At 41.7% G+C, this 271,878-nt stretch overlaps 5 protein-coding genes across 21 annotated transcripts; 3 read left to right on the top strand and 2 right to left on the bottom strand.

The window, feature by feature from the left end:
• Window positions 1-42,043: 42,043 nt before the first annotated feature.
• LOC139636632 (uncharacterized) lies at window positions 42,044-44,733 on the top strand. Its single transcript, XM_071504860.1, has 3 exons — window positions 42,044-42,259; window positions 42,453-42,549; window positions 42,844-44,733. Exons 1-3 carry the CDS (start codon window positions 42,067-42,069, stop codon window positions 43,184-43,186), a joined length of 633 nt encoding a protein of 210 aa, XP_071360961.1. The 5' UTR covers window positions 42,044-42,066; the 3' UTR covers window positions 43,187-44,733.
• xpnpep1 (X-prolyl aminopeptidase (aminopeptidase P) 1, soluble) lies at window positions 44,193-55,294 on the bottom strand. Of its 3 annotated transcripts, none has more exons than XM_071504859.1 (20): window positions 55,162-55,294; window positions 53,814-53,938; window positions 53,378-53,441; window positions 52,702-52,806; window positions 52,197-52,289; window positions 51,585-51,728; window positions 51,193-51,288; window positions 50,021-50,102; window positions 49,139-49,349; window positions 48,586-48,675; window positions 48,411-48,461; window positions 47,898-47,956; window positions 47,426-47,503; window positions 47,242-47,313; window positions 47,016-47,076; window positions 46,777-46,846; window positions 45,882-46,055; window positions 45,201-45,277; window positions 44,786-44,884; window positions 44,193-44,485 (listed from the first exon to the last, which is right to left on the bottom strand). In XM_071504859.1, exons 2-20 carry the CDS (start codon window positions 53,928-53,930, stop codon window positions 44,366-44,368), a joined length of 1,863 nt encoding a protein of 620 aa, XP_071360960.1. In that variant the 5' UTR covers window positions 53,931-53,938; window positions 55,162-55,294; the 3' UTR covers window positions 44,193-44,365. The 3 variants fall into 3 exon arrangements, with proteins under 3 accessions (XP_071360960.1, XP_071360959.1, XP_071360958.1); XM_071504858.1 differs by having other exon boundaries at window positions 55,097-55,229; XM_071504857.1 differs by lacking the exon at window positions 55,162-55,294 and adding an exon at window positions 54,258-54,404.
• Window positions 55,295-56,494: 1,200 nt separating this feature from the next.
• On the bottom strand, window positions 56,495-69,376 carry cusr (Copper-only SOD repeat protein). Its single transcript, XM_071505269.1, has 10 exons — window positions 69,162-69,376; window positions 65,742-67,818; window positions 65,114-65,213; window positions 63,329-63,406; window positions 62,846-62,947; window positions 62,275-62,407; window positions 61,978-62,092; window positions 58,913-59,037; window positions 57,625-57,705; window positions 56,495-57,052 (listed from the first exon to the last, which is right to left on the bottom strand). Exons 1-10 carry the CDS (start codon window positions 69,199-69,201, stop codon window positions 56,931-56,933), a joined length of 2,973 nt encoding a protein of 990 aa, XP_071361370.1. The 5' UTR covers window positions 69,202-69,376; the 3' UTR covers window positions 56,495-56,930.
• A 6,917-nt stretch (window positions 69,377-76,293) lies between these two features.
• On the top strand, window positions 76,294-174,924 carry add3a (adducin 3 (gamma) a). Of its 14 annotated transcripts, none has more exons than XM_071503218.1 (16): window positions 76,308-76,520; window positions 95,337-95,374; window positions 141,650-141,894; window positions 152,639-152,777; window positions 153,531-153,682; window positions 153,926-154,006; window positions 158,980-159,129; window positions 159,591-159,734; window positions 160,659-160,757; window positions 161,788-161,964; window positions 163,669-163,926; window positions 164,742-164,846; window positions 165,174-165,260; window positions 167,912-168,035; window positions 170,978-171,070; window positions 173,324-174,924. In XM_071503218.1, the coding sequence occupies exons 3-16, from the start codon at window positions 141,700-141,702 to the stop codon at window positions 173,572-173,574; spliced, it is 2,055 nt and encodes a 684-aa protein (XP_071359319.1). In that variant the 5' UTR covers window positions 76,308-76,520; window positions 95,337-95,374; window positions 141,650-141,699; the 3' UTR covers window positions 173,575-174,924. The 14 variants fall into 14 exon arrangements, with proteins under 14 accessions (XP_071359328.1, XP_071359319.1, XP_071359324.1 ...); XM_071503223.1 differs by lacking the exon at window positions 170,978-171,070 and adding an exon at window positions 167,012-167,035 and having other exon boundaries at window positions 76,322-76,520; XM_071503219.1 differs by lacking the exon at window positions 76,308-76,520 and adding an exon at window positions 84,044-84,090.
• A 30,514-nt stretch (window positions 174,925-205,438) lies between these two features.
• mxi1 (max interactor 1, dimerization protein) lies at window positions 205,439-234,376 on the top strand. 2 transcript variants are annotated; one of them, XM_071504228.1, is made up of 6 exons: window positions 205,439-205,846; window positions 208,356-208,458; window positions 213,233-213,262; window positions 230,667-230,781; window positions 232,314-232,512; window positions 233,111-234,376. In XM_071504228.1, the coding sequence occupies exons 1-6, from the start codon at window positions 205,618-205,620 to the stop codon at window positions 233,272-233,274; spliced, it is 840 nt and encodes a 279-aa protein (XP_071360329.1). In that variant the 5' UTR covers window positions 205,439-205,617; the 3' UTR covers window positions 233,275-234,376. The 2 variants fall into 2 exon arrangements, with proteins under 2 accessions (XP_071360329.1, XP_071360331.1); XM_071504230.1 differs by lacking the exon at window positions 205,439-205,846 and adding an exon at window positions 207,610-208,120.
• The last annotated feature ends 37,502 nt before the right edge of the window (window positions 234,377-271,878 follow it).

Raw genomic sequence — 271,878 nt, 5'->3', positions numbered from 1 at the left:
GTATAAACCGTTTGCTAAAAATGTTTGCCATTTAGATATAGACCTATCTAAAGCATTTGAATTCCAAACCAAGTGCTCTTGAAGTGAGTATAGGTGTCCCACAAGGGTCAGTTCTAGGTCCTCTTTTATTCTCTATGTACATAAACAATGTTCTCTCTGCCATTTATTTTTATGCTGTTAATAAGTATTTTCTATAGACCTTCACGGGCTCTTCTCTTAATCTGGACATTTCAAATTTACAGTCTGCTTTTGAAACATTTCAGGTTTCTGTGAGCAAATATAAGCTTTTAAATTCTGACAAAACAAAATATATGCTACTCTCAACGACACTCAAAAGTATCCATCCCTACTGTCCATACTCATATTGTTGAGTGTTATAAATCACTGGGAATCTGGCTGGACCCACTTTCAAGACCCTGATGACAAAACTGAATGTGGAAATTGGCACTGTGCACAGAAACAACTCATGCTTCTCTCTTAGTAGTTGGAAGACCATTGCACAATCTACAATTCAGTCTGCTCTAGATTATGGTGACATTGTATATGCATGCGTCTCCCACACTTGACCCACACTGAACTGCAATTTATTACAGAGGCTGAATTCTTCATTCACCATTACATCTCATATAAACACAGAACTTGCAATTTCAGGTCACCAGATAGTTTAACATTGTCTGTACCCCGTGTTCAGACTGAGCATGGGAGAACTGGGTTCAGGTGATATGCTCCCTGCTAATGGAATGAGTTTCAGAAAACCTTGAAATTGAAATCTCTGACTTCACTTAAGGATTGTGAAAGACTTAACTCAATTATCGGAAATGTGGCTTGTAATTGCTGCACTTGCTACTTGTCATGTTGCTGGACAGTTTGATATAGAAAAATGTATCATATTTTATGTGTTGATCATTTATTTTGTACTAAACTGTCAGGTAGTATGTGATCCTCCTAGAAGAACTGGAGTGGATGTACAGTACACAACTGCATAAAATGGAAATATTCAAATAAAGTTATTTTCAAATGAGCTAAACGGACTCCTTATCTGCCTGGTGTGCAGATTTGTGCCGGGGAATGTGGACTGGTGTTGATTTGAGTGGCAGTGTTAGTTAATCTTCTCCAGACCCGTCTGTATAACCCTTTCGAGGCCTTTATAATCCTTTAATAACCTCTGACCAGAGCCCTCTTTATGGCTTTAATCATGATGGCCGGGGTCAATCCACTTAGCACCAATCTCTCCTCCATCACTTCCTCCTCACTTCCTCTTTCAACTGACTATCATGAGGGCATAAAATAAAAGCCCTGCTTGTTTCCCCTATCAGATATCTGATCAAGTTGTAAAGTCTTTCTTTGTTCTAATACCAAGGTCCCTCATCCATGATGATGACCCTCATCAATTTATATCAGTTTATCTTTGTTTTATCTTTGTTTTACAGTCATAACACAGGTTTTTAAAGCCACTATCTGGCTGGCAAAAAAAATCTAAACTTAAATTAGATGAGATCACGCTAAAAGACCTTGACATGTCAGACCATGTTCCCTGTTCTCACTCAATCAAGTGGTCAAACATCCCAACTCAGTTCAAGACGAATGTTGCAATTCCTGTAGCACAAGCAATTGAATTCAGTGATTAGCATTCAAATGCTGCTCTGGGATTATTACATGTACGCACCAGCTGCACTGCAGATGGATCCCGTCCACTATGATAGAAACGTACGGTCAGTGTGGATTTTTATGTGTCCGAAATGATTAATTTAATCGTCTTGCTGTGCCAAAGTCATTTGTCTGTGATTAGCTTTAACAGAAAACACTCAGCTGTATCTGTAACCGGTCCAAGTTGGTTTAAGCATCATTTGAAACATTAACAAATCTGTCTTTATTTAACAAAAGAGACATAATCGAAATATAACATAAAATATATGGTAACAAAATATTTTTTAAAGATTAACATATCCTGGTGAAAAAATGGAAGCAGTTGAGACCCTCTTGTTTTTCAGAAAGTGACTGAGAAACTGCTTGTATTTTCCAAAAAGGAGATTGAGTGTTGTGGAAATGAACTCTCCTTTGGTGAGAGAAAACTCCCCCAGGCAAATGGCTCACACTTAACCACATCATTTACACCCCAAACAGCTAATGCCCACCAGCCTGGAGGGAAAAACGTGGACCCAAACAAAAACCAAATCTAAACGTCTCAATCACTGTGTCAATCTGTTTGAGTTTAGACTCAGTGTGTTGTGAGTCTCGTCATGCCTCCATGTCTGAGGATTAAGGGGTCTGTTGGCATACAGGGTCTGTACTTCTATAGTCTTCCATACTCTCCTTTTTACACCTCAATAAAGGCCAGTTTACTGGGAGCTGAAACCCCCCCATCATGAGCCTCCTCTGCTGCTCTCAGATATCCATGATTAGCCACTTAGCTGCCCGTGATTCTCTCTGATAACTCAATAGATACACCTGCCAAGAAAAATTGTAACTCTGCTTATAGGCAAAAGTTATATGAAACTTGAAAAAAAGCACATCAAATCTGTGTTTTGCTTTGCTGGAAGTTTGAGATTGAGTTAGTATCAACCCAGCAATGACAGAGGACTTCCAGACCGCTTAGATTTTGTGAAATGAGCTGAATGGGAACTGGATTCTCCATCGAAAAGACATAAAAGAGAAAGAAAAAGATAAACCTACCTTTGCATTTGCAGATCTCCAAAATTCAAGCAAAAATGGAGTTACAGAAAGGTGAGATGTTCTCATTCTTCACATCGCCTAAATCTCATCATTTTCTACATCTCATTTTATTGTTATTTTACAAGATTTTCACCTGATCTCTGTAAGCATGGGTTAACTGAAAAGATGAGCAATATCGGTTCTTTGTCGAGCAGCTTAAACTCTGACAGAGCAGGGTTAAATAAAAGTGGAGCTAATACGCTTTGATAGCTTTCTTTGTTTTTGACTGTCCCGGCTCCCTGTGCCCTGAATATGTCAGCACTGTAAACGCAGCACCGCACATTTAAGTGCACTTATTTTTCTTAACAGACATGTGAAAAATTTGTTCAGATTGACTTTTCCCCTGCGAGTAAATCCACTGATTGCGCCAATTCCACAGAAGTGAATTTATTTTGTTGCAAAATGTAGATGTATCAAATGCTGCTGTGACCAGGCCTCATTACAAATGAGTTTCATGTCACACCATCGTCGCACAATTATTTCAGGCTTCACAAAGCTGATGTTCACACAAGATATCGTCGGCGTTTCACAGTTCTCATTTCACAAACTAAGACTGTTCGTTATTATCGTGTTTCCTAATTCTTGTACAAACACAAATGAATACACATGTTGATTGACATCTACACACTACTATGAGCGCACCAGGAAAATGCATAGACACACATACACACACACACAAACACAGAGTCAACAAGGACCACTTCACCACACAGAACAACCAACTGGAACCCAGGTTCCTCCAGAATAGCATTAACCCCATGACTCCCACAGACAAAAACATTGGCTTCTATAGAAACCGGTCTATAGGATGTTAGTTTTGTGAAGTCTCCAGGCAAATCACAAACAGGAGTCCTCTTTTGCCCCCCCCCTTTTCACTTCACATTTTTACTTCACACAAACGGACAGCCATCATTCAAAACCCATCTCGTTCCAGTGGCCGACCCACAAAGGCTGGAAAAGCTGCCATTGAGGGGGTAAAAAAAATCGCAAAGAGGGAGAGTTTTCATGTGTCTAAGTCCACGGTCAACCTTTGAGCACTGGACTGTGAATGAACCTTTGGGGATGTTCAAGCTTTTGATGAATGTCATTAACAACATCTTGAGCTGCACTGAGGTCCAAAGGCCAGAGAAGACCACCTCTATTCACTCTTTAATGATAAAGCTTTTCGGGTGCCCTCCCCTTGTTCCTAGATCACCAACCTCTCTGCTTTGCACCTTAAAAATGCCAATTGGAATCAAAGTAACTCGCCCACACAGTCTGTTCATCTGCAAAACATGCCGCGGCTTTGGAGTAACACTCCAACAACTGTGTCTTCAGCGCACAGATGTCATTTTGTGACTGCCTTCCCGTAAAAGGTAAACATGAAAGATTACGGTGTGCTTTGCGCTGCAGTAAAAATCATCAAAGTGTGGATTCTGTTAAGGAAATGAGCTCTGTAACACATCTGCTGCAGCGTTTTAGGACAGTCTCCTTCATACCTCTGGATCTGGGCAACAAAGAGGCAAAGAGCATCTCAGTAAAAACCTTTAAGAGGCATGAAACACTGCTGTTTTTGAAAAGCAGAGAGATTTCACTGGGAGTATTTCTGCTTCTAGTCTTTCATTTACCTTGTGACTGTGGAAACCAATATTTGGCTGGATTCACATCGTTTTTGTGCTCCAGGCACATTACATTTATACACCGGAATAAAAAGAGAGAGAAAACCTTTAGCTAGTTTCCAATGAAACGAAAGCAGTCTGGTGTTTTAGCTGTGTTTTATAGATTAAACAAACAAGATGATAATGTGTTGATCAGCGATTTCAGATGTGCTGAAGGCAGATTTTCTTTTACCTTTTACCTACCTTCAGCTAAGCTAACTGGTTGCTAACACTAGCTACATATTTACCATACAGATTCCCTAAAAGTTTTTTTTTTTTCTCATTTCTGAGGTGGTTAGCTCTGCTGCTCGGTTGATTGACAGCAGCAGTTGCAGTAGCAGTGACAACAAAAAGATGCAGTTCAGACTTCCACAAATCACAAGATCTGGTGCATCTCATGTCTTCAAGTCTGTGTGATATGGGTTAGGTAATCAAGTCCTTTAATAGTATGTTATGTCAAAAGGCTGTGACTTAGTAATATGGTCACTTTGGTTTAGTTTGGTTTTCTAATGACATCTAATCACTGGTTAGTCAAAGTTTTATGTACTGGGTTGGATTGTCTACAATAGAGACAATAAAGAATCTGCTGAAGCATTGTTTTTTACAGTTAAAAAAAATAGAGATCATGAGTCCAGGCTGTCTGTTTATATCTTGAATTAGACTTAGCTCTGCAGTTGATTGCTCCGGTTTCATTCTTGACCTCTGACCCCCAGCTGTAGGATAAAACTTGGACCCAAACTCGTTGATGTAATTTGATTCTTTCTTGTGGAAGAGATTTACAGATAGTTTAAAGAAACCATCACCTCAACTCATCACCTCCTGCACTAAACAGACCTCAACAGCCTCTCAGCTTTGCTCTCTTTTTCACAGACATGTCTGTTTCACTCCCTCTTTCCCACTCTGTCTTTCAAAATCTTTTCATTCTCTCTTCCCAAACATATTATCGCTCCCCATCAGCTCTCCATCATGTACACGGATCAGTCTCGCTCTCAGGTCAACAGCTCTGTCTTATCCTATCAGCGAGACCATCTGAGTGCCGTCTCAGATCGCTGTTACATCGCTGACAGACTGTGATCACCGCAAAGGAAAAGCAGCACCTGCCCTGATCTCCTTTCATGTCTCCTTCCCTGAGTACGGTCCCTGAAGTTAAAACTGTGCCAGAATAGACATCTTAAGGATTGAAAATACCTTCACTGGTTGCATGTGGATTTTTTTTTGCCATCTGACATGTAATAAACGTATTCCTTTTTTTGGCATTTCAGCTTAATAATCATTAGAGAATGTTTCTATTCTCCTGATTTATCCCTGTCTCCCCTTTCACCATCTTGTCTTGTCTATTTTTTCTGTCTGATTTGCTTAGTCTCTCACTTTGTGTGACATTTGTCTCCTCTCGTTGCTGATCCACATGACTGATGGACGTTACAGAGCAGCTCTGATTGGTGTAGATAGTGATAGAGTTAACAGTGCTCCATCTCCCGACCCCCTACAGGCTGTAAACCAGACCAGATGACTTCGAGATGAGAGTTATCGTCCACTTAGAGGGAGCAAAGGGTCAGGCTCTGGGACACACACAAGCATTTAGGAAAGTGTTATTAGGGACTTGGCATGTGTTTATCATGGATTTAGTTAATGGATGACTGGATTATGTTCTGACAGCTGAGGTGCTGTGGTACCAGAGGCAGCTGTGTTTCCAGGTCAGGTTTTGTTATTTCATCAGTGGCACAGCTTGTGTATTATTTAAAATATACATTGTGTTGATAAAGAAAATCAAATGTCCTGAACTAGTTACATGGATGTGTTGAAATGTGTAAAAGACTGACGTCCTTTTGAAGGCTGTGGTCAGCAGAGGCAGATTTTTCTAATTCCACACTTCTGAGATATAAATTTAGAAGTTCAGGAGTCAGTTATGTATAAGATGCTACACTGGTGTCCTTTCAACACAATAAGGGAATATGTTTTTAATGAATGAGTGGCATTGAGACAGTTAAAAATACAGAATGGTGGTGCCGACAGAGTGCTACAGTATATTACACCTGAATAGTAACACAGGTGTAAAGGTGTATTTTCCTCCCGTTGTTGTTTCAACTGTTTTGATATATTGGTGTTGCAATGTGTTTTGTAACACTGTCAGTTTTCAGCATTTTTAAGACAAAGATGATTTTGCTATATCTAAACACTTTGAGGCAAATTTGTCACAGAATGACATGGTTAAGAGGAATTGTCATCATCCAAAAACTTCAGGCTGCATTTTAGGACTTTGCACAGAAAGTTGACTGAGGCGAGACAAACATTTTGTCATGACTCTGAAATAACAGAATAAATGTACAAAAACATGTCTTTACCAAAGCATTTAACTGATAACTGTGTGATAACTGTGTCTTACATATATATAACATAGCTGCCTTGAAGTTGTCTCTATCTTTGATCATGACCTCTGTTAGTTGGGAATTGAACCTGGGCCATCTAAATTGAAAGTATTTCCTCTTTATACTATTTTAATGTAAAACCACTTGATTGCACAGTAGGCACGTCTCGTACAGCTTTCTTTAGAAGAGAGACGGTGTGTTTCTCCTACTTTTTAATACACAAACATGAAGTAGTGACAATGTTTACACACAGGCAGCATCTGGAGGTTTGGCTGCTGCACAGAGCTGGAAATAATTCACTTCAATTCACTTTATAACCCACACAGGGACTGAGAGGTGGAACATCTTTGACTCTTCCACCATGTGTCAGAGAGACAGTATGAAATAGACCAGCAGGAGGATGCAAGCCTGCAGACAGTATTATCCTAAACCTTTAATGCAAACTTTACTTTTGATTTAGTTGTGCAAGTGTGTTCATATGAAATGAATCCATTAATCACTGTGTTTCTTAAATACACAACAAAATAAGACACATGGTTGTTGCATAAATGTATGCATGCCTCATGTCAACACACAGTGTAGGATCTCTGCACTTCCAGGATCATTCTCGCCTCTGTTTCCAGGGGAGAAGGAATATCATTTGAAATGAATATTCCCTCAGTGGAAGCCAATACTTTGTTTTTACAGCTGTAAAGAGGGGAACATACATGAGTGAAACAACTTCATTAAACCATTAAATCACTGCTCCGCTAAAAGCCCGGAACAAGATTGTTGGCTGTTCAGAGTAAAGAGAGTGAACTTGCTCCGTAATACAAAGAAAACAGGTGAAGTGACTTCCTGGGGGTTGTTTGGTCATTTCAGGCCTCACACAGAGTCCGTGTACCTTCTGTCATACTTGCAGGCAGAGGTTTTGAGTTATGTTTCCCCAGGCTTGTGGGCGGTCCATTATCCTCACATTATAACCCACTGAGACCATAAGTGCTGAACTAATAAATGTAATATTTACATCTCTCCTTTGACTGAAAAAACATCTACAAATGTGTTTAAAAAATTTAGATCAAGACTTTTAAATGCTGTTTTTGTACATTTTAATTTGTATGAATTAATATAGGGCAAAGGTTGTGAACCATACCTTTTAGGCTAGAGGCATTTAACTGCTTTATTTTCAGGTTTTCATGATGCCCCTCCACATTTGAACATGCTTTAGCTGAACTGGAACATATAACAGACTCATGAGACAAAATGTAAGTCAACAGCCACATGAAAGCACAAATTATCAGACCTCATTTAAGAAGAAGACAAGCTGCTGAGTGTTTTTAATTCACTTACATCATGGTGCTAAACGGCTAAACATTAAGTTAAAATACAACATCTGAGCATAAAACTTGTTATGGGGAAAGGGGAGGTTTGTGAGATTTTGAAAAAAAGTTTTGGTTTCCTTTCTCATTTATTTTCAGTAATTAGAGGAACAATGGACCAACAAACATAATGGCCACGATCTTTTAAATATTTGGAACAGCTGCCAGGTTTAGACACATTTTGTTTTTATTGCAACTGAAAATGAAACATTATAATATTTCAGAATAAAACTATGTAAAACTGAAAACAGAGGTTTACCATAAACTGGAAAAAAAGAATAAAAACTAAAGCAAAAAAAAAAAAGACACACCACATCTCCAAACAACCCCCACCATGACAGACACAAAAGCCTTGATGTATGTTGGAGACATGTTGATTTAGCTGTAACTCCACCATCTGTCATGTAAACCATAAGCAGAGATGTAAACCCGCGGCACTGACCCCAGCAGCTTGCTTTTATGGAAGGTTCTGACCATGTTTAGCTGTCCCGGCTAAAACTGTCACCTCCAATTTGTGTGCGAGCAGGTAAGAAAACAGTGGGGTGCCCTTGCTTTGATGGACATTATGAGCGAGGAGAGGTCAGCCGCCATAAAGTTTGACCAACGAAAGACATAAAATAGACAACAAAAATGCATAAAATACCATGTTACCATGTGGAAAAGATGCTGTTAGTGAATGTTTATGTGTTTAGAAAAGATGGAGAAAGAGAGATAAAAAAGAAAACAACAGAAAGCCTGAGAGAAAAAGTGAAATCCAATCAAATCCCTGAATCACAAAAAAGAACAGCCTTCTCAGTTTGTCGAACAAACTTCACAAGAATTCAACAACAGAAACCTTGACATTGAAGCATCGGTTAAAAAACATGGCTGTGCATTATCTCAGCTGTCTGTGCTGGTTCGCTACAACAGACAAGACATTGTTTAGATATCATGCGACTTGCACTGAGAATGTTTGGAGCTTCTGAGCTTCTCATCAGCCAAGTCAACCATCTGATAAAACAGGTCCTCAGCTGTAGAAGTGAACTTCTGGGAAACGTATTCTTTCTCACCATTCTTTCTTTTTCGTATTGTGTTTGGATCGTTCGATGCCATGTCAAACCTCAGTGAGAGTTCAGGGAGAAAAATATACAGATAGAAATAGACGCAGAGATACATCGGTATTTAGAGCAACAGAGATGTAAATGGAAGGAACGGTTCCACAGTTTGGGAAACACATGCTCTCTCTTCGATGAGAAAATTATTATACCGCTGTATGGATCTATATCCAACAGCAAATTAGATTAGCCTAGCAAGAACACTGGAAACGGGACGAAACTGGTAGCCTGGCCATTCACTTGTAAATATGCACAATATATATTTTTTAATCAATAAAAAAAAAAAACACAGTTAAAAAAAAGTGTGGGTTGAAGACTATTTTTTGGCCAGGTGCAGTAATTTCCAGGAGTCTCTATGTTTTGCCTGGCAGCCTACATGTTGATGATGAGACTGCAGATAAACCTCCCACAAAAGAACAGTGTGGTTTTTACACTACAGATACTGTGTTAACTTGTGAGCTTTACAGGTGCTAATTTAATTACCTTTATGTGTCACTAGAAACTGAATTACACTCATTTATATTTGAATTTGTGTAGTTTAATTTGAATAATTTCATTGAAAAACTGTGAATACCACAATTTGAAATTGAATTTAGTTGTTTGGAAGTTAATTCTAATAAACTGAATGTAATAGTATGAAACTGAATTCAGTGGCTCTGACAATGTATTTGATCCTCATGGAAAATTCGACTCTGTATATATACCTCCACATCCAGTCTGGACAATTCAAATTCAGTTTACTGAGACACATGTTAGCTGAGGAAGAGCAATCAAGTGCAGATTTACAGACAACCTTTGGCACTGCAACCATGTTCTACTTTTTTAGTTTTTCATTCATTTTATGTAATTACTTTTGCCAAGGAGGATTTTCATTTTGGTTCCCGTCAAACTTCTGGACACCTAAAGAATAACAAGGCAAAGCAGCCAGAGGTCAACAAAGCCAGTTTTATGTTTTTTTTTTTATTGGTTTACATTGTGTTTTAGTGATTCTGTTTTTAAACATGCCCTACTGTTTATTATTATTATTGTTTACTAGTGTTCATATTTCTGTACATACAGCTGTTTCACCCTGTTTCCAGTCTTTATGCTAAGCTAAGCTAACTGCCTGCTGGCTCCACCGATGTTTTTCCCATACACACATGACAGTGGTATCAGTCTTCTCATCTAAGAGTTGGTAAGAAAGTAAATGAGCTTGTTTCCTAAAATTGTTGAACTATCTCTTTAAAAGAAACAATGTGATGAAATCAGGACTGTTTATGATCTTTTGGTGATGATAAAAAAAACATGGCCGTCACTGATAAGCTGAAGTCATTACACTGTAAACTCTAACCTGGCCTTAGATAACATGGGAGATGAACGCAGGAGGCAAATGGGGGAGGTATTGGAGAGAGCTTGATGAGTTTAGTGGGGTCTCCTCTAATCTTTGGAGAAGGAAGAGTGAACTGGGGGTTGGGTTTAAAGAGGGGAGATGAGTTAGGGAGCTTCCGAATCACAGCAGCGTTTTTATTGTCACTCATAAACCTCTGATGATCCTGGGGCGCGCAGGTTAGCCATAAACAGCCATTTAAGAGCGTCCGGGAATGCTCCGAGCCGAGACTGAAGCTAGGTAGGTAAAAGGACACCGTCGGGTCCGACAGGTTTACGAGGCCTCCCAACCCTCTTTAAAACAGACAGGCTTTTAGCTGTCTCGGAGGACGGAGAGGATTCCTTTCCTGTTGATCTGAACAGGGAATTCCAGACATTAGTGAACCAGAACAAGTGGGATCAATGCTTTTCTGCGTCGACCCAATGAGCTGGAGACGAAGAGGTGAGGCGAGGGGGGGGGGTGTCAGGACGGAGTCAGGAAGACAGAGGGGAAGAGGCTCCGTGTGTTTACCTCCACACATGGCTGCATGACATTGTTGGCTTGTCAGCTAGTCAAGAGCGGTCGTGCCAATTACACACAGTCCAGCTTTCCCATAGTGTGCTGTTTGTTTGTGTAAATAAACATGGCTTCAGAGATTTACATCACAAAATTAATCTTTTCATTTTTATAGTAAATCATGAGTAGATGTTATCAGCCTGACGGGTCTCAGTGGACAAACATTTAAAAATCCAGACTTGTTCTGTCATTATTTTATTAGCTTTAAATCTATCTCTCAATATTTCAGCATCTTTTGAGAAAATAAACTATATTCATCCCTTGTGTGTTTACATTTACTGGCCGTTGTCCACGTCGCCTCTCAGCACCCAGATGTTGGGTCAACTCTGTTTTTCTCATGTCACACATTAAGCTCCTCTCTTTACCACAACAAATGAAAGGAGGAAATTATTTCATATCAAAGTGGCCTTAATGGAGCGGTTATCTAGATGATCCACGTGTGATACACTGTGTAGGTCACTGGCCATAACGAATGGTTTTTAAACTTTCGACTCAGAGTCATTCAGCAGACTAATCCACGCAGTGCTCATTTATCAATCTCTCACTCAGGCCAAGGCCAAACACTCAGAGGATCCCAGTTTCCCTTGAGTGAGAGAAACACTGAATCAGCAGCAGGTGATTAAACATATGATTCCTTCTCTGATTAAAGATTATTTGCACAAAAGTTGAGTCATTTAGATTATTAAAGACCTTTTCCTGACAGTGTGGTCTACAGGTTAGCTGGCTTCTGAAATCACTGTCAGGCAACATTTCTCTCTAGTATATGATAGAGCATTTGTGAGCGTAAGCTAAGAAAGGCTAACGCTGACATGGCATCATAATAGAAAAGGAACATTCAACATAAAAATGTTGAAACAAAGCAACTTTAGTGCCAGCGTGTGCAGCAAGGCAGATTTTGTTTTTCTTTCAAGTGAGGAAACCTGATACACAAAATGAAGCAGGCACTTTGGCCACGGCGTCTGCTGTTATCCAGAAACACTGCATTTATACCATTACATTCCTGTCTCATCGATAGGAATCAGAGGTCGCTCTTGAGAGTGGCTGAGTGCAGATCATTACAGGAAAAATGGAAACCAAATCTGGAAGCTTTCGGAACTGGAATATTTCCACACCCGGTTTTATTGAATCTTAAAAAAAAAGAGATCACGGTTTAGCTCGAGGGGTTTAGAAGTTGGATTTGAGACACGGGGAACAAAGATATTATTAAAATGATCTGAAAAAAGAGACCTGAGAGTGTTCTTGTCTCCATAACCTTTTTTTTAATGTTAGGAAAGTCATGCTCAGGTCGTTCATATGATGTGATGAGTGATGGAGGTTGACCAGGGAGGGTGACCTGTGTGTCAGACATATGTACTCATGTCAGCAAATGAGCGTGTGTGTGTGTGTGTGTGTGTGTGTGTGTGTTTGCACGCAGCCATATGTTTAAGTTTGGGGAGTAACAGATAAGATTATTTAATTACTAAAAATGGCAAAAATAATGTTTAATCTGTTACTGATATGGGTTACCGTTAACATTTTAAAAAATGAATGTGTTTCCGTTGAAGACGGTGATTGATATCAGGAGAACATGGTTATCAATCAGATTCTATTTTGTTTTCACTAAGGAGAACTTTTCTGAACCTACTGTGATCACGTTATTTCACATTTATTTAAATAGATACAGTGCACAGTATTTACACTAAATGTACTGTGCACATGTATTTCATATACATGAGACAATTCAAATCCTTTTATCAAATCCAAACATAAATAAAAGCATCCACATTGCATTGCTGAGTTTCAGTTGTTACAGCACTAATGAATTCACTCACATAGAAACAGACCTCTGTCACCTGCAGTCATGTTTTCAACAAATGTCTGTGCTGTCAATGAATTTCAACATCTGTGTTATTAACTTAATTTTCTTGTGTTCTTTCTTCTGTATAATGATTAGAGTATTTTATAAACAAGGCGTCCAGCAGAGAAATTCTTGGTTTGACATGAAGCTGTGAGAGATTCAGTGTCCTGCTCAGTAACGGCCGAGCGGAGCGGCTCCTTACGGACATGAGACTCGACGCCATGCCCTCTGCCTGAAGGATATTGTCTCTAACTGCAAAGCTACCACCACTAGGCTGCAAACTTGTAATAGGTTACAGTGCAGTATTGGGAGATTTTATCACTTTTCATGTGGTGTTGATGAGAGCTCACAGAGTGATCCTCGGTGGAAATAGAGCCACAGGCTGTTTATTGTTCTGTTAAATCCACATGAGCAAGTCAGCAGACAGCAGCGAGCACCAGATGGACCGCTGTGGAAACACACATCACAGCCTGCTCAAGGTGACTTGATCCCATTTTAGCTTATTCATGGGGGGGGGGGGGGCTCAAACTGTTCTGTCAGTAGTAATAAAATACCTGCATGATATGAAATTGTTACTTCTACTTACTTACTTGTTTTATTTGTGAGAAAATGTGAAGTACAACATGCACACAGTGATCTTGCTACCATCTTTATAACATCACAATCTTTTAATCTGCATCAGATCTGGACTGGTCAGTTTAGCTAGTTTCTATGTAAACCAGAAACCTGTACATTTCTACTTATCTGTGTAGTTATATCTTGACTATGTTAAAGAAATCTAAAAGTAAAGAAAAAAAAAGAGAAGCAATTTTATGGTGACATGTTTTGTTCCTTGAATATCAGAATTTTATTTGTGTGTGAGATCACAGTCTCGGATCCTGCTCTGTGTGCACATTGTGTTTTTATGCACAAGTCTTACGCAACAAAAAAATTATAGGTGAACATGTGGAAATCCAAGTAAGCATCACTGCAAGCAACCACCACTAATTAACATGGAACCTAGTTAAAAGCAACACTGTCTGACTTTTCTCTGGTGATGATGTTTGTGACGATTAAAACTAGTGACAGCAGAATCCTAACCCCACGGTATCTGTCAGTTACACAACATACAGAGGAAACACTGTGTTCAGTCCTGCAGGTCCCGGTCAGGACTCCATATCCTCTTACCTCTGCTCCCCCTGACCCCTCACAGTTTGGTCATCATGACTATTTACTGACTGAGCTTTTAGCCCCACAGATAGTTGAGACCAATGGGGATATTTGCAGTTCCTACGAGGTCAGAGGTCAAGTTTAGTTCCCTTGATGGAAAGTTCTCCTGCAAGCTGCCAATCACAACTACATATGTCTGAGCCAATCACAAAGTCTTGTTTCCCCCCCACTAGAACTCAAATTAATTTCAACCTAAAGTGCGTCTGGGAGCAGCGAGTGGAACAAAGCTGCTCTGGGTGATGATATAATGACTGAAGTGCTATCGCTGTGGAGAGAAGATGTGCTCATGGGAATGTGTAGGATGTACTAGTGAGTTATTGCTGCAATGAAGACAAACCAGACCAAGCACTTTAAGGTACATATTTGCTACACTAGCTCATATAAAGCGATCAAGGAGTGTTTAGCTGCTACATAAACCTGCACGTCTATATTGTTTTTTTTTATCCCATGTATTTACTGTATGTTACATTAAAATTACACTGTAGAGTGAGCCGCTGACCTAGTGCATCCCTGTGTTGCCTCCACTTAAGCTTCTTATACAGAGAGCAATAAACATCTTATTGAAGCAATATTAAGTCTTTGTGGAAACTCCAAGGGGGGGGGGGGTCTTCCTCAAAAAGATTAGCCAACATGCATTCAGAGCCAGGCTAAAGCAAAGGATTAAGTTTCAATATAGCCAGAAACAACTGAACACCAGCCAAATACCTGACACACTCCAGAGTATGAACCTGTGCGTCTGTGTTTCGTAATACAACAAATCTTTCGACTCCCTTCATAAAGGAAAGCTGTCTATTATTCTCTGAGGGATACAAATGAGAATATATTAATTTCTTAGTTGATCAAGAAGCCTGCCAGAATATAATTCAATAAAATTCTTAGCCAAGTGTTTTTCCCCAAGCTACAAGCTGCAGTGTGCATTTAATTTAAACATAGCTGAGGAGAAAATGCCAAAAACTACTATTTTGAGGGCTTAGTAGAAATTTCACATATGAATCTTGGGCATGTATTGCTTCCTTTTCAGATATTTTGATGAAATTAATAACACCATGAGAGATCTGACTGAGATAGACGCCGGAAGGTTAGCACATGTCCGTTTCCAGTTCGACCGTACTGTGAGCAGATGAATGGAAAAGCAACTATACTTTTTTCAAACACAGACATGGACAGTTTGATGAAGCATGTTTATCCCGTGATGAACGATCCATCATCTGACAAAATCAAACACCCCAAACATCTGAATACACACCACCGAACATCACTGCCCGCCATGTGTCCGGCTTTTACATGAATGTGTGTGTGTGAGGGTGTGTCGAGCCGTGGTTTCGTTCAGACCGAATGTGTAGTACTCTGGGCACCTATTCATGCATACATGTCTTGTGTGTGTATGTGTGTGTGTGTGTGTGTGTGTGAGTGTGTGTGTATTACATATCTCATATGGAAGTGATTGAGCCTCGAGAACCTGTTTCTCTTTAGGAGGCAACAATTCCAATCATCATGATTTATAGCCTCTGATGGATGTCAGATAGCATTTCTTGGGGCTTTTCAAATTGTAAAAAAAAATATATATATATATGTACAGATATTCATAGTAGATTTAAATGGTAGAGATGAGATTAAAGTCTTTGTGCTGCCTGTAAGTAATTCAGAGCTCAGATTATCCTAAAGGTTTTATTGGCTGAAATTTTTAAAAGAACTGAAACACAATGAAAATCATTTACATTATTATAAATTATTTGCCATTGACCTTGACTGCTCCATATGACATAATCAGGAGATTACAAAGACCTTAATAATGGGCCGCATTGTATTTTTAAAGAACGGGTCCCAATGAAACAAATCACATCACAATGAGGAAGTGAGGTACCCTTTCTATTCATTTCCTCAGGCCACAATAAGTCATAGCACAAAAACGTGTCATCATCGCCTCCGGCACAAAAATACACTTCCTGAAGTGCAGGGCACCCTGCTCTTTGATAGAGAGGAAAAATAGATGAATGATCTGTGGGACAGTTACACATGAACCATACACCAGACGTAAGATTGCAATCTGTGAGTTTCACATTAGCTTGAGCAGTGACTGAAAACCAAATAATTCAGGGCATTAAAACCCACTCTGAAGTTCAGATTTGTCTATTTATTTTTGAGTAGATGGAGAGCTCCGACTGGGCCTGTCGCCGTCTGTTTTGTCTGATTTATGAGTTAGATCTGATCTTGTCTGCCCCGGAGTCATGTGTTGTGGTGACGTCTGCTCCGCTGTGTGACGCTTGCAGTCGACTGTTTATGGTTTTTGCCGCTGAACTCTCTCTTTCAGCTGCAGATTTGGTCACAGTCAAGATTTTTTATGCAAAGCAGGTGCAGAAGCTGTCTTTAGGGCAAAATCAAATTCTACAACTTTTTATAACTTCTAACACTTGTTGTGACCGTAACTGTAAATTTAGGGCTGTGGTTGAATATTGTAAGAATAACAGCTTTATCCACTAAGGACACTGCTGTGAGCAACCTTAAAAGACAACAATGATGGTCTTGACGGACACAAAGTGGCTGTGACCAGTCGTTCACTCTGCTCTTCTCAGACCATCATATTTTGTTTTCATGCAATTTGATTTATGGTTAAAAAAAATTAAACATGGAGGTGCAAGACAAATAAAATGAAGAGACATTTTCTGGCGGAGTCACAGATGGCAAACAGCCTGATCAGCAGCATTATTGCCAGTTATAGTCTGTAAGAGTCAGCATCTGTTTGGATGCTGGAACAGAATTACAGAGAGCGTTGTACAGAGGGTGGTGTCACTCGTGATATCATCGCAAACCACAAATACGGGAGTGTGGAGGGCTGTTGTTTTTCCTCTTTAATCACCACCTCTCTCTGCACTGCTACCAGTGTTTCTGTGTTTGGAGGGGAAAGGATGTGAGAAACTGCCCCATCACAGAATCAAGCCTTGAATGGGGACACTGCATTTCATGTGAATGCAGATGGATGGCAAAGGGAAGAAATAGCACTGTGGGCCACAGAGGAAAATAAGCTTAACGGAAAGTGAGTGTGCAAAAAATTGAATATATATATATATATATTATATTGATTGGAGATGGTCAGGCGTCCATGGCTGAGGTGGTGAAGAGGTGGAGCTGGATCACTAAAGCTTAAAAATATGGCTGAATGACAGCAGAGAGAGAGAGAACACTTTTACAAGTGACTGGCTAAAGGCCAGCATGTCAGGTTGTGATTGGTTGAAGAATTAGCTGGTAAAGAAAGCAGGAAATGGTGCTTGTGAATATGTGCAGGGAGATAGTCTTCTGTTTAAATAAACTCATCCAAACATGGTGGTTTTACTTTTCAACTTCCCTTATTTCTGAATGGAGGCAGTGTTCTCTCACAGTAACACAAATCTTGTAGCTGCTTCCTGTCTGGATGTTTATTGAGACATTATTGGTCCACAAACAAAGATTTCTGCCAAGCCTCTTTTTTCAGGAGTGTAGAAAGGCCAATCTGTTGAGGTGAAAACAATATGCAAATATTGATCACACTATATGATCAAAAAGAAATAATGACATACAGGGTCTGTCTGTGAAGCAGAGTTTTTGATAGCAAGCAGCTGAGCATTTGGGGGGTAATGGAGAGGACAGACTGCAGAGAGGGAACCTGCTCCAGACAGTCATTTATCAAAAGGGCAGAAACATCATGACACCATATCCCGTGGTTGAAGAGGAGGTCTCTGGGATATGTTGCGCTTACAGAGGGGCTGGTATTTGAAAGGAGCAACAGAAGAAAACTAAGATACCCCCAAATTTAATCTTTGCTCACCAGGAGTTGGAACACAGTGTGGTAAATGTGCATCGCATCCTGAAAAAGAGTGAGATGTAAACCAACCGGCCCTAAAGAGCAATGGTCCCCCAAGGAGGGGTCCTCTGGGTCCTCATTCAGAACATAAAAATGTTTATCGACTCAATCAAATTAATACCTCTGGACCGCTGTGATTGGCTGGATGTGTTATTTCATTACTGCAGTCATGCAGGCTCCTCTGGGTGTGTTTGCATTTGAATGTATGAGGGTCTGGGTTGGGATGTATGTGTATGTAAGTGACCCTATGTCTGTTTGTGTGTTAGCGTGATTGGATTTGTGTGTGTGTGCATGTGTGTATGTGGCTGCGTGTCCAGTTGTGTGTGGCCTGTTTTCAGCAGAGTGAGGTAGGCAGGACAAACACTGGGTCTAGTTTATCTAGTGTAGTTAACACTGCAGGAAATTTAACCGCAGCAATAAGAGAAGCCCAGTGGCTTGTTTCAATGTCTCAACCAATTTTCTCACTTTCAGCTCAGCATTATTTTGATAATGTGTAATCCTGTGACGCAAATTAGAAAAGACAAAAAATATGTCACTGCAACTTTATAGGTGTGTGTTAAATTTAAATGAATTTCACAAGCTTGATTTAAACAAATAAAAGCAAGAAGATAAAGAGAAAGATAGAGCGCAGAGCAAAAGGATCTCCCATCTAAAGCTCCACCCTGACCCCTTTACAGGCATCTTAAATTTCCCATGGGATCCTCCTTCTACCAATGTGTTCATTGTCTGTTTGCACTGGTATGACTGTTTTGCCATGCCAACGATCTACAGACTGATATTAGTTCAGTGGAAACTGATCTACCCTCACACCCACATACTCCTGTCCCGCAGGCTCCAACCAATCTGCATCTTAGTGCTTGGATATTAACTGTCTACACACCAGTCAGTTTATTGTCAGATTTTTTTATGGTGGTTCTGTAAAGGCAGCCTTTTTTCACTGCCAGCATGAAGTCTGCGTTTGATTTATCTCAGAAGTTTTGGTTGTATACATCATGATTCCTAAACATGTGTACTTGTATCCCAGATGGTGCATTTGCAATTATCAGGGCATATGCCGAAGAAATATTTTTCAAATATCTGTGTCCACATATTTGTGTTAAGAGGGTGGAAAGAAAACAAGCAAATAGGATTGAATGTTGATGAGATGCTAATCTTTAGTAGATTTAGTATCACCTGAGCACCACACGTTGCCACTGAGAGAGCAACAAACCTGGTTAGCAAGAGATTAATACTAGTTGACACAGTTGTGTCCAAAGTAATGGATAAATAGTTGAATTAGTTAGCGAAACATAATTTTTAAGTAAAATGGTGATAATGGCCAGTGCTGCAAATGCACAAGGGATAATGGTGCAAATGCAAAGTTTCAGTATGAAAAGGAGACAAAACCTACTTTATACTAATATTAAGCAACATCCACTTTAAAATGTGTTAAAACGAACACAGAACATGTCAGATGTTGAGGGGTATTTGATATCATCTGGTGGGCTGTGGGGGTATGACAGATGAAAAAGGTTGAGAATATTTGGTGGAAGCCATAACGTTTAATATCATCTGGAACATTACCTCATTCACACGTTTACACATTTTGATGCCCCTTCAAGAAAAAACCTTGTCCTTATAAAGGGGAATTATAATACTCTTGAGCTAACTTAACCCAGGTTTCAAGGTTGAAACCAGGTACCAGAAACATCTGCTTGTTTAACTGTCTCCAAGAGCTCATTAACCACCAGTCAGGATGAGTTGCATTTTAGTTAGCCCAAGTGTTTATTCAGAGGCTAAAAAACACCTTGTGGTCTCATAAGTGAGATTTCAGCCTTATTCCCATCTTCTATCAAGGCCTTGGCTCCATTAATTGTTTTCTCTGAGGACCCACAGATCACAGTCACACCTCTCCAAAAATCACTGCTGCTCAATTTATTAGCCGCACAAAAAGTTTATGTAAGCTTTAAAGTGCCAACTGTGCAGGGTGCTCAGCTGGTTTCCATTTTTCTGTCATCATGGTTTTGCGTTTGAACACAAAAGGCTGCAGAGCGTGGCGAAATCAATACCTTATGACCAAATACCATGATAATTAATGGTCGTCTTGCTTTCCTTCAGCGGTGAGTACAAGATGTTAAAAGCCTTACGGGGACTGGGATATTGCACTTCTGGAGAGCTTCAAGATACTACTACTTCCACAACATGTTGTGCTTCACTGATGTGATTGTTACCATGGAGACAACATGTTTCTGAAGCGGCCCAACTAATGGATGTATATTCCCAAATGAGAACTTGATAATGGCTTACCAATCCAAGTGTTCCCCTAATGCCATCCCTGATTATTCTGATAAGGAAATAATTAATGAGCCACTTTGCCTTTACCCTGAATTGAACACATTTTCGTTTTTAGGTGAGGAGCTAAAAACAGGCTCTTTGGAGTATCAGGTTAAGCTCTAATTGAGTAGAAATAATAAACTCTCCCCAGGTTCACGACTTTGGCCGAGGGGGAGGTGTGGTAAAGATAACACAGCCTGGGGTCTCCACACTGACAAGCTGAGCGCAGCATTTAGCACGACACTGAAAAAATGTTTGGGGTAACACTTTGCACTTCTGAGATGCTCCGTGACCGGACTGTCAGAGAGCTGCTTTGAGAGTCCTTGTTTTTCCAGTGAGAGCGGGCTTTGAGCGGTGGGCTTGGGTCTGAAAGATGTGGTGGGAGTGAGGCCCTCAAATGCAGAGGGTCACTTCTGTTTTATGTTCGCCCAAACCTGCTTGTGTAGGCCTCATTGTATTCAGGAGAGGTGAGGATCCATGCGATGGCTCACTTGTCCGGAATTAATCATGTTTCGTCATCCCTTGCTTCCATCTCGAGCCGTGTGTGTGTAGCTGAGACACATTTTACAGATGCTCTCATCTCCTTTGACAATATGGTGACGTGGATTCATGCATGATCTTGATTTCCAGAAATGATGTTTGGCCATTCAGCTATGAACTCATGGTGGAATTTAGCCTTTACAACCCAGTGTTTGACCTTGGCTTTTCAAAATAAACCCTCTAAGTGGAGATAGTCATCCTGTGGGTCTGTGGCAGCTCCGCACTTGTTGTTTCAGTGAAGTGCAAAAGGAGAGTAGTTAGGGCCAAAGCAAACCACCACATCTGAGGCTGCAAATTTATGATTGCATCAACCACTGATAAATCAATTTAATGTGCAGAAACCATTTAGTAAAAACATAGGTCAAGTGGCCCTACATACTGTACATGGAGTATTTCTCCAACTTAAACAGTTCCAGTCATAAAACATTTCTGTAGTCACGTTAAGCATGTTGTTCAACTTCTCAGCAAAATAAACTGGCTATAATCTTTGACTTCCACCAGTTTCCTCTCTGTGTCGACATAAACACTGTTTACAATTGACAATTATGTGCAGAACTTAAACGTGGCTGTAGGCCAGATGCAGGACGCAGAAGGAACCCACACAGCTGGATATATCGTCACTCCCAAGCCATAAGCCATATGAATTCAACGTTTCTTTTGGTGCTCAGAGGTGAAAAATAGCTGGGTACATTTGCTTAAATACTGTCCTATGGTACTTTTATATGAATTCATTCTTGTACTTCACTACATTTCAGAGGGAAATATTGCACATTTTACTCCACTACAGCTGATAGTTAGTAGATAAACATTTTACATACAAAACATAAGGTTTAATAAACAACCCAACCGATAAAAAAAAAAAAAAGTTACACATTGACTGGCTAAGTCATTAAAATGCTACTTACAATACATATGATCAGAGTACAAATTAGATATTCATATTGTGTTATTAATACACATGATAATATCATGATTTCAGATGTTATGCTTTGTAAATCTTTTAATTATCAGTTTTTCTGTTTGGTTTTTAAGCCAAGTGTAATTGTTCTTTTTTTACACTTTTGTACAGTTAATCTCCCTTCACTTGTATTTGAGTCTAATTAATTTGCCAAAAAGAGACAAAACACAATAAACAAATTTAAAGATTAACTTGACATGTTATACATATTATTATTATTACTATTATTATTATTATTATTATTATATAAATAAAATCAGGGCCGAACTGCTTCTTCCACCACTGCTAGTGCTACATTAAAGATACAGCAGTATCTCTCAGTGCACAAGATTTTTAAATCAAAATCGAAATTCTCAGACATGTGATAATAGAAATGTTAGACAAGATGCCCAGTAGATGTTTTTTCTACTACAGTATGAAAGCAATTATGATACCAGTGTTCTGCAAACACTGATTCGTGTTTCAGCAACCATCGTCATTGTGATGATGCAGATTGGTGCTAAATTCTCCATGAAGACAAATATGTACTCAGGCTGCAGTAATCCATCATCACTGATTGTGATCAGACGAAGCACTTAGAGAGCAGTATGATAACAATGACACTAATTTAGAGGTGGGGATTTAAAGGGCTTACCATGAGAGCCTTGTTAGAGTTCTGTGATGATTATAAACGTTCACCGCAGTGAAACGCGCATTTCTGTTAAACCCTCACTAATAAAGCTTTAGTCACCTTGCTAAAAGCCGTAATGATAGAGAACAGTGAATTATAACTGAGTGAATGATTGTGAATGGATGTAACAGTGCAGCTGTTGAAGTGATATATAGGTCCTCTGTGATTTCTTTTTCTTGGAGAAAAATATCTATAAATCAATAAGAAATGATATGACATCTTCACTCATACCTGCTGACAGTATAATTCATCATCACTGGCAAAAATGTCACACTGTGAGAATTTGCACCTGGGCCTAGAGCAAGGCTACTATATGACCGTGTGTATAGTGTATACGTGGGCTGGAACTGTCACCTCTGGCAATGTGAGAGTGATGGACACAACGATGGTATAGGGCTGAGAATGCAAATACAGTATCAACTAATAGGTAATTTGATTTACATTTAATTATGTGTGGTTGTGGAAAAGCAACAAAAACATGAGAACTTGTTAATGACTTACCATGCCGACTCCTCTTCTTGCCAAAAATCAAAAGCATCTTGCAGGTCTCAGCTTTCACATGGGAAGTTTGATGGTTTGCTTACACCAGTCTGTTTTCTCTAGACTCGCATGTAGCAGCTGCCTATTTCTATTTCAAAGATATTTTTCTGTATATCCATTCTAAAAACTATTATGAATAAAACCCTGGAAAAGATTCTTCATAAGTACAGCCTGGATAATTTCTGGTGTTTTTTTTTTTGCAGCTTTCATAAAACAGAACAGAGGCTTTGTGTTACAATAAAACATCCATGATGTGATGACAATGGGAGATATGCGATGCATTGTTCAACACACTACAAATGACAAAAATAAGGTCCAATTTAGCAAATTTATTCAGTTGATATGGTACAATAATATGTAATATCATGATACATAATAGAATTATAAAACATAATATTATACTTAATCTGTCTCAATTTCTGTCTTAAAGGTGGTTGTGGTGGATATGTAATTTTGGAATTAGACTAATTAAATTAGTAAATAAATATATTCAGTCCACTCAGTGAAGACTCATTTGAAAGAAGCCCCGCAGTCTTTCAGACATCAGCCGGACCTGAGGAGTGGAGGGTCCCCATCACACAGGCCTGTGCAGCTGGTGGAGGCCTTACAAGCCCAGCGCCTCCGGTGTGTCTGATCTCCGGGGAAGAGAACCTAATACCTCCCTCCCTCCTTTTCTCTCCACACTTGGACGAGTGCGCTCACTGTACCATGAGCCACAGAGTATGTGATTTCACTGTTTGGGTTGGCAGCCCACACCGAAACTGTCCGCGTCTTTAAGAGCAGCCTGCTGGACTGTGAGGGAAAAGACAGGCAGCATAGAGGAGCTATGTGAAAAATGCCCTGTTTAGTTCGATGGAGCTGTGCATTGTGTTCTGGTACAATAGATGCATAGTTCATGACAATCACTTCTGTGCTGAAGCATTTCAGTGGTGTTGTGTCATGCGTTGCTTATGTTTTTGATGTCCACAGCTGAATTTAGTCGCTGAGGTCATACCTGTAAATGGGGATCACAGACAGTCTTTGTTTATGAAGTGTTCAGGCCAAACTCTTAGAGCTCTTATTGGTGGTTTTGGCATGTTTAAACCCGTTGACTCAAAGTTTACTTGGCACTAGTGCTGAACTTGGAAAATTAGCTTTTAGAGATATGAATATTTTGACATAGCTGATCTATTGTCACAAGTGATGTTTTGTATCGTCAGCCTGTGATACATGCACTTACTAACTTTAACATCCTGTCTATCAAAGTCACCTGCCAAAAACACAGCAATCTTTTAATTCAATAAACAGATGCTTGTTGCTTGATTTCCAACAACATATCTTGAAATACTTTGCGGTGGGTGACTCTCAGATCTCGGATGTCTGAAATTCCTTGAACAGGCACATCTTAGACCAGTCAATTTATTTTAGGCAACAAAGTGTTGACAGTTTGATTGTTGGTAACCAAAAGCAGATTCTCCAGGGATGAGGCCTGAAGAAAATTCCCAAATTTACAAAACTTAAAATATGTTTGATGAGATTGAATGTGCTTCAAGAAGATCTTTGCCTTTTTTCCCGTGTCCATCTTGTCAAAACAAGTTGATGGGGGGGGTGGCGCTGCATTCCTCTAACCATCTCCAAACAAGAGGTCTGTATCTATTTTTGGCCACATCTCCTGCGTCCCACACATGCATGATTCCCCTGGAGTGTCTGGCGACATCTTTTTCCCAGAGATCTATGTATACACGCGTCCTGGGTCATCTTTATTTGTCATGTAGGCACTCCCAGATTAAGTATGTGGTTCCCAGGGATAAGGCTCGTCTTCTGGAAGTGGGCAACATGGTGAGAAAACCAACAAAGAAACAGTAGTGTTTGCAAATGCCAACGTAAATCAGAAGAATTTAGCATCTGGCATCAAGAATTGGGCAGTTTCTTCACTCACAGATTAGAAATATATGGTACATTGAGTTCATACAGTGGCAAAGCCAAGATTTGCTGTTTTACTCAATACATCAAAATCAGATCTTTAATAATAGAAAAACATTAAATTCTCTGCACATTGTAAATTTCCACTGTAGTTCCAAATAAATATGTCATGTTGAATAATTTAGATTCATCAGGTGATTGTGCATCCTCTCCTGAGGACGATGGTGGAAAGTGTCCAAGCGTGCAACAAGGTCTGGAACTTCTCTAACACAATGCTCTGTTGCTTTCCAAACACACTGACAAAGTGTCAGATGCAGTATGTTCTCAGAGAACAGAGAAGTTTCAGTGATGTCCCAAGTTATTGAAAAGCTAGATTTTTTTTGTGCATGTTTTGCATCAATTGTTAAATGAAAGGAAATAAGATTAAAGGGTCAGTTCACTCAAATCACAAACAAACAAAACATATTGTATTTTTATACTTGTAAGTCATGCAGATAGTTTCAACATCTGTGTTTCTTCTGACACCTCTGCTCAGACTCAGCACAGTTAAAGGGAATGGAATTTATTTTGTGAAGAGAAAAGAAAAGACATTGCCTTAAAAAATTCTTCTTTATCAGCCAAGTCAGCAAACTGTGCGGTTCATAAAAATAAAAAGACCCAGTTGCTCCAAAATGAATGTGATCTATATTTTTAGCCACACTAATGATGTGAATCTAGGTTCCACAGGGTTGGTCAAATATCTCAAATAATTACTGGATGTTTTCCATCAAATGTGGTTTATGACCAAATACCTACAAAACATTCCCATCAGCCACAGCTGTACATTTTATATAGTGATAAATAGCACATGTTAGCATGCCATCATGCTAAACTCATGGTGATAATGGTAAACATTTTATCTGTTTAACATCAGCACGTTAACACTGTCAGTATGTGTGAGTATGATGTGAGCTTGTTAGCGTGCTGATGCTAGCATTTTGCTCAAAGCACGCTGTGCCAAAGTGCAGTTTGGCTTTAGACTCTCAGTCTTACGAAAAATTGAGAAGTCACTTTGAGTTGATCCTGACATATTGTTTTAGGAGTATTGCATACTGGTACAGATACAAAATCTGATAAAAAGCACAATGCTTACATTTAGCTTGACCTTAGAGCCACCCTTATAGTATACCCTCAAATACAAGAACGAGATGAAGCTCCCTGCAGCACTGAGAAAAGCCATCCGACTTCTCCTATGACAGTTCGTGTTTGCATCTTCCTATGTACTGCTGCCAAAATCTATTTTCTTGGCTGAATAAGAGAGCATGTAACTCCATTTTAAGAGCACTTAAAAATAGACATGCACTACTTCTTCTGCAGATGTACAGATAACTGAACTATTGAACAGAATGAGTGCGTGACCCACATAAACAGTCTGAGACTGACCAAACAGAGCGTCCACTTGCTTCCATTAAAATATAGGGTTTCAGGTTAATGGTCATGACTGATTCTACGTTTTCTGCGGTGATGGGTTGACAGATCTACGGTTTATTTTCGACTTGGATGTTTCTGAGCCTGTCAGTGAGTCAGCAGTATTTTTCTTCGCTGTATCAAAGCTCTTGGATACTGAATTTCAACATCAACATCCAGCAGCTAATTAAACAATATTTCTTTGTGCTTTTCATGGTCAATATCACCATGATGAGATGCTAATTCAGCTCAGATGGGCATCAATCACAGATGAGATGAGAGTTTATTTGTTGAAAAGAATTAGAGACCTACCTAAATTTAAAGAAATGTATCCTTGTTGACTGATGAAGAGTTTGTTAAATAACACTTTAAGCTAACCTGTTGCCAGGTGTGATCATTCTTCGGCAGGGTTTTTCCCTGCAGGGGTGATTGATTGGGAATATGAGAAATAGTTTTCAGATGAGTAAGATGTTGTGCAGGGAAGAATAATGACAGTGTGGTATAAAACAGAGACACAATCATTTGAGAAAAATATGGTTTCAGCTTGCCTGCTCATTATATACTCCCAGTCATTTATCAGCAAGAGGGCAACAGTCAGGAGAGAAAATTCATTTTTTGATCCAAAAACAATCAGTTTGAATATTTACTGATATAATGTGATAATTTATATGTGCGTTTGAATTGCAAGAGGGGCTGGTACGAAAGACAGCTTAATGAAAAGAGAAAAATACATGCTGCTACACATCTGTTTTACTCGTCCTGATCGTATTTATCTAATAAGAAGCAGTTGTGTGACAGAGGAGGTGACTATGTGTAGAGTACATTCCTCCCTGACGTCATTCACAAACCTTTTAATTCCTCTGTGCCATTAAATCTGATTGTAATAGCTTCTTTAGACAGCTTGAGCCATTATAGGCCCGACCAGGCTGGAGGTCCTGATCTTGAATCCATGCACAGCGCTGAATGAAGCAAAATGGAAATGATTGAAGTAAATGATCCAGTTTATCTTGATTTTACAGACTGATCGCTGCAGTTGTCAGGACACTGAACCCAACAGGTCTGTGTCTCTTTCGCCACAGTAGAATGAGCAATATACTAACACAGCAGTCACGATGGAGTTTTGGTGTCAGCACCACAGAACTTTAAATCATTAGTTTCTTTTTCTTGATGACACCCACAGGTTTCCTCAGGGATGTTTTTAAGTCGGGTTTACCATTCACCTCTTCTTCATTTTGTCAGTAACAGCAGCTTCTACATCCACATTTGGTCAGCGAGTTGGAGCCTGAATGGAGCTTAGTCGGGTCAAGTGACATTGACCTCTGCCAAGTGCTGAATCTTGACAGACTTTTCAATCCAGGTAAACACAAAGCACTAACTCAGATGCACTTTGTATTTATACAGAGATGTTGGGGTTTTCCAGTCACTTCTATACTTCTGTGAGTTTTATTTTGAGCCCACGTAGCATCTAGCCGCTATTAGAGGAACATTTTCAGACTCTGTCGTCAGAGTAATCACATACATGACCTAACATTTACAAACTAGTTGGTCAGCTGACCTCATTTATATGTGCACGCAGGTTTTGTGTGTTTTAATTGCCTCTTAGGTCAAGATGCATTGAAGGTAATGTGGGAGTTTACCATATGAAAGCAGAAGTGGACAGGTTGTGTTTCAACCCTGAATCATGACTTAAGTGCTGTAATGCATTGGACACTTCAGATTAATGAACAGATAGTGAGTATAACAGTTAATTTTTCCTCAAAGTCAAACTAAACAAAGCTGCTCTGGTCAACAGTCTTGATACTATGTCACCGAACAGAGTTTGACATTACACTGATCCATCACAGTGAGTGTTCCTGTAATGAACTGCTTATGTATCATCCTGAACATGGCACAGTGACAAACTACAAGTTATATGTTCTACATCAATAATATAAAAAGTGCACTAATCTATTAAGCACCCTGATGAAGTTGTATTTCTATACTGAATAAAATGTTATCCATCATACACCCAACAAAGCTCTAATATACCATTTGGTAAAGTTGTGTTCACCTAATCTTGTGTATTTTGTATGCAGGAATGTGTTTGTGAGTCTTAATTAGGTGTGACAATTAGGAAATGAGGACATCCTAGCTGTATTTTAAAACTAATTAAGTCTAATTTATAGATTTTCAAAAGTGTATTCATGCTTGGCTGCAGGCAAATTAAACTGAGGTAAAATCATTTGATAACTACCTTATAGAAGGTAAAGATAAGTGCGGTACTAAAGTACAGTCAGTACACATACTATGTCTCTCCAGTCTGAAATTGAATGTCTGTGGGGTTAAAATTTATCGAACTTCCTAAGGCAACTTTTTCTTTCTTAGACATTAAACAGGTTGCTGAAAGTTCAACAGTGAAATTCAGCTAACAACATATTCCCTCACAAAGTGCACCACTCATTTATCTTTCTTCAGATTCATGATAAATGACTCGTTAATCTAAATACAATCTCCTCTAATGTTATTTGGATTGTTACCTCATCGAGTGACACCATCACTGTACATTTTCCAGCACTGCTTTTTCCAGAAGTTCCTTATCTCATCTGGGAGCAGTTCAAAAATGGATAGCCTAGTTTGACTTGATGGACTGCAGATAGTAGCTGTGTTATCAGAATTGGTGGTGGATGATCAAAACAGAGGCTGCCTCAGGCTGGGCAGGCTTGATAAATACGCTGCTGTCAAATGCAATAAATGCGTGGCCTACTGTGGAGATGATAGGGTAAAGTGTAGAGATAAAATTTATGAAAAAGAGAAAAAGAGACGAGCCACAATCAGGAAATGTCACAGTCCTCCATCACTCATACCACATCTACTTTTCTACATTGTCGACATATAAAAAATTCTTACTGACATGAGCACGTCTCCAGTAGTTAAAAATTTCCCCAATGTTGTCTTTTACTCCTCTTGTCTCCAGAGAATGGCTCTTTGGCCTCAGTTCCCCTCTGCAGCCACTTCAGACATCTTCTGGCCAGCAGCAGCTTTGGCAGGAGGAGATTGTTTTGAAGAAACTGTTTAACTAAGACTCCCCAGTCTGCTTTGACACACAAACCAAGATAAATAGATGTCTGATGGGTTTTGTTCAGATAACAGAATTGACTCACTGGGACCCTGCAAGGTTTACACAGACACACGTCCAAGTCTGTGAGTGTGTTCAATACCACACATGCGGACAAGTGCATCCATATAGTTCATGCATGTATTCAACATAGTGCTGGAGTATTTTCTTTTTCATTGAAATGAAGGTTTACAGCGACTTCCGCTTGTGTATGTGCTTGTGTCGCATGGGAGCTCTGCACAAGACCACACAAACACTTTGTCTCTGTAGATGAACTCACTAAACTGTTGCCTCTTTTAGTTCAAAGCCTCGCTGATGTTTTGGAAATATGATGATCTTTTCCCATTCGTGACCTTCTGACTTTATAAACCGAGATTCTGTTCTTAGTACATTTCAAAAGAATTTGAATATTAAAGGACAGTGACAGTAAAAGAGTAAAAAAGGTTTCTAATATCCTGATTAATGACACACTAGTAGCACTATACTGCAGACAGCTGTCGTTCTCAAAAAATACTTTTTGGTGAGATTTCACTTAATCAAAACTGTTGTGCATACATTAATCTTTTTTGATAAACTTATTTGAATATAACCTTTTCGCTGCCCTTTTCATTAAACATTGAGTTAAAAAAATATTATTTAGCAAGTAACCAAACCCCCAGACAATTACAATCATCAGTCACCTCACCACCTTTAACCCCAGTCTATTAAAGTGACAGGATATTTATATTGTAATGTTGTTTTTGAGGCTGAAGTGAAGCAATGTTGCAATCCTTTTTCCCCCACTGTGCAGAGGAGAGACAGTAGGTGGTCAGGGTTTATGGGAACGTTTTATGTGTTTGCTAATTTTAACTGTGTGCAAATTAAAGCGAGTGGCATGATGTGATTAAGGACGAACTTGCCACTAAATAGAAAAATCTCCAAATAAACCCTGCCCTGCTCCATTTGAGCCGACTGTGATTAAGTCTCCCTCAGACGTCACAGTGAGTCACAGTGGTGGATCCTTGTTTGCTTTTCAAAGAGCACTTTCACTCCAGTTTGAATCTGTAACTGTCATGTCGATTAACCTTTTAACAACATTACTACAGTGCGTGAAATGAGAAATCTGTTGATTTGTGCTGAGAACTTATTTAGTGTGACCTTGAAGATGCATGCACCCATGGATAAATTATTTTGGGTGAAATCTATTTAACTGTGACCTCGATTGACTTTCTAAGAACAGGATGAAAAGTGAAATTTTATTATTCTGCTATTGCAGAAAACATAATTTGTTGTTTTTGTCTTGTGAATGGCACACTGAAGGCAAAATATAAGAAATTTATTACAGAACCTAAAGTGTGCAAAGTCAATCTGCTGCACAAGACTTTAGAGTTCCTCACATATTTTTGACAGGTTATAGCATGCTTTTATAAACTATCCATTTAGTGAGCACCATAAGGATAACTTGCACAGACAAGACATCCTCCTTGCAAAGTCTTTCAGAAGTCCACTGTGCGTACATGTTTATTTAGTAGTGTTTGAAAACCACACAACTTTTATTATTTTATCTCCCAGCAACAGTGTTTTGCAAATGTTAGCTTCCTTTCCTCCTTAGTGACAAACACTTAAATTCATTCACTCCAAAAACAACTAATTGAGAGATATTTCCTGTCATGTTTAGACGTTGAATTTCCTCCTTTTCCCAACATCCACTCTCTTCCAATAACCCTTTGCAGATGACCGTCTCGGCCTAAAATAAATTCCAGACAGAATCTGTGTGGAGATGTCAAAAACCTGCAGCAAGTGTGTTGCAGTTCCCACACACAACCTCCAAGGCCCATTTGCCAAACTGTATTTACTACTGGCAAGCAGGAGACCAGGCCTGGATATGCTCAGCGGTGTAACAGGCTCTTGGTGTCCAGCCAACTGTGCACAGAGCCCGGCTGAAACTGAGCGCTGAGCTGCAGGGGATGAACCATCCTGGTCCTCAGCGTTGAGTGGTTTGTTGAAGTGCATGATTCGAGTGATGGATGTGAAATTGTGTTGGTAGTTTAAGAAGATAAGACACTCCTGTGGGATTATAAAGATTTAAAAAAAAGTATTGTTCCCATGTCAGCTTACTCTAACTCACTAGATCATATTTACAGTCTAGATAAACAGAGTTTTTGCTGATTAATTCAAATATTTTGTCTTCAACATTTTTGGCTGGGGCCACTGGGTCCTGCCGTATAATTTGGACTGTCCCTGACTGCCTGACTGATCATATTTCCACCACTGGTCAGCTGAATGCTGCATCACTGCGTCAGAGTTTGGCGCAAACAGGTTCTCTTAGGGGGTGTTCTCAGCCTGCAGTGCACTGTTGCTGGACTTAGAGACTTTTCTCAAACAAGAATGCATATAAACCTAGAACATGGCTGGACTGTGTATGGATGCCAACCGGGAGCTTAGGGCTACATCTCTTGTTACAGGCAGTTTACCAAGCTGCTCTAGTTTCCTGGCAGCTTAGTCACTGCTGGGAAGTGGAGGAGCCTTTCCAATACACTGAGCCTCATCTCCATTACAGCAAATAAAATACTTTCATTACATGTATCAATATTACTAAAGGAGGCAGAGGAATAACTAAACATAAGATACATTGAGCTTTTTGCTTGGTGGGCAAACAAATGTTTCTCAAAATGTTGAAGAAAAAAAAAGTTACGTGTTGTCACATTTGCAAGGTGACAGGAGGCGATGTGAGGGGGGCGTAGCTGGTGATGCAAGGTGAAAATCCTCCGTAGGCCAGATCATCTCATTTTGTGTATTTGCTCCAGTCTCTCTGGCTGTCCCTTTCGTGTCATTACATTTATGAATCGTTTTTGTGAAGCCTCTGGATTCACACAAACTCAGTTTGAAAGTTTTTGTGAGTTGTGCCTTTAATATTCACTCTGTTACACACTCATTTGCGCCCTACAGCTATATCATTCTGTTGGGGAATTGACCTAATTTCCAGCATAGCTGTGCCCAGCAGAGATCTAATCAGCCAGGGTAACTGAAAACACCTGTGTGTGTGTGTGTCCGCGCCTTTATATTAATATCAAAAATATTGATTAACACAGGTCAAAAAACCTTTGAAACAAGCTGAAACCTGTTGTACATTTTAAAACGTATTTTAACCAGTGATGAACATCATTTACTTTTTGATCATTTATGTTTTGATAATTCTGATTTTTAAAAAGCATACTTTTTTTCATATGTGAAAAACATACAGAAACATACAGCACTATTTCATATCCGCCCAGCAGGTCTTATTCTCACACTCACACTGACACAAGCTAAAGCCTTGCCTGAGGATTTACTACATCTTCAGCAAACCTTTGACTGCACCAGGAGCCACACAGGCTCAGGAGCAGTGAACCCCTGATTTGAAATAGAGATTTTCAAAGCCCTTTAAATGATATTTTTTAGATATTAAGAGATTACAGATGGGCTATACTGCTCATGACAATACCTTAGTTTTATTAAAGGAGAAAATATATAATGGAGAGTAAATCTATGCTGTAAATCTTGAGGTCAGTATAGGGAGACTATATAAGCTTAAACTGACTATATTTATGCTTTATGCTACAGTACAGACAAGACACACATATACAAGGACATACACACAAACGTGGACTCTGGCCCAGTTACATGTTTCTTCATGGTGTTGTTGCTTGTTGCCATGAATTGTGTTTGTTAGGAGCGATTTGTAAATAAACTGAACTTGAACTGGCTCCAAACACATTTCCTGTGTACTACAGTATGGGGGTCAAAGGTCAGACAGGGAGAAGGAAGTAGCACATTAGCATGTTTTATGGGTCATGCACCATGTACAAGCCTCTTTCTGATTTACATGGTAAAGTTTCACAGCCCCTCACTGAGGACCACCGTACCCTGAGTTCGAGTCTAATTGGACAGAACAGTGATGACAGCAGAAATTGTTAAATCACACATATTTACACAACGTCTGACTTCTCGCAGCTCCTTGATGTCTCCTGTCTCTGACACTATAAATCCGACACAGGTCGTTCTCTGTTCTCCTCACTGCCAAAATATCTTTTACCTTCATGCTGCCAGGACAGCAGATCATTTCAACATCCGTCAGGACAAATAATTTTGTCTCAGATTTAGCGTTTGAGGCTTTTCACAGACCTAGAAAAACTTCTGCCGGCATTAAGGCAATTGCTCTTGTTTCAGGATTTTTTGCCAGTGAACTTGATCAACAGACTGCGAATTCTACTATTTGATATGTTGGAATTTGTCTTTCTGTTTTATTATTTTTATTTAATATATGTCCCTTGGTTCCCTGGAAAACAGTATTCATACATGATTATCCTGATGAATTAGAGGAAGTAGAGTGGAAATTGATACAGACTGATGAAGTGAATACACAGGCTTGTACTATTCAAAGACTCTGCTCCGGTGCCTCATAACTTGCTGAATGAGCAAATACTGTAATGAACAGTTGTGAGGTCAAATAACTTAAAGAATATGTTTTTACAGTTATAAAAGGTGAGTCAGGCACGCATGTGTCGTATTTTATTTATTTTTATTTATCTGTATTTCTTTAGCAGTAGGTTGGCAACTAACAATTATTTTCATTATCGGTTAATTTTCCAAAGATTGTTTTGTTAATTAAATAATCGAATTTATTTCGTCTAAATGGCATAAACTTATGGAAAATGCCTTTCACAAGTTTCTAAAGAACAGCATGGCATCTTTAAATTGCTTGTTCTGTTTGAGCAACCGACCAACACTAAAATATATTCCACTTATGATGATATAAAACACAGAAAAAAGGAAGAACATGAAAAGTTAAAACCAGGTATAGTTTTGCCAAAAACAAATACAATTAATTGATAATCAGACTGTTGCAGATTAGTTTTCTGTTGATCAGTTGATCATTTAATCTGCATGTGTGGTACTTAAAGGAGCCCAATCATAAGGACTCATACTTTCCTCTACTTATGTACATACAGTTTACTGTATAAATAACTTCCTCAGGTTGCCTCAGTATACTCAGCACTGGTCATTATGTCAGGTCTTAAAATGCAATTTTATTTTCTTCTCCATACCTTTAACTAAACTACAAGACAAGGCACTTCTCCCAGGTGATGGTGTATTTAAACTAAACAATACAATAATAGTAATCATGCATTTTCCTGTATGTATTTCTCATATCTTCTGTGTACTGTAGTGTATATATAAAACTTCCATCAACAGAGAGTCTTTCAGTGCGTACAGAAGTCACTCATACTCAAACCGATCACTCAAATCAGACAGAGACAAAAACAGAACCAATATACGGTACCTGCCCTTTGTGTCTTAAAATGTACCTCCAGAAGTTTAACTGACAAGTGTAATAAATCAAGGCTGGACCTTCCCGCTGAACCACATCAGAACAAATGGATCACACCAGAACGCTAATTCCCAACCAGCCTCAGTGTAAACACAGAGAGGGGGAGGCCGAGGAGCGCAGTGGACCAGAGGGTGAGGGAGGGTGAGGCTGGGCGATGAGGGATGGTCTGGAATTCACCGGCCAGCCAGAGAGAGAGGGGAGGATTTGGGGGAGATTATAGGAGAGATGATTGACTGAGTTTACTGCATTTTCATGAGTCAAAGAAAATATGAAATAAAGGATTCTGTTGAAAAGCCCACAACATAAAATGTTCCCCTCGGTGGATCCTCTCTGTTAAAGCATTCATATGGTCGACCAAGGCCTTGTGATACCATTACAAAAAGCCAAAATTTGATTTAATTTATTAGTGGGCAGTCAATGGTTTCATCGGACAGATGCCAACTTCTTCAACAGAAATCACATTTGGAACTGATAGAGGATAACACAGAGGCCAAAAACAGAGAGGAAAGGGGAAGAGGGTGAGGAAATGAGTGAAGGAAATAGTGACTTATCATGAGTATGTTGGGACCTAGCCAGTGTGTCTAATAACTGTGAGTCATTGAGCAAGACATTACAATCTCACCTGCTTAGTCAGTGTAAGCTGCTGTGGATAGAAACACCATAACATTCATAAAACCTAACTGTAAAACACAAAATGCTGATTCTGCCTGATAAGGGATGTAATGGGTGTGTATGGGAGAGACTTAGGAAAAGTTATGGGACATCATATCAAGAGCGTGTTTCTCTGATGCATGAGGTGCCGGCTGTGGATGGCCTGTGAAAATGTGAGCCCGCTTTAACACTGACATAAAATATTTTATTCACTGTGTTTCCCAAAGCTGACACACTCTTATTTAACATGGCAGCACATCATGAAGGTTCATGTTGTATAAACAGTGTGAACGCTTTCCCTCCTCAATACTTAATTTCTGTCCGCCCCTCAAATGCAAGCACCGTGCACTAGCAGCTGTTGGATGTGGCAAGGGCTAAGATTGTGCAAGGTAGCGCACTAACTCAAATTAAATTATACAAGGAACATGGACATTGCATGAACTGCAGGTGAGTCGATCAAGTCAGCTTGTTGATACAGGATACATTATTATTATCAGTGTTGTCTGTTTGAGGGTTTTATTTATCCATTTTATATATATAATTTAAGGATTCTAAGGATGTACTAAATGTCTGTTCCATTATTGTATTCCTTATTAAGATGTAGCCTATTCATTGCTGTTATTTTATCAAACTTACATCATTGTTGTGTCTTATCTGTCTTATGATGAGTCTGTTTGATTTTCTAACCTTTATGATGTGGTGCTGCTATCTTAGCCAGGACAGTAAAATGAAAATTGAATCTACTTTGAATTCTAGTAGAAATCAGGTTCTATATATCTATATAAATTATATTTTACTGAAAATCAACTTGAGTAAATTTAATATATATATATATATCTTAACTTCACAGCCACACAGGTTGATGATTTTGTTGATAGTACTGTAGCCTCACTGCGTGCAACTCTAGATACTGTGGCCCCTCTGAGGAAGAAGGTAGTGAGTCAGAGAAGGCTAGCTCCATGGTACAACTCAGAAACACGAGCTTTAAAGCAAAATTCAAGGAAGCTAGAAAGAAGGTGGCGTTCTACTAACCTGGATGAATCTTTAAAGGCTTGGAAAGACAGCCTGTTGGCGTATAAAAAAAGCCTCCGTAAAGCCAGAACATCCTATTATTCATCATTGATAGAAGAAAACAAGAACAATCCCAGGTTTCTGTTCAGCACTGTAGCCAGGCTGACAGACAGCCACAGCTCTGTTGACCCATCTATACCTTTAGCCCTCAGTTGTAATGACTTCATGAGCTTCTTTACAGATAAAATTGTCTCTGTTAGAGAAAAAATTCACCATCTCCTCCCCACAGCTGGTTCAGATGTATTGTCCAGTTCAGCAGCCTCAGAGTCAACTGTAACTGGCTTATATTTTGACTGTTTCTCTCCTGTACATCTCCCTGAGCTCACTTCAACAGTTTATTTATCTAAACCATCATCCTGTCTTCTAGACCCTGTTCCAACAAGGTTGTTCAAAGAGGTTTTTCCTTTACTTGACACCTCTATATTAAGTCTGATTAACTTATCTTTATCAACTGGTTATGTACCGCAGGCTTTTAAAGTTGCAGTAATTAAACCTCTACTTAAAAAGCCTACTCTTGATCCTGACGTTTTAGCCAATTATAGACCTATATCCAACCTCCCCTTTATCTCCAAAATCCTTGAGAGGGTCGTTGCAAGCCAGTTATGTGATTACTTGCACAGGAATGGTTTGTTTGAAGACTTTCAGTCAGGTTTTAGAGTCCATCATAGCACAGAAACAGCTCTGGTTAAGGTTACCAATGATCTCCTCATAGCCTCAGACAATGGACTTGTCTCTATACTTGTCCTACTAGATCTTAGTGCCGCATTTGACACCATCGATCATAAGATTTTATTACAGAGACTAGAACATATGGTCGGCATCAAAGGAACCGCACTAAGCTGGTTTAAGTCATATCTGTCAGATAGACTCCAGTTTGTTCATGTTAACAATGACTCCTCTATCATCACAGAAGTCAGTCATGGAGTTCCACAAGGTTCTGTGCTAGGACCAATGCTCTTCAGTCTATATATGCTTCCTCTGGGAAACATTATTAGGAGGCACCAGATGAATTTCCATTGTTACGCAGATGACACCCAGCTGTACTTATCCATGAAGCCAGGTGAGACTAACCAGGTAGCCAAGCTTCAGGTGTGTCTTAAGGACATAAAAATCTGGATGACCAGTAATTTCTTACTCTTAAATTCAGACAAAACTGAAGTTATTGTAATTGGCCCAAAACACCTCAGAGACACACTATGTGATAATATACTGACTCTGGATGACATCACCTTGGCCTCCAGTGCTACAGTCAGAAACCTTGGTGTCATTTTTGACCAGGACTTGTCCTTTACTTCACATATAAAGCAAGTCTCTAGGACAGCCTTCTTCCACCTGCGCAATATTGCTAAAATCAGACCCATTCTATGTCTAAAGGATGCTGAAAAACTAGTTCATGCATTTGTTACCTCAAGACTGGACTACTGTAACTCTTTATTGTCAGGATGTCCCAAAAATTCAGTAAAAAGCCTCCAATTGATCCAGAATGCGGCAGCACGAGTACTGACAGGAACGAGGAAACGAGATCACGTCTCTCCTGTGTTAGCCTCTCTACACTGGCTCCCTGTAAAATCCAGGATAGAATTTAAAATCCTCCTCCTCACCTACAAAGCCATTAATGGTCAGGCACCATCGTACCTTGGAGAGCTTATAGTTCCCTATTTTCCCAATAGGACACTTCGCTCTCTAAATGCAGGTCAACTTGTGGTTCCCAGAGTTAGTAAGAGTAGAATGGGGGGCAGAGCCTTCAGCTATCAGGCTCCTCTCCTGTGGAACCAGCTCCCAGTGTGGGTTCGGGAGGCAGACACCCTCTCTACCTTTAAGATCAGGCTTAAAACTGTCCTGTTTAGTAAAGCTTATAGTTAGGGCTGGCTCGGGTATGTCCTGACCCATCCCTTAGCTATGCTGCTATAGAGCTAAACTGCTGGGGGATTCCCATGATTCACTGGGCGCTCTCTCCCTATTTCTGTCTCTCTCCCCCGCTCTCTCTCAATGACTTCATGCCATTAACTTTGTTTTTTTTTTTTTTTTTTTCTCTCCCGTAGTTTTGTGCTTCTCCTCTCTCTCCCTCTCTCTGTCCTCATTCTGCAGGTATCTCTGCCTCGGGAACAGCAGGATCCTGATCCACCACTACTCATCTTTACTATTACTATTACCTGTCTTTATTATTAATAACGCCATTACCGACACAGCTGTTCCTGGTCTCTCTCTCTTCTCTCCCCTCTCCTCCCCCTCCCCCTCTTTCTATCTTCCCCTAAACCCAACCGGTCGAGGCAGACGGCCGCCCACCCTGAGCCCGGTTCTGTTGGAGGTTTCTTCCTGTTAAAAGGGAGTTTTTCCTCCCCCCTGTCGCCAAGCGCTTGCTCGTTGTGGGAACTGTTGGGTTTTTCTCTGTAACAAAGTAAGGTCTTGACCTTACCCTGTAAAGTGCCTTGAGATAATGTATATTATGATTTGGCGCTATACAAATAAAATTGAATTGAATTGAATTGAATATATATATATATATATATATTAGAAAGGAGAACATTGCTGGATGTAATTTTTATTCTCCTCTAAATGGTCCAGTTGTCATTTAAGACTATTATTATTGGAAATTAATTCAATAAAATTCTCAAAGCAAAACCAGATGACTCATCTGTTTTTGTAGCCTGAGTGTTGTCAGTTTATAACCAAAGAGGGGGCTTCTAGCACCTGTGCTTAATTCACTTTTGGTCAAAGTCAAAATCAAGCCCAGTGCTTATGATTACAATGAATACTGACCCAGACTGTTCAGATTTTTCCACCTTTATTCAGTCCCTGAAATCTGATATTGCAAAATTAATCCCCTTCTATAATTAGCTAGTGGGGTTGCTAAAAAAAAAACACACACACATCTAAATTGTATCATCAGTTAGTACAGAAGCATTTTTAGAAATTAAAGCATCATTAACCACCATAATAAGAGTTGTTTCTCCACAGGCTTAATATTTTAGTTCTGGTTGAACCTTAAAAACTCTCCTCTGGGAATATTCCCTGTTTCATTCCCATGATAGCTGCCACAGACAGAGTTGGTTTATGCATACTGGTCTGCTCAAATAAACCATACCAACTTAATGCCACCCACATGCCCGTAAAACAAAAACAACTAAATTCTGCAGAGAACCAGGCTGGATGTGAAAATTAAACAGACTTTAAAGACATTCAGGAGGGGAATAAACAGATATTTCAGCCTCTGTGTCGTGGCTTATTTTCGAATCAGTCAACCTCTCCCTCTGTTTTTGATGAATATCATGGACTAGATGTCAGACCTCACCACACAGCTGAGGTCTGACATCTAGTGGAGGATATCCTAGTTGCAGACCAGGCTTTTTCTATGTTTAATAGCTGCTGATTAGTTAGTAATTTGTAAAAAGTGGAGGTAGCTTGAGACTGTGATTGTCCAGCTAATCAAAGAGCATCAGCTGAAGCTTTTAAAATCAATTTCTCTCCCATGTTTAGAAGAATTCAAATAAAGAGATAAATAGAAAGAGATATAACCTTATTTTCAGACTGTCTGTTTCTTACATACACATCATAAAGCTACAGTACAGTATAACAACAGGAAGCAAACCTTCATTACTTCATCACAATAAGTTACAGAAAAACGAACTGAGATAACAAGTTTAAAAACAATTTATAGTATTAATTAATTCATATCAATTAATTAACCAGAGCACCCGGGGTAAACCAAGGCCAACATGGGTATATAAAATCACAGTGGACATTTTGACTAGTGAATCACAAATTGTATCAACTGCTGTCATGTGTGCTCTCATGACGAATACTTAACACAATTTCTTTAGAAACAAATGAATGTCCAGTTTTCTACTTATTTGTTTTAAGATAAAATGCAACCTGCATTTTCTCTGGTAAAAATCAGTCATGAGAGAACATGGGAAAAAAACATCTACACATTTACACAAATGCACGGAGCCCAATATGGACCTTCTAACTTGTGCACACAACATACATGGATCTTGTTAACTTCTTTTTCATACAGTTTGTTTTAAAGAGTAGCTGAGTGTCACGTTCTGTGACTCCTTTTCATGACGTAGCTGATGCGAAAGGACAGAAACGCTGCGTCTGCTGGTTCCCTATTTGTACACTGTAATTATTCACTATCTAGGCTACTGGATAATTTAAAAAGCACATATTTAATCCACTCAGCTTGTAATTATGATTATAAGACACGTTACATATTTGCAAAATAAGTGTGACGGAAAATGCACTTTAAAGGCTGTTATGCATAATGTTAAAGGGGCCATTATCTTCAATGTTGGCCTGAACTGGAAACCTAAACCATTACACTGCACTTACCTCCAAACTACAGTGTATATAAGCACTGGAGAATGTGCACTACATTGGTTCAAATTAGACTGAAGAAACAATTGAAAGTAAAGGTAAAACTAATAAAAAATAATATTTTTTTAAAAACCAAATGAGCAGAACATTCTTCATCAAAACATGATAAACGTGGCAGATTTTGAAGAAAGTACACTAAGTGGACTTTGAAATACTCTCTGGGTGATACCTATTGCTTACAACACACATGGTGAATCATTCAGCTAACTCCAACCAAAGACTTCTGTCAGGTTGAGACAAAGGTCACTCTCTACTGCAGCCTTGTCTTTGTCAAACAGAAAAACAAAACCCTCTTTAATTAGATGCTCAACTAATTGCATAATATCTCCCATGGTGCTGTGTGGTGAAGTGAGGCATAAGGAGAAAGGAGAATGCTGTCTTTGTTGCCTTTTTTCTGGCTTTGGTTCTGGCAGCTCTGTGGAAATATCGGCCCTGTGGATGTGCATCTGGTCCTGGCTTCCTGATTTGGGGAGGGGGGTTTGGTTCACTTTACTCCTATCTTCAAAACACACAAAAAGACCAGCGACAAACTTAAAGACAACAGGCACAAAAATACAGCAGACATGAGCAGAAATTTGTGGCACAGGGTTTGATTGTTATTTCGGATTGATCATCTTAAATGAGTGATTTCACTGATTTCTTGACTTTTTTCTAATCTCTATGATATTCTGGAGAGTTTTACATCTTCATACTCCTAAAAACTACCCATATGAATATCTTTGGTTGAGCTGTGTGCAATGCATAGACATGACATTTGGGCTCACCAGTATACATGCTTCACTTTAAAGGTCATGACCACAAATGATGTCTGAGAATGCATCTAATGTAAAATGAAAGCTTTTACATTGCTTTCAGAACAACAACAAGAAAAAAACAACAACACTGTATTTCAAAGAGTAACCTTTAAACTACATTTGAATTCCTCTTTGTTTGCTCTCACACATTTTAACTGGAAGCTGAGAGCATGCAAACTCTCTGGTTTTGGGTCACCATTCAGAGTATAAAAGGCCCAACATCCTTCCCCTCAGTGCCCCCTCTCCTCCTAAAAAAAAAAAGCTGCACAGAATAATGAGCAGTAAACAGCAGAGGTGGGGGGGGGGGGGGGGGTCCTACTCAAACTGAGGGGTGACAAAAGATGGGGGTGTCTCCGCAGCAACTGAGTCAAGCTGTTTGAGTCACATGGCCCGAGCTTCTATTGAAGGCAGTGAGAAGAGGCTTGAAGCTCAGCCTTTAGTCCATGTTTTTTTGGATGCCAATGGCAGCAACATGAGTGGAGCCCAACAGGAGCGAGCAATGACAGCAGACAGCCTCCATCTGAATGGGACCGCAACTTTAGGTCTGCATGACGGGGACGTGAACACAGCTCAGTTTGGTGAGTTAAGTTTCTTTCCCCTTCACAGAGACAGTGCAAACCGAGGAGATGAACTCGCCCTGGTTATTAAAGTCCTCTGGCCAAACAGTTGTTTTCTACTGAAGAGCAGCTCTTTGCACGGCATCTTTCAACATTGTTTAACGTGCCATCATACACTTTATCTGAATGATGATTTTTTTTTTCTTCTATTCAGAAATCAAGGTGTTCAACATTGTCATCATTGCTCTGGCCTTGTGTATCCTCACCATCACCGCCCTGTACTGCATCACTGTCTGCTACAACCGCACCAGGTGAAGATCACATATCATAGTTTTCTTGAAGATGAGGAATTAGCACTGCAAATTCTTGTGTATGACCTGTTTATTAAGACACCTGGATGTTTCTATGTAGGTGCAGATCCTGGTTTAATATCATCTGGAATAGCTTTGTTTACTGATTTATACAAGATTCAGAGAAAAACCTTTATTTTACTAATGATTAATTGAGCTGCTGAGTCTTAAAAGCTACTGTGAACACAGGAACAGTACAGCAATGTGAGATTACATTAAATGCATTAGCGCAATGAGTACCATCTTCTTCAACAGGCAGTCAAAGCGCGCCCATGTGTATGAGAGTGCGGTGACCCGAGGGGAGCAGGTAGACCCTGTGGCGGTCAAAGCAGTGAAGAGGTCGACCAGCTTCATCAACCCTCTGGCCCTCTTCAGGAAACCGGAGGCGGCAAAGGACAACTCCAGGATCTATTACATCTACAGCAACCCGCTGCCCGTAGGGTTGAAAGAGGAGGAGGAGGGGGAGGGGGGGATTACAGTCCCACAGAGACCAGATGAGCAAACTGCACTGTCACTGCCCCTGTCGTTTCAAGAGTACGCCAGTGATCCCAACAGTGGCGTCATCCTGGACCCGCCGATATTTTACATGCAGCTTTAGAGGCAGGTGAGGAGTTAGGCTGTAGGGGTGGGGGTGGGGGGCGGCTGTTGGCTAGAGGCACTTGCTTTCAGCCTGAATGTCTGAGGTTTCAGCCCTGCAGGTGTGTCTATCAAAAATTAAACTGTGTCACCGTGTGTAGGGCCATTAAATGGGCACCCCAGCAGTTTTACACATCGAGTTCAGTTTTCATGTCATGGGGAGTGTGATTAAGCCTGAGGAAGCAGACGTATAATGTCCTCTCTGGAGGAGCTTTGTGAAGCCTGAGAAATTGTCACAGTGATGTCATTAGGGTTATCTACACACATGGCTTTGAGACTACAATTTATAACAGAAAACCTGTGTTATATGAAGTTATGATGAAGTTTGAAAACCTAAATCATTGGTGTAAAACCCTAATGTGCTCATATATAACAAGAGTTTCTCAGCATTTGAACTCTTGTATAAAGTGTAAACAGTTTTAAGTGTGTTGCTGCCTTAACTCTGTTTCTGAGGATGTAAAAACATGGGTGGGAACAAGAGTGAACACAGATGTGTACCTGAAACTGGACCTTCCAGCTGAATTTGATGCTCTAAGCATCACTGGATTGAGATGGAGCAGTTTTCAGGTTCAGCTCAGCAGTATAACATGCAGGACGTCATATGAAAGGTGCTAAAATCAAGCACAGGATTATTACTGTTGTTTACAGAGGCCTAATAACTTTGTATATTTTAATATATTAGGAAATATAGGATATATTAGGAAACTCACCCTTAGTCATCTCTGCATGTTAGGATATAGTTTAATTACACACTGTTGTTGCCATATGCAATCTTCATAATTCCAATTTAAATTTAAATTTTTTACTTCATGTAAAAGTATTATTACTTTTCTATGAAGAAACTTTCACTTTTTTAGTTCACAAAACCTCACTGGATAACCCCAAAAACACGGGATTTCCAAGCTGAACGTGCGAGTGTCGCATAAAACAGATTTTTCGGAGACACAAAACAGTGAGATATGCAAGTGTTTGTTGATTTTCATTAATCTTTAATAAAACTGCTGATACAATGTGCTTTACAAAAAGAAGCCGAGTGTGAGACACAGAGAAAGATGAGAAAAATACAAACGATTATCACTGCAGAGCAATCGATCGTAAAGTACTCCTTCAAAACATGACTGGATTGCAAAAGAGTCCGTCCTCAGACGATGGGCTGTGTCTCTCTGACCAGCCACTCCAGAGCCTCCTTCCTGCCCTGCCTCTCCAGCTCTGCCCCGACCACCTCCCGGCACTTCCTGTGGTACTCGTTCACCCAGTCTCGCTGCAGGACAGTGAAGTGAGAATCAACCCATGAAGAGACTGTGTTTAAGTAGCACATCATGTCATAGGAATAGCTGGAGATATTATCAAAGATTCAAATGCATCGTTTGCAATTTTAATATAGGTCATCTTAAGCTAAACTGTTCCCATTGTTCCAACAGAGTGTAAAGTAGGCTGCGTTCAACATGTTGTTGTATTTCAAGTGTTCTTCACATTACCAATAAAAAACTATTTGCGATGAATTTTAAATTTCATAAGAGTGAATTTTTCTTTGGATAATATCTTGGTAGATATTCCTTACCTCCTTCTGAGTGAGCAGCTCTGTGTTCATCATCTTGACTTGGATAGGGACCAGAGTGAGGGGCTCGAACGTCAGACTCCCCCTGTTTCTGTAGTTGTACTGTACACACACACACACACACACACACACACACACACACACAGATAAGAACAAAAACATAATGATTTTACTTGTAAAAATATTGCAACTTGTATACAACTGACACAGGAACACAGGAAAGCAAATCATCTGATGCATAAATATCACAGATTTTAAATAATTATTATTAGCACAGTTGTGAGTGAATGTGAATGTTTTTAAAACTAATCCTCTGTGGTTTCTACTTGAGTGGCAGAGAAATCAAACTCTAAATCATTAGAGTGTGAGTGTGAGTCTACTCTATATATCTGAATTTCCCTTTGGTTTAAGGACCTACTTTGGGCTTTGTTGGTACAACAAGGACCACATTTTCCAGGCGAATGCCAAAAGACCCATCTTCATAGTACCCAGGTTCTAGAAAAAAAGACAAGAAATTAGATGTAGATTTAGAACAGGAGGAGTTTTACACGTCCACTAGGACTACAGCTTCCTGTCTTGGAGAGCTCCATGCACACTCTCTACTTCTCTGTTACATAACTGACACCTAAAATACTCAAGGGTTGCATGTGACTTGCACAAAGGAAGGATAGTATCTTTAGCTTCCTTCGCGTAAGTTTTCAAGATACTGACAAGAAAATAAATAGAAGCAGTTGTTTGTTCATTCCTGCACCGCAGCCAGAAGCCAATTTGTGACACTTCTGAGACATCTAATTAAAGATAATCTCTGAGGGATTATTTAATTACAACCTGCTCTTGTGTGACTGGTAACACTACTGGTATGCCTGTGGTTAGCTCCATCAGTCAGAAGTGAGGTGACATTTAGATAAGTCCACAAGTTAACATCTCCAATATGAAGCAAGGAATAAACATCAGTCACTTGGAATTATCAGCTATATGTTTGGCCATATGCTGTTGCTTTGACAGGGTGTGTAATGCATTATTTTTACTGACCTGACCTTTTATCAACACCTATTAATACTGCTAACATTTACTTCCTGAATCAAAAACCCTGCCATACCATCACTGACGATCATGCCGGCCTCCAGAGGTTCATCAGCGAAGGTCTTATAGCTGATGCCGCAGGGCCCCTCGTGGACGTTGAGGAAGCAGCCCACGCCGTGGCCCGTACCATGAAGGTAGTCCAGCCCGGACTCCCACAGGGCTGCACGGGCAAATGAATCCAACAGGTGGCCTACGGAGAGAACGCAAGTTTAGAGCTAGCAATCACACTGTAATACACAATAAAACACAATAAAGCTATCAAGTCTTTTTTCCACATTTTTTATGACACAAAAATTTGAAATATGATTTTGCCCAAATGTGAAACGAGACATGGATGAAATGTGTTTTTGTCCATGTGTTGGCCTTGTGCTGCTCCCCTGCCCTCCACCGAGAGCTGGAGAAGTGAAAATGAATGCATGAATGTACAAACAAGTAATCTTTTGTTCTCTGTACGACCAAGTGGGAGAGCTATGATTTACCCTGTTACCCATCAGATGTAATGTCTCAGAATCCATTTCACAGATTCTACCTAAACTTTGTAACAAGATGGATCTTGATCCTGATTTTCCAGTGTTTAAAACCTCACGTCAATGTTGTATTAAAAGGTCCAAGTTCCCCACGGGTGGAATTATGTTTCAGTTGAGGTTGAAAAACAGCCCACTGTGTTTCTCCACTCTTAACGGAAATTCTCCACTCCTCCTTCAGCTTGACAGCAAGTTTATGACTAAACCAGAGTAGTTACTGATTTACCAAAAGGATGCTTTACTTTTGTCTGAGACTAAGATTTTTTTTATTCAAAACCCTTCATATCTTTAATTCTGAACATGTTCTGATGTAAAAATGTGATGTTTGATACTGTTAAAGTATGTACACTGTAAGATGTTATCTTGTGTTAGAGTAGAGGGTAGCACCTTTTGTTCCATTGGGGAAAATAGCAGCACTGACAGCTATGTGTCCCTTCAGTACATAGGTAAAGCATTCCTAGGGGAAACAAGAGAGAGAGAGCACACAATGTAAAAAAAAAAAAAGAAGAAAATGAAGGTTTGGGATGAATTCAGTCAATGTATAATGACACTGCGCTGGATCTTAATTTAGTTTAATAATTCAAACTGCTTTAGTTAATAAAACCTGAGATGAGAAACAAATTTACCTTCTCAAAAGCAGATGGTGTCCCAAAGTGCATGGTGCGTGTGACGTCTGTGGTTCCATCACTGCCAAAGACAGAATACAGGTGCTGATGTAATTTTTGTAATGTGCACAAAACACAACTATTATATATGTTGTCTCTGTTCTTAATGACAGTTAAGTCATACTAATACTAGACACCACCGGTTGGTCTACATGCATTCACTGTATATAAGAATGATCTGGTTTACACATATTGAGCTCCAGAGTCGATCAGGTAAACTTCATTCAAGGTGAGGGTTCTGTTGGTTTCAGGCAGTGGTCTAAAGGAAACAGAAAAAAAGTCATAGATAAAGTATTAATTATTTACTTTTTAAAAAAAACAACAAAAAAAGCAAACACGGTTACATAAATTTGCGTCTTTCTCAACCTGACCTGTAATGTATGATTGCTCCATTTGGACCGACGCTGGAGATTGTAGGGAAACTGAGGCCGACAAAATCTTTCTGTTGACTGAAAGCGAAACAACATCCATAAGAAAAGCAGCATGTCTACAAAACTAAATGTTAAAATGTGAGGGAAATGTGAAAGTTATTAAACTTTTAGAGACATGAAGCATTACTCTAAAGGCAGAACACTGAGAGAATAAAACATTTTGAAAATGAGCACAGGACATTAATTTTAAGGCCCTCATCAGACACTTTGTGTCACTGGCATGTCCAGCAGAGGGGGCTATAACTCCACAGTAGTCACCACCACAGCACCGCTTACAGCGGCATCTATACACAGTATGTCAAGCATGAAATGTGTCATGAAGTTAAACTGGATGAGCTTGTCAGACATATACGGGAAATCAATGTGGCTTTAAGAAATTGCACAGAACAAAAAAACAAAAACGTAAACAAACCTGCGTAATTCTTCAGCCTTGTCAGCAGCAGAGATCTCGGTCACAGTGCCTTTTGGAATCTATAGAACAACCATCACAGCATCCACGTGCAAAGAGGTTTATAATTCAAGCAAAAGCTGAGCTACGTCGTAACGTCTCTCTGAAATCACGGTTCCAACAATCACACTGACACAAATAAAAGTGACTTTCCAGTAAATGTTCAAGATTTACATTCCTATAATATAAGAGTACAAAACTGATTTGGTTTTGGAAGATTGGTCAAAATGACAAATACTGTAATATGGTGAATGAAAATTAAGACTAATTAATCAACTATGTAGGAAAAAAGTAATTTTAAATAGGAATATCCATAACAGGAGTTTCCTGTTAAGTGTTTAGTGATATATAGTGATAGATTTACAGACTTTATCTTTCTATTCAAAGCCCTGTGAAAACACACTGGAAAAAAAAAATCTTTTATCTCATCTAAAAATGCCTGGCCTCAGAAAAAACAAAAAACAAAAAAACAAATACCTCTTTCTCCAACCAAGCAAAGAGTTCACAAAGAGCAACCGCATCCTTGATCTGTTGGTAAAAGGGCAGAAGGTGAATATTCCATTTTTATATTAGGTACAGTATACAGTTTACAGCAATATCATAAACCGAATAAAAGATATGAAGCAGAAATGTCAGGCTCAAAGGTTCTTACATGGGCCATTTTCATGCCCTGTATCTCAGTGGCATTCTTCACAGCCTTGGCCAGGCAGAGTGGAGTGTAGGGAATTGGAGTCCTGTGGGCCTGAAATCAATGAAGAGGAAACATTTACAATTTTAAAAGCTGTTGATGTTACCTTGATATAAATGTAACAGTAAAACATGTTGAAATTTCTGTAAGAAATATTTCATGTATTGTGTCAAGTGTCAAAGTCAAGAGGATTAACACTGATCATCCAAATTAACCGTTTTCATACAAGGAAAAGTCAAGGTTCAACTCAATAACAAATACTAGAGAATGTGTCTAGTACATGTATATTTCTTAATTTAAAAAAAGTGTACTTTTGTAGTTTTAATAGTTATGGCAGTTGGGAAAAGGGGCATTCATACTTTTACTTCAGAGGTATGAGGATACAGATGACGATGAAATCTGATAGGTATCAGTTTTTCATACTTCAGGGAGCACAGCCAAATTTATGAATCAGGAAAAAAACACAGTTGAGACACAATCAAGCCATTTTCATGTCCTTTGTTGAATGGTGTCTCACCTTGGGGATGACCTGTGTGAGAGCACAACTGGCCTTGTCGCAGATCCACACTTTGTCCTTGGAGCCGAGTGCAGCGCAGATGGCCTGGAGCTCAGTGTAGACCGACTCGTACGGGAAGGTCTGGATGCTCAGCTCAGGCTTGCTGGGAGAGTCCAGCTGCAGATGGTCTCTCAAAGCGGGATCAGAAAGGCGCTTTAGGTCCACAAAAAGCCTGCAGGGAGGAAGGAGCTGGTCAGTGAGGAGGTAAATTCATGTTGAAAAAAAAAAAAAAAGAAAAATTTATTTGTGCAAAGTTTTGGAGATAAATATCACAAAAACAGTGACTGAATTATCATGTACACAGAGGTCATAGTACATTTACATATTTAGAGGTGATCGTGGACACAAAATGCTCTTCAAAGTTCATAAAGTGCCAGCGAAAATATACATTAAAATATAAATCAAAATCTTCTTCTTCTTCTCTTATTACTATCTTTTTATCACGTCCATTGTCTGCAGTCAACTATGTCACATCACTGTTAGGAGCCTGTGATCAAGAGGTTTGGTGGTGTCTGTAAATTTTTATTAATTAAATATTAAAATGTTCTATGTTCTCTTTAGTGTCATTAAGAACAAAATTAAATATAAGTATGAGTTTTAATTAACCCCAAAAGGTAAATGTAAAAAACTTTTATTAGTGTTTTACATTGTTATAGTTTACTCACTGGACTGTGTGGAGCTCTGTGCCAAAACATTTTCCTGCATAATGGTTTCATTTTTAGGAGTTTAAGAAATGCTGATAATTCATCATCACCATTTAATCCTGAAGCCAAGGATAACAGTCGGTAACATGAAGGTAATTAATAGTTTACTAATCAACTGTGTTGTGTTATAGCCCATTACCTTAATGTGTTCATTCCCACAATAGTATACGCAAAGAAAACTGGGTTGTACTCGATGTCGGCACCACGAAGGTTAAAAAGCCCTGAGAGAAGGAAATAACAGAACATTACATTTTAGGAAAAACAACCGTTTCATTCATGACAGTGACAATGACAGTAGTCATTTGTTCAGTGTTAACATGATTTGCCTTAAAGTCCATTTCAAATACTGTATTTCTCATCTCAAACCTCCATGCACACTGTCTGGTGTTAAATATCAGTGTTATTATTAGACTGTCACTCATCCTCTGTAGATGCCTGAGCAAATCCCCTTCAGTTTAATGCCCACTGAATCTCTAAAGGCTACTTGTTCACAATCAAAATCAGCATTCCTCTAATTAACACAAGCTCTCAGACCAAACAATCAGAAACAAGAGCTCATTAGGCACGGTGAACAAGGCGCTCAAACAGGCATCTAGAGGGACACCCGTGCATCCCGTGGTCCTTGGATCGTGATCGTGTATCGAAACTGACTTATGTAACAGAAGTGATGGTGGGTATGGCTGCTGCTTGTTTTACACTAATAATTAAAAACTGCTAAAACCTATTACGACAAGCTCTATACATGAGCAGGAAGGCACTCGAAAGGGATTTTCGATGTCTGGCCCCGAGTTTGTAACTCACAAGAATTTCACACTTGGAACCTGTTGGGTATCAACACGAATAGCCCTGGGCTCAATGAACCACACCCAAAAAACACAGGGTTAAGATTTCCTCCTTGGTGATGACAAAGAGATCAGAACAAAAACAATATCAGGTTTGCTGTCCAGTTCAATTAAAAACTGCTGTTAGTCTTCTAAAGATTTTAAAGGGTGAATTGTTGAAAATTCATTCATGCAACCAAATGGAAATTTAATTTACTAATAAACTGTAGTTAGGTACATTTCTGAATTTTTCTTAGTAAATGTTCCTGACTAAAGTAATCTCCATACTGTGCCATTACATCTTCGGTGGCATGTTTTGCCTTTGCCGCAGGGACTTTTTATACAGTCAGATATGACTGTATAATATATATACAAATTCTGCACATTGTTGGTTTAAGTAAAGCAGCTAAAACACCTCATTACTGTCTTCATGAGGCTCCTCGGCAGAGCTAAAATGGAATAAAATGCATTTCTGATAAATTAACCGTACAAGCAATCTCGTCCAAAGCCGTGGCAACAAACCAGCTAATCTTCCTCTCCGTCATCTTGGCTCGCAGCGATGTGATCTTGTCTTGCCAGGACATACCTACAGGTAGACAGCATCAACAAGTCAATTCATACTCCTCAAAAACCTGTATCTCCAGTTCCCGTAAACTGATTTTATTTACTCTGGAATTCAAAACTTAAGAAAACAAATGTTAAAACAAAGAGGTTAAACAGAATCTAGGCTGAGGAAAGTACTTCTCATCACAATGATATAATTCATAAGAATAATATTAAGACAATGATGTTGATGTTCTAGTGGGAGGATTTTAATATCTCTGAAACAAAACCCTAATAAGCCTGTATGTAATAGTGATGTTAAGGCAGTGGGGCACTGACCAGTGTAATCTAATCCCAGGGTGCGGAGCTGTGTGCTGGGTCTCTCTGGGCGGTTGGTCCAAACTGCATCGATCAGGTTATCCTGCACCGCCACCAGAGAGTGGCCTGCACTGGTCAGCGCCTTGGACATGTTCTTCCACTGGTCTGAAACACAGCATCAGAGGATTGTTTTAAGATGCACAAACACCACTTAAAAAAATATATATTTTGTTGACAACAGGACAACCAATGTGCATTTAATGTGTCTGATGAGGAGGCCCTGTGAGAAGCAACATCAGCACCACACCATTAGAGCACCTTTCTAAAAGCTTACGAGTTTTCCATAATTTGCTCTATACTCAGACTAGGTAGAAAAGCACTGGAGGCATGTTGTAAACTTGGTCCCTGCTGGACATGCAGGTAACTGAGATTCAGTTCATTGATGGAGAAAATAAATTATTTTTTACAGGTGTTGTATTTTTTATATATTTATTTTGATACTGCAAATTTTAACCCAACGAAATGTGCTGAGCAAACTTCCTGCTGTACACTAGCAGCACAGTGTTCATGCTGCTCTGCCTTCCTAATAAAGCTGATCCGCTGTGCTGAGAGGAAAATGCTACTGCAACCTACCAGCAGCGATGATCCAAGGATCGACTCCCACTTTGGAGTTATCTGGCAGGACGCTGATCAGCCAGTCCTCCTGAGAGGGCGTCTCTTTCAGTCCTATATATGATTATGAAAAACATGTTTATCACACACAGATGTACTGAAAGTCTGACTCATACCACTGTGGAACATACAGTACTAACACAAGCAGCACAGACATACAGGGGATAAATTTACTTGAGAAAACATGGTCTCTGAGACATTTGTTTTTCACTCTCAAATCACACCAAGACTGGTTTGCAGTCTAGATGTGATTCATGCTTCATATTCAGCGTCTCAAGTATTATCATTCAGTGTTATTCAGTATAAAGACTGACTTCAACACAAAATCTGTAGTGTAAATCTTGAAAGGAGAAAAAACTGAAGCCTACATTCAGCGTTTTTATTTATAGCTGACATAAACATAACTAAGAGGCAGTTATTACTGTATATTCATCTTGTACAAAGGAGACACCAAATAGGACATTACCCATCTTCATGAGGGTCCAGTTGTTGTCCATCTGCTGGCTGGCCTGGAGGAAGTATCGCCCGTCGGTCCACATTGCAGCATACTGCTCTGTGACGATGGCTGTACCTACACAACACAACGCACAAAGCAGATTTGTCATTTCCAATCACTTATGGTTTGCTGGATCCAGTTTGTACAAGGGAAGATTGTGAAAATTGCATTGTGCCTAGATGGGTCTTTTCTGGTGTGTCAGTTGTGTTTGTACAGTTAAGACACTGGGTCAAAGGTTGTGTGATTAGTTCTAAGAAGCAACATATTCAGTGTATGTTTCTGAAATTACAGCAGTGAATGGTCAGAGATCGAGTGAGCTCCCGTTCTCCCCTTTTAAACTGATATCAGTATGAAAGACAAGTTTTCCCACAGTGTTTAATTACAAAAGATTGCCATCTCCGCTCACGTCATAAAAACTAATGAGTCATGTATTGTTGTAACTAAATTAAACCTGAGATGAGATGCGTTGGAATCTGGTCGGCTCACTCTGAATAGATGACCACAACAGAATAAAAGTTTGATTGTCTCTGCAAGCTGTTATATCACATTGTTCCGGGTTTTTCCACAATGGAAATTAGATCTTGGCCTCTGGGGAACACTTTTATCTTTAAAATTATATTTCCACCCGCACACAAGCAAAACATACCTGCTGAGCCATTAAATCCACAGATAAATTCACGTCTGCAGTCGCACGGTGCAATGTATTCACTCTGTGAGACACCGGGACAGAGAAAGAGAGACAGAGGGAAAGGCAGAGATCAGCTTCATTAGCAATCAGTGTAAAGTGGCCATCAACCAGTCACCCATTTTAAATGCCACCTTTGCTGCTCTTCTCACATCATGCCTTGTGCATGGAGAGGGAAAAGGGAGGAGCAGTGGGCTACAATTAATTGCGAAGGTCAGACAAGACGATCAGAAGTGGATCAACACACACATGAAGTTGGACAGACAGGAGCAGCAAATCTGACACGATTGTGAACTTGTGCATGAATGTCTTTGTTTAAAGTAAAGAGTTTATTCATGTAAACATGCATTAATACAGAAAATGTGTATGTTGTGTTTGTATGTGTGGCCTCACTCACCTGGTGGGCATCTCCAGAGGGAACGATGTAGGCCTGTATAGGCTCAGAGAAGTATTTGCCATTCCTCATCGCATGGCGAAGCTGCCTGAGCAGCTCTCCAGTGATCTTTGGAGACATGGCTGAATCTGGACAAAGAACAAGGACAAGCTTTAAAACGAATAAATCAATAAAATGAACAAATAGGCTAATGTTATTTGATACCACACTTTTTCCTGATGCAATAAAATTAAAGATGTTGAATCTTAGAAGTTAACGTAAAGGCTGCTGAGATATGACAAGTGCAGACAGTGTCACAGTTAGAAGGAGTTTTATGAAGAGAAAAGACTCTGTTTAATCTCCAAAAACAGCAACTGCAATTAAAACCCAACCATTTAAGCAAACAGCACCAAGACATCCCCTCAGCCGTTAATAGTTTCAAACCCACACCAATTATCCAGAGATTACCTGACTTTTGAGAAGCCATGTTGACTTCAGGTGTCTGGAGCTGGACAGAGCCTGACTATTACCGTGGAGCTCAAAGTCACAGTCCACACCTGGATCTGTGACCTGCTGCAACATGCTGATTAAGCAACTGTCACAGGAGCCAGGGTTAAATATTAAGAGAATAGTGTAATTGACCTATTTCCACTTAAGTAACTTCCTATACCAAAGCTCATACACCATCACGGTGCACAACCTTTGAATGGTTCAAAATCGCCACATCAGCCACAAACCGACCAATCACATTGCAGTGTTCCTCATCGATGAGCTCTCCTATTGGCTAAACGCTCCGCATGCGATTGTTGTTTACAATTTGTTTGTGTTTTTTTTATATGAATCGGGGGTGTTCAAGGTTTAACTAACTAGCTAGCTAAGTAGCTACAGTGAAATTAAACAACTGCTTCCGGTATTCTCCAAAGAAGCTACAACACCGCATAGCTTGTAGTTTAAGTGGACGTTTCTTTTTTTAAATCACACATCATTGTTATCAACAGGCCGACCTGCACACAATGACTAATTGATTCAGCGTTCAATTTACTAGTGGGTGTGGTGGGATTTTTTTTTTTTTTTTTTTAAGTTGCTAGCCAGTTCCTGCAGTTTTACAGCTCTACGTGAAGGCTTTTCTGTCCGTGTTGTTGAGGAGCGACAGAGACAGGCGTGGGACGGCCAGCCGTCTCCCCGCGGTGAGAGCAGTCAACATCCCCGAGTGGCTCCGCGCTGCCCGGAGACCTGAGCTCCGCGACGCGCCGCTAGCTAACCTTCAGGCCCCCCCACATGCAGCCCGCGAAATGCTGAATACACACCCGGTGGTTTCGCCTCGGAAATGTGATTCTCGGGTTTAAAAAGAGGAAACGAAGCGCTCCTTTACCAGCTTGGACCTTGTGTTAATTTACAAAACAGGAGGCTGCCATTTCGTTGTTGACGTTTGTGGTCATGTGACTGCAGTTTCTTCCAGTAGACGCAGAGGGATCCAGACTCGCCTCTTTTCCGTGAGCTACCATGCACAGAGAAAACAACCGTGCATAGAGGACACACCACTGCTTCAGTGCCCCCCTGTCTGCAAAAAATACAATTAAACATACAAGATACATCACTGCTTTAATATTTCACTGTATGCGAAGAACAATCATACACTGACTATTTAATATTCCGCAGGAAATCACTGAGCGCAGCAGCCCAACATTACTGAAGGTTTTAAAAGGTTGGCCTGAATACATAAATCAATAATACCATTAATTAAAAAATGATAATGGAATGTAAAACAAATTAACTTCACACTTTTCCTTTCACCACCAGTCAGTCAGATAAAAACAGAACAATCCCCAACAATCAGTTGATAAAAGCAATTAAAACTTCAGTTATTTTACTCCTCTATTTGTCTTTTACAAGGAAATATTATTATTATTATTATCATTATTATTTAACTCTTTGGTTTCCTTGTTTCATATTCATTTATTTGTGTCATTTAATCATTTATTTTTGTTTCCCCCAGTGTATGGATCATTATATTATTTCCAATATTTCTTGCACATAAAATATAAAGCTTTTCATGTATATTTACACTCCATTTTAATTATTTATTGTTGTTTATTGTTGTAATCAGTGTTTTGTTTTTTTTTTACAGTCTCTCTATAAGATCATTTAGTGATGTCAATAAGTTGATCTCTACCTAAATGCATCATTTTTCTTTATAAAGGTTTATATGTTTTAATGAATAGTTTTATGAATAAAATAGATAATTAACAAATGCTTTATAGATCAGCTATAAGCCCTTAGTAGGGTTAGGGGTTATTTGTTACAAATAATAATTAGCTGTACATAAATGGATTTTGGCCCAGAGGCCCTGCAGCACATTTTCAAATCATCAAAGGTCAATCAATTGGAGCAGTCTACCTAATGATCCAAAAAGTAATGATTGTTCTGAAGGAGGATGAACAGAAGCAAATTAGATTTTTGCAGCCGAAACTCACAACTGGTCTATACAGAAGAAAATGGTTTACGAGCCTTTAATAAAGTCATTAGTTACAACACACATTGCCCTTTTTAAAGGAAGCTATATTAGAGGTACCAAAGTTTTATATGAATGATTGCAGGATTACTGCCACGCTAAACCACCAGTGTACACTGTGTACACGCATTTTCTCATGTGCGGAGATATTTCTACAGATTTAAAGCAAGGGGGAAAAAAATCACAGTGATTGTTAGCACAAGGCATACAAACATTGTCTTTTATTTGCAGTTTTCCATCTATTTACACAAAACGTGGATTTTTGGACAGTGCATACATGAATTATAAAAGTCTAGAAATCTGAAAATGTAATGCATTAACTCCACTCACCAATTTAACAGTCCAAATGAATAAAACATGACCAATATCTGCTGTGGAAAAAATGAAGCTTCTATAAAGGTTACAGTAACCAGTTAACGAACAGCCTGTTTTCTAAAATGGTTAATTAAATGTAAAATGGCAAGATCTCTATTAGCTGACAAAGGTTGCACAAAGCGATACAGTTATCATTTGTTTGCCAATTAATCAGATGACCACATGGTGTGACACATACATACATATTCACAGTTTTACAACATTGGGCTCATTGTATCCCTTCTGGTGATGCCTGGCATGGCTGAATCTCGGAGCTATAATTGAGACGTTGATGACAGCAGGCAGGTGGCAGCAAACATCAAGCCAGGAAGACAACTCTGTGGCACCAGCGGCAAAGCTGCACTTGCTGTGGGCATCACCTCATTACCCCCGTCATCTGAAAGGCGTCGACAGGTTATTCAAGCACGGACCGAAATATTAAAAGGTTGTGTTATATACTGCTTCCAAATGCCCATCAAAAACCATGAAGAGGCGTTATGACTAGAGGCTTTGCATAGAATTAATAAAGATAATGTAATGTGTGTGAAAACTTGGTTTTCGGTTTGCAATGAATGCTTTAGGTGGCATGGCTTTCATGTTGTGTTCTATTTTAGTAGTTATTCTTCCATTTACTGCAGTTCAAATCTGCCACGTGTTAACTGGAATTGTTTTTACATATCTGAGTCTGATGCATAGTCTGGAGGATCTTAACTCTACCATCTTGGTATGTGAAAAATCTGAAAATTCTTGCACAGATGGATGGATGTCATGCTCTATTTCCATTGAATATTTGTTGAACAGGATATATTAGCCTTATAGAGCTGGGTTGTTTTTCATAAATACAAGTTAAACTATACATGATAGTAAGAGTTCTGTTGTTTTTCTTTAAATACACTTAACAATTTCTCATTCTCATCGTGGAGATACAGTGCAGTTTAAGTGACCGTGTGATTTATGGAGCATACTCACTTCTACATGACCTGGACTCCATGAACATGCCCATCTGCTCACTGGTTTTGACAGAACTCAGAAGTTCTTTGCTGACATTCCCTGTAAGTCACACATAATAAGAGAACCGTAAACATAAGAGTTACACATACACTACGTCAGCACAGACACTTGAACACTTGCATTTCTTCCACTTGATAAAAGCTGTAGCTGAGTCTAAAAGCAGTTATGGACTTGCTTTCCCATCATGATGTCAGATGATGATACAGCCAAAATTCTGCAGTGCACATCAAATGTATCGGAAATAACAAATAACTTCTATAGCACTACATAGAAAGTTTGTATGGGGGACCGCTTGTCAGGTACTTTTGCTTCAGACAAATCATTCCCATAAAACAATGCAGTGCGTGAGCTGTTAGTTATTTTAGTTTTCTAGTCTCTGAAGGAAAACAAAACATTTGTGTGTGCATCTTTCTGCCATTTTACTGCAATGCCAACGGTCACAGTAGAGGAGGCCTTCTCAGGAATGATTGCAATAGCATGCTCCTCCTGTTGTGGGAGACTGCTGAGGGCATAAATGCCTGTCCTGTGCTATACTGTGTGAAACCTCTGTACAGATACCTCTCTGTTCCCCCCCTGGGACACAGGAAGGGACAGAAAATGAGACACACAGACACTCAACTCTAGCGTCAGGTTACTGAGAAATGTTTCGGGTTTTCTAAAGATTTTCAGTGCCCATAATTGTTCATTGTCCCAGTGAACACAGCCATTCGGGGCACACCGATTGCCCAGATAGCTGCTGGGGACCTGAAGTATCTAAAGCGTCTTACATGTTGCACATACAGTTGGATAGATTCATGTTATATCGCACACAAAATGAAAGTAGTAGTCCTGGCTCTAATGCAGACATTATCCCGTATGCTGCACTTGCTGTGGTTAAATTGTCTATTTCATTCTTCCTTTTCCATATGTACCTTTGCTTTTGATCTTAATGATAAACTTATGTGATCTTAATGATAAATGTTAAATGTCATAGATGTTTTCTCTGGATTGCCTCTGCCACTTCTCTGTTAAAGTTCCAGAGCAGTTTTACAGCCTGATGACTGAGTGACACAAAATAACGTGTACTATCAAGGCCATGTCACTTTCAACCAAAGTGAAACCCACCCTATTTTAATTGTTTCAAGAGCTTTGTTATGTAAAACAAAGCTCATGCCATTGTCTTTGTCCGTTGTCTCTTGTCTATTGCAATTTAGGCACATTGTTGTGTTAGTAGGGGAACAACCTTTTTAGAGGGTTCCTGCCTTACCAGACACTAAGAAGCTGATTTGTTGGCACCTTCCATCAGCTGCAGAGAGGGGAGAGCCGGGCAGGATGGTCACTCTTGCCAATTCTATCTGCAGGACATTTGCAACCCTGCGACGGAAGTCATATCTGGGCGAAAAGAAAGGAAACCTCAATTTTTTAGTCGCATAATACGACGGTTACCAACAGATACCACAAAATACATTACTTTCATTTTATTTCATCTAAAGAGAGACACATATGTTCCACTTCAGGTATTCAGAGCTCTTCAGGAATTATAATAACTTCTTGGCAACGCTCGAGGTACAATACACATTTTTGCATGAGTTACTAATAAATGAGTCATGTTTTAAAGGTAGAGTAGGCGATTGTAATTTAATAAAAATTCAATTAACATCTCATGGTCTCATAGCTGTGTGCTCTGTGTGTGTGCTGAGAAAAAATGTGGTGGTCCTCCAGAGCCCTGGTTCTGTAAATGGGAAAAACAAAGTGGCTTGCACGGAGCCATTCCAGCCAATCAGCAACAGTTAGTGCTCATGCACAGGACAAAGGAAAGAAAGAGAGGCCCTGCTCAGACCTGGCATTAACGTGTGTCTCAGGTGATCCGATGACAAGTGGACCGCTCTAAGTACATCGGTTCACACCTAGCATTTAAACGTCTCTCCACGTGTGTCTTGAGTGAACGCTTGTGATTGGATCTCGCTTCCCTGCCCTGTATGCAAATAATCGTATGCGTTTGTTTTTTTAAACAGTCCGACTGTGACAGACAAGTCCTTTATCAGTGTGTTTGTTTGAGAGAGATCGCGAGAGATAAGGAGTAAGACGAGTAAGGTAAGGAGGGGCTGAGTGAATCAGAGCGCTGTGCAGAGCTCTACTGTGAAATACAGTTTTAGCGAATTGAAATAGTAAAATATATTATGGGTTCATTATGAAACTGCAGCAGGACTAATAAGACTGTAGCAGAGGATGTCAGTTGAGTAGGTGGTCCTTCAATGTGGCCCAGGACGCACTGGCATTAACATTGCTAAAATAATGTTGCCACATGCAGATCAGACCATCTCTAAATGTGGTCTGAGTGATCAGATCTCAAACACGTGCTTAACGCGTCTTGGGTGCATTCACACCTGTACGTAAAGCTGTCCACTTGTGATCGGATCACCCGAGACAGATGTTAATGCCAGGTCTGACCGGGCCAGGACATTTGCAACCCTGTCCAGGACTCCACTATGGTGGAGAGACCTCTGAGAGTCATACAGTGGGTGTGCTGGCTATTAGAGAACCCTCTCGTCCTCTCTGAATGTTAACTTTGCAGTGTCTCTTTTTCTCTGTGTCACATTATTTATTTTTATAACATGCAAAACCTTCCTTGTTAGCCTGTATACAAACCTATGGTCCACTCTTATGTCAGTGTAGTATTGTGGAAAAAAAACAAATTTTTACTCCTCTGTTAATGTGCACGTCAATTTTTTTAATGACATTTTATATTATAAGGTTAGTTTTGCTTCAGCTAAGAGAGAATATTCAATTTCACGTGGTATAAGACGTTTTGGATTCCACCGCTGTGTCAGTGCTTTGTCAGCGTGTGAATTTAGGCGCGGGGTTCTTCTCAAGTGAGAGTGTATTTGTTCTGCTGTTGAGTTCAAATGCCAACAATCTCTGGCACTGCTTACTCTACTTTTAATGCATGAATCAATGGCAGATTTGTCATGAATTCTATTGGTCAATATTAAGGAACAATTAAGCCACTCTTGAGTTCATATGAACAATTAAAGCATAATAGATCATCAGTTAATGAAAGTTAGCCCAGGTGAACAAATTAGCTGAAATCTAGTTACACTCATGCATCTGATCAGCATATCTGAAAGCAGACCAGTACTTGTTCTCCTGGAAATATGAAGCTTTTGGTAGGTGATACTGCAACTCTCCCTTTGAATTGAGCATTTGGCTTATTGTGTGTTTTCCAGTAGCTGATACAAGATGCATGTGTTGTGTCAGTGAGTTGTCAGCTATTTCATGAGCAGCCTTGATATAAATATTTCCTGAATGACAAGTCAATAAAAAAGGGTTGTACTGTGGTTTTCTCTGTAACTTCTGGTTTGACACCTCACTGGAAATATAATCGAGAAGTTATATTACGAAATATTCACTTCTGAATATGAATCAGCAAGAACTGTCAAAATATACAGGATGCAAATGTGGCACATTTATACACTGTTTATTTAAATACCAAAACAAAAAATGCTTTCCTGATTACATTTTACCTACTTCTTTATTTATACCTTACATTTGTACACAGTGCCTATGCACCGCTTGTTGGCTACTTTTAGGTCTGCCACTAAGGTTGCCACCCGTCCCATATAATACAGGATCGTCCCATATTTGAAGAAAAAATGCTGCAAAATGTCTCATATCCTGTGCTGTGAATGTAATGTTAAGTTGCCTTTAATTAATAAAAGTAACCATATAGTGTGGTGCACCGACAGTTCGCCTGGCAGAGCGCAGGTCTTAAACCCTTATATCTAACTGCAGTGGTCCGGATTCAAGTTTAACCTGAGGCCCTTTGCTGCATGTCATCTGCTTTCTTCTCTAATACTAATTGTAAAGTAGTAGTACACTGCTTTTTATTACCCTTGATATGTTAATTAGGATGCAACCAGAGCACACCACCATCTGCTCTAAGTGTTCACATGGCACATTTTATTTTACATTCACAATAAAAATGTCCTTCACCTAAAAATCTACACATACAAAGGTTACTTCAGTCCATTCAGTGTAGGACTGTGGAAGGTACGTTATGATTCATGCCAGCAGAAACTGCTGTGCATGTCCGCAAACCGTTGTTTCCATTAAGACACCCACTAATTTATGAAGTCGAAAAAAGTCACAGTATTGACAGTAACAATCACTTTGCTAGAATTTGTAATCAAATGATCAAGAATTTCAGTACAAAAGGCAATAAACCCTGATTACAAACATTCAAGTCAATATAAAGCATGTTCTGCTCAGGTAAACATGGAAATTCAATCATTCAATTATTAATCTTACAGTATGACTTTTTGTTACACGCACCTGCTGAAGTTAGTCACTCTGGGGAAGGTCTGCTCTGCTGCAGGGGATTCTGAGAGGATGTCGGCACATGCAATGATGCTGTCCCCGTTCTTCAGCACTAGAGACCTGTGGACCACTTCAAACACAAAGAAACATTAAGTACCTTTCTTTTTTTCTACATTATGATATTCAACAACAGGAAGAAACTAATTTTTTTCCTCTCCTGAACCAACATTGCTAGTAAAGAAGAACTTTGTACCGCTGCTAGGTACTCACGTTCATTATCATTAACTAGAAACAGCTCTGTCAGTGCAGTACCTGTGTTGTCTCCAAAGAGCTGGATGATGCTATCAGTGTAGAGCTGGCGCTGTGACAGCCTGACTGGGCCATGCCTTGCAGATATCTCCCCCACCACACAGCTCAGAGGATTTTGTAATGAACACCTGGAGTTCTAAAGGGGGAAGAGAAAGAAGGAAGCAAATCTCAAAGAAGCAAAAAAGATTTTTTGGCATGATAGATGGTTGTGCTGCTTATGCATGTTATCTGGTATTTTATGGCAGTACGTCTTCCTTGTCTGCACTTCGCTGCCAGTTTTAACATCTCGCATGGAGAAATTTTTGTTTAAGATCACCAGAAATATCGGGGTATACAGAACCTAAATACTTATAACACCTAATAACAGCTCTGCATAAAGCATAAACCTAAAAGTGGCCTCAAATGTCTATAACAAAAAGCAGCAAGAAACAAGCTCACTGACTTAGATTTACACTTCTTGTTTAGCAGCTTCAGTAGTAAAGTATCATTATCATCAAACTTTCCACATCAGTCAACTGCCAGAATCAGTCAGAGAGGAAGCACAGAAGTAAAAGAAAAAATAGTGTGGACTCACTATTGATGTCATATTGAAGGGATTGTACGTGTCTCCCACATTGTTGCACTGGCTGTCAGCTCCTGTACGGTCGTTTGTGATGAACAAGGATGCCTCCGTTGTCTGCAGGAAGGGGTAAAATACAAGTGTGAGTATGTGTATGAAATGTTCTACCATCAAGAGCAAAGAAATGTTAACTTCTAAACTTGCTAGACAATAAATACCGTCAATGTGGATCTCTGTTTTGCAATCACACTTGGCGCTGGATGTTGGTGCCCTCTTCCTGATCACTTTCCATGTCATTGTCAATTTTATTATTCTACCTGTTGCAGCTCAGGTGACGCTGACTTTTCCTTTCCAATCTCAGTTTCCATTCTTTAAGACTTGTTCTTACATGGAAATGCATTTAGTTTTTTAATTGCTTGTTGAAAACTTAGATCTGATTTGGACTTTTTCCCACTGTCTTAGTTGCAGTAAGTGTAAAATATATGACTCTGTACTTACATTTTCTCTTGCTGATGACTGAAGATCCACCTCCAGTGTGACGTCACTGCTGCTCCCATCAGAAAACATCTGCTGGCGCTGGGAGTGATCAAAATCAAAATGTTCAGTATTAGTAAACAATCAGAAGGACTGAACTGAAAGTGTATTCTCATAGTTAATGGTTCCACCTGCTTATGCTAAAATATAAAGGCAGTTAAAATGGATACCAGTGAGGATTTATGGATATTGTTACTTTCCACATTCTTACACTCATTCTGTGACTTTTTGCTAAATCTGATTGAGCCAAAAAAAAAAAAAGCAGATTAGGCATAAGTGAACATATTTATTCTGAAGACCATCATGTCGTCCTCCATAATATGGTCTCTTTGTAGATATTATGAGCTCTTATCCATAGATGTAGTGCAGAGCTCAGTATGGGGCCTCTGGAGGGCGGCTGACAGAGACAGCTGTTCCCTTGGTGAGCTTCCTAGTTTAGGGGGTCTGTAGGTTTCACTAGCCATAGCAGACGCATGCTAAGCTAAGCTAATGATCTCTCTCCAGCTTCCCATAGCTCTCTGTTGCAAGTCGCCACAGGCATAATGAATTCACAGTCTGTCCAGCACAGCAGAAATACACTGTCATGTTTTTGTGGCAGCTTGGCTCCTAATAAGTTAGGAAGAAAGAAAACCTGTATTTCCTCTGTGAAATCTTGTAATTTAGCTGCTGGTAAAGGGCTGATTTTCACTTGTATTGATGATTGCACGCTTTCAATAATTTCTAATGTTTTGAACTGAGGAAAGGCTTTCAAAATCAAAAATAGACTGTCATCAAGTTACAGACAAAGGATGAGATTCTAATGGAGGGTGATGAATTACATGGCAAAATATCATAGCAATGCCCTTTTCAGTGCCAAGGACAATAGGTAATATATACTATTTCAATTCAGGCCATACACAAATACACACACAAAAATAGAAATTTGAATGCTTGCCACCTTTTCATTTTCATTTTGTAAACTATTTCTTGCCATTTTGTACTGTGGCAAACTTAAGCAATTTGAATTGTGAAATTGAGATTGCTAAAATTGGTGGTGTCAGCAACCCACAGAAAATGCAATCTTTGAAAGGTTGTGTGGGAGATGAGTTCAACTTCCGTCTGTCATAAAGGGGAACCACCACTTCCACCAATTTTTACATATGTAACTCTAATTACAGGTGTGGGAGGCAGTTCCAGAGGAAGCTGAGTAAAATTGGACAAATGAGTGATCACACACAGTGTTGTTTGAGTCTGAAGCTTACAAAGAGTAAGAGAATAAAGACTTATAAAGACTTGAAAATGAAAAAGATCTGGAGGTGTGGAGTTGGAAAGAAGCGAGGCCAATAGACCTCTGTAGCCCACTCCTCATCTCTTTAATGGCTCGAGGATAGATTATTGTTATTGTTTTGTTATTATTGGATGTGTTATGCTGGTTACACATAACACATCCAAACATTGACTGAACTATAGGCACTGAAGTTACATTGTAGGTAATGTAGACCATCATGAGTCAATGTTATGAGAGTGTGATGCTAAATCAGTCATGCAAACTGTTTGCACTTGATCAGTGACACTTAAAAAGTGACATTTTCAATATTTAATTTTTGTAAATAACTCTGTGGCGTTGGTGTTCATCAGTCACAGGTGAATGGAGAACTGAATCAAACATGGCGTGTGCTGGTTAAAACAGAAAGATTATCACAAATACTAATGCAGTGAATGTATACATCGCCATTAGTGGAAGAGACATTGGCTGATGTTGGTTCTTACCAGTCGGACTGTCCCAGTCACTGTACCGTTGAAAACAACCTTGGCCAAAATAAACTGTCCATCTGTATCTCTGTCAGCTGAGATGTCAGCACACCTTATTCTGCAGAGGATATGAAGATGCATGCACACACATGCACACAAAGACACAAACAGACAAACAAGATGAGTAAAAAATATCCAAATCCTGCAGACTTAGCCTTGCGGACACAATATTTTGTTGAGTCATCCTTAATGAATGAAGAAGATTATCTAACATGAAATGGGATGTGACTCACTGGCTGTGACATCCTACACCTGTAATTGCCCTAAATAGACTGGCCAAGTCTGCTACTGTGTCGGCTAGAATCGATGCCATGTTCTGTATGCTATTTCTGTATCTTATACAATACACCAAGAATGACAAACACTTCTCTCTCTCTTCTTTTCTAAACAAAAACCAAACCATTAACATTTTGGGTAGACTAGTTAGTGGTAAGCATTGCAACTACAGTGTTCACCATTTCTTCTTGAGTTATAGGAACCTGTGGTCTTCTTATATGTCAAAAATTTCCCCAAACCTTCTTGTCTTTTTCACTTTGACACTCTCTTTTACTTTCTATCTCTCTAATAAGCACAAACACGTTCTCACCTTGATCCGTTGGAGTGGTGAATCACCAGTGACCTTCCCACTATGCTGTAGGGTCCAGTTAATGGCATGTTAGGGTCCATGTACAGAGCCTCAGACTGGTTTAGGCCATTCAGCATCCCAAACTTCCCACTGATGTCTCCAATCTCATACATGTCCACAGTGCCAGTTCCTGGTGCGGGAGAGTTTGATATGTTCCACGCAAATGGGTTGAAATGACCCTTGATGTTTGCATTGGAGCAGGGCCCTTCGCTGCCAGGTTTGATGGGCAGTATGTGAACATGGTAACCCCCAGCTATGCTGTTCAGATTCATCAGGGATATGTTCAGGGTTGTGGGGCCCTGTGGGACAGCCTGGGAGAACTGCACTCGGCCGCTGGACATCCCAGGGCCAAACCAGCTACCTAAGCTAGCTTTGGGGACCCGGACCATTGTAACATTGGCACAAGCAATTCTTGGCCCTCCTCTTTCTGCTTCATGGATGACCACAGAACGACCAGTAATGCCTGACCCAGGCAACCAGGAAGTGACATCAGTGAAGAACCTTTTTGCTTGCACTACACCTACTTTGGTGTCAAGGTTGATGGTGCTGAGTTTGCTGGACATATCTCCCACCTCACAGGATACGGGACTGGATGGGGAACAGTGGAGGGCATAGCTGCTGTCTCTTGTGTCGATGTTGAAGGGGTTCCAGTGTCCACCTGTTGTGCTGCAGCACCTTCTGTCATCATCCCTCTCTGAGCTAATGGGGTAGGTGTGAACATGCCAATTGTGGTTTCTGGTTGGTGTCATCGTGGAATTTCCATAGGACAGATCCAGGAAGATGGATACGTCAGACAGAGGGTTGTTCTTCAGCTGGGTGAACCAGATCTCACCAATCACAGGGCTCTGGAATCTGGCTCTGGCAACGATCACTTCACCAGGATAGCTGATGCTGGCGCAAACAAACCTGGCACCGTCTGTTTGGTGAATTACAACTGAGCGACCTACGATACTGTTCTTTCCAAACAGAGGGAGGTTGAAGTCTTTGAACATGACATCTGATTCGTTTCTACCCTCAAGGGACATATGCTTGGCACTTAGGTCACCGATCTCATACCTGTCATGTGTTGACCCAGGACCGCTTGGGTATTGTGGGGCACTGGTGTTGACTTGAAATGGGTTCCAGTGGCCACCCACATTATCATTTGAACACAGGCTTGATGGAGGAGACCTGACTGAAGGGACAGGAAAATTGTGGACATGGTAAGGGCCAACTCTGTTCTGCAAGTTGGTCAGGTTCACCCTCAACTCTGTCACATCAAAAGGGGAAGCTTGACGGAAGCTGAAGTACCCTTTGATCCCTCTCATATTCACAGCAGCAATCACCTGTTTCCCCGGCACATTATAAATCTGAGCACACTTGTAACTCTCCCCCATGAGGAAGAGAAGAAAGCCAGTGCTGTTGCTGAAGCTGGTCTGGTCTGCACGGGACTTCTCAGGTTGCAAAGGGGTTCCGACCTTCACCACACCCAAATTGGTTAAAGCAGAAGCGTCTAAGCTTCCAAGCAGGACATCACAGTTTGCAGCCGTGCTTGTAGACCCAAAGAGAGTGATATTGGTTTGTGAGGCATTAACCTGACCGATTGTAACTAGGTCTGTGAGAAGCCTGGGGTTGGTCCCTCCTGTGTTGATGCGGATATAAATATTACCAGCGATAGGTCCTGTGAACCTGGCCTGATGAGTTAAGACTGTTTGACCCTGACTTACAACCGTGCATACTTTTGTGACGTTACATGTATGCAAAGTCAGCGAAACGTCATCCAGGTTTGGTCTTTGTTCAAAGAGGCGTGACACGTTGATGGTGGAGGCAGGATCAGCTGTGAAGTTAAAAATGCTGGAGCCGATATTTGCTTTTGAGCAAGGTTGCGCAAAATGGCCATACATGACGGGGAACTCGCTGAGGGAAAAGTCAAGCGGACCACAGGATCCAGCACCTGACACATTGACAGTGGCTGTCTGGGCGGCGGAGTCAAACCGTACGTACCCGGTGACTCCTCCCATGTTCAGAGGTGCCAGAAACTGAACACAGGAAACAGAATCTGAAAAGGACAACAAGGAGGAGGTGATGATAGAAGTGCGGGTTCCTACACTTGTCGATGCACAATCCATCTCAACAAAGCAACAAAGCCAGTTGATTTCTGGATTTTCAACTGTCAATTTTTAAATAATGTTCCTATTATATCTGTGCACATTACCATATGCTTAATGTCTATACATACATACATTCAACAAATGTGAAAAGCAGAAAAGGTCTGAAATGAACATAAGGCTTAAAAGTGTAATTACTAAGGAACTATTTAAGGTATGAAAAAGCTTAACTACTACAATAAAGCACAAAAGGCAGAAACAGTTTGAATGATGTTCCTATGTGAATGTTTGAATGAACACAAAAAGGTTTTTGAATGAAGTTTCCGTAAAAGGAAGTTAGAGCCCTATTGAAAAGCATCCAGGAGATGAAATGGATAAAGATTAACAAATATTTTAACAAAGATATTGAAACAAAACTTAAGAGTATGTGTTTCTGAAGTAAACACACTTATTAAACCTGTTTCAAAATGCATTTCAGTGGTTATTTGATTAAAGGTGTTTTTCCATTAAAGCTTGCAGGTGACACAGTAGCCTCCATATGGTTTTTATTCTATTTAATTTCACTTGCATGCACCTCTTAGTTTCTATTCTCAGTACACTGTTAATAGCACTTTCACTTCTTTAGTGTGAGCTCCCCATTGAATTGAGAGTTAATAGTGGAATTGTTACTTTCACAATGTGACTCCAGCACATCTAAAATTATCTTCTCTGATTTTATTTTGATTGCACTTTGAATTCTGTTAATAGTGTGTTTAAAGGCTTTGACATGTTTCAATTGCAAAGCCTCAGTGCTCTATGTGTGAGCCGGCAAACGTAATCTTGTTTATAGTAAATGGTATTACATAATAGAAAAAAGTTATTGTCCATTACCACATGCTGTATCAGCAAACTATGCATATTGCAAATTTGAGATTCACTGTAGTTGTAGGTTCACAATTCCTTTTACACCTTTTCAGAGGGAGATGCAGCCCTCATCAATAATACTGATCTGCTGTTGTAACTACTGCACAGTTGGTCTCAAAACAAGTTAAACATTATAAAGAAAGATAATCAGTTTTAACCAAAGCCAGCAGTCTTTGTCTACATGACACTGAGTAACTCAGAGTCCACAGGTTTTCTTTCCAACAGAGAAAAAATGAGCCGCTATGAGAAGAAAACTTGCAGACTCTCCGTCCTGCACGGCACATGCTTTAAAAACCCTGACATAAACATCACACTGCTGAGTAGATGAATCATCCATTAAGTCCATGTGGGACTTCAAGCAAGATCAAGCAAAGATTTTTAAAATACTCACCAAGTAAATAAAACAGCAGGGCAGCTGTCAGAAGGCACATGGTGCAGATGGGAAAAAGAAGAGGTGTTCTTAGACTGGTTGCGTAGGTGAAGGAGGAAAAAAAAAAACCAGCTCAGTTACAGCATAAGAAGTTCAGTGACTGCAAAATGATGGCAAGTGTGTGTGTGTGTGTCTGTCAAAGTGTGTTCTAAAGCAGCATGTCATGTGTTATATGTGCAGCCTCTCTTGTGCCTCTGTTTTTGAGCTGCACTCTGTCTGTGTCAGCCTGTGATTGGTCAGCAGGGCAGGACTTTCATGTATGGAGGTAGGCAGGGGAGGGAGGGACAATATTTGGCAGGCTGGATGGGTGGAGACAGCCTATCCTTTTTGTGGCTATGCATATATTTAATATTTCAACTTCAACTTTTTTATTATCCCAATTATTTCCGTGTGTTTAGTTTACACACAGGTCACAGGGAGACACTGATGACAATAAACACCAGCAATCTATGGCCAAAGATGCAAAAGCAATGTCAAATACATTTATTCAAAAAATTCATAAAGATAAAAATATTAAAAGAGCTAAATAAACCTGTTAAAAATAAAATAAACAGCAGCCAATAATCTCCAGTGGATATACGTGTATATGGGTGAATAAAAAGAAATAAGGTGCCCAGAATCATCATCATGGATCCTGTGGCTCTTTGAAAATGATTCTGGTTCCAGGATCTGTTCTACTCTTTGCCATTTTCGACCCTATTTCTGCCTCTCCCTCTTTCTTCTCATACAATATGCCTCAGCTGTCCTTGTGACAGGGTTGAGGAAAAAAAGGAGTGAAAATAGTAGCTTGTTCCAAGAATAGCAGCCCGATGGCCCATCATTGCGAGCTGTTTGGGGTAGGCCGCACAGCTATTTACACATGTTGGAGGGCTGGTGAAGTGGGTCCGGTCCTTCACTTGCCTCGTTTAGATCACTGATTGCGGCGGGAGCTGGAATCATGATGTGACCGTGTCTCTGTCCCTGCACGTACACAGGAGTTAACCATTTGTGCACACACACGCGCACATGCAGAAAATAGGCAGTGACTGCTAAGGACTGGCAAAAGATAGAAACAGAGCAGAGACGTTGCATTAGTGATCTCCTCCACAGCATTACACAGGATGATCCCGGGAACGCTTGAGTGTCTCGGAGTTTATGTAAAGTAACTTTGAAAATAGAAGTAAACACTGAGAGAACCAAAATGAAGAATCTTCTATATCATTTTAATTGACACCAATAACAGTATTTCCATGCATTTTTAAGCATACAAGCATACACATTTTGTGAAAAACATGAAAATATGAACCAGGCCCTTATTTAGTCTTTTGATATAATACTGAAAATAGTTGTCAAACAATGGACTTCATTGTCAGGTCCTTGGAGTTATTTTAAGGCTGGACCCAAAAGCAGATTTGCAACACTTCAGATGTTGATCTGATTACATTTTTGGAAGCTTGGCCAGAGTTGATGGTGGAGCGGGTCAGGCAGAGGGAACAGGAATATCAGCTTGAAAGGCAGGCTGGTGAGGTGAAGGAGGCATGCACACTGAAAATGGCTGAGGATGATGAACCTGAGCCACTGGAAAAACATATAGTTCAACTAGGTTCAGGAAAGCAAGGGAAAATTACAAACTGAAACAAAGTTTGGTCATGGTGTTAGTGCAATGCTGGCAAACTGAACAATCTGTCGAAGACTGAAGCCAGGGAATATATACATATATACTGCAGGAGCTTGATGAGTGGATGGGTAAAAGGTGCACGGGTGGATTGGCATCACAAAAGAACTGAACGCCACACCTGGGCAAAGACACACAGAGAGTTACAAACGAGGGACAAACAAGAAACACAGGGCAAAGTAAAAACAACAGAGACACAAGGAATGAGGGAGAGGCACAGCTGGTACCATGACAGCACAAGGAAGCATGTTGAAGATATCAAGAGGTTTTCAAGAATGCTGTCACAAAAGAAATATGTTTGTATGTCTGTGAACATTTCTCTGGTTACTGGAGGCATTCAAATAGTCAAATAAAAAAAATGACTTACTTAAAAGTAGAGAAGTATAATCAGAAAAATATTCCTAAAATATCAAAAATGAAAGTATAGATTCTAAAGAAAACTGGCCCCTGACAAAATATCAGTTCAATTCAATTCAGTTCAATTCGATTCAATTCAATTCTATTCATGTCAATTAAGTTCAATTCAATTCAGTTCAATTCAGTTTAATTCAATCTTTATTAAGGACACAGGTGGGGGATCCAGAGGGAGACAAACAACAACAAATAAAAAGTAATCCACATCAAATCAAAACAAAAGACATTCTACAATACTCATACATTTTTATACAGGCTGCAGCGCCTTTGGTTCCTTTGCAGAATCAGATAACCTGCACATACATCTGCTTATCAGATTCACAGCAGAGCATGCAGGCACACCAACAGTTACAAACATTTGGCTGTCACTGCAGCTTCTTGGGACTTTGAGCAGCAGCCTCGTACTATCCCTACAAGCCACTGTGAGTCTGCGCATACTGCCTTTTCTGGAGCTATACCACAGATGGGCAGGTGTATTACCTTATTATACTGTTAATACTGAAGCAGCAGTGCTTAAGTAACATTTTACTGCTGTAGCTGGATGAGGTGGAGCTACTTTTTCTACTTTGGATACAGCTTGTTATTTTGTTCCATTCCTGAGGGCCATAAGATAAACAGGTGCTGCTACACAAATAAATTTTTTTTATATTGGAAAGTTTTTCCTTTTGGGTCATCTTTCATAACTGAAATGAAACCATTTCAGAGGGCAGGTGGGAGGGGTAAAACCGCATAGACACCAGGAATTAGGGAGAGGCACAGCTTGTACCGTGACAGAATGAGGAAACATGTCAAGAAATTTGATAAGAATGCTGTCAGAAAAAGTGACACGTTAAATGACAGAAATTAAAAGTACCCATCGACACCATACTGACCATCCCATAAGGTCTGTATAGCCAAATGTCTGTTAAACACTGCTCTAATTGCTGGAAACATCTAAAGCACATTTTATTCCTTTTTCCATGAGTGAGAGTATATACAGTACATATTAGGCTATACAGTGCATTCAGGAAGTGTCCTGAGCCCTGCACCTTGTTCACATTCTGTTATGTTGCAGCCTTAAACTAAAATCCTCTAAGTACCCAATGATGACAAAGCAAAAGCAGAATTTTAGAATTTATTTTTTTTTGCAAATTTATTAAAAAGGAAAAACTTAAATATGACATTGACATAAGTGCTCAGACCCTTTACTATGGTTTTTTGAAATTAAGCTCAGGCACCTCCCATTTCTATTGACCGTCTTTGAGGTGTTTCTCTGCCTTTCTTAGAGTCTACCTATGGTAAATTCACATGACTGGATGGGATTTGGAAAAGGTTCACACTTGTCTATATAAGGTGCAATGGCTGGCAATGCATATCAGACCAAAAACCAAGCTATGAGGAGGAAGCATTGGCCTGCAGAGCTCAGAGACAGGATTGTGTCAAGGCACAGATCTGGGGAAGGCTACAAAAAAAATCTTCTGCGTTGAAGGTTCCCAAGAGCACGGTGGCCTCCATAATTTTTAAACGGAAGACGTTTGGAAGAACTGAGACTCTCGATACATCTGGCATCCCAGCAAAGCTGACCAATCGGGGCAGAAGGGCCTTGGTTAGAGAGGAGACCAAGAACCCAATGGTCACACTGGCTGAGCTCCAGAGATCCCAGGAGGACAACATCACAGCAGGACTCCACCAATCTGGGTTTTTTTTATGGCAGAGTGGCCAAACAGAAGCATCTCCTCAGTGAAAGATGCATGAAAGTTTGCATAAAAGCATCTAAAGGACTCTCAGACTGTGAGAGAGAAGATTCTCTGGTCTGATGAAACCCAGATTGAATGCTAAAGGTCACATCTGGAGGAAAACAGGCACCACTCATCATCTGCCCAATACCATCCCAATGCTGAAGCATGGTGGTGGCAGCATCATGCTGTGGGGCTGTTTTTCAGCAGCAGGAACCAGGAGACTGGTCAGGGATGAGGGAGAGGGTAAAAAATGTGCCAGGAACATGTTACTCAGTGTAATTACTACATCATTCATTTGATTACTTAATTGTCATGGGTTGGACCATATCCATGTTCAAATGTAACCTTTTACATACCTCTGCATTGACCTGCCAATTACCTGTCAAAGTTCTCAAAACTGCCCCTGTGGTAGTTCCTGCTACCATAGGTCTTCCCAGTAACAAATTTTACCATAATAACACACACACTCAGACTCACAAGGTGAGAACATCATCAATCCCCTGGTAAAATGAAACTATGGGTTACAGAGAAAACTGGGCCTTGTGACTGATAAATCGTCATACATGAAATCACAAGATAAATAAGTCCTGCTATACAAATGTGTTTTTATTTTTGAAATATCCCCTGGTCTTTTTTTTATGTTGGAGAGTGTGACTGCTAACAACTCATAAAAATGTGATACATGGTCCCAATTTTTTTTGTAATGAGCCACAAATAAAAAAGATATACAATATATTGTATTATATAAGCTAATCATGCTTAATGTGAAATCTTAATATGAAAACTAACCAGAACTTCAGTCAGATAAGTGCTGTGCAGTAAAAGTTTAATGTAGCATAACATGGAGATACTCAAGAAAAGTAGTACATCATAACTGTACTTAAATGTAAAACTTCAGTACATGTATGTAGTTACTTTGCACCACTGGAAGATAACTGGATGACAACTGAGACAATTTGCATTTGCATTTATTGAATAATTCATGCAAGCACTTTCAAACTGAACTGGTGCTTCCAGCTCCCCCTCCAAATCAATCACTCAGGACTCTTTTATTAGGATCAACACTAAGCTCTCATGTCCTTTCTTGTAAGTTGTAAATAATTCTTTCCCAGAACATTTTGATCAAAGTGTCTCTTTTTTTTTTGGCATGTTACTGTTTTCTCAAACCTGCTGGGTGGGGTTTGGGTGTTGCCTAAAACAACACGAGAAACTGAAAGCAATTAATAGGGACAAATGCCTATTGTAATATTAGTTGAGTATGCCCTACCTCCCCTGCTCCGTCATATGCGCACTCATCTGGTGCTCCTTTTTTATTTCTGTTTTGTTTTTACATCTCCCGTAAATATGAGTCAGCAGCAATATTTCAGCGACACCCTCAGTCACATATGCTAACACATAAAAAGAATAATTAACCTACATTAATAATGGTATTGTCATTTTGCATAATTGAGATGAGCGGAAAGAACACAGTGTGTGTCTTGCTCTGCCAGTAAAACAAAACCTAACACGAGCGTAATGATGATTAAGACTCTGTTGGGTTCTTAAAGATACCAACTTCATTTTTTGCTGACAATAGCAAGCCTGTAGTCTGATTGAAATGCAGCCTTGATTGGTTTTTATATCATTACACTAATAAGGGCTGGCCACAGATGGAAATTAACATGACATGCAAATGTATTGGGTGGCACGGTGGTGCAGTGGTTAGCACTGCCACCCCACAGCGAGAAGATGCCTTTCTGTCTGGAGTTTGCATGTTCACCATGTACCAGCGTGGGTTCCCCAGGTTAACTGGAAACTCCAGATTGCTCATAGGTGTGAATGGTTGTTTGTTTCTATATGTCAACCTTGTGACTGGCCCAGTGAATTAATTTATTAAAGATTTAAAAGTGTGTGCACATTTTGCAGCCTAATTTATTATCTGCAGAGGGAATTAAATCAGTTCATACTGGAGATTTTTCATGTTTTATCCCATAAAGTACAGGTAAAGCATCTACTGTATGAAATATAAAGCCTGCATGCTTTGTATTTTATGTTGGTTTTTGTAGATTTTGCATTTATTTCAGTGCACATAGGTGATGAACCTGCATATTTACAGCTTCAGTAATCTTTGTTATGTCACAACATATGACTGAGGTGGAAAAAAAAACTGCACATGGAAGTTGCTGTTTAACATTGGCACAGAAAATAGATTTACAAATTTTAGGTTATTGTCTTAAGACATTACAAATCATGTAGTTTTCCTACCAGCACAGGATTATGATATAAAAGCTACCATTAGATTTGCTCTTAAAAGACAATAATTGTGAATTTTTATCTCTGGTGTCCTGATGATACTCTGAGGACACAGGAACATTAAATTACATGTAACACTCTAAAACTAATCTAAATCTAAAAATCTATCTCTCTCTCTCTCTCTCTCTCTCTCACACACACACACACACACAAACTTTGTATGTAAGAAATGGCTGGGCATGCACTGAAATTACCTAGTCATCTGAGTGTGTGGTTCCTTTTTTTAACATAATATACTTCAGTCAGACACTGGCTCAGCTATTGACCCCAGCTTTCCACAGCTTGTCAAGCTCACACAAATCCACTTTAGACACGAGAACCAGGACATTACCATAATGAAATGATTCAGCAAAGAAAAAAAAAATCATTTAGCAGATCCTAATTAGGATTTATGCCTAATGGCCCTCAATCTGAATTCTCCTGATTCATTTTACACCAGCACCTTAAGGCCACCAGGTGGAGGCAGTGCAGCAGATAAGTCATAGTCAGTCATATTTGACATTTCTATACATGCTACACTTGGACTCTACTGATTCTGTTTTTGCACAAATAGAGATTATTTCACAAGACATGACAATATGAGTGAGTGACAAAAATGACCAATCTTATATTATATAGTATAATATGTAGTATAGTAAGTACAACAGCTTGTGTGGTTTAGCCTCTGTTATTCTCATAAGTCATATTTTTGATATATTTGCATACAGTGAATAATATGCAGAATGCCAAGTGTTGGAAATTGAAATGTCCAAAATAGCTGTAACCGACTTTATTCTGCATGTTCTTGTTATTAGTTCTGTTTAAAATCTGTTTTGTGAGCTGTATTCTTAACTAGATCTGGTGAAGCAGAGCTCAGGAGGATCACATATGCTCCTTTAGGAGGAATCAGGACAAACATCAATAATACACATCAGCAACAGCCAGCCCGAATCACGTGTGCGCAGTTTCAAGCAAGGGATTTGCGAAAAAATGCGCCTCCGGTTTCATCGAGTGGGACCTCACTTCCTGCCACATTGTGAGCCAGTGTTTCCGCTCCAGCCGGTGTAGTAGATCTCCACGGCATGTGTGCTGCGGGCCCCGGCCGCAGGCAGCGAGCACACACCATCCTACTGACTGCACATCGGTGAAAGTGAGCGGACACGCCGGGCTTGAACGGAACCATTGAATTTAAAAGAGTGAACCAGAGTCAGAACAGGACCGGGGACGACTGTGGGCTGCGATCCCGGGGCCTCCTCACAGCAGGTACCTGCGCGTCGCTCTGTGATTGTTGCGCAACCTCGCCTGCATGCTTGTTAGAGGCTGTAATTCCTGGTGTCTCAGTGAGGCGTATGTTGTTGTTGTTGTTGTTGTTCCTTTGTGTTGTCATTATAAGCATTGTGAATAGCATTTTGTCCAGCAGCTTGCGACGATGTGCAGACCTGTCATCCTCATCACTTTTATCAGTCATCTGCACTTTATCACAGAAATACTGTCGCTCCTGTATTTGATCATTTAGAGTCACTGAATCTCCTTAAAGTTTGGGCCACAGCTGCGTATGTGCTTTTAGTAATTAGTTTTAATAGCTGTCATATTCTTTTTTATGATATATGTTGGATGTTTAATGTCAGAGTCAAACAAAACTCTTCAGATATAGGCGAGCCAAGGTTTTGCAGCTGGCATTTTATTGAAGGAGGTCAAAGGTGAGGTCATAACCACAAGTTATGTATTAAGGGACCTTTTTACTGTCTTGTGGTGTTCAAGGTAAGGAAGCATACATTTTCTTACACATTTTAACAAGATGTAAAGTGATGAGGCTGGAAACAAGCCTTTTTAAAGGCCCTACCTGGAGCTTTTCTCTGTGTGCACACAGCATCTTTTAGATTGTTCGGATTTGCAGATTTTTATCTGTTGAAACGTGAGAAAATGATCCTGCAAGCTGTTGTGTGTTGTTACTTTTAATCAGCTCATTTTCTGTGGATTCTGATCCTGTTGGCAGCGTTGTTGGTGTCATATTCTGTGACACTACCACTTCCACCAGTAAGAGTCTAAAGGGGATTTAAAAACAAGCATCATGTTGATCTGCTGTTTGAACAAGTGCTGACATTTAGTTTCATTTGAGGCTTTTACTTTTTCGACTGTTACCTGAAAATGTACAGTTGCAGATCAAGGAGTTATTTTTTTTTCTTAGGCCGAACTAAGTAATTTTAACTGTTTGTATTACAGAGTTATTGACAGTTATCCATGACTCAATAAATTAGTTCCAGGGTTTGGTGTGTCTCTGCAAGGAAATCACTTCTAGTGATCAGTGTAATCTGAGCCTAGTTACACATTAATGTCAACAGTGCAACAACCAGTGATTAATGTTATTATGACTGCGATTGAGGAAGCAAGCTGGCGGGAATGTCTTTCATCCTTTCTGCTGGATGACTCCTTCATCTGCAGATAAGATGACTCACACAAGTAAAGGTGTTTTGTTAGCTGGTTTATTCACACTTACAGTGAGTCTCAGGTTTACGTGCAGCAGTGTGTGTAAACTGCTCTGCCCTGAAGAAAAGATTAACTGTTAAATGGCCAGCAGCTGGGTTACTCTTCTCGCGTCCTCTCAGTTTCCCGCCTTTCCCACATTTTTTTCTTTTTTTCTTCATGTTCTGCAGATCAAAGGTCTGGCAGCCAGACCCCCCCCCCCCCCCCCGCAAAAGGCCTGTCCTCTGACATACTTATTTTTCATCTCTGTTTTTTTTTCTTCCTTTATTTTGTTCTGCAGAGCTCCCTGAAAAACTGTGAATGTTCACCATATGAACCTGAAATCCAAAACGGTATTCTCCTCATTCTCTGATTTACTTGGAGAGAAGGGGCCCTAATCCACAATCCCTCAGGGACTTTCTATAATATGAGACATTTAACCCAGAGCAAATGATGGAATAGATAGAAAAATGCAAACATACTCCATATTTACTTTTCTTACGCCTCCGCGCATCCTCTTTGATGAAAACCCCATTTTCCTTCTTGCTTTGCTCCGAGTGTTTCGTAAGGCCTTCATGAATATTGCAGTTGCTTCGGACTCTAGGGAAGAGAGACAGAGAGATTTCTGGCTCTTGTTGCCAGTCTATACTGAGTGAAGAAGAGGAGTATTACCTAATTCTCAATCTTAAAATAAAAGCTAACTTAGAACAAAACAACTTTCAATCAGACATTTCATCTCATCATCATGTTTAATTGAAGTTTGTGTGAAAACTGATCACATCAGCCACTGTAATCTAAAGTTAGTATTTTTTCCAATGATTGATGATAATGCCGTGTTTATACAGCTTCAAAATATACGTCATAGGCCAATGAGATTCCCGTAAACAGCCTGTGCAGATTAGTCCAACTTGTTTATAGCCATTTGTTCTGGGTTTAAAGGCCCAAACTCCAGCTTGTTATCTCCATTTTCTGCATCACTTTGCATCAAAATAATGCACCAGCCAATCTGCATTTAGTATTCTCCATGGCCGTGTTGTATTCGTAACAGGCTTATGGTGTTGACCTTTGCATTGCTCACAGCATAACATTTAGATTGGGCTGAGCAGGGGGGAATCTTTTGTTCCAACACTCCTGCAGAGGTCTATCTGTCTGAGACGTTCTCTCATGTTTATTTTCCCTCCCCTAATGAAGGGTGTTATAATAACCCAAGGCACGATTGAGCTCAGTGAATGTTGAGATCCATGGAGAGATACAGGAAGTACAGTGTCCTCTGTGATGGGAGAATGCACTGAGGGTCACAGCCTGTTTAAGGTGGGATCGTCGCGCCTTTACTCTGCCTCGCTGTCCTGTATAAAAGGTACGAGCGTGGAAAGAGCGGGCATTGTTGTTCTGCCTTTATGCGGGCAGGGAAGGTAATCACAGAGCTGAATCGACAACTGTGTAAAAGGGAGAGACGTGTGCTGATGCTGTCGTGTTACACGTCACGCCTCTGATTGTGGAACGCCGGCATGTTATCTTAAATCACACTCTGGGCCGGCATCATGCCGACGTTGTTTGGTTTAGCGTAAATAAGCCAAGGAGGCGTAATGAAAGGTCCTCCTCATGGCGATGTAGCAGGATGTCTGTGTAAATGGGGCTATAGGTTAAGTGACCAGTTGAGTGGGTGCAGTCTGCACTAACTGCTAATGAACCGTGTCCATAGTAAGACTTGATTGCCTGGGAATGTTTTCAGGAGCTGAAAGAGGAGGGAGATATCCAGCAAGAAAATATTTGAGGTTTTCAGTTTTTCTTTCATGACAGAGGAGCTCCTTGAGTTAGTTGTGTAGGAGATGAGGTAACTTGCTCACAAGTTGCATCTGCTTCACTTAAGTTAAATTATTTATTAATTTTTTTTTTTTTTTTTTTTTACAGTTTTTTTTTTCTGCTCAGCATACCAGAAAGTATGGAAATGCATGTGTGCGTTGGTGAGCCTGAAGCCATTTAAAATGCACACAGCCCAGTGAATTTGAACCTGTCCAGAGGACAGAGATGACTTCATCATTACCTCACCCTGCTCTGCTAGAGGACTTATCAAAAACATGTGGCTCCACTCTCCCTGCACACTGCAAATTGATTGAGTCTTGGATTCCAATGTTTTTCCTTTGTTAGAGGACGTGTGTGTTTGTGTGAAGCCAGGCTTCATTTTATTATGCTGGATTTTTCTTGTCTCTCTCTGGGTTTTGACTTCATCTGTCATTCATTTGGCTTGTTTCAGCACGTAGCTCTGGGTTTGGTCAGACAGGGCAACATCCTGCTGAGTTGGACAGGATTATGCTCCATGCCTGAGTGTTTGAGCCTGTGTGTTCGTGTCTGTTACACCCAATGAAACCAGATGAAAAATGTGGGATATACATTTTATTTACTGTGCTATTACACAACCACACATACAGTTGGACAAACTCACGTTCCTACTGAAAATCGCGAATGATCAGGAGACTGATACCACTCTCATGTCTACTGTAAAAATGAAGCCACTGTCAGCATTTTGATTTTATTACCCTTGAAAAGAGTCAGGCTAGCAGTTATGCCCTGTTTTCAGATTTTGTGCTAAGCTAAGCGGCTGGCTGTATATTTATATATATAAGTATATTTCCCAAAATGTCAGTTTTTCTTTAACGTAAACTTGAAATTGGAGGGTGTAAAGCCTTGTCTGACATCAAAACATTTGATGTCAGACAAGACAAAGACAAAACATTTTGCCAGGCGTCATGAAATGGTTACACCAGAAAGGAGTACCTCAAAATTAATCATCGTGTCTTTAAAAATATTTGGTTTTAGCAGCTTGGTGATGTAGAAACTCTTGCAGGGCTAGCTGGCGAGCTAACTGCTAACATGCTACCCAGCCGGGAACATGCTAGTGCACGATAGTTCCAATTGTTCCCCATGCTTGTTTTTCTGTACCTCTTTGACCTCTGTCCTGTCTCAGAAATACCAAAAGAAAGAACTGTTTGCAACACAGTACAACTCAGTCCAACACAGCTAAATCAATACAATACTCACCGCTCTGTCAAAGGCCAACACTGTCAGAATATCTTGCTTTGATCACTAAAGTTGAACTCAGCACAAAGCACCAAATTAACATTATTTTTTGTGTGGTTGCTGTTCAGCTGTTGTGTGCTGGTTTGTTTGGTTCTGGATTTTGATGAAGTGCCATTGAGCTGCACTGCTGAGACGCATCTTCAGCGATTTATTTATTTCTTTTTTCATGCTCTGACTCCTCTGACTGAAGGAGTCAGATGAAGCTGAACTGTCTCTCATTTCATGCTATTGTGCGTCCACAGTCAGGCTGCTGTTTGATGTGATACATGTGTGGGCCGAGTGTTTAGATTCCAGGATTGTTTGGTTGCCAGAGCCAGAGGTCCCAGCGGGGTGGGGTTAGAATAACCTTATTATACACTTGTGGGTGGAAGTATTACTGAAAGCATCCGGCCTGATGTGGAGTACAGCTGACTTCTGTCCAGCCAGGAGAAAGTGCGTACGTCTATATGCCATGACTTTGGATGTGCATGTGTTTGCATGTGTGTTGATTTGTATGCGTGTGTCTGTTTTGCACTGGGTTCATAACATGTTTGTGTTTACACAGGCCTTTCTCCATGTGTATGTGTGTGTGTGTGTGTGTGTGTGTGTGAGAGGGGGCAGTCCCTGGCAGAGCATCAGCCCCGGCCGGCAGTGAGTCTTCCCATGCAGTGAGAAGGCGTTTGCATAGATATTAAAGTGGAGTAACCATGGCAACGGGGTCAGCCTCTGACCATGGGAGAAGGAGAGATGCCAAGTTTTGGGCCAAATGAGCTTTTGAGGCAGACAGCGGCTCTTTTGATCCCTGTGGCTGTCACCTTATTAAAGAGTCTCTCTGAGGCTCAAACGTTTGAGATCATGAAAGTTCGGAGCTGACGTGGGAATGTCGACTCCACCAGACTTTTAATCATCTGGAGTGTTCATGAATGATGAGACTGAATATGTTGTATCTTATCTGAAAGTACATTATCATAACTCAGTCACTGAGCTGTTGAACTTGTGCAGATGTGAGCTGAAAGTCAGCAATATCTGTCATGTGGAAAAGCGGATGATCGGCTCTTTTAACGTCACATAGTTATGATTGTAAAAAGCAGGACGTCTATAAATTCTGTCTTTACGAGGTTAGATCCATGAAGTCTTGAATCCTTATTCAATCATCAATGATAATTGCCGATTTCACTGTTGATGACCGATGAAATGCTGCCATTGTCAGCAGAGAATGGCACTGACTTGGTATGCTGCTCTGCCTGGGCTGCTTGCCAGTCGTGAGAGTGAGTGTGCAGCCACTGTTGGTGGATGAAGGGGGTGGGTGGAGGGTTGCCTTCCCATTACTATGCCCCGAGGGTCTGTGTTAATATGGAGATTGGATTAGAAACCTTCCAGGTCACCTAATCTTCTCAATTAACGGACTGTCATTTTGCATATTTACTGGCAAAGGAAAAATACTGTCCCGTACAGGGAGCCATTAGAGTTTGTACTCATTAGCCCATGTGAATCCATTCCTCACAGTGTGTTCATGTGAGTTTCATTTATAGCCGAGGCTGTGTGTGTGTGTGTGTGTCTGGCCACGTGAGTAGCATTTATGGATGCCTTCAAATTGGGTGTTGATCCCCTTGCTGTTTCGGGATCTGGACAGGATGCAATGTCACCATTTCTGAGAGTGATGGAAAGCTCAACTTGCATATGTGTGTGCCTCTCCTCTCCTCTCCTCTCCTCTCCTCTCCTCTCCTCTCCTCTCCTCTCCTCTCCTTTCTTCTCCTATCCTCTCCTTTCCTTTCCTCTCTTCTCCTCTCCTCTCCTCTCCTCATCTCTCCTCTCTATTGAGCCATATTGCTCTGCTGTTTTATTTCCCTGTTATAAAAGTCCTACTGAACAACATAACTCTTCTATATGTACACACACACACACACACACACATACATACACACACACAAAAACAGATGCAGTTCAGCCCTGAATCTTGCAGTGACATTCAGCTTTGTTCTCTCTCAGTGACTTTCACTGAGTGTGTTCACACTGAATGTACCTGACCTTCTGTGTAATCATCATGCTGGTTTTCTAAAAGGACGCACACTGCAGTTTGAAATCTTAAGAACCAGAAGGACACGACACATTGATGTTAATACTGTGCTGGTGAAAAGAATTCAGGGTGAAAAAAAAAATGAATTGTGGAAGAACTTGTTGCACAAATTACTTTCTCAATTGGTTAACCACCACCTGGGCAATTTTTGCCTTTCTCAACACGGAACTGGTTTACATCACTTTTGACCACTGTATTTGCATGTGGCCGCTTTCATTGGTTCCTATTTGAATGAGGTGTTTGAGGTGTGAGAATGTGCAGCAATGAAGGGCTGAATGATATCACCCAAACCCACATCAGATTTAACCCCAGTAACAGTAAATGTCCCAGTAATTATTAGGTTTTACATCGGTGCCTTCACTTGCTGTTGTGCGCTCTCTGTTGTATTTCATTACAATATGAGCAGTAGCTGTTGGCTGGTTTCTCAGTCGGATTTCTTGATAGATATCATTGATGGTTGCAGCAGTTATTAAACTGTGATTAATTGCAAGATGAATACATTTAGATTCATACTGTCAGTAATTCATCATTAATATTTATATGGTTTATTCTCCAGCTCTATGACAGAGAGCATTGTGGATGCATTAGAGAGTCTAAATGACAACAATCAAGACAAAACATCAAGTACATTTGTATAGGGCTGCAACTAATTTATTTTCATTATTGATTAATCTGCAGATGATTTTCTTGATTAATTGTTAGGTCCATAAAACATCACAAAATAGCGATTGATCCCTACCACAGGGGGCATCTTCATTCATTTATTAGGTCAGTTTACTATATGAACAACAAAAGCTTGAAAAATGACATAAATGATTAATCGATGATCAAAATAGTTGCAGGTTCATCCTCTTTTGATTGACTGATGGTTGCAGCTCTACTTTCGTATACGTTTAGTCATTTTTCAGTGTTAGGTATACAGTGATATGTGTGTGATTGTGTATGTGCATATACTATATGAACTCTTGAACTCTTGTTGCCCCCCCCCCCCCCCCCCCCCCCCCGGGTCCAGGAAACACGCTTTATTGCCTCTCTGACCAAACATCTACATTTACCACATCATCTGCCACTGTTTTAGCAGGCACACCCATGCCTCAGTTCCTGTTTGTGGACACACACATACCACACACACACACACACACACAAACCGTGGTATTGTCACATCACACACCCAGTGACAAATCACTGTTGGCAGCGCTGAGTGTAGCTGGCGGCAGGGTCCTGGTGTTGGTGTGGGTATGTACTGTGCTGTGCTCCTCTGTTGTCTCGTCTCTAACTGGGTCAGCTTGTGTACTAAACAACGATTCTCATCCTCAGTGCCGCTGAGCTAAAACGCTTTGTCAGCACTGCCGAGCGCGGCCTTGTGTTGTTGTGTTTTGGCAGTTATTCGTTGTCCTCAGTCATGGTTTTGATTGATTTAGTGAGTGAGTGTGGCGTGATGGGGTGTTGCAAGACTTGGCATATACCTGAGTGTCATCTTACAAAACGGTGTGTGTGCACCAGACAATCAGAGGAGTTGTTGTTTTGACTGTGATGTTTTTGTACTTGTCCCTCCCAGACATCATTTGTCAGATGTGTGTTACGTGTGTGTGTGTGTTTTAGCGTGTTGACAGAACTGGTCATTGTGTGTATTTTTAGCATGTGCATGTTTTTAGCGTGTTGACAGGGCTGGTCATAGTGATAGGGTGTATTTAAAGGTACAGTACATGGCTAAATAGCGCTGGTGGTGGAGTGTGAGCTACGTGTATGGTGACAGTAGATCCACGGGACCACCATGGTGCTAATCCACAGTTGGTTTACTTCTCCCCCCTGCTGGGTCGAAAATAGTCATGTTACCCCTGTGTTTATTGAGTTATATTTGCTCTCATGACCTCTCATCCTCGCATACCACTCAGGACACGATGCATCCAGGAATGCACCATCAGTCGCCGTCTGTTTTCTGGATCTTTCTTGATTAATCGATTCATCATTTTGTCTGTGAAAAATCGGAAAAAAAGAGAAAAATTCTCATTATTATTTCCTGCAGCCCAAGTATTTTGTCCAAAGCCCAAAGATTTTCAGTTTCATATCTATAAGACAAAGAAAAGCATCAAATCCTAAATCGATTGATCATTGCAGCTCTAGTGGATACATTTAAAATTTCATAATAGTATAAGTATTTCAGAATGGTTATTTTTACAGAGCAACTTAACACCAGCTGAAAATCTTGTTTTTGCGGATCTACGGCAAACAGTGTTGTAGGGAGCGCTCCAGGGCACGTACGTGCACGCACACAGTGACAACACAGGTGGGTGTGGTCAGAGGTGAAACAAACTTGAAACTGTCAAGTAAAACTCTGTCTCCCGTCATGGTGATCTTAAATGTGCTCCATATGTGCATTGTGTGTATTCGATCTGATTACAATGGTATTGATTGATTATTAGGCAGAACAAGCACGAGCACAGCCCAGTGTTTGTGAATCTGGGTCTGTCAGCTAACGTATACCGGCGTGACGTGATGAAATAAAAACTACAAGAACAAGATGATGTAGCTCATGAACCTTGGCTCTACCTGCAGGCTGGTGAGTAGCTGCAGGTTTGAGGCTCGGGCTCCTGAGGATAATATTTACACTGTGAACAAAATGGAAAGCCATTAAATTGCTAAATTAACCGAGGGCTGCTCTGAATCATTATCACCTTTCCTCTCGCTCACAAATCACAGGCATATGAGAAGTACACCTGTTGTACTTCATGATGAATCTGATCCTCACTGTGAATGATGTAAAGCTGTACACTGTGTTTAACCCCAGAGACATTCACACTCTGTGCTTTACGTTGATACCTGGAGCTCCGACTTGTATTCAGGTCAATGTTTCTGCAAGACAGATCTCTCCACTGTACGTAGAGGAACCGTGTGTCTTTACACTGTGCTTCTCCTCCGCTGCAGGGCCGATGCATGTCATTAGTGATGCATGTAGCATTCTGTTCAGGAGCCCCCTGGGCATCACACAGCAGCTTGTGAGTCTGGCTGTGTGTACAGTACGCTGTGTGGGTTTGTGTTTGTGTGTTTGGAGTGCTAACATTTTCATACGCAAACAAGTGACTTCCCTTTCGATTTGTTTGACTTCACTGCCAATTTTTATGTACAGTGTAAATGTTTCTCTTCTTACAGTAAGAGAACCTGTTGGTGCTTTTGTTGGTTTTCATATTGACACAAGGGTTTACAGTTTTTCTTAAGCCCTAGTATTACACCTTGACTTCATCATCGCTGAAATTATGAAAACATCGCTCAGATTATTCTATACCTCTAAGCTGCTTCACTAATGAAATTCCTTAAACAGCAAACAAACGTATGTGTCTGTGTGTCATGTTGCACCACCGAGCCGCTCCATCTGTCTCTGCTGCCACCGGCTGTCACTCATCCTCTCCTGCTCCGTCCTCATATTAGCATCTCAGTCGTTATGAGAGGGAAGCTGCTGCGGCTGAGCAGAAATAAACAAGCTGATCGTTAGATACCAGACTGCAATTTCAGTTACTTAAGCAGCGCTGTTGCATTATGTCCTGTGCTTTCAGATGGCAACACAGCCCTTCCTTTAAAGGAAAGACTCGCCCTGAAAAGTACCGTGAGAAAACAGTTTTTTGTGGTGTGAAGTTTGATAGATGTGCAGATAGAACAATTGATTACATATTTGTACAATGCTTTTGTTTTTCTTTCTGAAATATGATCATGTAAATATTTCATTTAATTCATAGGTTTTATTCAGTCATTTGTTCAGTATCAGATAGATTTGACAGGCATTCATTTAAACTATTTTTCTCCCACCGTAAAACACAGAGAGCGAGTTTTAGTCTTCATTTAAAAATGTTTTATTTTGAAAGGGAGCTGCCATAGTAAACCCCCTGACAGTGGCTGCTTCCATAATTCGATCAGTTTTTCCTTCAAGCCAACAAACAGACTCTCATGACAAATATACTTTCCGCCTTATCAGCCCCCCCCCCCCGGATGGATGGACGCCTACACACACACACACACACTCACACACACACTCACACTCACAGAGTTTCCACTGAGGATGTATCTGGTCAGAGTCGGGGAGAGATACCCTGTCAGATGTGCGTGGTGTCATGTCACATGTCTCAGGCTCACGTCGCAGGATGGGAAGTATGGGAAGGCCGCAGTTCCTTTACCTCAGCAAAGGAAATCACTGGATAGGACCCGTCTTTTGTTCTGTCCTTCCAGGACGGTCGTTGGTTCGCTTTGAGTGGGAAGTTAGACAAACACAGCATGTAGCCCAAGGTCATGTGATATCCCCACATAGCATGTTTCTGTGGCCTTTGTGGGCATGAATGACACAGTGTGGTGTTTCAAGAACAATTGTTTACAACTTGGACGAGTGATGTCATTCATTTTGTGGGTAAAGGGAGTGTCCTAAAGATGATGTCATTAGCGTGAGCCTAACACTGATGTTGTTTTGTTCTGGAAAAATCTGTTTCATGGCCTCTGGGATGTGACAACAGAGGGAAATGGTGGTGCTTGTGTGTGTGAGTGTGTGAGTGTGTGAGTGTGTGAGTGTGTGTGTGTGTGTGTGTGTGTTAGAGGTTTTTCAAGTACACAATCTTCTCATTACGGACCAAAGAGAAAGAGCTGAAGTTGGTTTAGTACTTGTGGTAAAACTTTACAGCCTATGAATCACATGCAACTATCATTTGTTACGTCTTTCCGTCGTTGATTTTGAACATAGCTTTCTGTGTTGAAACACACACAAATGTGTTCCTGTCAGTGCTCGTGCCATGAAAAGCCTTGGCGCGGTTTTCACTGGCACAGCTAGAACTGGAGCATAACAGCAGTGGGAGTCTGAGCTGGTCTAGACTAATAGATGTGCATCACAGTGATAAATGTGTGGACGGATGGATTTTACAACCAGCCGCAAAGTTAAATCACAACTGCATCTGAATCTCACAGGCTTATGGTGTGTGTGTGTGTGTGTGTGTGTGTGTGTGTGTGTGTGTGAAGATTTACACTTATCTCTGTCAGGGTTATCATTAAAGGGATGGTTGGATGTTTTGAGAAATACACTTATTCACTGTCTCTCTGAAGTTTAAATGAAAGGACTGATCCTGCTGCCATCTCATCTGAATTCCTGCAAGAAAGCACGTCAGCATATTTCCCTAAATGTCAAACGGTTCTTCATAGAGGACATGAAATTAAATGAAATTCATCCTTTCATGACAAGGTTGATTTTAGGCAAGAGGTTAGGTTTGGTGCTATAGTTTCAATTGTGGTTGTGATTGTTAGGTTTAAGTATGGTTCATGTTTGGGTGAACCTTCAGGGATGATGTCAGGGTTTGGGAAAGAGGATCTGACCCAAATCTTTAAGAAAAACAAAAAAAAATTAAGTGTGTGTGCCGATATTCCTGGCTATTATGGCCGGTTTTACATGAGGGTGACTTATCATAGCTTGAATCTAGTCTTGAGTCTAGTGAATTGCTTAGTGTGATTTTCAGTCACATTGATCTTCATTGATATGACAGGTTTTCATTTCATGAATCCTGGGACTGGCACAGGTTCTCTCTCTGAGAGGCTGGTTCAAGTTTACAGGCACCAGACGCTGCTTAAACCTGCCAGTTTGTGGGTTGGACACCAATGATCCATGTTTAAAGAAACATTAGTCTGACAAAACTAACATTGGCCTCACTCAGTTGCTTGGATTGACCGAAAGTCATTCAGACAGTTAGCGCAGTTTCTTTTCTTTCCTTGCTGAGACTTTACATGGATGTAAACAATTAAAAAGTAGTTGCAGTAACAGTTACAGTATTTTCTTTCCATCCACTTTTGGCTGCGAGATTGGCCGTTATATCCTTCAGCTACACGGCTAATGCTACTTCTTTGAGCAAGTCTTTGACTCTGTATCAGCACCGGAGGCGTTGCCTTTCGGCTGAGCCTGACCACTGACCCCCCTGAAGGGGAGTTTTTTCCCCATGTTTGAGTTGTTATTATTAATAAAAACAAATGAAAACAAAAGTGAGTGTTTAATGGGGCTGTATCCAGGCTAGCGGTGTCATGTACTCTGTCTGAACTCATCCTTCAGTGAGGCTCTCTTCCTGTTAACACAGCTGTCTGGGTGATCTGCTCAGAAAGGCTCTGTAGAGAGTGGCACGCTGCCAGAAGTGAGCACAGATCAACCTGAGAGAAAGAGCAGTGGAGGACTGTGTCATCTCACAAGAACAATAGACTACAGACAGTTAACGTCTCACCCACAACTGCTGAATGCTTCTATTATCAATCTAAACACATAGATGGGATGTGATCAATAGCAGCTGTAATGTGTTTCCTTTATCTCACAACAGTCTGCATTCACAGTTACATATTAGAGGTGAACAAGCTTTAGTCCGACATTAGCTGTTGCAGAGGTGCAGCTCGTGACCCTTTGGTTACAGCATCATCTCTCTGTCCGCGACAGTGTTTCTCTGCAGCCCGTGGGGCGATGGTTTTCTCTAAGCAGTTGTTTCTCAGTTTATCATCCATGCTGATTATCATGTTGGTCTGGGAGCTGTGCTGGGAGTGGGTTTGTGAGTGTGTACTGGTGCATGTGTGTATTATCAGAACGGTTTCCCCTTCCACCAGATAAGCAAAATCTGCTTTAGAGAGGGAACTAGAGGTGTCTGATGAGGATCTGTGTTATTAAAGGTTTCCACACTTGCGATATTTGCTTTTGGCTTGTTTGTGAGTACGTCACTACAGGTTTCCATCCACAAATCAAACTGTCTGAAGCCGTGTATGAGTTTACACAACTGTTACGCTGTGGAAAAATATGTGGTTTGGGGCTGCTGTGCTGTCAATGGCTCTGTTTGGGACCCGCCTCATAAAATGAGATTGTTAGTAGTGTGAAGTGTGCACTGCTTTTGTGTTAGGGGTTAGATGCAAAGAGATATTTTAAGGTTTGGTTTAAGTTACTAATTGTACTATAATGTAAGACCCAAACACAGGAAGAAGGAAGAGGAGAGATAACCACAGAAAGAAGGGGACAGTCTGTAGAGAGTTTGCAGGATAAAATGGGGAAAAGAGATGATGAAACAGTCAGAAAAGAGATCTTCACCACAGATAGTATTTTGTCTTACAATGCTTTGCGGTATATATTTGTTTTAAACCCTCAAAGTGGACGAAGAGACAAGGTAATGTTGTAACAGCTCCAAATAAACAGACAATAGCAAAAAACTTGTATTGTTCTTGGATCTCTGAGTGTCTTTCTATTCACAGAACCTCTGAAGTTTCAGTCAAACAAAGAAAACACAGATAATAAAAAAAAAAAACATTAGTGATTTGACTCCATGGGGGTTCCTGAGGCCACAGTTTTGTCATTTTTTCATTTTAGGAGAGGTGGGAACTGTAACCGGCACACTTTACAGTATAATGCATTTTAATTCAACAATGACTTCACAACTTAGTAAGTGTTGTGTCACAGTTTTGATACAGTTGTGTTAGCAGTTGTATTGAACTGGATTGTATTGAATTCGTGTGTGAGCTAAAATTAGATTTCCATGTGCACTGTTCAGGCGTCTGCACATTTGCACATAGACACTGTATGCATATCTGCGATTATGATGTGATTGGTGATGAAAAACCTGTTACTGCTGTTCCATCCTGTGAAATTATTACAAATTCACCACACACCTGGGGCTTTATCAGTTTCTGCAGCCACACAGGTAGATTTGTGTGGATGATGGATCACAGTCAGCTTTATATACCTTCATATTATATTATCATTTTGGCTATAGTTCAAGTGAAACAATTGTTTCACTTGTAACCATATCTTACCTGGTTATATGTGGCTCACTACTGTAGCATAATATAAATCCATTCCTAATATAGCTTAATTTGATTGTTAGTTATATTGTCTTTCTAGTCAGTTCTGGCAATTGATTATTATGGGACAAGTGACTTGGGCTGTATAACCTAACCATATGGACAGTAGAAGCATAGTGGTGGACACACACACACACTCACACACATACACACACACACACGTCCCTGTACAGCAGCGTCAACAGTAATCAGATTAGGGGGCTTTTACTGTACAGTGAACTGCAGCACAGACAGAATCACACCATCTGAAAAACTGCTGCTACCAGGTAGAAATTCAGCTTTTTGTTGCTAACTGCTCTTCTGCCAGGGAACATCCGACTCAATTTTTAATATTAGAAATATCAACCTTCATCCCTTAACTCAATAAGAGATCATCAAGAGTGAATGCTAAGCAAATTAAACATATTATCTGATCACATTTGAACTGATTGAATTGTAGAATAGACTTCAGTTCAGTCGACCCTTTAACTTGCTGTAAATTGCATTATACTGAAGCCAATTCAGTGTATTTGGGGGAAAATTAAAAGCAGGCTTGTGTCAGCCTGTGTGTAGCTATTATCTTAACCTATCATGGTGGGATGCTGCTGTGTCCATGTGTGATATTTGGGATAATTGGGTTGATTTTCACACCTGAGCAACATTTCAAAAAATGGTTTCCAGCTGAATGAGCGCAGTCCTGACAGACTATCTTATCTGCCATCTGCTCTCAGGCTGATGTAAAGCGAAACAATTTCTAACACATTCCTACTTCTGCTTTAGGCTCAACCGAATTGTTTTGCTCCTCCCAGCTCGCAGTTTGACCTCTGCACCGATGTTAGCTTTGCTTCCCTCTGTCTCGACCCTCTCATCTCACTCACTTATCCTCATTCGGTTTCAAAGTCACAAGGTAGACAAATCAGCTCAGCAGCATTGAAAGGATCGTCTATCATCCCCTTCATACCTCTGAATTAAGTGACTCTCCAGCCGCCACGCCATCAGAGAACAACAGGGCTAAACAGCCTGGACGCTGCAGCTCTTGCACCATCTCTCTAAACTCATCTGGCAGAATAAGATTCATGAGATGTCAGGATTATTTTGTAACTGTGGCTGAGCAAGCAGGGTCATCTCTTATCTCATCTCTGGACTTTTTTTTTTTTTTGTAAAATGATGTCTCTTAGAGCTTAGGTAATATCTCTCGCCAAAAGTTTAAGATCTGGAAGTCCATTAGAAGTGACCTCCCCTCCCCTAGCAGTGTTAATGTAATAATTAGTAATAATAACACTTTAAATTTGCCTGGATTTTACATAATGAGGCCAAATGGGGTCATGCTGTGTGGCTGGAAGAGTCGCATCCACCAAATCACTTGAGGCCACCACAGTGGTCAGCAGAAAAGGTTGTTATGTAATTGTGCTGATTTTCCTTGTCTCTCTGCACCTTGTCCAAAGAAAAGATGATTAGTGCGTCAAGTGCAGTGCCCGACTCAGCGAATGACTTGAAGCTCAGCTCATTCTGGTTGTTGTAATTGCTCTGGTTCAAAGTATGATTGCTCCTGACAGTAAGCCTGGTCATGAGACTGATGTCAAGGAGGTAAGGACGCTGCCCTTACTGTGGTTCTCGGTAGCTCAGTGGCTAGAATCCGTGGCATCAGTGCCTTTTGGTTTGGCCTCATAAAAATGGATTTCTAGTGACTTCATGCAGTTGGTCTGTGTATACTGTTTCGCTGTGGGTTGTGGAAGCAACAAAAAACAAACAAAAAACAAGTTGGTGCAACCAGATGCCATTCTCCAAATGGTCCATTCTGTTCCACCTTTTACTCAAGATGTAGGCAATACCCAATGAAGGTGGGATTGTAAAGATGGGATGAAGATGATCATTATTTATACGACACCACCAATCTATTCTGTTTTTATAGCAGTGGTACAGCAAAAGGCATTACATATCTTCAGTTTTGTTTGTAGGGGTTTTTGGCCAAACTAAAATGCAACTCTTTGATCCCTTTTTGTATCAAACAGATCTACAGACAAAAGAAGTAAAAGACCTGTAGATTGAGACCAGCTTTGATTTAGAGGTGTTATTCAACACTTTTTTGACTACTCAAAAATTTTGTATTTGGGGTTTTGTTTCTTGCTCAAGGAAACTTCAACATGTGGACAGGAAGAGCCAGAGAACGAACCATCAAACCTGTGATCTGACATCCGAAATTGAGACTCTGATGTCTCTCCTTCTCAACTTGATCAAGTCACAGTCTGTATCTAGTTACAGGAAACTAAAACCCCTTTGTGGGTACATAGATATCCAAGGTGAGATCTGAGTAGAATCTGTTGTCCACCTTCGTGTTGACACTAAATTTCATTGCTGGATTGCTCTGTCAGACACTCAGCTATGAGCTAAGTGATCTGTTGGCTTCGATAGGTCTGAGCTGTTGAAGACTTCAAACTGCAGACACACCTGAGGACGGAAGGAAAATTCATTTTTCCATATCCACTAACAAAACATTCCTGCCAGATTCAGCAGGTGGTTTCAATCCCTTTTTATTCAGCCAACCTGGACAGAAGTGTGTTTCCACAACTGCTTTGCCGTCTGGGGTTTTTCACATTTCAGGTGTTCTACAACCTCTCACACAGCTCCCAGATGTGGATGGCAGAACTCTTCCAGTCAATGTTCCTGCAGTTAGACAATTTTGGCTGAATAAGCTCATGTAAGAATCAGCTTTTAGCCTTTTTACAAAAAACTAAATTGATGAGCCTAAAGGAGCCAGTATACTCAGTCCGACCTGCTGGTCGGATATTCAAGTAGTACCCCCACCCCTTATGGACATTAGGGGCTGTGTGTGACCATTTGTTTAACTGACAATCGGTGAGAGGTGAGACAAGAGCCAGTGTTTGAACTTCTTTCTCTTGCTGTTTTTTTTACATTTGTTACACAACTATTTCTGTCAATTTTTACATGATTAACCCGGCGCAGCAAGATCGATGTCTTAAATGACATCACGTCTCCCTGCGCTTTATGATGGTCTCCCACCTTCTGGTGTGGCCGCTGACAACACTTTCGATTTCTGACTTGGTTGCACAACATCTCTTACAAACCAGTTCTGACTGAGCAGAACCCCAACCCTAATGTTGATGGTTGGGCAGGTTGTTCTCTAAGCACATTGTTCCATAATTCTTTCAGACATAAATTTGGAATATTTTGACGTGTTATTTTGGGCCAATCCCAAAATTCCCAGTAGCCAATCATCATTTTAATGGAATGCAGGCGTAGCACCCTCAGCAATAACACATCTCGTATGCTATCAATAGCCCTGGTGTTCTCCTACGGTGAGCCGTGGTCCCTGGTGTTGACACAGTTGGTGTTTGTGCAGATGACATAGATGGCTATCAAGGGCAGACCGCCTGCTGCTCTCTGTAGCCACCAGTACAGTACGGAGGCACAGCTCACTCTCCGGAGTGGAAACTGCTGACCACTGTGACCAAGAGCACACATGTAGAAAAGATAATTCGTCAGTGCAAAGAGACACACACACGGGTAGTACTTGAACCACATCCAGAGATGGTAAAGATTCCTGTAGTATGTGGACTTTTAGGTGGAAATTAATGCAACACTTCAACAATGTGTCTATTTGTCTCTACAGAGTCTTTCCTCCTGGAAATGGTTCATAAGAGAGGAAGAAGGACATTTAACATTTCCATTATAAGGAAGTTGGTTAGTTGCAAGGTCTGCCGCATCTCAAAATAGGGCAGCTGGTTTATAATTTGGTCTGTGAGCATAAAAGGACACTTCAGCATGGGATGAAAAAGTAACATAAGTCAGTGTCGGTCACTTGATAGAAAACAACTGTCTGACTGAAGCTGAAACTTACTGTCCTCTTGTAATAAAGTAGGTCGTCTGTGCAAGCAGCTTATTATGACCCATAGTGGCGTTTTATTCTTAAGCAAACTCCCCGTGGTAATTATGCCAGGAGCAAAGGAAGAAGTCAGGTGATGTAGTGAACAGAGTCTACGCTGCATTAGGAGGAAGTTGGGGTGGATGGATGGGTCAGCAAGACACTGGACACATTTGACATCGCTTTTCATTTTTGTGAGAAACTGATAATCAACATTGTTTCTTTTAACCTTGACCGTTCCACACCCTTAACCACATGTTCATTATTGTTAGCATAATGATGACGATCTGGTCCTCTCCTGTGGGTTGTACCCGAGGGTTAGGACAAAGGACCTGGTGTTTAAATTTGAGGACTGGTTGGAAAAGAAAGATTACAGGTGTTTGCTCACATTGAATATCTTCTATTTGATTTGATTTTTTCAGTATGTCAAATATGTGGAATTACAGAGCATGCTGAGTTTTCAAGGATAATGAAAAGGCTTCATTCTTCAAGTTATAAAGTAGACTTTATTGTGTAGGAGCTGTCTTCTTTCATTTCAGGCTTTACTTCACTCATTCCTGCCTAATTTGTGTTTTCATACCCTGGTATTACAGACTTCAAAAAACACACAATGAGTAAATAATATTTAAAGCAAATGTATCTCTGCTTCTAATTGTGAAAGGTTTCTTCACCTCAGACACATAACACAGCTCGCTCAACTTTACAGGCTAGCAGCAGCAGGCAACAGAAGACTTGGATGCAGAAAGTAATAATGTGCTTGTGTCTGTTTTTGTCCTAGTTGGCGAGACATCATTAACTCAAGCAGTCCCCTGTGAGGTAAGACTTTCTACATCAACACACTGTTTCAGCTCCTGCTCCAGCTTTTAAAACACCTGTTGATTCCATCAACAGCACAACACTGTTTGGAGTATTATTTTAATTCATAACACTCATAGTTGATTGGAAATAAAGTGGAAAAAGAAAATCTGAAATGTAGTGTTGACTGAAGTGGAAAGTTTTTTTTCTCTGTCAATGCCTCCACCCTTTTTTTTTTTTTTTTTTTTCTTCAAGGACTCTGAAGGTACATGGAGTGTAATAGTGAGCACTTTTTGGAGAGCCTTGAATAAATGACACAGCTTTGGTCAGTGGTGAGCTCGCAAACTGCTTCTGGCCAGACTTTTTACTGTGCTGGAAGTTATCCTGTAAAGGAAAGAGTGACAGGCGTTTCTCTCTCTCTCTCTCTCTCTCTCTCTCTCTATCTATCTATCTATCTATCTATCTGTCTATCTATCTATCTATCATATTCTCTTTGCCTTTACACCTCAGTATATTCGGCCTTGCTCTAAGTCAGTCATACTGGCTGTACAGTTGGAGAACACCTGTTTATTTCACTGTACGCCTTTCAGGATTTGAGAATTTAAGAGCTTTGTTGCACATGGCTGCACAGGCCGCAGCTGCCATGCTTCATTTCCACTTTCTGAGCAAAGTGGTGCTCTCCTTTTTGTTCTACAAAATTCACTTGAAACCTATACAAACTCATCTGAGATAATCTCATTTGTTGCAGCAGTTCCTGCTTTATGTAATGTAACTTCAACATAGTGTGTATGGGCATAACAGAAGCACTGTGTGGTACAGATATTTCAGGACACATTAGAATCCTTGAATCTAATTCAAAACAATGTATTTAAATATACTTGGATGGCAACAAATGTTGAAGGCTGGTGGTTTCTCTCTCCTCTGTCTCTGTGATAATCATAACCAAAAAACCCAGGTCGATGTTTTTGACCTTTGTTGTTATTCTATCTTGAAGAGAATAAACTTCTCAAGAAAGTGGGGCACAACACTGATCTGCAAAAAACACATCAGGCTATTATTGTGCTCTGTAACTAATTAGGGCCATTAAATATTTGCATAATGTGTTGCAAGGGGCACGAGAGCATTTTGAGGAATGTCACCGTCTTGATCCATCCTCTTTTACCACCTGCCCCATCTCTGTCTTATCTCACCCGCCCACTCTGTCTCTGTCAAATAGTTTTAGAGCATCTCTCTCATCCTCTCAGTCCCAGTTTGGCAGATCTCCCGGGTCTAGAGCTTGCAACACTGCAGCTGTGCTTGCTGACGTGTCTCATAATGTGTCATATACCTCTCAGTCTGAGGTAGGCGACAGCCGTTTCTCATATCTGTGTGTGAGCGTTTGAACCCTCACCAGGTGTCGCTGCTTCAGTTGTGTTCAAGACTCGTGTCAGTGTCTATATTGCAGTACTGCTGGCGCTTGTGCTCGTTGGTGATACTGTGTTTTACATTTACATCTGTATGTTGGACAGTGACATGCATGCATGTTTTTAGAGAATAGAGAATGAGGTAGCGAATAGGGAGCAGGAGCCTATAGAGCCTATTGTAGGGAGCCTACAAATAAAATAGGAACACCGTGTTTTCAGCTGCCTCTTTCTGTCTGACACAGACACCAAAGACGTCATGTTCTGTTAGATTTTGTAATTAGTGTGAAGTTTTCTAAATGGCTCAATTAAGCACTTGCACCTGCACAGTTCTGCACTTAACATCTGCCTTGATCTAAAACTGAACATGCACATCTGTATTTTCTTATGTTGTGCATCTGTAATTGTTTGTGTTTGTAACAAATCTCAAATTGCCTCAACGGGTGCGTTCGGATTTTCTAAAACGCACAATCCTCCCCAGCGATGTGACTCAGTGTAATCATCAACACGGATTCCCACTGGAACTGACAGCTCTGTGATTTGGACACGTTTGCTGTTTAGAGTGCAAACGACAGCTAAGCCATCTGGTTAAGCTCCTAATGCTCCATTTATAAATTACACCACAATAGAAAGTGGATTAACAGCTGTTGATGTAATCTCTTAATGAGTTTCATAGTGCTTTCAGTGATTTAGTTTATCCTGCACTGATAGCAGGAGTAATACATACTATTGAACTGAATGAGGCCTTTTTGGTCTTTTGGCGTGTTGACATGTTATAGTGCCCTTGATTCTTGTTCTTTACAGATGACTTCAGTGTTTTTTTTGGGTGGGGGGGTGGGGGGGGGCTTACAAGGTAGGTGAACATGTTAGCAAACAACCAACTCTCCACTCTGTTCAGCAGCTAGGACGGTAACGCACAGTCAAACTTTTCCGATCAAAACGACCCCATCAAGAGTGAACATGAGCCAAACAGTGAAGCTGTGGGCCATGAAACCAAAATAATAAACTGAAAGACACTAAAATTTTCCATAGAGCTGAGGGCAACAGTAGCTTTGTCACGATGAGGAACATTATCACATTACACAAAGTAAAATTTCATCCATTGTTAATATAACAGCACTACATAAATGGCTGGACCATGTATAACTGTGTGGTCAATCTGTTGGAGGGACAGTCCCTTCAGTGTGTGATACATTTTGGAATGAGCTGCACTGTTCACACAAGGGCTGTACCCGACTCAGACTTTTGTCTGTCACATGGGATTTGGCTGTTCACCACAAAGATTCGACAATTTTTTTTTTTTTAATTTTTTTTTTTACATTGGTCATAGCTCAGTTATGAAATCCTACCACACTGCGGCGTGTCTCTTCTGCCAAGCTGCTGGCAGCGTTGTCAGCTGGTGTTAACTCAACATAACACTGGAGGTTTCTGCTTTAGCTGCGCACGTTCTCGTGACAGACCAGGCAGATCTCAGCAAACACCTGACACCGGGGCTGAGAGTATCAGAGCGGCCAACACAAACAAGTCACACTCCCTGATGATAGAAACTGTTTGCACCAAATCATTCTGAAAGAGCAGCAAGCAGTGGTGTTCATCACTCGCTAACTTCATCAGTCAGTCAGTCAGTCATGGCCGTGCTGTCGTGGTCCAGCCACATATATTGATTATAGCAGCTTTAAACATCACAAGTGCTTTCTTTCTCTTTCCCTCCAGTCAGTTAATTATTCCTATGAGCCAGTCTAATGTCATTAACAGCAGTGAGCAATGGTGAAAGTGAAAGAACAAAACACTTGGCATCCCATAATATAGTGTAGGTGTCCATTTAAGCAGATAACAAAGGCAGAACCGGGGGTAGGAAAAAAGAAAGGAGCAGCCGTTCCTGAGGGTTTCGAGGGCGTCTGCCCAACAAGGAAAGCTGAAAAGACGAGTTGAGGACTAGCCAAAAATACAAAGGTAGAGAGCAGAGATATAAAACACACATGGCTGCTAAACCATTTACTGGAGTAGGAAAGCTAAGGTCAGAACTTTCCATTGGTCATTTTCTTTTTCTGGAAGTCCTGGCTTTGTCTTTTTCTCTTCTTTTTTTTCTCTCCTTACTTTTTTTCATCCTTCTACTTCAAGTATATGCCCCTCTCAGTTTCTCTTTTTGTGACTGTCATCTATTCTCCTCCTGTTTCCCCTCTCCCCATCTTTTTCCTTCTTCATTACCTTCTGTAAGACAAGCTGTCCTTTACCCGGCAGGGCAGTAAAGAGACGTCAGCATCTCCCTCTGCCCTCATTTAAAGTCTCCTCGTCCTCTGACTTTGTTAAATGCCTCAGCATGCAGCCCAGTCCTGAGCAATTTAATAATATATGTATTGTCATCATACTTTAGATTTTACAGAAGGAATATAAACTTTGCGGAGGACAAAAGCAGTGGCATAAATTTAGATTTTTGGAATTTGGTTTGTTATTTCATGAAGCAAAATTATGATTAAATGCCATTTGTTATTGTCTACCTCAGTCTGGCAGTAATAATAACTTAATAATAGCAGCATAAGAAAAATACATTTCCTTCATAGTATCTTGTTCAGCTTTTTATTTTCACACACAAGGTTTGATGATGAACGATTTGAAAATGTTGACAAAATGAATTGGAGAGTCAAAGCTGCCACCAGCCTCGCCGTGAAAAGGCAGCTCTCAGACCTGCAGGCTGCCATCACCACAGATAACTTTTTCCCATGTTGGATACTTGGTGCAGTTAATCAGCTCTGGGGCCTGAGACTCTGGTTTGACTTGGCACCGACTCCGACTGGCTGCCGTCTCCTCTCCAGTCGCCTGGATGGCATCACAGCTGCTCTTATCTCGCTGGGTCCAAACCACACATGCCCGCTGGCCACATTACTGCCCCTGTATAAACACACACATACACCAACTGTGTCTCTTAGAAATTACACTCATATACTACTGAACTGTTTTTCCAGTTACGTTGTGGGTGCAGTGTAATCTCTGGCAGGGTAAGGCTGCATTCAGAGGCAGTTCTTTTTTTTTTTTTTTGTTGAAAAATTTAGGAGCGCATAAAGAACTTCAGTGGCGCATTTAAAATGTATCAAACACAGCGTTTTTCCTCAATAAAGTGATACGAGGAGACATTAACAAACTAAATAATTCAATTTACTTCAATACAAAAAGGTTTTCAATCATTCCTTTATGTATTTATTGAATAATTATGTAATAATGTCATCATGAGGTTATGGTTAAAAAATATGTTTAGTATATACACAAATAAATAGTCTATAAGCTTAAATTACTGATATCAAAGAAAGTTCAGTTGGGAAAAAGAGCTCAGCTGCCTCACCAGAGGCATCGACAGCCCCAGCTGTGTTTAAGTTTCAGCAGTAAAAGCTTTTTGGTTAAGGTCAGTGAAAGATCATGGTTTGGATAAATGTAAAGAAACACAGTGTCTGAACTCACTGTGAACTTTTTCTTTTTTGTGTTGTCAGTTTGTATCATGTCCACGCCATTATGGTGGACATGATATCTCAGTACTGCCTCAACGGAACTTCTTCAAATTTGGCACAAATGTTCACCTGGACTTAAGGATGAACTGATTAGATTTTGGTGGTCAAAGGTCAAAGGTCAAGGTCATGGTGACCTCACAGAACATGATTTTGGCCTTGTGAACGCAATATCTCGAGAACTCCTTAAGGGAATCCCTTTGAGCATGGCACAAATGTCCACTTGGACTCAAGGATGAACTGATTAGACTTTAGTGGTCAAAGGTCAAAGGTCAATGTCACGGTAACCTCACAAAACTTGGTTGTGGCCTTGTGAACGTAATATCTCCATGACGTCCTGAGGGAATTTCTTATAATTTTGCACAAATGTCCATTTGTCCTGCAGGACTCAAGGACTCAAGGACAAATGATTAGATTTTGGTGGCCAAAGTTCAAAGGGGTTAAGGTCAGTGTTACCTCACAAAACACTTTTTAGCCATTACTCAAGACTTCACACAACAATTGTGACAAAATGTCTGAGTTGCAAAGGCATACAACCGCGAGGTGTTACTTCTAGGTTTTTTTGTGGTTTTTTTTGGACCAGTAACAGTAACATTCATTCATTTCTGCTACAGCTACACCAAACTGAGTTGAGACAAGTCTTTGCCTCTCACTCACTCAGAAAACAGACAAGTCAACACACATGAGCTGGCTCCAGTTCAGAGACCACTGTGGGAAACTGCAGGACAAAGGAGCTTTTGAACTACACAGATTTTTACTGCAGAGATGGGCAGCTGTTGGTGTGTATGGGCAGTGATACCAAGACATAAAAAGGCATCAAACTAAAGGGAGAGATTTTATAGAGGGTGGAAACAATAAACGGCCTGCAGTTCTGCGGAGAGTGTTTGGTTAAATCATAAAAGGCCGGGCACATCTGACATGGATAATAGTGTAATGATGTTCAGCCCAGCCCTCCAGCGTAACAGGAGTTGAGTTTATTACAAGTTTATTCTTGTTAATCTTGTCTGTTGTGTTAAATTTATTGATTTGAAGTGTTCACATCTGAAATGAATAACCCTAACTAACTAACTACCTTTAATTTAGATACTGTTATTAGATAATTTGGTTTGCTACAAGAAAGACAACAGTGTTTTTAGACAGAGAGAGACACACACACACACACACATACACACACACACACACACACACACACACACACACACACACACACACACACACACTCTCACACACACACACACAGATTTGTGGTGGCCGTGTATATTGATATCAGTCAAAATGGTCTTTCTATTGACTGACACATTGTTATTTGTAGCTATAAACTGTTTTAATTCAAATCATAATGGGAGTTTCCCTGATAGATAACATCTGTCTCATTGGTGACTCATCAGTCTTGGGAGCGGAGCTTTGGTTTGTGTGTGTTTGTGTCCAAGCTTGATTGTGCATGTTAGTGTACTTGGTGGGAGTTTCACAGCCACAATTTGATGTGATTTGTTGCCCTCTGTTTATACTTGTGTCAGGATGGAAGAGAGAGCTCTGGTCTTGTTGCAGTGGTCGTATATCTTTAGCTTTATGGCTCTCTGTCTGTGTGCCATGGTTTTGTGGTGGCTTTTGTGTCGGACTCCAGTTGTGTTGGACTCTGGCCGCATGATGTGTCTTGTAATCATTAGGCACATCCCTGTAAAATGCGGACTGGGTGTTGTGGCCACAGCTTGACCAGATATGCAAAATGCACATGTGAAGTATATGAAGAAGTATGAAAAGACTGCACACGTGCTAGTGCTGAGAGGCCACAAACGACAGCTTTGTGTCCTGGGTGGCTGGGAAAGTTGGCCCGCAACACACACACACACACACACACACACACACACACACACACACACACACACACACACACACACACACTTTGGCAGTGTCAAAGCCAGTGCACAGTTCTGCCAGGCTCAATAGGCTGATTCATTAGACCCTCCTCATGACACCAGAAGAGAAAATGGACTTGCAGTGAAGGGAGGACGAGGAGACACGAGTGTTCCAGCTCAGCGCTCTGCGTCTGAAGTCTGACGTGACCTGACAGTGGTCAGGTCAGTCTTAAAGGAGAAAATCCAGCTACAAATATATTTTTGTGTTTAGCCTTGCGTTGTAAGGTTTACTTAGTTGTTACATGGTGAATATCTCAGTCAAAGCCATTTTTTAGCAGAAACATTAGCACTGTAAACATTAGTTTGATCAGAAGATATTATATGAATTAATGTGTATTGTGAGTGTGATGTATTCCATCTTCACTTTGCCACTTTTCTTAACGTGGTTTTTAGTAACACTTTGACTTGTAGCACTGCCTTAGGGAATCTTAAAAAAAAAAGTCATGCAATATCCAGCGCTGTGTTCACTTCTCCTGCTTCAGGTTTGTTTTGAAGTTGAGTGTTATACAGTTACAATGACACATACACAGGTTGCTGCTGATTCTCTCAAGAGTTGCTTGTGCCCTGCAACAGGAAAATAAAGTTTTGGTTGCATTTACATTTGATCTCTTCCTGTAATCATCTTAAATATTGAATGCTAAGCTTCATACACCTGGACCTCCAAGCAGGTAATCGCATATCCTGCAAATTATTTACTGTCTCCGTTGTGGTCCAGTTCTGCTCAGAGGCTTCAGATATATTACAGAGAATTTCATTAGTCTCATCACAGCTGTAATAAAACTACACTACACAAACATCATTAATCTTTATTTTACTCGCCGGTTCATCCAAAAACTGAAAATTTAGAGGCTACTGACAGCCTCCATTACATGTTATTATTCACAATGGAGCCACACAGTGATTCAAAAAATACTTCAACTCTTCAGTCATTCTGTCCTAATGCATAAAAACACTATGAAAATGTCCAAACCCTTTTGTTTCCAATAGCACATCCCAAATTAATTTTATTTTCTCTGCTGGAGAGATTTTTTTATTTTTTTTTATTTTATTTTTTTAAAAGGAGGCTGTTTTTATCTAATATCATCATTACTGAATCTGGCAGCCAGTAGTGGAAATGTGCTGTGGAGAGGAGTGGGTGTTGTAAGTAACGATGCTTGGCAGCCTGTGTGTTTGTCTGGATCTCTCCCTCGCTGTCTCCACTGGAGTCAGGCAGGCTTAAAGCCCGGGCCTCCTGTCGATGAAGGGCTCTGCACAGCCCAACCCCCCCCAAGAGATGTTCGAGATTTACTTCACGTTTTAACTGCTCCCTCTGGACTGCACTGGGAGATTTTGTTGAATTTTCATATATTTTATTGACTGTTGTAGATAGATTACTTTTATGTTGTCACTAAAGCTGCCATTATTATTATGAAGCTGCCAAACTTTTGTTTTTCTGTATGTGTCGCTTTTACACAACATCTCCTTGTCACCAGTTTAAGAATTTGGATTATTACATTTAAGTTCAGGCTGCGATCATGTTTTAAGTCCCTGTCACAGCATGACCGTAATGAGCACCATCTGACCTTGTGCCAGACGTGCACTCATTAGCTGAAGCACTATGTTTACCTCTGTCACACAGGGTTACGGTCAACATGGGGAATTAAAGAACCCCACACCCACGCTGGGGTCGCCTCGGGATACCAGTTGGCCGAATTCTCTGAATAAACAAGTAAAAATAAATCTGGATGGTTTTTAAAGATGAACACTTTGGGCCATTTTGTCAGAGTTATTTAATAAAAAATATGACACTCATGCATTTTTTCATGAAATGTCATTTTTGTCAGCATCTAGATAGATGAAATGAGAAACCTTATGGGTGTCATGTTGTTGTTGTATAATCACACACACACACACACACACACACACACACACACACACACACACACACACACACACACTGTACTCTCCACTGCAGCTGCCACAACTCCTTTCTGCATTATCTGTTCAGTTTGACGACATATTGCTGATATTTCTGGACAAAAGCACAGTCGCTGTGACACAGGTCGACTTCACTCTCCTCCACATATTTCACTTTCAGCGCTGGGCTCAGGCCAAAAGGCCATTGCGGACTGCTGCAGGTGAGTCCTTGCACTTCCTGTGGGTTTTTCGGGGGATATGAGCTTGCGTCAGCAGTTACGTTGCTTTGCTATCCTGCAGAGAGTGGAGTGGGTTCATTCTCTCTGCATGCACGGTGTTGGATTCTGGGTAGCGAAATTATGTTTTTTTCTTGTACCCACTTGATCTGAGTTTTAGGCACGTTGTGTTCTTTTTCAAAAGAATTATTTCGATCAAATAAAAACACAACTATTGTTGTTTCATTCTTGTTGATGCTGCAGTTGTGCGGGTATGGCATGTTTTACTGCTCCTGGCTGTGTACTTAGTTGTTTTCGATTAGGGAAAGTTGCATATTTGTCACATGTAACAGTGGAAAAAAAACGTTGTTCATATCCAAGAATCATTTATTGTGGCTTGAGATGGGACAAATGACAGATTTAAGCCGATACAATGTCAGCATGAACATGATTGAATACAAAACAGTCTCTCAGCGACAGAAACGCTGCAGGGTCAGTACTCCAAAAAAAACGCTGCGTCATGCATCTCTGAACTTAGTGTTGACAGGGAAGATGATGTATGTCTGTCGGCTGTTGTGCGGCAATGATGTTAACTTTCAGTTGCCTCTAACTCTCTTCAAGAGCTCTTATTTTAAATGCTAGTATCACACAATACAGCTGCTGTTGCTGATCTTTATGTTTTCATGTCACAATGGAGGTTTAACCCTCTGTGACCCAGTGGAGTAACAGCACTATATCTGTCCCCCTCCTTACCAGAAGGTGGCTGTGATGCACAATTTTGTTTTTGAGATGAGAAAAGAGAAGAAAGTCTGCTGTTTGTTGTTTCAGTGTGGATGGGATAGAGGACTTTTTGATTAATAATAATGATAAAAAATAATAATAAATCTTAAAATGTAAAGGTCAGATCTGCAGCTGTTGTGATGTTCAGCTGCAGGTTGCGTCGGTGAGATCGATCATCAGATCATTCACATACATGCAAACACGCTTTGCTGTCCGGGTGCTGAGTCTGCAGTTTTGAGATGAGCAGCATCATGTCAGGAGCTGTTATCAGAGGGACACTGACAGACAAGCTCAGCTCTGCTTTGTTGATTTATAGTGGATTGATTTTTACTACAGTATGTACAGAGAACATGTGCAGCCACTGAACAAACAGTGTGGATTTACATCTTTACACTGACTTAAAAGCTCATTCTGCTCTAGTGAACCATATAATTTACCTGCCAGGACGGGTGCTTATTAACCTACACCATCCATACACCATCAGCCATTTGCTCCATCCATAAGTGCACTGCTACATCTTCCTCCCTCGCCTCCTTGAAGAAGGTATTGTAGAAAGTTATAACTAGCAATCTCACTCATAAATAATGTAGACAGTGCATCCCTTTTTAACCCGTGCAGAGTGCTGGGCCCCTGCCCAGTTCACCCAAATATGTGCTAATGTTAGACCGGCATCCAGCTCCAGTTATGCCGGGGGAGGCCAGAGGGCGAGGTTTATTCTAGGACAGGTACGCACAGTCTGAGAGAGCTGGAGGGACCTGCTCCTGGTTCCTTTGTGTAACATCCTGGTAGATAAATGCATGTGTGAGGTGTCCATGCAGGGATGTGCAGGGTTGAGATTTTTTTTTTTGCGAGCATGAGCCATTAGTTGTCAGCTACAAATGATTCCCGCCAACACTGAGGATGCCATTTATTCCAGTGCAACTTGAACACACCACAGCTAAATAGTTTCCAGTGTGGGAGATTTCGCTGCTTTCAGCCCTGACGAGGGATTGATCCTCTTGTCGAAGTACTTTGATAAACCTAGAACCACAGTCACTCACCACACAGAGAAGCAGGGTAAGCAGGGAATCCCCTCCACTCAGAGACTGACAGCTGGGTATACAGTAGCTTGGCCGCACTACATCTCCCCATAACCCCCCTGTCAGAGCTTGAATTATTGATTCTGAATTGATTTAGGCTCATCTGGCTCACTTGCTTTTGGACACTAGCTAGTATTTTTGCTGCCTATAATTATCGTCTGCCCTGTTTCTGTGCCAGTCAGCAATAAAGCTGAGCTTTTACCTTCCAAGTGGAAGTGGCAATTAAAAATTCATTTGAGCTTTGTTTGTTGCTCTGCTGACCATAAATTACACACACCAACGATTTAAAAGGGAAATTTCAGTGTCAGTCGATGCTCTTTTTAATTCTCGGAAATCTGAGGTTTCTTGGAAAATGTTTTAATCTCCCTACAGGCTGTTGAAAACCTACTAATGAAATGATCTCCATAAAAGCCTGTAGTGTGCAGCAGGGCCTTTGTTTTCCTCAAGTGAACGTGCACAGGCCTGACGCAGAAAAGTCTGAGTGAGGACATGAAAGGACTGTGGCGATGACTCCTCAGTTGAACTTTGCATGGACAGCCTCTACAGTGCGTGAGCCTTTCACATGCTAATTCAATGTCATTCCTCTGGCCTCTTTTTATCTCACCCCCTGTTAACAAATTGACCTTGTTACAATGATGTTACAGCACTGACACATATGTGCCCCTTAATCTGTGCAACATGTAGTGCCCAGAATGTCCACCAACCATTTTACCATTTATGTCACAGACATGTGGGAAAACACATTTATTTACATTCTTACGAAAGCCTGACAGCTACATATGTAGCCAGTTAGCTTAGCTTAGCAAATAAACAGGAAAAAGGAGGAAACGGCTCACCTGGATCTCTCCAAAGATAACAAAAGGTCACTCAATTCACACCTTATATCTTGTTTGCAGGGCTGCAATTGGTGAATTATTGATGAATCTGTCATAGTTTGTTTTGCCTGTGTATTCTGAAACTATAAAAGCACATAAAAAAAAAAGCTCACAAAATATTCAGCATCTTGATGTTTCGTGCAAATTCCCCAGTTTTTAAATACCATCCCCTCCCTCCTCTCTTTGTTTTGGTCAGATCCTCATCCACACTCTTTCTGTGTGTGGGGAGATTCCTCACATGAGGAGGTTGTTAAGCTGTGATCGGGGAAAGTGCTGGATGTCTTTAGGAGGAGTAATGGGGAGGGAGGGTCCCCCCAGTGGAGGGAAAGAAGGGGAAGGCTTTTCTTGTCAGACCTAGCTGAAAGAAGCCGTGGCATTTTCTGTGCCTGGCCAAGGACTTTGGAAAATTTAGCAACAATGATTCTGAGTAGGAGATGAGAAGAGAGGAGAGATTTAAATTCAAAGAAAGGATGGGGGGAGTGGAAAGGTTTAGAGAAGCTAAGAGGGAATGGAGGGAGGAAAAGAAAGTAAAAGAGAGAGGGAGTTATTCTAGGAAATATTTTCTTTATTTCAGAAGTCTTTTACTTTTCATTTCACCCTGATTATTCACTTTGGCCTGAAGTCTGGGCCAATCAATAAACGTTTTAGGCTTTTCCACAAAAGATCACTGAAGCACCCAGGGGGCAAATGTGTGTGTGTGTGTGTGTGTGTGTGTGTGTGTGTGTGTGTGTGTGTGTGTGTGTGTGTGTGTGTGTGTGTGTGTGTTTGTGTGAATGTAAATCAGGTTTACCCCTCCCCCGTCCCCTCTTCAACCCCTCCACCACCTCCAGCACCCACTGAATTCGCAGTCCAACCCCCCTCCCTTTCTCGCTCCCTGCATGCTGGCTGGTCCTCTGGAGCCTCTGCAGCAGATAAGTTGTGTTTTCTATCAGTGTCGCTCTCGGTCTGCACAGATAAAGCAGCGCCGGTCCTGCTTTAGTTTGGGAAGAAGAGCACTGACGGGGGAAAAAAATAGGGGGAAATACTGTAGGAGGAGCGTGAAGGAAAGAGGGCAGCAACAGTTTTACACTGCTACAATGGGAGAGGCGTGTTAGAGAGAGAGAGAAAGAGAGGGACAGAGTGAGGGAGAGCGAGAGAGAGCGAGAGAGAGAGCAGCGCAGGCAGAGGACTCGCTGCAGTGCAGGTGGATCACTGCCGTCTGCTGAGGAGGAAGACTCGGAGGCAGCAGTTAAACTCTAATCGGCGGCCCAGCAGGTTTGTGCTGCAGCTTCTAGCTGATTGTTGCATGATTTGTGCCTGTGTATGTGTGGCTTTGTGTGTGTGTGTGTGTGTGTGTGTGTACTCTGTGACTGATATAATGGATGCTGTGTTCTCCACCATCAGGGCTGCTATCTCACTGCTGCAGTTGTTCCATTACCCACAGCTGACAGCACCAAGGAAAAGAGCACGAATCTGTGATAATCTCATGTACGTTTGCAAAGGTTGAGGCATAGATTGTGTTTTTTTTTTTGTTATCTCTGCTGGTGGTACACATGCAAAAGTTCAGACTACATGAGAAACTTGAAAGCTGCGTAGAGAATAGGAGACTTTCTGCGTTGGATTGCTTCATGCTAAATGAAATAGCAGAGGCCCTCTTCCCTCCCTTTCAGATCAAGAGTTCTTTTACTATGGAGAAGAATAGAGCTGGGAGCTGTGAATGGGCCCGAGATGGCTTTCTGTGTGCAGAAGAGGGGTGCCGCCCTCTCAAGTGTCAGCATGCTTGGTGGATAGGTGGCAGGGAGGGAGGGAGGGAGGGAGGGAGGGGGGACCAGGTTAATGTGATTGTAGTTTGCAGAGGGGGCTGGGTTTTATGCCACACTGATATGTGACAAGTTATTACCTGTGTTTAGTTCTGTGCATGTTATAAAATGAGTGTTAAGACTTCAGGATTTCAGTCTCTTCCTGGCCTGCTCTTTGGCCCCTGAGGGAAAGGAGGAGTGATGCAGTCAAGTGCGTTAGTCAGTCCGTCTTTTCATAGGTGTCTGTTTACCACTGACTGAGCTGCGATAAGCAGACGTTAGAAGTTGCTTGTCTCTATTTCTGGCTGCTGTTTTCTCGATGTTCCAATTAAAGGCCCCATTTCATGCTTGGCTGATGGGAAAGTCTGTGGTCTGGTTGCTCTGTGCTTGTGTTGTTATTTGTTTGCCAGCTCCGAATTCGCTGCAGTCTGTTTGATTTTTATGTTTTGCATGATCTCAGAGTTTTGCATTCTTCAGGTTGTGAAGCGTTTCTGCTCCTTTTCTTTTTCTCTTCTTCAACATTAACACGAGAACGAGCACAGAAATCTGTGCACGGTCGTCTCTGATTTCAACGTAACAGATTTTTTTAGCCCCTTTTGAGCAGTTGATCTGACAGCAGACTGTAATCATCTGTGGGATAAGGAGTGTGAAGTATGAAGGGGATTTGAGTCCAGGTTGAATCTTGTTTGTGCTGCTGTTGCTCGGGACCAGAGTTTGCTGCTGTAAGACCATCCAGCAGTGCAATAAATAAAACAGTGCACTGAGCTGTAAAGAGCCAACAAAGATTGATGTCCACAGAAGTATCACTCTATATATTTACGTTTCATAGCCAAAAGGGAAGTGGAGCTGTTTGGGTTGTCTCACTCCCTGTCGTCTGACTGAAATATTTTCCCAGCCACTGGCAAATAAATCCTGACTTGCTGTCAAGTTTGTTTTCTCTGTGCTGAAATGATGAAGTCTGATGGATTCACCTCGGTGACACAGACACCTGCGTCCATGATGCTGCCGTCTGAAGACAGTGACCTCCTCACATCGTTCCTCCTCTGCTGTTACTCCCCTTTTCTCTGTCATCTTCAAATGGTACATCTTGTTTTCAATTTTTTTTTTTGACTTTGGCTGCATGTGGGTGGATATTGGATCTTGTCACAGCCATATTGTGATGTTGTTAATGCTTTTGATAATTATGAAGAGTTGGTTTTGGGTGTTGACTGGCATACTTTCTATATCTTCTATACTTTGCTCAAAAGTGGTTAAAGATGTTTGATATTCTCTGGCTGTAGAGGATAGTTACAGTCTGCGTCCACATGCTGCTGCCATGGCACTCGTTGTCATGGCGATGGCCTTGGTCCTTTACCAAACCCTGAAATGTCTCATCAAATATTTGTCCGGAGTTCTTTGAGCTGAGAAGCAATAAAACAGGACCCTTGCAACGGGCTTTGTTTGGTCTTTATCTTTTGGCCGTTCTCTGAGTTTTTTTCATTGTCTGAGGAATGACTCCGTGTGCCGAGGCCTTGAAGAAAATATTGCTGCTTCAGGCCGGTTGATTTGCAGTCCTGCTGGCCTTGATTTCCTCTCCCAAGGAAATTCTTGTATCCGTCTGAATTCAACAGTGCATGCCTGCTCCGGGGTCAAGGTTTGGAGATACATCTTTGCGGCTAATGAAGACAGATCTCTCTGTGTTGCGCGTGACTTTTTACACTTCAGACTTTGACATGCTGAGCTTGAGGAGGTGAAGTATTGTTCTGGGGTCTCAATCAACCCCGGTGACCCAAGCACCTCTCCAGCTCCTCTCTTTATGTTTCCATGTAGGAGGGATGATGGGCTGTGTGGCCTCTTTTAAACTGAGGTCCTGCTACATTGCTGTAATGAAGACCCTTCATTATACCGGCTTTGCTTGTTTACACTGAACCAAACAAAGCTGGCATATTGCTGTCCCTGTGTTTTTAAACAGCATGCCAGGTTTCCAGAATCAGAGGCGTGACGTGTAACACAACAGCTTCCGTGTCTGTCCCTTTTGCACGCACGTCAGTTGCGACTACAACAATTTTAATGCCCCAATTCTGTGTTTGTACCTTTTGTATAGAGCGATGAGGTGGAGTAAAGGTGCAATAATCCTGCCTTGGACAGGCTGTATAAAAGGGGCTTGTGTGTGTGTGTGTGTGTGTGTGTGTGTGTGTGTGTGTGTGTGTTTGTGCAAATGTGTTTGTGTGTGTGTGTGTGTGTAGGTGTCAGTGAATGAGTGTGTGTTTTAAAAAAGACAGGAAGAGGTTGCCATATCATCCAAGAAATGGGTGTTACTCTTCTTTCTTACTTGTGTTGTAAATCACTGGTTTATGTAATGGGGATGTGTGTGTGTGTGCGCGTGTATGTGCGCGTGTGTGTGTGTGTGTGTGTTTAAATAGTTTGGCTAGCCTGCCCGCGATTATGTCATACAGCATGGTTTCCAGCTGTCCGAGTCAGCTGCATTTAATTTTGCTTTCAAGAGTCATACCTAACCACAGTCTGTGTGTGTACGTGTCGCATATATATGTGTCTGTGTGTGTGTACACACTGTATATATTTGCAACTTTTAAATTTGTCTGAATTGTTTGTAGAAAAATGCACACTCAATAAACTCTTTGGGGCGACATTTGCTGGCCCACAGAGTGAAGAAATCAGTGCAAGCTCTTTTAACTCTTTTTTGTTTTTTTGTCCTCTTTCATGATTGTGATTTGGGTCAGATAAAAACACTGCGGCCTGGCTCGTAAGTTAAACCAAATGTATTTGGGCTGGGTCCCACTGAGGGGCTTTGACAAAAGGACAGCACACATTGCAGCGTTGCTGCAGGTGCACACACACAGGGCGCTGAACCCACTGTGAGAGCGTAACTCCACTGAACCAGCAACGTGAAAATGGATGATCATTTGAAGTCACAGTCATTTTGTTTACTAACTACTGGGGACTTTTAAAGGCTGGTACTCACACGGACAAGGCTTATGGATCCTCCGTTTCCTTATGACTTCCTTGTTGACATAGGCTGATTGACTCATTGTTGTCCTCTCCCACACATGTGACAGTCCTGTTACTTAATCATATTCTTGGAAAAACCTCCAGAAAAGAGGGAAAACAGGGAGTGCTGCTGGGAGGTTGAGTTGTTGTTTGATTTGCTGAGGATCTCTCATCCTGCTGCAGTTAGTGTTGGATTCATATCTGAGAGGGTGGCTGAGGCAGGATCTGTGCTAGAAGGAGAAACTGTTCTCACTATATCCATTGTATAATCCTCTGGTCAGTGACATCACTAAAACGTCTTAATGCCAAATGAAATATCTGGATTGCTCTGCTCTTTGCCCGGCAGTGGTTAGACCCCTCTACCCTCAGACTCCCAGTCAGCTTCGACCGCAGTGTGAGTTGAGGCTTGAAGGGTGAAGCCAATAATGTTTTGAACTTGCCCCAACATTTTTTATAGATGGCTCTGGCAAGAGGTCAGAGTTCATGGGAAAGCTTTGCAGAGCTTGTCTTCACCAAGTGGCTGGATCTGCTGACTTGTTTCTCATGACTTGTCACTAAAATTAGATCTCACAGTTATGTGTTTAAGAGGAGGTCACCTGTTGGACCTACTGGGGATCTCAATAAACATTTAATATAGTTATAGGCAATGGAGTGGCTTCTAAAGAAGGTTCCCTGAGGACAGGCAAAGGGTCGTTGTGGGCTCAAAGAAATGTCTGAATCTGAGCCCATCAACCAAACTAAAATGAGACTGAGGCTAACGGCTCCGCAGACACCAGAGGCTTTGCCTGCTTTTTAAGGATAGATATCCATCATTGTCTGATATCACATTCACTGTAGCATTCCACGTTCCCATCATCATATCTGTGCGATCTGGCTCTCTCAGTGAAAACAAGACAAGAAACAGCCTGTCACTCTCCAAACATCAGGGCCATCTTTGGTATCGGTTCAGAGGACAGATACTAAGACTGCACCCAGTTACAGAATCCTGCAAAAACACTAAGAGTTAAAGTTTCCACCAAATGAAATATTTGGCAAAATTCGCTCAAACCACCAGATGACTCAGGGCTTGGGGACACAATGCAACAGGACATTTCTCCCCAGCAGTTAGAATCAGTCTTTACTTTCCATTATGCTTAAGTTCCCTTTTGGCTCATTTCATTCAGTCTCCCATCTGTGAATACGACTCCTTTACTGCACTTGTTCATAAGACCTAAAGTTGTACCTCACCTTTGATCGGAGATGCCTAATGAAACTGTTAACCTGCAGATGTAGCCTGTTGTCAGCCTCTGATAAGTAAGGTTTCTACTCAGTCTCCCTTTCGTCAAGCACAGCCTCCCTCCCTGTCTTGGCAGTGATACTAGCCGACTAGTGCTGAGTCACAGGCATTATCATGTGTCTTACACCAGATCAGCTGTTTGGAAGGGGAGATTTCAGGGTTTTTCTTTGTATAAAACTGGCAACAGGCTTTTGTTAGCATTAGATACTAAAGCTAATGCAAGCTCGTTGAATAAGAAACCACTTGGCACAAGACTGAAGCCGTTTTTAGTTTTTTGGTAGCAGTGGTAATTGGGGAAAAAAGGTGTTTTATGAGTTTTTTTATTGTAATGGTTAATGCCCCATTGACTTTCACAATTGCTAACAAATGCCAGGTAATACAGTACGTGCTAATTTCTCAACCCCCTGGAATAAAATCTTCAATAGTAGGGACTTGTGTGATCTTAAATCATCCTGAAGAAAAGAAAAGGGGAAGCTTGCTGTTCATGCTCTGAGGGGAAAGTGAGAATTTCAGAGAAAAAGGAGAATGTTTTAGATGAATTGTCGGTTTCCTCCAGATGTGATATTTGTCTGCAGGGATTTGCATCTCTGTGTGATGTGATGTGTGGCAGGTTGAGGAATTGTAAAAAGGGGGAGAGGAGCACACAGGAAGGAGGATATTGCCTTACTCGTTCTGGCCTTGTCAGTTCCTACATTACTAAGAATCATTTAAACCAACTGGTACAGCACACAGGTGCAAACTTATAGTATATCCACGGGATACACTGTAAAACCCCACAAAACCTGTTTATTAAAATGATTAAAACCCCAAAACAATGACTTCATCTTTCAGAAGCCTCTCTGTCCTGGCAAATATTGACTCTGGTGGCAAGGAGGCTGAGCACACAGCCTCCCAATTTCCTCTCAAATCTCTTCCTCCTCCTTTCCTTTTTTTTTTTCTTCTATCATTTCTTTCCTCCTCCCCTCCCTCTTTCTTAACTAAAACCTGGAAGTCATTTATGAAGTCAGGATGGGGTTTCTCCCCTCCACAAGTGGATATGTGAGTAGACCTCAGTGAGTAGGGACTCCACTTTGACGTCCCACACCTCCCATCGAGGGAATTGCATCAGAGTGGGGCTGAAGATCTCAGCACTGGAACCAGCTGTGGTTTGATGTTTGGCTATAACCAAACTTAGTTACTAAAGCAGAGGCTGTGTTTACCACAGCCGCAGTCCGTCTTAACAGAGCCTCCCCAAAATTAGCAAAGCAAAACAGGTGCAATTTACGTCAGTGACTTTGGCATGAAGACGCTGTAAATGATGCAGCCGGAAATATGGGTGGACATCGGTAAATGTGCTGGCACAGTTCATCACTAACTTTAATTTCCAGGTTGTGCTGTTTTTTATTGTATTGTAATATGGGGTTAAGCACAGCAAACCAAGGCAAGGTAGAAGATGAAAGTGTAAGCTCAGGCTGTTTTGTGGAGGTAAGAAGAAGAGGAACGCTTTCATGTATTTTGAAATTGTTTGTGTTATATGAGTCCATTGGGCAGCCCCTGTTGTTTTAGGTCTGGGCAAAGCTGAAAGGAACGGATCGTTTAGTCATGATTGAGGGAATCAAATCCAGATCTATCATTGAAATTTTTCTCCAAAGAGAACAAAAAGAGAATTTCTCAAAGAACATCCAAGTTTTAGTTCCAGCCTTTTTCCTCTCTGTTTTTGTTGGTTCCCATCCTCAGTGAATCCTGTTATTCTTGAACTTGTGTCTCAGCTGCGAGAGTTTGCCTCCTCTCTTCCTGTGTCTTACATTTTCGTTCACAAACTGGATTAGAGTTGGGAGATGACCAGTCAGCACTGTCGTTGTACTCTTTCATCTTGGCCTTTGTAAGCAGGTTTACTGGAAACAATACTATTTTGATATTTCCGTACTCACTCAGGGAGAATTTTAAATACGGCATCAAAAGAAAAAAAAAGGGCAGTACATAAAAAATATAAGAACTGTTTGGGGCTCATAAAAGGGATATGGGATATACTACTTTTACGCATGCAAAACAAAGAGGACAAATCTGTTTTATGTCTTCAGTTAGAATGATCTAACTTCACAAGTTTGGGGGAGTACTGTGGGTCCACACCCGAAGGCGCACTAATCACTGTGGGCTTGAAGTTGGAGATCACGTCACAGATTCCTTGTGCATGAGAGAAGATGGGGTCCAAAGAAGGAAAGAAGGAGAGAAAACAAAATCTACGAGCATTTGAGCTTCCTCAGTTTGTGCAAGACAGACTGACGTATCAATTTCACGGGTTAAGGGTCGCAACCCTGTAGATGAAATGAGTAGAAGTGCAGATTGAGAAGTGGGCCCGGGAGGTGGAACAAGCCTCGTGGACAGGAACGGAGATCAGTCTGGGATACATGAAGGGAGAAATGAGCGAGTGAGTTGGGAGTGCGGGTAGGTGGGAGGAGATGTTATTAATCTCTGTTGTTTTCAACTCGTATTGTCATTTCCTCTGCAGCTGGTCCCGGGTTTAGAGGGAAAGAAAAACATAACCGTGGAGATCAGAAATCTAAACACCGGCCCTGCCAGTGGGCTCGGCCCTCCCCGCCGCTGACACGTGTAATTGTCTGATTCTGTAATGTGCCGCTAATGAAGGTGAAGGGAAGGCCAAGCAGGAGGACAATGCACAGATGTAACACAGCTATAATGTTAAAAACATGATGTACAGCTCCATTCATATTGAAAGTTAGCGGATCTGGGATCTGATTACCGTAGGCTAAAGTTACAATGGGCTGTTTACTGAGCTATTTCGTGCATGAACTGATTCTTCTTCTGTTTCCCGCTCACTTAAATAGGTCTCAATATTTAGTCTGACAGGAGTAATTCCACAGATTTATTGCCGTGCCTTGGCCCTCGACAGAGATCTCCATCAACCCCTCGTCTCCTCTCGGGTCAGGTCACTGGAGTTCGACCTGACAGCCTGTGGGTCATGGCCCCATTAAAACACACTCCCAGCAAGGGTTTCCCCACCTGACAGTCAATCAGACTGGAGGTGTCGCTTACTCACACGCAGACACACACTCTGTTTACTGTATATAGGCCACCTAACCATAACCCTAATGCATCCTGCAACAGGTAAGAAACACTTATTTCAAATATGGTTGGGTTACCTGCAGCACGTTGTACACAGCTTTGATCTGAGCTCCTGCTGCTTCACAATAAAAGGCCTTCCAGTGGTTTGCCAGTGGAAACTTTTTAATAAGAAATAGCAGAAGCACAAAATGTTCGTGTTGTGTTGTGTTTGCTTTCAACAAACCCCACGTCAGGTCATCTAATATTGTGGCATGACCTGCAATGTTTGTAACTCCATTGGCCAACTGTGAAGAAAGGTGAGAAAATTTTGGCTTTGTTTGAACATCTCTCTTTTTTCATTTTTTATTCGACTACTTTTGTTACTTTTTGTGATTGCATCCAGACTTCAGTCCCTTAGAGAAGAGACTGATCCAAAGTGTTCACCCATAAACCCATTAGTATTACTGTGTTTAGTCTATAAAGACACTGAATTGCTGGAGAGAGAAGGATCCAGTCTTTTCACTCGACCTTTGAGTGCGGCCTTTCTGATCAGCTATAAACACTTTCACTTTTAGAAGTGGTCATGATGTCATACAAACTTGGTTGTCTCTCTTTTTTTACAGCCCCGATAGTAGTCTCGTAAAGAATAGAGAGTTCAATCAAAGCAAGACCAGTAACTTGAGAGTGAGGCAAACTCCAAACTCCAAACCACAGAGCCACAGAAGTACTAAAAGCTGAGCGTTGGAGAACTTTTATAAATGTTTCCTGTCAAAAGTCAAACCAGTTTAGTGCAGTGACACAGCTCAGCCGAGGACAGAGACACACTCATGGTTTGGCCCTGCTCCCAAGTAGCACCATAACATCATGGGTCAGTGCAGTTATCCTCTTCCGTGAGGCTGAACCAATCATGATGCAACACGCCACTATGCATCTAATGTGTGCTAAACCAGGCCAGCGCAATGGGGCATTTAAGGTCCCACTCTTCCCCCTGGTCATTATTGATGCAAAAGTAGTGTGTGTGTGTGTGTGTGTGTGTGTGTGTGTGTGTGAGAGAGAGACAGAGAGAGAGCCATCCTCTATTCTACTTTTATAAAATGGTGAGAGACACTTTGTGTTGTAGTTGAAACTTTCAGATCATAGATTTGTCTACATGGCTCCTCGCTTCAGGAAACTCCAGCCTATTTCAATGTTGCTTCATGCTTCAAAGGATACTACTTGGCTCAGGCTCACAAAGCTTGTCATCCATGCTGCTAAACTGGCTTGTCCAGAGTCTGCTGCTTCCCTCACACTGCCTGGGGTTTGGCAGGTAAAGGCGCAAGAGTTATGGAAGTCATTAAAATTCCTCGGGAACATGTGGACGCTTGTTTATTTTTCCGCCCAGGCTGGGAGGGTGGAGAGCTGCCAGGACGCTGCACTGTCCTCTCAGCAAGAAAAGAGAGTGGACAGAGTGTCAGCGAGAAGGCGGACCTGACGGAGGACGAAGGAGATGAAAGACAGATGGGTGGAGAGGGTAGGAATGAGTGAAGCAGAGGACAAGACTGGCGGAGGGACAGGGGGATGGAGGGAGAGCATAAGCGGTTGAGAGATGGAAATGGAGGATGGATGGGATGAATGGAGAGTATGAGAGAGAGGAGGGGGAGAGGCAGACACCCTCTACTGGATGCCAAACAAAGAGTTGCACAAATGAACGTTGAGGTTGCAGTGAGCCGTACAGGAAGAGGATTAGAGACGGATGGATTCACACTCAGGCTGGAGGCGAGAGGGGTGGAGTGAGCGAGGGATGCAGAGAAAGACAGAGATCGCTACATTTTGTCTGAATGAAAAGTGAAGTTTATGTAAACTTTTCAAATATCTCAAAAGCCTGAGTGCTCATTGCTTTAAAAAGAAACCTAGTCGTGAAATTGACAGAAACATGACAAGTAAGGAAACAATGTGAAATATAATTGTCCCATTTCAAATAATGCTAACATTTTTTTTATGTTGAGGAAATTTGATTGAAAGTGTTGTCTTCTTCCCACTTTTCTAATTATGTCCACAATTACTTTACACTTGTTCCTTTTGCACTAAACAATAAGGAGATATTATAATATCAGGGGCTTCTAACAATACAAGACTCACAGAAGCTGCTCGCTGGACCATCAGCTAATTTCCCCCTGCACCGTTAAAGCCATGCAGCATTGTCGGCTGTTAATAAGAGACCTTAGATGTCGTCTCGTTTTTTGTGATGAGTTCCACCCTCTGTGTGCACTACACTACACGGTCATGCTTTACATCGCCCACCAACCGGCCATAAATCTCCCATGCCTTCATTTTAAATGTGGAAAGATCCCCTCATGCTTGTGTTTGAACACCGGATCCAAAAACGCCCCGCTGCGATGGTTGGCGTTTTTTTTTTTTTTTTTTCCTGATTGGTTAGACAGAGGGAAGGACTTGAAAGGAATACTGGTGCAGTGTTAACCCGGGGGAACTGATACTGTAATATACTGCTGTGTGTGTGTGAGTGTGTGTGGGAGACAAAGACAGAAAGGAAGCGTCTGTATGATCCATCAGGCACCTTGTAAACGGAGTCAAGTCACCGCCTCAACTTTAGAGTAGCTGGATTATTTGAAAGGCAAACTGCTGTGTTGTGCTTCCTATCCATTCGTCCCTTCATCTTTCTGTCATTCTTTATCTAATATCCATTAATAACGGATGAGGAGATTGTAAGTACACCACAAGGGGAGGGATTGAAGGATGAGGATGGTGCCTGCAGCCTGGGAGGATGAAGAGAGCGAGAGAGAGAGAGAGAGTCGTGGAATTTCTTGGTGCATAGCTGTGGTATCGTCTTGAGCAGCTGAAAAATGTATCAAAGTGATTTTTCTTGCTGCTGATACTCCCCTAATCGTAGGCCACGAGACAGAGATTGCAGCAACAGGCCTTTGGTGAGGTCACTGCCCATCTCCATTTCTTTCTTTTTCCCCCCTCTTTCCTTTCTCTTTCTCTCTCTACTTCCCCCGTTTGATCTTTTCTAATTGAATGTGACACTGCAATGTGGACCCTGGGGGTGATCCTGCCATTTACCTACCTCGCCAACAAATCGGTGGCTAATTGAGACGTAACATGAGAACCTGCACCTCCCGCCTAAATGTTCCTTGCCAGAAGGCAGTGGCCTTTGACATTGATCCAAGCATCAGGTTACATATCTGTGATGCCACTTTAAGTTATTACAATGCATGTCTGCAAAGTTAACATGACATCAGTGCCTTGGGTGTATTCCTCTCTACCAAAGACGTGAAGTCGGATATGTTTGGAAATAACAGCAGGGTACTGTAAGTTATGGGTATTACTTGGAGACAACTTCTGGTTTTTCTTCAACAACTTCAAAAATATGAACACATTTCCTCTCCAAAGTTCATCTTGGGTTTGTATAACCAAGCTGTTGGAAATATCATTCTCATGTGTTGAAGTTTCTAAATAAATTTTAATCATCAGTCAAAGAGCCTTGTAATATGTAGTCCAAGAGGTATGTCTTTCCCTTTAAGGTTTTTCCTTCATTTCCCGTGTTTTTAAAATTCATGAGGTCAAGGAAAAAGCTTGTGCTCATTTTGGATCAGACGTTTTAGTTTGAATCGTAAATGCTGCTTTGTGCTTCACTTGTTGGAACATCTAACAGTGTCTGTCGCATCTTGTACAATGGCAAAATTGTCCAAAACAGAAAATCGGACACTACAAACCAGAATACAAAGACCTGCTAAACGCAGAGTTCTTAAAGATAGACAGAGGAGGCAGTGGGGTCCAACCAAGAAGAAGCCTTGATGGAGGAGGTTGTACCTCACGTTGAACAGTGTGGCTGATGAAGCATTTGTTTTGGTCTGAGATGCTCGGGCAACGTCCAGTGGCAGTGACCATAGTGTACAGAACCTTTAAATAGTACATTTGAAACACTCTTGAAACGTAGGAAGTGATTGCTTAGCTGTCAGTGCTCAGATCGGTTGACCGCAACACTACCAACATGTTACTTGTAATATTGGCGTTGTGCATATGTAAGCTTATCTTTAAGTGTTATTTACTGTACTCATTACTCCACCAAGTGTGAGCCTGACAAGTGTAAATGGTTTGCTTTTGAGTTTGACCCTAGACGACTTTTGTCTCAAATAAAATGTTCGTGTCACACCAAATGAAGACTCAGTTTTGGAAATGTAAAATTCCCAGACAAGTGAACCGAGCCAATTTGAGTTGATGCTGATGCACAGTGACAAGCTGTAGTTCCTAACCATTAGTCTGCAGGGGTTTTTCTTGAATTAACATCTGAGGGATCTTTCTCCCAGCGGGAAAAAGATCAGACTTCTAAGACTGAAGTTTGAAAAGATAATCCCTTGTGCTTTATGATCCGCCATTGGTTGTGTAATCCTTCCTTTACCTGCTTTGCTCTTATTCTGGCTTTTTGACGGCCTCCCTGGCTACAGTGGCTTTAAGATATCTGTCATCAGATCCTTTGGTGTGTTCTTCTTGCTGTCACAAGTTGACAGTGACACGTGTGATGATCAATTGTGGAGAAACTAAAAATCCTCCTGTCAATGTGCCAAGTAGACAAAAGAGCAAGAATGTGTTTGAGAAAAAACAAGTCAGCTGAATACCATGAGTAAGCACTATTCATGTGCTTTCAGCGAGTTTAGAGCTGGACCACATCCCCCGGCTTAAAATGAAAATAAACTTTAGTATTTTTCCTCAATGAAAAATGTAGTGCTAAGCTTGTGGATGCTACGCCAAAGCCCCAGTGTTAGTGTGTGTCATTGGGAATTTGGTGCTTGTATTTAAGTTTTGATGGAAGAGAGATGACAAGAAATGAAGATTTCTAACATGCAGTGAAGGTCCATGGATACACTCGAACCAGGGTTGTTACATGGTTCATAGTGGATGCCTTAAACCCTCAGGCCACAGGGGCGAAGGGATTTGTTTAAGCCTGGATTTGAGTTTACTCTTTGTTACTATCCTGATAATTCAAATGTGGGAGGAAAAAGGGGGCCCTGCAATGGAGTTTCTTGAGCTTGTAGATTCCTTTAAATCAAGCAAACACGCCCCAAAACATTTCTCGGTCTAAAATCTTACAAAAACAGTTGTTTTAAACCACCATTGCGCATACATCAGAAGAGGAGCCATCATCCGTGAAAACCCTGACGAACATTGTTGTTTCCCAGTCGTCCTCGGTGCAGTCGCAGGGAAACAGCAGTTTCAGGCACATTTACTTCAGCACTCGGCTGTGGCGGTTGTCACTTGGTTCACCAGTGCTTCAAAGTTTTCCTTCCTGATTGCATCACTAGGTCTTGGTCTCTGTGGTGACTGTGAGTCATAGGACACAGTGGTTGTCAAGAACAATACGCTGCCACAATAATACGCTGCTTCTCTTTGGATATCCTTTAAGCGCTTCCTGACCGGGAAGGATGGCAGTTTGTGTGTGTGGTGGTGTGTGAATGGGAGTTTGAAAGGTGTGTGAGGAAACAGCTGGGACCCACTCATACAAACATACGCATTTACGCAGAAAACTTATCTACATCTTTACACTTGGTCATGAATGTGAGGTCATTCATACGATTATGAAGAAAGATGTTTGGTCCCTTGAAACTGTAACCGTTTATAGCACCTTATTTCTCAACTGCCTCTAAAGAAACACGACAGGTGTGATTAGACAAAATCGTCCACATGCCCAATTCAGTTTCTTGAAAATGTTCAGCATCCCAACAATTTGTCTTCCTGCCTCCTTTTCTGTTTTTATGGCCAATTAAAAGTATGATTGTGCAAATGAAAATGTCTTAGGAATCTGCTTGGGACAACATGTGATAGTGGGTAGTCCATACACCCGACACTGAAAATTGTGATTTCACAGTAATTTACAGTGTCACTTAAGCCAATAAAGCATAATTCTTCTTTAGAGCAAGTTGTGCATCATTATTTGCTCTGAATGATTTCTCTATATTTAGTTGGGTTCGAAGAAAAAAGGGGGAGATACCTGCATGAATAATGGTGAAAGGAGGAGAGATTGCAGAGTGTGGTGAGATGGAGAGAAGGCAAAGGAGATGAAAGTAGTTGGTAGAAATGAGGAAGAAGAAAGGGCATATGAGGCCCAGGCTCTGCAGTATTTCTCTCCTCCTTGGTGGTCTAATTATCTAGAGTCCGTATAGACTAGTGAAGCTGTCCACTGTGATTGTGGTGCAGGAGAGGTGCTGATAAATTCGGGTTCATGTGGAGCTCTGCTGTTTAGGAGTTTATGAATGAAAATGCAGATACAGTACGAGCCTCAAATGTCTTTGATGTTGGTGTTGAATTTCCAACAGTTGATGAAATGGCTCCTCTGAAATGAAGCACGCTCAGTCAGTGGTCAGAGCAATCAGGACGCTGACAATTGCACATGAATGCATGCAACACACACACACACACACACACACACACACACACACACACACACACACACAACTACGATGCACTTGGTTCCAGCAGAAAGTTGTGACTTCTGGCTACATGCCACTGTCCCCCTGCTGGACCCCACATCCTGACAGGAAGTGTGTCCTTCCTTCACGCACATGAGGGCAGCCAGAAAATAACAGTGATAAGTAGACAGAGATGAAAAAGGATGAATAGAATTAATTACAGACCACAAATGGGGAAATGATGCCTAAATGACACCAGGATGTCTGACTGCATGTTGAGGTCCTGGCATCCCAAAAGTGTCTGCACAATAATCATCGTTTTATATATATGGGCTTCAAACAGACCCCACATGCTCCAAAGTGACCGTGGGAAACAGATTTACAAAGCTCGAAGTTAATTTCATCACATTTGTTTACCTCATTTAAAGGCTTTGCCTAAAGACTAACTAAAGTCAAACTAAAAATCCAGCTTCTGCTTTTCTCCAGTGATGGAAGTTGTTGTCTCGCTGTGATGAAGAAGTTCAGTGAGAGTTTGGTCAGTAAACTCTGTTGTAAATACAATACAGCAAGTGCAGCAGATTTGTCACTTTGAGAAGAGGTCAGTGGATTTTGAGTGCCCTGAGCTCTCACCACTGTTTCCTTTTTGCACAGACGCCCTTGTACTTTTGTCAGCAACAATAAACACAAACTAAATGGGCTTCTTTCCTCCTCAAAGCTTAAATTCTTTCATCTTCAGCCATGTTTGTTGGACTCTCCATGAGAGCGATGCTCAGTGAATGAATTGTTGACGAGGCGAGGAAGAACCCCAGGGGCCGTGCAGCAAGATGCCTGACCTTCTGGATGTCATCAGCATCAGTTGCTGCCACTTGCCTTTCCGTGATGGATGCTTTGTATGGACTTGTGTTGTAACCCCCGAGGCTTGAGCCTGGAAGTCCCGGAAACACACACATTCTGGAGGCTCTTTTCCCTCCGTTCTGACAGTGTGTCATTGAGCGGTCAGATGTGATAGAAAGGGTCACAGCACAGCACAGTGACAGTGGCTCACTGAGAAGAACTCTGCTTGTTTCCTGTTGTGGTAGAGACGTGCTGAGATTTCCTTTCAAATAAAGAACTCATCAAAGCACCCCTGGCCGAGTTCCAGTCTGTGGAGACCACACATCAGATCCACAATCCACATGAGTCCACACCGCAGTCCAGAAAGTCTTACCCAGTGAGCAGCTTTTGCGAATTAGACCACAACTCTCAGTGTTTTGCTTTTGTTTGGAATTATTTTTTTTTTCTGCTATCCTCAATGTTGCAGCTTCTTGAACTGATCTTGCTCTGTTGATAAATCAGTGAAAGTTATTACTGGCATCTTGATGACTTGATAAATTGATGCCACTAACTAGTATTTCTCGTGTAGCCTGATATATCTGTGCCATAGAGCTCCATTGTTGTCCAAAAACTATTTAAAAACACACTAGCGAGCCACATTGTTGCATGGGCTAATATGTTCCTTGATAGCAGTGAACATGGGTAGTATGGTTTGTTTTGAACTGAACCCACGCACACCATCTAGTACCATAAATACCATGGGGTTCCAAATGTGTATTAATCCGGAGCTGAAAATAGTCCCCAACAAATGCAATGTTTACTCCTGTTTGAGTTTTGTTAGCTAAAAACTGCAGTGCCCAGCTATTTTAAAACATTACTCAGCATTTTTAAAAATTAAAGTCACATGATATTCATTACCAATTCTTTCATCACACATGTCTGCTCATGGATTTTTATCTGGTATCAAACCGGGTTAATATCTGCCTTATTCATACAAGCACAACACAGTGAAATGTGTATAAGTTTTGTCACCTTCCAGTTCTTACTGCTTGGGTGGAATCTAACTTATAACCTTCCTCCAGCAACAGTCACTTGCTTCATATTGGCACGATGGACAAAACACAGAGGAAAATGCCAAAAGTCCAAGTGGTCACTTCTTTTCTTCAATCAAGAAAACATCTGAACACCAAGGTCCTTTTTAATGTGCGGATGTGGGCGTCTTCAACCTTGATTGACCTTTTGAAAGTTGCAAAGCCTCAAAAATCAGCCTTCACTTTGATGCAAGCCGCATGTCCATTGTTGGTGTGTTCCCTTTTCTCTTTCTGGTCCTCCAAGGTGATTGAACAGGCCTTTTGTGGAGGCCGGGTTGATGTGTGGTCGCTGTGTGTTCAGGCTCCGACCTGTGTGGTGAAACAACATAAGAGGCCTGTGGGATACTGGTGGGATGGGGTTGTTTCACAATTCCTCTGCCTTCTTGTGAAATCAAGTCTTTCCAAGTAACTAAACGAGAGAGAATCTGTGCCGTGGAGCATTTATGTTTGTTACCAAATTTGAGAACAAGTTTAAGAATATGAACGCTTGGTTAAACTTAAGCTTCAACACAGTTTAGAGCCTTTATGCGGAGGGATAAATGCTTTCATATGGTGAAGGGTTTCTTTGATGCTTGCGATCTTTTTTTAATGCCCCAGCTATGAATAAGACATAGAGCATGCATAAAGTGAAGCACATGTTGCTGCAGATCCCATGTAATGTCCTTCACTGCTGTCTTCATCCTCGCTCTTGCTTTCTGTCTTACTCCCTTTGCCTCGCTGTGTTGGTTTCTCTCTCTTTTTTTTCTGCTGGGGTGGGGTCACCACATGCACGGACTGTTTGTTTGGAGTTGCTATAGAAACTCATGAGAGTGTGTGACTGTTTGTGTGCTTATGCCCTCTGCGTATGAGTGTGTGTGTGTGTGTGTGTGTGTGTGTGATTATGCTGGTGTGATGGGGCTGCAGTTCTGCTTTATGCGTAATGACCTCATCCAGACACAGACCCCGACATATCGAATCCGTCTGCTTCCTTGGATTGTGTAATGGATAGTCCCCAAACACACACCAGTTCTCTGGCCGACGCCCCCTCAGTGTTGTGCCTCGTTGCCGGAGCATAGACCAGTCATTGAGCCCATCTGCTCACCAACAAGAGTACAACTCCATTTGACAACAGGAACAATGCGTGATTGCTTGATAATTTAATTTCATACAGTGAGTAAGTGAGGAATTAGATTTACTTGAATGGCATTCTGACCTGTTTTTCCAACAAACAAAAAAAAAACGGGGAAAGAAAGTTCATGAACTGACTGAACCCTCGAACTTCACTGCTTCTCATAAACTGTATGTGTTGTACTTCAGTATTTCATGTTATTACAAAGGCGTTCCTACTCCCACCTTATCACCTGGGGTCAAACGCTTGACGTTCCTCAGCTGCTAATCTCGGATAGTGTGAAAACGTGGAACCAAGCCCAACTGTTGATGTGCACTTATTACAGCTGGGAGTCAAGTCAGCGCAAAGAAATCTTTCCTGTGTGGAAAAGACTGCTGCTCTTTCTGAGGCGGAAAAGTTCTGCTTCATTTCACAAAGGTTTCTGGAAGATCTATTTTTTCCCCCCAAGGCATAAACCTACACAGTTATTAAAGGCCCAATTATTGATCTGCCATGTGACTGTGGCGTTCCACGAAAAGGCTGCATTCAGTGTAAAAAGGGCACATTCAGAAGAACTGCCTCAGAGCATGCTTGTGGTGATAGATCCCTGCTGCTGCATTCAGCTTGTCTTTTTGGTTGTTGTCACTTTTGCATAACTGTGTTTAATAAAGCACAGAAAAATAAATAAAGTGTGGATACACATGACCACTGATCCAGTACAGATTTATAAGTGTAACGCCAATCTTCAACATTTCACAACGGAACAAATAAATAAACAATTGACTCGACTTGATTATTTCTCAACCTTCTGAAAGGTTGTTGCAAGGAGTCAGGGATTACAACCATCGTGCATCAGCTCAAGCAGTTCTGTACAGAAATCCCCCAGCATCGACTGTGGTGGATGGGTGATTTGCCTGTCTGTCCCCCCATGTCAGTTCAGGCATACTGTGTGTTCACCCGATGCGCACACAGGCTCAGATTGGTGCAGAGGGATTGGCGTAGAAACCATTTGCCTTGGAAATGAAGCGCTAAGCTTTATGGCGCCACAAGCTTCCTTCAAGCTGCTGCTGTTTGTTGTCGGTTGTCTGTCGTGGGGCGTCAAAGACAAATTCCCTCTACTCCCATCTATTAATTTGTTCCCCAACGTACAAAATCAAACGTGTCTTTCTTATATTAAGTATTTGCTCTTACTGGAGTAGTGACACAGTCCTTCTCAGTGCTTCACTCCGTAGCTTTTGCCCCCGAGACTGCCACTTCAAAAAATAACTCAGTTATCTGTCAGAAATCCAGGACAGGAGTGTATTCTTGTCCTCTGCTGCAGGGAGCATGCGTAAGCTCCTGCAGCACAGAAATCTCTCCAGGGCTTTTATAAAAAGTTTTCAGTTCGAAAATGTTCCTCTGCACAGCCTTTGTCCTTACAACCAAAGAGAAACGGAAGTTAAAAAATATATATCTTGACTACTTGGCTCAGTCCTGACAGTCTGAAAATGGGAGTCATGAGCTGTGATCGAGCTTAAACCAACCATGGTCAGTAGTGCACTGGTGGAGCTCAGGCTTTGTGTGTAGGGGGACTTACTGAGCTCTCACCTGTGATTTGAATCCCAAACAGGTTCAATGAAAGCCTCTCCGAAGTGATTTTGTTTGTAAGGTGGTAATTAAAGAAGAAACACTGGTGTCAACTTGAAAGAATCCACATGGTTTCCCCAGTCTCCCTCAGTCAGGCATCAATGTCAGCAAGAGCTTTGAGGAAATGTCAAGTAACTCACTCTAAAGCTAATTCAGCTTTGGCCTGTGTCCGACTGTAAAGCGCAGCGTCTGGCACTGAGGACATACGGTAGCAGTTTGCAGCTACAACGCCTACAACGCCCGGAAATGGATTGTTTTTGTTTGCGTGGTTGAAGCAACAGGGGCCTGTTAAACTGTGTCTATGGCTCTGTCATTACCAGCTATAATTACAGGGCGATTAGCAGCAGACTGTGTGTGTGTGTGTGTGTGTGTGTGTGTGTGTGTGTGTGTGTGTGTGGGTCAGAGTTTACTCCTATGTTTCACTTGGGTTTGTCTATAATCCTTCTTAAATTGTCCCAAATTGCTCTAACAACAACACCAGAATGACTTTACTGTATTGAATGTATTTCTCAAAATGTGAAACTACTCTAAATATTTGTGGGCATCCAAACAACAGAATATAACAGATATAAAGTAAGATGTTGTTGTACAATACTTCATCATCATATACATATATTGACTTTAAATAAAGTCTTCTCTAGCTGTTATGGTCATATTGTTTTATTGATTTTACAAAAAATACTGTTGCCTAAATTAAAGATTTAAACCTTTAAGTACTTAAAAGGGATCAAAAAACTCGCTTACGTTTTGTACAGTTCCTAAGATTGAATATCATTATGATGAATTTCTTTGTAATTGTGCTCACATTTCCATATTATGACATACATTGATATTGGAAACAGTCATATAATTGTTACTATGATATTGATATCAGCCTAGTTTGTGATTACAAATTAAGACCCTTAATAGCCTGAGGGTCACAAGCTGCTGAACTGTATTGACCAGTGCTAGCTATTGCGTTGTCAGTGCCGGCACACACACAGACGTAGGACGTCCATACACTCAGAGACACGCAGGCACACACATTCTCCAGGTTTGAAGGTCACTGGCTTCGGTCCTGCAACACACACAGCAGCTTTCAGGACCAGAGATTAAAGTGGACCGTCTCCTCCCTTCATGGCTTTGATTCAGAGGAATTAGCCTTTGGGAGGTGAAGCTACAAAGCACTTTTTTGTCTCCTGAATGTGTGTGTGAGTCGCAGAACTCCAGCTTTCATGTCACTGAATAGTCATGCAACCGACTGCCGAGTGTGGACTTGGTTCTCATTAGCTTCAAAAAAAAAAAAAACTAACATCTGCTTTGAAGGTGAGATCAACTGAATGCCAACTGTGTGACACCCATTTAAAGTTTCAGCTCTTGCTCCAAAGTGTATGCAGCCATTCTGGGCTAAAAAGTGACAGGAAATTTCTTCTGACATTTTGTGGTGTCGGTCCCGGTGGCTCCTTTAAAATCTGACCAACCTGGGCCAAAGAACATGTAGCTCTTTGTGCCACTACCTGCAGAAATATCTTTCCTTCTTAACATATTTTCTCCATCCATTGTTATTCCAAAGTTTTTATAAAGTAGAATTTAATGGATCAAGGAGGAACATGAAAACCCACTTAACATAAACATATGAAAAGCTGTATTTACAACCAGAAGGAGCGATATTGTTGTAAACTTTTGTCCTTTTGTTGTGTTGACTCAAGGTGTGTGTGGTATTCTGTTGTCAGCGGGGAGTGGAGAAGGTGCACGCATGATGTTATCTGATATGCTGCAATTGCTATGGGAGTGACGGCAGAGCACTGGTATGGTAGGCTCTGTTTAGAAATGGGTCTCGGCCTCCACATGAGAGATACGGCGCAGATAAAGACATTATAGTGCACCTGAATGAGCCTGCACTTCATAACAGGCTTTGTCAACAAACCTCAGCATCATAAATCACATCGATATGCAAACTTATAAATAGTTCAGGAGATGTTTAATGTTTTAGTTTCAGTGCAAACTCCCGCCTCTTCTTTTTTTCAGTTATGCTGAGGCATTGAAATGTGATGCGACATTGTTTCCTGGAGGCTACGATTTGCCAAAGCATTCACTGAATTCTTTCTCTGGAGCTTGTCTCAGTCCATGTATAGGCCATCTTTTAAGAAGAAAGATAAGGAAAGACAAGTTTTATTTGTTACTTGAGGAAGTGTGAAAGCGGTGCGGAACATACACACCTACAGTACTCAAAACGTCACACGTGCGCTTCAGCTGTTTCGTCTTTGTCCTAATTTTAATCATGAGCATCTGGTAGGTGAGTAATGATTAATGTTTGGATCCTAAATGAGCATTTTTGAGCAGAGAGACATTTTCCTGTTTTAGCTCTAAATTGCAAACACTGAATTTCCAAAGCAATCTGTCACTGAAGTGCTTCTCAGCCTCCGCTCAACTTGACCTGGAATAGCACATTTGATCCAGGTGACAACTGGGTGGTGACTTCCCATTGTCGTTACCAGGCCTTGTTTCATCTGCATCAACGGAGGAAATGAAGTAATAACAAGGAGTCCTTCCAAAAAAACAAAAAAAAAAAAAAACACACACACACACACACACACAAACACACAAGGATCCTTGCTCCCTCTTCTGTTTTCTCTCTACCTGAACCTTGAGGCAGAGGCAGACTTCCCTGGTCACACTTGAGTACACCCCTGTTATGATGTATGTGTGTGTGTGTGTGAGTGTTTTTCTTCTCCTTGCTAAGTAACGCAGCGCTGCTCAGACAGTGACAGAATTGTTCCCATGAGCGCTTCAGGAAGTGAATCTGAACGCGTCTCAGTGCGTCCAACATTAGCTGCTCTCTAAATGCCTCTTTGCCCCTCAAACGTGGATTAGTAGCTACTTAGACTCACTCCCATACAAGCATAAAAACTAGACAGGCTGTTAAGAGCCGGATAAACAGTGGAGTGACAGCTTTACAGCGAGTGGGTGTGCACGTCTGTGTGTGTTTGCATCTGTACACCAGGTGACGTGATAGTTTTTTCAGCCCTGCAGGGTTTAAACAAATGGGGCCAACAGTGAACCTGTTTGCTTGCTTCACCTCTATTTCTCTGTTGTTCGCAAACATAAAAAACACAGCTTTTTCTTCCAGCTGCTGTTGTTGCACTTAGTTGCTGATCAAGAAATTTGCTGTTTTCTGCTATTGAATCCATCTGACACACTCTAGTTAATGGTTGTTAATGGTTAAACAGCTAGCCTGCTGGCTGCAGCCGCTGACGGCAGTCCCTGTTCGGCTCTGCAGCCTCGGTGAGCTTGGCGTAGGGCCTCATGTACCAGTTCTCCACCTGATGCAGAACAGAGCTGCCGTCCCCAGCCGCGGCGCCTTTATTGGTTTGATAGTAAAATCTCATATACTTGTCTTTGGGTCCACTGCACATATATTTAACTACTCAACTTCTTTGTTACTTTTAAGAATAAAAGTAATTAGTGTAGTTTTAGGGTCCTGATATTGTGCATGCTGGCTGTCATGACTTACTGGGACACTTAATGGATTATGGCCGTGAATGTCTGGTAAATGGGGGAAAACCTCTAAGTGAAGTTGAAATACCTCGGTGATGGATGTAAACGTCTCGTTCGACCCTCTGTGCTCGGTTTCTCTACATCTCTCCTGCAGGTTGACTCATGATGCAAACAGGATGTTACATATAAATTGACCGAAGCTGTCACCAGGTGTTATTTCGGAGGCCGTCGTGTGGCTTTATACTGTCCTCCAGGGATCAGCTTGACCTGCGTGTCATGTGGGAAAATGACGTTTGAAGTAAAAAGAGTCAAAACAAGCTCTGTGAAGAAAAAATACTTCTCTAATGTGAGTGGGGTTGCCTCACAACCATTAACTGAACGGGTTTTATTTTCTTAGGAATTACCACATCTGTCATCCCCTGTGGGGTCTGTACACTGGTCGGCATTTTTTTCTTCTTCTTCCTATTCTTGGGAAAACGCTCAGAATTCCCAATCATGAGCTAAAGTGTTTGTACATTCCTGAACAGTTAGCTTCAGTGAATGTGCCCCCTCGCTCCTCTCCTGTTACTGCTCGCCGTTTGGTGGGAAACGCTGACAGAAACGCTGATAGCAAGGCTTTGGCAGTAAGTGGATACCAGCACGCTTTTAGCCCAGCAGACGCTCAGGTCTTCCTCTCTGTTGTGTTTTGTTTTTGTCCACAGCTTATCGCAGGGGTCAAGGAGGGGGGGGGGGTGGCTTCAACAGAAACATGGGATTACTTAAGAGCACTGTGGTGTGCAGAGGACTCATTAATCATCAGACTTGATAACAGTTGGAGACGGCAGAGTATTCAGGCACGTATTCGCCCGCCTGGGTTTAGTCTAACCTTGTCTGTAATGTGTCACATGAGTCAACCTAAAGCAATAGCAGTAATTAATGGTTTCCACAGATGATTAGCTGTTTCTAAGAGACAAGCCTGCTGTTATCAACCAGTGAGACAGAGCTGCTCACCCGGAGATTGTCCCAGTTTGATGGGTTCGCTTAGCTTTTTGTTTTTTTCAACAGTCATGTAAATTCTTCACTGAAAATTACAGATGGTGCTCACGATTTACACACCAGATGTTGTATTTTACAGTGGTTGTTTAGAAGTGTATGTGTGTGGGTGTAGCTCTGTTTCCCTGACTCAGGCCTGGCAGTGACAGCTGGGGCTCGTGTGTGTGTGTGTGTGTGTGTGTGTGTGTGTGTGTGTGTAGATTGGAGTTTGGTGTAAAGTGCTGAGATATGCACCAACATCCAGGAGGAGGAGAGGTGGTGGTGGTGGTGTAGGGGGGTCAGTCTCTTTTCTATGCCAGCCTGTACTTGGCATATTCACTGCACTGCAGATGAGAACAGTGTGTGCAGTATTGTACCAACTGCAAGAAATAATTCAATAGCAATTCATACCTGAGCCAGACAACATATACAGCATCACATATTAAAAATCTAAAAGGCCCATGATAAAGAATGAAAACAATATTTAAAAAAAAAATCAAACTTGTGCTGTTTTTGCCAAATGTGATTTTCTGAGAAACTTCAAAATGGTTTTTAATTTTTTTTTTTCTATATTTACACCGACAATGTAATTATTACTGGTTTAGTGTCTAATACCATCATTGAGGTGTATACAATACTGTGTAGTGATGCACAGATATAGATTGTAATCAATCAATAACGCAGCAGAATTTACTGGTCAGTTTATCTGCACCTTGACTTGGCTGAACCAATCCATGAGATCTGCTCCGTCAGCGTCTGGTTGTTTATTTCTGCTGCACTTCTTCTCCACTTTTCCCACCACCATCCCTGCACATCTATCGCTCCGGGAGATAATCACTGTCTCTTTAAGACAGTGCTGCAGAAGATGATTCTCCATGTGAAACAAACAGTCCCCTCAAGCTCCGTCATACACATAGAGGGGTGTTCTATATGCATTTGCTTGTCACGTATATTCATATGCCAGCAATACAAGCATTTCCCATTACTGTAATTTGTGTCGAGGGCAGAGTTTGTGGGAAAAGACAGTAAGTCATGTGGCGACAGCGGGATGTTAGCTCTTGTTTGTTGGTACAAACCAGCTGCAGGCTGCAGCCCCCCCCCCCCCCCCCCACCACTCGCTCCACTTATTTCCTCCGCAGGCATGTGATGCCATTTAGAGAAATCAGCCTGTTTTACATTGCCAGCAGCAACCAGACCATGTCTGTGGAATGCATATTATTTTGTGTGTGCGTGTGTGTGTGTGATCAAATGTCACTGATGTAGACAATAAACCAATGAACAAAGCAGTAACACATAAGATACAATAAAAAAATAAAATACATGAACATACACAAATATCTGGTAAAGGCACATTTATTATGATAAACTCAGCAGGTGAAACAGCTTAAAGATGGAACCAGAAAAACCTTCAAAACTGTGAATGTAAAACAGAAAAAAAAGAACAATAATAAAATCAGTATATTGAAGCTGTTGAAATCCTGACAACCTCATGTAATTCTTTTAGTATTACAGCTGCCACCTGTGGTTTAAACCCAACAGTATTGCGTTCAGAAGATTACATTGTTGTACAGCTTCACCTCTGAGCTGTTAACTGCCTCCAGTGTCAAGCTGTCAGTCACACAGTCCCTCTCATTTTAACTGTTGGCTCAGAGAGACATACCACACACACCTAACACTGACAGTCATCCCCGTGTGGGACATTAATCTTCATCCCCTCGCCAACATTATACTGCTTCATCCTTACGACATTCATCGGACACATTTGTTTTCTCTTCTTGCCTGAACACATACACTATTACACTTTGTTCAACATTGACTCAAACAAGCACTAAACCTTCACCACTTTGTATTTTTACACTGTCAAAATTGAGCCATAGAAGCTGCAGGAGAGAATTCAGTATCATTTTAGCAGACCATCAGATGGGTTTGGCTCGGCGCCTGCTGCCGCAGTGTTGCTACAGTTGCTCTTGCAGGAGTCTAAATAAAAACTCCTTATCATCTAAGCTATCAGGTGATGGGGAAGTGAACATGCACGGCTTTGTTACCCTGGAGCTCTCAGCCAAAAGCCTTTGGCACTAAAGCCTGCAGCTAAACAAGGAGTCATATTTTACGATAAAGTTTCATGCCAAAGTGAGATTGTGACGTACTTTTACACGACAGTTCAAAGTTCAAAATGATTCTTGCTAAGAGAGACACTTAGGCACATACCTGGACAGATTGTTGCACTCAGCCTGGGGAGAGAGATTACTAGTATTTTAATTAAAGTAGACGTACCTGACTGTAAAGCGAAATGCATTACACCTGTAAGTGAAAGCATCTTCTCAGCAGTTAATCTCGTGTAAGATGATAAGTATGTGTGTGACATCCACATGTTAATTTGCAGGGCAATCGAGGTGAAGTTTGTTGCAGTGAAAATCAAACAGCATTACTCATGACCTGGCTGGCTGGTTTGTTTTTCTTCTACATGTGTGACTTGCGAGTTGGACCACATCCAAGTATTACAAGAGAAAGTGTGTGTGTCATAGGCCTCGTTCAGATCTGACATTAACATGTGTCTCAGGTGATCCGTTCACAAGTGGACAGCTCTAAGTGCAATGCTCTGCACACAGCTATGCAGTGAAATAAGGTTTCAGTCGTTTGAAATAGTAAAATATTTTCGGTTCATTATGAAACTGTGTTGGGGCTAATTAGACTGTGGCAGAGGAGGTGCTGCTTCAGTGTGGCCCGGGACACATTTGCGTTCACACTGCTAAAAGAATGTGGCCCCAAGTGTCCCAGACCGACCTAAAAATGTGGTCTGAGTGATTGGAAGTCAAATGCGTCCTCTGTGCGTCTTGGGTGCGCTCACGCCTGAACTTAGAGCTGTCCACTTGTGATGGGATCACCCAAGATGGACATTAATGTTGGTTCAGAACAGGACCGTAGTGATGTTTTTCTCTGGTCGGTCATTCTGTCTGAAGCTCTTCTTCTACTCTAATGTTGATCAACAGGTGGAGGAACTTCACTGTCCTCACTGTACATTTTTTTGTGTGTTATTTAAGATTTTATTTCATTCATTTGTTTTTTTTGTTCATTGCATGTGATTCTTTTGCACACAGTTCCTATATAATAGTAAATGTTGTTATTGGAAAAATATTCCTATTACAGTAATATTGATTTAATCAAATCACTCAGCCTTAGTCATCAGTCCCACCTGTGGTTTTCAACTCATCAGTCATGTGTCTGGTGCAGCTGACAGGCAAAGAGTGAAGTAAGCGATAAAGCAGCAGACAGAAAACCATCTGACACAACTGTGAAAAAAATGGCATTTGATCATTTTCTACAATGTTTCAGTAAAGAGTGAGCAAAGAGAGCGGCGACCCAATACCACATGGGCCCAAATGCTCTAAGCAGGCGAGTTCCCATTTCCTGTTGCTCTTCACTGTCCTATCAAATAATAAAGGCATAAAATGGCCAAAAGAAACAAAAGAGAAAAAAAAAGAGCATCAGGCACAGCGAGGAAAGTTTGTCAGTAGTAGTTGTAGTTTTGGGGAGACACAATCAGCAGTAACACAATAGAAAAAAAATGGATACGAAAATGGAGGTCAGATTTAAAACGGAGTTTTGCTTCAGGCAAGACACTGAATCACAAATAGCTTTTATGTGGATCACCCCGACTTCTGACCCAGGATGTGACCTGGGATCATTAAATTGTTTCCATTTTAAAATGGTTTTGACAGCGTCCTCTGACTTTGAAGGCATTTGGTATTTCAGCCACCTCTGAGCCAGATCACTTTGATACTGAGGGGCTGTGCAGGCCGTGAGGTCTGTGCTGCAGCAGGTTGTGTAGCTGCGGTTCCACTGCTGCCAGCCAAACTCATAAACACTGACCTTTAGTACAGTCGCCCGGAGGGGGTGGCGGGGTAGCAGGGTGGGTGTGAACGAGAGACATAAAGAGACAGAGAAGGGGAGAGAGGATTGTGGAATGTGGGAGAGAGAGAGACCAGAAAGTGAATGGATCAGTGAAAAAAGAGAGATGAGAAAAAAAAGACTAGACTACAGAGAGAGAGAGAGAGCGAGAGGGCAGGGAGGAGGAGGGGTGATTAGTGTGTGTGAGCCTGAGCTCTGATTGGTCTAGCACTCTGTATGTGTGTGTTTGCCTGAATGTGTGTGTGTGTGTGTGTGTGTGTGTGCATGTGTGTGTGTGTGCCAGTGGGCGGAGGATTAAGCCTGAGTCACGTGGTCCCTTTAGCTTCTTTTCCACACAAACACACACCCTCATTCGTGGAGGCTGCACACACACACACACACACACACACACACACACACACACACACAAACACACATATATCCTCTCACATATACACTCACAGCTGTTGATACTTCTCTCTCTGATGAACTCTGGGGCAGCCGAGGAGCGGAGCTCGCAGGAGTCTGAGAGAATCTGCTGGCAGCTCGACCACAGAGCATCTATAAGGGAAAATCTGGACGGACGAGTGGACTGACTGGTTCTCTGATCGCTGCCTGGCTCTCACTTTCTGTCTTTCACCTCCCGCTCTTTCCTCTCCGTCTCTCCCGGCTTCTCTCTGGGACTCAGTGTTGGAATTTTGAGTGCAGACTGCAAGCAACAGAGAAAAATAGAGACATGTGTTTTACCTCAGCTGCCTACTACTGCTGCCTGTTCTCTCCCATTCACTGACCAAGGAGGAAATACAAGGTTGGTTGAGCTTGGCTTATTTGTTTATGTACTGGTTTATTGTGTCATCACCTGGTTGGACACTTAGAATATTGTTTGGGACTTTGTTTCCTCTGTATATATATATATATATATATATATATATATATATATATATATATATATATATATATATGTATTAGGAAACCTATTCTCATTCATTTCTGTTGATAGGAATCCAGCTCGTCTTCTGTTTGGTGTTCCCACCACAGTACCATCCCTGAAACTGATGTGTAGTTTTAGGGGAATTCCATGCTAGTGTAGCTGCCCGGGAACTCACACATGCCAACACACACTCGTGCACTATAAACACGCTTGGCAGTCACAGTGCAGCGAGTGTGAGCCCCAGAGAAGATCCGCTTTGGCTATTATCTCTAATGTGTGCAACACCAGAAGCTGCATGTAAAGGGAGATACAAGTGAGAGATTTGGGGTCACAGCAGCAACAAGAGTTAGTCTTCAGCTTACTTTTCTTGAATATATAAGTAAGTCATTTCGAATGAATGTACATATACAAATACGATTTTTGTGTGTTGCAACCTGCACAAGAAGCAGTTGCTCCACTGACACAATGTTGCGCAATGAGCAAACACCAGAAACTACAATCAGACGCTTCAATGTGTGAGGTGGAGACACAGCGCTGACTGCTTGCACGTAGGTGGGCTCAGGAGAGGGCTGCTCCTCGTCTCATGGTGAAGCCGCTGGTGGATCTGTAAGCTGCCGAGCGTTTGGCTCCAGTTTCACTGCGAGATGTGTCATGCTGTCGTGTTAAGACACGTACACACCTACTCCTCTGTGTGTGTGTGTGTGTGTGTGTGTGTGTGTGCTCTCACTCTGCCACTTACAGTGTGTGTGGATATAATTAGCCTACGTACAGATTCTTTCCTGGTATTGTTGCCATTGGGGTTGAAACACAACCCAAAAGGCTATTCATCTATTTTTAGGGGTAGCAGCTCGTAGAGACTCAAGCAGCCACGCTTTGAAGCTTCCCCAGGCAAGATATAGATATGAGGTGTGAGCGAGTGAGTGGGTGGTTGCTGGTGGTGGGTGTTTTGTGTTGACTGCCTGCAATATTAATCAGCATTATTGTCACTTTTTTTTTTGTTTATTTGTTGTATCTTTCTACAAAGTTTGCATATGTCGTGTCTCTTTTGTGCAGTTTTAAGGACAGAAGGTGAAGACAGAGATAAAGTCACAGAATAATGAGAGAGACAGATGGAGAGAGATGTAGCAAACCTGAGAGACAGGACCAGACAAAGAGATGCAGCAACAGATACATGAGTCGACATAGGTTTCCAGATTAGCCGGCTGTCATCAGATGAAGATGGAGAGTTGTGTTTTGTCTGAGTGGCTGGCTCTTATCCAGCTCCAAATGTCAGAGGACTACTGAGGCATTATGGGTGAGCACTCTGCATCAAAGATATAGTTTGAGCTCCCATAATGCAGATGAAGGAGGAGTTGTAATTCTATCAGAGGGAAATAAAAAAAGACGGGAACGCGTCAATATTAAGTAATTTAATATGTGATCTATGCCCTGACTTGTGTCCGTCCACTGACGCATGTAAACATTCTCAGCCTAAAACGAATTTAAAACACATAAACACTTGGTTATGTCAGCACATAATTGCAAGCATGTGTTAGTACTAAGTCGATTCATCAATTAGTTGATTGGGAGAAATTAAATCAGAAAATATTTTCATTATCTTCTAGCTTCTTAATTGTGAGCATTTTTTTTTTTATTTAATTTAATCCATTTTTTAATTAATGGATTAAATTATTATTTAATCCATTAATTGATTAATCAATTACATGAGAAAAAAATGACCAGATCACTAAAGAAAACAATCTTTAGTTGCAGCCGCAGTAGAATGTTTTCTTATCGCACTTTATAAATGTTTGTAGTCCTAAAGAACCCTGCAGGGTATTTGATAAATCTGTGTCTCTCATGCAGTAACAGCCTATTGTTGTCTGAAGGTTAAGACCAGGTTAGATGGAGGTTACGTGTCCATGACTCACACTATTCATCGGTAACTCAGAGTAACCAAAAACACGTTAAGCAGCCCTCGGTTTAAAGCAGTGATTGGTTTTTATGGCGCTCTTTAAGTAACTGTGTATAGACGAGAAAGTGTTCATGCACAGCTTCCCCACAGATGAAGATGGCTTCTGAGCTGCTCAACATGGATGACAGGGAGGGAGGGAGGGAGGGTCACTGAAGGTCACGGGGTGAGAGGTTGCGCTCACCTTGCCTCGAGCGGTGGTCGCAGTCTAGCGGCCCTCAGTACACACAGCCTGTCTTAGTTTAATGGAGCTGAAATCATTGGCTGCAAAGCGCTGTCCTCTAATGTCGTATCTTTAAAGGGCAGTCGTGTCTCAAATTTCCCGTCGGTCACTCCACTCAGTCTGAACTTCTGGCCTTGTTGTGGAATTTGAATGTGTTTAAAACGAATCGCAAACGAGCATGAGAACAAATCACAAACGAGCATCTGCCGTGAGGCATGAAATCTGAATTATAAACATTGATGCTGTAATACAAGGATCAGGTTTCATTCTTGCTCAGATTAATTGTGCCCACTCACAGACACACACACACACACACACACAACCACCACAGCTCCGCCCTCCACCCCCCCAAACATCCCAACCGTCGACCTCTCTGGATGTGACCAGACCAAGAGGCTTCGGGACGGGGACAATGATCTATTGAAAGAGGCAGAGGAACGGGGGGGGGGGGGGGGGGGACTCATGCTGGGGACTGCTGCTGGAGTTTGTTTGTGTCTTGTGACAGAGCAGGGATGGGATGGTGTACTGAGAGGGAAGGTTTAGAGCTTGGAGGGGGGGGTGTAACTTTATTTTGGTGAGCCTACAGCTGTTGCACATGGCCACACAGAATTCCACTCATTCAACCAATGAGCTCCAACTGTCAATCAACCTCCTCAGATGTATTTTTGACTTTATGCTCTGAGTTTGAGAGTTTGGCACTGGATCATCTTATCACTTATTAGCCTTCAGTTTTACAGCATATCACATATAATATTACTGCTTCCCATTACCAACCCAGTATTTTGCAGTGTGTCTTAGTCTTTGTTTAATCCTTACCTGTTCGGTGTACAACCTCTCAGTCAGCAGAAGAGTTCAGGGAGGAGGATGAATTCAGTATCAGGTTACATAACTCTGCACTGCCCAGCTGCCGTCAATTAAAGAGGATTTTTCATGCGGCTTTTATCGGTTTCCATAGTATAAATCACAGCTTTAGTAGGGGGATCAGGTAGAGAGCAAGAGGTTTCCTGTGCTCCCAGTGGATTCTCTGGTTTACGGATAACATCTTATAGGAAATGACGGTTGTTTAAATTGATATTTCTGCATTTATTAAGGCAGAGATTTTGCCAAGTTATATGTGTAAGTTTGCTTTTATTCCTTCTACTTCCTAAAAGTGTTTTTACTGTATGTCTGGGTCTTGTCACATCTAAAAAAATATGGAGAGCATCTGTAAAGAGGGACTGGGTTACTAGTTCAAATTCTCAGGTGGGAAAAAGCAAGTGATAAATCCACTGAGATACCGCTGGACTGTGAGCAAGGCATTGAGCACTGGTTGTGTTGGGGTAAATCAAAGGTCTATGATATTGCGTAACTCGTCTCCTGTTAAGAAATGTCACTGGAAAACATGGAATAAATTCCACCAGCTACACCTGTGTTTGAAATAAGTTATAAAGAGGGAAGTTGAATTGTATCGCTGGCTTTTTTACAACTTTAAACTGGTGCAGTAGCGATAATGTGAATGTCAAGTGAGTGGTTTTGCAAAGTGGTTTTTATCCCATAGGAAGAAGCGGTGAATAAAAAACCCACTAAACACGCTACAGGCCAGGGTCCTTGTTCAACCACTTGGACGGATTTCTTTTAACTTGCTGCTTGTTTGGTCTGAGGATGTCTCCTCTACACACTGAGCTGTGTCTCTCTCCACTAATCTCAGCCGTCTTTTTAAGTGGCATTTGACCTGAATGAGTAGCTTAGCAGCGTGTGTCAGACCAAATCACCTCTCCAGCTCCCTGTTTCCCACCACACCAAGCTAACAGCAGAAAAGGTTAAAAGGGGAGAAGGAGACGGTTCTGGCAGAGGAAGCCCTAAATTTTCAGCCCACCTGCTGTTAGATGACCACTGTGCTTTTGAGGGCTGAAAGCAGCGGGATCCCTTTCTTAAACTCTTTCTTGCTCTCTCTCTCTCATTCCTCTGCTTCTCAAGCCAAGACACCATCTGGTAGAGATCCCATAAGCCCCGCCTCTCCCTAATACACCACCAGCTTATGGTCCGCTACTACAACTGCAGCCATGCTGCAAGGGATCCTGGAGAATGCAGTTCTATATGTTCTTTCGCCTCTCTGCCTCTTCCTGTGAACTCATCTTTTTTGTTGTGTGTTTGCCTGGTTTATCTTAAAGATGTGAGAAGAAGTTATCCCACTGGTGAAAGAACAAGTGAATGATTTTTGGTGTCTTCGGTCAAGTGCCAGTTCGGGCTTTTTCCTCTCCCTGCACTGCATGCCATTCGTTTTCTTTTTCACTTTTATGTGTATTTTAAATTGTGCAAAATAAAAAAAAACACTAAGTGAATTTCCATTATTTTTTTGAAAGATGGTCATTAACAGCTGGCACTTAAGTGAAAATAAAATCCATCTTTTCTTGCGCTTTATCACAAAGTCAACACTTTCACAAACATAATAAACTTTGGCATATTTTCAAATGTATTTCCTCCTGCTTTTATTGGCTGTGTTCCTTGGCCACACATTAAGGGATTTAGAGGGTCAGTCACACTTGTTGATTTTACTCAAACAATTCCTGCATCCTGAAAAAAGTTTGTTGTTGTGCCAGCTGACCCGCGAATGAACGGTGGGAGTAAACCACCTCACCAGTCAAGGCCTGGATGTTAAAAACAAAGCTGCTCCTGTCCCCCCTCGTTCGCTTTGTAGGGTGGCGTGTCACTGCGACCTGGCTGATGCCTACGTGCAGTTGTGTCCATGTGAGTGTCTACAATGGAGGCTTTGTTGTTTGCATGGGAGTTGGTTGAAGTAGAAATAAGGCAGCATCAAAATTAAACTTTGCATTTGGCCTTCTACAGGCAAATCTGTTTTGCATCTGGATGACTGCGTTATCTGCATACCGCATTGTTATAAGTGCTTTACTTTGAATCCTGGTGCATGCTCCACTTGTGCTATGAAATATTGCAAAATACCTAAGCGCACATGTTTTTCTATTATGGTGGATATTAAGATTTCCCCTCCTGCCTTTGAAATGATGTGATTTGTATTCTAACATGTCCACCTCCCTGGTTTTCTTCTTCTCAGGTGAGAGTCAGAGCGGCAGCCATAGAACAAGCGAGTGAGGTGCAGCAGGCATGAGTGCGGACAACCATCAGGGGGTGGTGACAACCCCTCCCCCGTCTGGAGGAGGGACCAAGGAGCGCTACTTTGACCGGGTCAACGTCAATGATCCGGAGTACATCAGAGCCAGGAACATGTCGCCGGACCTCCGGCAGGACTTCAACGTCCTGGAGCAGAAGAAACGTGTCACACAGATACTACAGAGCCCCGTAAGTTTAAAAGCAGAAAATATTCATTTACATAATTGAAAACCAATTAAACAAGGCAGCAAAACACATTTTGGTTTTCCTCTTACCTTGAATGGATTGGGCTAGTGGATAGGTGTCAATTTTAGGCATCAAAGTTGGGTTAATATGTGAAATTACTTACTTTCTAGAGGAGATCAGCAGCTACACATGCTGGTTCGTTACCTGCTAAAGTGGCTGTTAAAGAACAGTGTAATAGTATCAGCTAAAATCACCTGGGTCCGGTGGGTCTTGTGTACAGCTCCTGGATCGACGGTTTCACTAAATGGATGGATGAAGGGAAATCTACCAGGGAGTCTCCCAGGTAGATTTTCCTTCATCCCTACAGCTACAGCTACAGCCAGCTTATTGAAACCACAGCTGAGTATCAAGATTGCAGAAGACCGAATGGAAAACTCTGTGCAAGCAAAGAACTTTTCACCCCACTGACGAATAGTTTGGGCAATCACTTCCCATTTTCTCCCTCCGTCCATTGTCATCAAAGTGATTTCTAAAGAAGCCACAGCAGTGTGTGGTTTCATCACATGTGCTTGTGTGTTTGTGCTTCTGCTAATGTTGTGACACTGGCCACAGTATCTCAGGAGTCAGCAGCCCGCTAAAACCCTAATATAACCACCAGCTACCACACCCTCGCTCAGGCTTACTGCAGGAGCTCTCCAAGTGCCCTCCAGGCCAGCGGCTCTCATGCTGGGTCAGGTTTTGCTGAAATAAACAACTCGGTGAGCACGGGGCAAATTTCAGCCAACACAAGTAATGTTGATTTTCCCTCCCTGGAGGGCTGAATTCTTGAGAATTACTGTCACTCTACTAGTCCGACATGATAGACATTTGAAGGTACAGTTAGGGGGTTGAGCCACACTGGGACCACACACATGAATTATTTAGGCATTTCAGTGACTGTAAAGGCAAATTGTGGTGATATTGTGTCGTTGCTGTAGGTTTGTTGTTGGGTGCAACCTTCACGCACCAGGCTCTGAATGCAGTGCAGAGATAGTGATGATAACAGGGAGGAGTTCAAACAAAACACAAGCTATAGGCAGCACTTTGTTCAATATTATTCATACATCTGGAGCAGTTTGTTTTCCCTTTGGCCCTGAACACACCTGCATCTCTGCACCTAAGTCTTTTAATAATAGTGAAGACAGTACAGCCATGTCTATCTCACTCTTTTTATTGTGCCCTTTGAACAGTTGCATCAACCTGTGTGGAGATTTTACAACAAGCCCTCTGCCTTTCAGTTCAGCCTACACAGTATTGGGAATATTTACTCTGCACTATTGACATAAGGCTGGTCTCTGACTGAAGTGCTCCTCTCTGTTTACTATGGGATCTTACCTGTGGCAATGCAAGGTGTGTGTGTGTCTGTGTGCATTTGTAGTTTGAACTACTTTGAAGTGACAAATACACTTTGACGGTTTTAGAGTCAGCAATGACAGATTTATTGCAGTTAGGTGAAGGATAAGGTTAGATGTCGCTGAGGCAATGAATTTCCTGAATGCACGTTCCTCACAAGTAGAGTAACACAAGCCTGGAAGTGTGTGTGTGTGTGTGTGTGTGTGTGTGTGTGTGTGTGTGTGTGATATTGGGTAGTGGCTGCTCTGTGGTTTGGTCCGTTCTTTTTTTTTAGCTTTAAATGTGATCCACATTCTGCACATGCCCAGTGTGGTTTACTTGGCACGGTGCGTTCTGTGCCAGATGTCTGGAAGGGCAGGAGCATGGTGCTGCTGATGCAGGTTTCCACTCGATACTCTGTGTGTGTGTGTGTGTGTGTGTGTGTGTGTGTGTGACTGTCCTTGTGTGTTTGTGATTAAGAACCACAAGTACAGTTAAGGGTGAGCAAATGAGTGAGTACATTTAAGGGCCCTGCTCTGTGCAGACTGCAGGGAGCAGTCGGGCCCCCATCAACTGTCTGGGCTCAGCCATCACTGGTATGTTTTGTGGTGCATCTGGCACTGAAGGGTGGATACAGAAATTCAGAAACAATGTTTGGGTGCGGGTCGGGTTCAGTCACGTCGGCCTTTTGACAGGTGACCACATGTGTAATCAGGGGCAAGCTGTGACCATGGTAACAACAACCGTGTGACAGGGTAACAGAAACTCAGTGCCTCAGATTACACTCGCTCAGGTCAGGTCAGACTCAGGTCGGGTTCGGACAGATAGGTGGTTTGAGCTGATCGGACACAGCCCGCTACAGTTTATCCTCATCAGCAGCAGTTCAGCATGTTGGAGAGAGAGAGAGAGAGAGAGAGAGAGAGAGAGAGAGAGAGAGAGAGAGAGAGAGAGAGAGAGAGAGAGAGAGAGAGAGAGAGAGAGAGAGAGAGAGAGAGAGAGAGAGAGAGAGAGAGAGAGAGAGAGAGAGAGAGAGAGAGAGAGAGAGAGAGAGAGAGAGGCAGGCTGCTGAACCTCAAGAATCAGTCAGTCCAAAAGCAAATGACTGAGCCTGACAACACCAGTACAAGGAGTTGTATCAGACATATCCAGGTTGTACTGTTCATTGCGCGTCACCGTGACACTATTTTAGATGGTTGGCTAGTTTGTTTTGTAGAGCCAGCAAAGAATTGGCTCTGTTCTCTGGGGTGTGTTCAAGTCATGTTCTGGTTCTCAGTTCTAGTACTGGGTTGACTCATGGTGGATGTCACAGTGCAGTAAATTACAATGTTTTAATGAGGATTCAGTTAAGAAAAACATAACATTTTATTTAATTTTATTGTAGCCACTCTAATTAATAATTTATAGCAACAGTGGGTTAAATATCTATCTGCACTGTGAATCATCACTCACGTTCGTCTGAGTATAAAACCCACTCCACTCCACCTGCCCTGCAACAAAATGGAGATGGACAAAGTCACTGGTGAACATAGTGGGGCCAGATATTTCCCTCAGACCAGAAACAGAGCTAAATAGAGAATAACTGTGGGTCTCTCATTCATCAGGTGGTTCAAAATGAATAATGTGTCTGATGGATTTATGAACTTGAGGAAACTGTTTGCTAACATTAGTCATACACATTTATGAGGTGATAATATGTTGGCGTTATATATACAGCTCATTATGCTACATCCAAAAACACCTAAAAAAAATACAGCTTTAAGTGTCGTTTTGTGCCGTTTATTTTTCTCTCTTACACAATGTTCCACTAATTACCTTTGGTTTCAGCTCAGTGAGGCTGTTTGTTGTCATCTGTAATAACTGTTATTTCACCAACTGGACGTCATAGATTACTCAGCGTCATTATTTACCACCACACTGTGAGCGTCTGCTTATTGCTCTGTGTGTTAAACTTGCGGTCGTGCAGTGTCACGTGTATGCCCCCCCCCCCCCCGCTTGATGTGGTTTTGAACGCGGGCCAACCAGCTCTCAGTCAGCAGTAACAGGTGGCTCCCAGTGGGCCACAGAGCGTCTGCATCCCTCACATCAGGACAGTTGGCCTCACTACGCCGATTTACTCATATTCATCTACAACAACAACAATAACAAGAGTGTGTGTGTCACCAGCTGGACGGTAACACGTGCGCTCGCTCCCCCTACGTCTCTCTCTCCTGTCATTTCTATTTCTTCTCCATCCTTCTCAGTCCTTTGCTGCAGCTACAACAAAAACAACAATATGCCTGTCACCAGCTGGATGTCCACACATGAGCCTCTCTCTCTCTCTCTCTCTCTCTCTCTCTCTCTCTCTCTCTCTCTCTCTCTCTCTCTCCCTTCTCTCTCTGTTTGTTTTGATTCCAGTGTTATGGGGCTAGTGGCGGCTGGAGATTACATGTTTTCTAGCGCTCAGATGGCAGGTTGTATTTAAAGTCGGACCAATATAGACCAGGCGGGACTGCATCAACTCAGCTGACTTCATCCACTGGCCTCATTCATGCAGCCGTGTTTACCTTTAGTCAGTCAAAGGTGAACCTTGAACCCTTTCAGTGTCTTTTTTTTTTTTAATCATGTAGTCACTTCCATCGTCTGCTTGCAACAACAATACGCTTAGAGACAACGTAAGGCAACAAATGGGAAAGACTAAAAGTAGAAGGAGAGAAGGTAACAATTAAGGAGTTTTCAGGTCACATAAAACATGTAACAAACACATATTCTGCAGAGTCCCTTCAAGCGTTTACTGGAGTAACACAGGCATAAATATTGACCGGATTTTTCTGCTGAAAGCAGGAAGTGTTTTTATCTCTTTTATAGGAGATAGAGCATAAAATACTCAAAATTTGGGATGCAGTTAATGAGGGAACATCATTTTTTCCCTCACTGAACTTCTGGTTAATACGTGTATCAATCTGCTTTAACATTACTTTTTTTTGGCTATTTAAATTAACACAAAGAAGGAAGAAAGTCATGTTTTGTATGACATGCAAGGATTGAAATTTGCCTTGAGGTGGTTTGTGAGACACACTGAGGCACTTTTCTGTTGCCTTTCATGTCCAAGAAGGAGCTTGGATACAGACTTTGGCTGCAAATCCAAGTCTCATGATGTCACAGTTGAAAAATCATGATATTAATTTGTTGTTAAATTCTGCGGTTAAGCCTGTCTTTCTTCTGTATTTCTCTATGACTGCGGGTAACTGGGTTGCCGTGTCTCTATTTGCGACCCAAAAAAATCAAAAGGTCAAAAGACCTTAGAAGCTTGAGATTAAATCAGATGAAATTGAATTTGAGTGGTGCTTCCACATGCTGCTTCTATTTTCTGCACCTCTGCTCATCTCAGTCTCTCCCCTGCTATTAGGTTTTCCTCCTCTCCTACTTCTTCAGCGTGTGGCACAGTTTGTTCATCATCCATAGAAATGATTTACTTAGTGGTAAATTTACTCAGCCTCATTTGCACTAGACTTGTGGTTTTCAGGGGAAGTGCACATTTTCTCCTCTTCCCTCCCACTTGCCAGAGAACACAAGTGGATAATTTATGGTGCTTTGGCAGGTTCTTTTGAGAACCCCCTCGTGCAAGGCAAATGTCATGGCTGCTCTCTATTATGTTTTCCCTTTTTCTTTCTTAGAGTCCTAAGGGCTAATTTGATAGAACATTAGTGGTTGAACTCACTCCAGAGACTTTTTAATACCAGCGTCTTTCCTCTCAGAGCCCGTGTTTAACTTTGGCATTTCACGACATCTCCTCCAGCAGTGGAGCGGTACCCTCAGGATTAGAGGGCAACAGACTGAAATGTTACTAAGTCCACTTTAGCTCATGTGTAACCTCAAAAGGATAGGCCAGAAGTCAAAGGAATACCCATGGTGCTTAGGATACAAGCCTTACACTAGTAACAGAGATCAACCAGACACAGAAATGTTTTAGTGACTAAGAATAAATAAAAGTAAAGAAAGATTTCTTGTTGAAACCGGTGCATGAACATATTTGCAACTGGAGATGTGCCAGTCCAATATGCCAGATCGGTATCAGTGCCAAACTGACCTTATTAAGCAAATCCAATATCGACCATGATGTTACCAATCCACATTAAACACAGTTGCCTTGTCATTATAAAATCTTGTCTTTCCGCAATCAGCTACATTCATTCTGTCACGACCAGCCTGGCCTCATGTTGCCTCACATAAGAATGATCACAGTGAGTGTGGTAGCTTTACACATGAGGCTAAATTTAGTGGCAAATAGCAGCTAGTAGCGACTGTCAGTTTATGCATCCACACGTATAATACAGAGTCATCCTCGTACACTGATACACTTCAGTTTTTTATCAGTAGAAATGATCTGTGCTCAGCTTCTCCTGCACTTTCTGTTGGGGTGAACAAGTGCATCCCTCAAGAAAAAGGGCAGAGAGTTTATGCAGAGCAGGGAGACGCTGCAGTCGGAGTCGGGGACCAATTTCACTGACGCACTCTGTGAGGTTAGGTGGGGGGAATCAATAGCATTGGCAAGCTTGCAGGCAGACACTCTCCTACTTTGTAACACAATCACGTGGGCAGCTTGAAAGAGCAGCATTGTGCTGACATAACTGTGGAGGTTGTGACTGAAATTGCAGGACTCACCTGGCTTGTGTGTGTGAGTGCGTGTTTTATCTGTCGTCTGTCTTTCTGAGAAGAGTGTTTTCACATTAAGTATCTTTGAAGAGGTTTCATTGCAGTCATTTCTGATTAAATTCATCACCAAGACGCCTAAAAATGCAGGTCGCTTATGTTCGTCCCGGTGAAACATGATGTAGTTTTGTTGGACTGGGAACAGAAAACAGTGTTCATGCATATAAGGTGAAAACTAGCGTAGACTTTATACACTAACAAACTAGCTGCTTTGCTTTGCACATTTTTAAAATGTTCTTAATTAAAGTCTCCGCAGTGAGTCAAATGAAACCATAGTAGTGTAATTTCACATGAGCACACACAAGTGTGTTTGTGACATAATGCTGAAACCAACCAGGCCAAAAGAACAGATGTGAAGCATAGGCCTTGCTCCGACAAAGTTATAAAAGGTCCTGTCTTCCTTTCCCACAGGATGGTGTACAGCAGTTTTAGTTTCACCTGAATCTGCAACAACAACTGCAGCAGAAACAAGGGAATCAAAACAAAAGGAAACCTCTCTGGAAATCCGATGACACAAGCTCTTGGAAGGCTAGAAGCTTCCTGTTACAGTAAGAGGGCAAAGAAAAGTTTCTATTATCCCCTCAGAGGACATGAATCAGATGACCCAAAACATGCAAACCGAAAATAATTTATATTCAGCACCCACCAAACAGTGAAGTAGTGATGAAGTACTCTTATCAGGACGTATTGGGCCTGATGGGTTGTTCCTAAGTTACCCTGACAGTGAAGCTCGTCTACAGATCACCCAGACTGCACAGTGTAAGCAACCAAAAGACAAAATTCCCTCTAAGGAGCAATGTAGTAACGTAATAAAGACTCAGTTTTAAGATAAAGAATGTCAGAAACTGATTGTGTTGTGCCTCAAATGGATGAGTGTTTGATTTCTCAGATCAACTTTTTGTTACTTTATGTAAGTGGCCCTGTTTTACTTCTCTCTCCACTCTCAGGCTTTGTCTCCTCCACCGAGGAATTGGACAAGCTCCAGTCTGCATGTCGACTTTAATACTCTGAAGACCGCTGCAGTTCCACTTTGAAAGATTAGCTTCTGCCATTTTGGAGCAGTCACAGAAACACTTCCTCATTTCTCTGATTGGATCACATTTGTTCATCACAAAGTGGGAAAGTCATGGGAAGAAGATGTGTTATTTTTCACTCCAGGGGTGAATGTGCTGTAACTGTAACAACGTAATTTGATTTTTTTTTTTTTGTCACCAGACTTCCTGTCTTTGGGTTGAAGTGGGGATGTGATTTAAAGAAAGAAAAAGTAAAAAGGCAAGAAGGCACCCCACAGCAGCTAAAAACCACACTTAACGTGTGATGTTTTTTTCATTGCTGCAGATGTGGAGGTTTGCCTTAATATTAATGATACAATCCACTTTAGGCCCCAGAATTAATCTGTTTAGATGATGGGAATCAAATCCCTGCTGTTATAATCTTCTTGGGAAGCAGCAGATGCCTGCTAGTGTGTGTGTGTGTGTGTGTGTGTGTGTGTGTGTGTGTGTGTGTGTGTGTGTGCGCGTGTGTGCGTGCATGTATGAAAGGGGTGAAAAGGCTTGCTGTAAGTGATGACCCCACCACAGAATTATCAAATGACTGTAAAGGCCCCCCGCAGGTCTACAGAGCTTTTTAGTGTCTTTGAGGTGATTGTTTTGGTTTACAGCTCCGTAACTTCACTGTTTCAGTTTACGTTCGCCGTGAAAAACCTGTGATAAACCAGATGTACACTATCCGCCCCGCGCCAAATGACAGATAGGGAAGGTTACCAACAAGCTGGTGAACAAAGTGGAGCATTTGGCAGCAGATTTTTCCCTCAGCAGTTAGTAGAGACCAAAAAAAAACAGAGCTAAAACAGAGTAAATATTGGACTTACGTTCAACAGTTGGCTAGAAACATGACTTCAATAAATGCTAATGTTGCTTTGTGGCTGCTGGTTATGTAAAAAGGCAACTGTTAGCTAACAAGTTACTATATTTACTTAAAAGGTGATAATAGGTCAGTGTTGTATTAACGTGTACTGCTGAACCCAAAGTGACCAAAAAAAAAAAAACTAATTAATGCAGGTTTAATAGCACCAACTGATGCGATGTTGGTTCAAGTTAGTTGACATTTTGTAAGAGCAACCAGTGTCAGGCCAGCTGACCACGTCAAGCTCGTGAGAATCCTCCAAAACAAACCCAAACAAAGGCCTTTCTAGTCGAGTCTCACTGAATCTGCCCGAGCTGCAAGCGTCTGTGCTGCGGCTCCACTAAACTGTGTCTTCAGCACTGTGGCTCCAATGTCAGTGTGATGGCACAACAACAGTCTCTGAAGCACAAATATCCAGAACAACAGCACCAACAAATGAAAAACAAAAAAACCCTGACCCGTCACTGTCAGACATCCGCAACAGGCCAGTTGCCAGAGCAACCTCGCCATTAGCGGCGGAGGAATGTTTGGCTGGGGTTCAGAACCAGCGGTACTCTGGGGCTGTATGTGTCCTGACACGGAGGGTGGGTTGGTGGTTGGGGTTGCTCCAGTTTTAACAAAACACCCCCACGCTGGTATAAAACCAAAGGCCCCAACCCCATCCGCGTAACACTAATGGAACGTCCCCTGGGGTGACTGGAGGAGACTTGGGGGGGCAAAGGCAAGAGGAAGTGAAGTGTCAGAGATGTTTTTGTGCACAGACACAGCTCTATTGGGAATATGTTGACTGTTGCATAAGCACTGAGATGAAGTAAAGGCATGAATATTCGATGTTGCCCTGGTAGGGGAGTCATCACATGGAAACAGTGTCACGGCCTATTTTCACTCACACTGTGCTGGTTTTGCAATGACTGGTTTTAAATTTCCACCAGGAAGCTGAAGTGTCAGAAACTGTCAGTTAACTCAGACGATGAAGTGAAGTTGAGTTACACCAAGAGAAAATATTAAGTCCTTCAAATGTTTGTAGCGCACGATGGAAGATAGGAAGGTGGACCAGATGGTGGAAATATAATTAAAATGTTCAGGAAAAACTGAGTCAACATTCAAAAGAAAGTCTGAGTCAGATTATGCCTTAAAACCACGATAGCTGACTCAGAACCAGGCTGTACTTGAGCACTCCTGGAAATCATTTGTATTATCAAGCTCAGTGAGTTCTCCTACAGATAATAAGATTTTAGACGTAGGGTCTCTTGTTTTGCAGTAAAGCTTTCATTTCTTGGGCAGATAAAAATACAAATGTGTAATTGGTTGCCAGGGCTTTGTTTAAGTTTTATTAACTGGACAGTTTAACACGTGACAAATGATTTATTAACAGATCTCTTTCAATGATCTCGTTATCCACAAGTTGCAAGATGCAATGCAGAAAACAAAAAGTACAGATGAGAGCATGACACGTGGTGTGGACTTTTCTTGCATCTTTCTTTCATTTCCTGTCACTGTCGCTGTCAAATAAAGGCAAAATGGCCCCAGAAATAATCATTTGTAAATGCCTAATGGTTAAAAATGGATTTTCCTGCTTCAGTGATATCATCTCAGACTTTCAAAACCGTAGCTTTGGTACATACTTGCACTGTATTGCACTGTTTGGGTCTGCGGCTTGAAAATCCTCTGTACTGGTCATAGCTTTAATTACTTTAGCCGGTAGAGAAAGGTGAGTGTGCCCCCTGAGAAGTTAACAACCTTATTAAGATTACCAGGAGCTATCCATACAGTATTACCTCGTCGGCTGTTACCTGCTGCAGCCTGGCTTTGACTGGAGCTGTATGAATATGACATGTCTGCAGTAGTTACACAGCCTGCGGCACCACTGTGCAGGCTGACAGTCCGTCGATTCTGATGTAAACTGAGAAGTCTTGTGATTTCTGTTTGAACATTTGATTTATGAGCTGTTGCACGGTGAGGAACATTTACTTGGAAGGAAAGTGAAAGCATTAAATCATACAGTGTTTGATATGATGTAACGCATCCAGCTGTGTGTGTGTGTGTGTGTGTATCTCCGGTCTTGCATAAGAGCATGTTAGCATGTCGTGTATTGTGTCTGTGGATTCAGATGATGACTGTAGTCTGGACGCGAGGATTAGCCACACACACACACGCTCTCTTCCAGTCACTTCAAGTAGCCAATCATAATGCATGCTGTGAGCTGGTCACACAGCCAGTCCTGACTCAGCTTCTTGTGCAGCTGGCCTATCGTGATCCAGCTTCATAGAGCCCTTTAAGGACGATTCAGATTGACACCCGAGGAACACGTCTAATCTGTGATTAACACGTCTCCCTCGTTCTTCCTCTCTTTATTCCCACTCTTCCTGTCTCTCCAAATGTTCCCACATCTTTTTACTCTGTCGTCTCTGTCACCACTAATCCCCTCTTCTCTCCGCCCCCCTACCCTTATCTGTCTCGCCATCATCTCTCATTCTTGTCTTTTTATTATTTTTTTTTAATCTGAGTTCAAGAAAGTTGAAACTCCATCTTTAGAGTTAAATAAATATATTTTTTTCACTGTTTAAGCAATATAATGTCTGATCAAAGCATCCTAGCTCATACATCATTTTGTATGACCATGCTTTAAAAATCATAAATTGAATAATAGCCTTCTTGGTGTTGAAATATTGCTTTCCAAAATGCATTTAGGGAAATCCGAGGGTTATATTTCTAGTTTTTGACACATTGCGTCACATTATTTTCTCTCTCTCAACTCTTTCTCTCTTCTCTTTTCCCCCAGGCCTTCAAGGAGGAGTTGGAAAGTCTGATCCAGGAGCAGCAGCGGAAGGGAAACAACCCCACCGGCCTGCTCGCCCTCAGACAGATTGCTGACTTCTTCATGGCCAGCTCGGTGGCTGGCTTCAACACCTCCCCCCTCAGTGAGTACACACGGTGCTACGGCCCGTTACCCCAGGCAACCAGACACTAACATTTAGAGGAACATGCCACCCTTGCCCAGGGTGCAGCCACTTTGAGCTGTGCTGAAAAACAAAAAGAGAGGAGATCCATATGCAAACTTGAGCTTTGTGCACTTAAGGGCATAAATACCCTAAGAGGACCCAACCCCAGACTCCGGAAGAGCCGTGCATTTTTCTCTAGGTTTTGATCCTTTATGAATTCTGTCCAGGAGTCCATATGTGAAGTCTGTTTCCAATCAGAGCGCTGGAATGCGCAGCTAATACAGAATTACATGTCCGAGGCAATATAGCAGCTCAGTTCAGCTCTTCCTTGAAATGCCCCAATAATGAGTGAGTCTGATGAGGAGTGGCAGTAAACAAATTTTCAAAGGATGAAGTGTTGTTACGAGCATCTCAATGTGTAAATTAGTCATCTGTTTGATACGGAGCCAGAAGTGTTAGAAACAGTACATCATTAAATAAAAATGCAGATGTTGAGCAGGGGTCCTGTGTTGCAGTCACTGCTGCTCTCAGGAGTCCCAGCGTAACTTTAAAGATTACTAGTGGAAAATGTCGCCGCGGTAGAGTATGTCAACTAACACACATCTGAACTGAACCTGTTCAAGATTTAAATACAATAATATATAATATCACCCAATCTTAAAACAAACTTTTTCTTTTTTTTTGTATTAGTAGCTCCTCATTTTAACTCTACTCCTTCCTGCTCTTTCCCAGGTCTGGGGATGGTCACTCCCATCAACGACATGTACGGAGTGGAATCCACCACGATGGTGAAAGGCGAGAAGCTGACGCGCTGTAAACTGGCGAGTCTCTACAGACTGGTGGACCTGTTCAGCTGGGCGCACTTCGCCAACTCTTACATCACAGTGAGTGAGGAGTAACAAGTGTTGACAGCTACAGTTTATGAAAACAATAAGATATGCTGATTGATTTAATGAGATTTATGGTTCAATATAAGTTGAGTGTTCTGAATGGAGAGGGTGGGTCAGTTTTAAGAGACATTGTCCAAATTCTGATTCTTCAAAATCAGCTGATCAGTCGCCATTTTCCTTGAATCTTTTTCGTTTCACAACAAAAAAAAAAGTGACTTGACTTTTTTCTTTTCTTAGGGCCGGGTCAGCAAAGAGCAAGACCACATCCTTATCATCCCCAGAGGACTGTCATTCGCTGAGGCATCTGCATCAAACCTGGTAAGAAAAATGAGCCGTCATTTTATTCCAGCAGGCCAACAAACACGTTTGCAAGTAAAGTGAATTAATTTCACTAGACTGGATAAAAAATTATAAAATGAATACATTTGTAACAAGTGAAAGATGGGAGATTAACTTCCTTTTTTTTAAGAAAAATAACTCAGACATTTTTATTTTATTTAAGCGTTGGTGTAGCTTCAGAATTGAGACACAAAGATACCCACAGCACAGAGACCATTCAGAAATGGATTTTAAAGCTTCAGTTTGAATTCAGTGATTGCTTCGTTAGATTGAAACAAATAAAACGGCTTTAAATGTCTGTTTGTGTCAGTGTCCTTGTCTGTTTGTTTGCCCACAGCGGCACTCGTTGTATTAAGGTTTTGGCCTTCAGAAGACAGGGCTAATGCTTTTCTACTTTGCTTAATCAGCCATTTACTTCCTTCAATTTACTTCCTTGAATTGAATAAAGTGTAAATGAAGCACATTTCATTGTTTTGGTCTTCCATAGGCAGAAAAGACAACATCCCTCCCTCCCTCCTTCTCTCTCTCTCTCTCTCTCTCTCTTTCACTCTCTGTACATGTGTTTGCCATGTTCAGTGTCACTGATTCTACTCGTATTGACTTTAGTCTGACCACATTTTACCTTCTCTCTGCCTGCTGCTTTCCTGTAACAAGTCAGCAAATATTGTAGCTGGTTCAGGTTGTTTGTCTCTCTAGTTTCGGTTCAAAGAGTGCACATGTTGTCACAGCGCTGGGTATGCTGTGCCAATAGATCTGCAATTATCTGTTGCCAACCCTGTTTTTTTTGCCTCGCATATTAACTCCCTTCAGTTCAGTTTCTATCTCTTTGTCTGTTTTCCTTGCTTGTTTCTCTGGTTTTCGTAGTTTTTATTTCTGCTTATTCCAATGTATCAAACTCAAAAAGCTGAAAAGACAAAACCAACTAGGGTTTCTCTGTATTAAAAACAGACATAGACATACAAAAAAATAATCTTACTAAAATGATGACATATGGTTGGTATGACCAGACAGGTGAATGGTTTCGTTTCCATGAACAAAAAGTGTATTTATATTATTCTGAAAAACACTGTCACTCACTTGACAACCACATACAAGCATGTTTGTGTTTTAGAGTGCAGTTCTGTGCATATATAGACTTTGGCATAATCTATGAAATCAGAAATGGAAAAATGAAAAACATGAAATATCTGTAAGAAAATAATATTAACTTTCCCTATAGTAATACATTCTTTGAATGTTCTTCATATTTCTTTTTATTTTCATTTACCAAACTAAGCCACATAACCTCAACATAATTTGCCCTACAAAAGTTTAAAGTCACTTCACATTTTGATCATATCTTCTGTCTTTTTCTAATTTCTGCTGTGTTTGCTTCGTTGTGCTTCTCTCCTGCTTTATCTTCAGCACCTGTGCAAACATGCACACACACACCTGTGTAATGTTGCTGCAGGTGTGGGTTTGACAGTGGATGTGGAGGCCGTACTGCTGACAGACAGATTTCACTGTTGGACCTGCTGGAGTTATTGGCAGGCAGAGATATCGAATGAAACTCAGCTGAAGTTCAGCTGGTAACCTGCTTGGAATAATATAGATAAAATATAATAACCTTTTTATTAATATCAAATATATATATATATATATATATATATATATATATATATATACAACATAAAGATTTTACAAGTCTAGAGTTAGTGTTGCTTTGTTTCCTACAAGACCTAATTTCAAATGAAGCATAAATTGACCAGGCTGTTTTCACTAAACTGTGTGAAATCTTTTAGGTGTCTTGGTGCCACTGGGAAAAGTCAAAGCGCTAAAAACACAGTTTAACTGTGTTAACCAAAGTACTGTTAACTAGTCTTTAAAACCTAGTCAAACAAAGCCCGATGTTAATAGCTCAAAATGAATCTTTTTGCCAACAGCAACTTAAAGTACAAATTATTCTTAAAGTACAGAATTAGAAATACAAGGCAGCATTATCTAAAACTGAGTATTTATAGTTTGTGCGTCTGGACCATGTCTATCTTTGCTGTGTGTCTGTGTGAGAGTGATGACCACAACACAGCAACTGCCAGAAGAAGGAACAAAATTATGTAGTCTATGTAAATCTTTCTGTATTTTAGTCTCTCTGTGTTTTAATGCCAGTCTGTCACCGCTGTGTTTCCCTGTGCCTCTCTTCCTCCTCTTCTTCTTCTCTCTCGGCCTGGTGCGATCCAGCGGTCTCTGTAGTTACTGCACATGGCTCAGTTCCAGTGTTTAGAGAAGCAAACAGATTGATTAAGAGTCACCCAGTGTAAAGAGCGTTAGATGTTATGCTGGGGTCAGCTGGGTGGAGGCTTGAGCATCAGAGAAAGGCTGGAGTGCAAGTTGGCTTTGGACAGTTTCCATCTGCCTCTCCCTCTCTGTGTCTCTGTTGGACCTACGAGATGAAGGTGGGGTCATTTGAGTTCATGGAGAAATTCACAGATCGGTCCATCTCCGTGCTTGTGGTACCTTTAGTTTGGTTTTAGTTTAGTTTGATGTCACTGTAGAATTTCATGGAATTCACGGCTCTAAACATAATCTGAGCAATGATAGAGAGCGACATTGTGTCAGAAGTTCAGAAGTCAAGCTGTTCGATCTGAATCATCCTTGAAGGAATTCAGGGATTTCATGTTCCAAAGAGAGCCTTTTTTAAAATTTTCTCACCTACTTGGCATCCTACCGAGTCACATTTCAGATTCCTCCTGTGACACGTCCTTTGGCATCTTTTTATAATTAGAAGTGCTATGCTCTTCAGAGGGGCCTCTCAGCTGTGGGGCTGTTTGACCGGCAGGCTGCTGCAGCGGGTGGGAGCAGCACTTTGAAGGACGTGACAGGGTGAACTGACACTGTACTGGACATGTGATGTAACCCGGTCGATGTTTGACCGTCTGACAGCTGGCTGTGACAAAGATGGCGGTAGTTAGTTACGCTTCGCTGGTGCCATTCACTTTCCTCTGCTGGGTGAACGATCAATAAACAGTCATTCATTCAAACATCTATATGGCTGTTAAAAGGCCGAGCACCACTCAGGACGTGTCTCAGGATTTTCAGCCTGAGTTGACCCAGAGATCACCAACAAGCTGTGAGCTCCACCCTGGTGTTCGATTTGATCCATATTTTTATTTATCAGTGCCAATACAAAGCCTGAATTGAACACACTAGTTTCCAGAAAACTATTTTATATGTAAAGCCAAACTCATTAGTTGTAATGTTGTTAATATAATTATGTGAGCGCTACAAGAATACAAAAAACAACAAAATGCCATATTTGAAATAAGTTAAGAATCTGAAGCGTTTCGTTCAGATTTTTCTCACTTGCAAGTTTTCAGTACTTAATGGAAACGATTGTGCTGGTCCTCAGGAAGGAAGTGTTTTAGTATTCAGCAAAATTATGAGGTGTCAAAAATGAATAACTTCGTTGTATTTTAGGAAGCAAACTGTTGTTTTGAACATTAATTAAGGGTGTAAAAAATCTGACAGAAAATCATAATGATAACCATAATGAAAACTGGGGATGGGAAGAGAGTAAGTAACCATGTGATTATAATTGTGTTGATTATTATTTTTCTGGAATTAAAATCAAGTTTGTCATGAATATGCTAATAATTCTGTATAGAAATAACAATTACCAAAAAAAAAAAAAAAGTAAAGTAAAAGGCTCATTCTCAGCCTTGAGATGTTGGTATGGTCCTGGTATGAAGCTGCTTCCCAGGAAAGGATGTTTTTTTTTTAGAGTCAGTGATAAGATTCAGAGAAAAGTCACTACATATTTTAAGATCTTCTCCATATCTTACCAGAATTGAATTTTTGATGTGCCAGTTATTTCTAATTCAGGTTTCTGGTCCACTGCACACACTCCTTCCTTACGACATCATCAGCTTTAAAAGTTGCTCCTGGATCACAGTTTATCAGACGGAGCAAAGTGCAACAGAAAAAAAAACAAAAAAAAAAACACAAGAGACATATTTTGCAGGCTCCAGCTGAACTGGGTGTATTTCATTAGCCCCAGGCTACATGATGGATGCCCTTTCCTGTTCTGATAGCGCACACTTGGACTCAGTATAGTGAAAGAGAAATGTGAGCTTGTAGCTTCTGGTTTGCATCACAGAACAACATGTGGTTACAGTGATGGCAATTTTGTACAAGGTCTGAGGTAAAGCTTGGTTTTCTGTTTGTTATTAGGTTTTACTGCGAGGGCTGACATCTGCACTCAGTTTTGTTGTTTCTCTTCCCTCAGGTTTTATGCCTCAGGCTCTCTGTCCAGCTATCTGTCTTTATTCTCTGTTTTTCTCCGGTTACCCAACTCTCTTCCCTCCAGGTCTCTGCCTCTGTCTTTCCCTCCGTCGCTCATCTCTCCCCTCATGTAATCTAATAACTGCTAACTGGCTGGTAATGAAGTTGTCATAGTAAAGGACATCATGTCCACTCTATGACTGTATTACGTTTCCTGGTAATGCTCCAATTCATTTCCTGGAGAGGAGCAGGCGGAGAGGAGGAATCGTTGATAATATGATTTCTGTCACCACGTGCATTGGTTTTGACTTATAATTATGTCCTCTTAGGTAATGCTGAAGGGTTATCAGCTCTGTGTTTGTGTTTGAGGGGGTGGATGTGGTTGTGTGTCAGTCTCTGGATGTGCTTTAGTGCCTGGGTATATTTAATTACACTGATCTGGGCATGGTTAGTTTTACAGTAAGTCTCTGTGCGCTCTTCCAGCCTCTTTATATTCCTGCCCTCTCAGGAGAGCCCTCTCAATGATGCTGCTGTCAAACTTACAATAAGCTCGTTCAGTTTGTGTTTGAGTGTCGTCACACCGTTTTGGAAAGAGACAAAAGCTTCTGGGTAAAAACGGTTGGCGCTTTACATCCACCGGCTCCACATTTAAATCGGCGTCCGCTGACTCTGTCTCCTCTCCTCGTGTCCCCCAGGTGAAGGTCAACATCATCGGGGATGTGATCGAGCAGGGCTCCACCAACCTGAGGATCGACCCTGCGGGCTTCAGCCCCCATGCTGCCATCTACTCCATGCGTCCAGACATACGCTGCATCATACATGTGCACACTCCTGCCACGGCTGCTGTAAGTTCACTGCACACCTTTCAGAGCTGCCCTGCAAGCAAATGGCTGTCGAACCTCTCCGCCCTGGTTAATCTGAGGCTCGTTTTTTACAGGGAATCTAATATAGCAGATCCCCACATCAGATATTGCATCCGCATGAGATGAGTTCTTTGAAGTTCTTTGATGAAATTTGATTGGTGCAATTATATCACTGAACTAGACTGACATCACTACTGAAAGGGAATACTCATCCGCAAATAGACAACGTTACGGGGAGGTTTTTTTGATCTGTGCTCCGCAGGCAGGAATTCAATTACATTTCTTATGACAAGAAAGAGGCTTGTCTCTGCAGCACAGTTTCAAAGTATTCTTCACACAGAAGCATCTCAGGGATATATCAGCTGCAGACTCAGATGAATGAAGGAGCTGTAACACACCCATCAAAGCTTCTTATCTCTCTTCTCACCTCTCTGATGCTTTAGGTGTCATCTATGAAGTGCGGCATCCTGCCCATTTCCCAGGAGGCATTGATCCTGGGTGATATCGCCTACTACAACTACCAGGGCAGCCTGGATGACCAGGAGGAGCGCCGAGAGCTGCAGAAAGCCCTGGGGCCAACAGCAAAGGTAAGAAAACCAAGAAAACCAGGCATTGAGCGAGGTGTTCCTGCTTATCGTTGGTAAAGGAACAGTTCTGCATGCTAAATATGAAGCTACAGCCAGCAGCTGGTTAGCGTAACCTAGCATAAAGACTGGAAACAGGAGGAAGGAGTAGCTTGGCTCTGTCCTAAGGTAAGAAAATCTGCATATTAGCACCACCTAAAGCACATTACACGCTGTTTGTTTAATCTATACAAAAGTGCAAAAATAACACATCATAGATTTACAGGGAGTTGATGTGCTGCACTTTTTTTGGGGTGGGTGCAGCGATTTCCTGGAATCATATTTTTTTTTTCGATCACCGATGGGTTGTTAATCAAAGAGCATGAACGATGACGATACCCTCTTTGATCCACAAACTCCACACTCAGTGACCGCAGGCAAAAATATGACAAGGAGTCAACAAAGAACAATCCACTCAATATTTAGAAGTAGTTTTAAAAATAATCAAGGTAAGGGTGTTTTTACATCTTGTCCTTGCAGTCACAAAAGAGACACGATCTAATCATCAGGGTGCGGTGCATCTCAAACAGGAAACAGTAGCAAGACAGTCACAGACATCCTGTTGGAAGGTCTGCTGTGTTTGGGTTAACTTCTATACCTCCTCCTGACCCTGTGTCTTGCACTTGGCTTCTTTTTAAATCATCAGTGATCATCAGAATTTCAACTGGTAAAAAAAATTCTGGGAATTCAGGGGAATTTCCTCCGCCGGTCTGTTGCCAGGTCCTGCTGTTTTAAGCAAGTGGCCCAGCCCTTGTCGATACAAGGAGTCGGAAATGTTTTGGTGGTTATTCATTAATTAAAGGCCTTGTTGCAAAATTTTCCAGTCATATTAAACTTAAGTTAGACAAATGGACCTCTCTCTTTTCTGTGTGTGTGTGTGTGTTGCAGGTTTTGGTGCTGAGGAATCATGGTGTGGTTGCTCTTGGGGAGACCATCGAAGAGGCCTTTCACTACATCTACAATGCCCAGTATGCCTGTGAAATCCAGGTACGTACACACACACACACACACACACAGCACATTCCAGCACCACTCGTTCACGTGAATTAGACCTGCAGGGCGGCAGCTTGTCCTCTAAATCTAATCTCTCCACAGCCGCCGTCACATTTCCCCACTCTGACTTTTTTTAACAATGCTACCATAAGTCATAATGTCGAGCCATGTGGACAGTGTTGGATAAACACAGTCTTATAACCAGGCTATTAGGCGGTTGATGAAGGGAGTGAGAAGCCAATGTGTTGTCGTTGACATTGGTCCAGAGCAGCATTTAGCGAAGGGTGTTGTCCTCCCTTTTTTTTCACGGGGTCAGTTAAAAAGCTCAAAGGGGAAAGTGTGTAGTGTTTTCAGCAGGTCTGGATCAGGAGGGAGGAATAAGTGTTAGACTGGTTATTTATCAGCATTAATTATGAGCCGATATTAATATTTCACATTCAGATTTCACGTATTGTAACGGATGCAGATGTAGTTTTCAGACTTTCAGTCGTGAACCTGTAGTCGCTTGTGTTGTGCTGTAGCAGAGTGATGAGAGATGTTGTGACGTAATTAAAGTTTGTGTTACGTGTGAGATTTCTCTCACTGTCGGGTTCTTGTGTGTCTTGTAAATATGGTGGATTTTAGAGATGTTGTTGTGTCCCCCGGCTGTAACAGGCACACCAAATCTCCTGAGTGACTCTCCACGGTCGAGCAAAAGAAAACATTAATCCATCCTGCAAAGCCCAGCTTAATTTCTATAAATAAATCCCCCGACCATGTTTGTGTATGTCATGTTCTATATTTTCCTTGGTGCTCTGGCAGCTTTAGATTGAGGGGGTCTTTCCATTGCTTTTTACAAAATGACATCTTTTCTTGTGCATGGATAATGGTTCGTTCCTATATGTTGTTATTTTAGTTGGATGGTCTATTGCCACAGATGTTGGGAGATACAAAAGGCCTTTCTGTCTGTGTTGTGTTTCATCAGCCATCAGTCCTCAGCAGAGGCTCACATGCTTGTCCCGCTCTCCTTACTTTGTGTCTTTAGGTGAATGCCATCTCCTGTGCTGGAGGCGTGGACAACCTGATCGTGCTGGACCAGGAGAAGTACAAATCACGAGTGTTCGCCGTGGCCACAGCGGCTGCTGTCAACATGTCTGGCCAGTACAAGTGGAAGGTTGGAGAGCTGGAGTTTGAGTCTCTGATGAGGATGCTGGACAACCTGGTGAGTCCACATGAGAAGATTTGTACATTTAGCACAAATGCACTGGTAGGGGAACACAAATACTGTATATCACAATGCCTCAGGCCCATTAAATGACTAGATATCACATAAACACTTAACCCCCACTCCTCACTTCACATCTGTGTGTTATCATTGTAGAAATAACTAACATGAAGATAAGGGCACTCAAAAGATTTCTCTCCTTTCTTGAATCCTCGCACATTGTGGCTTATTGAAGTGATGCTACGAGTCATTTTCACACAACTGAACATCTGTTTGACATTTATTTGTCACTGACTGATTAAAACTAATAGTGATAATCTGTTGGCATGCAGAAAGGTGTTTTATGAAATCCCCTGCAGTCAGTTTTACATTTCCAACTGTTAAGTTAAAAGAGAGCGCCCTCTACAGAAATCTAAAACGCACCAACAGAAGATCGGAGCAAAACAACAACAGTACTAGATGCTGTTACACTGACAAATGTTATTTTGGAGGCACATTACAATAAACAGACTGAGGATGGAGAGATTAATTTTGAAGGACACAATTAGTCATTTGGGGATGAAGGAGGGAAGGAAAAAGCATTTTGAGGAAGCGGGGAGTGATGATTAAAAATTGGTTTGAGTCACCGCAGACAGCAGCTGTGTCGGTGTGTTCTCTCTCAGTCTGAGCTTCTCTTCTCATCCGTCCGCCTTGCCTCACTATTTCTGTCTCCCCCTCGCCATCTTTCACCCTACACTGTTCATCGTTCTCCCTGTTTCCCTCTCTTCTCTGAACAGCTCGTTTCTGTGCATCCCCTCCTCTCTTCTCTCACACCTCATAAACGTAGCATTTGTATCAGATAAGTTCTGGGTTTCGGCACAAGACCCGGACACAGCAATGAGAATGACGTGGGAGAAAATAAAGTGGCTTCACATTCCGTCTCCTTTTAACAACCAGTGTAGATATGAGACAAGCTCTGAATGTGTAGACATGTCTGAGTATACAGCAGGATTTTGCAGGAAAAGCGTGGGACAGCTCAGTCGAGAGAAAAAAAAAAGGTGGTGATGAATTCAAGGTGAAAGGTCAACTTTGACCATGCAGCTGATATGAAAAGGAAAAGGACAAAACAGAAAAGAACGGAACTTCGCTGTCAAGCCGAGCGTGGAAAAATGTGTGAAAAACAAGTGGGACCATGTGAGAGGACGGCGACAGAAACAGGGAGAGGAGAAAAGAAAAGAGGAGGATAAAAAGGAGAGAGGAAGGGGGAAGAGAGGGATAGAGGGAGAGGGGCGAGAGAGAGAGAGGGTCAGACAGGAAATGACTCTCTCGGTCCTCTGTGCTGCCAGAAACCATGCGGTCACAGCACAGTTTCTGTCTTTCTTTTCCAATAACTGACTGTGAGACTGGCAGCTCAACAGGCATCACAGGAAGGAGACGTCTCAGAAAAGGGCTGAATTCAGTTATGCATTTGGTGTAATTCAGTCTCTTTTGGTTAATGTTCCTCATGGAGTGAACAGGATGTTGCAGCAGTATGTTAAAAAAAAAAAAAAAAAAATGGGGGGGGGGCACATAAATATACAACCTGTTCAAATGGATTAATCATCTTCCTGTGAGGCCATGTGGTTTTGTTTCCTTGTCATTGCTCGTTCTGGACCTACACACACCAAACCACTGCAGATCAAAGAAGGCAAACTGTAGGTGTGATCTCGTTCCCTGCTGCAGGGCTACAGGACAGGTTACGCCTACAGGCACCCCATCATCCGGGAGAAGCCCAGGCACAAGAGCGAGGTGGAGATCCCCGCCACCGTCACAGCGTTCATGTTCGAGGAGGACGGGGACGGCGGGGCCACACGGCTGCCCTTCAAGTTCCTGCAGCAGCGACAGCAGAGGGAGAAGACGCGCTGGCTCAACTCGCCCAACAGCTACACCAAGGTCAGCGTGGAGGGCGGAGAGGAGCGCTACAACAGCCGGACAACCACGGTGAGCAGAGTGTGTGTGTGTGTGTGTGTGTGTGTGTGTGTGTGTGTGTGTCTCTTACACATGTCAGTTGTCACACTTTAAACAGATGAACCTCAGCTTTATATTGTTTTGAAAATATAAGACACAACTCTAGTTTCTAAGGTTTAAACAGACTGGATGTGTATTTGTGTGTTTACATGTGAATATGGATTAAAATAGTAAACCTAAATATGAAGCAATGAAATGTCATTGACTTAATATTCAGTCTGTATAGTGCAGAGTTTTGATACTTGATGTTTCCCAGTGTTTTAAACTTGATGCTGGATCGCCATCTACAGGCTGAACACAGGACTACATCGATTCAGATTGGTTTTATTTACTTCTGGGACATTCAGCTCTGCGATTAGCAGTGAATCAAACCTTAAAAGAGTTCTCTATAGATATTTAGAGTTACACTTGCTTACACTTAGACTTACTTCCTACAGTCTCCATAATGCAACTCAATGTTGTCTTTCATTTGAGAAACTTGTGTTGTTTGTAACTCAGGGTTTATAATAATATAATAATAATAATATCTGGACTAGAAAGATTAAAGATTAAAGAATAGATTTGTTACTATATTATCCAGCAATACAAAGATACTTATGATTGATTACAGTAAAGTCTCATTTATTACAAATCTATTTGTAATAATATTGTTTTTGAAAGTGCTGTAGAAATGTGATTACATGCAACAGTTACAATAAGGTTTTCACATATTACACATATTTAAAAGTGCTTGGTTGTTGTTTATGTGAGCAGGAGGTTTTGATATAGCTTGTTTTCACCTTTTACAGTGGATGAAGGCAGAGGAGACGGGAACCCCGATCCGGATCGAGGACCCAAATCAGTTTGTCCCTCTCAACACAGACCCCAGTGAGGTGCTGCAGAAGAGGAACAAAGTGAGTTTAACTCTTTCCTCTCAATCAGTGTGAGATTTAAGCCTGTGAATATTCTCATTTGTCCAGGTCATAGTATCTCAAAGGAATTTTTAAATTGAAAGCAACTGGACTTGGTTCATGAAACTGATGAAGCCTCTTGGATGAGATGTGAAACGTCTTCCTAGACAAATAACCAAGTCCAGTTGCTTTTGATTTAAAAATTCCTTTGAGTGTGAGATTTGTTTTGTTTTTGTTTTTTTAGTGCCCATAATTCTAAATCATTTAGAGTCACTGTCTTTGTTTCCCACTTACTGATAATATCATCGTGTTTGTTTTGTCCTGCTACAGATCAGAGAGCAGAACCGGTTTGATGTGATGTCATCAGGGCCACGCTCTCAGCACCTTGCAGGCATCCCAGTTGATGAACCACGACGGGTAAGAATGAACTCTCGGTGATCCCCCCCAAAAAAAACAAAAAAAAAAAACCCTAATTTCTTAGATTTTCCAGCCTTATAACTGAATTTCTTTCCATGCAGACATTTTTGTTAAATGTGAGGTCAGAAAATGGTGAATGCCTGACTGGTTTGCCTCTCAAGTTCCATGTAGCTATGTCACAAATCATCTCATGTCTACAGTTGGTCTGTAAGAGGCAGCTACAGTACAGTAACAGGGTTCGATGGCAGAAGTTTGAAGAAAACACAAGATAACTACAGATCAGCCAGAGTCACTCCTGAAGTTGAAAAATAAACTGAACTAGATTTTTATCAATAGTTTTGATACATTTTTATTCTAAATCTCATGATACATAGCTACATTTAGGTCTCTGCACTTTGCTCCAGGGTGAGTTTGTTTATGTATGTGCAGTAGTTTATGCAGGATAATAGACCCTCCTGCTGCACTGAAGTAACAGCAACAACACAGATTTCCTTAAGCACGTCTTTACTGAGCAGTAACTCAGATGATTTTTCCATTATCCGAGCTGAGTAGACGCCTGCTCAGGTTGCGGTTTTGGTGGAAATGACCTGACATGACTAAACTTTGTGAAGTAGAAGAAGCTCAAGACAAAACAAAACCTGTAAATGTCCACTGAGTCATGAGAGGAGATCAGAGACCTGTACTAAGAAGCAGGATCTGGGGTCAACGAGGTAACTTCAGGTTTAACTCTTGGGTTTTCAGTCGTACAGTGGTGGTTCACTTCTTACTGTGGGAAATCACCAGGTAACTGACGCTAAACTCCTAACCTGCTCTGGAGCAGATTAACTTCAGAGGATCAGATCAAAACCTGTCAACAGCCCGACTACTGACCAATCAGATACCTGGAAAAACTGAGTCATTATTCCTACAGGATCCTGACAGGGACAAAAGAGTTCACAATGAAGTGATCAATTATAAAGAGCAGTAGATATTTTTATACATAAGTTACATCTTAGTTTTGCTGTTTGAGTCCTTCCATATGTCCACTCTGGTTTTAAAACAGACCTAATGAATGAAGGTTTATCACACTAAACGCCCACATAATATCTATTCTAGCTAAAATTCTCACTCAGTAAGAAACTAACTAATTCCTGTACTTATATACAATATATCCTTGGCCTGGCTTTAATAATTGTAAATTATTTATAGCGTTTCTTTTCTCTATTCTAGTCATGTGATCATATTGTTTACATTTCACCTTGTTGAATATCTCTTTTGAATGTCGCTATAACTCACCTGTAGATATCAGCGTTTCTTCTCTGATCATATGAACTACTTTATTCATGGTTCTGATGATGTTGCTCATAATTAACAACTTTGCCTCTTTCACCTGAACGTAGCCCGTTGATAACCAGCTTCAGGTTCTCCAGGACAGTCAATGTTAGGTTGAGTTCAGCCAGATAACAAAAAGATATCCTGAATATGTTGTCATAGTACAGGCCTGTGATCAGTCAAACAAGTGAAAACACCCATGTTTGGTTCCATCATTGAGTCCAGGTGCTGTATCACTGTCAGTTTAATGTCATCTTTTCACCACTAGGGGGAGACAAGTGAGAGCATTATGCACAGGCAGCATGGACTGTGATATGCTGAGAGCCACACTTACAAATGAATAAAAAGAATCTAAAAGAACAAATATTAAAGATAAACTTCTAAATCTAATTTGGACATTTTGATGCTGATGGTTTTGTGGTTGGTGTCTTGTTTTGAAGGATCTGGTGCAGATAAAAGTTCTGGTAAATATCCACAAGTGTTTTCTAATTGCTCCTGTTCACGGCGGTGTTTTTATTTCACTCTCTTGTATTTTGTGGTTTTTTATTTGGCACCTTTCTTGCCTGCTCAGAACAGAAAACACTGCATGTGTTTATTAGAGTTGTGTTTTGAGATTGACACTGGAATACGTTTATAAAGTGTGTTCAAATGTGGTTCGTACTTCAGACAAATTTGCACTTCTTTGTTGTTCCCGTGTGTGAGTGTGGGTGTGTCTCGGACCATGAGGGTTTTTTAGACGTATTGTTGCACACCAGTTTAAGCAGACGTGTCAAAGACAATGTGTGTTTTGTTTGCATGTGTGTGACATGCTTTGTGGGTGTGATGAGCCTCACATATAAGGCTAATTGCATTAGTTTGTGTGTCGTGCATTTGCTGTGTTTATTTTCTCCAGTCTGCAGTGAAGATGTTTGCGTTTGCAGACTAATTGGTTGGGAAACTCAGCATAGAGTCGGTGATTAGATGAGTTCTATGTGATGTGGTCAACGCTCTTGTTTTATCTTTATATGAGCAGCCTGAGTTATACTGGAATGAATGCAGTGGGTGTGTGTCTGTGTCAGTCTGTGGGTGCTTAAGTATGTAAGAGACAGAGAGCTGTTTTTGTGTGTGCATGTATTAGTGCACTATAGTGTACATCTGTTTGTGTGTGTGTGCTTTGTTTTTCGCATGTGTGTGCATGTGCCTCCTGACTGTTTCTGTGTGTGTGTGTGTGTGTGTGTGTGTGTGTGTGTGTGTGTGTGTGTGTGTGTGTGTGTGTGTGTGTGTGCGTGTGTGCGTGTGCGTGTGCGTGTGCGTGTGCTCCCATGCTCGCCCGCTCACCCCTCTCCCTGTCTCCTCCCCAGCCATACGTGCCCACAGAGGAGGAGCAGATGGCTCCCCTGCCTCCCAACCCCTTCAGTGAGCTGTCAGAGAAGGAACTAGAGGAGTACCGCAAGAACGTGGAGAAGAGGCAACTGGGCCTCAGCGGTACGACACACAAATACACACACACTTAAACAAACATGCAGAATTATACACAGCATATTTGTGTGAACACTCATAGGTGTGTAGACGTACTGAAGTCATTGATGTTTAATCTGCAAATACTGCAGGAGCCCAGTCACACTGAGAGACATATGGACTACACACACACACACACACACACACAGACACACACACACACACACACTCAGTGACATGTACTCAAGCCAAAGACTTGTCCTTCTGTGTCAGCCGCAAACAATCCTACCAGTCCGAATGTTCATTTCGCAACAAAATATTCACCAGGCTTAAAAACAAATCTGATCAATAATCAATCTGTAAGGCACAATTTGAAAAGCGCACAAAGTGAGGAACTGTCCGACTAAATTTGCAGGGCCAATGTCATGAGCCAGTGCTGTATATCGGTTTTGGCAGAAAGCAATTGCAGTGCAGTTAATTTCATAGGTGTATTTTTATATACAATATTATAGTATTATAATATATTGTGTTTATATTTATGGTTATTTATAAAAACTGTTGTACAACTGTGGAATATCCTGCTCCTGACATACAGGATCTTTATCACAACTCTTAAAAAATAACTTTCTCTTGTTGAGTGAAAAGACTTTTAACTGTATAACAGACACAACCCTAACAGCCAGATATTGGCAATGTCCCACTGAAGCCTGTTAATGTTGTTAACAAGCACCATCTGACATTTTGAAGTCCTCAGAATCGGCTAAAACAGCTGGAGCAGATTTCAAGCTGAGCTTCAACTAAATCAGGATCTCTAAAAACTTTGGTCACATATCTGTGCCTCCTCCTCTTGCTCCTCAAATCTGGACTTGCAGATTTATTACTGTGCAGTTTGTTCTGTTCATTCTCTTAACAAAAAAAACAACCATGCAATCCAGGGTCTGTAGGGCTGTTGCCTCAGCAGCAGTCCCAGTTGACTCTCCCATATTCTAACACACTGCCTGGGGTATCACACACACACACACACACACACACACACACACACACACACACACACACACACACACACATATATATATATATATACCTTTTAACATAAGGGTTTGTCCCTAAGGGCTCAACTGATGCCTTCATCTGCGTTAACCTTGTGTATGCGCACACACACAAACACAGGATAGTCAATGTTAATCATATTAGTCCTCTGTCCCACTGCCTTTCAGAGAGGCAGGGGAAAAATCAATAGTGAACAGATAGTGAAGGGGGTTATCCACCAGTCCTCTTTCTGCAGAGCTCCTGCCACATTGGATCAGATTAATGTGTGTATTTGTGCGTGTGTGTGCATCAGCATGCACATGTGTTCGTGCATGTTTATGGAACTGTCCAAATGTTCTTATGTGCATATGAAACATGGTGCAAGTGTTACTGTGTGTGAGTGAGAGGCCGGTATGACTAAGATGGCAGACCGAACAGACAGCAGGTCTTCACACCCGCCACATGAGCCAAGCCCGTTGCTATGACACTGTTGCCCCCACAGCCCCATGAATCCCCGGTGACCAATCTGGATGCAAGCTGGAGACCGTCTGGAATGGGCTGATACATGCCTGGGCTGCACACACACACACACACACACACACACACACTCACACGCTTATACCTTTAACCTGTGATTAGTGGTGTCCAGTCCATTATCTACATCAACTACGTCAACTAAAACATGATTATTCTAAACATTAAATGTCAAAACTGATACAACTTATTCACACATGATGTACAGTACATGTGCATCCCATCGCTGTAGATGAAAACTATCTACTCCAAGTGAATATATTGTATAATGGGTGGAGAAACGACAAGACTTGTGCAGCCAACTCTGCACGACTGTAAACTGAATTCCTCAAATCTCAACTTTTTGCATGCAACTCTTGTTATCTGCACCTGGCACACACACAGAACATATGAACACTTTCACTGCACAGACCAGACTGTTACACAACCACGTTCTATATGCTGTGCATGAAGGAGTCGTGAATGACTGTAACCTCTCAGCCAACTGGATGTGTAACCCTGAATGTGCTAATGAATGTGTTAAAGTGATATGGGAATGTCATTAATTTACACTATCGAGTGTTTAAAACTAATCAAGCTACTAATGAGGAGCTGAACTGCAGCATTTACTGCTCTTACAAAAGCAACACAAAAGCTGCTGTAAACAGTTTTTATCATGTAAGAAATACAATGAGCCAAGTGCTCGATGAGTTTTACTGCATTAGGAGCCAGAAACCATAATGTGTGCTCTTAGAGATTAAAAAAAACTGATGAAAGAAGGGAAACAAAATTTAAAAAAAACCTTCTCTTAAGTAGAAAAAGGAGATGAAGGGCATTAAAAGTCTTTATTTTTAGGCATGATTATGGTGGAAAATATCACTTAGTGTTGACCTCATGAGGTAAAGATAACATCTGGATGATATTGTTGATATCAGTTTCTGAACAATATGAAAACAGCCGTGGTTGCAGACATTTGCACACCCACTGTATTTGAAAATCTGTCACTAAAAGCTAATAAATAATCTTATTTTTAGCAGGTTGTGTGTTTGCATGTTGAAGAGGGATATACTTGCTGGTCAGGGAATCAAACCTGCGGTCTATAGGTTACTTTGTTACATGTTACAGAGTGTGATGGCACTCAGGGGGCCTGATGATCAACAGACAGGGATTTGGGAAATTTTGTGGAAAAGCAGCTGTGCATGGCCTGATTCTAACATGTGTGTTGCAACTAATCTCTCAAACCCCACCCCCACCCCCACCCCCACTACCTCACCCACACCCACTCCCTCACCCCTCTCTGACCCATCATCCCAAATCCTTCCATCACCCCTTCTCATCCCACTCACCCCTGCTGTCATCCCACTACTTCAATCCCACCATCCCGCAATCCTCTCATCCACCCCACCCCCACCCACCCCCTCCTGCAGATGGTGAGCACGACCTAACCTCCGATGACGGCTCCACTCTCTCTCAGTCTCTGTCTCTCACCCAGTCCCCGCAAAGCACTCCAGCTAAAGAAGGTATCGCTCACCCACAGAGAGACAGAGACACTTTTCAGAATGATCTTGTGTGTCTTTAAAATCTGAAGTGTGTGCATGAGAGTGTTAGTTTAACTGAATGAAGTGAAATGGACTAAGAGCTCAGTGTGCGATGCCTAAACTACTGATCTGTGCTGTAAGTGTGAACTGCATCAATGAGTTTTCATACAAAAACCCAACGTTTAAATCAGTCAGACTTCAACAGTGTCCCATCCCGTGAGATTTCAGAGTTAAAACAGCAAAAGACCAAATTTACATTATTCTTTTCTAAATGTGCGTGTTTGACTTTAAAGGTATAGTTTGACATTTTGGGTAATAAGCTTATTTTGTTTTCTTGCCAAGGGATAGACAAGAAAATCTATACCTCTCTCATGTTCATGTGTTAACTATGGAGCTAGAGAGAGGAGGGGCTTAGCTTAGTTTAGCATAAACATAGGGAAAAAAAGCCTCTAAACCTTATAAATGATCATGTTGTGTCTCATTGTTTAATCCATACATGAACAGAAATGTAAAAGATGTTTGTTGTTACTGGGTGAGCTACACATTGTAACTATGCCATGACAGTTTTTTCTGTCTTTATGCTAAGCTAAATGCTCGGACATGAGAATGATATTGATCTTTCGTTCAGCAAGAAAACAAATAAACGTTTGTCCCAAAATGTCAGACTATGACTTTATTGGTTAGATTTTGCAGCAGCTTCCACGGACCGTTCAGTAGAGTTGTCAAATGAAAGCGAAGCGCAGCAGCAAGAGACCTGTTGCCTCTCTCTTGCCTTTGGTGTAAAACATCACAGACGTGCCAGGTTGGTGACAGGAGCGTGCTACAGTGTCACATGACAGATTTCTCTGTATTAAAGTGTTGCCTTTTGCTGTCATTGGGATCTATTTGTGTAGTGCAGCATTAACATTGTTTATCTACAGTATTAACACAGACATTCTTGTGTCTGACATTTGAAGCCAGTTGGTGTAACTCCAAGAACGACAAAGATCATAGCGGCCTCTTTACAAGTTGTAAATAATGACACTATGAGTTTGACTTCCTATCAGCTTCCTTCCAACACAAACACACAAAAACCACACAATGAGTAACAATTAATCCACGTCAGCACACTGGCTCAGGGGGACCCATATTGTCTGACACCCCCAGTGTGAGCTCGGTCAGTCGTTGTGTTGAGATTAGGTCAATTGTTGTACAGGCTCCTTTTTAATGTCAACCCTGTTTTTTTTTTTTTGGTTGCTAAGATGAAAATAACCTGAGAAGTCGTCACTGTTTTTTGTGTTTTAGTGCAGTAACATGATGCTGCTGCCCTGCATTCCCTTTGCAACCTCCATTTGCAACCCAGAGGAAGGGGTGTGACACTAGTTGCCCTGTTTTGTGAACACTCATTAAGGAAGTGGGTGTTGTCTGCTGTTCAAAGTCCCATTTTTTTTTAAGGTGAAAGGAGGACAGGCTTCCTGGGCTACCAGGTCACTGGGGTTTTACGGGGAGATGTTATGAAATATGTAGAGCACGAGGACAGCGTGTCTCTGTGCGAGCAGAAGTTCAACACGCAGTTCAGATGGAATTAGTGTGTCAGGGGCAGCGGATTCTCACATCAGGAGAGCGAGACATTCAGTTATAACACTTGTAAGATTTAATATGGCCCAATGCAATATCCCTGCGGTAAATGTGATTTTAGTGAAGCCTTTAGGGCTCTGTGTTTGTTTAGACTGCGGTTTAACTTTGCTAGTCTGATCTCAGCTGCTGATTAAACAAAACAAGAAATTCTATTGAATGCATTTTATTTCCTGATTTAGGTGACTTTATTTTATTTTATTTTTGCATAAGTTTGCCTACCGTACTGTACCCCATGCACACGTCCACTGTCCTCGCCGCGTCCCTTTAGTCTATGAGTAGATCCTTCCCTTCACTGCTAGTTTTGGAGTAACATTTAAATGGTTTGTAACTTAGAATGAAAAGCAGTTCTGTTAAATTCTTACTTTCCACAGCATCACTCCTTCATACAAACATCTGATTAGAAACACTATTGATTTAAGATCAGCATTTTACTCACTGTTCCACAAAATAATAATTGAGTACATGTCTTACTTTCTGCTACTTGATCAATATGAATCATAAGCCATATGATTGTTTATTTATCGAGGTTGCTGTCTTGCAGAATGAAGTGTTTCTCCCCTCCTGGGTTTCTTGCTCCCTGTCCTCAGCTGACCTCCGTCTTACTCCTCCCCCCCTCAGAGAACCACACGGGCCTGATGAACGGCAAAGACAACCACGGCGATGTGGACGAGGAGCTGTCCAAGCGCGTCAGCCAGCTGACCACCAGCATTGAGAGCGTGGAGATCACGGTGCGCTCCGGCGAGAAGATCGAGGAGGCGCTGTCCCCCGAGAGCTCGCCCTCCAAGTCCCCCAACACCAAGAAGAAGAAGAAGTTCCGCACCCCGTCCTTCCTGAAGAAGAACAAAAAGAAAGAGAAGACGGAGGCCTGAGATGAAAGGAGCGGCCGAGGCGAGGCAGGCAGGAAGACCGTCTGCGTAGAAGAAGAAAGAGGGGCGGCAGCCACCTTCTGTGTAATGTCTGTGTTTTTATTTTGTCTCCGTTTTCAATGTCCTTTCATGTTTTTAATTTTATTTGAATTTTTTTAACAAAAGGTTTTATGTACAAAAGGCAGACGAGAGGATTACAGACAAAATGATTTGGTTTGTAACAACAACCAAAAAAAAAAAAAAAAAAGAGGAATGTTTGGGGTGGTTATGTGGGTCCACAGATTCAAGCTGCAGCAGATGTGGGGTGATGAAGTTCTGGGTGCCTACACACCTGATCACCTGTGCAGTGCTCTAACAGGGCTCCTTTGAAGTCATTTGAGGCCATTTAGATCCTGAATTACTGGCTCCCCCTGTGTCATTTCCCAGGCTGAAAACAGAACTTGAAACCACAAAGCGTATTTCCTGCTTCAAAATCCAATTTTATGAAATGATTGGATTACAACCTGAGTGTTGTAAAACTGCACAAGTTGAAACTAAACCTCTTTTTTTTTTCCTGTCACGGTCTTTTAAAGTTTTGTTTTTTACATTCTGGTCACGTGACTCTGCATCGGGAACCGAGAGGCCACATGAAATTTGAAGTCACACTGGAAAGGGTTTGTGTTGATTTATTTACTGTGAGAGAAGCTTTCTCTCCGCCTCGCTCGCTCTCTTTAGGCGCAGGCTTCTCATATAAAACCTTGTCTTCAGCTGATTGTGGCTGAAGTGCAGATGAGTTAAAGGTTTACCAGACTGGACTAGATAGTGAGGATGAAGGCTGGGCAGCCTATCAGAGCTTAGTTGACATGATCTCAAAGAGCTGTCGACTCATTCACAATATTTATGTAGCATTTTCTTCTCTTCTCTTCATCTCGGTGTTTTTGCCAAACTAAATGGAAGAATGGAAAAAACAATCTCATTTTAGTAAAGCATCACTGTTTGTGTCTGGTTTGTCATCTCATGAATTTTTTTTTTTTTTTTTTATTGAACACAAATTTGGTATTAGTCGACTCTGTTTTGTACTCATTTCTAAGCTTTTACAGAGAATACAGATGTTACGCATGTTTTCTCTTTTTGCAAGAAGTGAATTTATATGGCTGACTATGTTCTGTAGTGATGCCTGATTGCTCAAATTATATTCTAATCTTCAGAGTATGCAAATTTACTATATAACACATGAAAACTGGATATGTTGGCTATAGATTTTTGACTATATATTTTTTATTTCATTGTGCTGCACTTTTCTTGTGGTATATAACACATTTTAGTTGCAGGTGGTTTCACCAGTGAAGGAGATTGTGAAGTATTCTGGTAGAAGTTGTGCAAGTAGCAAGCAGGGCATGGTGTTGGAGAAAGGTCGGGACCCAGAAAGTGAGTCGTATGAAGACAGAAAGAAAAGTCTTTCATTGGTGTCACACGTGAGAAATGATTTCTACTTTTCAACTCGACAAAAGTAAAAAAAAACATAAAAAAAAAAACAGGAGGTTTAGTGCTGAAAACTGCGTTAAACTATCTGCAGTCGCCAGCTGAAATGAGAATCATGGGTCGTGGAGCGATGACGTCTCTGTTTGGTGTGTTCGTGTGTGTTTTAAAGCCATATTGTAATTTTTTCCTCCATTTTTTTTTTTTTTTTTTTTAAATAATGAGACAAGGGTTGCGATTCTCGTCTGCCTGCTCGGCCATCAAGGACCCTAAACAAGACTTCTGTTAAATCACCCCAGTGACTGCATCGACACCCCTCAGGCTTCCAAAAACTTTATTTCCTGTAGCTACAGTCACAGCAGCTACGCTTCCTCGCTTAATTTGCCATTTACTTCCTCCTGGAACTGGAACATTATAAGGAGGGTCATATGGACATTTTATTTTTATTTGATCACGCTGAGAGCCCGGCCGTCATTTTTAAAGTCTCCCCTTGTGTAATTTCTCTAGTAAACACGATGGTGTTTGTAACTGTCAGATGACCCACAATTGAACTCTGCAAAGCCAAAGTGTGATGGGTTGACGCATTTCCTCCCCCCACAGTTTAACCAGATGTACCAATATCCCAGCTAGCAATGTGAAGTATTGGATTTGGAGGGAGGGAGGGAGGGAGGGTTTAGGGGCGCATCTTTAGCTGTGTCAAACGATAGCTTTTGGCTCTGGGCGAAGAGCTGAGGTCACACAACTGAGAGATGGAGAAGTGAGGTGTGAGTTTGGAAATGGAAGTGCATACGTGTGTGTAGTAGAGATGGGACAGGGGGTAAGGACAACCTGACACTAACACACCATGTTTTTATCACTCAGACTGTCTTTTTTTCTTTCATACCATCTCTCCTCCTGGAAAGTTTTTTTTTTCATCCTCCATTCGTATCGCAGTTTTCCTTTTAGTTTGCAGAGAGCACTAGACTTTTTTTATTAACCATTTTTTGAGCATATGTTGCTCCCAGATGAACTGAATGTGCATTGCATCCTTTTTATTTTCTCCTCTTCTGTTTCCGACTGTTTGCACCTTGCTTTACTAATGCCTCTCTATCCACCTCTTATTTTTCTGTTTTTAAAAAAAGAACGAGTTTTGCTTTGGCATGCCAGAATGAGCCAAGCTACTTTGTGACCTGTGAAAATCCTATATAAATGGTTATCTAATGGAGTTGCTTTTAGATGTATTGCTAATCAGTGTAAATTCACAAATAAAACTGTATTTTAAGAAACGGAAGCTCATTTTTCATGTTTGTGCATCACAATCCACGTCATTCCTCAAGTTGTTTTTCAGTTCAACATAATCCATGCACACTCATTTTACTTTATGCCATTATTGGGACTTGAGCATTTGAGTGACAAACTGTACATATTCAGAGGACGACGAGCTTAATGCTGCATTTTTCATAATAGTTTGAAGATATTGTAGAACAGCTTCATTTAGAAGGACCTATGCCGAAATACAGTACTTTAAATGAGCAGGAAAAACACAGTAACTGGTGCCTTTTTTTGTCTTTATTCCTAATGTTAAAAGATGAGATTGAATATATTGTGCGTGTGAATAGTTCAATCAGGAAGCTGCTGCACATGTATGGCAATGACAGCATGAATGCAAACGAGACTGTATGACAGTGATCGTAACAGGCACAGGAAATGAGGAAGCACTTGACAGAAGTGGAGAGTGAGCACACTGACACTTCTTACACACATGCATTGCTCTGTTTGAGCAGATTGTATCTATGGCCATATAAAGCAGGGTTTCGGTCTCTGGAAATATAGAGAGACATGTATGTGAGAAGATCTTTGTCCAAAACGCTGCATATCCATACACAACATTCCCATAAATTTACCCCTCTATATCTTAAGAAAGGAGTATTATGTTATTGACATACTATAGATACTATATGTCATTTTGTTTACCCGTGAACTCGTGGTTAAGCCTGTGGTTTCCAAACTTGGGCGTGGGACCTTTACAAGGGACTGTGAGATGAGGAAATAATTGTGCTACCCCAAATAATATGTATTTCTCACGCTTACGTATAGTTTTTATCTCTAAAAAAGTATTCAAAACAAATAATCTGACAAGGGAAAATTACTCTTCTCACCATGTGATGACAGGTGGCATAGATTTACTACATCATCCTAAAAGAGCATTGTGGTGCACAGTTTTTTTTTTAATGATGCAAAAGAACCAGAAATATTGTTGGGTTTTTTCCCACACATTCTTCTTCCTTGTCAAAACTTGGCACTTACATTACCCACAATGCAACTCAGCTGCAGACAGTTCAATCAGTTCAATGTAGCCTGTAGCTTTAAGCAGCGATGAGGAGCAGGCCACAGAGGACTGGTATGCTCACTTCTTTCTGATGCCATGCCACCACATTTTTTTTTTAATCCAAGTGACATCTCTTGAGGACATTTATCATGTTTTACAGCTTTTGTAGCCACAAAAGGTTTTACACAACTTTTTTTTCCCACTGGTACAACCTGCAAACTTGTTGTATGTGTAAACTCGGCGGAAGTACGTTTGAGGGGCCAAAACCAAGAGAGGTTGGGAACCACTGGTTTAAACAATGTTGATGTGTTCTAGTTTTTACTTTCTTTTTTCACTTTGTTTTGTTGTGTCTACAGCTACAGTCCTCTTCTTTCTAAATATCCAAATCCATGGACTATTTGTCGCCACAATAGGGATGTCTGTCTCATGTGGGTCCAAACTAGACACAGCTTGACACAACATGGCGTCTGTGTTGCACAGTGAGTGTGGACTGTCCGGTCGAGTGTCCAGGCAAATGGGGGACTTTGTGTGCATAAACGGAGCCAATGTGCCTTGACTGCATTTATATCCTCAGATGCAAAACAAAATATGCAAAACCTACATCATGATAGTGTGGGCTAACTTCCCTGTAAGATGTCTCTCTGGTCTTTCGGTATCTGCCAGCTGACTGAATATTTAGAACTAGGAGAGTTTTTATACTCATTTCCCCCCTGTCCTGACCTTTTGTTATGGCCTCAAGTAAAAAGAAAATTATTCAAAGTTTTATCTTTAAGATGTGAAGCTGCTGCAGATATTATTGGTGAAGATGTCCACTGTCTATCACTTCTTATCATGTCTCCTTTTAGATAAGATTAGAAATTTAAACAAAGTGATGATGCCTTTTCTCGCCTTGGCCTATTTGCTAAGTTGCTATCAACAACATGAACTCCTCTGGGGGTAACAAATCAGCCACTTTGAAAATGTAGTTTTTTCAGATACTTACAGACCAGATAACTGAGTTTGACATTTTCATGGATGTCTGAGTAGTTGTAGAAAAAAATATCTTAATCCCATTTTAGTGAAGGGCATCTTCTGGCATCCACACGGTTAACACAAAACTAAACAATCACCAAATTCACGTTTGACTGGATCTCCATCTTCTCTGAGGCCCAGTGAGAGACACCTCAGGGGTTGTGTTGTGAAAGGAGAGAATGAGATGAGAGAAAATGGACTAGCCCTATTTTTTTTCTCCATACTCCCCCTGTCTTTATCTAGGATCATTTAAGTTTGACACATAAGTAGATGTAGCTTCCATATATAGTATTTATAACACTGTAATCCTGTCCTGGCGTTGGTGAATGTGATATCAATATACAGCACTTTATTTGGCAACACTCCCGATATAAACAATAAAAGCCTACGAGTGATCCTGTGACTCTGTGCATTTTGTGTTTGTGATGACGGTGGAGAGACGAAGGCTCAGTGTGGTGTTCATCCTAACAGAGGAAATAGTGATTCTGAGGTAATTTGTTTGTTGTTCGTTCTTTAACTGTGGTGCATATGGAAAGATAAATAACAATATGAGATATGAAACAATTTATCCCCTTTGGGAAATTTTGTTGGGGATCAATAAAGCTTCATCTCTTATCATGTATTAATCTTCCCTTATAGCGGAAAGAAGAGATACAAGATGAGTGAAAAATGTATATTCATTAGTATTATGTTTGGGGGGTCACACTGTCAATTTCATCGATTCAGCAAAACAAATGAAGTTAATAATTCTGTCTTTATTAAAAAAAAAACTGACAGCTGATTGATTGAAGCTCCTCAAGTGACACACACTCATATGTTACAAACAGATCCATCCTATTCATCCATGTTCAGCACAATTAAGGAGGTGAAGAAGGGTTTCTCCTCTCCTCTCCTCTCGTCTTCTGTCCTCTCCTCTCCTCTCTTTTCCTGTCCTGTCCTGTCCTGTCCTGTCCTCTCCTCTCCTCTCCTCCCTCTCCTCTCCTCTCCTTTCCTGTCCTCTCCTCCCTCTCCTCTCCTGTCCTCTCCTCTCCTCTCCTCTCCTGTCCTGTCCTGTCCTGTCCTGTCCTCTCCTCTCCTCCCTCTCCTCTCCTCTTCTCTTCTGTCCTCTCCTCTCCTCTCCTCTCCTCTCCTGTCCTGTCCTCTCCTCTCCTCTTCTGTCCTCTCCTCTCCTCTCCTCTCCTCTCCTCTCCTCTCCTCTCCTGTCCTGTCCTGTCCTCTCCTCTCCTCCCTCTCCTCTCCTCTTCTCTTCTGTCCTCTCCTCTCCTCTCCTCTCCTCTCCTCTCCTCTCCTCTCCTGTCCTGTCCTGTCCTGTCCTGTCCTCTCCTCTCCTCTCCTCTTCTGTCCTCTCCTCTCCTCTCCTGTCCTGTCCTCTCCTCTCCTCTTCTGTCCTCTCCTCTCCTCTCCTCTCCTCTCCTGTCCTCTCCTCTCCTCTCCTCTCCTCTCCTCTCCTCTCCTCTCCTCTCCTCTCCTGTCCTGTCCTGTCCTGTCCTGTCCTCTCCTCTCCTCTCCTCCCTCTCCTCTCCTCTTCTCTCCTCTCCTCTCCTCTCCTCTCCTCTCCTCTCCTGTCCTGTCCTCTCCTCTCCTCTCCTCTTCTGTCCTCTCCTCTCCTCTCCTGTCCTCTCCTCTCCTCTTCTGTCCTCTCCTCTCCTCTCCTCTCCTCTCCTCTCCTGTCCTGTCCTCTCCTCTCCTCTCCTCTCCTCCCTCTCCTCTCCTCTCCTCTCCTCTCCTCTCCTCTCCTCCCTCTCCTCTCCTCCCTCTCCTCTCCTCTCTTCTCCTCTCCTCCCTCTCCTCTCCTCTCTTCTCCTCTCCTCTCCTCTCCAGACAGCGCCACGCTGTGACTGTCAAAACAATGAGTCTACTTGTGTCCAGATGGATGCTCTGCTAGGGGAGTGTGGAAACCATGATAGGCCTTTTTTTCAGGGCAACCCCCACACCCCTCCAAAGACACACAAACACACACACACACACACAGAAGCGTCCCCGCCCCTTACCCAACACACCCGGCTAGACACCCCACCACTCACGGCTACCGGAGACTGCAGTGTTGCCCAGATGCCGCTGGGATGAATTAGTGACTGATAAACAACATAAGGGGTCAGTTAGGTCTGAGCCCAAATGCACACCCCATGGGACCACCCACACACAGTCCTACAACAAACTGGTGGCATAGTTTGTTCGTCCAAAATGCTCCTGTGTAACAGAGAACATGATGAGTGAAGAGAGAAATAAACACTGAGCCTCAAAATGCTGACAGGCCATGAATTAAATGCCCTCAGTTCTCTGCTCTTCTGAGATTCTTCACCATGTTTGTTTTGATATAAGCTGTTCATTTGCAGAACTTTTATCCAACATGCAGCATGAGTGCATGTGTTCTTATCATGGTGGGTGGACATTTTCATCTCGAAACACGATTCATTTTTGTACAGAGCAAACAAACAACACATAGCTCATTAATTAATTATTTCGCTTCCCTCTAAAAGAGCCAGGCTAACTTCTCCCTGTCATTTCCAGTTGTTTTGCTAAGCTTAGCTTTAGCTGGCTCCAGCCTCAGAGGCCTATCACAGTGCTAAATTAACACAATATTAAATAATCTATGACATTAAATGGCCTCTTTTGGCAAACAGACTCGCTGCAATATTAACCAACTGAGCTAATAAAGTCAGATTTTCACAGCGGAGATGGGCTTGCTAACTAATTAAAGCTCCAGCAAAAGCATTTTGTGATGAGGTAATAGATACTAGAATGCATTACACTGTGATTATAATGCTGCTGTTATTGGCTTTGTTGGCTTGAGTACATAATGGTCCCCTCATAAAACTGTCCTCCATCACTGAGCAGGTGAAAAATGCAAGTCAGTGTGTGTGTGTGTGTGTGTGTGTGTGTGTGCGCGCGCACATGTTGGTTGGGGTCGATTATTTTGTGGAGTCACTGTTATTGATCAACTGTTCTATCAAATCTTCGAAGATGTATTATGTTCATTTTGTGCTATGGGGGCGGTAGGGATCTCACTTATTGCACCTTAATCTTTAATTCACTGAAGGCTGTTGGACAGAGATTATAGATGTTGTTTGGGAAACCAAGACAAGGAAATCTGCTGAGCAGCATTATCTCAGTGTTTTCTCATTCCTCACCCAATAGGTAACCTAGTGCCATTTTTTAGCGTTGACATTCAAGGGCAGGGGACACAATGGAGTCCTCAACAATGGCCTGAGGGCTAGAGCAGCAGGTTTGTGAGTGATATGTCATTGGTCTGAATACCTTAACCGGGTGGGAAAGTCAGACTGAGCGGCAATTATGGAAAAATAGAACTATATTCATTTTGTACAGATCTGGCTGACTTTTGTCAACAAGTTGACCACAGCTGCACTTCTCACAAACATTAGTAGATTCCTGATTTCTGCCTGTCTGATACAATTTAGTTTCACTACTATCCACACTATATTTTCGCCTGGTGAAATGTAAAACAAACCCTTATTTTTATGTTTAATTTCCAGTGATTTTGTCCAATTTGTGGTTCAGCATGTACAAGCATGCAGAGTCTTGTAGCTTCAGTACTGAAATGTGGTTGCCAAAAATATGTGTTATTAATTCCCCTAAGAACAATCTAATGTTAAGGCTTAAAACCTACAGAGTGCATTATAAGGACCAATCACACAGGGTGTTTGCAGTATGCATGTAAAATGAATACAGACAGTTGATTAGCATTTAACCATTAAAGTTTATCTGCAACACACAGTAGAACTGGTCAAAATTGCATTACCACTTTGTTTTTTACCGAGACACGGCCTAGGAACTGAGACCATGTATCACATCTTGTTGTGATACATGGTCATATAGATCATTTTATATATCACAAATTTAAAAGTTTGCTGTAAGAAGCTGGTGCTTTCTGAACAGCACACAATACCCTCTATCCTTAGACTTCTGATTTGGACAAGGACAAATTAGGGAAACATGGGAGAAACCTCAGGAAGGACAAAAGGACAGAGAGACATGAAATAGCTACTGCTTGAGTCGACAGATTTACAATGCAGGAAGACAGAAATATGGCTTACAACAAAGAAGTATAACATAACAGTGCTACAAAGCATTAGGAATACAAAATAACTTGATTATATTATCCAGTTAACCCACAAAAAGGGACTCTAGCTAAGCGGCAGTGATGGACATGACCTGCCTTGAAACAGAAACCATGCAGGAGCCCCAACTGATTTCACCTCTGGAGACAAATGGAAACCTGCTTTATACTCTTTTACAGTTAGGAGATCTTTGGATAAAAGCTTCTGGCAAATGAGTAAATGTAAAGAGATCCATCTGACAAATGCAGCAACTGCTGAGAGGAATTAGTAGCATAGATTGCCTTTGGCCACAGTATTATTTGTTCTCCTAGCTATTGACTCCCTGCTACGGGTTATATATAGGGCACTCTGTCACATGCTCCTCCCATTGTACAACGAGACATGTATCCTTTTGCTATTGGAAATCTAATCCTCCATTGGAGATCAATAGCCTCCTATTTCCTCTTCACTTGTCAAGGATTCAGTAGAGTAGTGGCGTGGGCTGGACTCCTGCTCAGTATTTTAGAAATGCAGGGTTTATATGATATCAAAGCTCACTGGTTAAAAGCATTCTCACAACAGATTCATGTGGTAGATGTGTCTTAGCCTAGCCTGTGTATAGCGAGTCTAAGTGCCACATGCCCTGATGTACACAGCTCCACATCACCTAAATCAACTTGACCTGATCACCTGTTAATATCACTATAAACTGTTTTATAGAGCAATCTTGTTTCACAAAGGTCATGATTGAAGGGTGTGTTTGTGCATCTTCAGCAGAAAAAAGAAGAACTATGGTTACTCAGTGTGATCTGTAGTGTCGTGTCAACCACAGACACACACACCGCCCTTTAACCTCCTTATCACCAGAAACCAGGGTTCCAGGAAGGAAAAGGCAGAGAAGGGCCTGAAGTGTGCTGATCTAAGCTGGGTTTGGCAAAGCGTTACACTTTGTCATGAAGGTTAAGTTGACAGGATGAACTGGCAAGAATATTCTAGGCTAAAGTGGGCCAGACCGCTGGGTAGGACTGCAGTGGGATAAAGTAGGCTAAATTGTGCAGGATTTGATTGCCCTGGGGATGAATCCACGCAGTGAAACTGAGCTGAGGAGGACTGGATCGGACTAGTCGACTGAATTGTCTGGACGTAGCTGGTCTAAAATGAGTGCAATTTGGCTGAAATGTACTGGACTGGAACTAAATAAACAGAAATAATGTCATTTTTAATCATTTAGGATTAGTTAGATTTAAAGTGAACATCCATCCTCACAGTTAGGTATAAGTATGTTAAACTTATAATCCTTAAAATTTTCATTAAACCAGACCCTGGTTTGAATTTGTGGCCTGCATTTAGTTCAACAATTACTTTCTGTAATTATCTCTATATATCTCTGGGACCTGTATTACTGTATTAAAACACTCTTGAGTCCACTAGTATTTTTTATGTTACCACTGGTAAATTATTGTAGGAGTGCAAGATGGTTCACAATTCAAAGGCAGCGCAAAACCTAAAGGTTTTCAACCTGAACTTAAAGGTGGTCAAAGTTGGTGCAAATCTATAGAAAGTATCTATAGAAAGCACAGAAAGTGCAATTTACCACAAGCCATCACTCAAGATGTGTTTACTGTAGATTACAGTGTGATGCCCATAGTGATAGTAAGCCAGCTAGTAAGATAGTAAGATAGATCTAGACACATTTAGGGTGTAATATACCAACACTGATCCCCCAATGCCTCTAATACTACCGCATGAACTTTGAACTTAAGATGTAACTTAAGGAAAAAAACGCTCCTTCTCCATGACCAACAGGAATTTCAGCAACTGTCCAACTTCTGCTGGACAAATACTGCACACATGTGCTGCGTGTGTGCGTTGCATAGGGTATATATCACCGCTGCGCTAAATACTATGGTCACGAGGCATCCTGAAAAGACAGTGATGTACATGTTTACTTACAATGACTTAATAGAGACACTGTATCATTTTCTTTTTCCTCCTGTCCGTCCTTTTTTCCTTCCTTTCTCTGTCCGCCACACCCCATTAAAGAAAGGGGGGTGGGGGAGGAGAGGAAAGCAGCTAAGACAGACTCCAAAATCCTTTACGGAAGGGGTGCATCTGCCATAAAGGGGGTCAATAAGGTACAACCAGGCTACTGTGAGTTGTATCTTGTGGGCTGATCCTCCTCTTTTGTGTCAGCCACTATCTCTACAATGGAACACTAATGGGAGGCTTAGATTTCCCTAAGTGACACTGATTAATGGCTGAGAATGAAGGCAGATCCTTCTCCCCTTATCAGTACAAGCCCATGCTTATCTAGCCTTCAAGTATAAAGAGAAGTGTGCCTTTGAAGGAATGTTTTGACTTTTTGAAAGTTGAATGAAATTTCTTTGAAGTGCAGGAAAATGGCTTGACAGTTAAAAGCAGCTTCAATTTTTTTCCTGACACTTTGTGGAGGCAGAACAAGCTGTAAACACAACTTTTTTTGGGAATTTCGGAATTTTCTTACTTTTTAATTCTTAAATTTAATCAGTGGGGTCTCATTAAAAATGACATCTTTTCTTCAAGAGAGACCTGAGAACAAGAAAACTTAATGTAAGTTTAAGCTGTCACTGGATTGCGGATTGTAGAGCTTTATAAGATGAATATCATGACATTGTTTCTTCAAGTATGAACAAGGAACAGCAAAGGCAGTTGTAGCTTTGTAAAATGCAAAGACAACAAGGTCATAAACACTAATAATTCATTATCCATGTTCAATTCACCAGTGGTAGCCATGACTGATAAGACCCTATCAGGAGGTGAACATGAGTGTCTACATCACCGTTTCCAAGTCTCTTTTTCCTCCCGTGCAGACTAAAACGCAAGAGTTTTTGGTGGTCAGCAGAAGAATAGTGGTTAAGAACTGATTACTGTAAAAGCTCAGGCAGACTGAAGATGAGTAAGAGTCTGGGCTGGGGTGGAGCCTGGGGCATATAAAATCATGTCATCTGCGAAAAAATGAATGTTGAAGTACTGAGTAGGAAAATTATGTTATTTTTGTATAATGTAAACCGTGGACCAAGGATAGACCCCTGTGGCACCCAGTTTTTGATGGTAAGAGGGCTTGACTGGGGACCATCAGCAATAACACTGACATATCACAACTTCCTGAAGTTATTGAGGCATATGTGTTAGCTAATAGCTGCCTGTCGATCAATGCAGAAAACCAGATAATTCCAAAGGGTTCAGAGGTGGAAAAATAAAATGAATGTGTTTGCTACCATATCTATAAATAAATGTCATGTCAAGGTGACTTTAAACTGCAGTAAGAATAAATACATGAATGCAAAAACCCTCAGCTTCTAGGGGTGGGCCCTGCCGACCACTTTTATGTCCCCACTGATATCAAAATCAAACATATGCCTTTGGTGGCACCTTTCACATTACAGTGATATGATGTGAATATAAACCATTGATTGGTGCAGCTTTAAACCTTTGTATCTTAGTTAAATTGTGGGATGCTAACAATGCTAGAAAAGCATGGAAAAGGACCAGAAATGCAGCTTATGTCGCAAATATTCCTGCCAAATGAGGAAGCCAACAATAATTAGAATCTCAAGCCATCCCATTGAGTGGATTTTCACGCTAAATTATTTGGATGTGTGGTCGATCATATTTCATTTTGTGACTTATTTGTCTTGTTGGAACCAAAGCCTTAAGAAAGAAGCTTTGTAGATGTAAAAAAGGGAAAAAAAATCTTTCCAAAGAGAAAAATTTATAAGCTCATTCATGTTATTCATTACAGTGGTATTACTGAGCAGCAGAGACATACTGTATGAGTCTCATAATACTATTCATTTCCAGCACTTGAGATGTGTGTTATGTACACAAAACACCATATCGTCCCCCTGGGAGCCGCCAATCGTTTTGTCTGGCCTGGATCCCCTTTGTCTCTATCCTGCTCTCTCTCTCCTCACTCCTGCCCTCTTATCCTCTCCCACCCCCGTGGTCCCAAAACCTGATATTAAAAAAGGATTACTGAAAAACAACATGGGTAATTTCCTGCCGTCCTGAGAACTATCGCCCTGTTGCGAAGACTCCCAAACCTCTCTCTCCCTCCACCTTCCCTCTCTATCTCTCTATATCTGTCTATAGCTCGCCAGCAGAGATTTGGAGGGGTGACAACAGCAGCAATAGTGGGGGATGGTGAGGTGAGGAGGGTTTTGGGGGATGGGGGTGTGGGGTGGCAGAAGTCTATATGTCTTTCTGTCTGCCGGCCTCGCTCCCTCCGTAGTCTGCCAGCCAAGATTTGGAAGGCAACAACAACAACAGTGGGGGATTTTGAAGGGAGGAGGGAGGAGAAACAGAAGTGTGACTCCCCAGTGACCATCTCTCTGCCAAGGCAAGAAAGAGAAAAAAAGAAAGAGAGGTGGATGGAGAGAATAAAGGGCACAGGGGAGGAAAGGTAGCAGACCAAGGAGAGATGTGAGATGTGGAGAAGAGCTGGAGAGAATATGGATCAGGATAAACTTTCTTGCTCAGCTACATCTACATGCTATTGAGGAATTTGAGCTGCAATGTGAGAGGCATCATGACAGAGTACGGTATAGAAATAAAGGAGGTGGCTCAGAGGAGAGACAGCACATTGAAAAATGGTTAGGAAATGGGTGGGAAAACTGCATTTTAAACGGATCAGTCCGAACATGTAGTCATCCAAAGAAAATAATAACTTGAGTGGTTTACCAGAATGAGTTCTGGGATGATCACTTTTCAAATGGTGGATATCTCTTTTGACAGCCGAACAAATGAATATGATGCTTCAGAATCAATTTTCCTCCCCAGTGCATTTTCTTGTATATTAACCTGATGTTGAGCTGATGTGGAGAGACTCATGATGCAAGAAATATACAGGCCGACATCACAGTTGTTATATAATGCATAGAATAAAGGCCCTCTTTGTTTTAGTTATTATAGAAAACAGAAAATAAATACAATAAAAATAAAAAGAGCAGAAGGCAAGACATTAAATATTACGCTCCAAAATTTTATTACAAGAATAATATATGTAACATTTATTGTGGATCATATATAAATGGGGAAAACAATTATAATAATCACATTTGCTGGCAGAATTTGCCCAATTTCATGCTTCCCACAGGGGAAATCATCTTCATTTGCTGATGAGACCAACACCACTTTCACACAAAAACGCTGTGTTGTTTGATGTGGGATCATGCCCAAGCTTTTTAACCCACATCGGACCAGTCCCTGTGTCTGTTCACCCTTTCATACCAGAGTTGAGCGCTCCGTGACCCACATTAAACACAGGTGTGGAGCAGGGTCATGGGTCAGTTTGGATGTTGACCCATTCACACCAACGTCAAACATCCAGGGTCACTGCTGTGGGCTGGAAGGGTTGTAAGAGTCTGCGGGATTTCGATCATGTCTGTGTTGACTGACTTGAAAAGTTGAAGTCAAGAGTTGTCGAACAGCTGAGAAAAGCTAATAACTATGGTAATCCTCTAGTTGCTAATTTGGAGTTTGCATTTCCATTGAAAGGTTTTTATCTCAAATTTCTTTACATCAGCCTTCTTGCTTGTAAATTTGTAAACTTGTAAAGTTCTTGTTTCCTACATGATAATTTACAACATTTTGGTCATTTTCATTAAGGTTTCATATGTTTTTTGTCTAGTGGTTGGATTTTAGTTGAAATTTTACCATTACAACAGCAGCAGTGAATTTTGGCTATATCTGAAGTTCTTGTGTTACAATAATACACTGATTTTCCACTGTCAGATTGTAGCACTTTATAGCTAAGGAGCAATTTTCCACATTGTCCTGCTTTTCAGTCATAAAGGTACACACATTCATATTTAACAGCTACACAGTAATTTAAGTTCCCCTGCTTTAAGACATGGTTGCAGCTGGGGATGGAGGGAGTAGAGAGTCAAAAGGGGGAAAGGAGGAGAAGAGTAGTTGTTGATTCATCCTCTATCTGTCATGTTGTCCTCTCTCTTCCCTGCTATTCAGAGTCACACTGACCTCCATTCACCAGCCACTAACGAGGGCTCCGCCCCGACGCACTGTAACGCTACACTCTGGGACTCTATACACACACATTCTCACTCACATACACACACTGTACAACTGCAACACAAAACCTTTTCTTACACACTACTGCCTCATTCCAATTACACACTGTGTTTTCATGCTCACAGCCTTGACAACAATCTGTCCTTTATCCCTCTCATTCTCACAATACACACACACATACTCACACCAACACACACCAGTGCACACATACTGTATAGTACATACTCAGAATTGCAAACAATCTTCACCTGGGTCTAGATATGCATAAATGTTTAATATGTATGTGCATGTCCCCTTCCCGCCTCAGCAGGAATTGGTTTAAACAAGACACACACACACACACACACAGTCCACATGCACTTAAGCTTTTAGACATGTTCTCAGAAGACACACGATGCACATGTTGGCACTTTAGGCTTCTCTCCTTTTTCTATACATTACACACACACACACACACACACACACACACACACACACACACACACACACACACACACACACTTACACAGATGCCCATAGGCGCACACTTACACAATGTATGCTACACAATGCATGCCTCCTTTGACTAGCAAACAAATTTCTCCCTCCTTTTCAGTCTTTATTACACACACACTTAGACTTGCAAACAGCCCTCCCTCCTGCCCTTTGTTTACCCATTGACACACACACAACTACTATGCTTTTCTGTACAGTGTATGGGACAGCTGCTAGAGCTCCTACATACATCCCACTACCCATTATAATGCCCACATTGTGGTCAAATCCCCCTGGATGAGGAGTGGGCTGACAAGCGCCTCACTGTGCCTGAGGTCCCTCTAGATAAGCCATTGTAAGCCTTTCAGTATCACAATATAGGCTCCCCCTTCTCCAAGACAGGATATAGGTCATTGGGTCAAAGGGACTAAGTGCTGTGTATTACATAGGAATTATGAATGTGCATCACCTCTCATCTTCACCGTCTACCACAGATAATCACCTGCAGATTATCCCTCAACGAATACTGCCCTTAATCAAACTCCGCTTAGAGAAAGTCAACAATGTATGTTGACATGTTCTGGTGTAGCCTAAACATGAGCTGTATCGGCTCATCGCTAATCAGGCAAGTTGAAACAGTTTGACCGTGTTATTCCTGGGAGGACCTGGGAGATCTTCTGAAGCAAGAGCAAGCTATCTGAAGTAGGTTCAATTCACGAAACAAGGCAGACAACTACTCTGGGTCAAGTTAGGGAGGGATGATTGTGACATGAACATGAACACACAGAACAACCTCCTCAAAAGATAAAGAAAGTACTTCAGATAGGTGTAAGCAACTTTTCTGGATCACTCATGCTTTTATCATTTGTCCTCTCTGTTGGAGACTTTTCAAGCAGGATTTAGCTACTTTTCTTTGTGAAAGACACAATGGTAAAGTTACCATTTTTGTGTCTTTGCTGTCTGTTTAGGATGAAAGAGCTACCCTGACTTCAGGTAAAGGTAAAGAAAAATACACATCTAAAGTCCACTGACTAACAGTTAAATCTCTTTTGTTTAATCTAGTACTGGAACTATTTCTGCACCAGTGCAGCTACGCCAACCTGAAACTATTATTCTTCTCAGCTATTCTTGGCAAAATAAAAATGAATACAAAAGCAAGACAAGCATGTGCCAATATGTTGAAATATTCCTTTAATGTAACACAACTGCTGTATGCACTAGCTATTTAGCTCCTTCAGAGCTTTGTAAGTTTCCTCATGTGTCTTTGAAAGGAGCCATTTGTAAGTTTTGCCAGAATTAACATTAAAAACTATTTAACGACCTGTCTTGCCAAGAGCTTCAACCATCATTGTTGTGTTTACAAGACAAGTCTGCTACTTCTCCAGGGCAGACTGGACACTACAGTGACTCAGTATCAGAGAGTGACGAGACAGTCCGACCTGGCCGGAGCTAACTGTTTAGCATGCTAACTTCAGATGAAGAAAGGAAGTGATGGAAGTATAGAGGCCAAACAAGAGGGTTGCTTCACACCACTGGAGACAGCTCTTGGCGTGTGAAGGAATAAAGTTTGATGCTGAACTTTTTCTAGTCTGGTAAGTCAACAGCTGTTGATGCTAATATTGGCTATGTAGCAATAGCAAAACTTACAAATGGTTCCTTTAAATCTGACTCATTTGACTAATTCAACAAAATGTAAAACAACAGCATTTATTGTTGTGATTAAGGAATTAAAAGTCCTTTATCATTAGGGGGTTTATGTTACATGTCTACCACTATTCTTTACATACACTGAAGTGGAAACCATTATCAAGGTTTGCAGCAAAATTTGCATTTGAGCTAATTGTGCCACATAAATAAAGAACATCTTGAAGGCGATGGAGGTAGTGAAACTTACAGTATTACTCATTTAGTGTTAGCGCTCAGATCTCTCTTACAGTACAATAAAAATGAGTTTCTGTTTCTACTGAAACCATGCTGTCTTTATGTTCTCTGTCTGTCTCTCTCTCCCTGTCTTCCTCCTCTGCTTTGGCATTCCTCCCACCTTTGTAACTGTGCATGTGACCCGGTGAGGAGCAAGGGTCATGGGCCAGTGGTGAGGGGGCGTCGGGGTGTTGAAGGGGGTCTCTAAACCCTTCTTGTTATAAGCAGGGCCCCCCTGTCTGCCATCTCTTTCAGTGGGGAACTGAAATGAACTCCATGGGAGGGCACGGCGCTCCGTTGCAGGCGTCTGCTCGCACCACCCCACCCCAAAGCTGAGGAGGGCCAGCCATCTGCGCCCTTTGTCTAAGGAGGGGGATAGCCACCCCATTTCTTTTCTACACACCCCTATACACACACGTACACAACCACAAGAAGGAAAGCCTGCAAACAGGGGACAGAATTAAAGATTTGTTTTCCTTCAAGATTGAAGAGATCCCAGCCCTTTCTGTCTATCTATCTGTTTCCCCCCCATCCTTCACCATCATCAGAAAGAAAGAAAGAAAGAAAGAAAAGAAAGAAAGAAAGAAAGAAAGAAAGAAAGAAAGAAAGAAAGAAAGAAAAAGTCTTTTCCTCTGCAGCTGGCTCAGTTCGGCTCGGCCCCTCCTTTCGCTCACTCAGTATAAAATATCAACTTTTCCCTCTTCTTTCTTCTCCTCAGTCTCTCCCATCTCACTGGCACAATGACCGGCTGTGTTTGCCTGGGAGTTGCCGATTGACTCGCCGAAATTGTTCACATAGCTCATTGTTTCTGCCCAGACTTTTTGGGGAAAAAAAAGAGACCAGACACCCCCTGAAAAGATAATGTTTGAATTATTCAACAGAGCAATAACTTCTCACCAAAGTCATTTTCACCAAACAGTGGATTAAGATTTTTACATTTGAATATCAAACATGATGCAAAGGCAAGAAAGAAAAAAGAAAAGTCTCCCTGGTGACAACCATAGCTTAACTCATAACTCATTTTAATGTCCGGTGAGAATCAGAGCGGATGAAAGACTGGAAAAAGGTGACATCTGACATGTAATCAGCCATGGAAATGAAAAACTAAAGGCCCAGTCCACTTTTTAAAAAAACCTCCCTGGGAGTAAAATATCACAGAGCAGGGTTCATGACCAGAGGGCTGAACAATACACATCAAATCACCATTCACGAGCTATAAGAGTGCGAGATGAATAGAGGAGTGCCCGTTGCTTTTGATAAAGCACAGATGTTCAATAGGGAGACATATTTGAACTGCGGAGAACCCAAAACCGGGGTGCAAGGCTCATCTACAGGGGCTCCTTCTGTCTGTGTTTGTGGGCTGAGTGTGTGCTTGTGTGTAAAGCTTATGTAGATCCCTTCCTCTGGAAAAAGGCAAAGCACACATGTGCACACACGTCTTAAAAATTTATGCATGTGCTCGCCTGGTACCGGCAATCTCAGCATGCCCGGTAAGTCCTGACTAACTCACCCACTCATTCACTCACTCACTCACTCACCCCCATCCGGCCCCATTGTCTGCAGAGAACAGCCCAGTGAATGGAAGACCTAGTTTTGGCTGTGGAGGCTGGAGGACCCTCTCCACCACACGTTCTCTATGGCGCCTATTGTTTGGCTGAGCCTCCACCTCACTGGAGGCCCAGCCACAGTATCTTTGTCATAAAGTATATTTTATATAATTTCACAAAAAAATTGTGTCAACTTGAGATGAGTTGAGATGACTTTGTTGCAACAAATGTAAGGACCCGGTCTTGGTGAGCTCAATGCAATGGCAGAACAGCCAGGCTCAAAATGTTTTACACAAGTCACATTTATGCAGTTAATTTACTTTACACCACCACACTTTAGAAAAATAACTGTGAAAATGAACATGATGCATTACTTACAAATGGCCCATTAAGGCTTGCACCTGTATCGCACCCTCTGGCAGCCATATTGGAAGCCAGTTCATTAGCACCAGTAGCTGTGGCTTTTACAGTAACACATATGATTTGCTAGACTTGTAAGTGGCGGAAAGTATTTGAATACATGAATGCTAATATTTAAGTGGCTTATTTTGACAGTCTGTTAATTAGGATTAGAGTTGTCTCTGTTTGGAAAAATGACCTCACTCTTTAAGAAGGGAGCTCTTACATTTTGCTGCTCATCCCACAGATTAAACAACAAAACAGTCTCATCTTGTTATAGTGACCAGACGTCTACATTTTTCCACCATTGTCCTGGTTTCAAGCTGCGTGTCCCGAGTCCTGACAAATGTCTGTAAAACACTAAATTGTCCCGGTTTTCACCACAATTAAATAATACTTGGTTTCAGTGCTTACATAGACGTTGACCACATTTTGTCCCATTTGTTATTACATGACCGAATATAAAAACATAAACAATCCACCATTCATCGGAATTCAACACTGTTTGAGTCAATCATAGGCAAGTATTATAGGCTATGATGCTGGCAGCTGTTTCTGACAGTGTGCTAACAGTTAGCCATCATATCTAAGAAAGAGTCTGTCTTTTTTAAAGAGCTCCAGGAAACTTACGTCTTCCTTCATGGCAATGACATTGTTGAAAGCTGCGCTCAGTAGGTGTGTTAAAGTGTGAGTTTTTTTGGAGACAGCAGAAGAAGCAGTAAACACAACATCTATATATATATCACCTTATAATGTTGCTCCAGTGAACATCTTAGCAACCGGCTGCCAATTTACACATACAACACCCGTTTGTGGAAATCCAATATTCACTCTTTTTTAGCCCTGTTTTGGTCTCCACCCACCACCAAATATCTGTCTCTTTAGCTGCTAAATGCTCCACTATGTTCACAAGCTAATTTTGTAAGTCATTTGGTGCTCAGCATGCAGCGTGTTTACCAGAGCTGAAAACAGCTTTTTCACTGAAAACAGCAGCCATAGAGCTGAGGGGAACAGCTGAGCGACTCTTTGACTTTATATTTCAGTCATCTGATGTTGTTCACATATTGGATTGATTAGTACAACTTTATGAAACCAAATCCCAAGATCCTTTCAGCAACCTCAAACAATGTTGAGTTGTTAGTCACATCCAGCCAAAGAGCAAACCATAACTGCATCAAAGATTTTCAGTTGTTCATTTGGATGAGTCACCTAGTAATGGGAAGCGCTTATTTGTTTCTCTATGTTTTGGTTCTTCCATTTTGTGAGGATCTGTTGGGGATTTAAACCTTCACATTCAGTTTTGTATAAAAAGAGACACCATTCTGGTCATTGCTGTGGCTGTGACTTCTTCAGTAGTTTCGTTAGTTAGGGCTTGGGCTTATGATTAAGTTTAGAGTTGAGATCAAAGTTAGGATTTGAGTAAGGATTCAGATTTCACATGCAGAGCTGGTGGTTGAGGTTTAGGGAATATAGGGAATGAATGTTGTCAGTGGAAGCTCCTCGATAAGATAGTGTGCAATGATGTGTGTGTGTGTGTGTGTGTGTGTGTGTAGTGGTGACACTTGATCTTAATCTCCATGGTTACCAAGAGGATAACAAACAGCATGTTGCAGCCTCAACCCTAATTTCATTATTGAGCTTGTATCTGCGTGCAACCCCTCCAGTCTTTTCTACTTTGCCAGATTTCAGATTGGAGATCGAGCACCACAGCAAACACTGTACATACATTTCCTCTGACCATCACTTGCGTGACCCAGGTGTCCTGTAATACCAAATTTCTTGCATGAGGGTCATTTGTTTTGCTGACAACAACATCGATGTATTAGAGTCATAAGGATTTAGCAGCTGCAGTCATGTGTTTAGGGGGGCATAAGTCTGTTTGTGTCAAAGGCCATTATAGGACAGGTGTTTGTGAGCATGCACGTGTATCTGCAGCAGTGTGGCCATTTAGTATGTCAATGTGTCTGGTATGTATAAATGTATGTACTAAACAGAGTACAGTACATATGTGTCCCTTTGGTTGAAATGAGGCCCCTCAGCCCCTCAATCCTTCATCCACCCCTGCTCCCTTCCTACACTCACATACAGACACACACACACACACACACACACCCAGACATCCCACAGAAAGGCCGCTAAATTGGGCGTTTAAGCTGTCAGGGTGATGAGTGCAAGGCGGGAGTATGGCTCCGGATGATGATGTTGTAAAGAGGCCACAGAGGTTCACACCCCCTCACTTTCATGATGATTCATTGGCTATTACGCTCCTCCGCTGCCTATGGGCCTCATCAGAGACGCAAGTGAGCTAAGGGATTTGGCTGTAAATGACAGCTTAGTGAGGAATTAGCATTGTTTGCCAGAAAACAATAATGAACATCTCTCCTAGATTCATTTAGAGGGCTACAGTTATCACTTAAAACACAGCTCTGAGAAATTTGTTCTGTTTGAGCGTAAGATTAAACAAGGAATATGGGCCAACAGGAGATCGTCATCAGATCACAGAAAACAAGGCACAATTCACATGCTTCCATACTCTTGCTGTTTTGAGTGCATAAGTGCGTTCACACTGACAAGTGTGGCAACATGCAGTGCACTATAAATACCCAGTCAAAAAAGTTGAGTGTGAATCACTGGACACTTCTCACTGTCAATAGTTGCCAGCTTGGCTACGTAGCGGAAGGGGAGGGGCCATCAGCATATTTTCAAACTGGGAAAGAGGACGCATGGTTGGGGTCGATGGCGGCCTAATTTCCATGTCGTATGTTAAAGGGGGTAAATTTTGCCAGCTGACAATCACAGTCATATGTTGTGATCGTCATTTCCGGTGGGTGCACAATGGCGGTGTTTGATTTGAGACAACGCCACCCTGTCGAAATTCACGTACTACACCAGTGAGTATATAAGTGAGTATATAGTGTACACAGTCAGTGCACTGACAAACAGAGGTATGCACATTAAGACACTTTATTCTGTGTCTCCAGGTGAAAGTTCAGTCATGTTAATTGGATTAGACTGAGACCTGGTCACATACATTCAGACCAGTCTTATCCACTAAACCCAAAGGCCTTTCTCCTGGAGCCATACTACTGTATATGAAGTGTATGTGCACATTTCTGGTGTCTCAAGCATTTGTGCCTCCTTTCTTCGGCTCCTTTTTTGTGTAACCCGTTGAAAGGCTATGGCAGAGCAGGACACATACGTTTTTATAGAGATTGTACCAGACTCCTGGCAGTAATCACAGCCTCTGTAAACATCAAGTTACACTTCAGCCGCTGAACCAGCCTGATCCTGACCATACCTGATCCTTACAGCTCTTAACCAGCTTCTTCAGAGGAACAGGGTAGCTGAGAGGTGCCAGGAGGTACATGCTTACTGTTGCAATATTTCCTTTAAAGGTCCCACACAACCATACAAATGTTTTCAATTACTCTGGCTGATTAGTCCTCTAGTCCAAGTTAGCACTTTATTTGTTACCATGCATACCTAGTTCATCTTTAAAGGTATTTTTGTGATTTCACTTATTTTAGTCTTCTCAGTGAATTGTTTGCTCAGGTTAAGACTAGATTTTAAATCCAATACTTGCACAAGCAGTGTTGCTTCACTTACTACCTCTTCTCCGCTGTGCTAGATATTTCAGACCAGGGCAGTAGCCGGAGCAGTTTGTGGAAATGTTAAATAGAAACATTGGTGTTTCCCAGAGCAAACAACTTATCAGTCTGGGCAGAAAGCAGACATCTGTGAGATCATAAAAATATGCAACATGTTGCTGTAAGAGATAAAACGGATAGATTGAAGTGGATGGATTAAAGTATTGCTAAACTCACAAGTAGGAGTTAGAGCTACTGGTAACCTCAGAAGTAATTTTATCAGTTTCTTTATCTGCACTTGAAGTCTTTTGCACGACCCATAACTGATCAGAAATGAAAAATGTCACCTCTGTAGCTGGCTGGGCTAAACCAGGCACAGAAGGAGCAGAAAGACGAGCATGTAAATGTCAGAGAAACAGCGGTTGCAGTTTCATTTGCGGTGTAGGAGTACGTAAGATTAAAGCCACAAGATGCAAAGATGGCATTTGTTTTATTTTGCAGCACATCAGCTGAAATGTAGTTCATATGAAGCTACTGTACATACAGCAGTGGCTTCATGTTTAATGGTTGTATTTAATATAGATGTCTTTTTAGGGATTACTGCATCTGTTAGGATCGATTGAATCATAGCGCAAATGCAAAATTAATCACCTGCCACCTTTATTGTGAAGTGACTTACAACACTGTTGACTGTCATATCTGAGCAGCTTGGAAACCCTGCGTTTCCAGCTTTTTCTATAGGGAATCACTGTCAACATCACAAAGCGACAGTAAACATTACTGTGATGCTCATTTTATTTTATGGTAAATCTTTGAATTGTCAGAATACTGTACCAGCCTGTGGTGTTTGACTGAACTCAGTAAGTTGAGTCTGTCTAAGTTATGACGTATTCAGGCTGATCATTTTGATAAATAATATAAACAGTTATTAAAGTTGAACAGGCAAATATCACGACTGAGACATTTATAATTTAGACCCACTGACAATCTGGGGAAAATGCAGCCATGCTTAAGTTTAGTCTCTTATCCTGTGGGACGCCTACGCCACAGACACCCCCCCCCCCCTCCCAGGCAGCACGCCCTCTCCTACTGGGCCCCGTCTTATCCTAATGGGATTGCCACGGTGGAAGTCACCCAATAATGAAAATAATGAAATCTGCGAGGACCTAAAGAAAGGTTACTGCTCCTACTGCAGGCAGCATCCCCAGCCAGACTGCCCCCCCCTCCCCTCCCTGCCTCAGAAGACAGACAGAAAACCACAGAGGGGAGAAGGAGGGGAAGGAGAGGGGGAGATTTGCAGACAGAGCCTGGAGGAGGGGAGGGTGGGCGAAAACAGGGAAACTAAAAAAAAAAAAAGACAGAGGTAGCTAGGTGAAGGGAAGATCTAATTGCATTAGTCATCTGCATGGCAAGCCCATCTGATTGGTAAATATGAGATGGATTTTAACAGGGGACAGATAAAATTTATGTGTCTCGTGATCAGTGTTTAGCTCCTTTAAGACACAGTTTCCCAACAAAGAAACACAGAGTTGTCTGTTTTTTCATGTGAATTCAGACAGAAATATCACTGACCACCACCCCCCCCCACACTAAAAATGTGTTTGGCAGACCAGGCTGGGAGATAAACACAAACAAAGAGGAGAATTACGGGATGTGCGTGCTGAAGAATAGAGGAGTTCCTCTGGGACAGGAAATGGGAGCAGTGACAACAGGAAGCCGGCGTGAAAACGACAGAGGGAGGATTCCCACAGCATCTCTTCTCCTTGCTGCTTTCTTCCTCTTCGCACCTCCCCATCAGCTTCTCTGAGTGCACACACTCATCACACCGTGGTGTCTCTGGGGTCTGGAGCTACTTGTCTACAGCTACAAGAAAGATGAGAGCAGGTGTGTGCGTAATTGTGCCTGAATTTGTGTGTGTGTTTGTATGTGCTGGGGACCAGAGCCATGCTTGTGGTTTGTGTGCTAGCGCTGTATTGAGGATCATCTAATGATGGCCATGTATAATGCTTTCATCTGATGATGGAAACAAAGAAAGTTGCTGCTATGTTAATGCACAAACTAATGACCCTGCAACCACAGCCAGCAGGTTTCACATGGAGCAACATCTTCGATTTCTTGTTGACAGACAACAAATCCACTTCAGAACAAAGAACTAGAAGTGTTAGTCCTGCAGGTCATGCCAAGCCTGCATGATTATTTACTGCCCAAATGCAACTCCAACAATATTTATGTTTTCATAGACATGAAAGAAATCAGTTTCATTTCGAACTTTTGTAACACTCAAGGACCAGTGATAATCTTTATTTTTCTTATTTTCAACAACTCCCATGAAAAGATCCTCGATGAATTGGTCCTATGCCACATATACTGTCCCTTTACATAAGTACTCACTGGAGCACTGCTGTTTCAGTAAATTATTTGACCATTTTAAAAATAAATTAAAGTCTACATTTGTGACCTGTTTTTAAAGATTTGCGTCCTCAGTTGTACCTAATGAATTTGGGGCTGGGTGCAGAGGGTATGGACGTCAGGATAAAGTTTTGACAAAGAAAATAACACACTGTTGGTTTTTGTCCTTTAAGACATTTTATTATTTGATACATAATAAAAAATTACTAAATTGGCTTTAGGGCCTAATGAGAGCAGCATTTATAGCAGCACAGATATCTTCTCATTGGAATTGCTGTTGCTTTCTAATTCAATCCACATGGAGCTTCAGTGTTGAGTTCAACTTTGGTGAAGTTCGACTCAAAAGCCATTGACCAAATGCACAAATTATCTTGTGACCTTTGGGTGAAACAGAGAGAACCAGAGGAAGGTATGATATTGACTGTGTCACATAATCCATACAGTCAGCTGTGAGACAGGAGCTGGAGATGATGATGATGCAAATGCACTCACTTGAATGGGCTATGCTAACACAGTATCTACTGAGCGGGAGCTTGTTTTTACCACATCAACAGGTTTCGAGTACCACCTATTGTGAGAATGCGCAACTGAATGTCATTGTGCCACTTTCTGGTCTGATCTGGATGAACAAGCAAGAGGGATGAGGTCATGTCTCTTCCTTGTCCTATTTCTCCACCGACTCCCTCTACACAACTCCCGTTACTGCTCCCCTCCTATGCAGGTCATTAGTCCTTTGAACCTACAATCATCTCTCTTTCTGCACCCCCCCCCCCGCTCTCTCTCTCTCTCTCTCTCTCTCTCTCTCCCTGCCCAATATCCTCTCTTTCTGGTCTGCCTCTGCTCGCCTCTCTAATTTTCAGAGGAGACACACTGCCCCAAGGCCCCCCTTTGCTAATTTGGCAGCATCCCACATCAGAGACACAGGGTAGAAGTGGATGGCTGCAAGGGGGGGGGGTTGCTTTAATGTTTTAGAGGAGTGTGGTGCCACACCTCCAGTGGAGCTGCAGAGACACAGAGACAGCAGTCTGAGGCCCCTGTGGATAAATGACAGGTTAGCACGTCACCTGAAGCAAACAACATTGTGACTTGTGTGTCGCTGCTGGTGCCACACATGTGTGTGTTTCTCCCGTGCTGCCCATCTGTCGAACTTTCCCCTTTAACTGGGACAGAGCACATTACTGTGTATTTGTGTGTACTGATTTTGTGGGATCTCTTAAACTTTTAATGACCATTTACACATCTGATTTGTGTGTACATTATTTTGTATGGCTCTGCATGTACCCCTGTGTGTGTGTGTGTGTGTGACACTCTTTACTCTGTATCTTGCCCCTCCTATGCCTTGGGGAGAGTGTGTGTTATAGCCTGTAAATGTGTGTTTATTTGTGTTTCAGTTTTAGTTGAGCTCTTGCTTTCGAGTTCATTTCTGCACAGAGATTTTGAGTGTTTCCTTTAATGCGCGTAACATAACTTGTACACATGTGCTGTGTTGTCACTCAGCTTCTGCCCTTTGTTTCAGGTCTGTATGCACCCAAGTTTGTTTGTTTCTGCTTTTAGATGTATGGATTTGTGCATGTATGCACTCGCTTTTTCCTCTTTCCCGCCATGGCCATTGTCACCAGATGTCGGTGCCTGGGAACAGCGGCAAACAATGGTCACCAAGAGCCAAAGGGCAATTGCCTGGGGAGGGGTGACACCAGTCTGTCATCCAACAGGTTTATGTTTCGTCCACCCAGTCATTTCATCAGCATGTTTGCGAGCAAGTGGGCGGTGTGAGCCTTTCGGATGTCTTCTCACACCCTAGGACGGTGAAATGGAATTTTTTTAAAATGGCGAAAATATGCACCAGAGAGAGTGTTGAGACAGGAAGTGAGAAATGAGATTGAGAAGCGCAGTAGTAGTCGCATCAGCAGCGCTGATTTGAGGAAGAGGGCGTGGTGCAGCTGTATAATGTGTTGTTTTGATACTGTATCACAAGGAAAGGCTGAGAATATCCTGGAATGGAGATAATACCCAGGAAGCCTTTCCCCAGTGGCCACATGGTTCAAGCCAAACAAAAGAAAAGCCTGACTGCAATCTTGATGGAAGACAGATTAGTATCTCGGCTAGAAAGCCCTGACAAAGCAGAGAACCACACGGCTCGGGACCCTTGAGAAAATAAGCACACTGACAGTAGTATAGCCTATGGTGTCAACATGAGGTCAGTTGAAGAGGCTCCCACGAAAAAAAATGCTTTGTCACCACCCCCCTACACACACACACACACTCACACTGAGTCATTTCCCTTGAGCAAGTAGTCTCTCTATCTGATGGACGGTGTTTTGAGCAGGCAGCAGGTACGCACGGACACCTGTGCTAGCTTGCTGTCAGTTTGCACAGTGAGTTTTGTAAATAAGATGTAACTGAAACACAGGGGTAGCTATTTGTTGTGTAGCTGGGTCAATTCAACCTGGGATTTGCAGATTTGTGTGTGTGTGTGTGTGTGTGTGTGTGTGTTTTGTGTGTGCGTAAATGTAAAGCGCCACCATGGCTGGTTCACATGTTAGCCAACAATTACAGTAATTGATCTGTGGGGGTAAAAAAAAAAGTAGGCAGGACATGTATTCAGTGTTTGTGTGATCAGGCTTGACCTCCCATGGAGAACAAATACCTATTGTGCCTGATGAGGAGAGGACATAAAGGTTAAAGATGAGGGTCTCATTCAGAGGCCTAGTTAACCACACCGGTGGACAGAGGCCAAAACAAAAGAGAGAGGTTGATTTAGGGTGGTGCTACCCTGCAGCTGACACCCACATGCTCTGCCTTCACACTTGGGAAATAATTGTTGATAATGTCCCTAAATATACATTTTTTTATTTGATATGCTTACAGTATTTTGCACCTCAGGTATGCCGATGCTCCTGTGTTTTAACTGTAATTCCCTTTAAGCTCATACTTTTACTCCTCCACCTTGTGGAAACAGTGTAAGTCGGAGGTCAAAAGGCCACCTTGGTGAATGGGAAGCAGAAGGGTGCTTCTGGTGTTTCGGAAAGCTGAACAGAAAGGAATACATGGCTGTAAAAAGGTCAGCAGTTTGAATGGCCACTCTTCAAATCACTATGCCTCGCTGCCAGGACAAAGGTTTCACTCCGGAGGGCCGTGTGTGTTTATTGTCTTGATATTCAATGATATTCTCTAAACTATCACTCCATTTCTTTACACTCTTTACCCCTCTTTCCTCCTCTTTATATAACTCAGTTCCACTTTGGTTGTGTCCCTTCTGCCTGCTCTTCCTCCCTGAATGCAGAGGTGCACATGGTGGATGTTGCCTAATTACCCATGAACACCACCAGCTGAAGTGGTCCTCCGAGAATGATGTAAATCAGTGACATTTACAAAAATGTCAGTGAGTTTTCAGAGGAAGCAATAACGGACAAGAGAGACCCATTACAGCAGAGCATTTTTATTGTGTCAATGCGTCTTCCATCCCTGCGTTACCGCATTCAGAAGATTTGAATTTCATTGTGCTGAGTACTCTAATATGGCCTCAATCCACAGAGGATGAATAGATGATGTTGACTCATGAGTGATGCAGAATAGTGCATTTTCTCCCAGGTGTTCAATATGCAATATGCTAAAAAGTTGCTTTTGGTTAATTGTGGGCACACATTGTCATCATCATCATCATCACATGATCTCCTTATTATTGTAAGCTGCAACATCAGCTTTGCCGTCCTCTTCATTTAAAGTCTCCAGAATAATTTATACAAGGACTGAAATGATCAGTTTATTAACAAAAGTCATCAATGTTTGAGAAGTAATTCATCAAATGACAAGACTAAGCGTCAACAATCATCCCAGCAGATCTGAGGGGTGTAAGCACAGCAGAGCTTGGAGCTAACATCGGCATGCTAACATGCTAACATCGGCGTGCTGACATGCTGATGTTTAGAAAGTGTACGAACTTTCACAGCAAACCAATCGTTGTTGAGATATTCAATGAAAACCAAACATGTCGACCCCGGTGGTGTTAGAGAAAGGGTCAGGGGACCACCACAGCCTCATGGTCTTCAGACCATGAATGACTGTGCAAAATTTCATGGCAGTCTTTCTGTGTTGAGATACGTACACATACATATACAGACCTATAGATATAGCCATGCTGCTAACAAGGCTAAAAATCCCAAACACTCCCTGTTTTGAGCTTCTTCAATGAGAGGATTAACTGCTTTTTCTCTATTGTATATCTTTTAAAATTGAATAATTTGGGGTTTTAGACAACTGGTCGGAGAAACAAACAACTTAAAAACATCACCTTTGTAGAGTAAACGATTCTCATTTCAGAAACTAAATGATTAATCTACAAATTACTAGCTGATTGAACAATCATTAAATTATTCGCAGGCCAAATTTTTACTGATGATCAAAGGGCTTTACAGTTAATGGATGATCCTTGTTGCACCACCATTACATTCCCATTTAGCAGACATTAGCATTCCTTTTGCAGTTTAGCTGCTGCCCTCCTTTAACTTAGATGAGCCGGTGGTTGTTGCGGCTTGCCCCCTAGGCTCGGAAAAACAAGCTCGTCTTATTGAAAATGTTTGACCTCTGTCTCTGTCTCTTCTCTGGAAGTCTGAGCTGTTTGTCTGTGGCTTCATGACGAAGCTTGGCTCCTTGTTTTGACATGGGTGTTGCCTTTTAATTAAAGGAGCATGGGGCTGCCTTTAATTGGAATGATAGCGTGAAGAGGAATGATTTGACCTGTCTGTGCAGGCGGAGGCTCCAAACAGTGTGTCTGTAGGATATCCATACCACTGAGCCATTGTCTCTCTTAAATCTTTACCTTCCCACTATGACCACAGTTGCCTACTGGGACACATGACTCCCTCCTGCTTTGTAGCATTCCTCTATTCTCCCTCTCTGCAGCATGTGACCTGACCGGTCCAACTGTGGCTTGTGACCTGTTGGGCTTTGTGACCCCCTGTGAAGTTTCAGAAAGATGAAAATGTTATGATCAGGCCTTAACAGCTTCTCATGGATTAGTTTTAATCTCTGCTGGTACATAAAGTGTGTGTGTGTGTGTGTGTGTGTGCATTGAGGGAAACTTACTCAGAAACCAATCACTGCAGGAAGAAGATGCAACCTAAAAACAGCAGCCTGTAACCCAAAACAGGGAAACTGTCCTAAAATCCTTAAGAGGATGTGGACGAGTGCTTTTCAAACTCCACTTGTTTTGTCGATGTGCTGGCAGTGGCACCTTTCAAATTCCAAACAGGGCCGCTCTTTAATGGGTTTCCTTCCTCTACAGCTACCCCTGACTGAGGGTGGAGAGGTGCAGCAGGGGCGGGAGGGACCTTCAGAGATTCCCCCGTGTGTTCGACTTGAAAGTTTCTGTCTCTGTGAACTTTACATCAAACGGTCATGAGCTGCTGTCGGCTCTTTGAAGTGGCAGAGGTGGGGGGGCTGAATACAGACCTCTGCCTCGACATGTTCTGGTTCAAAATGGACTCTGTCGTGGTGTAAAAACAGATCAGCTAAAGGTCTGCTGTGAATGGCACAAGATCAAGGCTAAGGACTTATCTCTCAGTTACCATTCCTGCCACATACAGAAGGATCTATAGAGACACTATAGTGTTATACTACACAGTTACTGAGTTTCCTCTCTCTCACCCCTCACTCACCAAGGATTAGTGTTTTTCAAAGGCCTAAAATATCACAAAAGCAAACAGACACTGAAACTGTCACAACTACTGCTACTTCCACAGCTTGCACGGCCTCTTCTGCTAGCTCCTGCTGCCACAATACTAGCACCAATGCTACTAGCCTCATCTTACTAACACATCAGCTGGCTACTTTAAGTAAAATGTCAGTATGAAAGTTCATTAGTTATTCGTCGTGAAGAAGCATGCTTCATAAGCACTGGAAACAGGACATCCGTGGAGCTAAAATGCTCAATAAGGTGGCTTCACCACTAAATGTATTGTCTAGCTTTTCCGCTTGAAACTATCTAGTTTGAATTCTGTCCATTCATCCTACTTACATCATAGAGACTGCATCCTTTTATTGGTATTTCATTTCATTTCTGTTACTGTGTCACTGCATCGCTCTCTGTTGGGAATCCTAATATACCACAATACATCTTACACTAATATACCTAATACAGCAACAAGATCGTTTTTAAATGATGTGATTACATTTACTCATTGTTACTTATTATTATTATTATTATTTTAATACATTTGTGCAACTCTCGTTTATATTTCGAAGCAACCTTTTAGCACCTTTAAGAATGACTCCTGTAAATTTTTACATCAGTTGGCTACTTTAAGTAATGTATCAGCACAATAAAAGTACTGATACTAATACTATGATGCAGCTTTAACTGCTAGTACCATCTTCACTTCTTCTATGCTATTGCAACTTTTACTCCCTTTATGTGATATATTGCACTTACTAATAAAGAGACAGAAATCGAGGTTATGTATAAAATAGCCTTTTAAATTATATAATTATGATGTAATGTTAAGGAAATATGGATATTGGCGTTTTGTTTTATTCTGTGCAGAGCTACCTGATCCTGGCGGGCGCAGGGACCATGCGGACTCCTCAGACAGAGGAGGGGGGGGGGGGGGCGGGCTCTCGTTTTCCCATGCACCACCATCTACTGACATTGGCCACATCTCCACATTAAACACCCCGCATTCATAAAACTGAAAAAAGAAAAGAGGAACCATCTGACAAGAGCAGCGTCCACTGGTAAAGCTGCCTCACTGTTTATTGCGCCCAGCACGTCTCCAGGACAGAAGCCACGCAAACTCGAGAGGAAAGAAATGGCCAAAAGTGAGAGGCAAAGAAGAAGTTTGAAGAGTGAGGAGTTTTTCTTTGACTCCGAGGCGTCTCTCTTGGATCAGCAAGATTTCGAGATGTCTAGTTGCCCTTTCAATGACGTCTTCAGCTCCAAAGACTCCCACATGGAGCAGATCAACACTTTTCTGAAAAATGTGCAAGTTTTGCTGGAGGCTGCTAGGTTTCTTGAGAGCGCCGACAGGAAGGACGGAAGTGAGTTTATTTGTGCTGCGTTTGATCCTTTTCATATGCCTCTAAATTTCAGGAAAACAAGACTTCATTGTCAACAGTCTCAGACAACAAAGGGCTGAGTTCATTCAACTAAGCACCACTGCCAGCTGTAAGCGCAGCCTATGCCTGGGCACCAGACTAACATGAGTAATGCACTCATCGCAGTTACAGCAGAGTGTAAACGTAGATGCTGTCTTTATTTTCTGCACTGTTTTCTTATCTGCATTGTCTGCATGGTGGGCACTGTGCATCGCTCTGCGTCTGCACAACTCTCAACCCAGGAATCTGTAATTTTCCCCCGCAGCACAGATAAAGCAATATGACATAATGATGAGGTGTGTGGGTGTGTATGTTGGCTACCACTCCGATGTGATAAATCTGACCACATTGCAGCGCCCTCCAACTCAGTTTAGGATGATGTCATTGTGTCCCTGCAGACTCCATCGAAAAAACTGAAAACTTTATAGATAAAACGCTCAGGGCACAACTGAATGGTGAATCGGGCGTTTACGAGGGACAGAAATGTCTTGTTTAATTTGCTTGGTTATAATTTCTAATCTATTAGGAATGAAGCAACTCGATATAGGGTCGATTGCAGGTGACATGATCCCTCAGATTGCGAAGATCTAATTAAACTGCAGATCATTTTTAATAGAAATGCAATATTAAAAACATTTTTAAAACCAATCTTTAACGAGGTCCCCGTTTTCTTTTTTAACAAGTCATGCTTTATAGGCTATAGGCTTTTTTTTTTTTCCCCCATCGCTTTCGCATGCGTCTGTCCGTGCGGGGCTCTTTCCGTACAAAGAGCCGGACACATGAGCTAATGCGCGCTTCAAAAGAAATATCAATAATATATCATTTAGTTGAATATAACGGGGGAGTTTTGCAGCGGCAGCAGCAGCAGCAGCAGATCGCAGCGGCTCCTCAGCTCGCCGTCTTTGGATTGTTTGCTTCCTGCTATGTGTGGGCGTGCCGCACTGGGTTCCACATGGCGCAAAGCTCCTCTGCGGTTGGTCAGATGCGAGCTCAACCCTCGACGCCTGTCAAAGCCCTCCGCCAATCAGACGCCCACTCGGTAGCTACGTCACGTGTTGCTGGGCCTGGCTTCAGCCGGCAAGTACACCCCCAAGGTCCCGGTGAATCACGGGATTTGTAGGATTGGCAAGGGAGAGCGGCATGACTGTGAGCAGGCCGACTTATGTTAAGTCAGTAACTTAACAGCCTCAATCGATTAATTAATGATTGGCAGCCTAAATGAGATAACATTGACTCTTTTGTTATTGCCAAAAAATAAAAAATAAATAAAAAAATAAAACAGACAGTTCTCATGATATATTACTACCTTGAGACCTGAAAATAATATTGAATATTTCAGTATTTTCATTCATTTTAAATATTTTTTCTTCACTGTCATTTGTTGAAGCACTAACCTTGATTGAAACTGGCCCTAGTAATCACCACATTATTCATAAATAAATTCTGCCGACCTCTGGACTTGCCCTGTCCCATGCAATTACCCATTGAACTGACCATAACAATACATGTATTAAGAAATCACGGACAACGTTTCAGTTGGTAAATGACAGTAAAGTTGGGCTAAATCATAAAAGTAACACAATCTTGTCCATGTTTGACAGTATTGTACAAATGCACCGAAAGACTGGGTTTCCCAGAATGCACCGCAGCTAGGCCGGCCTCTCCTCCGCTGGGTCCCCGCCTCTCAGCTGTGCAGCTAGGTAAACAAACAGGAGAGGAGAGGAAACGAGCAGCGGCAGGCACTTTGCTGGCTCTGAGTTCCCCTGGGGAAGTTTTATATTGTTTATATCCGTTTTTGTAAAAATTTAATATCGTGTTTCCTAGAAACTTTTAATACTTTGATACACTGGTTTTGACATTTTCTAACAACGAAACCTGGCAAGAATTGGCTGTAGCTTGCTAGCTTGGAAACACTGGATTTTTTTTTGCCCCCTTCGCTTTCGACAAAAGCTGCTGATGAGCCAGCGAAGATATTGAACAAAATAGTAACACGGCGTTTTAAAAGCACCAATCGGTGTAGTAATAACTGATGCACTGTCTTCCCTGTGTTTAAAAGCGACCGGTCGTTGCTGCTGTTTGCGAAGCTAACGTTAAGCGCTGAAGGGAATATAGCTAACGTTAACGGCAGCCAGCCTCGGGAGAGAATGACGGCTGTTCAGCTGATAAATATCCAACGGTTACTGGAAGCTGCGGAATATCTAGAGAGGAGAGAAAGAGGTAATTATATATTCAAATGTGTGTAAAGCTGAAAAAAATAGTCATTGTCAGTAAGCAGCACTGGCATCCTCCATGCTCCGTTGGCTGCTTGAAAGTAGGTAACGTTGTTGGTGTTTTACAAAAAAAAAAAAAAAAAAAAAGTGTTCATATAAGCCTGAGGGATTGTAGCATACGGTCGAGTAAAAAGTGTCTGAACTCGCCTAGGGCTGACTGTTAACCACTTTTCTTTCAACAGAGTGTGAACACGGATATGCTTCGACATTTCCGTCAAATCAGAACACAAACTACCAGAGGCAAAGAAAATTCCGAAATAAGAAGTTCAGCAGTAACCACAATAGGTAAGAAACTGCTCCTTTTCACCGTGTCCTCCCTGGGAAATTGTGTGTTTTTTATTTATTTTTTTTATTCATGCTATTTATAAACGTGTTGGCAGTGACAGATGCCATTTAGTTATTTTGTCTTTTTTACCTTATGTGATGTACCGGGATGATGAGTGCTTTGCAGGGCAGGCAACATGTGATTACACACTCGCTGCCTTTGCTTTATTGCAATGTTTGGTAAACAAGCGAGCTGTCACCAGAGGATGAATACAGTTGCTGGCAGCATTTACAAGATACAGAAAACACACTTCCTTTGTAAAAAAAAAAAAAAAAAAAAAAAAGTTAGCAATTTTAAAACAAGATGTTTTTAATTGTTAGGTCCACATATGATCGTCCACACCGCTGTGTTGCTGGCCTGGGGGGAGGGGGCAGCAGCAAGGGCTCTGCTAGCTTTTCATCAGCTGATTGTCAAACGGACTGCAGTGGCTGAGGTTAGGGACCGTGGTGAAAGTGACGGCTTCAAAACGAAAGAAGACAACACTAATAAACCCGACTAAAAAAAAAAAAACCCCACAACATACTGCTTTATTGAAAAGTGCGTTGTTTCCTTATGTTTTTTTGGTAGTCCATGCTCATTTTTTCGCATGCTACTAGTATTCTACACTGTGGGAGAGAGGGATAGTTTTGTCTTTTCCCTGAAGGGGAAAGGCTGCTATTTATGGCCGGTGTTGTTTGCAGACGTCCAAAGGTGAATACGTGGAGCCTTTTTCAGGACTAATGATGTTTAAGGTTATCAGTAATTTGCAGTTTTACTGCTATATACAGCTATATCCTATAAAGAAAACCATGCATACACCTTTTTATATGCATCAATTGAAAGCTGTTGACGTTTTTGGAACAGAAGTTTAATAATCTATTCTCTGTTGCTTCTTCTCTGTCTGATAATCACAACACTAGCTGACACAAAGATTAAGGCCCTTGTCGAGCACAGAGTTTTCACTGATGACAGAAACTTGCATTTAGTAGTCAGAGGAGCCGGTGAGAATCTCCCAAGTTAAGAGCCATTGGCATTTTGTTTTTGTGTTGGTGCTAGGCTGCTTACATTAATCTGTCCATTGACAGTCATACATCAAATGCAAGCCCCACTCTCTCTTTCTCTTTCTGAGCCTTTTAATATTAATGTAAGAGCGGGCCACAAACAGGAACTGCGTATTACTCATCACGAGCGCATAACGCTGCCTGCTTCTGCATAGCAACAGTCATGATCAGATATAGGTCTGAGGCCGTATTCATAACGCTTCCTAAGGTTTTGCCCTAACGGGGAAACTCTACAAGAAAGCATCAATTAATTATGTATTTGAAGAATTTACTAAATTAAATTGTCATAGTAAACTGCCTGTACAACAGCTTCTATGGTGAACAATTTATAGAGAGGGGCACTCTTGAAGGATTTTTATATGCAGGAGAAAAATGGCTGGAACAAGCACAGACTGTGCAGGAATGTTGTTTGTTGTTGGTCTTGCTCTCCACAGAGACACGTTCACAACTCAGTTAGTGAGGTAACACCATTTAGCATCTAACACCACTTCTCAGCCTCATATTGTGATGCAGTTTATTTCATACCCACTGGAGTTTCACACTTTGCAAACCAACAAAACAGCATTATTTGTATATTCCCAGTGCTGTCAGGGTCACTGATGGGGCACGTTCGGTCACCAGTGGTCTACTTTTATTCAACAGTCCTATTCACGGTTTGCCAGCATAGGTGAGAAATCTTACTAATTAGTCCAAGCTGTGATCTTTTTCACCACTTCACAATGTCATATTACAGTGTCCACAGAAATAGATGCATCACTAATCAGCTAGAGAGGTCTGGAAAAAAAACAACTACAGCTCTATCATCTTCAGTGTGTGTGTGTTCATCAGATGTAGGTTTCATCATTGACGAATGATGGTGTCAAAATGTGAGCAGCATACCTTCTACACCTCTCATGTTCATTCCTCACTTACAGTCAATCCACAGTTGTTGTTGATCTCAGCTCTTAGAGATTATGATAATACATTCATTATAATAATTACATTAACTTGACATTTTGTTTAAACACGGTTTGCTTTCTGGCACTAGCATGCTCTAGCTTTAGCTATGTTCTCAGTAGCGTGTTGAGGCTTAAAGTGATGAGCTTATCTGACTCTGTCCTCTCTTGCCTACCGTTTATAGCAGGGTTGCTTTATCTCATTGACCCACTCTGTGTGTGCCTATACAGTACATGCACATACACACACACTCTATGCATTCATGTCTGCATAAGGAAACAGGTGTGTGGCCTTGAGCCAGTTTATGATATGTATTGCATTGTTGCTGAGGTCCAGACATGTAAATATCTGATTCAGGAAGCAGGGAGAGGGGTTTGTGATGATAAAACCCTATGGGAAAGCAAGCTGACTTAGATTGATCTCTCTGAATATGATGCCATACTAAGATGTAGTGTGTGTGTGTGTGTGTGTGTGTGTGTGTGTGTGTGTGTGTGTGTGTGTGTGTGTGTGTGTGTGTGTGTGTGCGCTGTTTGACTGTGGAGGGGCTTGGACCTCCACAGGGCTGAACCAAGGCCTCCTGTTTCATTTTCAAATGAATAGACAGTGTAAGTGACATCAGCCTTTCCCTAAAATGAACCTCCAATTCTAAAGTTATTTCTGTATGGTACAAATAATGTAATGTAACTTTCTTCCTCACTATCTGTAACTCAGACTTGGATGTTTTAACCAACCATCGTTTCTATCTCTGATTGCACTCTGTTCTATGATGTTCCGCTTTCATTTTTAAGATGAAGCAATCATTTAACTAAATACTTGGTGTGCTGCATGACATTGCCACAATTATAATAGTTTATCATTCTGAAGCTAAAGTGCTTACATTATTACACACCACACTGAATCACATTATGTTGAAATGCTCAGAGTTTGGAAAAGATCACAAATTGGGATGCGGGTTACCAAGCAACACAAACTACATGCACAGTGACAGCTGATGACGCAAATTATGCACTCCACAGTACTCCTCTTCTGTTAGCAATACTATTTCTCTGACTCAGAATCAGCTAAGAAATCAGTGGATCCTCTGCCATTGGAAAGTATACTGTGTAATCTATGTAAAAGCCTGCAGTCAACACAAAACAGCAACTATTCATTTTCCCAATGAAGTCCATTTTTTTTGTGAGGATAGTAGCTGAACAGAAAAGATTAAGCTGGTTTAAATTGATCAGTTCTGTGATTTTTTTTTTTTTTTTGATGTGTGTGGCGGGTGTGATGACTGTTACAGGGATGTAGAATATGTTAGTTGAAACCTGTCAAGAGCATGCGTGCGAGCACTTAGGTTATCGCAGGTTTCAGGAAATGGCCTACGTTATCTGTGTTTTGCTTTCTCGATGTGACCATAGACCTTGTCATGTTAAATCAAATATACTGCCACATTTTACTTAACATGCACTCTTGCATACCCAACTGCATGTACAGTAATGTAGTCTAATGGGGCCATATAGTGTTTTTATTGGTGTAAATAATTAAACTTGAAAGAATATATTCCTCTGGAGGGATGGGGTGGGGGGTAAATTTTAACAGACCGAACCGCAGCCTTGGACAGTCTGTCGTCCCTGTGTCTTATCCCTCTCTACCTCCTTCCCCTCCCATTCTTATCTCCTGTTTTCTCCATATTTTCTGCTTCCATATGAACAAGATGGCAGCTGAGCTCAGTATTAAAAGAAAACAAGGAGGAGGAAAGTGTATCGTAGTATTGATAACCCACAATATAGAGAAATGCTGTGTGCATGACTCAGGAGAGGTACACACATACACACACACCCCCTGAAAACCTGTGCCCCTTGAGGCGAAGTGGAGTGCAGTTTGTGTAGATGGGAACTCGGCCATTTAAGTGTCAGGAGGAGGGCTTGTCTCCCTTCAGTATGTTGTTACACAAAGACACTCTTAGGGACCAGCTGATTCACTTTACATTATTAACAGAGCACTGAACCCTGGCTGCTCCACGCAGAGGAAATGTGTGTGTGTGTGTGTGTGTATTTGTACTTGCTACATAGTAAGGACCAAAAAAAGTATTTTACGAACAGAGTGAGGACATTTTGGGAAAGTGAGGACATTTTGGCTGGTCCTCACTTTTTGAGACACTTTCAAATCACATTTTGAGGGTTAAGACTTGGTTTTAGAGTTATGGTTAGAATTAGGTTTAGGTTAAAGTTAGGGTCAGGGTTAGGGTTAGGCACTCAGTTGTGATGGTTAAGGTTAGGGTAAGGGGCTAGGGAATGCATTATGTCAATGAGTGTCCTCACAAAGATAGAAGTACAAGTGTGTGTGTGTGTGTGTGTGTGTGTGTGTGTGTGTGTGTGTGTGTGTGTGTGTGTGTGTGTGTGTGTGTGTGTGTGTGTGTGTGTGTGTGTGTGTGTGTGTGTGTCCTCCCAGAGTTGTGCTGTACATTACTGAGGTAGAGGCTGTATAATGCCACAGTGCATGCCTGGCAGTCACGTTTGTTAGTGTGCACTGGGTCTAGAGTTGGTCTCACTTAATTAATAAATTCATAAATCAAATTGGACAAGCTAATTCAGTGTGTCTCTCCCAGCCCTTGTTTGCCTGCCTCATATAGTTATTATCCTAATATTAAATCTTATTTTCCCAGAGTGCATTGCCTTTTCAGGAGGAACAGATACTGCAGTTCTGTACTTTGCTTTGTTCACATGCAAAAGATATTTGCTCTTTAATTGATGACTTCTGCTTTCTGTTTTTGCAGGTCTACACATAATGAGCTGGAGAAGAACAGGTGAGTTGCATTAAAATTTCAAAACACTTCACCTTTAAATCATAGAACACAGCCTACAGGCACATGCACGCCCTGCCATGACATGTGAATAAGTCCATCATGTCCTACTTTCGTTTTGCCCCACAAGACTTGCCCTTCTTCAAATAAGTGCTTCTTCTTCAACGCGTCCTTAAAAACAAAAGTAAGAGGTGACCCAGTCGAGCCCAGTTAATGAAATTCCCTCTTCTCTTTTCACCTTGTTTCCCCCTCTCGTGCACATGGTCTTTGCACCTAGAGTTATGTAACAGTTTGGCTGCTTAGGGCTCTTAATTATATGGTCAGGTGAGGGTGCACGTAGTCAGAGCTGAAACTACAGTCAAAAGTTCAGTGCTTGTTTTGATACAGGGATGTTTTTTGGTTGGTATGTAGTAATGGCAGCAAAGTCAGCCCCATGTCTGGATAAAGTGTCCTTTCAGTGGCTTTCAAGCCTGAACATAGTTCTATACTGAGTTATATCTCTGCATTCAAGATAGTATCTACAGTGGAAGAAATGTGGGGTATTCAGGGACACCTTGGCTTGTGATGGTTTTCCACATCTTATTCTGACGACAGTGAACACTGGTTTCTTAGAAGCCCTTATCAGATTGAGTCCACCACCCACATAGGTGGGTTGCTGGTGTTCATGTTCTATGACTTTGGAGGCTTCAAGAGTCAAGCTGTAAAGGGTTCTGTTCAACACCATAAATAAGTGTGGCTAGACTTGCAGGATTTATGGTAAATAGAAAAAAAGCTAGCCTTCCATTTCATTATCGCTGAGGGTGTGGGTACAATGAAAGGACGTGGGAGGCTGGATCCATTCAGTGTAATTACATATCACCTCGGCCTGTTTTTCTTGCCATTCTCCCTGGCAGCCTCTCCTGAAAGGATGGGAACATTGGAAGGAGAGGTGTCCAGTGAGTTAAATATAGACAAGAGTTGATGTGTCATCTTGGTCCTCATATGCGATGCCACACAAGGCCAGCCGGTCGGCTGACTGGCCTCGGCAGATTGCAGCACACATGCAGGGTTGCATTTTTTTTCCAGTGTTCCACCCACACAAATAGATTTCAAAAAGGTGGCAGAGCAGTTGTTTGTTCCTGTAACAGTGTGAAGGCTGTTTTCGTCACTGCTTCCACATTCTTGCAGCCATTCTTTGTAGTATAGCCTGTTTCTGTGGCCTGTAATAATCTCTGCCAATCAGAGCAGGCTAGTGTAAAGCCTGTAGATGGCAGAACCGAGGGAATCAGTGCTAGCTTGTTTCTAGATTGTGGCATAGCACTGAAGATTGTGGCAGAGTTATGAACTATTAGAGAGATTATTAATTAAGCAGTGGAATGAAACTCTATGCATAATAAAAACTGATGGAGCCAAATGTAAAACAAGACTACCATACTCATATGTATATTTGACAGCATTAGTTTTCATTCACATCATGTAACATCATTTGAAACCTGCATCCTCTTCTTCCTCCTTGTCCTGGCTCCACTTTGCTGGCCCGTGCAGCTGTGCAGACTCAGAGAGAGCTGCAGCAGAATAGAATGGGCTGGGAACTGGCCGTCCTGTACCACACTGTACCTCATCCAGATACCGACACCCTGCCCCCCCCACCCCCCAGTCTTGTTTTCATTTTCAGCTCCACATAGTGAGTGGGGTGTTGTTGCTTAGAAGTTGAACAGTACAAAACCAATTCAAATTTCCATTAGGAAAGAAAGAGGGTAAAAAATTAAATGGTAATCCATCTTTTAGAAGCACACTTAAAGTCAGAATCGTTTATAATCCCCCCCCCCCCCTTTTTTTTTTTTTTTTGGTAGCAGTTAATCCAATTCCCCTTTAAGCACATATCCCACTGTAAGCTATATGTATCAGGCATAGTTGTTCACCCAAGTGTGTCAGGCTTATACTATGATTCTACAACAGCAGCAGCTTTCGTTCCATCTCAGCAGACTTCCAAGTCCTGTAAATTGGAGGCAGCTCCTTTATGGCCCAGCCTGACTGAGGCCTTTTCTTTTTTTAACACTTAACACCCTGTATATCGGCTGCTGGCGCGACGATTTGCCTTGCATGGCTGCCACAGGTCTTGATAACCTCTGTGACGAGCAGACTCGTTGTGACAGCGGAGACCACAGGATGCGGATAAAAGGCACCGAAAGAGGGGGAAAAAAAAAAAAACACATTCCAGATGCTCATACTCAGTGGTGGGACCAGATAACATGGTGGCTCTGCTGCTTTGATCATGTACCTCCTAACAGCCCTATTTCACTTCCACGTGTCACCACTAAATTACACTGCCTTAATAGAGCTTAACATTAAAAAGCTTGTATGCCTGTGTGTTGCAGTTCCCCAGCTTTGATTTCACAGCCTTCTGCCCATTAGTCTTTTTTCTTTTAAACATGTTGATAACAAATTCCCCAGCTCAGGTTAGTTGTTGGTTAATCCTTGTTTATTTGGAGGATGTGTTATACAGTAAATGACTAAGGTATTCCACGGCTCAGAGTGGAATATGTTGTTTTTTTCCCTTTTGGATGATGACTCTGTTTATGGAAAATCAATACAACAAGCTTTTACTTGCTACAATAAATCCACAAGAACGGTCACTTATCATTTACCCTCCTCCTCCAGCACAGCCTTTTCATTTTAATATTGTTTATCGAGGCCAGGCTTATAATGCACGTGGCAAATAATTTTTCCCCCAGCCCCCAGACATGGGAAGCAATGTTAGCTTTTCGGCTTAGTTTTTTTATGAGGGGAGTTGGGCAAACAATGTGTGTTAAACACCTTTCAGTGCATGCCTGTGGGATATTAAAAAGGCTCACTGTTGCCATCAGAGTCAGGAGCCTGATGTCCTTGGATGCCATGTGAGGAGCATCCATGAGGTTTGCCTTCTCAGGATTTTTTTATTTTTTTTGCTGTGTTGTTTGTGACTTGGTAAATGAAGGTAGTCACACCTCATTTGCGCTCAACTTTGAGTTGATGTGGGTGTTCTCAAATGTCAATTATTTATTTTTGTGTCTTTCTCATGCTGCAAAGTATATGAGTTAATCAGGGTTTATTGTATGGTGAGATTTTAGAGTTTACTCCTTTTATGTAATTAAAATATCCAACTAAATGTAACTGTTATAGGCTGGTGTTGCACAGTAGAACATGAAACTCCAGGCAAGCTAGCAAAACTCACCACTGAATATCACCAGAATAGGTGTCATATTTTCCAAATGGTACAAACTTCTGTTGGGATTGAAGCCCTTTATGTTTTTCTATTCTTTCTAACCAATGGGATATAAACTCGGTACTGTTGTTCCAGCCTTAGGGTTGAATGAGCAGTCAAACATGAATAAGCCTGGGCTACATTTTCTCTGGCTGTGCTGATGCTCCTTAAAGAAAGCCAAACTGCTTCACCAGTCTTTCTGTTGTCTGCCCAGTGAGTGCAGCCTATTCTCAGGCTCTGCTGCAGGGCCTAAAACTGGGACCATTTGTTCTGACCAACGTGACGACTTGTAAGCTTTTCTTGGCTCAGAAAAGCAGCTTAAGGGACTTGATCTTTGGTCTGGTGAGCCCAGCTAGAGCATGCACACGTGCTGGGGCATGCCCCTCACTCAGCCCACCCGGTGCTTGTCCTTAACAGCATAGCTTGGCTTTGGCTTAGTTAACGATGGTGTCAGAGGACAAGGAAGTAATTGACAGGCTGATAGGATGAGCAGAGGAATAGGTCTAACACACCTGACTAAGGGGTGCCTTGAGCAGCACGCAAGCCTGATCCACACTCCCACTGTGTCAGTGTGTGCACAGTGAGCCTTTCAGCCCTGTAATTAACGCAGTGAGACATGAGCCCGTATCAGGGTGGGTATATTCGCACCAGTCACCACAAACATTATGGCTGTGGCTAAAAGTCTGCTTCCGCTACAAACTAGTGGGGCAGGTGCCCAGCTGTAATAATTTCTGTTATTCAAAGTTAAGTTCACTCATAAAATAGTGAAAGTACTGTGTTTAAGATGTGTAGGCTACTGTGGCACCACGTACATGCTGGGGCAAAACAGGAGTGCACATATTACCCTCAGCCAAGATGGCCACAGTACAAAAGACAAGAAATTTGCATTTTCTCTTGTGCTATGTTGGTCTGCAGCTCTGTGTTGTAGTAGAGAAGGAGTAAGTTACCCTTCATTGATTTACCCCACAACTGCACCTGCACACTGGGTCGCCAGGTTTCTGACAGCAGACAGTTGTAGATTGGCATTCTTAGTGGGCCAGACGCATACCTTTCTAAGAGAGGCACTTGCCTTTAACAACAAGAATTTGAAAAATCCACTGGCATAAAGATGAACATTGTAGATCAAATAAAGCAGATTTTCTAATTTCCTGGTAAGCCACAATGGGGGGAAAAATACCAGCAACACGAAACAAGGTGGACAAAGCATTGTGAAAAGATGAAAGAAAGTAAGAATTAGCAGACCTGTTGCAATGTTAACATCCTGTTATTATAAAGATCAACACTTCCTGTAGCTGCTTTTTCCAGTAAAAGCTTCTGAGCTTGGCATACAGCAGGTTTTTTTTCTTTATGAATTAGCATGTTATATAGAGTAGCATCATTTGTTACTATCCACAATCAACTAACTTTTTTTTCCTTTGCTGTACTTTCAATATCAAATGTTCTAATCGAAGATTGAGAACTGCCTGACGAAAACTCAATGCAAGTACTGCAGAGTTGCACAATTCTGTGAACATATCCCGACATTCCCACCAGCTTGCTGTCACGTGGTTTGAAGACAGTGTAAAATCAGAGGTCGCAATTGTTTTGCCTCACGTCCTCAGAATCCATTCCCACACAGATGTTCTGTAGACAGGTGTAAAGAAGGCCCCACACGAGGGACTGGATGTCGGCACTTGAAGCCTCACCCATCACTCACATCCTGTCTCAGTCCTCTGACCCTTGACTCATCTTATCTTGGCGCCTTCTTGTTGTGCCCTTATTCTGCAAAAGTGCATCCGTACCGCTTTCGGTGGAAGGACAGTGTAACCAAACGGAATAAGGCCAGACTGGGATGTGGGCTTCGTCAGCAGGTTCAAGCCTGGGCTGTCTGACTCAGGAGCTTGTTTTAATTCTAACTGAAACAGGAATATTTTCAGTAAAATCAATTTGTTTGTCGGTGTTCAAATTGATAAGCTTGAAACAGAGACTGTACTGTGTGTTCAAATTAATAAGCTTGAAACAGAGACTGTACTGCGTGTTCAGGCTGTACTGCAATATTCTGCAAAGTGTTCAGTCCCTCCCACACAGTGTGCTATTCAACCTGTGCCATTTGTGACACTGTTTTGGGCTTGTTGATAAACCCACTTTGGTGCAAATGGATGAGGCCGCAGTTACATACTGTTCCAGGAAGAATGCTCCTGTTTTCCTTCCTCCTTCCTGGAGCAGCTTGTCACGTTAGCAGCTGAGCTAAATTAATCTGGTAGAGGGAGTGAGAGAGAGAGGGAGAGAGATAGAAAACGGGGAAAATATGATGCTTGTTGAAGACACAAGGCAGACTCAATTAGGCTAAATCTGACTATGGCTTCTATTTTTAGCCGTACAGCTGGGGAAAAAGGGGGAAACACCACTGCCTTCTGACCAATCATGGAGTTTAGCGTTTCACCAATGACAGCACTGAGATGAAGAAGCAATAGGAGAAGTTCCCACCCCTTACTCCGACGGCAGCTACCTCACATCCTTACTCATCATCAAAGCATACACTAAATGTCATTGTTTGCCATTTCCGTGTTAAGAACATAAGTCTAACCCTAGTGGAACAACCTACGTGCCAACTGGGCTAAGTGACTTAAGATATGTGACATTCAACTTGGATGAGTGAGAAAGCGAATGTGTGCAACTGTGTTCTTGAGCACAGAAACATGTATCCGTGCATTAAAGGTTGATGTAGAATATTTGGATTACACGCCGACCCCCACTCTCTATCGGCTGCATCCACAGCTGTAAATAGGATGTGGTCTGACAAGGCAACCCCCTCCCACACATACACAAACACACACATGCCCTCACTCCACCCTGCCCCCAGAGTCAACATCTGGCTGGATCTCACTGGCTTTACACCAGGCCCATTTTAGGAGCCATGCCATATTGGAGTTTTAATCCAAAGCTTCTGCCCTCACCCTTCAAGCTACACACAGCTAAAGTGGAAAGTTAGGGCGGTGGGACATCCCGTTGACATGGGGGTATCCCCAGTTTGAGTCAGTTGCTCCATGTCACCCACCTCAAAAATAAAGCCACAGTGTTCTTAAAAAGGAGTTTGGCAGATGGATGGAGATGTGTGTATTTTGTGTATAATCTATATGGGAGTGTGTATAATATGAATCTGGGTCATTTGCCAAGGATGAGGGTGTTGATCACATCGCTTGTGTGACATGAGTCTTGTACAGTGCATCTAAACTCGTGTCCACCTCCTCCATCTCCGGCTCTGTTTCTGTGGTCATCCATTTCAATAACTCCATCTCTTTGTCTCTCTCCCTCTTTCTTTTCTCTCGCACCCTCTCTCTCTCTTCCAACCTTTGTCAGTGGAGCAGATTAAAAGGCTGTGGGCACGTGTGAACTAATCCATGTGTTAGTGATGGGTTTCAGCCCCAGAGTCTCTTGGCCCTGCCATACAGTGAGCCCCCCCCCCCCCCCCCCCCCCCCCCCCCCCCCCCCCCCCCTCACTCTACTCCAGTGATCTCTGCACGTGTGTGTGTGTGTGTGTGTGAGCGTGTGTATATGAGCGTGTGTATATGAGCACGTGTTTATGCCTGTGGCTGCGTGAAGAGGGCAAATTGCCGCACTATTCTTTCATCCCTCTCGCCATCTTGTGCATCATCTTTGTCTCTCCCCTGTTTCCACTTTATCCCAGTCTGTCCTTCATCCCTCTCCTGCACTGTTGCTATGCATCATGACGGATGCTGTTTGTGGCTTGGAGCAGCTTCAGTGGGTTTACCGTGACAACAGCATTGGCCTGCCTAGTAATCAACTGTGTTTCACTTTATTTACCACTTGCAGCCTTGGGATTGGTTTAACAGGGGTGTGTCCACATTGATTTTTAAAAAAAAATTTCAACTGCCATTTGCATTTTATTGCCCCCAGTTTCCAGTGTGGTTTCAGCCCTGAATCCATATGCGTATTTATACTGAGCTTTACTGCCAATCAGAAGGATGCTCTCTCGCTTCCACACACTGAATCTCTTTTTTGGGATTGAGGTCACAACTGCCTGAATGCTCAGAAATATCAGAGTCCGATTCCCACTCACCCACCCACATGCACCAGTGCATTTTACCCCTTTGCATTCCTTTCTTGTTCCCTGCCATCTAACAGAATACAGGTCATCATTCAGCATAGTTCCCATGGAATCCCAAGTTGTGTTAATAATCGTTTAATTCCGTGGACAAGAAAGCAGTTGCTGTGTGTGGGAAGGGAAATGAGCATTCCCCTCATTCCTCAGCCCTGTTTGTCATATTTAACAATTGGCTGTCAGTTTGGATGGCGTAGTAAAACCCTAAATGGATGATTCAAGTGGTTAGGACGTGGGCCACAGGCCACTATATAGAAGGCGAGAGAGAGTATTTTCTCTTCTTTTTTGAAGAGCATTACAAGTGGAGCCGCTGGTATTAAAGTAACCATCAGTAGACACAAAGTTGTGGTTTTTTAAAAAATATTCACTGTCAGGTGAATAAAGAACTTGAGATAACCATAACTTTTCTTAAGCCTACAGTTGGAGTGCTCTGTCCTTTGTAGCTGCATGAGTAGAGCATGGCTCTAAATCTGCGTAAAACACATGCACTCGTGACATTTTTGATGAATGTGCTCAACACAAAGTATGCATGTCTTTCATGTAGTACTTATCCATAATATTTGGATAAACATGTCACATTTGAGTGGGAACTTGATATGAAAAGAATAGATTTAAGTTGTTTCTATCGCTAAACCCAGTGGAACTCCTGACAGACTGGCTCTGGTTTGTGTCCGTGGCTAGTTTCTGGGCAGATTACACAGACACTCCCCTTCCTCCCCCACTCTCTATAGCTCTCGCCCTCTCTATGTTGCTCTGACTCTATCTGCATCTATCCCATCTGCCTGCGCTTCATAAAGGAGAGGAGGGAATCATCGGTCTGTCAGAGAAAGAGAGTGCCTGCAGTTGCTATAGGGCAAAGTTGCTCTAATCTTGTGTGTGTGTGTGTGTGTGTGTGTGTATGCACAAAACGTGACGGACCAACTGACTCATCATCAGTGGACGCCATAGAACAACAGACTAACCTCAATATACAGCTCTCATATTTGTTTGTCGTTGCCTCAGCAACAAGAGTCTTAAACTCCAGTAGGTTTGAAGAGTTAGTGGCGTGGTCCAGCTCATTGTCCAGTGAGTATTAACGACTTCATAGCACAAGTTATAAGTCATATGCCATCCACGGGCTGATGCTTGAACATCTGTCAAATCATAAATCACCAACACAAAGCCCTCCACACGAAGGGAAACCTTGAGTAATGATTTCACCATCCAAATCCAGACCTATTCAGCATATAAGCTTGTCTCCATGTGCATTTGTCATTTCCTGAACCTGCCATTTATAGCTCAGATAATAAAGCTGTAGTTGGCTAAGCACATCTAGCGAGCTCCAGTTTTGCAGCCAGGCTGCAGGCTCTTTGATGACTGTTCCAGCAGTCAACCTAGTGAGTGGTGGTTTCCCCTATAAAAAAAAGACCTATTCAGTCAGGTGCCACTGTCTGTATGGGTAAACATGTGACCTTGGCTGCAGGCTGACAGCAGTCATGTGAGAGAGAGAGAGAGAGAGAGAGAGAGAAGGAGGGAGAGCGAGGCCCACCTCCATTAAAAAGAGAATGAGAGAAATATATAGGAGGCATAAAAAGAGGAGAATCCTAGAAGGGGCATCTTTAGCAGAAATAACAACTCTGCTGTTTGTGTTAACCCAGAGAACCAGTAAACAAAGGTGGTGAGCAAACCCAGAGGGCTGTGGTGTTTCCTGTAGTTGCACTGTAATGCAAAGGGCACAGCTGCTTTTGTAGTTTTTTCGAGTTTATTCCCAGTCTTCATTCACTTGGAAATGAAGTCAAATGGAGATACTTCATTTTATTATATTGAAATATTGGTTCAGAGCATTTGAATGCATTCTGGCTTCAACAGTGGTTTCTACAGTCCCAGCAAAGCATCATGGGAAACACATGTATGGGCTGCCATGTGGGTTCAACCCTGCCCCTCTCCATGTATATTACATGTCACCATCTGCAGAGTATGGATCAGTGTACCACACGTTCACATGTTTCACTATGTATGGTGTGGGAGAACGAGCCTTCCATGTGATTTGACTGTGTGACTGGTCTGGACCTTTTAAGCAGCCAGCATCTCACGCCTGCTATTTTAAACCATGGATAATAATGGATTTGGAATGTTTAGGAAAATAATGCTCAAAGCACAAAAAGAGAAAAACATCTGTTCCCACATTTTCTGTGTTTGATTTAATTGCCCTCCTCCGCATAGTGAGTTGATTTGCCATTGAGTTGATGTAACGCTCAATGGACATGGCTTAGTCTACTCTAAATGAGGCTTTGCATTACAAAATACTGTAATCACTCCAATAATCTCTAACATCACTGTTAATCATGATTTGCTGCTGCCTTAAATGAGCCTCAACACTAGAGAAAGAAGAAGGCAGAAGAGGAACAATAGGACTCCCTCATAAAGTCAAGTTGTTTTTTTTTCTCTCCCTAAGAGGCGCTGTGTAATGATGTCTTAATTTCCTTTTGCATGTCAGTTTAGGAGATATACCACTGAGACGGTCATTGGTGATGTGTAATTAGTGTAATAACTCTGTGTAGGGTCAGATTTCCTCTCCCTCCGCATATTAGAAGTAGGTCGAATTGGGTGTGTGTGTGTGTGTGTGTGTGTGTGTGTGTTAAATGGGTTTGAGAGAGTGGGGGATTTGCCAAAGAGAAGTGTATTGACTGGTATCTGGGCTGGAAATCTGACCCTCCCCTTTAAGAGCACGTCCAGTAATTATGTCAGACATCTTGGATGGCCTGAGAAGTTATCCATTATTTACATATTCACAAGTTTGGAATCTAGGACAGCCATTTTTTTTTTCCTCCATCGCTCAGGCTTGGACTAACGGTGTTGGTTCCAGGGGACTTTGGAATCAAAAATAAGCAGAAACTAGGGTTTCTTTGTCAGTGCTGTTTTCAGCTGCTTTTGTTTCCTGAAAAGAAGAAAAAAAAATGCCATTCTCTCTGTGCCACTCTTCAGGCCCAGGTGTTCTTTTATTACCATTTATTTTATTCACACAAAAAGAACACTTGCATGAATATGCTTTTTTCTGCTCACCACTCTCTCCTTTCAATACACACTGCCCACAGGAAATATCAGGACTCAGATTTGCACAAATCTATGTCAGACACAAGATAATCAAGCATGGCTTGGAGTTTGTCTAAGTAGCAGATCAAAGACAGAATTGTATACACAGCCATCAAGTAATGTAAAAGTAATTAAATTAACCGGAGCAAGTAAAGCAATGTACATTTTTTCACATGCAATTTAGTCAAAAAAATTACCTGTGAAATAACATCACTGCTCAACAAAAATGAGTTTTGTGTGCCCTGCAAAAGAAAGGAATATTATTAGCATCAGATAATGTGGAGATTCAAAAACCAAATCAGCTCAGGAACTAACTCATGGACTGTAAGGCTCTTATGTATATGTATGTGCAACTACATAAATTTGCCAAATTGCTGACAATAGGTTACAAACATGCGGCTTGTTTTCTAAGTATTAAAAAAAGGTTTTAATATGGAGATGTTCTTGCTTACAAACTGAATGAATCACTTTGGAGGCTTGTGTTTGACCACAAAGATTCTTGGCCTTTAGACAGTTTTGTTTCCCTGGAGCAGGGAATGTCAACTATGGGCCAGCAGAAAAATTGGAACAAGGTTCCTTCGGTCAAAATACAGGTGAAGTTCCTGAGCTTCATAGAAAAGATTCCTGTGCCTGTGGAAAAGTCCCCGTGCTTGAAAAGGCCCAGTACACAGTTTTATCACACAGTCATGTGTCGGTAATATAACAAGACTGAGGATGTGTTCAAAGGAAAATACAAAAGCTGCCTGTGTTTGTGTCTGGACACATCTGGGCTTTACTTTGAGCTTGCTTTTCACAGTATACTCATCATCCCTTTAGAGTCATTAGGATATTTTCAAGTCACTACAGCGATGATTGCTCTTGTCATGTTGATGATGTTGGCATTACAGCTTGTTGCTGCTTCGTTCACGTCACACTGGCAAAAAATTAAAGGGGTATTTGTCTGTTAGTGTTTGTGTCTGAGACCAGTTTTTGACTGCATCATATACCAGAATATGTGTGTATGCATGTATATGTTGCAGTGTGTTCGCCCTTCGATGTGTTCAAAGGCACATGCACGCTGTGTGTGTGTTTGCATGGCTGTTACAAGGACGAAGGAGGAGATTGCAGAGCTGCTGGCGGTGCGAACGAGAGATGTATGATGTGTGTAGGTTCTGTAAGAGCTGTGGTGGGCAGCTCTCTCATACCAGCAGGGAGAGCTTCAAAGTGCTTCTTTATAAACGACTCTGCTTCAGTCACTTTGGAAGCAGTTTGACGCATTTCAGCAACAGATGAGATGCCGAGCAGGGCAGAAATTACAACAGATTTAAAAAAAAAAAATATATATATATATATATATATATATATATAATATATAAATACTCATCTATTACCAATGATGATTTGAATTTGGTTAATCACTTCTCGATGTTGCAGTGTTACGTCACCCTTTGAACAAAGCATGGTTTTGTATTTATATTCACTTGAATTGAAGCAAGTTGGATTTTGGAGGAAAAAGCAATGTGTGCACATGGTTGATGGGGAGTCAGGATGAGGAGGAAAGGTGTGGTGCAGTGACCCGGGGCCGACTGGCTGCTCGCTCACATGTCAAAGCCAAAAGGCAGAGCTGCCTGCGTGCGTACCCATCTGGGGCCCATCAGGAACACAAGCCACAGGAACACACACACACACACACACACACACACACACACACACACACACACACACACACACACACACACACACACACACACACACACACACACACACACACAAAAGAAACACACATGCATGCGCACACACTGGTAGAGTGGAAGTGCCCCACTGTCCCAGGAGGAAAGGGAAGGCTGGCTGTGTCAGTGGTGAGCCTGCAAGTCCTGCCGTGGGATATAACATACAGTGGAAGTGTGTATATGGATGTGTTGGGGGATTTTACACACCTGAATCCTCACTCCTTTTGTTAGTTATGTAATATGCAGGCCTCTGAGGGGCAGTAATCATGATAAAGTACAGGAAGAGGAAGGAATGGGATATGACATGCAATATGCAAACGAATTTGGATTTTTATGATGGTACAATTTCAGTACATTTAGCAATAGTGCAGCATTTGGTAGGTCCAAATCACAGGAGTATTCATTTCCCCCATATGAATTTCGAAATAGTGTTATGATGCTTGATGCTTTATTTATTTCTGAACCAAGCCACCATTTACTTCGACTTCACTGAATAGCAGATGCATGAAAATAAACTGACCATCTTCAGATGTGAAAACTAAATGCTGCTGCCTGTAAAGCTTTTTTACAGACAGGTTTCCAAGCTGTGAATGTTTACTGTGTGAGTTCCAGGTAACTCCCATGAACCTGTGGGGGATCAGCAACAGCAGCTTTAGATGTGGTTTCCTTTGAATTGCCAGTTACATTATAAATCGATCAGTATTAAGGCTCAGGTTCACAGAAGCCCACTGCCTCGCGGCCAGGGAGAGCGTGGGATTTCAAAAGCAGATGTTTGCTAAGGTGTACACAGAGGGCAGCATAACAAACAAAAACAAAATGAAAAATGCTATTATGTTCACATATATATCCAGGAATCTCCCTCTGCTGAATACAAGGAAAACAAGGCTGTTTTGCTTGCGTTGTCTTACTGTCAGTGAGGGATTTTATATCCCTGCTGTGCGTGACAGTTTGGAGCACAGGTCCTGGTAGCAACTGGCCACGTGTTATGTAATCCGCCACAGATGGAGAGTTCCCCATTCAGGCAACCGACAGCTTGCCGTGCCATTCATTAAACACTGCAAATATAAAATGAAGACCCGTCTTTACTTCATAGAGAAATCTTAGAGAAGTCTTTACATCTCATTCTCATGTCACTTGTCACTGATTTTCCACTGTGTCTGTTGTCTTGTTATTCAATCAAGTTTTCTCTGACATTTGTTGTTTTGCTTTCTTCTTTGATTGTAGACCTGCAACAATTAGTTGATTAAACAATTAGTCAATGAATAAAAAAAATGTCAACTTTGATTTTGATCATCAATTTTTCATTTCAGTCTATTTTTCAAGCACAAATGGCCATAATTTGATGGTTACATTTTCTCAAATTTGCAGTTTTTTCTTGGCCTTTATTAATAGTCAATTGAATATTTTTAGTTTTTTAACTCATGATCAGACAAAACGACATTTAATGATGTCACTGGTGCTGTAGCATATTGTTGTGGGCCTTTGTCAATGTTTTATAGGCCATACAATCAATCGATTAATCAAGAAAATAATCTAAAGATTGATTGATAATGAAAATGAGTTGTAAATTTAATATTAATTGTTTCAATGAATTTCTTTATATCTCAACTTGATTAGAGTAAGTGACAAGAATACACTCCTGTGTGCGGACTTGGACTGTCTCTATCTCAGCTTCACATTTAAAACCTTCATTTTATAACCCACAGTTTGGCTAATTTTGCCATATCCTCTGAAAAACGTTTGGCTCTTTCACAAGCCTCTGCTAGGGCAGCAGTTTAACCCTTGATGAAAGCGCTGCCACATCAGCCACACCGACAGCACCCTACTGACTCTGCCTGTCATCCTGTGATGTTACATCCTTTAAACAAGTTTACTTAACCAGTCTTTAGCCTCGGCAGCTGAGGACATGGAAGTTATGGGGCTGCACAGTAAATCCATAGCTGTTTATGTAACTAGCACCAGTCTTTTCTAAGAACCCGGGGAAAGAGTAGGCTCTGTTGCTGGTTGCTGTGTTACGTGGCTGCTAGAGGGTGGAGGCAAAGAGAGATTCTGGCTGCAGCATGCAGGTATTTATGGTCACAAGCTGCCACTCATATTGTAAGCTGCGAATGGCCTAAGCTCTTTGGCTGTGGGTCTATATGACAAACAAGCCTTTTCAGGGATTAGGTGCTTGTCTTGGGGGCATCACCAGTAGCTCTTAGTCTCTGACCTGTAACCCCTCAGTGAGATAGCAGTGCTGGTGCCGCAGACTAACATGATAAATGTGTCTCCGCCTTCACCTAAAGTTGCCTGCAGCTCCAGAGAAAGAATCGGCAGGTTTTTTCTCACAGAATTATTTATTTGAAACACTTGCCTGCTAAGGCTGAAAGTTCCAGTTTTACTTCCCATCACCAGGCAGCTCAGTGAGATGGCCATGAATTACACAATAGCACACCCTGTTCCTCCGTCACTCCCTCTAATGCTTTTTGGGGCTTCTTTGCCCTCTGTAGTTATCAGCATGTTCCACAGCGGAGCACATCATGCACCCAGAGATTAGGACAAGTGCCATGCGGGCGTCTCACATGCGTGTCTATCAATAAGAGGCACGGTGAGGGCGTTTGAACGCTGCCAACCAATAGCTTGTGTTGCTATAAGAGGAGAACACACAGTACATAAGGCAGCTGTGAAAAGGACAAAGACAGGACTCAAAGTGCTGCAAGAGGTGACAGCGTGGCAGACTACTTCTCCTCTTCCTCCCCCTCACCATCATCATCACATGAGTGTGGAATGGTGTTTGTGGTTTCACACTGACTCGGCGAAAAGTGGTGATTCAGCAGCCCAACAAGCGACGCCTCACACCGCACTCACTAATAGAAGTCTTAGCGCTAAGAACCATAATGGGATATTTTGGTGGTAGTCACAGCTAGAAATGTGGCGACGCTCCGCACTGCACACAGTGCGATCAGCGTACCCCTGCATCCTCCGTCCGTTTGTCATGTCAGTGGGTCAGGAAGAAGGGAGGGTGGAAGACGAGCAGGAATGGTTGAAGGTGGAGGTTATCTGGGGTTGTCTGCTGTGGTGGTTGTTTTAATCTGGTTGGGAGTGGAAGAGAAGATCGTGCTGTCCCATGTCTGGAGTTTGTTAACTCGACGCCTGGCAGGCCAGACAGACACACACTCCCAGGCGCATACATGACCAGTGTGTCCTGCTCTGCCCTCACAGCCTTCCTCATCAGGCAGTCCATGCCCATGTGTGGGGAAAAAAAGTTGAGTAAAAAGTAAAACCAAACAGGATGTCCTTACATTATGCAGAAGATTTACGAGTAAAAATGGGACATTCATTAGCGAGTATCTTCTGTTCTTCCATTTAATGTGAAATGATATTTGTGTCAGCTCCTCGGCTACAGCTGCACAATAAATAATTTATTGGCATATCAGCACTGTTGAAACATTCCTTGTACGTAGCCAACTTAATGTGGAAATTGTTGTACAGCAAACATGGCAAACTGCTGTATACAGCAGTTAATGCCTTGTTACCACGTAACCAGGTAATGAGCTTAATTACAGTGTTGAACAAAACAAGCTGAATTGTAATCACTCAGACAAATATTCAGCCGTATTGTCCTCTCTGTCTCCCAGGTGGAGCTGCGTGTTTTCCCTTAGGCTGCTGTGAGAGAGTACAATGTGATTAATTGCCAGCTGATATCTGCTTTTGTGTATGTGTGTGTGTGTGCGTGTGGTGTTGAGATGAGACAAACACAGAAAGGCCTTTCACAGATAAGGAGCGAAGGTGGGCTCTGCTCTGCGCCCTGAATAGAACTGATTACACAGACAGATGACCTGAGCCAGACTGATAGTCATCATGCAAACTCCTAAACTGAAAGTGTGTGTGTGTGTGTGTGTGTGTGTGTGTCTTGTAACTTGCAAACTTTTAGTACTACAGACTGAATCAGGGCACCTCCTCCTTCACACACCAGACATGCAGCACTCGTCTTGTTCGCGTATATTAAGCACACACTCACGCATACTGTACTGGTGTAATGGTTTGCTCTCCTCTCATACTCTTATCAGCACCATCCATGCATAGCTCAACCTCCCCTCCACACACACACAGACAGACAGATATACTCTAGCCGGTGCTCACATGTCTCCACCAGTCTTAAAGCAGCAGAGCGTATCAGAGAGAGCAGTCTAGCCCCGTGAAGTCTGTGTGGTGAATTCCTGCTCTGGTCCCCTGGGTTTGTCTCCTTAGGGCTACCACAGAGATAGTTTCTGAGCCTGGGTCGCTCCACTGAGTTCACTGACTCTTAATGTCTCTCCACCGCTCCCTTCAGGCTAGCTGAAAGGGCAGGTCCTGCTAATGGAGCGCTGATTGTGTTATAGCCGCAATTATCTCTCTTTACCTCTCGAGTTGGGGCCATTAGCAGGATAGATAGTACACGGGGCCTGTGTCCAGTCACAGAATAAGGGACTGTCAGGATGATGGAGCGTATGAAACGAGCAGGGTCCAGGAAATACCTTTACAGCTTTCCTCCCTGGCCCTCCCCGCTCAGCTGGAACTTGTTGTTTGTACTGTAGGTGAGAGGGGTAACTAAAGCTGGGTGCAAGAAATACCAGCAGAGCGTAATGTATCGTCTCAAGGCTCACATGAGACGTGAATCATATGTAACCTGCTGTGTTGTTAAACTATAAGCTGGGGATTTACAATACATGGAGCTGGTGGATTCTCGGAGAGAAATACCAGTTTGTCTTAATGAGCCTACATCCCAAGGTGACAGAATACTGCTCACATTTGGTGAACTGCAGGTTTTTTTTAAGGAAAAAAAATCCACAGATAGATGCTCTTCCCATGGTGAAATCATCAGAGCCCACAGAGAACAGCTGTAAATGTGTTGCTTTTGCTCGAGGTGGGCATAAAGTTATAAATAGCTTGATGTCTGTGTTTAGCCAGTTAAATGTGCACAATAATAACAGAGAAATATACCACAGAGTAGCGTCAGAGGGAGAGAAAAGAGAGTTGGATTAACTGGTGGTTTGACAGTGTTTTAGGGTGAACTGTTCCTTTAAGAACCGTCTGGTCTTTGGTATTTGGCTGCAGTGGAGCGCAAGTACGAGAAGCTGGTTTGAAACAAGATTGCAGAGTTTAAAATCACTACACAGGCTGGACAAGTCTAGTCAGGAAAAGTGACTGACAAACCCAGGTGTACCGGAGCAACCAGGATGTAATGCATTTCATATTTTACTGCCCAACCCTTTCCCTGTCGTCCACTGTGGTTTATCTAATCACCATGTTCCTCTTTCTGTTTCTGTCTTCCGCTTGCAGACGAGCTCACCTGCGGCTGTGTCTGGAGCGGTTGAAGGCCCTCATACCCTTGGGACCTGACTGCAATCGCCACACCACCCTGGGCCTACTCAACAAAGCCAAAGCACACATAAAGGTAAAGGATACCTAGAGCCGCAGTGGGTCCTGGTTACATGTTAGTGCAGGATTTCAGCGAAGAAAACAGCAAGACCAGTGGTGGCACGATGACACATACACAACACACACACAAAGTATTTTGCAGCTACACTGAGCAAAAAAAAAGGTAATGACATATTCATACAAATGCAAAAAAAGATAGATTACTACGCATAAAAATAAATCCCTGCTTTTATTTGTTCTGACCTTTGCTGCCAGATTCAGCCACCTACCACTGGGATCACTGTTGATACGTAGTGCGTTTGTGTTGCTGTGGAGGAATTACATGCGGTTATCGACTGCAGTGTGGATTTTTATTGCAGCTTTGATCGACTAGCTGTTTTCATCACAATACCAGCAAGAGCTGTTTTAGCTTATGAACATGTAAATAGTGAAATAGAATAAATTTAATGAAGTGAACAGCTGCAGTTGTTTCTGCCTCTGTTATTTGGCTGTATGAGATTTATTGAAAAGAAAAAAGAAAAAAAAACGACAACTGATTATTCTAGAGTTACATGATGCGCTGAATGTGCTCTGTATTGTAGCTTGAAAAACAAATGCATCCATAGATAAAACGTTTGGACTAAATGTGTTGTGGATGTGTAAATCTAACACATTATGGATACAAACCAGTATTCAGCTGGTCACAATCTTGAGGAGTGTGTAACACGTTAAGACAACCTGCGTCACGCCTTCCCGTCCACTTTAAAAACAGGCATGTGACTGCCTGAGATTGAGCAGCCTGCATGTGAAAAGTCCTGCGTAGCGTGCATTCATGTAACAGAGGGGGGAAGCATAAAGCCGATATTGTTGTTGTGGACCCCCCTCCCCCTCCCCCCCTTACTACCGCCACCGCTCTGCACTTCTGCTGCTGTCAACTTGAGTCTCTTCAACGCTTATTGATGGCCTATTGTTTTGGTCCGTCGCCGGGAGTCACGCTCGTCACTGTCGGCGACCGTGACATAAGGCTACAAGGTTAGAGCACAACATGGCTGTATCGGTCCCTGCCACGGCCCTCGCTCATATTGTAGTGGCACAAGAGTTAAACAGAGGCAGCGAGTAAAGAAGTCAACACGGTGTAAACGAGGCAGGTGAGGAAAATCATTCAGGACTTGCAGGAGAAAGATCAGAGGGGACACAGGTTTAGTGGCTAAATGTTACAGTGTTTGTGTCTTGACAGCTTTTTGATAACGAAAGGAATTTCCTTACAGACTAACAACATCTACCTATTCAGTATCGCTACATTCTTGCTTAAGGCGTTGTTCCAGCTCTCCTCCTCTCATTCTTACTGTATCTGCTCTATATTTCTTCTCTGTCTCAACCTCTGTCTGTGCTTATATCTCTGCCCCCACCCACTGTTCTTTTATCTCACCTTTTTTCTCAACGTCATTTGTGTCTGGTGTTTTCCCCTCTTATATGCTTACATTTTTCTACAGATACGAGACTCACCCTGGTTCTTGGAACACATAATACATCTTTTCGCTGTCTCTCTCCTCTCTCGCCCCCTGTCAGAAACTTGAAGAGGCGGACAGGAAGAGCCAGTACCAGCTGGAGTCTCTGGAGCGTGAGCAGAGGCACCTCCAGCGCCAGCTGGAGCTGCTAAGGGGAGGCAGCAGTGCTGCAACCCAGAGCAGCCCAGGAGAGGGGGAGAGGATACGCATGGACAGTGTGGGCTCCACCCTCTGCTCCGACCGCTCTGACTCCGACCAAGGTGAGAAAGGCCGCGGTCTTTAGACAGGACTTTTAATTTGGCGACTACAAGGCCAAGAAAACCCTCTAGCTGCTGTCAGGTTGTCCTGGTCAGAGCCCCTCTGGGACTGTATGTGAAGTGAGGTGTTACTGAAAATAATCAACACAGATTTCCTGGATAGAAGTTTAAAATGCAAAAACATAAAACTCAACTGTTTGGCTGCAAGACAACACATACTTTATCATTTTAGAACCAATCAGACTGTTGTATTCCTATTGCTCTACCTATTTTATATTATATTACTTTAAGGATTACTACACTGATATTCTATGTTTTTGATACCAAAACCAAGAGTAAATTGACCCCACCAGTGCCTTTGTAGCTAAAACCTGATGTATCTTTATTTCATCTTCCACAGAAAATACTCAAAAAGAAAGACTAAAGCATTATTGCTATTGTCCATTCAAGGGATGTTTTGGCATTAAAAAAAATTTAATGTTAAGGGCCTTATTCTTAAAGCAGTTCTCCATACATCATTGCCACAAAATATTTGTCTTAGTAGTCACAGTTTGTTTTTTCCCTTTCTTCTCTGTTTGCACCTCTCTGTTCTCGGCTGCAGAGGAGATCGAGGTGGACGTGGAAAGCACGGAGTTCTCCCATGGAGAGCTGGACAGTGTGAGCACGGCCAGCACCAGCGACCTGGACGACCACAGCAGCCTGCAGAGCATGGCCAGCGACGAGGGCTACTCCTCCTGTAGTGTCAAACTTGCCTTCTCCTCCTAGAGCCCCACATCTCCACCACCACCACCTCCCAGCCAAACCCACCTGCCCTCCCATCTGTTTATCCATCCATCCATGCCTACACACATACATACATACACCCAGTAACCTCAGGCGACAGCCACGCCCCCAGCTAATGGCGTTCCCGTCGCTCTGAGCAGCGCCGCCCTCCTGCTCCTAGCCTTTTAGTTGCTTTTTAGTCCCCCCCCTCCTGTTCTGATACCAGGGACCCAAACACATTGACACAGTGATATGAGACTGCCAATTGGTTTTGGTCTTCTTTTAAAGGGAGATCAGAGACTCAGCTGATATGAAACATCATCTTAATTTTTAAACCCACAAAATTGAAATGAATGATTGATTTTACTTCTTTTATTTCCTTGAACCGTCAAATTTCTGAATTTTTTTTCGAAGATTCACAGTCCCTAATTTGATTCAAAATGCACTTAAATTCATATAATACTGAAATAATTCAGAGTTTGTGTTCGGTTCTCTCTCCCATGGGTGCGTGTGTGTGTTTTGAGCTGATCCTGTGTATCCCATCTTAACGTTCTGGTGTTGGGCCTGGATAAACGGGAGCACATCTAATCTGGACTTTAATGAACAGTGTGGGTGAACTTTGAATATCGACACAGCTTGGTTCCTGATGAACGTCCCTCCAGCTCTGAAGTGAATCCTTGTCTTGTCATTTTTTTCATTACCTCTGCTCAACACCGCAGAAGCTCGGACACTCGAATTGGTGCTATTGTGAAACAAACCAACGGGGAAAGCAGATCAGATCCACCACCACTAAGCTTTTAAAGCAAACAAAGCGTGTCTGGCGTGATTGTTTCCAGCCGAGCATGGAGGAAAACAACCACAAAAAAATGGAGGAAAAAAAAAACAACATTCCTGTCGAATGTGGGTGCTCAGTGCATTTTCAAAGAGTGGAAATTGTAACTTTGTGTGTGTGTTTTTGTTTTGGTTTCTTTCCCCTCGACAAGCAGCTACAACAAGCCATCCTGCACTTGCCTACTTTAGAGCTGTCCATAGAAACGGCACAAACTAAGAAGTTAAAAAAAAAAAAAAAAAAAAGAAAAAAGAAAAGAAAACACACAAAAAACAACAGCAACAAGGAAAAAGTCCAAACAACAACAACAAACTTTGGAATAGATGTCCATCCTTTTTCCAGCAGTAACAAGCAATAACTCTTGTAGTTGTTTTTGTCTCGTCAGTTTGCACTCCTTCTTTTTTTTTTTCTCTCCCTAAAGACAAGTGTGTGACCGTCCAAAAAAACAAATTTCTTTTTTTTTTTTTTTTTGTACATACAAATAGCTTAATAAATTAAACTTTAAAAAGGAGTTTTAAAAAAAAAGGTAGAGCTCATGGATAGAACTATTGCCTCTGTTGCTGTTTATTGTGCATTTTAAATTTTTGGAAAGATTTTGTCCTCTTCAGAGTGGCAGTGGCTGTGGCATGGACACCATTTTATTTTGTTCAGTTTTGTTGATGGAAACATTCGAAAGTTACCCATTCTGTTGCTGCCCTTAGAAGAAAAGAAAAGTTACTCTTCAACACGATACAAACGACAGAACAACTTCCTGAAAAAAGCGACGCAGTAGGACTTCTGCTGGAGAATGCTGAGTTTGTGTGACACTTTTTATTTATTAGATATTTTTTTTCTCTCTTGTTTATAATGTTCATGAATTGGGGATAAAAAAAAGCTGCATATGGCATTCCACTGGTGGTCAGGTGATCTGTGTGGGGAGAAGAAAACGGGTTGTATGATGTCACTGTTCGCCATCCCAGCTCCACTGGCGTTAAGGATTGCACTTCAACCACAGTTCTCTGTATTTTTTTCTCTTTACCACTGTCATCAGCTCTCATGAATCCTTTTGTGTGTGACAGAAAAAAAAAAAACACCGCCCTTTTGAATATTTATTTCTCAATCCCTCAAAGAACACAAGCAGTGGGGAAAAAGAAGTTAACTTATTTTGGTTCTGTCTTATTTTACTCCTCTTCTTGATGCTTATTCCTCATTCCTTATTTTAAGAATTGTATATTTTATGGGTTATTGTTATTATTATTTTTTGCTTTTTGGGGCAGGGCGGGTGGGAGGGGATATTAAGAATATGTAGCCATTTTGTTTTCATTTTTCTGATGTTTTATTCAATGGACACTTGAAATGTAATTGGCCCCTAAGCTGCTCCTAGTGCTGAGCCTCGCCTGTTTAGAGTCACCAGCCTTGTCCGGAGCTGACCCCCCCCCCGACCCCCGCCCCTTACGCTATGCCTGTGATGATAAATTCAAATCTAGAACGACGGGACAGGCTGATAGATGCATTGGCTGAACCTGGATGCCCAGCCTGCTGACAGAAGCCTGTCCGGTTGTTTTTAGGTCTGAGCTGAGGGGGGCTTTCTCTGCACAAGGCTTATTGATAGCCAAGACTTTACTGGCAAATATTGAGCCGGCTACTACACAATAAAAGGGGTCTAAAACTCCACTTTCCTCCTTTAGGAGGATTGTAGTCTCTATTAGACTTGTGTTTTAGTTGACAAAATGTGTCTTACATTTACAAGGCCTCCGACTGAGGATTTAAAGAAAAAAATAAACAAAGAAGAACAAATCCTTTGGTTTCTCTGACGGACATCATTAAGGTGTAGAGTTTGACATGGAAGCTCTCTGCAGAGCTCTTTGAGGTTGTTGGACTTGGCACTGAATCAGAAAGCCACCACTTCTGGTGCTTCATTATTTAAAAAAAAAAAACAAAAAAAAAAACTAAATGCCAAAACCACCTCAGAACACCTCAGTGTCCTCTCTCTTTATCGCTCTCTCTCTCTCTCTCTCTCTCTCTCTCTATGTGAGGGACAGTTTACATTTATTCTGCCCTCGTTTAAGTTATTAACCTTCATCTTCTCTTTGTTTCTGTTTTCTTCTTCATATGTTGGTTTTATGAACCTGCACTGCTGACAGGAAAAAGGTCCCATGTCTGACAAATGAATTTCACTCCTTGTGCAGAGCTGGATCAGACACTTGTGTTGTAACCTGCTTGGAGTACAAAAATATTTTTACTACATTGGGACAAATCTGACAGTGTTGGGTCTGTCGTTTATCACTAACATGTGAGAAAACTCTCTGGCGCTCATTGTATTGTCTCTTGGGGCAAACTTTCCTGATCTTGTATTCCAAAACGGGATAAAACAAACTACAAGAACTGATTTGACCGAAGCCAGGTCTGTCCTCTCTCATGAGTGTACTGTGTGTGTGTGTGCGTGCGTGTGCGTGCGTGTGTGTGTGTGTGTGTGTGTGTGTGTGTGTGTGTGCGTGCGCACACACTTTGTGTTCTTACTAAGGCTGAGCTTTCGAAAGGCACCTGGTCCATGACTACTCTGCACTGATCTCAGTTTCCCACCTGCTACTCGGTACATATCAGACTTCTGGAGAGTCTGTCGTAAGAGACAAGTGTATTCAGTGTGAGATATAATAACTGGGCGTGAAAGCTCTGTCACATAAACTGCAGGTATAATTTTGCATTGAAAGTCAAAAGACCTGTTAAGCTCAGTGCAGACTGGTCTAGGATCAGCCCAGGTTACTTGGGAGGTCTAATAAGTAGTCTCTGGCTATGCTGCAAATTCAAAACAATAGCATATCTTCATAAGCTGGTGATCACAAAGCTATATTTTTACCTCTGTGTTTAAGGTTGGGTTTAGACATGCAGTCCTGACTGTGCTTCAGGTTGGGGTTAACTTTCCAGGAGTGTTGAGTTCCAGTTTTGCAGCTTGGCCAGAAGTGTACCAGCCCGGCAAAGTGGATGTCGCAGTGTCTTTTGTAAACCGCTCGCCATTCTGGTGTCAGCCTCTCAGGAGGTTGACTTCCAGCAAACGGGTCCATGGGGTCGAGATAGCCCAACCAAACGAGCAGTCCCACGTAGGGAGTCCTCCTGTTGTTCTGAACCTGTGGCCATCCTTTGTAAAACATGCACTCTGATGATGATTCAAGCCGTGTAAGTTGAAGATGCAATACTTACAATAAAAACACTGAGATTTTCAAACCTGAATGACTCAACTGGACTGTTTATACCTCGTAACATTTCAATGTTGAATTTACTGTCAAGCCATGACTCATGCTGATCTATCCAAAAGTTTGAAGATCAGGCTTTTACACTATTCATCATTCATCACGATTCCTCCTGACCAGAGCTACAAAACGCACCGTGTCACACCAGTGGTTTCATCTCTTCATTCAACAAGAATATTTTAGTCAAATGTTTAATAAATCATAGAGCAGAGATTCCCAACCTGGGGTCTGGATCCCTGTAATGGGTTGGAAGATGATTATAGTGACGTTGGAAAGAGAAAGGATCTACTTGTAATTATGATTCTGTTTTCAGAGTTTTCTCTAATTTTCTCATGATTTTGACCCAAATCATGAGTCTCAACGTCCATAGCAGTAGTAGGTATAATAGTACTTTGACAAATAGTGATCATAATTAAGATCAAAAAAGATAAAAAGCATAATTTTGGGTGGGGTTAGCTGATTATTATGTGCAGTGTATATAACATTAAGATAATGAGAAACGCTGTCAGTATTGTCACTTGTAACAGGAAGTTGTGTGGAGCCATTATCACTCATTATTTTGAAAAAATGAAAAAAAAACATCTTATTTTGAAGGTTGACAACCTGTACTCTTCATGCAGTGGCACCTCACTGCGATGCTCGTCATGCCACCAACCATTTCACAAGCTGAAGTTGTCACATTAATAGTCAAATTATCACAACAGCGTTCAGTGCGTGTTGGACTGACTCCAGCAGTCTACATGTGCCGTTAATCTGTTGACGATCACATGACGTCTGTGTGATCAAAGGAGACTTTTTTTTTCTTTTCTTTTCTTGAACAGACCACATGAGCATCTACCACATCTTATGTTCCTCTCAAGTGGTCACATCTTGTGAAACAAAGGTTCAGTCTCCCAAGTTGTACAAAACCACCATGTTACACCGCAGCGAGAGACGCCGTCCTAATGAAGATGTCTCTCCCACGCTGCAACTACAGATAAACTGAGTTAGATTAAAACGCCACATCAACTGTCACAGACATTTCTGTACTTGCAAGCATCAGCTTTGTCTGTCTGCTGAAAACACAGGCAGTTAAACACAGTAAAATACAGTCTCCGCAGATTCACACTCTCCAGTAGTTGTTGAAATGGTTTAAAGAAATGAACTCTGAAACACATGACCAGTGTCACTTCACCTGAACCAAGCTTTGGTCTCAGTTACTCTCAAAGAAATTCTATATATATATATATATATATATATATATATATATATATATATTTTTTTTTTTTTTTCTTTTTTACAAAGTTACATGATTTTCATAGCAGCATCATGTAACCACACATCTAATGTAGGTTGTGAGTTCAAATACAAATGTTCATGTCTTGTCTTCAGAGGCAGTGGGTCATTTTTGTCCTTTCCAATGCTGTTCAGCGTCCACTTCAGCAGAAACATTATGATAAAGCCTCTCTGTTGACAGGCACTCTCCCATCCTCCATGCAGGCTGGCTCATATGAGTCATATTCAGTGAAATGCTTCCACCTAGAGGACAAAAACACACAGTGGTTCCTGTTGAGCAGCTACGCACAAATTTCTGATCCTTTAGTTTCATTACTAAAAAAAGAAAAAGAAAAAAAATGCAGTTTGTACAAGTACTTTAGTTGTGTATGACTATTAATGATGACATGAAGGTAATGATAGAGGTAAAACATATTCATTAATTAAAGGTGATGTGTATTCACACTCATTATCATGCTCAGAAGACTTCTCCATCTTATTAAAAAGAGAGGAGACAATGTATCTGCTGTTTAAAATAAGCAGCAGAAAATCAGCCCTGCTCCAGGATGACGTCACTACATCCAAACCATGTTACTCTAATGCAACAGAAGACAAACCACTAGGAGGCGCTAGAGGCCTGGAAATGCTCAACATCACACAGGTTCTCTGCAGCCTGTCTGTGTGTTGTGGTATTTTTATTATCTGTCATGTGTCTCCACATGCAATGAGGTGTGAAAGAAACTAATCACATTTATTCACAGCCAATTTCTTCTGTAGTCACATATCTGCACTGTAGCAATGTACAGGAAAAAATGTACAGGATAATGTGGCTGCAATGTCCCGACCATGTTATGAGTCTTAATGTGAATTTTATGTGACCAAACTTAGATAAGAGCCAAAATTACTTCATTTTCATTTATATCCTCTGTGCATTTTGTCCTTGTGGGTCAGTTCAGAGAGTATAATGAAAAACAAAGCATCTAAAGGACAAAAAAAAAAAAAGAAAATACATCTGAGCTTTAATATTTTCTGTGTGAACACACTTGTAACTGAGAGTTTGAGTCCTCTGCAGTGTGTTATACAAAATGTGCCTCTCAAACTGAAATATACTTGCACAATATCACCTTGTATTTTAACAACAATTTAGCCTTTTGGCTGAAATCAGAAATTGACTAATTCCAGCGATGAAACGCTGGTGAATCAGCTGCTGTGAAGGCTGGTACGAAACCTGCAGGACTGACTCAGACCATCCGAACCTTATGTGGAGTTATCCTCGGTTACATTTTATTGCACCACTAGGCTGCACAACAGCTCTGCGAATCTCATGGCTCCCGTGACTCCCACGCCATCGAGCCCGCATGAGTGAAAGCGTGAAAAAAAAACAGCAGTTTTCTCTGAAGACCAGACATCAGAGGATGATTGAAGGAATCTTATTGAACAGAAAAACATCAACCCATCATACAGAAAATAAGAGGTCGATGCATTAAACCCCTTAATATGTTAAACACGGGAAGGTATGTGCATCTATTAATTGAAGTTTGAAAAAACATATTGTGATTGTCACAGAAAATGCACCCAGTTCTGAATTAACTGTGGTTGCTTCATTTAAAAGGAAGCCAGGTTGGTCTTAGAAATGTCAGCCTCCTGCTCTGCACATTAGAAGAATCCCAGTGATCCCGTCACATCACAACCCGAGCAAACCTTTCTGAGAAGATGCATGTTTATTAGGTTGACAATTCACACATTCAACTCAAAATCACTAATGTTAATTAATTTTCTCAGCAGTCTTTCCACCGAGCTGCAGAAGCAACTAGAGCTAAAAGTTTCTTCCATGTGTAGTTATTTGTACAAAATGTCTTGTTTTTCACACAGGACTCTCAGCTGTGTTTATACATAGATGCCTCCACCTTTCACCAGCTCCGTCATCATCAACACATGAGGGTGTTTCAGTGGCACTTTGTGGTGGAAACCAGCCCATCCAATCAGGAAGTGATTACACCTGAGACTCCAGCTGAAAGCAATGAGCCAGTAGTTAAACTAGTCAGTTAAAAGAAACTGGGAATTAGAGGCATTTGGTTTGAGACTGTCTGTGAATCTGGTTGTTTTTTTTTAGCTAATAGCTGAATATTAACAGTGGTTGTCAACAGTCTGGTTGTCAACCAAGCACTTGTAAGTTAAAAATAGAAGTGTGACTTTTGGAAAGAGTGGTTTCATTTCCCAGTGGGTAGCACCTCCATCAAGGTCACCTCTGCCTCCCTCAGTACCAGAAGTCCTTGAGTCCTTTTGATAACCTTTAAACTATTTTTTTCCACCACTTTGGAAAAACTTCTGAAAATACTGACATCACTTTTTTTTCTGCTTTGGGATTAGCTGTGCTTAAATTAGAAGACCCAGATCCAGACAGGTGAAGGCCCTTGGGGTCACATGGGTCAGGTACGCGTGGGAATCTCACACAATCGCTGCTTTTCATTGACAAGTGAACTGCAAATAGAGAGAGGAGGCTACAGTGCCTAATTAAAATGTTTCTGGCATACTTTTGGTTTCCTGGACCGAGATAAGAGAGAGTGACTGTTGGCTGGCTCTGCCGCTTGTGAGGAATGTCACAGGAGGAGCTCTGCTCCGCTTTCACTCGCTTCATGACTCATACTGTGGACCTCATCTCCATATTGTTGTTGTTGTTGTTGTTGTTGTTGTTTATCAACCCCCCTCTACTTCCCTTGCAGAGAGGCAAACCCATGCAACCAATTACTGCACTGATGTGCAGCAGTGGGAGTCCACAGGGGAATATGAGGAGGTAAAATGAAACAGGACAGTGGGGCTGACTCTGTGGGGACATGCTGGGGGTAGGAGGGTGGGCTCCTCCGGTGATGAGTCATCGTCCCCACGGCGACTGTGTCTCTGACATCACAGCAGCCTTATCAGAGGAGGAGAGCAATTCCTCACAAACGTCCTTCACTGCTGATGGATGAGGGAGGAAGGGGGCTCACAGCAAAACAAATTACGCTTCATGTCTCTCAGGAGACCGGAGGCGGCGGCGGCGTGTAGTCAAGACCTGAGGTGTGTTGTAATTCTGAAACGAGGAGGCAGGTGTGTGTGAGGCGGTGTGTCTGCGTGTATCAGTGTGACAGACACTGAGGGTAATTGTAGTTGCAGGGAGAAGGGCTGGTTTGGAGGCTGGTCAACATCATGCCCTGACCAGGCTCCAGGGCACCCAATCATGACAAGCCCCCTCTCTTCTGTCTCTGTCTCTCTCGCTCTGCTGTGGGGTTAGTCACGCTGTCAGGATGAGGAGACCCAGCGGGCACGGAGGTCCCTCCCTCGCCTCACGTAGTCCAGCCTTTTCAGTCCTTGGCGAACACAATGTGAAAAGCCTGGGTGGAAATTTTGCACGTTGTGACCTGTGAGTCATCCAGACAAGCAGAAGTCATCAAGAGGTTTCATGCGAATTTCTCTCCAGTAGCTCGAGCGGTGCTGCTGCCTTCAAGTAGCTAATCCAGCAGGATGAGAGGAGGCTTTGACAGATGGACAGGGTGTTTGAAAAAATGTCTCCACAGTGGCTCAGGAGTTAAAAAAAAAATAAATTTTTACCCCATTCTCTTGAGCTTGGGAGAAAATTGCTTACATTTGTAGTTGCTGTGGGCTCTGGGGCTGTTTCAACACTACACTGACTGCCAGAAACTCATTTTGAGGCTCATTTTGTTTTTTCTGCCTTGTGTTGCATGGACAAGCTTCTTGCACAGATTGAATTACTTGCATAAATGTGATTTCTGTCATTTGAGCATCCATTAAAGTGTTTATTGGGGCAGCGAGCGGCTTAATAACACAACAACTGGTCCCTGTATCCCATTTAAACTCCCATAAATACACTTCCTGTTTAGCAGGTGGAGAAGGCTGAGGAGACAGGTGGACTGTTTGTGAGGCAAGCTGTTGTTAGAGTATACTGGATATACAAATCAAATAGGTGCTACTTGTTTTTTTCCTGTTTCCTTCAGGGAGATTTACCACATTTATTTGCACCTTCATTAAAGAAACCGTAGCTGAGTATTTTTCTTATGACCACAGAAGCACCATTAACCCTGAGAGTGATTTATTATGCTGACAAATTCTGGTTCAGGATAAAATGTATATGCCCGAGCAGCAGACACAGGCCTGTGCATCTTCTGTGGGGGTTTTTTCGTGAGCCAAACACAATATTCATGGTAGCTCGCAGCCCAACTCTTCAGTGATTCAGCAGGTAATTCAAAAACTGTCAGGCAGGCCTTTCAAGCGTAGTTAGAAAAACAGAAGTGACAGCTGCTTCCACATTATCAGTGAAACCCATCTGAACCTCATTTAAACTGGGATCGTGGCTGCTGGAGATAATTAGATCAGTCACCAATTTAAAGCCCCTGCAGCAATGATCATACATCACTCTCTGACGTGAAGTCTTTCTTTATCAGCGCCACGACTTGTACTTGTATTCTCTCTCCTCTGCAATTTTATTAGAGAGCAGCCGTCACTAGGTTTCAGCGCTGAAGAATGAAGATGCCTCGCACACTTTCAGCTGTGTGATCACACGTTATTAACATGTTTCCAACTCACTCCAACTGTGTGAAGATACTTTAATTATGTTAGCAATGCTTTTTTTTTTTTTTAAAAAAGAACAGTTTGAAAAAGGGGAAATGGAAAGGAGGTAGTTGTTGCTGGTGGTGATGCTCAGTGTGTCATTTAGTTTGTAGGAAGTTGATGCTTAATTGACATTTGGCATGTCAGAGAGTGACGGGGATGTTGTGCACCAAAGATCTCTACACATATACAAGAAATGGCAAATGCATAGAGGCCACACCCCAGAACTCCCTCTATTCAAAGACAGGAAGCCAAATTATGAAAAATAAAGAAAATCAAGTAATGAAATGTTTACCGTGGTTCGCTGTCAGGAGTTGTCTGTTTGTTGCTATCTTTTCCTTTGATGTTGAATTTTAATTCATGCAGTGACATGAAGCTTTATTGATAAATCATTAGTGCCATCACTGTGTGTCTGTAACTGTGTGTGAGTCTACAGCTACTGGACATTTGCTGTAGAAGAAGAAGAAGCCGTCCTGTTGGAGGCAGATCACCAGCCGGGCAGATTGAGCAAATGTTCTGAATCATCGGGGAGTCATTCGGCCCCAGATTCATTTTTTAAATTGATAAAAAAAACAAACATTGTTTGTCCAAAGTGTAAACAGATGGCATTTTGGGCCACTGGCTGTTGTCTGTGTGAGGAGGACGGGCTCAGTAAAATCCTGTTTTAAAGCCTTTATTATTTCAGTTTATCTTGTACTTATATGACATTCAAGATTAAGTTATCACAAATGAATTACTAATTACTAATTAATACATATTCAATGCGCAGAGTGTGGGAGCTCACAGCTCTACTGGAGAATGAATTCACCCCAGATTAAAGGAAAAATCACCTTCTCAGCTTCAGAATTGATGCTTGGTTAAAGTGACACGTCGTGTGGGAGGAACTTGTCAGTGTGTGTGTGTGTGTGGGGGGGGGGGGGGGGGACTCAAGGTGAAAAGCTGCACATTGCAGCTTTAAAAGCATCCAGGTTCTTGGCGTGTGTGTGTGTGTATGTGTGTTTTACATGAACTGTGTTTGGACTTCTAATGGAAAATGCACAGCAGCGTGTTGAGGTCCTTCGGAGACAATCAAGAGCTTCATATATGACTAACAAGTGGCGCTCGTCACCTTCCTGTCTGCCTCACAGCTTGACAGATGGGCAGCCATGACGAATCTTGTCCCTACACGGTTAAGTAGGAAGGTCTTTGTCTGCACACCCCCTCACCAACCTCCCTCTCTGTTTTGCTGAGCGTTGCGTCTTCACATGTGATTGTTGCAAAATGAGAAGTTGCACTTTGCTGATGGAGCTGACTGTCCTGCTCCACACAGCTACAGAGACAGATAACAGCCACTGACACATGTGGGTGACACACACACTTCCATCGCGCTGACTCGGTCACGATGTCACTTTCCACACACACAGGCTGCCCTTGTTGAACACTCAAGGTTAGCTGTTAGTATTTTTGTCATTACAGTGACGTAAGGACTGACTGACTGTCTCTGTCTTTTATTTGTTTCTCTAATACCTCCTCCTCTCCTACTCTTTCTCCTTTTTCGACCCATTGCCTCCCTCTTTTCCCTCCATCTCTCTCTGTTTGGTTTGATTTCCTCCTATCCCGTGTTTCTCTTTCACCTCTCTCTCCGTCTCTGTGTCATGCAGTGTGACTTGTCACAGTTCGGAGCCTCTGGAGAGGTGACGGCTGCACAGCTTTTGGAAGAAGGCCGCAGGGATCCATCCTCCTTGCTTCATTTATCCTTGAATGTGTGTCCTCTCCTCTCGTTGCCCCATCACTCTTCATGCGCGCCGAATGAATCGGTGACAGTGAAGCATTGCAGCGAGCTGGGGCGTGAATGGAAAAGGCCAGGAAACTCTTTATTATATATATTAGGGTCAGACAAATCAAAAGGATTTAGGGGGAGTCCTGGCATTTCATGCTTTTTAAAGCCAGTGCTGAGAGATTCGGCTTATCGTTGTCTCCCTAAGATGAGGGGGCATGGCAGAAACAAAAGGTGTAACTAATCACATTGATGATGGCTGCATTCATCCCAGGATCCTGGTGTTGTTCATACTGTCTCAGTGTCACGGCTCATACTGGGACATTTAAATGTAACAGAGGCATCTTTAAGGTTATTAGTAACATGTTAGTTGTGCATTTCAGACTAAGGCAAGTCAAAATGTCGAGGAAAAGGTTGATTGCAACTGGTGTGTCTATCGCTCAGTGAAAGAGCACTTAAAAGAGATCTCAGATACTTACAAATCATCATCACAGTGACAGGTGTGGTTTAATGATAAATGATAATAATAAATGTCACATCTGTCAAACGGGAAGCAGTACATGTAAATATACACATTGTGGTCAGTTGCTGGAACTTTTGAGAGCGCTGTGTACTGCATGAATGGAATCCAATGGAAACTTATTTGCAAATACGATGGTAAAAAGTGAATATATTGCATTGGAACTGCAGCGACACTGGTCCAACAAATTATGGCCACGCTTCATACAGATGTCTTTCGAGGATTTGTTTCTCTCTCTCTCTCGTCCGAAGACAACATCAGAAGATGCCGCGAAAACTACAAAAAATTAAACGTACAAGGTTGAAAATGCAAATAACGTCTCTTCATTGTTTTAAAGCGTCTTTGTGAGCAGGTTCAAACATGGTAAGCTAGTGTCCCTCAATATTCAGGCTCAACCATGTTAGCACAAAAGCTACAGAGAACTCAGCACACTCTCCACATAAAGGCACAATTACATAATACACAAAATAACGAATCAAATGCAATAACCGTGAGCGCCTCTTGAACCATGTGCAGAATATAATTTTGGAGCCAATTCCACGGTCATACCCTCTGTTAAACTCTCATCACATGACTCATTACCTTCCAAAATAAAACAAAACCTAACATGAAGGACATCCAACCAAACATTTTAAAATTGGAACATTTGTAAACAAACCTTTTATCAATGTTACCATTTTAACATCTTAGTTATTGTATTTCTAAACAATTTCAATGACTGCACTCAAATTATCATGAATCTATACCAGAACCCACATAAAATAAATATTTCAATGAAATCTGTCTCTCGAGACAGTTACAGAAACATTTAAGTCATCCTCACTTTAAAGCTGCTCTAATCAATATTCTTGTATTAATGATAGATTACATGTTACAGTGCAGTAACATGTACAGTTCTGATCAGCTCGACAAAGCGTCTCAACAAAAGGCAGACAGACACAGAGGAGCATCAAGTGGCTAAATCACTGCTGGAGACCAAATCAGAGCGAAATGGAGAGTGAACACCGGACTTCCATTCACCAGGCGGCCAGAAACCTGACCTTGAATAAATGCTACTGCTAATGTTGCCGTGTGAAATCTAACTTCCCGTCGGCGTGTCTTTTTCTTTCTCCGTCCAGGTGTAGGCCCACTTTAAGCGTGTAGGAGCAGGATCGCTGAGAAAGAGGAAAACCCTGTAGTTGCAAAGGGCACGGCAGGCAGAGAGAGGACTGAGCCAGTTGCAGCAGCTGCCCTGGAGATGTCTCAGATGATAATCATCCGCACTCATGTTGTTGACTCAGAATTTCAGGGCTTGGCAGGTGATGCGTGCAACCGCAAGCCTGTTTAGAGAGAGAACAGCCAGTCTGTCAAGAACATCATGTCACAGTTTCTATTTCCTCATGAAAGAACACAGAGGATATGCTGTATATGTATATGTATATGTATATGCATATGAAATTACAAAGAATGACGCCATAATAATAAATTATCATGATGTGTCTATCCATTTCTCAGTTCTCAGACAACGACCTATGTTCATTCAAACCCCCCAAAAAAGCTGCCTTGCTGAACATGCAAATCTTTCCTCTAGGCCGGCGCGAGTGCTGCTGCCTCACACCTGGTTATTCTGAGGTTGATTCACCGGCAGTGCACCTGGTTTATTTTTATGAAAGCTGATTTATGAATGCAGCCCTGTGTATGCGGTACAGGGCTTTCTGATTACAACAGCTGATATGTCAGCACTGAGACAGGAACTCATCATGGAAAGAGTCAGCAGCACCTGACTCTGAGAGTGTGTGTGTGTGTATGTGTGTGTGTGTGTGTGTGTGTGTGTGGGGGGGGGGGGGGGGGGGGACATTTGAGGGGAAATACAAAGAGCCACATGACAGAGGTAAAACAGTTAAGGAGTTAAAGAAAAACAAGCATACAGCTGAGACAATGTGGTAGCGTAGAGGGAATGAAAGAGAAAGAGGGGGCTGATGAGTCACCACTGTTGTTGGTATGTATGACAAGATGCAGCATCAGCCCAGTCATGTTTCCATCAGCCTGTCTCGCTCTCTCAGTGATTGTCTGTCTCTCTTAAAGGCATTGATCTGAGCTCCCAGGACCACCACGTGACACGGCCCCGGGCCCCAGGCTGTGTGACGGAGTGAGGTGGGATCTGTTTGTCTTTGCTGTTTCCACAGCAGCGTCAAGTAATCACAGACACGCCCTGTGTGGTGTCCACAACATATGTATTCTGAATTCTTCAGCATTTAGACACTACTCAGATATACTGGCTTCAGGTTATATTATTTTCTCAACCAGGACCTGTGAGTGTTCAAACCAATCAATCAATCAATCAATCATTAAGCATTGTCACCCTGCATATGGTATGGCTTACTATGAAAAGTATTTTTAAAGGTTTTTATTAAAAGTCTGGAGAAAGACTTGAAGGCTAAATAATATGTACACTCTCAGCCGGGTGTGGATTAAATGGTTTTAATTACTGGTTTCCTGTCAGCAGACTTAAGCTCGTGTTCAGTTTTAGTGCCCACGCTGCTCCTGTAAAGTTGTGCCTTGTAAGAGATTTTTTATTATTATCATTAAAAGGTTAAAACCTGTGCAGCCCATTAGTCAAGCCCCAACAATTCCCGTCCCACAACACAAGAGCATCTTTCATGAGACCTGTGCTGCCTGGTAAATTCCCAAACTCCCAAAAAGTCCCCAGTTTGTAAAGCAGGGCCACTGTCACCAAACCGAAACTGAGACGACTTTGATGAGGCTGACATCATCTCTAGAGAAACACCGATACAATGCAATCATTTTTACTGGCTGAGTAAGCCTCCCCACTGACAGTAAATTAATCCTGATGTGTCAATTTGCTGTAGATCCCCTTTGGATAATACAGCTTTAATATTATTATGCCCACATATTTGATGCAACTGTGAGCTATTATTTGTATTTTAGCTGAGTGTTTTTATTATGTTGTTATTTAGACTGAAATAGGAAATTTAAGATGTGATTTGTGTAGAAATTTGAATAAAATATTTAGCTGCAGAGTGGGGGAAAATTTTCATTTGCATTTCAAGTCAATAATCTTTGAACTGCATGCATGGGAATCATTTTCATGATAAAGGTACCTCGGCACTGAAACCCGAGACAGTCAAATGACAAGAAATCATATTTTATCACTTATCTGTGTAGGTTTTGAGATATGCAGAAACTTTCTTAAAACACCAGTGTGCATCTGCAAATGAAACCAAAATTATTTGCAGGGCAGGATACCATGAAGGAACAGTGAGAAAATGTGTTTTTTTTTTCTTTGTAATTTGGGTGAACCAGTCATTTCATTTTGGAGACAACATGCATCCATACGTCATCGGATCGCGCTGCTGCTACGTGAGGTTGCAGGTCTTATTCTGCACCTAACCACTTTGTCATCTGCATCTTGCTTTACGCAGAAGCTCCAGGAAGTTTTCCTCCTTTGTCGTCTCCCACAGCCCATTAGTGAAGGTGCCTGGCTTCATCAGCTTTATCTCAGCTCCAACCCCTCAATTAACATATCAGCACAGCAGATGACTGGTGTGATGATAGAGATGACGCTCATACGAGGATAATGACTAACTCCGCTTCTTCTGTGCCCTTAATCCTCGAGGACCGGCTATAATACTGGAGTAATGATAATTGCTACGTCAACACCACCAGCAGCGCCCCCCAACCCCCCTACCCCTCTCCTTTTTCCTCCTTCTGTTACAGTAGTGGATCTAAAAACTGTGAGTGGAAATCAAATTCAGTGAGCTGCAGGTACAGAATGTGTGAGTGTGTGCATGAGTATGTTGTGTTTGTTTGCACAATATTTGCGCACGTGTGTGTGTGTGTGTAAAGCTGGAGTGTATTTCTGTGCCTACGCTTGTTTTTGTGTTGTATGAGTGCGTACACATGTGGGAGTGTGCTTGTTTCCTTCTGTGTGTGTGTGTGTGTGTGTGTGCAAGCCTTTGTGGGTTTGCATTTGTGAGAGAGTATCACAGACATTCCTTTGTTATTTCATGCTCGCTTGTCTCTGAATATCTTGCAACCAGCCATGCCTCCCTCAACAACAACAACAACAACAACAACATGAGTAAAGCTGCCACCAGCCCAATTAGACGTGAGACCGTGACAATGTAAGATGTTGTATGCCACCCGGCGTCATTCACACCTTATCATATCACACACTTCCCTCTAATGGGAACTGTCCCAGTGTCACAGTGTTTGTGATAATGAAGGAGTCACGTTTTTTGCTCGCTCTGTCTGCCTCTGATCTGGTCTCTGTCCGCCTTGATCCATGTGGCGCTTTGTGGCTCCCCGACTGTGGTCAACAGGAAATGAGGAGGGGTGAATCACCACTGCATTGTCATCACCACACATCTTAATAAAGCCTTTGTGACAAGACATGATGTGTTTCCTACGAAGTCTCCACTACTTTGTATGAAAACACCACAAGTGGAAGAGTGTAACAGAAATATGTCACAATTCTGCCTCACAACTATATTAGTATCGCACATTAATGAGACTCCAGCAGGATTTCTTCAGAGCTGAGCTCCAATGTGTGTTCAGATACAAAGTGAACCAAACTTTTTCTCTCTCATCAGTCACGTGAATTTTCTGGACATTTTTATACAGTCAGTGTTGATTTGCCCCAAACAGCTGATGTACCATCTGCACAGATATTAGCCGTAAGCTAATGTGCCTGCGTATTTCCACCATTTCCCACCAGTCTCTCTCTGTTCTCCTCTCATCTCCGCGAGACAGATTCGCAAAGAATATGCAGAAATTTCTCATTCAAGATGAAACACTGTGCACCTTTGCATCAATTCACACCAGCCTGAGAGAATTTGCATATGTCTGCATCTCTCCATTCAGCCCACCGGCACTAACACTGCCTTTAAAATTCACTTCCGTTGATCTGTCACACGTGCATTTGTCTGCTTCACAGTAAGATTTCTTCTTACACGTCACTATACTATTATAACTTTAACCTCACAGTCAACAGACCGCACACATAACATAGTCAGATATTACATTCCTCAGCTAAAGTGAAGCTAGCTGAGACTAGTAAAAAAAAAAATAAAAAAAAACTTGTTAAATTCAGATTCATTCATTCATTTAAAATCTGTCCTTACAGAGAAGCATTTCAGAGGATGGCCTTTCCCAGATCTCAAGAATTATCAAAATCTGAACCATTTTGATGAACTTATGATACAAAAAAGGGTCTTATCCAGATCAAATTTTCATATCACTTGTGTCTGCGAGGGGTTAGTCTGATAAGGCTGCAGACTCCGACGTGAATGCATCAGTGATCTGCTTTTACTGCAATGAATGGGCTGTTTTATTTTGACATCTTATTCATTGTTTAATACACCGTAATTAAATCTGACTGAAACCAGGACTATTTGTTGCTCTGGCCTCATATTTCAATCATGTTTCCAATTAAAGCAAAATACTGTATAAATATTAAAATTGCCACATTTACAACATAACTTGTAGCTTTCGTAGGGATTTAAGAATCACTGGGTTTTTTTTGGCAACAGCAAGTTATTAAGTCACAGTTGAGAGAGATGTCAGACCAGACGAACCAATTAGAAGTCAGTGACTTTCTGTTTCTCCCCAGGCGGCCAATCAGAAAATGCTTCTGGTACACAGCAGGATCTGGGGGCAGTTTTTGTTACGGGCGAGGAAAAACACGCAACCATGTTGTGAGGAGCGAGGAAGAAGTGAAGTGGGGTTTGTAGGCCAGTGGATGACACTGGGAGGCAGGTTGTGATTTTGGCGGGTCAGCTGAGTGGGTCACATCCTGTTACATCAAGCCAATTAGGGGTGGTGGGTCACCCTGCCATCTCAGTCTCCAGCGGCCTGCCTCCTTCCTCCTCTGCTCTTTGAAAAGAACTGAGGGGAGAAACAGTCAGAGATTTGTGTTTTGGTGTGTGTGCCTGTGTGTGTTTGTGAGTGTGAGTGTACATGTTTCTCTATGGTTATGTGGACAAATTTTAGATGAAAAAAAACCATCGTTGTGAGGACATTAGGCCGGTCCTCACAACTTCAACAGGCTGCTTGAGGGTTAAGACTTGGCTTTAGGGTTAAGATTCGAAGTTAGGGAATACATGATGTCAGTGAGCGTCCTCACAACTGTAGAAACACAAGTGTGTATGTGTGTGTATGTGTGTGCACTTGCATGTGAGCGTTTCAACAAAAGACTATGACTCACCACTTGATTATATATTAAAGCTGGTTCTTTGTGTGTTCTGCTTCTCTCTTTTCTTCTGCTTCCTTTGCTGTGTTTGTGCTATCTATCTATCTATCTATCTATCTATCTATCTATCTATCTATCTATCTATCTATCTTCTACCTAACTGGCTCACTCTCTGAATGTGTGTTAGTGCCTAGAGGCTTGTCACATCTCTTTTTCTCTTCTTTCTCACCCATCTGTCTCGCTCTCTTTGTGTTTCTGCCCATGGGCGTCTGTCTGTCTGTCTGTCTGTCTCTCTCTCTCTCTCCCTCTCTCTCTCTGTATGTGTGTGTCCCTGCAGGCCTATGTGTGTTTCAGTGTGTCATGTCATGACTCAAGTGTGAGCACAACCCCTCATGACATTTTTCACGTCACCAGATACACCTTTAAACACAACAACTCCGTATGACACACAGACACATTTTCAAAGGTCTGTTTTACTCTGTTAAAATACAATTATGCTCTAAAATGACGAGTACCAAAAAATTATCCAAAAATATCTGTATTATTTTCTACATTTAATTTGGTCCCAGAGGAACCGAACCTCTTTTAATGTTTGTGTTGTTTTTTCTGTCTGATGTGAAGGCAATTTCTCAGAACCTGTATGAAAATTGATCTCTTGAGTGTGCTAAGCAGCCCACCACCATCCTTGAACACACACACACACACACACACACACACACACACACACAAACATCATGCTCCCTGACGTCGATATTCAGCCGCGACATGTTTTGAGGCAACCCGTCGCAGACAAAATGCCTCTAGAATAAAATTAGGAGACAGGGTGTTGACGCCTCACTGGACTTGCCATTACACTTGTTAGCATAAACTGTGACGCCAGCGGGCAGGTGTCCTACAGTGATGTCACTGATGACTTTGCGTCAAGCAAAGTGAAGCAGACAAAGGAGGAGGTTGTGCTGTCTGATGCCGGATGATGCTGAATGGCTGCAGAGCTGCAGCCGCTGGTGGTCTGAGCCGGAGTTTGACAGCTTTGAAGTGTTCACCGAGTTTACTCCAAAGAGAAGTCATGAGTCATGACCTTTGATCTGTAATGTTTAAAATGCAGTTGCAGCTGTTTGCTTCTAATCAGTTCAATTCAATTTTATTTGTATAGGGAAAATCATAATATACATTATCTCAAGGTCAAGACCTTACAATATCATAGAGAGAAACCCAACGGCTCCCACAGAGCAAGCACTTGATGACAGTGGGGAGGAAAACTCCTGTTTAACAGGACGCTGGGTGTGTGGCCGTCTGCCTCAACCGGTTAGGTTTCTACAGGAACAATTAATTGATAATAAATTTCACATTTAGAATTTGTCAGGATTAATTAATTGCTGTCAGACTTCTGAATTGCCAGCCACATTCCTCAGTTGTTTTGCAATTCAAATAGGTCTGGTGTTGTGCTCCAGGTTGTAAAAATGACAAAATCATTTCTAAGCTCAATAATGGGGATGCCGTCTTCATGCTAATTACCTACTAACCTAGATACAAAACCGTGCCCAGTTTGCATAAGTTAAATGCATCTGTGCAGGGTGTCGTAAGTCAACTTTCATAAACACGAACATACACAAAACATGGCATTTAAAGAACTCATGATTCATAGTCACTGCTGTTTTCTTCTTTTGTTCCTTCACACATATCACTGGGTTAAAGGGATCTAATGTGCGTCATGTGTTCAAATGTTTCCAGCCATCCCTGTTGTTGTCTGTGTTTGTTTAGAGTGCATTCCTGTGAAATTACCTTACCAGCCATTTACTATGGTATGTAACTGCACAACCAGTGTGTTATTGTTTTTGTGTGTGCATGTATTACATATCTTGTGCAATGAACTTTACATAACAGCTTTACTCCAACGATGATAAGTACAACAAAAGGAGCCACTGATGTATCTGTTTACAGCGCAGCCAAACAAACTGGTATCATTTTGATAAAGAAGTTATAACCACAACCAAACTCTGTTTTCATGCTGCATACAGCCAGCGTAGTTTCACACAACAGTAGGACACAGTAACTTTGGTTAGCTTGTTGAGAAGTCTGTCGCTGCAGCTCTTTATTTACAGTAACAGCTCCTCCTTGTGAATGCTTCACAGTAAAAACCACTCCGTGTTTCCCCAGATCGAGACCACTGGCAGGAAATGTTCACTGCTTTGATAACGACTTAATAAACCTCTGTCATGGTGTAAAGGGGAGTGAACAGTAAACAGTGAGGCTGATATCGATGTAATAAAAGTGTGCTGGATTAGATGCATAAATCAGTCATGCTAAGGCAGGTTATTTCCAAAGTGGGCTGCTCCGCCGTTGCCATCTTGGCAGTGCCTGACTCCGCCTAAATCCCAGCTAATCGAAAAATGGGCAAAGAGTTGGGGCGTGTGTGTGAGTCAGTGAATGCCTGTTTGTGGCAGAAATACATTCACCCAGCTGTCACTCAAAGTGGCACGCCCTCAATTATGCATAACTTTAAGCCTTAATAAAATTCAAATGAGTGAGTTATACAAAAATTCAACCCCCATACAGCTGACCTGATTTTTTTTTTTTTCTACCAGGCTGTAAACATGTTTATTTCTGATGAAAAGTTGACCATTTTAACCTTGGAGTCTATAGGGATTGACTGGTTTTTGGAGCCAGCCTCAAGCAGTAATTCATAGAGCTGTAGTTTTTAGCACTTCTGTGTTGGCTTCAGTTTTCAGCCCTGGAGGTTACCGCTTGATCCGGAATGGCAAAGGTGGACCCCATCAATAAAACTAAGACTCATATAAAAAACGAGCCCATGGGTCATTGGTGTAGCATGTTATTATGACCCGTAGTTACGTTTTGTTGTTAGGCTAACCTATGTGATCTATATGGTTGTTCAGGTTGGAGGACTTCTTGATTTAGAGAGGTAGTGACTGAATGTGAACACATGTGCTAATGCAAAAAATGCAGACCTTAAATATCAAAAATTGGCTTAAATTTCATGAAAATCTTCAGGATTGTAGCTATAAACACAAACACTGAAACTAGTGACACCAAAAATCTGCTTGACTGAAGAAACTAATTCAAAAAAAGGTTGATATTTGCTTCACATGAGGTTCCACGTTGCCGTCAATAAAAAAAAAAGAAACATAATAAGATAAAATAAAGCAAGAACAAAAGAATATAGTATATTGTCTTCACAATGTGTAAATGATCATATCTGGAGGCTTCTCCCTGAACCGAGCGGTGCCTGTTGTGATGTGCGTCATCCAAGAACCTACTGAAGTGTCATGCAGTTCATGTATTGACAGAGACGCAGGAATGACACCCACATATGCCTAGACATACACACACACACACACACACACACACACACACACACACACACACTCTCCTCCTCCCATCCCTCTCAACCCCATCTCTTTCACACATATTTTCATGCATACGCACACACATGCCGGCTCTCCCTCTCACCTGCTCTCTTAAAGTTGCATACACACAGGAACTGAAACACACAGACATGCAGGCAGAAGAGCATTATAACCAAAGGCAGAGACAGGACTGTAGTTAGTGGTATATGATTCAGCCCTTACTCAAGTTAGAGAGCTACGTATGTGAGTACAACCACTCCCCATTGTCTTTCCCCAAATCACACTGCCAACTTAACGCTGCTTTACGTGATGATACACTTCTATACGCAGGCTAGGAGCTCAAAATAACACCCCGCCCTTTACCTCCCACAGTGGTGCAGCGGTGGTGAAGCTTGAGGCCTTAACCAAGCTCCTCCCAGGAGAGACAGAGATAATAAAAAATGTTTTCCCAGCTGGAGACAACTGTATCTGAGTTTGAGTCATCAAAAGGCCAAGAGGGACCGGACTGGTGACACCGGGTGACAGAGCAGGTAGTCAGCGTTGCCAAGGACGGCACTGAACAGGAAAAGCATCAGAGTCCGAGGGCGTGTATCTAACACACGATGACTAGTAGCTTTGGTGTCATGTTATTGTTTGAGCAGTCATGATTATGACTTATTATAGCGATCACAACATGGTGTTTGTTTAACTCTCATGGAGTTTGGGTTTTCCGGACCTGGGAAGGAAGGGGAGGTTCATATAAGGCGTTTATGAAAACAAAAATAGATTATCTCTTAGATCTTAGAATCTTTAAGATTATTTTGGGGTCATTTATTCCTCAAATTGATGGTATATGGTCACGAGGCAGACAGAAAATGTGGGGAGAAGGTCATGGTATGTGTCTTAGGCCATCACAACGTCCCAACACTATAACATTTATGATGTTATAGTGTTAAACAACGTTGCTGACCGACCGACTGATTGACTAGAAAAAACGTTGCACCTCTGTTTAGCAGCTGCAGGATAACACAACGAAATGACACTCACACTCCTGAAAACATCCAGTGAGACTTAAACATTGACACCAGGTCCCATGATGGTTTGCTAAACAACAACAACAACTTAGCGGGTTAACATGTGACACATCACAAATCAAGTTTATCACAAAACACAAACACAGGTGACTCACCAGGAAGTAATGTGCACACACAAGTCAGTGAATATTTTGAGGGACACACACCTCTTTGATTAGTTTGTGTGCAAACAAGGGGCGTGTCCAGCCAGAGCTGTTTGATGATCCCTCAACTTGATTCATCGCACGTTTCGCATGACGCATCACTTATTCACCCTGCCTGTGAGAGATGTTTACTCAAAGCTGTATGTGTCAAATGTCATTTTAACAAAATCTCAACAACAAAGTAGTCGGACATGAATTTTTTCTTTAAATGTACATCTTACATTATTAAATGTCATAAAATAAAGAATATAAGTAAGATTAGTGTTAATGTAAATAGCAGGACTATGACAATTTGAAAACAAAAGGCAATGATGAATAAATTAAAAGCATGATTAGGTCATAAGCACAGTCGTGGGAAAGAGAGGTAATTAGTAGGAGTCCTGTTAATGGCACGGAGCCGTCAGGGCTGAGTCACAGATCTCAGCCTCGCCCCTGAGCAGCACTCCCTGTCTCGTTAATGAAAGTGTCATCGTTCCTGCCTGCAGGGTATGAAAGGACATGCCTCATGTGAAACCAAACACATAACTTCCCAATTCTTATTTAACCAAGGATGTTTGCCGAGCAAACATTTTCTTTCCTTTTGGGACGTACGCTCATATCAAAGATATGAAGCTGGAGCCAAAACATAGTTAGCTTAGCTTAGCACAAAGATGGAAGAGGGGAAACAGCAACTCTGTCTAAAGGTGACAAAATCCACCTACCATCACCACTAAAGCTGACTGATTAACACATTACAGAATGTAAAAACAACAACAACAACAACAACAGTTCATTGTTTTACAGAGGGCTATATGCCAGACTATTAGCCTACTTATGAAGCAGTGCTAAACTAAGCTAACCATATGCTGACTGTAGCCTTACTGGTATCAGTCTTTTCATTTAACTCTCAACAAGAAAACCAATGAGTAAATTTCCCAAAATGTCACCACTGCTTTAAGGTTAGGGTAAGTTTGTGGTCATGGTTAAATAAGAAAAAATGGTTCATGAAAAAAAAAACCTCAATCTCAGAATGAACTGTCTTTGCCTTACTTGAATCTGCCAGACTTGAAGTCTGGTCTGGAAACTTTCTGCTTCAACAGCAAAGCAAACTTGAAAAAGTGGGAGAAAATAAATGGAGGAAAAAGGACTTGGAGGTGATTTCCACTGGGTGTTTCACTTTCTGACTTGTGTTTCTCCGTACTTAACCTCTTCATGCATTTCTCTCACAGCACATGATTTATATTTTAAGACACAGAGTGAAAGTGACGCTCTGATCACACCTGTTAGCTACCACAGTGTGACCACATCCTCTGTTATCGTTGGCCACTCTGCTGTTCAGCACACATTCGTGCTTCAACTGCAATCACAAACCCAGAGCAAACGGTTCATATGTCCAGATGAATTACATTAAAACATGTTCCCTGTGAAACCGGAGCTCCACTGGAGCATCAGCCGCCAGCTGCTCCCCAGACGGGATCCCATTTGCTACTGTATATCAGCCTCGTCATCGTCATCCTCACTGACACTAGGTCCCGTTATCATCATCCTCTAAGCTCACACCTCGTTTAACAGCCAGGTCGGCTGCGTGCGCACACAGCGCACCGTCCTCCCGCCCGGCAGCTCTGTGTGACGCGGTCTGAGCTCTTGGCTCGGGGCTGTGGCCTGCTGGGAGGAAACAGAAGCCAGAGGAGTGGTGGAACAGACTGGTCGAGATTACTTACTGTTGTCTGTATCTGAGGCCTGTTTGTGCAGGATGTTGGTGGGTAAACAGGGGGGAATCAGGGGCCTAGACTGTTAGACCCAGATGCCCCCCCCCCCCACTCCCCACCCTGTCTGTTTCCTTCCCCCCAGGATCTAGACAGTTGGACAGGGAGTGTTCACCATGCGATAGGAGATACGAATCAAGTCAGTAGCAGCAAGAAATACAACTAAGCAATAATACAGGAACTCAGTAACTGTCAAGCAGCTCAAGATTTCTAGAGTTTATTTAAAGTTAGGCCAAGAACTCAGATTTCCTTTTTGCATTTTTATTTTATCAAATTATTGGTTAAAGGAGCTATTAGTAAGCTGTTTGCTACTGCTACGTATCCAACATTAGCAATCACACCTGTTAACAGTCCAGAAGAAACATTGCAAAATCAGCATCAAATTTCATTCTTTTACTTGGAAAGCACCGGCCACATTAACTCCTGTCTCTACTATGTCTTTTCTTAGCATGCTAGCCAGCTAGCCCCAGCCCTTCTCATCACTTTCCAATAGCAACTCACTGTAGCCTCCGATATGCTCTGAAGACACAGCGCTGCTAAGAGGGCGTATTTTAACATCTTATATTATAAAGACAACAAGGGGTGAAGTGGAAATAAGCGGAAACAGCTAGCCTGGCTCAGATTAAACATTAAATACCAATAATAAGCATTGGAGGTGCAGGCATTTTTTTTTTTTTTTTTTTTTACTTACTGCAAACTGAATTGAACATTTATGAAGCACAAGTGAGCCGGGCTGGGCACTGGTTTAGTATGTTGCCATATGCACTCAAATATACTGCACCCTGTGACCTGGATATGAATTTAACACAGTGATGAAATACATATTAAATATAACAGAGCATTCACCATGAGGCAGAACATTGCAAGATTTACAGCTGTTGATGATTTAACCATGGAAATATTCAGCAAAATAACAGGGATTACTTCCAAGAACACACCATGTAATATTTGCTCAAAGCTACACCATTCATAACAGAAACCCTTACCCAGACCCACATGACTACTCCTGTGACTCTCTGCTCCCGACAGTTACAATTTGCATATTAAAATTATTTTAACAGACTACTTTGACTGAGCAAGCTTATGGTAGGGAGTGGCGCTTCTTCAAAGGAAACAGGATCTGCCTGAGGACACTGCACTCCTCTCTGATCGTGTATGTTTGTGTTTCACCACAAAAAAACTGCTGAAAATGTGGATGTGATTGATGCAAAGAAAGACAGACTGACACACTTGGTGGGCAAATAAGACTTTCTTTCTTATTTCCTAATCACATTAGTTTCATTGGCACACTCCCCAGCCTCTCTCTCTCTCTCTCTCTCTCACACACACACACACACACACACACACACACACACACACAGACAGACAAACACACACAGACTCACAGATGTATGTTTTGTTGCCACAGTTTTGATCATGTTATGAATGAAGCATTCCCCTTTAAAGACGCCATTCATTCTGACAGGCACTGAGCCCGACATGATGACTCAAACACACCCTGTGGTGGTGAGATACATCTGCTGATCGCTGTTTAGTTACGACTGACCACATCCACTCACACACATGCACTGCACCGTCTGTATCTCTTGCCATTTGACTTTATTTCCGGAGGAAAAATATTTCATCTACCCTTGACTTAATCTCCGGTGACACGAGGGATTTCCCTTTAAACAACTGTCACGTACAAAGTGCATCTCATGGTCTGCCAGAAATTTTAAGCCTTGCGAGATAAATAGAGTTTAGATTTTAGCCCTGATGAGCAGTGAAGCTGAAATGTTGGAGAGGCTGGAGAGTAGGACAATGAACGGTCATGGTTGCCCTCTCAGGACCAGAAAAAGTAAATATGCAGGATGACTATGTAGCATCCATGCTGCTTTTTCAACAGCAACATTTTGCCATTGATCCAGACATTCAACCTCCAGGATGAAAGGAGATGACTTTTTGCACAATTTGACACTCACTGCTCACTTTTGTCTGTACAAAGTCAAATCCCCGGATAAATAAAAGTTATATAACATATCAGTTATCAATGCAACTGGCTGTGCATCTGCAAAGTTCACCACCCAGTCTCAAACCTCCTGACAAAAGTGGGTCCATTTCCTGTTGTAGAGGAAGTACATGGTTGGCTCTGTGTCACTTGCCAGAACAGGGACAGGAAGATTACGCTGGCCAACAGGAAGCTGTTCCCTTCAGCATGCCAAACATTGTCCCCAGCAATGTTTGGATGACCTTTCTAATCAGGGTTGTTAGTGCTGAATCCACAGTTTTGTATTACACATGTTAAGTCCTGTACTTGTTGTTCCCGTAAATCCACAAAGAGAACGTTGAAATAAGCCTTCATCTTGGTTAGTATTGTTTTTTGCATTATTATTAGACACATATGGCTCATTTTAACATGTATGACAAGATTCAAAGGCTTTCTGGAGAGTTTAACCCACAAGAAATGCTTGCTGAAGACTGTGCTAACCGTATTAATATTTTCTTTATTTGTTTAGTGAACAGCCAGAAGGATATTCATTCATATTATTACAAGACATCATATTAAACCTGAAACAGATCTGAAAATGTTCATCTTTTCAGTTATAACTAGTCCAGCATCATGTTTGACAGTATAATCTGAGTGAAGTGTGTCTTTTTGTTATTTAACCATGGCCAAAATATTTTCACCTTTTACAGAGTAAATGTTTGGTCTGGTTTAATCTCCTCACATATAATCTAGTTTGTGTTTTTGTTACTATATCTGCCTGCTGGAAAAATCTAACCTTCACATAATTTGTGTCAGTGGCTCGCAATTTACATTTCAGTGCTCATTTCACAAAGTTTAACCAGGTTGTGGTACTGCTTTTATAAATATATAGGCCATAATTACTAACAAAGTGAAGTCAAAGAAAAGCCACACGAGTCGTTTTTGTTATGTTTCATATGACATTTAAATATCATAAGAATTGTTTCTGGGGTCAAAATTGTGCGACAGAAAAGAAGCACAGTAGAAAAATAAATTAATTAATTAAAAAGTGTCTTAATGTTGCAGATGTAGTGGTTTCTGTTGTGACAATCTGAAATTTGTATAAAAGTTTCCATTTAATAATATTTTATTACATTCAGAGCTTCTTTTGATACCTCGGATGACATTTACTAAGGTACAGTAAACATTACATCTGTTTTCTCCTCTGGGGAAATCGGTCTAAAAACAAAAATTACCACCTCATTGTAAAGGGGAAGTACAGCAAACCACAGTGCAGTTTCAGAAACTAAAAAATACACAGTGCATGGTCATGGTGCCGTCCATTAAAATCATTGAAGTAATGCACCACAATAAAGGCATTAAAACATGTAGACTCAATAGTAGTTATTTGGTATACCTAGTCTATTGCAATTAATTGCAACTGTTTGGCACATTTCAATAATTTTAACATTTACTTGTTATGTATCTATTTATAAATTTATTACAGACAATTTAGTTTTGGCAGTGGAAGTGAAGCATTTTTGGAAGAGGAAGATCTGTAAGACAGTTTATACATAGTATAGAATGTAGTTTACAAATTGTATTGTTATATTTAGTAAGTAAGACATCAAGAGAACAAAAGAATAATTTGCTCAGATATACTAGATTTGTAAACCAGTGAGACAGAGAAATGGTGGTGACTCCCTACCTTTGAAGTGGCCATGAAGTGCAATTGTCTGTCTATTCCTCAATTATCTATATCCATTTAATCAGTAAGGATCAAGAATGAAAGAGGTTTTTCACAGAAATTAAAGTTGTTAAATTAAAGTTGTGAATATTGTCATATGAAGTCCATTGCAGATTAAAAACTAACTTTTCAAGTTCTGGCTGGGAAGCCTTTGGGTGTCCTTATTTTTGTTCTATCACTTTGCCATCTGTGCTGTGACTGCTTTCTAAACAAACACATGCAGCTATGGGGGCTTCATCCCTTGAAGTCCTAACCAATGAATGACCCTAGAGACAACAAAAAAGAAAAACTAGGAGAATAATTACTAAATGATTAATTATGATTATTAAATGAAAAAGATTAAATATAAAATTTAATATACTGATGTGTTTGGCCTTCTCTGAAGGTCCTGATGGTTCTCCACTGCTAGTAGGGAGGGTCTAATAAAAAGACTATTTCGTTGTATAATTGAAGGATTCTTTGTTTTTGGAGCTTGACCCATATAAGGGTCTAAAGTTCAGATTATTTTGATCTCATTCTTTTCCTGATCTCTCTTTCACAAGTCCCTCAACTTCATGGAGCTGCAATACACTGAACACTGCACAAAAAACTCCACGAAACCCAACAAGAGAACTTCAAGTGTATGTTCAACGAAACAACACAGAAGCAAAAAAGAGAACATGAATAGAGTCACTACCAAGAAAAACCACAGACAGGCCACATACCCAAGAATTTCACACATCGCGAGACCGTCTGCAAGTTCTCCATAGAACTACAAGCATCTGTGCGTTTGCAGTTTTCCTCCGAGAGTCCATGCAGGGAAAACAGTCTAAGCCTCAGTTTACGACAAAGTTCTCTGGTCTTGGTTACAGATGTTTAAAACAGAAAGCAAAGAGAGGGTCACATTAAAAATGAAACACTTTAGCATTCCCCATCTCATGTATTTGCCTACTGCTACCATGTTCTCACACAACCCCTCCTGTTGACACTGAAATCACACTAACAACACAACAGTCTGCTCAGTGGAGTCTCAACGTGACTTCAGACAGTCATCACCACTGAGGTCAGCAGCATCATTACCACACTGACTTTGGCAGCTGCTAATAAGAGCGTGAATGCGGGCGGGCGGCAGCATGGGGGTGATTCATCGGGTGATGCCCAACCCCCCACAGTCAGAGAAATGGACACTAGCTAAAAGAAAACTTGGTGTGTGTGTTTGTGTGTGTGCGTTTGTGTGTGTGAACAGGGAGAGAGACGGTTGCTTGCATCGGTGCAGTCACAGCTGCGAGAGATAGCCAATTAACTTCAGCATTTTGACGTCAGGTGGAGGTGGCAAGCTCCACCGAGGAGGAGCGCACAGCAGCTGAAGTTCGTTTTGGAGGATGGGGGGGGGGGGGGGGGGGGGGGGGGGGGTGAGAAGGGTCGCTGGTAAAGAGTGAAGCCTATCTGAGTTGACATTTATCAGGTTTGCCGCTGGAGCGAAACAAAGTGCAAGTTGGGAGGATGAGTCAAGAGGCAAGGTAATTGCCATCAAATGGGATAAAATAAGCTTTTAAGCCATCAGCTGTCACTGAGCAAAAGTGTTGGTGCGGCGGGGGTGGTCATTCCTCTGACTCATTCATTTTGTTCATAAAGGTCTTTCAGCCATGCACTGCACTGTGCATGTGGAGGCTCTTTCTTCTAATCACCTCCTTCACATATTAGTCAACCAGGGCCTGACACTACTGTCTTTAGGTGTGTGTGTGGGGGTATTTGTGAATGAGTATTCATATGGAACTATTATGTATTATTGCTTTATATTCAGTGGCACCATTCAGTTCCAAAACAGGAAGTAGTGTGACGTTTAGATATTACACTGAACAGACAGGGTGGAGGTGGTTATTTGCCAACAAGTCATTACAGGTTGATAATAAGATTCATATCCATCTTCACTATATTTAAAGCAGCTACTTGTAGATTTTTGCTGTCGTGACATAGCCAACATTTGCATTAACAGATCTTTACTTACCAGTGTAGAAGCATCAAATCTGACCACTTTATTTTTTAATATTCTGTCCAAAAAATGTAGTTCATTTCAGCTGATTGGTGTAAGGCGTGATATTCCTGACACAGAGATTTGAATATGCAAATATGTTTTTAGGTGTGATGCAGAAATTTCTGAGCTGTAATATTTCAGATATTTCTGTGTAAGAGATTAAATATCCCTTCTATGTGGTATGTTGTATGTTGTATGTCTCTCGGTCAAAGGCACCGACACTTTCCTCAAACACCAGGATCTCTCGGGTTGATGAGAGATGTTCAAGAGCCAGGACCAAGCTCTACAACCTCTACAGACAAAAGAGATAACAGGAAGAGGTGCACACTCTGTGCACCAAGAGACGTAAAAATGAGCATCACAGGCCAAAAATGCAACACACATATTTGCAAGAAACACCACAGATGCTATTGTGTACCACTGTTTAAAATGACACTTTTAGGCAAAGTGGCCTGTGATAAAATAATCCACAACTGTATATTAAACAGTAAAATTAAGTACACAGTATGTTTGTGGTGTGACTGGGATTGTTTTCTTGCATCTCATGTCTAATTTAACTGTTTGAGTGAAAACTGCAGTTGTGTATGAACATAACTCATGGGAGATATTTGCTCATGTGACTGTGGTCCTGCTCTGACACTGCAGCTCATCTCTCCAAGGAGCAATAACCATTGTGGGCTGAAACATGATCATGGTGGTGCACTCTGTGGGAAGTGTGGGAGATTACCTGATCACCACGGGGAATTTGCATCTGCAGCGGTCAAATATAATGTCAAACTGGTTTTTAGCAATTTAATCTTCTGTGGCCACCAACCAAATACCTGGATAAAAGTGAATAATGTCTCATTTGAGTGAGCTTGCTGGTACTACTTGCAGACAGGGTTATGATACAAAAGGCACTGATATGTAATAATGCTGTGGAGTATTTGTGGCTTACCTCAGAGAACATACTTGTGGGAAACTTGTGTGTGACAAACTGTTCAAATAGTGACATGTTGTACGTTATCTTTGAAACACCTGGTGCAAAATAAAGTTTGTGTTTGTATTCTACGATGAAATGAAGCTCTGAAAGCTGTCCTGCTTTTTGCTCTCGGATCTGAAGCTGCTAAATTGCTAAATTTGCTTTTTGAATAGCATCAGACATTACAGACGCAATATCTACTGTTTACTACAGATTATTTTTCTTCAGGAGGTTTTCTGAATCACTAGCTTTGTGTTCACAGAGCTCGTCAGATACCATTGGCCACCTTCTTGCTTCATGCTCCAAGACCCTTTCAAGGAATTCCACTCAGAGGGGAAATGCCTCGCTAGCATCCAGCCCTGCCCGGCTCCTGTTGGTGGGGAGACGTCTGCTTGCCTTGTTCCCTTTCATCAGTGCCAGAGGCACTTCATGATAACAGGCTTTAGCTCCATCACTGATTGAATTCGGGTAGAAGGGCTCATTTCCAGGGCATTGATCTCTTCCTTAATGAACAGACACCATGGAGCCTTCCATATCGAGACTCCAACCCTTACATTAATAGCGGTGAAACTCAAACAAACAGAGACCAGAGATAACCTGGCTTTGAGTATATCTGTTTCCACTTATATCACGGGAGGAATCGTACCAAGATGCTCCATCAGTAGCAGCGGTAGATTAAATGGCCATTAGTGCGCGTCAGAGATTTGACTTTCAGGAGACAGGAAATTACCTTCTGATCTTTCCTTTTACCTTTTTACCAAGCAAATTGAATTTTTACAACATGAAAACAAACACAAGATGATGATTCGCTTGCTGCCCGAGTGGCTGGTAGAGCAGAAAAACAAATTATCCCGAACAATTTTCCAGCAATTCTGACTAGTCACTTCTGTGTTCATGCTACCGTTGTTATTTAGACGCTATCCTCTGGTCCAACTGACAATAGACTGTATGACTCACAATGAGATGCTTAAGTGCATTTCTCATTTAGACCTTCATGTGTTGTCTTTATAATGTGCGTCAAAGAGAGATGAGAGACAGAAAATAGATGAATGAGAAGGAAGTAAACTAACATTACTGGACATTACTAGGAAAAGGAGGCAATATTTCCAGTAATAATTAATTTTGCTTATTCTATGTCTCTTACATCATTAGTTGTCATCATCACCCTCGCTATGTTCTGTTTTGTTTTGTGACAAAAAATTTCTTTTTCAGTCTTTCCAATCTTTTTTGCATCAACCTTCCTCATCCTTTTCTGTTTCCATCAGTGAATGAGAAGCAGAAGCTCTGAGAGAATATGACTGGACTTGTGCAGGTTGTGCAGAGGCAGAGACGAGTCGTGACAGCATGAAAAAAGACTTCTGGAGGAAAACTAAGAAAATGCAACATGCAGCTCCTGGTCAAGTGAGGCTTCAAAGCAGTTTTGTGAAAGTACCACTTCCTATTTTTTGTCTTTTTTTCTGTTTTAAAGTTGGATGTTGCTGTAAAATTGTTACTCTAGGCCAGGTCAGTCCAAGTCAAAGCCCTTAATTGCTTTTTTAATTCTGCAGCAGTCTGGGCCAAGCATTGAGCGGTACATCACAAAGACCAGGTTTTGACACTGTTAAGATGAATTTTTTTTTCCCCTTCATATTTGAAGTCTTTGTGCTGTGCTGCTGGTCCTTTCAGTCTCCCTCAGTAATCAAAGCGAGCTATGTGCCCGCTGTCCTTCTGTAGAGACAGAGATGACAGTGTGAGGGTATTCCCTGGAGATATTTCCATCTGATTCTCTACTGCTTGGTATGTGTCGTGTGTGTCTGTGTGTGTGGAGGGTCCTATCCGCAGCCTGTGATGGACTTTTGTTGCTCATCATTTCCTCCTGAGTGACTAAGGAATGGGGTTTATTTTTCACCAGGATGACTCATCCGCAGCGTTTTGATCCCCATCTCAGCTGTCACAAACTATTGGTTGAAAGAAAAGGTCATTGTTTCTGACAATGTGACTCTATGTTTCTGCTCTTATTGGTCATTTTCACATCCTCCCATTAAAGTTTGGCTGTAATCCTCTCATTAACAGAGGTATGTGTGCATTTGGAGTCAACGTCGTTCAATGACAGAGTTTTAAAAATCAGTGTCTATCATGACATATTATATTTATATGGCCCAAAATCACAAATCTGCCTTAAAGGGCTCAACAGTCGTTCTGACGCCTCAGCATCATTGTATAACAGGCACTCACACATCCCAGTCTTGAATGTAGGATGCAGAACATCTGCATCCTACATACTATTTCTAACATATCTTAAGAATTTTTTGGGGCCAACCTGTAAAAATTAAGTTATTAAGCATATGTGAAACTGCCAGGATGCAGATACCAGCAGAGTAATAATGACCAGTGTCAGGTGATAATGACTTTAAATCTGCATAACTATGACTGGATGTTTCTAGTTAGCTGGCAGCCAAGCAGCTGATGAATAAGACCGGGCTTGTGTGGCATGAATGAAGCAGCTTGTGCCAATAATCTAGGCAAATGTGACTGCAGCGCTCTGCCTGAACACTTTGCATGATCATATTAATGTCTTGAACATTAACTGCCAATAGAGCATTAATTTCTATCACTGTTGCTATTATACTGTAGGATTTGCCTGCATGCTATATACAGTCTCTAATAATCAATTAAAGGCTGCTGGGGCAATGTTATGAGCTGCACACATACATACACACACTCGCACAGTAGCCGACAGACCGCCAGGAGCACCGGGACATTTAGGGCCGTTTTGGCCTGAGCTGTTAACAGTCAATTTGACCAGCAATAAAATAGCAAGCAGGAATGACTTGAAGGACCTCGGGCACAACTCTTATGCCTGGGCCACATCACCTCATCTGTGCATGGCAGCTACCTCACTGAGCTGCTGCAGCTCACACACACGCGTGTGTTCACGCCACCAGCTTCCCAGATAGAAAGATACATCCGGCCTATACTTGGGCCATGTGCTTGTGTTTCTTCTGGCCCAGTATACACCCAAGTGTGGCCCATATAAAGCATGATTGTCATCTGGACTAACTCTGCGCACACACACAGTCTTTAAACACTGAGCTTGCCTTTGATAATGGGCATCAATGATAGGCTGTTTGATTTCATTTCATTATCCGAAAAGTAAAGAGTTGTAACCAGAGAGCAGTCACATGATTTTTATTTACCCTTGTTCAGAACAAAAGAGAGAAAGAGAGAGAGAGAGAGAGAGAGAGAGAGAGAGAGCACATTGGGAAATTACTGTCCTTCACCTGTTCTGTTAACTTATTGATATAATATAATTACATGGGGTTTTTGTGCTATGACTACATAGTACACATGTAGCCTCCACTTTCTCCTTTCATAACAGGCAGTTGCTAAAATAGTTAAAACAATGACATTTATATTTGAGATTTTTTTTTTTCATATTTGTTGGTCAGTCCCCAACTTTTGTATTTTGTAATCTGGATAACTTTCCTCCCAGGTAAACATACCAGCCGAATTTATAACCAACATGTCAACAAATAGGATTGGCCAACAAAATTAGTGGTCTTGTGGTTTGCATGAACTGAGTGGCCTAGGATGGAGTCAAATTCCCGTCCTTAATTATTGTTTCAGTCCACCCCCGCACACACACACTGCACACACACACACACACACACACACACACACACACACACACACACACTGCCCCTCTCTCCTTCAGCTCCAGCATCTCTAAATCCACATATCTGCCCTCTTATGCCCCTGCAGGATTCTGGAGGATTAATGTTTTTCTCATTGATGACAGCAGTCAGTCCATCTCTGCACTCACAAACACATCCTCACACAACCCCGCCACCCTGCAAACACACAAAAACACACATACTTACTGCTCACATGGTTACAGATGGATATGGCACCCAACAGTCATTTTGAGGTTTGTTTATATCTTAATGCTTCAAAAAGCAAAAGTGTACTTCCTGGTGGTGCAAAATAACCTTCATATATAAATATAATGAATCAATTTGTTGGCGTTATTAGCATGTTGGTCAATACATGTGAGTCATTTTCTTTTACCACAAGCCAAGATCTCGTGGTTGAAAACTCACTTTCTGGAACATGCTGGAACGAAATAACGTTCCTCCCACTGACATTTCAAAAACACTCCCAACGCTGATCTTTTTACTGAACATATTGTGTCACTGAGGTTGGCAGGTACAAACCTCTCACCATAGTTTCACTGCATTAGCCTATCACATCTAGGATGTGTTGGGGCACTGACTATTGGCTCAGTATCAAGGTTGCATATCTGGTTTGGTTTAGACATTGTCCACTGCCCACATGGCCCACTCCTCACTCATGACTCAGTCATTCCTTATTGGAGTGCACTTCATTTCAGATTATTCATGTTGACATGGTTATAGGCAGCAAAGGTCAATATGTTCCTTTGTCAATCTTAACAAAAATGAAAAGCATCGCTGACTGATTTTTATAACCACAGCAATGTCACCTCACAGTTCAACATGTTAGCAAACAGCTGCCTGTTTAAACGTCCAGCAGACATGACCAACATTACCATACATCTGAAGCTGTTTACCAATGTAACTAAAATATTCTGTGTCCTTTTAACTTTGCTTTGCTCTGAACCAACTCCAAGCTCCACTGTGTTCACCAGGTAGGAGACTGGTTCTACCCCCAACAAACTGAAAAGCTTTTGGTATCAAGAATTAGATAGCAATTATGAAAAAAAATTCACACGAATGGTTAAAATTTCATATGATTCTGGATAAACAGGGATGTAACCTGAAACTAGTCTGAGTGGCGGAGGCATACAACCACCAGTGGTAATTCTAGTTTCAGCAGTGCACCTAAAACTTGGTAATGAATAATTTGGCCTCTTAACTCTCCTGCTAACTCGCTTACAAAATTCTTAGATCTAAGTGTTTTCCATTAGATCTTTTTTGGTTTTGTTTTGTTTATAAATGCTAAATTATTTTAGCCACATTTATAGCTAGGCCTGTTTTCCATTAGATGTTCACATGATTTTGTGCAGCATCTGTATTTTACTTTAAAGAGCATGAAAATGACCATGTTCAGTGGGATTTATTTCCAGTAGTGTACAGTATCGTAGTTGTAATGGATGAATGGTAAATAAATAAATCAAATTTCCTCCCAAGAAGAGGAGACCATCCGTTATAGAACATGGACCAACAATATTTGGTGATTAATTTGGACGACTTAATGAAATAAATGAAATGAAATGAATACACAAATGTAGAAAAGAACACAAATCACATGAAACAACACGTTGAGTTTATCAGCTTCTCATCCAACCTGATCAGGAATTTCAGTCTCAGATTGAATCACAGTTGGAATTGTTGTGTTGTTCACCAGCTCTTACGTGTCTTTCCTCTTGAACCCTCCTTACATTGCTACAACCTCCTGCTCCACCCACAGAAGAGCCTTATCAAGAAGCAGCGGTTCCTCCTAATCAACACAGTGGGTTATCCAGATAAAATTAGTCCCTCATTCTATCTGTTAGCTCTGTGAGAAGGAAGGAAGGGGTGAGAGGGGGGTGGGGAAGGGTGGATGTTCTCTCAAACATCCAAACTCATCTCCCTGAGTCAGTTGGTTGAGGTAGCAGCCTGGGGAGTTAAAGCCAATATAAGAAGAAAAACACAAGAAATTGAGAGTCAAACCTCCCACATCCTTCCCTCCCTCTGTCCCTGATTGGGGGAAGTTGGATGGAGACAGAAAGTGTATGACTCACCAGCCAAACCCCCAACCTCAGCTCCTCTGAGAGGTTGTTAAAGAATGATATAGAAAGAGGAAATGCCAAAACCCAGCTGACTCTCTGTATAAACCCATGACCATCTCCAGTGTAATGAATCACATCCGTTTCAACACAAACATCATAATTACAAGCAAAATCACAGTCTGCATAATAACCGCACAGTATATGCATGTTTGTGCAGGGGCTTGATCCACATTGAGGTTGAAATTATAATCAAATTATAATCCACAACTGCGTATCATGTGTGAATGGTTTATTAAATGATTTCTTAGACCTCAAATGCAGCAGGTTGTATGAGCTGTAATAAACTCATAGTGGGTAATGTAACCTGCAGAGGGCAAGAAGCGGAGATCAAAAACCTGTAAACGGACTCTGACATGTATAATCAGTACAGGGTCACGGGGGAGGCTGGAGCCAATCCTAGCTGACATCGGGCGTGGGTGGGGTACACCCTGAACAGGACGCCAGTCAATCACCGGCCTGACAAACAACCATTCACGCTCATATTCACACCTACAGGCACTTTAGAGTCTCCAATTAACCTAATGAGCATGTCTTTGGACTGTGGGAGGAAGCCAGAGTACCCAGAGGGAACCCGAGCAGATACGGGGAGAACATGCAAACCCCACACAGAAAGGCCCCCAGGGGTTCAAACCCAGAACCTTCTTGCTGTATTATATATGTAATTTCTTGGAGACTTCTTGGGTTGCATTTTAACACTGATGATCAAGTGAAGACATTCATCATATGTAGGTCACTGTGGCCAGTTTATCCGACTCAGCATCGGTGACCGAAACACCTGTTACATAATCCTAGACACTACTTAGTGACTGTAAACAAACTGGCATTCTTTCAGTGTTACATCTATACCCTCACCACTGGCCTCTCTGGGAAATTGAGGAAATCACAAACTCATGACTTGATCTGAGTATATCAATGTAATTTCCTTTTAAGGAGTGGAGGTGCAGAGCAGCTGCCACTAACAGCGCAACGATGCTGTGTGTGTAACCAGGCTATCATCTCTGCATATCCAGAGTCACTACAAACCTGCGCTACAAATGTTTTCCTCCACTTCTGCAACACACTGGCACCTGCTCCCAATGATAGCAGTTATTGTGAGTGTGTGTGCGCTAATGTTGTACATCCTGTGTGTGTATATACAACATGTGTGTGTGTGTGTGTGACAGTAACGCCTGCACCTACTTCCAATGACGTGGGCACTCCCCAGTCGCCACCCGCTCCCATCACTCCTATCTATTACATCTTTCCATCTCTGCCTCAGTCTTTCCATCCGCTGAGTGGGAGAGCATCTGTGTCTGTGCGTATGTGCAGGTGTGTGCATGTGTGTGTGTGTGTGTTGTAGGCCATGTGATTAAGGCATAGCAGTATAATCTGTAAGGTCCCAGTGAGTTTAATTCCAGCTGAGTGGATTTGGCTTTGTGCCTCCCACACAGGTGATGAGAGGGGAG

Source organism: Trachinotus anak, unplaced genomic scaffold, assembly GCF_046630095.1.
Source record: "Trachinotus anak isolate AG129_WGS33_773 ecotype Australia unplaced genomic scaffold, CSIRO_AGI_Tana_v1 ptg000019l, whole genome shotgun sequence".
Taxonomy (NCBI): Eukaryota; Metazoa; Chordata; class Actinopteri; order Carangiformes; family Carangidae; genus Trachinotus; species Trachinotus anak.
Note: the sequence above shows the minus strand (reverse complement) of the source record. Positions and strands in the feature narration are given on the sequence as shown.

Coding starts and splice junctions, on each gene's coding strand:
- LOC139636632 (XM_071504860.1), top strand. CDS start 42,067: ATGGCCCGAGCTTCTATTGAAGGCAGTGAGAAGAGGCTTGAAGCTCAG. Junction 42,260..42,452: donor CGTGAACACAGCTCAGTTTG/GTGAGTTAAGTT, acceptor TCTTCTATTCAG/AAATCAAGGTGTTCAACATT. Junction 42,550..42,843: donor GTCTGCTACAACCGCACCAG/GTGAAGATCACA, acceptor CTTCTTCAACAG/GCAGTCAAAGCGCGCCCATG.
- xpnpep1 (XM_071504857.1), bottom strand. Junction 47,504..47,897: donor AAGGCTGAAGAATTACGCAG/GTTTGTTTACGT, acceptor TTTCGCTTTCAG/TCAACAGAAAGATTTTGTCG. Junction 46,056..46,776: donor TTTCCCCAATGGAACAAAAG/GTGCTACCCTCT, acceptor TTCTCTCCGTAG/GCCACCTGTTGGATTCATTT.
- cusr (XM_071505269.1), bottom strand. CDS start 69,201: ATGTGCCTTCTGACAGCTGCCCTGCTGTTTTATTTACTTG. Junction 65,214..65,741: donor CACCACTCCAACGGATCAAG/GTGAGAACGTGT, acceptor TATCCTCTGCAG/AATAAGGTGTGCTGACATCT. Junction 57,706..58,912: donor AATCAGCTTCTTAGTGTCTG/GTAAGGCAGGAA, acceptor TGTGACTTACAG/GGAATGTCAGCAAAGAACTT.
- add3a (XM_071503215.1), top strand. CDS start 141,700: ATGAGTGCGGACAACCATCAGGGGGTGGTGACAACCCCTCCCCCGTCT. Junction 141,895..152,638: donor CACAGATACTACAGAGCCCC/GTAAGTTTAAAA, acceptor CTTTTCCCCCAG/GCCTTCAAGGAGGAGTTGGA. Junction 163,927..164,741: donor ACAACAGCCGGACAACCACG/GTGAGCAGAGTG, acceptor CACCTTTTACAG/TGGATGAAGGCAGAGGAGAC.
- mxi1 (XM_071504228.1), top strand. CDS start 205,618: ATGGCCAAAAGTGAGAGGCAAAGAAGAAGTTTGAAGAGTGAGGAGTTT. Junction 205,847..208,355: donor CGCCGACAGGAAGGACGGAA/GTGAGTTTATTT, acceptor TTCTTTCAACAG/AGTGTGAACACGGATATGCT. Junction 230,782..232,313: donor AAGCCAAAGCACACATAAAG/GTAAAGGATACC, acceptor GCCCCCTGTCAG/AAACTTGAAGAGGCGGACAG.